Source organism: Scyliorhinus canicula, chromosome 4, assembly GCF_902713615.1.
Source record: "Scyliorhinus canicula chromosome 4, sScyCan1.1, whole genome shotgun sequence".
NCBI lineage: Eukaryota > Metazoa > Chordata > Chondrichthyes > Carcharhiniformes > Scyliorhinidae > Scyliorhinus > Scyliorhinus canicula.
Window position 1 is genome coordinate 59293962 of NC_052149.1, and position 288358 is coordinate 59582319.

At 47.0% G+C, this 288358-nt stretch overlaps 2 protein-coding genes across 3 annotated transcripts; one reads left to right on the forward strand and one right to left on the reverse strand.

Moving 5' to 3' along the window:
• Nucleotides 1-51094: 51094 nt before the first annotated feature.
• Nucleotides 51095-99580, reverse strand: cmpk (cytidylate kinase). Of its 2 annotated transcripts, XM_038794311.1 has the most exons (7): nucleotides 99509-99580; nucleotides 80436-80733; nucleotides 74267-74413; nucleotides 64031-64183; nucleotides 54132-54208; nucleotides 53895-53991; nucleotides 51095-53113 (listed from the first exon to the last, which is right to left on the reverse strand). In XM_038794311.1, exons 2-7 carry the CDS (start codon nucleotides 80553-80555, stop codon nucleotides 53072-53074), a joined length of 636 nt encoding a protein of 211 aa, XP_038650239.1. In that variant the 5' UTR covers nucleotides 80556-80733; nucleotides 99509-99580; the 3' UTR covers nucleotides 51095-53071. The 2 variants fall into 2 exon arrangements, with proteins under 2 accessions (XP_038650239.1, XP_038650240.1); XM_038794312.1 differs by lacking the exon at nucleotides 99509-99580 and having other exon boundaries at nucleotides 80436-80747.
• A 162-nt stretch (nucleotides 99581-99742) lies between these two features.
• On the forward strand, nucleotides 99743-171888 carry stil (STIL centriolar assembly protein). The gene is made up of 16 exons (XM_038794313.1): nucleotides 99743-99980; nucleotides 111750-111857; nucleotides 118671-118786; nucleotides 126804-126991; nucleotides 128048-128295; nucleotides 130367-130450; nucleotides 132148-132234; nucleotides 136868-137018; nucleotides 141881-141990; nucleotides 149459-149573; nucleotides 150436-151506; nucleotides 154370-154556; nucleotides 162070-162301; nucleotides 163232-163448; nucleotides 167831-168081; nucleotides 169966-171888. The coding sequence occupies exons 2-16, from the start codon at nucleotides 111769-111771 to the stop codon at nucleotides 170741-170743; spliced, it is 3924 nt and encodes a 1307-aa protein (XP_038650241.1). The 5' UTR covers nucleotides 99743-99980; nucleotides 111750-111768; the 3' UTR covers nucleotides 170744-171888.
• The last annotated feature ends 116470 nt before the right edge of the window (nucleotides 171889-288358 follow it).

Consider the following 288358-nt stretch of genomic DNA (forward strand, 5'->3'; position numbering starts at 1 on the left):
AGCGATGTACCACAGGAATTGGTACTGGGTCTCTTTCTGTTTGTCGTGTACATTAATATCTAGATGGGAATGTGAAAGGTATGATCAGTAGGTTTGGAGATTACACAAAAATAGGTGCTGTAGTAATGAGCAAGGAGGAAAGCCTGAGATTACAGGGTGACATAGCCAGACTTGTCAGATGGGCAGAACTGTGGCAAATGGAGTTTAACACTGAAAAGTGAGGTAAACCCTAAATTGGAGCCATATGTTACCCGAAGGCTCGAACTATTCGTACAGGCTGGTTGGCTACTCTGGGGAATGATGGTCATCATTCTGCCATTGTTAAGGAAACATGTCCTAAATGGGACTAACTACATGGGAATGGCCAGGAGGGTCACGGCAAAGAGTTCATACAGCTTATGCCAGACTATTTGATGGAGAAATGTTTTTCATTGTGGTAGGCGCACACTCAAAATAGCCTGAAGTCGCCATTATGAAGACTATGTTCTTGGAGAGAACAATAGAAAGACTGAGTAAGATTTTTGCAAGATTCAGTTACCCTGAACAACTTGTTGGTGACAATGGGCCAAAGTTCATTAAAGTTCATTTCACAAGCCCCTTTAAGGAGTGTGCCCTTCATGTGACTGGCTCGGGGCCTATAGTGCGGAAGCATACAGACCCCAACAAATGAGGTATCAACGCAGGTCCAGAGTGTTAACACTATATTAGAGATTCTGTGTCTAAGCATAAGTTGCCCTCATTAGTTGTCAACAAACATTTCATTCTTCATTACTACTGTCTTCTTGGTATTGCCTCGAGCCACCACATTGGCGATGGGTACAAACCAGATCGATCGTAAACCCACAGTCGTGAAATTCTAAATGGGATGGAAAGCCTCCAAGTCGAACACAGAGTCGGAAAGCATTGGCGATACCAGAGACCAATGAATTAAAAATGCCCCTGATTGGCAAGTAAAAACCATTCAATCGGCAGGGTGGGGGGAGGTCAAAGACTAGAGCTAGTATATTGAGCGGATCCATTACTTCCTCATGACAAATGAAATAACGGGGGAGGATAAACCGAAAGTTATCCTATTAATATTTTGTGGGCCAACACCCAACAACCATATAATACATTTGTCATCTCCAGATGCTCCTGACACAAAGTTATTTGACCAGTTAGGGAAGCTGGTCAAGGAGCATTTCAACCCCAGACTTACTATCATACTACAGCGATACAAGGGATCCAGGAAAGACTATCACCGCCTTTATTGCCAGACTAATGGAAATGGCCGAGCATTGTGAGTTTGGTGTAGCACTGGGAGACATGCTGTGTGATCGTTTAGTATGCGGTATTAACAACATAAGTGCGCAAAAGAATCTGAAAACAAAGATTACCCTAGCCAGGGCGATTAAGATTGCCCAGGCAACCGAGGGCACTGAGAGGGACAGGTCGAAGCTTCAAAGTGTGCAAGAGGATGCGGTGAACAAATTGTGGGGTGGCTTGGCTGCAATGCACGCAGGCTGTTAACAGGCACAGAGGATGTTTAACCACAATCCCAGGAACAAGAACATAGTCAGCAGCCAGGTGAAAGAATTGGGCCACCAGCCCAGCAGTCAAGATGACTGTTAATGTTGTGGGCCCAAGGAATCGCACCGCTGCAGGGAGTTTATTTCATAGAATTATCATAGAATTTACAGTGCAGAAGGAGGCCATTCGGCCCATCAAGTCTGTACCGGCTCTTGGAAAGAGCACCCTACCCAAGATCAACACCTCCACCCTATCCCATAACCCAGTAACCCCACCCAACACTAAGGGCAATTTTGGACACAAAGGGCAATTTATCATGGCCAATCCACCTAACCTGCACATCTTTGGACTGTGGGAGGAAACCGGAGCACCCGGAGGAAACCCACGCACACACGGGGAGGATGTGCAGACTCCGCACAGACAGTGACCCAGAATCGATCCTGGGACCCTGGAGCTGTGAAGCAATTGTGCTATCCACAATGCTACCGTGCTGCCTGCTGTTTTCAGTGCAGTAGGAAAGGCTGTATCCAGGTACATTACCATATCCCCAACTCAAAGAGAAGAAAAACCACTGCACCAGTCGACAAAGTGGAGAATAATTCAGATGAAGAATCTGAAACATATACATTAAACATGGTGAGAGTGAGCAAAACAACCCCAATTGAGATAGTCCTGACAGTAAATAGAAGATCATTAAAGATGGAGGTTGATACAGGAGTGTCAGCCACAGTTGTGGGTGAACAAACATTTAAGTATCTTCAAGGTGCTGTTCAGTCTTTGGACTTCAGTGAGTTAATAACCAAGTGGCAACATATACGGGGAGATCCTAAACATTTTAGGAACAACAGTGTCACATCAGCAACAAACTGCCCAGTTACTTATGATCATTGTCCAGGAATATCAACCAAGCCTGATGGGGTGAGATTGGTTGCACCAGATTAAGTTGAACTGGTTAAAAGTTTTTTAATATCTCAGTCTGTCAGCAATCCTTGAACAAATACAAAGATGTGTTCCAGAATGAGATGGGTCAAATAAAGATAATAAAGGCCAAGATTTTTGTCAACCCAGACACAACACCCAGATTTTTTAGAGCAATGTCAGTCCCTACACCTTGCACCAAAAAGTGGAAGCCAAATGCAAATGCTAGGAATAAGTGGGAATCATAACATCCATGTAGTTTTCAGAATGGGCAGTCCCCATGATTCCTGTATTAAAGCTGGACTGCTCCATTAGGATATATGGGGATTACAAGTTTACAATTAATCTGGCCACGCAGTTGACAACTCTCCAATTCCATTAATTGAAGATCTCTATGAAAAGTTGGTGGGGGGGGGGGGGGGGGGAGGGGGCTTCACATACACCAAACTCAACCAGTCATGCGTACTTGCCGCCCTCCCCATACGCTCGTTGAATGTTTGCCATTGTCTCTCCCCAATCCATCATAACTAACTCATGCTTCATACCATTGTAGTTTCCTTCATTTAAATTCAGGACCCTAGTCTCACAATCAATTATGTCACTCTATCGGGACAAAGAATTCTATCATATTGTGGTCGCGCATCCCCAAGGGGTCTCGCACAACTGGATTGCCAATTATTCCTTTCTTATTACACAATTTCTTAGGTTTTATTTTAATTTACTGTATTCATTATAGTTAAAATTGTGCAAGTCTCATCAGAATGGCAATATGTTAATAAGCATGCAATTCTTTGGGGTCTGGTCATTGCAATAATTAATCATAGCTCCAGATGCAGATTTTGAAATGTGCAGGAGGATTCTAGAAGGTGAAGAATTAACTTATTGCAGCCTGGTGAAAATTAAAGAGATGTAGCCAAAATCGGGGTGAGGGGGCAAAAATTTACTTTGCCTTTTAAAAAGCTGAAGAGATATCTCAGCCCATTGACAGTCTTTGCAAAGCCTGAAGATATGGAGCTGTGCCTGACAAGAGCATAGGGAAATTAAACTCAGAGTACAGACATGAATCTGCAATATGCAAGATAGAGCAATCCAACAACTGACCCTCAGCTTAGTTACAGTTGAGATTTTGGAGTTCCTTGTACATGTAAAAAAAAACAGATCCTGATACCTGGGAGTGGGGTGCTTTAATCAAAAGAGGAGTTTCAGGCAGGTGACAAGATGAAAAGGTAGGGAGAGTTCCCAATTTAGAAGAAAGGGGAGTGGAGAATATGACTCATTATTTAGTTTATTTAGTTCTTTGGTCTTATAAGGAATGCTTATTACAAATATTCCTAACAAATTATCCAGGGAGGTCTCTAAGTAGTTGGCCGATGCAGTCAGAGAGAACAAAAAGGCTGAAAGTGCACCCTCTCACTGGCAGAGCTTAAATGGTTGTTGAGTGTGTTATGAAGCAGGGAATGGTTTCAAATGAGAGCACATTCATCCCCTATAATCAAACAGTATCAGGAAATGATCGGCTGGGAAGGGAGCCACAAGACCACTTTCTGCTGAGTAGAGTAACACATCAATGAGATCCTGAGTCTCATTACAAACACTAGATGAATGCAATGTAAGGTAAGGGTTTACTCCGTGCAACAATTATTTGCCTCTCAGGGTAATGGCTGTTGCAAGCATTAAGGAGACCACTTAATGAGGTTAGTATACCTTTCCAAATCTTTAAAACTGCGGCACTGTTTCATGGGGGAGATATCATGGTTTCTAATCGCTCAGAATTACCGTTGCACCAAAACAACATCACATATGTTGCTACAACATTGATAAGCAATGATTTCAATGATAATGGGTGGGATTCTCGATTGGTCAACGCCAAAATCGGGAAAGGCAATTGGACGGAGAGTCGGTTCCGACGCCAAAAACGCGGTGGGCGCCCATTTGACACCAAATCCCAATTCTCCATCACTTTGACAGCAGCATCAATGCATACCGGAACGCATACACAGTAGACACCGTTTGCCTACCATTAGCGGGCCTCACACGGTATTCTCCGGGGCCGCCGCGATTCTCCACCTGGGATGGGCCGAGTTTCCGATGGCGCGTTTCATTTGTTATTTTAAAAATCGTGCTGGCTGCTCAGGTAGAGAGAGAGGAAGTAGGATCCGGAGCGGAGGGACTGCGGGCTGCCGGGCCGGACACTGGTTGTACTGGCTGGGGGGGGAGGGGGGGTCGACCAGTACCGGGGGAGGGGGAATGGGGGGGGGAAACAGCTATTGGCCTGGGTGGACCCCCCCATGGGACTGGGGAGGTGTCCAGACAAGGGACGCCATTATGGCGACCATCTTGCTATGCATCCACTGACCACCCACCTTGGCCCCTGGTTCTACAGAGTGACACTGACTGTGTGGGTGTCCCCACACTCCCCCCCCCCCCCACACACACACACACACCACCTGCCCCAACACCCCCCGCTCCACCCGGCTGCCACCCATCGGTGGCTCATCCTGGGCAACACCCACAGTAGCCCATGGCAAGGGCACTGCCAACCAAAGGTACCCCTTGAATCAGGGATAGGCGCCAGGGATGTGAGAATGGGGAGGGAGGGACATGCGGAGGCAGAGCCCGCACTGCCAACCAGCTCCACGATCTAGCCAGGTGGACCTGGTTGGGCATGGAGGTATGCACCATGCTAATGTCGACCTTTCACCCCCTGCAGACAATGGATATTGGAATGCAACCAGCAATGGTGGCCTTCCTGCAGGTTGTGGCAGCCCTGGGGAAGCCCTGCAGCTGTATGAGCTGGAGCTGCTCGAGGAGGAGGAGGAAGCTGCAGCAGTGGAGTGGGCAGCAGATGGGCAGATGGCACTGCGGGCTCTGCCCCTGCATGTCCCTTTCCCTCCGCCCCCCCGCACCCCCATCCCTGCACCCAGACTCCAAGTGGGGACCTGTCCGGGATTTTACAGACCTCGGTGCACAGATGCATCAGCGACGTCACGGAGGCCCTATGTGCCCAGGCAGATTAATACATCCACTTCAATGTGGGCTGAGCCCACCAGGATGCTCAGAAAGTGGGGTTCGCACCATCGACAGGTTGCCCCATGTCCAGGGAGTGAACGATGGGATGCATGTCCCCCTATGAGCACCGGCTGATGGTAGGCCGCTCTACACCAACTGAACGGGATTCCACTTGATGAACGTGCAGCTGATATGTGGCCATCAGCTGTGCATCATACACATCCGTGCCTGGTACGCTGGCAGTGTGCACAACGCCTTTATCCTGGCACACCCAACAATTCCTGACATGTTCGAGACATGCTCCCGGCTGAGGGGTTGGCTCCTGGGTGACAGGGGGTCGGACTGTAGTCAACAACCATCCTATTTTTCTCCCCAGTTTTGACTACTACCACTTGGGCTCTCCAGGGGCTGTTGCCGGCTTCGATGATGCCTTCCCGAAGCAGCCGCTGGACTTCAGACCTGATGAAGGTCCTGTCCTGGGCGCTGTACCGTCTGCTCCTGGTGGCGAAGGGTTTGCAATCCGGGGTTAGGTTTGCAAAAAGGGAAGGTGGGACGACCTTAAGGGTCGCGAGGCCGCAAACGGTAAGGGGTGATAGGGGCCTGCCAAATTTCAGGGTTAGGCTCTGGAGTTTGCACTGGACGTCCAGGCTGAGTAGCAAGGCAGAGCAAAGGTTGGGGAGGAAGTAGAGGCGGAAGCCGCTGAACTCCACGCCCTGGGCAGTGAGAGTGGCGATGCAGTACCCCCGGATCGCCACATGGTGGGATCCGGAGGCCAGGGAGATGCTCTGTTTGGCAGGGTGTACCGCGAGGGAGCAGCGCCTTACCATGTCAGGGTGAATGAAGCTATCGGTGCTCCCGGAGGCCAGCAGGCAGGAGATCTCATGTCCGTTGACCTTTACTTTAGTTGAAGCATTTGCGAGGTTGTGTGGTCGAGACTGGTCAATCGTGACCGAGGCAAGACACGGCTGGTCTTCTGTGGTTGCAGGTGATGAGCGGCCTGATGAGGTGCCCGATGGGCAGCGGTCCTGAGTCGGGCAAGATGGCGGCGCGTGGGGGGACAATAGCGGGGATTGAGCAGCCCTGGCACACTGCAGCAAAGTGTCCCTTCTTGCCACAGGCCTTGCAGAGGGTGCTCCACGCCGGGCAGTGCTGTTGGGGGTGTTTTGACAGAAGTAGCACTTGGGCCCCCCGGGGTTGGTTGGCTGCCGTGTGGCACAGGCGTGGGGCTGGCTGAGGACGGTCGCTGATGGGGTCCACAATGGGGCGGCCGTCTGCGGAGTCCACGATGCACAGGAGGGGTGGGCTGCGTGGTCTGGGGCATAGGCCTAAATGTTGCGTGATGCGATCGTAAGTGAGAGCGCTAGTTTTTTGGTCGGCGCGAGGTCGAGCGTGGTCCCTTCTAAGAGGCGCTGACGGATTTAGTCAGACCCTATGCCTGTAACAAATCGGTCTCTCATCAGCAAATTTGGGTGTTCCGTGGCCGAAATAGCCTCACAGTCACAGTCTCTAACTGGGCAGAGGATGGCGTGCCAGAAATCTTCCACTGACTAACCGGGAAGTTGGCGACGTGTGGCAAGGAGGTGTATGGCGTAGATTTTGTTAGTCCGCTGAGCGTAGTTTTCCTTCAGTAGCGCCAAGGCCTCTGCGTAGGTTGGTGCGTCCTGGACGAGTGGAAAGACGTTGGAGCTCAGCCGCGTGGAAAGGATCTGGAGCTTCTGTACTTCTGGGATTGAGTCTGGCACAGACCCGATGCACGTTTCAAAACAGGCTAGCCAATGTTCAAAGTCCTTTTTGGCGTTGTCTGCTTGAGGATGCAGCTGCAGGCGATCCGACTTGATGCGGAGGTCCATCTCTGAAAATCTCAGTGTAATAAATTGATGCACTATCAATTACACAAAGACGAGAGTAGGATGTAATCGAGGCTTTATTACACTGAGATGTGTGGCCTCCTACAGCAGCTGACGAAATGGCTGCTGTACGGGGAGCACACATATTTATACTCCACCCACTGGGCGGAGCCAGCAGGCAAGGATCTACCCCCGTACCTGTAGTACAGGGGCCTTACTGTAAAGCACCTATAACAACATCCTCTATATACAATATATACATCAGTGGTGACTACCACATCCAGGTGCTCCGGTTTCATCCCACAGTCCAAAGATGGGCAGGTTAGGTGGACTGGCCATGATAAACTACTCTTAGTGTCCTAAAAGGTTAGGTGGGGTTCTAGGTTATGGGGGTAGGGTGGAGGTATGGACTTAAGTAGGGTGCTCTTTGCAAGAACCGGTGCAGACTCGATGGGCCGAATGGCCTCCGTCTGCCCTGTAAATTCTATGATTCCATGATTCTAGGTGCCTGGAACTCTCCGGAGAGGTCCTGGCACTGAACGGGTCACCCACATTGTGGCGGGTGCTGCATCCTCCATAACGTCGCACTGCAGAAGGGCGACGTGTTGGAGGAGGAGGATGAAAGGTAGGTCTCGTCCAATGAGGAGGATGCGGAGGAAGGCGAGGGTCCACCCATTTCCCCTCCCCCAACGTCCACCCATTCCCTCACCACCCCCCCACCCTGGTCAGCCCAGACCAGCCCAACCCTCACACCCATCAGACAGAGCACTGACACAGGTTGTAACAGTGGTAACGTGTTTATTGTGAACAAATATAGAGAGGTTTGTGCCCGAGCCCCTATAACTAAACTGTGCCCTGCACCCATTCCAACTTAACTGGTGATGTGTTAGGCAGGTTGGTTCGATGTGGACTGCACTCGATGCAGGGAAGCTGGAAACAGACGTCTAACACTGGAGAAGATCCAACACTGTTTTATTCAACAATAGAACTGATAAACATATTCTGCTGTAGGTTGACACTATACTGAACTGACTGGAGACCTAGTACTGTACTAGCCTGACCAGACTTACTAGCTACCGCATGGTGTTTGCACTTGCTAGCTCGTGGACTCTGACTGTCTCAGTGGCTGGGTCCAGAGAGAGCGGGAAACCTAGTGCTCTCTGGCTTTATAGTGGTAGTGTCCTTTCTGGTGATTGGCTGCTCTGTTCTGTGTGCTTACTGGTCATCCTGTGTGTCAATCACTGCCTGTCTGCACTCCATTATATACATAGATGTATATTATGACACCTACCCCGTTTTCTTTCTCGATAAAGAAATACTAAGCTGTGCGTATATATATATATACACATATGCCTGACTATATACAAAAGGTGTCTAAATGAACATATATACACAGGAAGGTGTCGATGGTGCAGATACATGGCAAACAAAACAATATTTACAGAGGTTAATTCGATGAAGTTACAAAATGTACAAACGTTCAGCCTACAGATTTAGTCTTTGTGGTGGGTGACGAATTCTTGTCGATTGCCGCAGAGGTGGATCAGGAGCCGCCTGCACGTGGATAGGCTGGATTGCTGCCATCGCGGTAGTCGCGTGGGCCGGTAGGATTGCTGGTAGATCGGTGGCCTCGTGGTAGGGTACGTCCGGAGGAAGCATCGTGGGTGGCGGGGCACTTTGGTTAGGTAGCGGGCGTGGAACCCTTCGCAGTGCCCGTCTGTTGCGCCGTAGCAGGGAGCCATCACCCATGCGGACAATCTTGGGGCCACTTTATTGATCACAACAGCTGTGGCTGACCAGCCGCCCTCAGGCAACTGGACTCGAACATGATCAGTTGGGACCAGCTCGGGTAGATCCGTGGCATGAGCATCGTATGTGGCTTTCTGTTGGGCCCGTCACTGCTGCATTTTCTGTAAGACCATGAGTTGGTCAGGGTCTGGAACATGGATGGCTGGAATTGTGGTCCTCAGAGTGCGATTCATGAGCATCTGCGCTGGAGACAACCCAGTGGACAGTGGGGTTGCCCTGTATGCCAGCATTGCCAGGTTGAAGTCCGAGCCTGAGTCTGCAGCTTTGCACAGCAACCGCTTTACAATATGGACCCCTTTCTCGGCCTTCCTGTTTGACTGCGAGTAGTGGGGACTGGAGGTTATGTAACGGAAGTTGTAGGACTGTGCAAAAGACCATTCCTGGCTGTAAAAGCATGGACCATTGTCGCTCATTACCGTGAGCGGTATCCCACCCCTGCCGAATTTTTCTTTGCAGAATTTGATTACCGCCTTCGACGTGAGGTCGGACAGTTTCACCACTTCTGGGTAACTGGAGAAGTAGTCGACCAGAAGTACGTAGTCACACCCCTTGGCGTGGAAAAGGTCTACACCTACTTTGGACCACGGAGAGGTCACGATCTTGTGCTGTTGCAGCGTTTCCTTGGGTTGAGCTGGTTGAAACTTCTGACAGGTGGGGCAGTTGAGGACTGTGTCGGCAATGTCCTGGCTGATGCCCGGCCAGTAGACCACCTCCCGAGCTCTGCGTCGGCATTTCTCGACCCCAAGGTGACCCTCATGGAATTGGCCCAGTACCATAGCCTGCATACTCTGAGGAATTACAATCCTGTCGAGTTTCAGAAGGATTCCCTCCACCACCGTCAGGTCGTCTTTTACGTTATAGAACTGGAGACGTTGTCCCTTCTGCCAGCCATTGGTAAGGTGCTGCATCACACGCTGCAGCAGAGGATCCTTGGCCGTCTCCTCAAGAATTTGGACCACCCGTTCATCAGAGGCCGGTAGGTTAGTGGCACACAATTGCACTTGCGCTTCTATGTGGCAGATGAAGTCACTTTGTTCACAGAGTGTGGTAATGGACCTGGATAGGGCATCTGCAACAATCAGCTCTTTGCCTGGCGTGTAGACAAGTTCACAGTCGTAGCGGCGTAGCTTAAGAAGAATTCGCTGTAATCGAGGTGTCATGTCATTTAAATCCTTCTGGATTATGTGGACCAGAGGCCTGTGGTCCGTTTCTACCGTGAATTTTGGCAGGCCATAAACGTAGTCGTGAAACTTGACTATCACTGTCAGGAGGCCCAGACACTCCTCAATCTGAGCGTACCGTTGCTCAGTGGGCGTCATGGCCCTGGAGGTATACGTCACTGGAGCCCAGGACGAGGAGTCATCCCGCTGAAGGAGCACAGCCCCAATGCCGTCCTGGCTTGCATCAGTTGATATCTTGGTTTCCTTGGTTGGGTCAAAGAACGCTAGAACCGGGGCTGTGGTGAGCTTTGATTTCAGCTCATGCGATTCCTCTTCATGCGTGGTCAGCCACTGGAATTCCGTCGACTTTTTGACGAGATGGCAGAGGACCGTGGTGTGGGATGCCACATTGGGAATGAATTTCCCGAGGAAGTTGACCATCCCGAGGAAGCGGAGGACCGCCTTCTTGTCCTCCTGGGTCTTCATGGCGTTGATTGCCGAGTCCTTGTGGGCATCTGGCCGTACGCCCTGCTGCGGAGAATACTTCGGAGGTAGATATGATGCCGAAAGGCATCCGGTTGTAGCAGTAGCAACCGAACGGGGTGTTGAACGTGCACAGCTTGCGACTGGACGCGTCCAGCTGTATTTGCCAAAAACCCTTGGAGGTGTCCAGCTTTGAAAAGAATTTGGCATGAGCCATCTCACTGGTCAACTCTTCATGTTTTGGTATCGGGTAATGCTCCCGCATGATGTTGCGGTTTAGATCCTTAGGGTCAATGCAACTGCGAAGCTCCCCTGACGGCTTCTTTGCGCAGCCTATGGAGCTGACCCAGTCTGTGAGCTCTGTGATGTTCGATATGATGCCCTGGTCTTGGAGGTCCTGTAATTGCTTCTTCAGATGATCCACCGGCGTGGTGCATGAATTACAGGGGTGGCGTTCAGATTGAGCAGGATTTTATATCGGTACGGGAGTGTGCCCATTCCATCGAATATACTGTGGTACTGTGTGATAATGTCGTCTATGTCGGCTGGCAAGTTTCCATCAGGCAAAGCCGTCGCCGGTGATGATGTCATGGTGTGGACTCGCTGAACCAGGTTCAGGAGCGTGCAGGCTCGAGCATCGAGCAGGGATGCTCTGTCAGGCCCGATGATTTCAAACCGCAGTGTTGCCTTGATCGCCTTATTGGATACCGCGAGTTGACATGAGCCACTGGCAGCTATGGCATTGCCATTGTAGTCAAGGAGCTGGCAAGCCGGTGGAAGAATGCTTGGTCTGGCGCGGATTGTGTTGAGGTCGGATTTTGAGATGAGGTTCGCCGATGCGCCGGTGTCCAGTTTAAATCGGATGCGAGCCTTGTTAACTGTGAAGACAGCACACCACTCATCGTCGGGATCCACACTGAGGATGGAGAGGCGTTTCGCCGTTGTGGTGGAAGGCACGCATGTGTAGTTATGATGCCCACCCGGTATGGGGACTTGAGGCACTCAGCATCAGGGTCCATTGGGATGTCGGGATCGGAATCTGGCATGCCTTGCTGTATTGAGCGGACACTTCTGCGCCGCAGCTGGGAGCGCTGGCTGCTGAGCAGTGGAGCAGATCTGCAAAGGGCTGCGTAGTGGCCAAGCTTGCCACACTGCAGACACCGGCGTCCTTTTGCCGGACATTGCCGCTTTAAGTGGGCGGAGCCACAATTCGGACACGTCATGACGCCGATGCCAGTGCGTTCCGTGCGCCATCGCGCATGCGCAGTGCGGTCGGTTGACGTACGCACCTGCGCAGTCAAGTTGTCTGCTCGGTCGTGGCGCGCATGCGCAGGGACCCGGGAAAAGCACGCGAAACGGCCACTCTCCTCGATGCTCAGGCCCTGCATCTGTGCGATGGCCGGCACCCATTCCGCCTCGTGGGAGGTCAGCTTTGCAGTCTCTGCCGCCCTGATGTGGGAGTAATGATTCTTAGCATGCTCGTGGACAACGCACATCTCGATAGCGACAGGGAGGGTCAACTGTTTGATTTTCAGTAGCTGCTGCCAAAGGGAATCGGAGTGGACCCCGAAGGCGATCTGATCCCGGATCATGGAATTAGGCGTCGAGTCATAGTTACATGACTGCGCTAGGAGGCGGAGATGGGTCAAGAAGGACTGAAAAGGTTCATGCTTACCCTGAAGCCGCTGCTGGAAGATATACCGTTCAAAGCTCTCATTCACCTCAATGTCACAGTGGCTGTCGAACTTCAGCAGGACTGTTTTGAATATCGTTTTGACTTCGCCTTCAGCGAACGTAAGGGAGTTGTAGATATGGATGGCGTGGTCCCCCCGGTGGAGAGAAATAGCGCGATCTTCCTGGCATCCGATGCTGCTTCGAGGTCGGCGGCCTCGATGTACAAGAGGAACTTTTGCTTGAAGATCTTCCAATTGGCGCCGAGGTTGCCGGAGATGCGGAGTTGCGGAGGAGGCTGGATGTTTTCCATTTCACTGGATGGCTGCTTGCTGGTCAATGCTGATTCACTCGAGGTAGGTCCGTCAAGATCAGCTATCACTCTGGTACCAAGATGTGTTAGGCAGGTTGGTTCGATGTGGACTGCACTCGATGCAGGGAAGCTAGAAACAGACGTCTAATACTGGAGAAGATCCAACACTGTTTTATTCAACGATAGAACTGATAAACATATTCTGCTGTGGGTCGACACTATACTGAACTGACTGAAGACCTAGTACTAGCCTGACCAGACTTACTAGCTACCGCATGGTGTTTGCACTTTCTAGCTCGTGGACTCTGACTGTCTCAGTGGCTGGGTCCAGAGAGAACGGGAAACCTAGTGCCCTCTGGCTTTATAGTGGTAGTGTCCTGTCAGGTGATTGGCAGCACTGTGTTGTGTGCTTACTGGTCATCCTATGTGTCAATCACTGCCTGTTTTCACCTCATTGTATACTTGATTGGATATTATGACAACTGGTGTCTACTTTTCTGGCCTTACGGGCCTTAACGCTACGCCTAGGTGGATCCCCGTATGGTACAGCAGGAGTGGTGGCGGCCTGCTGTGATTCCCGCCCTGCGATCTGGGTCATCTTTGGCGGGCATTTTCTGGGGCTGCTCGAAGAGGGGCGACCGGACCTGGATGGGCTCGGCTGTGGCTCTTGTGTCCCAGGTGGCCTGGTGCCGCTCTGTTCTGCCCACTGCCCTCCGGATGCACCAGGGACAGGAGGGTGGGGGTGTCCGAGGTGCTACAGTGTTGCGCAACGTTCCCTGTGGGAGTCACCAGCACGGGCCCCATCACTTCCTCCTCCGTTGGGGTGCCCGAAGGCCCCCGGGCTGCTCCATGGGATGGGGGTGCGAGGGGATCTATCCCCTGAGGCTCCCCCAACACCTAGTGCTGCCAGTCCTGGAGACCAGGACGATTTCCATGTGGCTCTGGGTGAGGCGGCAACCCTGTCCTGGGCCTCGGCCAGTGCCTGTACAAAATGCCCAGGCTTTGGACATGCTGATCCATAGCCAAGACAGTCGCCCCCAATGCCATCGCTGCACAGCTCACGGGGAGGTTCCAGCTGTGCCACTGGCTGGGGGCGGGTGATGGACCCGCCTCATCTCCAGCAGGTCCTGCAAGACACAAGACAGGACGTATGATTAGACCGCGGGCCGGGGCGGCGGTGGAGAGGTGATCTGGGGGTGGCGTAGAGCGAGGGTGTGGGTGACGGTGGTGTTGGCGTGATGGTGTTGTGAGGGTGAGGATGGTGAGGGGGGCGTTGACACACGAACCACAGGGAACCACAACTCAGCAGGATCTCACTTCCTCACCCGCTGCCAAGCTCCACCTCAGCAACCTCCCTTTCCTCCGGGCCACCAACCAGGTCCAGGGCCCTCTGCTCTGCCACGGACGGGGTACGCAGGTCCGGCGGTCCCTCTCCTGTCTTCTCCCGCTTCCGGCGGTTGTGCGCTGCCTTCTCCTGGAGAGCGGGGGACACAGTGTGAGACAGTCCGATGCATGCAGCCCAGGGGGTGGATAGGTGATGGCCTCAGTGACCAGGGCACCTGGCCATGCCCGCCAGTATCAGTGCTGGTATGTGGGGCAGGGTGGGGTTCGGCCGTCCCCCGGGAGGTGGGGGAGGGGGTGGGGTGGGGTGGGGGGGGTTGCAGGTGTGTGGGACGGGGTTAGTGCCAGGGACACAGTTCTGCCTACTCACCCTGGCCGCCCTGATGAGGTTGTGCAGTTTTTTCCGGCACTGCTGGCCCGCCGGATAGTGTTCTCCACGGTGCTCACGGCCTCTGCCACCTGCGCCCAGGCACAGCGAATGGCAGCGGCTGGCAGCCTCCTCCCCAGGCCATCTGCCTCTCCTCCATCGCGTTGAAGATGGTCTCCAGCTCGGTACCTGTGAACCTTGGGACTGGTCTCCTCGCTGCCATCTTGTTGGCTGGGATGGTGTGTGTGGGGGAGAATTGTTTATATGCAGCTGCAGCTTGTCAGCCTTTGGATGTCAATGGCGAAACCGGTGAATCCGGCACCGTTCCCCATTAGAGTCGATTGTGTTCCACATGGCGCTGGTGCCAGCCCCTTAACAGTGGCAGAATTGGTCCAGGTGCAGCGCCGGTTTTTCTCTCGTGAAAGTCCGCGGATTCTGCGTTGGTGTCATCTCTTAGTCACGGAAACGGAGAATCCCGCCCGTAATGTTGCTTTATCATTTCAAAGTCTCGCTTAACCATTGTCTGGGGTCCAGCACTCCATTAAATGGTCAGAGTTCTTTACATTTAAGTGCGTTCTCAGTAACTATAAAATAACTTACTGGTGGAACAATAATATCCCCTTGTGAAGTGAACTAGATGTTGGTATCATTCACAAAGGACCCAATGCATGCATCTCTATTTTTACAAAAGTAGATCAGGAAAGCATTTGGTGAGACACAATTTGTTAAGTTGTTTCATTTCACAGGCACAAATGAGCATAAAAAATAACAGTAATGATCAAAGTCATTTAATTCAGCCACTGTAACTTGTCTTTACATAAAACACAAAATAATAAACATTATTATTCACATCAATGGGTAACTTGTTTCATTTAAACCAATTAATTCCTAACAACTATCTTGCATTGCAACCCTCTAATAGACTCTCCTCTATCCAATGACCTGTTTGTAATTTTTTAACTTTCGGGCATGATTTAACGGCTTCATTGCTCCTGATTTGGTGTCGGGACGAGGCCAATGAATCTCGTGAGAGGCCTCTTGCGAGATTTGAAACACTCAGGATCTTGCCCTCACTGGGCATGAACCGGGTGAGCGTATTTCAATGGGCCATTAGGTGCCCGGGATCTAACTGCCGCGCCTGGGAAACCTTGCCAGGGCGCTGCTTAGTACTGGTTTCCACAAACATGGACCCATCCTAATTACATCTGGGTGGATCTCCTCAGCTATTAGAAACCCTCAGGTGATCGGGGACAGGGCAGGGTGGCACTCTGGCACTCTCTCTGGCGCCTGGTCACCTTGACTCTGCTAGCCTGTCCATGCCACATAGGCACCTTGTCAGTGCCACCCCGACATTGACAGGTTGCCGGGGTGGTACTGTCAGGGTGCCAAGGTGCCAGGTTAGCACTGCCAGGGATTGGGCCTGGGGGGATTTGCCAGGTGGAGGGGGGCTAAGAGGGGTATTCCCGGGGGTCTCCTTGAGGGTGCGGGGAGGATGGGGGGTCGAAAACATGGGGAGGATAGGTGGGGGGTTGTTGAAAGGTTGAGAGGGGGTGGGAAGATCGGGGCAGCCTTCCAAAGTGGTGCCCGAATCTGTGAGGAGCCTTTCTGGCTGGCGAGCTAGGAAATGACTCGAAGTGTGGCCTTGGCAGAGAGAAACTCTCCGAGGCCAAATGAAACGGCAAAGTGGCAGTGAATAGCGAGTGTTTCTCTGCACTGCAGCTGCCAAGAAACACCCCACTAAACCAGACATAGATTTATTTCCGTTTGGATCGTGGGTTGTAGGTGTCACTATCAAGGCCTGCATTTGTTTCCCATCTCTCATTGCCCTTAAACTGAGTTGTTTGCTTGGCCAAATCAGAGGGCAGTTAATAGTCAACCACATTGCTGTGGGTCTGGAATTACATGTGGATCTCACCAGGTAAGGATGGCAGATTTCCTTCCCTGAAAGGCGTACATGAACCAATCTATGATAGTTCTCATGGTCACCATTACCACTAACTAGCTTTCAATTCCACATTTTTTATTAATCAAATGTAAATTTAATTAGCTACCAGAGCATTAGCCTGCACCTCCAGATTACTGGTCCATTTACATCACCACACCCCCCAATATCACCCCCTTAAAGAACAGCTCAGTCCAATTAGTTCCATTCACAAAAATCATTTTTAAAACACTCATCCTGACCATATCCCAATCGACCAAAGATCAGGATCACATCCCAGAACAACCAGAGATCGCCACCTCCTGGATCAACCAAAGATCAGGATCACATCCCAGAACAACAAAAGACCAGGGTCACATCCCAGAACAACCAGAGATCGCCACCTCCTGGATCAACCAAAGATCAGGATCACATCCCAGAACAACAAAAGATCAGGGTCACATCCCAGAACAACCAGAGATCGCCACCTCCTGGATCAACCAAAAATCAGGATCACATCCCGGCTCCGGATCAACCAAAGATCAGGATCACATCCCAGAACAACAAAGATCAGGATCTCATCCCAGAACAACCAGAGATCACCAGTTCCTGGATCAACCAAAGATCAGGATCACATCCTAGAACAACAAAGATCAGCATCACATCCCACAAAAACCAGAGATCACCAGTTCCTGGATCAACCAAAGATCAGGATCACATCCCACAACAACCAGAGATCACCAGTTCCTGGATCAACCAAAGATCAGGATCACATCCCAGAACAACCAGAGATCGCCACCTCCTGGATCAACCACAGATCAGGATCACATCCCAGAACAACCAGAGATCGCCACCTCCTGGATCAACCAAAGATCAGGATCACATCCCAGAACAACAAAGATCAGGATCTCATCCCAGAACAACCAGAGATCACCAGTTCCTGGATCAACCAAAGATCAGGATCACATCCTAGAACAACAAAGATCAGCATCACATCCCACAAAAACCAGAGATCACCAGTTCCTGGAACAACCAAAGATCAGGATCACATCCCACAACAACCAGAGATCACCAGTTCCTGGATCAACCAAAGATCAGGATCACATCCCAGAACAACCAGAGATCGCCACCTCCTGGATCAACCACAGATCAGGACCAACTCTCAGAAGTAATGATCAAAATCAGCTCCCGTGGCAACTAAATATCTAGTTGTTAAAATCAGAAGCAGCTCAATACAATTTCAGCTAAAATGTTCATTTTTGTTAATGTGCTTTTATAAAGAAAATTTATCATTGATTTTATTTTTCTATTGTATCCAAGTGCATGCTGTGATAGCAACAGCAGGAAGGTAGACTGTAGGTCAATGGAGGATTGGAGTTGTTTGTATTGGTATCGCAGTTGAATGAATCGATCCCAGACAGATTGACCACAAAGAGGCTGTGTTTGCTGCCTCATCCCTTTACCCTCCTTCCCAGCTGGTCTCTCTACATGGCTGGTAGCAGGTTTTGTGCCCTCAGCATGGTGAACCTGAGCAATATGTACCACAGTACCACAAATAGGGGCTGGTTTAGCACAGGGCTAAATAGCTGGCTTTTAATGCAGACTAAGGCAGGCCAGCAGCATGGTTCAACTTCCGTATCAGCCTCCCCAAACAGGCGCCGGAATGTGGTGACTAGGGGCTTTTCACAGTAACTTCATTTGAAGCCTACTTGTGACAATAAGTGATTTTCATTTAATTTCTTATCACCTGCCCTGCCAAGTACTTCAGGGCTCCTGCACAGTGGCCCAGGCTATGGAAGTGTTACTTAAGCATTCCAGTGGTATACTCAATAACATTTCATGTTTGAGCATGGATTTCATGATAAGCATGTTGTCCATATGTTGTCCAGAATCAGGACCCACATCGTCGAAGGATATCACTTGTCATTCAGTGGTCATCCTCTAGTTTTCTTTGGTGACACAATTGCCAACGTCACAAGAGACCAATGCAGTGTGAAGGGATAATGGCTGCTGCCTGGATACTGGACTGTATGATGTTCTGTATATGGCCCCACACCAGCTAGACATTGTTGGAATGGAATCCCTTTCGGTTACAGTCCATCTTAAATTTGACATGAGGCACCAAGAAAACACCTTGGACAGGATTCTCAATCCCGCCGCACCCATTTTCTGTGAGATAGTTCTTAAGCTGCAAGCAGAAACTGAAGGAGATCACTGAGGGAATTAGCATTGGAGACATTTAGAAGTAAGGATACAGATCTTTAAACCAATCTTTTGGGATACCAAGGATCAGTAGATGTTGACAAATGGTGGGAGTTTGGAACTTTGTGTTGAAGAAGATTCAAATCCCTAAGTTCTGGAAATGTTGACATTTGTAATGCAGATTGACAAGATGTCAAGAAACATAAATAAAGTCTCACACCATTCATTATATTTAAGTTTGGGACTCTTGCCTTTTTACATTCAAATGGTAATTCATCCATCCCCCATAGATTCTTCATGAAGAAAAGTTTAAATCTGTCAGGACGCTCATAGGATGATGGATTTCGCAAACTAACAAGAACTTCATTGATGCGTATGTAGGGCTTACTGCGTCCTCCACACAACTGTTCCTTTCATGAGGAACTGTGAGTGAAATTTCATGTAGACCAGGTAAGTGTCCTAAAATAGCCCAATGACCTAATGCTTAATATTGGTAGTTCACTTTTTATTAAGCAAAGTACCCAAGTAACATTCAAATAAGCTTAAAAGATTTGGAAAAGTGATGACAGCTGGCATTTTGGAATGGAGCAGCAGGAGGCGACAATATAAATCCTCACTGAAACATTTAAAGTTCCAGTGTAAGATAGAAATGTCGTATGTAAAGGTCAAAATAACAATCAAAGCACCCCAATGTCTACAGTAAAAGAATACAAGTATTCATGATGTGAGCTATACAGTTTACAGGGTATATTTATATATATATGTATAAACTGAAGAGAATTTAGCTAAAGTAAGTTTAATCCAGTTTTCAAATAAAGACATTAACATTTTAATAAAGATTGTATTGTTGGCGTTGGAATTCACTCATAAAAAAATCATCATTAAAAAAAAAACATTTTCCCCATTAGTCTGGTAATTACCTGCAGAGTAAATCCTCTGTCAAGTTAACATAGAATGCCAGACTTAACAAAACTCAAGTCTCGTCCTTATAGTTAAAAAAATTGAGAGAAAAACTGCTGCAGACTGAGTGGGACTGAGAAAAGAAGGAAACTTATTAATAGAATTCAGAAGCAAGTGCAAAATACTGTAAATGCTAAAGGGAGATATCTGGACATGAGAATTATTTCTTACTTTTATTTGTTTTTTCAAAATTGCACTTTCCTTTTGATGCTGGCAATAACTCAAATTAAATTATGGCTTCACATCTGTGAATAGGACACCAAGCACTGTTTTTCACACTTCCTGCCAGCAGGTTTAAAGGCTGGAGGGCATGTAAAATCTAGCAGCTGGCTTTCCCGCTGCCTAACCGTCCGCCCCCATTATGTCTGAAATTTTACAGGGGTTGGTGAGGCGTCGGGTAGTCCACTCACTCAGGAGTCTACTGAACCCCTTAAGTACCCACTTAAGGGCTCACCCTGCTATTATGTTCTTGTGCTAGGCCGGTGTGAATAATGCACAGAAGAAGATCTAGTTCTTGACTAGTTAAAAATGTTTTATTATAAAATAACTGCATGGGAAAGATAACTGTAATAAATATATTATAAACTACTAATGCTGATAAATTATCGTCGAACTATGACTATTCATTAACACGACTAACTCCCAATTCATCGAGGTACAGAATCACATGGTAGACTTACACTGCCACCTGCTGGTCGGAGGTCGTTTACAGCATTATATACAAGGTAGTTAATGTGTATCATTACACCTGCCACCTATTTTATCCTCAGCAAGTGGGGGCCCGTGTCATCCAGGAAGCCCAGCAGTGTAGGTGTATGGGACCTACTTTGTTAATCCCTTAGGCCATCGGAGTCACCCCTGTCAAAGTCACCCTCCCCTTTAACCCTCTTCCCAGCATCTTAAAAGCAACCTTCTCCTTCCCGACCACCCCCTCCCCACCATTAGAAATTCCGATCGTAGACTTACCTAAACTCCTCAGTTCGATGGGAGTACACATAGTCCCAGCAGTGGCCATCACTCTCAAAGCACCCAGTAAATTCCAGCCCCAAATAACCATACCTCAGCTCTTCACTTCCTGAATCACAGGAACAATTCAAAGGGTCCAAGCCCACCTTTAAATAATTTATTTGGTCCTATCAAAGGCAATTTTAAAGGCGATTATTTCCATAGAAGCGAAGCGAGTGCATGGTAGGATTCTCAAGAAGCATGAGCTGGGGAAGGCTAGTTCATTTCCCTGAAAGCTGACGTAACGCAACTGACATTTTGAGGTGATTATTCCCAAAATGAATGAAAGTTAACAGCTGACATTTCCAATTGGCAGTTCACTCATTGTTTTGAGGGCTTCTAAAAATATAAATTCATGGGATGTGGGCATCGCTGGCGAGGCCAGCATTTATTACCCATCCCCAATTGTTTAAATTAGTGTGACAGGGAGGTGGGAGCCAGAGCAGTAGGTCAGCATGCAAAATAACTGAGGGCTAACTCGTGAATAAGGCCAGTAAGACTCAGAGGAAGAGCAGGCAGGGAGATGTTGCTGAACACAGCAGGACTGGTGGTCTGATGTGCATTTATTTCAATGCAAGAAGTATAACAGGTTAGGCAGATGAACATGGAGCTTGGATTAGTACTTGTAATTGTAATGTGTTGCTATTAAAGAGACTTGGTTGAGAGAAGGATAGGATTGGCAGCTAAAAGTTCCAGGATTTACATGCTTCAGGTGGGATAGAGGGGAATGCAAAAGGGGTGGGAGAGTTGCATTGCTGGTTAAGGAGAATATCACAGCTGTACTGTAGAAGGACACCTCAGAGGGCTCATGGTGCGAGGCAATATGGGTGGAGCTCAGGAATGGGAAGGGTGCAGTCACAATGTTGGGGGTTTTCTACAGGCCTCCCAACAGCCAGTGGGAAATAAAGGAGCAGATATGTAGACAGATTTTGGAAAGGTGTAAAAGCAACAGGGTTGTTGTGGTGGGCGATTTTAACTTTCCCTATATTGACTGGGGCTTAATTAGTGCTATGCTCCAGGCAGAGTTTGTAAAGAGCATCCAGGAGGGCTACTTGAAACAATATGTAGATAGTTCAACTAGGGAGGGGGCTGCATTGTGCTTGGTATTGGGGAATAAGCCAGGATAGGTGGTAAAAGTTTCAGTCAGGGAGCATTTTGGGAACAGTGACCATAATTCAGTAGGTTTTTAAGGTACTTGTAGATAAGGTTAAGAATAGTCCCCGGGTGAATGTGCTAATTTGGGGGAAGTCTAATTATAAGAATATTAAGCAGGAACTGATTAATTTAGATTGGGGGCAGCTGTTTGAGGGCAAATCAACATCTGACATGTGGGAATCTTTCAAATGGAGTTGATAAGAATTCAGGACTGGCATATTCCTATGAGGATAAAGGATAAGTATGAAAAGTTTCGGGAACTCTGGATAACAAGGGATATTGTGAGCTTAGTCAAAAAGGAAAAGGAAGCATTCATAAGGTCTACAAGGCTGGGACCAAGCAAAGCCCTTGAGGAGTATAAAGGAAGTAGGAAGGAATTTAGAAAAGGTGTCAGGAGGGCTAAAGTGGTCATGAAAAGTAACTGGCAAATTGGGATTAAAGAGAATCCCAAGGCTTTTTATACATATATAAAGGGCAAGAGGGTAGCCAGGGAAAGGGTTGGCCCACTCAAAAACAGAGGAGGGAATTTATGTGTGGAGCCAGAGGAAATGGGTGAAGTACTAAATGAGTACTTTACATCAGTCTTCACTAAAAAGGACTCGGTGGATGATGAATCTAGGGAAGGGTGTGTAGATAGTCTGGGTCATGTTGATATCAAAAAGGAGGAGGTGTTGGGCATTTGAAAAATATTAAGGTAGATAAGTCCCCAGGGCCTAATGTAATCTACCACAGAATGTTGAGGGAGGCAAGGGAGGAAGTTGCAGGGTCCTTGACAGAAATCTTTGTATCCTCATAGGCTACAGGTGAGGCCCCAGTTACTGGAGTATAACCAATTTTGTTCCTTTGTTTATGAAGGGTAGCAACGTTAATCCAGGAAATTTCAGGCTGGTGAGCCTTACGTCAGTGTTAGAAAAATTACTGGAGAGGATTCTTCGGGATAGGATTTACTCCCATTTGGAAACAAATGGACGTATTGGGGAGAGACAGCATGGTTTTGTGAAGGGGAGATCGTGTCTCACTAACTTGATCGAGTTTTTTGAGGAAGTGATGAAAATGATTGATGAAGGAAAGGCAGTGGATGTTGTTTACCTGGACTTCAGTAAAGCCTTTGACAAGGTCCCTCATGGCAGACTGGTACAAAGGGTTCAGAGGTGAGCTGACAAGATGGATACAGAACTAGTTTGGTCATCGAAGACAGAGGGTAGCAGTAGAAGGGTGCTTTTCTGAATGGAGGGCTATGACTAGTGTTCAGCAGGGATCAGTGCTGGGACATTTGCTATTTGTAGCATTTCTAACTGATTTGGAGGAAAATGTAACTGGTCTGATTCGTAAGTTTGTGGATGACAAAGGTTGGTGTTGAGGACTGTCAGAAGGTACAGCAGAATATAGATCGGTTGGAGACTTGGGCGGAGAGATGGCAGATGGAGTTTAATCTGGACAAATGTGAGATAATGCATTTTAGAAGATCTAATACAGGTAGGGTGTATACAGTAAATGGCAGAACCCTTAGGAGTATTGATAGGCAGAGAGATCCCGGCGTACAGGTTTGCAGATCACTGAAAGTAGCAACACAGGTGGATCAGGTAGTCAAGAAGGCATACTGCATGCTTTCCTGGAGGTAGAGGATGTGGAGATTTGGAAAGGGTATAGAAGAGGTTTACCAGGATGTTGTCTGGTCCGGAGGGTATTAGCCATGAGGAGAGGTTGGATAAACTCAGATTGTTTTCACTGGAACGACGAAGGTTGCGGGGAGACCTGATAGAAATTTATGAGGGGCATGGACAGAGTAGATAGTCGGGAGCTTTTTCCAGGCCGGAAGAGTCAATTACTAGGTGACATAGGTTTAAAGTGCGAGGGGCAAAGTTTAGAGGAAATGTGAAAGGCAAGTTTTTTTTACACAGCGGGTGGCGAGTGCCTGGAACTCGCTGCCAGGGGAGGCAGTGGAAGCAGGTACAATAGCGATGTTTAAGAGGCATCTTGACAAATACATAAAAAGGATGGAAATAGAGGGATATGGATCCTGGAAGTGCAGACGGTTTTAATTGAGACAGGCATCCTGTCCTGTACTGTTCTTTGCTCTTTGTCTTTGGGAAGGCGGTGGTGAACTGCCTTCTTGAACCGCTGCAGCCTGACTTCCTAATATTCCCACTGGACAAATAAACAGCTGACATTCCCTGTCAGGTTTGTGTCCGAAGTATGGCTATTTGGAGCTGGAATATACTGGGTGTTGTGAGGTACAACTGCATTGCTTTTAGGAAGAGATCCAGGATTTTGACCCACTAACAGTGAAAGAACGATGATATATTTTCAAGCCAGGATATTGGTGGCTTGAAGGGGAATTTTCAGGTGCTGGTGTTCCAATGTATCTACTGTCTTGTTCTTCTCGATGGTAGCAGTCGTGGTTTGGAAGGTGCTGTCTAAGAGGCCTAGGGGAGTTCCTACTGTGCATCCTTATATGGGGCACTGCTGTTACCATGCTTTGGTGGTGGAGGGAGTCAATGTATGTGGATGGGTGCCAATTTTGCGGGCTCCTTTGTCCTGGATTGTGTCAAGCTTCTTGATTTCCAACTTGGTACAGGTGGTCAGGAAATCTAGCAGTCTTCCAGCAATATAAGGACAACTTTCACCTTTTAAAGCAGAGGTGTCTCCAATTCATTGTGGATGTCAGAACTGTTGATGTTGCAAGGAAAATATCTGCATTCAGAACCATCAATTTCTCTATCGTTAGCAGGAATGTCCCATTTTGAAAGGGCATCTCGAAGAAGTAAGACTGCTGTTATGTGTCTTGACATTTCTGATCGATAGAGCTAAGAGTCTCAGGTAGCAATGGTGTGAAAGACCCAATATGACAGATGCAGTTTTTCTTTAAAGCGGGCTTGCCGGGGATTTTTGTTTTTTGGGCAACAAACAGAAGATCCCAAGGTGGCAACCATTACAACAGTAGCACCGCTTCCAGATACAAGATGCTATCAGAAAGATGGCCTAGATCTAGCTTGCCTTTGGTCCAGGAAAATGATGTGGGCCCCGATCAGGTCGAGCACAATTGCTTTAGACTGCATCCAGGGAGTAAGTGAATGGAGGGGGGTGGAGGGAGGTGGTATTTCCCCAATTGCATTGCCTCCTAATCTAACCCACTCTTGAAAACTGTGGAGTGCTGTGTTTCCTTAATCTGTTTTTATTCCTACCAGTAACAGTTTTATAATTCAAGTTTAGGGCATCAAGTTAAATCCTGCTTCTTAATTTATCTTCTTTTTTCAACTTGGTCCTTTACCTGAATTTCTCAACTCGAAACAAAACAAGATGATATCATAAATTAGCTCTTGGAGGGAGATTAATTTTCTATAGCATAGACTATCATAAGAGTATAAAGCTGAAAAGTTCTTTTGCTTTGAAGCCAGTCTGGTAAAACTCATGGCTGTGCAATATATATCTACTAATGTCCCAGTATTAATTATTATATCATGTAGAATCCTACAGACATTTCCTGTCAAGATCCTGCCTTAGAAAAAAGATGAGGCCCTATACTAAAATTAAAAGTTCCTGACAGACCAAATAAGAATATTTCAACCATCTTCATTTATCAATCTGTCAAACTTTACTTCTCATTAAAGTTCTTGGTTGGGATGTCTATCAGAAACCCTTGGATTTCTATCCACTGCTTTATATAGAGTTTTGATTCATATGATGAACTATAATGTGGTTGTTTATCAGGTTAAAATCCATTTACCATTTGTATCACTTAGAAGGAACAAGTCATGATTCCAATGTAGCCTTTGTTTTTTTAAATTCATGTCCTCAAATTACTGCAGCTAATATAGTACATCTTTTTACATTATCTTCTGCTAAAGGTCACTCAGAGAAACTAAAGTTGTGCACTGTGTGACTTGTTCTCTGCAAAAGGGCAAACCTTGCTTTGAGAATGTCTTCAAAAGGTCACTGAAAACTTTCCATCCATATTTAGTATCCTTGTAAATTTAACAATCTTGAGTCTTGCAATTGTGGAAGCAGTCCACATGGATTGCATCATCACCTTAAACTCTGGGGTGTAGTTCACTTTGGTTCACCATGGGCTGGATTCTCCGCCCCGCTGCGCCACATTTCTGCCCCGACTCGCCGGCAGGAATCTCCGTTACGCTGGCCGGTCAATGGGGTTTCCCACTGTGGGGCAGCCCCGCGCCATCGGGAAACCCCTGGGCACCAGTAAAATGGAGAATCATGCCGGCGGAGAATCCCGCCCCATATATTTCAAAATACAAAGTATGTGGATTTCTTGTACTGCTAGTGAAAGAAGAACAAAGACCAAAGAAAATTACAGCACAGGAACAGGCCCTTCAGCCCTCCCAGCCTGCGTCGATCCAGATCCTTTATCTAAACCTGTCACCTATTTTCCAAGGATCTACTTCCCTCTGTTCCCCTGTTAGAATGTTTACAGATTAAAGCGACCATCTCAACATCAGCATCCCTTCTGAAATGAAATATTTAAAGACAGTTTTGAATAGCTGTAATTTCATGTTTTCTATTCCTGTTTGCGTTCTATTGTTAGTTTTGATGAATCTTGAAGGGAAAAAGGTCCTTCTCAAGTTGTTTAGCTTTGCAACACAAGAAAGTAGAATTAACATACATCTTTAAAATGGTACGATATCGGACATCACGGTGGCCCAGTGGTTAGCACTGCTGCTTCACGACGCCAAGGATCCAGGTTCGAACCCGGCCCTGGGTCACTGTCCGTGTGGAGTTTGCACATTCTCCCCGTGTCTATGTGGGTTTCACCCCCACAACCCAAAGATATACCGGATAGGTGGATTGGCCATGCTAAATTGCCCCTTAATTGGAAAAAAAAGAACCACTATTTTTGTTGCTAATTCTGCTCACTCCCGGGCTTAGGAGCGTAGATTTTCCAATTGGTCTCATGAAACACCACTGGTAGCCAATTTATTTTCTAGTTTACCATTTTGTTAAATGGACGATTGCCAATGTTAAAACAAGAGCGACTAAAAATTCACACTAATTCATCAACGGACACCATTTAGGAAAACAAAATTCAAGAAAGAAAATAGATGCTATTGGTATTGCAGCATTACAGCAGCTAAAGATTTGATTATTATTTTGCTTTTTAGTAATGTGTTCTCCATCAGTGGAACAACAAATAGCTCTGTGGACAGACCTTTGGCCCAAATGATCAGAAGCTCTATTTTTCCTAAACTCTCTCTCCAAATAATTATCCCAGTAGATCTGCTCTTTGATTTTAATGTATTGTCCTAACCAATTTTCAAAGTATTTGCACAAAGGTCAAAGTTAAACCTCTAATAACTGCATTTACAAATGAATAATAAAGCAATTGACAAATTACGTATTCTTCAGCAAAGAGGCAATACTTACTGACCCTAGATCTAACAAAATCTTTACCCATGTACCATCACAGACTGTCTTTACTCACTCACATTCTGGCTCACTCTGTAACTTCACCCCCCCCACCAGATGGGTGTCTCAGCAGTAAATTAAGTGAGTAAATGAGATAAACTGTGAAGTGTTTGAAACAGTGGATGGAGCTTATTAGAAATGTCCTTGGAGCTGCTTCAGTTCCATTGCCGTTTTACAGAAACCATGAGCTGGATTTTCCAGTGGATGTGGGAAGCCTCATAAAATGATGGCAGAAGGCGTTGGGAGGGGAGATCAATGTCTTTCTGCCCCCCATGGGACATTCTGTGACGTGGGAATAGCAGTGGTGTAACCTCTCACCCACGAGAAGTGGCAGCCAATTCAACCAACAATTAACAGCTACTTCCCACCCAAGCAACCATTTTACTGTTCCTGTTGCATGGAGAGACATCCACGGAAAGTGTGGTGATCTTCCAGTGGGTTCTAGGGGGGCAGGGAGTGGTTGTCTCCATTTATGGCTAATTCATGGACCACCGAGGGGTTCACTGGCTTATATTGCTTCCCTTGCAGCTCCAAAGCCACTCCTGAAGGGTTCACTCTTCCAATCACTGGGGTCGGCCACCTGACCAATTTAAAACAAATTCCTATCTGCCCTTCAAGGGCGGCACCCTCCTTTCTACCCACATTCTTAGCAATGGCCACCTCACTCAGTAAAGCTCCAAAGGTCTCTCATTAAGGTAGCAACTCTGAGAGATGGGTTATCATCCTTAAATGTACGGTGATTCTGCTAGCGGCCTCCTTATTGGCCGCTGCTGGTAATATCCTACCGGAGACCATATCACCGGCTTGTGCAGGCTCATGACCTGATTTTGGACCGGGCAGGGGACAACTTTGGGCACGATTCAGCAACCATGCTGCGCCCGGCATGAATCCAGGTGCGCCGGGTGAATGCTGGGAAAGACCAATATTGAGATTTGCACCAGGTGCAAACCATTTTGCAATTTACCCAACTTACTCCCAATGGTGAGTTCCAGATCACGTCCAAAAATGGCAAGAATATTGTGGTGAACGTTTTATGGTAACCATTCACCACTGTGCTACATTGTACTATGCTGTTGCCTATGTGCGCTCCACCTATGGACCATTGTACTGTACTACACCGATTGTACCATGTTGTTGCCCTTGTGGGCTCTGCCCCTGGCTCCGCCTTATTGAGGGGAAGTATAAAGAGCAGCTGCCCTGCAGGCGGCTCTCAGTGCAGAGCAGTCGCAAGCAGGCACTGTTCCAGTTGATTAAAGCCACTGTCCACTTCAACTCTCTGTCTTGTGTGAATTGATGGTTGCATCAATTTAATCAACTACAACATCGCGATGGAAGCAGCCCTCAAACCTTACCAACTGGAACTCGACCCACAGGCCGCGGAAGCCAAAAGGATTTTTTCACACTGGCTCGATGTTTCGAGGCTTACCTCGATTCCTCCTCCTCGCCCTCTGTCACCGATGAACAGAAGCTGAGCCTCCTCCACGCCCGAGTGAGCCATCGAATCTCCGTGCAACTCGAGGAAGTGACCACATATGCAGACGCGTTCGCGATGCTGAAGCGCCTATACGTGAAGCAAGTGAACAAAGTGTTCGCGCGGCATCTCCTCACCACTCGCCGCCAACGCACTGGGGAATCACTGGAGGAGTACCTATGCAACCTCAAAGTCCTTGCGCGAAGCTTCAACTGCAAGGCCGTCACGGCCTCCCAACACATGAAACTCGCCGTCCGGGATGCCTAAGTGGCTGGAGTCCGGTCCAACTACGTCAGACAGCGCCTGCTTGAGAAGGGCGCCCTCAACCTAGAAGAGACGGTAAAACTAGCCACCTCCCTAGAAGTAGCATTCCAGAGCCTCAACACTTTCCGCTCCAATCACGCGACCCCCTCGTGGACTCCCGACCAGAGTGTACCCCAGGCCTGTGCCGCGTGGCTGTCCGCCCATCCCGGGGGGCTGCCCTGCTACTTTTGAGGCCAGAAACAGCACCCCAAGCAGCGTTGCCCAGCTCGGAACGTGAACTGTAATGACTGCGGCAAGAAAGGGCACTTTGCCAAAGCTTGTCTGGCCAGGTCCAACTCCTCCAAACCACAGGCCCGACTCTCAGACTCACAGGCCGCAGACCCCGCAGCGTGGCTGCGTGCTGCCGGCTCTGCCCCCTTCAGATGCGTCACCCGCCTCGTGTTATCCGTGGGGGCAGCCATCTTAGGCTCTACACAACACGTGCGACTCACAGGGGCCGCCATATTGGCCACCGTCTCCCACACGGCCCACCATGTGCGACTCATGGAGGCCGCCATCTTGGCTGCCATCTTCAACGCCGCCCAACACGTGCGACCGACGGGGACCGCCATCTTGAGACCACACCACAACCTCTGACCACGCTGGCTACCCGCAACCCGGCGCGGTCATGACCAGCCATGCCAAAAGCATCTCAGGAACTCCATGATGACCGTCCAGGTCAATGGGCACGAGACACCCTGCCTGTTTGACTCTGGGAGCAAGGAGAGCTTTATTCACCCAGACACGGTAAGGCGCTGTTCTCTTAAAATCTCCCCCGCATTCCAAACAATCTCCCTCACTTCCGGATCGCACTCAGTGCAGATCCGGTGGTACACCGTCGCAAACCTTGCAATACAGGGCGTCGAATACGCTAACTTTAGACTATATGTACTCCCCGATTTCTGCGCTCCTCTTCTGTTGGGACTGGACTTCCAGTGCAACGTCAGGAGCCTGACCCTAAAGTTTGGCGGGACTTAACCCCCTTCACCGTTTGTAGCTTCTCGACGCTGAAGGTGAACCCTCCGCCGCTGTTCGCGAATCTCACCGCTGACTGTAAACCCGTCACCACCAGGAGCAGGCGGTACAGTATCCAGGACAGGATTTTCATCAAGTCCGAAGTCCAGCGGCTCTTGCAGGAAGGGATCATCGGGCCAGTAACAGCCCCGGAAGAGCCCAGGTGGTCATTGTCAAGACCAGGGAAAAGAACCGGATGGTTGTAGATTACAGCAAATCCATAAACCGGTACACGCACCTTGATGAGTACCCCCTTCCCCAGATAGCGGACATGGTTAATCAGATCGCACACTACCGGGTGTTCTCCACAGCAGATCTGAAGTCCGCATACCACCAGCTCCCAATCCACCCGGAGGACTGCCACTACACGGCTTTTGAGGCAGACGGCCGCCTCTTCCACTTCCTCCAGGTCCCCTTCGGCGTCACCAACGGGGTCTCGGTCTTCCAGAGAACGATGAACCGGATGGTGGACCAGTACAGGCTGCGGGCCACATTTCCATACTTGGACAACGTCACCATCTGCGGCCACGATGCCAACCTTCAGAAGTTTCTCCATACCGGCCAAACCCTCAACCTCACTTATAACAAAGAGAAATGCGTTTTCTGCACAACCAGACAAGCCATCCTCGGCTATGTTGTGGAAAACAGAGTTCTAGGACCCGACCCCGACCGTATGCGCCCCCTCCTGCAACTCCCCCTTCCCCACTGCTCCAAGGCCCTGAAAAGATGCCTCAGGTTCTTTTCGTATTGTGCCCAGTGGGTCCCCAACTATGCAGACAAAGCCCGCCCACTGATCAAAGCCACCATCTTCCCACTGGCGGCTGAGGCCCGCCTGGCCTTCAGCCACATCAAGGCAGATATGGCCAAAGCTGCAATGCGCACGGTGGACGAGTCCGTCCCCTTCCAGATGGAGAGCGGCGCATCAGAGGTCGCCCTCGCCGCCACCCTTAGCCAGGCAGGCAGGCCAGTAGCATTTTTCTCCCGTGCCCTCAATGCCTCCGAAATGCGACACTCCTCAGTCGAAAGCGTGAAATTGTGAGCGGGATTCTCTGTCTGGTGCGGTGTGCCCCCGCCAGCAGCAGGATTCTCCGTCCCGCCAGCCGGCCAATGGAGTTTCCTATTGTGGGCGGCCCCAATTCGATGGGAAATCCCCAGGCGTGGGTGTGCTGTTGGCGCAACAGAGAATCCCGACAGTGGATCCAGCCTGTACTTTTTCAAGAAGCAGTTAGACATAGCACTTCAGGCTAAGAGGATCAAAGGATATGGGGGGAAAGTGAGAGGAGGCTATTGAGTTGGGTAATCAGCCATGATGAAGAGCGGAGCAGGCTCAAAGGGGCGACTGGCCTCCTCACGCTTCTATTTTCTATGTTTCTATATCCCATTGCAGAATCACAATATCCTCATCACATGCCTTTCCACCTATTTTTATGTCATCAGCAAACTTGGAAACCTCATATTCTGTTTCTTCCTCCAGGACATTCATGGAAAAAATGAACAATTGCGAGCCAAGTACTGATCCCTGCAATATTCCACTAGTTACATCCTGTTCTGACAGTGGCCCCTGCTCCGGAGATGGTCTATGTGATTCCGCACCATCCACTCCCATGTTTTTATGGCATATGATATCAATCCAGTCTGTTTCACCATGGTCCCTGGAATCTATCGGGCAGTCTCTAAGTTTCAGACGCATACTGCGTTCCCTGGACGGAAATCTCTGGCTCGCACCTGCCTGCTTCGATACTGCCTCTGAAGGTCTTGATCCCTTTCTACTTTCCCGCTAATATCTAGGGACATTCGGCTAAGGTGGGATCTCAGCCTCCGGCCCATCAGCAGTTCAGCCAGTGCCACTCCAGTCACAATGTGCGGTGTGCTCCGGTAGCTCAACAAAAAGTGCGCCAGCCTCATCTCCACGGATCCCGTGGCCTGTTTCCTCATACCATTCTTGAAAGTCTATACTGTTCAGTCAGTCAGACCATTTGAAGGAGGGTGGTATGGGGTCTTCCGGATGTGCTTCACCCCGTTGGTCTTCGTGAAGTGTGCAAACTCCTCACTGGTGAATGTGGTATCTTTGTCCGTGACTAATACCTCTGTGATGCCATGGGTACTGAAGGAGAGAGTCGTAGTTTCTTGATGGTGGCCTTTGAAGTGGTGGATGACATTCGATGGACGTCTAGCAAGAACATCAAAGTCTGGCAAAATCTGCATGTAGGCGCACCTCAGCCATTCCCATGGGTGGAGTTGTGCGGCTGGTGGGAGCGTCTGTTGTTCCGGTCAGGAGGTGCATTGCTGGGCCAGTTGCTCAATCTTGCCATCCAGGCCTGTCCACCACACATAGCTCCTGGCTAGTATTTTCATCTTTGACACCACCGGATGTGCATTGTGAAGATCTTGGAGTATGGCCTGTTGCCCTGGCTTGGGATCAGAATGTGAGCTCCTCACAGGAGGATGCCTACCTACATGCTGAGCTCTTGGCTGCTTGGTCTAAAAAGCCCACAGCTCCTTCGACAGTTTCCCTTGCTGGCCCCCGTGTAAAACAACATGGCATAATTTTGCCAGCACTGGGTCCTTCTATATCCAATCTCGTATTTGTACGGTGGTGACCAGCGAAGTATCCATAAAATTTAAGGTTGGTACAATCTGATCAGTCTTTGGTGGAGATTAGGAACGTGTTGGCAACGGGAGCCGGCTCAGAGCGTCCGCATTTACAATCTGCGTGCCTGGGCGATGCTCAAATACATACTCGTATCCCGCTAACCGTACTGCCCATCACTGGATCCGAGCAGATGCTTTTGGCAGAATTCCTCTTTAAACAATTAGAGCAGTGGCTTATGGTCCATTATGATGGTGAACCGACACCCAAACATATACTGGTGAAATTTCTTCACTGCAAAGACAACAGGCAATTTGGGCATTGTTGCGCTCTGCAGCGGCCAAAGTCTGTGATGCATGGGATATTGGTCTCTCCTGTTAATCCGGTGGGATAACATTGACTTGATTCCATACAGAGAGACATCAGAAGTGACCAATAGGAGCTTCGTGGAGTTGCAATGGGTAATTAACCCTGATGTTGACAACTGCCTCTTCACCCTGGTGAAGGCTTCTTCCTGCAGTGCTCAACATGCCCATTCTTGATTTTCTTCAGGAGTATAGTGGTGTGAAGATGGCCACCAGATTTGGGATACATTTCCTGTAATAATTCATGAGTCCTAAGAACGACTGCAGTTCGGTTGCATTCTCTAGCGTGGGGGCTTATTTGATTTTTCACATCTTCTTTGGGGCAGGCTGACTCAGTCGACACAATAGCCTAAGTACATGATCGCTTTGGCGTAGAAAATGCATTTTCCTCTCTTAAGGCGGATGCTTGTCTTGGAAATCCGGCGGAGCAAGGTGTGCACTGTTTCAAAAATGCCTCTCTTCAGGAGACTCGACGTGTTTGGTGCGTGTGTGGAAGACTGGGATCAGTACATGGCACACATGCACTATTTCTTCAGGCTGAATACTATTACTGGGGAAGATCACTCGAAGGTGATACTTTTGACTGCCAATGGGGACCCAACTTTCAGCATCATAAAGAGCCTCACCTGCACTGTGGCCCCAGACTCCAAGACATTTGAGAAGGTGCTGGCACTCGTGACAAAAAACTTCGACCCCCAAACTGTCGTTTATTATCCAAAGGTATCGATTTAATATGGCTGAGAGAACCCAGGGGGAGTCTATCACTGAGTTTCTGGCATGATTATGCAAACTGGTGGAACAGTGCGACTACGGGCCATCCCAATCCGAGACCACCTTGTATGCGGCGTAAACAACATAGCAATCCAATAGAAATTGTTAGCCGAACCATTGTTGGACCTAAAAAGGGCCATCGAGATCTCCATCTCACAGAAGAGCATGGGGAAGTTTCTGGACTCCAGGGTATGTCAGGGACGGAGGTGAATAGCATAGTCCCCGCCCCATTTAGACAAGCTGCGCCCCTCAAGGAGCAGGACCTCTGGGACCCTACTGGTTAGACAACTCCCCAGAACCACTGGAGGAGGATTTGTGGAGGTGCGGCACCTGTGGCTGGAGGAGCCGCAGGAGCCAGGTCAGCCAACAAGCGTGTCACCCAGGCCAAGGGTGGTGACGCCTGGAGCCAGGACCCTCCACTGAGAGCAGACCAACAAGAATGAGTGCATGGAGCTGAATGACATCCCCATACCACAGTTTGCCCACATCAAAATCACTGTGTAGGTGAATGGCCACCCACTAGTAATGGAGCTGGACACGTAGGCTGCGGTTTCAGTGATAGGACTGCAAACATTCGAAAAGATCAGGACGGGCATCCAGCAGTCGAACTTTAGGGACACCAAAGCAACGTTGGCAACATGCATAGGTGAACCACTAGCTATCGCAGGTATGACAGTTGCCTATTGACAGCAGTCCGTCAGGGTGCCCTTGATAATAATATGAGGCCCTGGCCATGATTGGCTACAGAGGCTTTGGACTGGCAGCGTATTTTCAGGATGGGCACTGGGGATTATACGAAATCCTGGGGAAGTAACCAGAAATTTTCCAGGAGGGCTGGGTAAAATCCAAGGTACCATAGCCAAGATACACATAGACCACGAGGCCCAAACAAATTACTTTGAGGCCTGCCCAGTTCCCTATGCATTGCTGACAAAGGTAGAGAATAAACTCAACCACTTGAGAAGCCTAGGAATCATCCGGCCGGTATAATTTGCAGATTGGGCAACAACTGCAATCCCAGTACTGAAACCAGACAAAACTGTCCACTTAGAACATAGAGCATAGAACAGTACAGCACAGAACAGGCCCTTCGGCCCTCGATGTTGTGCCGAGCCATGATCACCCTACTCAAACTCACGTATCCACCCTATACCCGTAACCCAACAACCCCCCCCCCCTTAACCTTGCTTTTTAGGACACTACGGGCAATTTAGCATGGCCAATCCACCTAACCCGCACATCTTTGGACTGTGGGAGGAAACCGGAGCACCCGGAGGAAACCCACGCACACTCGGGGAGGACGTGCAGACTCCGCACAGACAGTGACCGGGGATTATAAACTAACAGTAAAAACGGCCTCTCATTTGGACAGATACCCAATGACACGTATAGAGGACTTCTACACAATGTTGGCTGGAGGACATTCTTTTTCTAAACTCGATATGAGTCACCCGTCCCACCAATTGGAGCTAGATGCGGGTCCCAGAAAATTTGTGACCATTAATACCCACAGAGGCCTCTATGAATATACAAGGTTGCCATTCGGAGTATCATCGGCTTGTACTATTTTCCAGAGAGTCATGGAGAACATCCTCCAAGGACTAACGCGAGTGGCGGTCTATTTCAACAACATCCTGGTCACCATAACCACCGAAAAGGAGCACCTGAGCAACTTGCGTTGAGAAGCAGCAGTGGCCCGAGTAACGCCATCTGTAGTACCATTTTATCCTCATCGCCAATATTGCAGTCAATTAGGAGTCCCGAAAAAGTGAGTATTACGATCCCAGACTAGATCCCAACAGTGGCTAAGATACTGGACCAAACCCCAATATTTTAGTTTATTTTAAGACTGTACGGAAAGACTGATTTGCTCCAGGAGTAATTGCATGAAAAAATAGGGCTTTGGTATTTCTGTGTTATAACTACAATATTAAATTTTTGAACTTCACACCCAAATAGAATAGCTTAAAATTGACACCTTAAACATTACTACTTAATTTCTCATTAATCAAAACAAAAAGATACATATCTCAGTCTATCTTACTGTAGGAGAATTGTGAAGACAGTATCAGGCAGGCCAGAGGGCAACTCCTCTCTCAGAAGTCTCTCCGCCAACTGCCTCTCTAATGCTTTCAAAATGTCTCTCTCCTTTCCTTCCTCAGTAACCTCAGCTCCTCAAGCTGAAAAGCAATTTATCTGCAGGCTGCAAAGCAAATCAACTCACCACGGACTTACCCAGGCAAACCATTATGAATTAGCCCAGATTGATAAACACCTTCCTTTGTCAATTGCATCTGCTGGCTGCTAAAATCACCCAGCAGAACAGAATTATTTTCACATAAGCATATTCTTACCCCAGGCTTTTAACCCTTAAATTGCCAACTACATTTATAATCCAATTTTCCTAACATCTTCCAATCATCACGAGTCAAAAGTAGTTTATTTCCCACTCACAGCTAGGAAACACAGCAACCAATCAACAGTTCAAGTCCCAGCCAGGACCATCCTGAGATGTTGGCTCCTTCCTGGGCCGGCTTTTATCTCAGGAATTAATGAGTCCGTTGTTAGGCCTCCACCTCTCAGCGGGGGAGCTCCTACTCCACGAGCCTTAGAAGCCTGTCCGCTAATGTCACCAAGGTGGGGCTCTGCATTGATGGAAGGTGTCAGTGCAAGGTAAGGTTCATTTTGTCTGACATGAACTACTCACTTGAAACAATTCATCTTGATGAAGGGGCAGCGGACCATCACCTTTCTGGTGCAGGCCAACGCCACTGGCAGTGACGGCTCTTTCCTCGGGCAAGCCCCCTGATTTCCAGGACCCGTTCCTCATAGCGGGTGAGACCCGAATCTCTGAAACTCCACTCCCACCCCCCCCCCCCCCCCCCCCAGTCTTGGCCCTTTCACATTTATTATGGGCTATCTTTTCCTATGGGGACAAAGGGATGGGATTGTTGGCTGCACGCTGGATGGATCTGGAGATCTATAGCAGGTGGCATGTGTGTGGGCCGAGTACCTGGACATGAAGGGGTTGTGTTGGTGGGTGCCAGGGGGTTCTGAGGAATGGATCAGATCTGGGGAGGACGCGTGGTGTCAGCCAGTGATTGGGGGAGGGGGGGGGGGGGGGGGGTTAAGAATTTCAGGGGTGGCAGGTGGAACTGATGCCAGGAGAGAGGTAGTAATTTACCCTTGCAACTTGTTGGAGGTTGTTTGTCTTCTTCCTACATTCCCACATTGGATGGCGGTCGTCCTGGCCATGCTGCCTGCACTGACAGCCGCTGCCACTGCCTCCCAGGCATTGTTGGCCCTGCTGTTGATCCTCTGACCCCCTCAGGAGAACAGGGTAGTCCGCGTCTCAGGGTCGAGAAGCCTTGTGAGATCCCCATCCCCAAAGAGAGGAGCAGGTCTGCCATGCTTATGTGTTGACTGGGAGAGAGTGGCGACGGAGCACTTAAAAGCAGCTCCCCCTCGTTAGCGGTGAGCTGCTGAACATAGCACATTGAACATTACAGCGCAGTACAGGCCCTTCGGCCCTCGATGTTGCACCGACCTGTGAAACCACTCAAGCCCATCTACACTATTCCTTTATCGTCCATATGTCTATCCAATGACCATTTGAATGCCCTTAGTGTTGGCGAGTCCACTATTGTTGCAGGCAGGGCATTCCACGCCCTTACTACTCTCTGAGTAAAGAACCTACCTCTGACATCTGTCCTATATCTATCTCTCCTCAATTCAAAGCTATGTCCCCTCATGCTAGACATCACCATCCAAGGAAAAAGGCTCTCACTGTCCACTCTATCTAATCCTCTGATCATCTTGTATGCCTCAATTAAGTCACGTCTTAACCTTCTTCTCTCTAATGAAAACAGCCTCAAAAGCCCCTCAGTCTTCCCTCATAAGATCTTCCCTCCATACCAGGCAACATTCTGGTAAATCTCCTCTGCACCCTTTCCAATGCTTCCAGATCATTTCTATAATGCGGCGACCAGAATTGCACGCAAGACTCCAAATGCGGCCGCACCAGAGTTTTGTACAGCTGCAACATGACCTCATGGCTCCGAAACTCAATCCCTCTACCAATAAAAGCTAACACACCGTACGCCTTCTTAACAACCCTCTCAACCTGGGTGGCAACTTTCAGGGATCTATGTACCTGGACACCGAGATCTCTCTGCTCATCCACACTACCAAGAATCTTCCCAATCTGCAAATTTACTCACCCATCCTTCTACGCCCTCCTCCAGGTCATTTATAAAAATGACAAACAGCAGTGGCCCCAAAACAGATCCTTGTGGTACACCACTAGTAACTGGACTCCAGTCTGAACATTTCCCATCAACCACCACCCTTTGTCTTCTTCCAGCTAGCCAATTTCTGATCCAAACTGCTAAATCACCCTGAATCCCATGCCTCCGTATTTTCTGCAATAGCCAACCATGGGGAACCTCATCAAATGCTTTACTGAAATCCATATACACCACATCAACTGCTTTACCCTGATCCACCTGTTTGGTCACCTTCTCAAAGAACTCAATAAGGTTTGTGAGGCACTTGTCAGGCAAATGAGACAGTTAGGGAGTTAGTAATGTTGAAAATCTGGTGGGGACTCATTTTTGGCGCTGAGTGCTGTTGAATACGGCTGAGATCTCTCCAACGCGGTTGTTGCGAAACATCCCGCCAAACACCTTCATAACCAGACTTTCAATTTTTTCCGCTGAGTCGTGCCCTTTGTAATGGAGAAAATTCTAGCTCAGCTGTTACATTAGAAACTTCTTCCAAAGTTACTGGCAGAGTAGAAGAAGCTCCAAGAATATTCAACTTGAAGTCTTCTAGCAGCATAGTGAGAGAAGAAAAAGAGGAAGATAAATTAGAGTGGTTTCTGCTGAGCAGGGCAGATATGTACCCTTCTAATAGAGGGTCAAATAAAGGGGGAAATACTTGAATCTGTTACTCCTGTTCTTTAGGCAGCAAGAAACCCCCGCTCGATTCTCCCCCAAAATTTCTAAGTTAATTTGTGGCAGGTTTTTTCAGGGAGTTTCCTGCCGGCTCTGCTGGTGAATTGCCCACCGTTTCAGTTCATTTCATTTTCATTATTCAATGTCATTTAGTCACTCTTTTGGGCCCTGGAGAGTTTCTCACCAGTTTAGCCAACACTTAGAAATTTTTTTCAGCAATCGGAAGCTGAACTCAGAGATCAGGCCATAATTTTGAAAGGGTGCCCCAATCTCTAAGTGAGCTTGTGAGTCCCCCATGGACAATGTCACTCCCACACACATGGGCACCACCCCACACCCTCCAAGTGAGGGCACCTCGCTATGGTGGTGCTGCCCCCCCCCCCCCCCCCCGCAAATCCCCTTACAGCATCTTAGGTGGATTTGCCATGCTAAATTGCCCGTAGTGTCCTAATAAATGTAAGGTTAAGGGGTGGGGGGGGTTGTTGGGTTACGGGTATAGGGTGGATATGTGGGTTTGAGTAGGGTGATCATGGCTCGGCACAACATTGAGGGCCGAAGGGCCTGTTCTGTGCTGTACTGTTCTATGTTCTATCTCTTCACTTCCAGGACACCCACTTATCACCCCATCTTTTGGAGGCCCCTACTTATCTTCCCTGCACATCCCCACCCATTAAAGCCCCCTGCACCCTCCTTTCATGGGCATGGCCCCCCCTTGCCCTGGCCCTTGGCAGTGCCACATTGGCACCCTTGCACTGGCACCCAGGCAATGCTCCAGCCAGCTTGGCAGTGCCATATGGGCATCTTGGCAGTGATGCCAAGGGTGGCAGTGTCAAGTGCCCACATTTCGGGAGAGAGCCAGGGAGCCACACTGCACTGACCCAGACCACCCAGGGATCGCCAATGACCCAGGGGACCCACTGGGTGCCGTTAGCCTGGTCCACGTTTTTGTGGACCAGTGTTGAACAGTGCTTGGCTGTGGCCCCACTGGGGAGGCTGGTGGATCCCACGATGCCAGTGTATACCGGGTAAGTTCACCAAAGTTAGTTTAAAACCAGCTTCGGAGCGCGCAGTTTAGTCTCGCTCCTGGTGGGCTGGATTCTGACACCGAGGCAGTTGGTGGAATTGCGTGATGCGTGAGGATTTCCGGGAGGCCTGTGAGAGGGCTCTCCCAGAATTCACAGGCCATGCTCAAGCGAGAGCACAACGTGGCTGGTGAATCATGCCCACCAGATTTGTGGGGTTATGTACGTCTGGTGGCACAAGGGCTTAGATTTTGTGGACAGTATTCACTGTCATTCTTGCACTGAAATAGATATCACATTCACCAATATGGAAATCTAGAAGTTGCTGTCAACAATTCTAGGCTTTTTGAAAGTGTGTGCTATTGAGGACCCTTCCGACTGCATTCAATGGCAAACCTTTGAATTCACATTCATTTCTACTCTTATGGTCTTCGTCTTGCTGTGAACACTCTTGATAAAGTTACATTCTGTTGCAGGAGTAACTTGGCTTTTTACAGTGTGTGTTTTTCATATTAAGCAGCCTCACTGGCCCTGAAAGTGTAATTTCATACTTGTTGAATGTCAAATTCTCCATTGATAAGATTTCCAGTCGTTTTTTAAAATATTTGTCTTGCCTTTTGCCAAAATCCCATGTGTCACAAGCATTTATTTTGCTCTCTGTAAAATGTAAAATTACAAGTGAAGGCATTCAAAGTGATTTTTACTACCTGACTTGCTGTCTATGTGAATACTTTTACATAATTAATTCCTTACCCTGCTTGATGACATCACTGTTGCCAGATGTCTGCAGATCCTCTCAATTTGGCACCAGATTGATACTGACACCAGGAAACGGAAAGTCTCGAGGAATCACTAGATCGTTAGTCTTTTTCAGATCAGCATTGAGCACTGTTGCTTCACCATTGACTGCAATATCCAAGCCTATCCCTGGTGACACCCTAAAACAGGCATTATGTTCTTTCCATACATTATTGATAGACTGAATATATTTTTGGCCTGTTTCAAAATTTGGCAGCACTTAGTAAAGTATGCACAGTTACATGGAGCCGATTTTGATTCAGTTCTGCTCACTGAGTGGTGCAATCAGGATGTCCACCCATCCAATGTCGACAAAGGTCTGAACCATTTTGACAGTCGAGCTTCACTTAAATCAAAACAAGTGAGCTTCCTGCATGTTTTCAGTGCTGATAGACAGCACACCAATAAGCGGACTGGTGGAAAATCTGACAGCTCATCTGGGTGCCAGCAGAGAACTCTCAAAAGGGTGAGATTCACGCTGAAGGAGGAGGATGGCCCGCTCCCATAGGTGAAATCGGGATCTCGCCGTAGTGTGGCAAGAAACCAATTAACACCACTTAAGCGGCATTTGTATACAATAAGCGAGAGCAACCCCATATCCACCGGCCTCCCGTCATTAGTGGCCTACCCAGCAAGTGGTCATGCTGACGCCGATTAGTACTCCTGTTGAAAAAACGTGAACCTGGCGGAAGGGCTTTTGTGGAGAGCTGAGGTGAGTAGCCATCTTTGCTCATGGGCAAAGAGCCTGGAGGCGCTGGGCTTGCCTCCCCAGTGCTTGGTGGGGGGGAGGGGGGGGGACCCTATGCAGGGGTGGGCCGACATGGGGTGGGTTCACACATGCCAAGTGGATTCCCATGGGTGGGCGGCCCATGTTAAATATAGGAGTCATTACCTAGCATCCCAATCACACCTTGATGTCTGGACACAGTGCTTGAACACTGCGGGAAGCAACATCCGAGTGGGATGGGTCACAGCTCTGGGGACATGTCCATGCCCGGAGAGTGGATGAGCGCCATGGGGAGGGGGTGCCTGGAGAATGGGCAAAGAGTCCGGGGGTCAGCCCGCATTGCAGAATGAATTAAGAGGCATCATAATGATTGTGCTAAAAGGTGCATAATGTGTTGTACAAGCCTCCTTCCTATCGGTGCCCATAGGGCTCTCGCGTTCACTGTGAGACAGAGGGGCAACTGGTTCGAGCCCCAACTGCCCATGCATCATGTGGCTCTGCCAGCCCAGGGTCTACACCACAGTGTTTATGCCCTCGGTGATGCACCTCAGTGACTGGGCCATGCTCTGCAGTACCTCAGCCTTGCCCCCATGCGACTGGGACAAGCTCCGCAGCACCTCGTCCATTCTCATCAGAGAACAGGACATGTCCCGCAGAACCTCATCAAGGTGAACCTGGTACTGGGTGACATCCCCCATTGAGGCAGACATTCTGCTGAGACTCTCGGCCATGGCCGTCACCGACTCCGCGACACCTTGGACACCTTCACTCATGGTGCCAACATCGTGCACCAGGCTCTCCATTGCGGTCGCCTCTCTAGTAGTGTTGACCTCAGTGCCCCTCATTGCCGCAGTCATCTCTTGTGCCCCGAGCACCCAGGTCTCCTCCAAGTGGCTATGAATCTGTTGGAGTGACGCTGCCACCTCTGTCTGAACATCCAGGCTGTTCCCTATCATCTCCATCAGCTCCCGGTACCTCTATACCACAGGCTCAGCATCAGCATGGGACCCACTGGGACCTAGAATCCGGCAGGACCTCCGACTGCTGTCGCATCTGGGGGTTCCTGCCAACATCTGATGTGCATCAACAGTGGTGTGGTGCTCACCAGATTGTGCCCCCGAAGCCTGTCCACTAACATGTCCCACCGGATCTCCCCTCCGAGGTGTTCTCAGAGTCAGGAGAGGGGACCCCCCAGGATGGGCCGGCGCCAGCAGCTGGAGGACCTGCGGGAGAATGGACATGTGGTCAGTCAGTAAGGCAATCACTATTCATATTTGACAGGTCCCCTGGGTGGTTCTTCACCTCTGTGGCATCCACCAGCCTCCACGTGGCTGACCGATCTGTCCTCGGCCAAACTAGGGCACGCTCCTCAAAGGTGGTGAGGATTATGATGTCTGGTACACCACTACCAGTCTGGGCCCTCTCCCGATGATTACGGGAAAGCTTTTCCTGAAGAGACACACAGAGAGCATTGTTAGCCACACACATGGTTAACGCATGGGAGAGGGGGGTGTGAAGGAGGGGTTGGGGCGGTGGATGCTACGGGGGGGGGGGGGGGGGGGGGGGGTGTGGCAGCATTGGTGTCTACTCACCCATGCTGCCCGGTGTAGGTTATTGGCCTTTTTTCATCACTGAAGGCCAGTCCTCCTAGTCATACTCCCCGAACTGACAGCTGCCGCCGCCACCTCTTCGCAGGCTACTGGCTGCCTTGTGGCTGACTCTCCGGAACCCTCGGGGGAACACGGCATCCCTCCTGGCCTCCAGCGGTCTCCCCAGGTCAGTATCTCCGAATCTTTGGGCCGGTCTCCTGGGCGCCATTATTGCAAGCTGGCTGGGGTTGGCAAGTGCAGCTTGAGTACTGCTCGACCTTGTTTGGGGGGGGGGGGTGGGTGCTGGCGAGCATGGTCCTGGAGAATTAGCTGGTGAGCCTTCATTTGCGACCAGAAGCCTGAGAGGCCTCGTGAAATGTGGAATACTTTGACACAAGTAGTGATCAATACTAGATTCATTACAGCAGTTTATAAGGTGCTGGGTACATAGTTACAGGAAGGGCTATGGGGACAGAGCAAGAAAATGAGATTAGATGGCGGGGGTGTGACAGCAGGTATGTCTGCAGAAACAATTCTAAAAGGTTGCAATTTATTGCACATGAAAGAAATGATGTGTAGCGTCCTGCGTTTTAAAAAAAAATTCCAAACCATTCATAAATTGCTACACCAACTCTGTTAATCTCTTCACATGCTAAAGCAGCTCTAATATTTCCCACTAACTCCTTCACATACTTAATATCATCATAACATTACTACTGTATTATTATCTCTATATCGGAGACTGGCATTTTTATTCTCATCCTTCTTGAACATCTTTCTATAAAGAAAAAAGCTATTACTTTCATTCTCACATTATGTTTTTTCAACATCAAGAATAAATGTATCCAGACGAAAATTTCCAGGCAATCATTAGTTACTAAACACAAATTAATTCCTTTTCACAAGTGAAATTCAGAAGTGTCTGAGTTCAAAATGATTTTGAGATTTTACTAATTTTAAAATATATTTTAATTAATTGTAATATAGCCAGATTGGAGAGTCAGTGGTCAAGGAGACCTGTTGCACGCAATAATTCTGTATACTCATCCCATTGAGTTAAATGTGATTAACTACTGAAAATAACTGCTTCATGTATAATTCGTAGATTACGCAATTTTAACAATTTATTACTGACAATAGTCTACACATACAAGAATCGCGGGATAAACACAGGATTCAAAATCCCCAAATACGTTACTGACAATCAAGAAGGCGAACACACAGCTCAGCCTTTTAGGTTGCTCCATTTGCATTGTCTTAAAATATGCCAAGTGGAATTTTAAAAGGTCTGCACAATAGGTTTTGTTTTTAAGCCGCTTTTTTAGCTTATAATTTGAAACTTTGTTTGTGAAGTCCACCAATCTAATTTGTCTGTCCATTCACTTTTTGTTTTCTTGTTCTCTATGGACTAGACTTCCTATTTTACATTATTATTTCGCATTTATCTCTGTTCAGCTAGTCCATTGTTGAAAGAGCCTCTCATTAGCTGAATGATTTGTACAGGGTAAAGTGGGTCTCGGTGCTATTCAGCTGTTTCACTGAAACTTCTGGGAGATAAAGTTGTGTGAAGACCCACATGTAGCACTGGTTAAAGGGGAAGATCTAAAACTTTTACCATACTAAAAACCAACCATGCAAAATATTTGAAAAGTCTAGCATTCATAAAGTACCTTTCATATTACAGAGGATATATGGCACAGAAAAAGGCCATTCAGCTCAACCAGTCTATACCAGAATTTATGCTCTACTCACGCCTCCGCCCATAATTTTTTCATCCATCACCCATTCTTCTGCCTCAGATTTTTTTGTTTCCCTTTATATGTATTTATACTATTGCTTCAACTTCACCCTGTGGTAATGCATTCCACATTCTCACCACTCTTTGGGTGAAGCAGTTTCTACTCAATTCCCTATTGGATTTCTTGGTGACTATCTTATATTTGCCGCTGGATAAGCTCCTGCCCACACTATGGACATTCACACCAATGTCCACACTATCAAAACCCTTCAGAATTTTGAAGACCACAAATTCATGACCTCAGGACATTGTGGAGCACTTTAGAGCAATGCAATGTAGTTTTGTTGCAACATATGAAACATTGCAGCTAATTTGCAAGCAGCAAACTCCCACAAATAGCAGTGACTGTTTTTATTTAAATGGTTGAAGAAGCAATTATCATTCAATGCTGAGGTTAACAGTCCATTCATCTGTTCAGGTAACACTGTTTGAGTGGTTGCGATGCCATCATGAATAGTTATCTCAGGGCAAAAATGCAGGATGTAGATTTTGGTCTGACTTGGAAGGCCAGAGTGAACCATTTGAGCTATTCACCATGTTCCACTTGTGGAGCAAGTGGCCACATCTTTCCTCGTCTGATACAAACCGGTTGAGGGTTATCCAGAATTTCGCTGGAAGGTTGAAACCTGCAATTTCACAAGTCAGTTGCCAGGTTGCTGTTAGTCAGGTTGTCCGCCATCGAAAAGTGGGGATATTGTCAGTTTGCAAGGAGTGGATTGTGCTTCAGTACGGACCATGAGATTTTGAATGACATGGTGCTCCTGTTAAAAGAAAGTTTTCCAAATTGAAAACCTGCAAACTGCTGTCAAGAATCCTGGCCATCAGGATCCAGGTCCAAGAAGAAAAACACACTAGAAAATGGATTCTCTCAGCAATGTGATAATGAAGGGATAATGTTTTTATATCAATTGAGCAATAGTATTGGGCAAGATGCTGAGGATAGCAACCTGAACCTTTTTGAAATAGATGCACAGGATCTTTCACATCTACCAGAGATCAGAGGGAACCTTGGTTTAACAGTTTATTCAAAAAACAGATTCATGTTGCTAATTTGACAGAATAGCCAAATGATCGTTATTGTCTATTTATTTATTTATTCTGAATATTTATTTATAAATTTAGAGTACCCAATTATTATTATTTTTCCAATTAAGGGCAATTTAGCATGGCCAATCCACCTAGCCTGCACATCTTTGGGTTGTGGGGGTGAAACCAATGCAGATACGGGCAGAATGTGCAAACTCCTCACAGACAGTGACCCAGGGCCGGGATTCGAACCAGAGTCCTCAGCACCACAGTCCCAGTGTTAACCACTGCGCCACCTGCCGCCCCAATTATTATTCTGATTATTTATGATATTTATTTATTATCAGGTCTAATTAAAACTTAATTGCAATGGGGGAAGCAATGACTTTGGAAGTGGCAGTAATTGCAGTGGGCATGTGAATTAATAAAGAGTTCTCCACCATTCTGCCTTGCGTTGTTCTACAGGGAGAATTCTGTCCCACGGTCATGAGGCACCCTTCTTGTTCTCCACCTTTAGCCCCTTGGTGCTACCAACTTGCACAGCCTGACCACTACACATGGTTCCAACAACATATATCCTGCCAACTCAAAACTTAGAACAACTTGCTACCATTTTCCCATGCACTTTTGAAAATAAATGATGACATTGACCTAGTGGTTGAACCAATTTTTGATAATCAAAACTGATTCAAGGTTTCTGTGGCAATCCATTTGAGCTCAAAAGATATTACTGACATTCTTCTGACAATTTAACTGGGTCCATTTTTTCAACATTTCATATCCTAAATCAGATTGGTGACAGTGATCATCACATTCACCAGCATATCTATGATAATCATATACAGCTTTTGTCTGTCCAGACTGTTTTGGATGTCAGTTAAGGAGTGCATTTGTTGGTGGGCCTGCTTAATGGACGATGTCCGAAGTACACAGAGGCATGTGGCATACATTTTGTTTTCAGCACCATTTTGATCTAGGAAGGTGAATATTTGTTTGAGTGGCAAGAGATGCATGACGAATGTTATAATGCAAGGTTTTACAAGATTATGATGTTTTGGGGCTGTCCCTTTAATTCAAGGTAAAATGGGATAGCGAAATGTTTAAAGTTATTGGTCTCTTATGTGGATTGTAATATTTTTACAGATGAGATTTAGAGCTTGCTAACTGAATTTTTCCCCCAAATCCTATTATCACATTCCATTAACATCTAAGTTATGCAAGCAATATCCCACTTGGCTACCAATGGTTGGTGGTAGTAGTGGGGTGTGCAAGTTGGTGGAGGAAAAAAAAAGGTAACCTCACTATAGTCAGATGATGTGCCTATTCTCTCTCCTTCCAGGGTATGATCTGATAAAATGTTGACTCTCTCTCGCTTTCCAGGGTACAGTCAGACAAAGTATCAACTCTCATTCTGGGATACAGTGCACATGGAAAGGTACGAAATGGGGAACAGGAATGGGGATAGTTTAGGAAGAATAAATGGTACAGGGGTGGCACGTGGCCCGGTGGTTAGTACTGCTGCCTCACAGCTCCAGGGACCCGGGTTCAATTCCAGCCTCGGGGGACTGTCTGTGTGGACTTTGCAATTTCTCTCCATGTCTGCGTGGGTTTCCTCTGGGTGCCTTCCAAAGTCCAAAGATGTGCGGTTAGGTGGATTGGCCATGTTAAATTGCCCCTTACGTGTCCAAAAGGTTAGACTGGATTACGGGAATAGGGTGGAGGTGTGGGCTTAAGTAGGGTGCTCTTTTCAAGGGCCGTTGCTGACGAGATGGGCCGAATGGCCTCCTTCTGCACTGTATGTATGGATAGGGATACGAGAGGGACATAAGGATTGAATGAGGACAGGGAAGGATGGAATGTCATGCGTAAGCTGATGGAATTGATGTGTGACAAAATGGCTGAGACAATTATTTGATAAAGTCTTTGGTCAAAGAATAACCAGAATTCCTGCATTTAGAGAAATACTGCAGCAATAAAAATACTAATTTCACCAAACATGTTCTCTGGGTCTCTGCTAGTATATTCAATTTAAAAACATTTTAATTTACTTAGTCATCATTCATGTTAAACCAAGCTCTCTCGGTTCAGGTGGTAAAGAAAACTATCAGTGCTGACATCTGTTATATGATGCAATCTTCTGCATCACTCTCCCAAACTCCTGATATGCTAACTTCTAGGAAGCGGAAGTGGAGAAAGAATTGTTCAATTTCAGGAAAACTCACAATAATTCTTTCCCAATTTCATAAAACAATCCAGAGATTCAGGAACATAACAAACCCCAATATGTCCACTATGTCCATTATACTTAGGATTGTAGAATTGTACAGATGAAAAAAATATTTCCATCCAGCAGTTCAGACTCAAAAGTCTTAAGATCCAGGAAACAATAGTATTTTCTGAAAATGTGTTTATTATTTAAAGGCATTTTCATTCTGAAAGATGCTTTAACACACCAAGATTACAGCATACATTTTCAAGTTTCAGTTATTCCCCAGGCATTTCAACAGATCAACATGAGGAAACCACCAACAAACACTGAAAACCCAATTTTTAATGCAAGTCTGTAAGTCCACCTAGTGGCAGAACTGGAAACTAACAAAGAAATTGTTAAAATTTGTAAACATAAATTACACAATGTAGTTAGTGGAAAGCTGAACTTCAATGCTCATTCTTTAGCAGGAAAAATATAGTAGACTACATTATTTTGGCGCCACAGAGTGTACTGGGCTCCTTTAATATGCTGTCATCTTCCATAACTGTACTCTTCTCTCCTACGACTCCTTGCTTGAAGCTCCATTAAATTTCTGCCTCTCCCACAATATTAAAAGAACGGTAACAAAAATATGAATGACGTTGGAAGTAAAATGTTTATTTTTAATGCGAGTCTTTAAATCCAACCTATACTGGTGTATAGAGCGTCTTAACTTGCCTGAAATCTCTCGCTAGAAATAAATAATCTTTATTGGTGTCACAAGTAGGCTTATATTAACAGCGCAATGAAGTTACTGTGAAAATCCCCTACACGACAGCGCCTGTTCGAGTACACCGAGGGAGAATTCAGAATATCCAATTCACCTAACAAGCACATCCTTTGGGACTTGTGGGAGGAAACCCACGCCGACACAAGGAGAACATGCAGGCTCCTTACAGACAGTGACCCAAGCTGGGAATTGACCACGGGTCCCTGGTGCTGTGAAGCAACCGTGCTAACCATTGTGCCTCCCCAACTATGCTCCTTCTTTACTAACAGTTCGACATCAGTTAAAGTAGATTGCTACTGTACATCATTAGCACATTCACAACAAGTATAGAAGAGACAAACATATCAAAGGCGGATGAGAAAACCACAGTTAAAAGGATCACTTAGATTTCTGCAGCCTTGAACACTGGCAAGACAACCAGAGTTGCAAAGGTTCCCTATAGTGCTGAAGAGATTACATAGGCAGTTCATGCTTCCTTGTCCGAACTATTATTCAGCTCAACTATTAGCTTTCTCAATTCAAATGTCCCACGCCCAACCTGCTCACTTCCTTGCTGAGTCCTTTCCAAGTCACTAACACATGAAGATGAAATGTGGAGCAGAGTAAAACAGACCAGGAAGTAAAGAAAGGTATAAGAGAAGAGCCAGAAAATAAGTAGTAAGAGGACGCAAGCATTGAAGGAAAGTCAGAAATCAAAATAAAGCATTAGAGAAAAATCAAAAATGTGAAGTAAAAAAGGGAAGCAAGACAGGCATTTTTTAATCAGCCGAATGGGCAAAAATGAACCACAGTGCCTTGTTTCCCATTCTGACTGGTTGCTGCTGCCACCACTCCTTGGGATGGAATTCAGGTGTTAATTGTTGTAATAGCTTTGTAATACCACCCATGACAGCAGTGCATCTCTTGAAGAAGCGGTGGATTGGATGTAGGACTGGTGTTGAAGAGCGACTCTGGAGGAAAGTGCCAAAGAGGGGCTTCTCTCATCACTGCTCTGGTTACTTTAGCAACTCAGATGTGCATCCAGCGCCAGTACTTCTACAGTCCCAGTTTCAACCTGCCAAAGAAGAAATAACAGTGATTTATATAGTCCCTTTCAGTTTTTGAGGAAAGTAATTACACACTTTTTCAGTTACTCATTTGTCATGTAGGCAAAAAGACTGCAGCTCACATGGTATTTCTGCAAGTATAAACCATATTCCAGTTGACTGCTGATTTCCTCCTTGCCAGTCCTTCCAGGGTGACCTTCCACATTAGCTTCTTGCGCAATTATTTATCCACCATCCCTGGCATATATTGCTTCCCTTCATCCTATATACCTTGGAACTTCAAAAAGCTAAGATATGGGGTTGAATTTTATAGGTTGGGAGTGGTCATATTTATTTTAAAGTCAGTCGTGCACCCCACAAAGGATGTACTTCCTTTCCTTTTTTTCTATTGTATACAGGTTATTGTAGCAGTCAGAGACAGATTTGTTGAGATAGATCCATCCTGGCAATACCTCCCGCTGAGAGAGTAAGATGGAGACACTGCGACAAAGCAACAGCATTCGATTAAGTATTTGGTATGACATATTTATTTTATTGTCACAGGTACCGAAGTACAGTAAAAAGTGTTTTTCTGCAGCCAAGGGAACGTACACAGTACGTACATAGTAGACAAAAAAGAATAATCAACAGAGTACACTAACAAATGGTACATCGACAAACAGTGATTGGTTACAGTGCGGAACAAGGGCCAAACAAAGTAAATACATGAGCAAGAGCAGCATAGGACTTCGTGCCTAGTGTTCTTACAGGGATCAGTCCAAGGGAGAGTCGTTGAGGAATCTAGTAGCTATGGGGAAGAAGCCCACATACAGCCAGTACATACCTGTAATAGGCTCCACTTCTCTAGTTGAGTAACCATGGTCAAAAATGAGGCAAGAGACAATGCCAAGCTAAAATAAAAATGTTAATGCAAATGGCAGGAAAAGAAGAGGTCCAGCATATTGGGAGACGTATAAAAAGCAAGAGTAATATAAAAGAGTTGCAAAAAGGGAATATGAGAAGAACACTGGCAAGGGATAAAAAAAACTAGCAGAAAAAGTACTTATTAAGAGCAGGAATGGTAAAGGGGAATTTAGGCCAATTAAACAAGGATGCAAACAAGAATATAATGGATAATATAAAAATGTGTTAAAAGTGAACTTAGTACTTGTTCTCATACTAGGAATAAGGACACGATACCATCCATGATAAGGAACCTAAAAGTACTGAAGGGGAGAAACATCGTTGGCTTAATTGAAATTTAATCATGGTTTAAGAGAAAATAATGGGGCTTCCCATTGTTGGTTCTCATTCCAGTGTTAAAAGAATAGGTGAGGAAATTGGAGATTTCTAGATTGTGCCAAAATTGAGCTATTTTGGTTAGCCTAAACAATCAAACACATTGCAATAGACTATTACAGTATATACACATTACTCAAGTTTCATTTTCAATAAATCTTGGTAAATATCAGTGTAAAGGAAATGGTAGGAGCAGATTATTTATCCACAGTTTTCCAATTCATGAGTCTGGTAGGTAAAAGGAAAAGTTTTGAAAAAAATAATGCATGTTCATAAAGGAATTCAGATTTTATTACACATTCTAAAGTACAGGAGATTAAGGAGGGAACAAACAGAATTACCTAGCAAATCAAGAGTGTAAGGTACCTATCTAGTAAAGATGATACAGTACATTATGACGTCTCTCAAATAAAAAATGGAAACACATGAACAGGCAACCAAATTCTTTAGTTTTTTTTATTTGCACTGTTATTACATAAGCAATGGGCCCTAATTCAAGGTAAACTAATTAATCAAGATTATCAAAAAGGAAAAATATTCAGCCAATCTGTAAAACATAAATTATATTCGCCTTTCTCAGGGACTGGCACTTTTAAAAGACGTATTTGCTATACACTATGAAACTTCCTTCTTAGTCTATAACAATGTTTACTACATCGTCACCTGTAATGAAGCAACGCACCCACTTTTATCATGTCCGAACAACATGTCTATTAAATACAAGACTGTACAAGGTATGATTTTGATTAAGAAAAACAGCAAAGAGCTGACAAGCCATCAACAAAACAGAATCCCATGTGATCAAGAAATTAAAACGGGATACTCTAGTACGGTCTCATCTTTAATAATCAGACTTCAATTTCTCAGAATTCAATGCTCAGAATTCCAGCTCAATGAATTTAGTTGGGAGAATTAGAATTACAATCAATCATTGTAAATAATTAATCATGATATTTCCAAGCACAAGAATAAAAGTAAATAAATTGCTGGAAACACAGGGCACGCCAATCAGCATCTGTAAAGGGCAAAGATAGGTTAATATTTCAGGTCTTTCGATAGGCTTTCCTACAAATGCTAATTGACTTGCTCTGGGTTTCCAGCATTTATAAGTTATTTGTTTCACATGCACAGTACCCGACTGTGGAACATAAGAAAATATCCTCTAGTATCCTCCTGTACACAAATACTGCAACATAAATATAGTGCAAAATGATGTCTGTCTGATCCTACTGTGTACTTACACATATTTAATTGGTGCATCTGAGCATTGACTAGTGAGTACCAAAGAAATTGTTACCTCAAGTTTGCAAATTGTCCAACAACAAACTGTAAAATCTTTCTGCACTGGTTTGCCAGCCACCTACTTCAGATTCAACCATTTCCCCTAAAACACATTCATCCCACAGGACAAAGTACTGTGGTATATTTACATATTTAAATTCCAGGAATAGGGCACTGCTGGGAAGGCCAATATTTATTGTTCAACCCTAATTACTCTTGTGAAGGGGTAATGAGTCTCTTCTTGAACTGCACAGTCCAGGTAGTGAAGGCACCTGCACAGTGCTGTTCTAGGATTTTGACCCAGCAATATTTAACTATTATATGCCAATAAGATAAATTTAATTCCTTGAAATAGATTTGTTTAAAAGTACATAAATAGATAAACCCAAGGAAAACACATTTTCAGAAACTACTTTTCCCAATTTAATTTTTCCACCACACTAAACATATTAAATATTCATTAACAACTTTCTTAAATTTAGTACTTCACACTTTGCATTTCTTCAAGTTCTATAAAATTGCATTCAGATTTACAAATGTTGAATAAGTCAGATATCCCAAAAAATCAAATCAGGCTCATGTGCATGTAGGCTGATAAATAATTTCCATTTGTGCACAAACTGTTTTAAATATGATTATTTGGTACGAAACAGTTACAACTCACTGTACCTCGAGAGCGAGTTTTTTGATGCACCCTTAGGCAAATACATGTTTTACATGAATAATTCTACTCTACAAATGAACTAGATTGGACTTCTAATTACAAGCATATTTTGAAGTGGGTTTAAAAAAAGTAGTGTCTCCCCAATACTCTTGACAAAGAATGCTTTCATACAAAAATAAGAGCAAATAAAGATATAGGTACCCATTCAAGGATTTCTATTGAAAAGATAGTACAGTAAAATAAACAACGGTAGAATAGCTATTCCAGCAAGGTAGAAACACCTGATTCAAGAGCAGCCAATTCAGTTTTCAGCATTAAAGATTTTCTGGACATCAGCAAAAACCTATTAAAAAATAAAATAAATGGAAGTTAACACAGAACATTTTCAAACACTGGCCATTAAGTACACATAAATTTATTGTAATAATATGTTACACCACAGGCCTTTCTGTGAAAAGAGAAAGAGATGCGTTTAGTCAGCCTAAAAAGGAGAAAAACTGAAAATCGGGCTCAATGTAATGGAAAAAGAAGAGTCTTGGGAGTGTTTAGCGGGGTGCTTCCCGGCACTTGCAGCGCGGAGAACGACCCTGCTATTAAATGGTACATTGCTTCTTTTTCGGGCCTTGGCGAGGAACGCCCCACCAAGGCCTCACTTTTCCTGCAGTAACAAGCTCAGCTCCACACTACAGAAAGGGGTAGGGGTGCCATTTACCGATCTCTCGACCCCCCCCGCCGCTTCCTCAGGCTCCCCCCTCAACATACCAATTAGGGCTCCTCGACCGACCGACCCCCCCCCCCCCCCCCCCCCCCACCCCACAACCTCATAAGGGCAGGGCAGTCCTGGGCCCGATAGCTAACAAAGTGTCACCTGCACACAGGCACCTTGGCACCGCCATGCCTGCCTGGCAGTGCCATCTGGGCAGGTGCCCAGGTGGCATCAGGAGTGTCAGGGTACCACCCTGCCCAGAGCCTGAACATCCGCGATCGCCTGGGAGACTCCGAGTCAGGCGCGTCAAGGCCGGTAGATCGTGCTTATTTTCGCCTAAAACAATATACATTCATGTTCCAAATAAAGGAACTACTAAGCAAGACTAGAGATCTAGCTCCAGCTACACATCACATACCTCGTCAGCACTTTTGGCTCCATCAACTCGTCTTACTTTCCCTTGTTTCTCATATAGTTCTATAATGGGTTTAGTGGACTGCATATATGTCTGAATTCTGAAAAGAGGTGCAATAAAGTAAACATAAGATCAACAGCACATGAAGAGATAAAGAGTGAGCACAGGCACAAAGGGCTCAATGACCTCCATCTATGCCATGAGTTCCTAAGATTCTATGAAAGAAAACTGCATTTCTACCTTTTCTCCAGACTGCTGATGTTGTCATCTGTTCTTCCACTACCTTTTCCTCTTTCAAGACAACGCTCTATACAGATCTTTGGGAACAAAGAATCGTGAGAAATTAAGTCTAGTTTTCGTCAGGACCCAGTATTACATGACTGAAAAGGAGAAAAAGAATAGCGCGTGAGAAAATAAGAAAATGACCAAAACAGACTGGCAGACCAAACTTTCTGATTCTGTGATCACCAGCCAGTTTTCCATCTCGTCATTCTAGTGAGTAGAAGACAGTAGGCTGATGAACAGAGAAACAGAAAACACTGAAAAACAATGTCAAAAAGTCAAATCAATACTATGTGAATTTGAACATGGATCTCATGCGTTTCCACCCTGCCACGCATTAAATCATGGGATATTGGCATCTCTGGGAGGCTATCATTTGTTTCCATCCCTAATTGTCCTAGAACCCAGTGCCTTGCTAGATCATTTCAGAGGACAGTTAAGATTCCTACACTGCTGTGGATCTGGAGTCACATATAAGCCAGGCCAGATAAGGGTGACAGATTTCTTTACCTAAAAGGACATCAACAACCCACCTATTTTTTTTTCTGACAATCGATGATAATTTCATGGCACCTATAACGAAACTAGCTTTCATTTTACAATTTTTTAAAAAATTGATCAAATTTAAATTCCAGCAGCTGTAGTGGGATCTGAACTCATGTCCCCAGGCTAGTTACCCGAGCCTCTGAGTTACTAATCCAGTGACATTGGCACTGCATCCCTGTCTCCCCCTTGATTGATACTTAAATTCTTCTTTCAATTATCTTTTAAAAATTACTTTAGCAGAATATATTACAAAGCCTCCAGCAGAGGGCAGCAGAGCAGAGCTTCTGATTGGCTGTTCCGGGGAGATTTGCATACGTGCAGTGTGGTCAGCGTAAGTTGAAGGTGCACCTGCATCAGTGACCCGAGGAGTTCGACGGAAGGTGACCATCCAGCAGAGGGCAGCAGAGCAGAGCTTCTGATTGGCTGTTCCGGGGAGATTTGCATACGTGCAGTGCGGTCAGCGTAAGTTGAAGGTGCACCTGCATCAGTGACCCGAGGAGTTCGACGGAAGGTGAGCATCCAGCAGAGGGCAGCAGAGCAGAGCTTCTGATTGGCTGTTCCGGGGAGATTTGCATATGTGCAGTGCGGTCAGCGTAAGTTGAAGGTGGTTTGTGAAGGGGCTGTTCTCGAGTGACAGCTTTACCCGAAACACTCCCACCCATCCTCCTCCTCTAACCAAAAAAAAAGCTCTGTCCATTGGATTGCTAAACTAACAAGTTTTTTTTATTTTTCAGTAGTTGGGAAGTTAGTTCAGTGGGAATGGAGGCTAGGGCAGTTGAATGTTCCTCCTGCAGAATGTGGGAGGAAAGGGTCACCTCTAGTGTCCCTTCTGACTACATCTGCGGGAAGTGCACCCAACTCCAGCTCCTCGAGAGCCGCATTAGGGACCTGGAGCTGGATGAACTTCGGATCATTCGGGAGGCGGAGGAGGTTATTGAGAGGAGTTATAGGGAGGTAGTCACACCTCAGGTAAAAGAAGAAAGTAGATGGGTTACCGTCAGGGGAGGGAGAGGGAACCGGCAGGCAGTGCAGGGATCCCCTGTGGTCGTTCCCCTCTATAACAAGTATACCGTTTTGGATACTGTTGCGGGGGACGACTTACCAGGGGTAAGCAATAGGGCGCAGGTCTCTGGCACAGAGTCTGTCCCTGTTGCTCAGAAGGGAAGGGAGAAGAGGAACAGAGCACTTGTCATTGGGGACTCCATTGTTAGAGGAACAGACAGGAGGTTCTGTGGGAACGAAAGAGACTCACGGTTGGTGTGTTGCCTCCCAGGTGCCAGGGTTCGTGATGTCTCTGATCGTGTTTTTGGGATCCTTAAGGGGGAGGGGGAGCAGCCCCAAGTCGTGGTCCACATAGGTACCAACGACATAGGTAGGAAGAGAGATGGGGATTTGAGACAGAAATTCAGGGAGCTAGGGTGGAAGCTGAGAGCTAGAACAAACAGAGTTGTTATCTCTGGGTTGTTACCCGCGCCACGTGCTAGCGAAGTAAGAATAAGGAGAGAGAGGAGTTGAACACGTGGCTACAGGGATGGTGCAGGAGGGAGGGTTTTGGTTTCCTGGATAATTGGGGCTCATTCTGGGGTAGGTGGGACCTCTACAAACAGGATGGTCTTCACCTGAACCAGAGGGGTACCAATATCCTGGGGGGGAGATTTGCTAGTGCTCTTCGGGGGGGTTTAAACTAATTCAGCAGGGGGATGGGAACCTAAATTGTAGTCCCAGTGTACAGGATGTTGAGAGTAGTGAGGTCAGGGATAGGGTTAAAAGTTCGAAAGAGGGCACCGGCAAGCAGGACGCTGGTTTGAAGTGTGTCTACTTCAACGCCAGGAGCATCCGGAATAAGGTGGGTGAGCTTGCAGCATGGGTTGGTACCTGGGATCTCGATGTTGTGGCGATTTCGGAGACATGGGTAGAGCAGGGACAGGAATGGTTGTTGCAGGTTCCAGGATTTAGATGTTTCTGTAAGAACAGAGAAGATGGTAAAAGAGGGGGGGGTGTGGCATTATTAATCAAGGAAAGTATTACGGCGGTAGAAAGGACGCTTGAGGACTCGTCTACTGAGGCAGTATGGGCCGAGGTTAGGAACAGTAGAGGAGAGGTCACCCTGTTGGGAGTTGTCTATAGACCTCCAAATAGTCCCAGAGATGTAGAGGAAAGGATTGGAAAGATGATTCTTGACAGGAGCGAGAGTAACAGGGTAGTTGTTATGGGGGACTTTAACTTTCCAAATATTGACTGGAAATACTATAGTTCGAGTACTATAGATGGGTCAGTTTTTGTGCAGTGTGTGCAGGAGGGTTTTCTGACACAGTATGTAGACAGGCCAACAAGGGGCGAGGCCACATTGGATTTGGTACTGGGTAATGAACCCGGCCAGGTGTTAGACTTAGATGTAGGTGAGCACTTTGGTGATAGTGATCACAACTCGGTTATGTTTACTTTAGCAATGGGCAGGGATAGGTATATACCGCAAGGCAAGAATTATAGCTGGGGGAAAGGCAATTATGATGCTATTCGGCAAGATTTAGGAGGTATAGGATGGGGAAGGAAACTGCAGGGGATGGGTACAATCGAAATGTGGAGCTTTTTCAAGGAACAGCTACTGCGTGTCCTTGATAAGTATGTACCTGTCAGGCAGGGAGGAAGTTGTCGAGCAAGGGAGCCGTGGTTTACTAAGGAAGTTGAAGCACTTGTCAAGAGGAAGAAGAAGGCTTATGTTAGGATGAGACATGAAGGCTCAGTTAGGGCACTTGAGAGTTACAAGTTAGCCAGGAAGGACCTAAAGGGAGAGTTAAGAAGAGCGAGGAGAGGACACGAAAAGTCGTTGGCGGATAGGATCAAGGAAAACCCTAAGGCTTTCTATAGGTATATCAGGAACAAAAGAATGACTCGAGTAAGATTAGGGCCAGTCAAGGATAGTAGTGGAAAGTTGTGTGTGGAATCAGAGGAGATAGGGGAAGCATTAAATGGATATTTTTCGTCAGTGTTTACACTGGAGAAAGACAATGTTGTCGAGGAGAACACTCAGGTTCAGTCGATCAGGCTAGATGGAATTGAGGTTCAAAAGGAGGAGGTGTTAGCAATTTTAGAAAATGTCAAATAGATAAGTCCCCTGGGCCAGATGGGATTTATCCTAGGATTCTCTGGGAAGCCAGGGAGGAGATTGCAGAGCCTTTGTCCTTGATCTTTATGTCGTCTTTGTCGACAGGAATAGTGCCGGAAGACTGGAGGATAGCAAATGTTGTCCCCTTGTTCAAGAAGGGGAGTAGAGACAACCCTGGTAATTATAGACCTGTGAGCCTTACTTCGGTTGTGGGTAAAATGTTGGAAAAGGTTATAAGAGATAGGGTTTATAATCATCTTGAAAAGAACAAGTTGATTAGCGATACTCAACACGGTTTTGTGAAGGGTAGGTCATGTCTCACAAACCTTATTGAGTTTTTTGAGAAGGTGACCAAACAGGTGGATCAGGGTAAAGCTGTTGATGTGGTGTATATGGATTTCAGTAAGGCGTTTGATAAGGTTCCCCACGGTAGGCTATTGCAGAAAATAAGGAAGTATGGAATTGAAGGTGATTTAACGGTTTGGATCAGTAATTGGCTAGCTGAAAGAAGACAGAGGGTGGTGGTTGATGGCAAATGTTCATCCTGGAGTTCAGTTACTAGTGGTGTACCGCAAGGATCTGTTTTGGGGCCACTGCTGTTTGTCATTTTTATAAATGACCTGGAAGAGGGTGTAGAAGGATGGGTTAGTAAATTTGCAGATGACACGAAGGTCGGTGGAGTTGTGGATAGTGCTGAAGGATGTTATAGGATACAGAGAGACATAGATAAGCTGCAGAGCTGGGCTGAGAGGTGGCAGATGGAGTTTAATGCGGAAAAGTGTGAGGTGGTTCACTTTGGAAGGAGTAACAGGAATGCAGAGTACTGGGCTAATGGCAAGATTCTTGGTAGTGTAGATGAACAGAGAGATCTCGGCATCCAGGTACATAAATCCCTGAAAGTTGCCACCCAGGTTAATAGGGCTGTTAAGAAGGCATATGGTGTGCTAGCCTTTATAAGCAGGGGGATTGAGTTTCGGAACCACAAGGTCATGCTGCAGCTGTACATAACTCTGGTGCGGCCACACCTGGAGTACTGCGTGCAGTTCTGGTCACCACATTATAGGAAGGATGTGGGGAGCTTTGGAAAGGGTTCAGAGGAGATTTACTAGGATGTTGCCTGGTATGGAGGGAAGGTCTTACGAGGAAAGGCTCAGGGAATTGAGGTTGTTTTCGTTAGAGAGGAGAAGGCTGAGAGGTGACTTAATAGAGACATATAAGATAGTCAGAGGGTTAGATAGGGTGGACAGTGAGAGTCTTTTTCCTCGGATGGTGATGACCAACACGAGGGGACATAGCTTTAAATTGAGGGGTGAGAGATATAGGACAGATGTCAGAGGCAGTTTCTTTACTCAGAGAGTAGTAGGGGTGTGGAACGCCCTGCCTGCAATAGTAGTAGACTCGCCAACTTTAAGGGCATTAAGTGGTCACTGGATAGACATATGGATGAAAATGGAATAGTGTAGGTCAGATAGGCTTCAGATGGTTTCACAGGTCGGCGCAACATCGAGGGCCGAAGGGCCCGTACTGCGCTGTAGTGTTCTATGTTCTATGTTCTATGTTCTAACATTTAATTTCATTACGAAACTATTTCATACTAACACAACATATATATTGTCAACGAAACACTAGATGGCATAACCTTGTGCGTAGCCCTCCCAAACCACTAGTAATGTTAATTCCCAGGAGAGGCAAATAAAGTACTGGATTTCAGGAAAAAAAAAAGAGAAATTCATCCTGAATCAAGGAGGGAAATTATTCCCAACTCAACTTTTTCATCTCTTTATCCATGTTTGGACCCAGACTGCAATGAGGTCTGAAGCAGAACCCAAATTGAGCATCAGTGGGCAGGGTATTGCTAAGTGAATGCCACTTCATAACACTATTGCCAACGCCTTCCGTCACTTTCCTGATGACTGAGAGTAGGCTGATTAGGCAGTAATTAGCAGATTGGATTTGTCCTGTTTTGTGGACAGGAAATAGCTCGCACATTTCTACACTTGTTGGGTGAATGCCTGGCCATTTCTGGAACACAGGTCTTCAGTGTGTTATTCCTGGTGTCTGAATAAAGCTCATAGTCTTACAGTTGAAGTAGTGTTATGATGTGGCATTCACTTAGCAATACCCTGCTCACTGATGATCAATTTGGGTTCTGCTTCAGACCTCATTGCAGTCTGGGTCCAAACATGGATAAAGAGATGAAAAAATTGAGTTGGGAATAATTTCCCTCCTTGATTCAGGATGAATTCCCTATTTTTTTCTGAAATCCAGTACTTTATTTGCCTCTCCTGGGAATTAACATTAGTAGTGGTCTGGGAGGGCTACGCGCAAGGTTATGCCATCTAGTGTTTCGTTGACAATATATATGCTGTGTTAGTACTAAATTGTTTTGTAATGAAATTAAATGTTAGGCTTTGTAATATATTCTGCTAAAGTAATTTTTAAAAGATAATGGAGTTCTAGGACAATTAGGGGATAAGTTTGTTCTCTCTTCAGCGCTTATACTATGTTACACCTGAGCTGCCGGTCTGTGTCCTGCTCACCAGCTGCCGTTCCTGTGAAGAGTGTCTCTGACTTCCTGTCTGTCTGTATTTATACATCTTCCGTGCTCCCTCTAGCGATTGCTTGGTTGTATTGCATTTACATTGACCCTTTGTGTATTTACACAGATATGCAGATCACTACATCCCCCTTTTTACTTTTACATATTTTCTGTAGTGTTAAAGAAAATTATACAAAACATTTAGATTGTGATATGTATATCTGTACAAGTGGTGATGATATTGGTTATTATACAAAGCCAATTAATATTTATGATGCCAATCTTTATAAAAACATTTAGGAGTCCAAACTTTATGAATTTGTTCGGTTGAGTTTTTTTTGTTGTTGACGTGGTGATGTTGATATTGTAACTTCTTTGTGAATATCGTCAGTGTTCTTGTGTTTTAAGTAACCAACAAGTCATCACGAGGTGTTCGAATGGTCAAACCACTGATGTTGACTGACGTGGACTTTTTTCTGTGCTTGTATTGATTTAGTGTGTCATCTGCCTTGAAAGCTGGTGTGCTTGTTTGTTCTGGAGCAAATGTGAATTTGTGAGATTCGTTGTCATGCCATAGTATGTTTGTATTCTTGTCATTGTTTTGCAGTTGTCCTTCATGTTAGAGTTGTGCCATGTTGTACAGGTCGTTGTTTCATTGTTGTTGTTTCTGTCTTTGTTGTTTTCGTTGTTGTTTTTTTCATGCTTGTTGTTACTGTCGTCTTTGTTATACTTCTTGTAGTTGTTCTCGTTTCTGTTGTGCTTCTTGTGGTTTTTATTGTTCTTGTTGCGCTCAATGACTGCTCCGTGTGGATAATTTGAGTCATTCTAAAAATGTTATTGGTGTCAGTGTCCTCTGTGCTATGTGCTGTTTCATTGAGCGTTTCTTCTTGAAGATTGAGAATTATCTGATGTTGCATTGGTCTTGGTGACATCAGTCATTTGTGCTGAATTTGATTCCTTGGTGCTCCTCTTCTGGTTCATGTGCTTCATCTGTGATCTCTTTGTGCTCCCCTTCTGGAGTTATTTCTGGTTCATTTGAATAATCTTTGGTTTCTTGGTGCTCCTCTTCTGGAGTCAAAATCTTCACAATTTCATTTTGTTGTGGATAGTTGAGTGGATGAGATTTCAATTGACGTGGTCTCTCTGGACTCATGAGTAGCGCTACTCTGATTGTCGAGTGCTTCTGTACAGGCGACCTGAGATTTGTCAGTCTCGCTGTGATCCTGCACATCTTGTATGTCGATTGTGATCACATTGTCACTGTTTTTGCATACAGTGGGTAGACGTACATTGTCTTCTTGTTCATTATGTGAGCTGGGTAGACTTTCATAGTCTGCTTGTGGTTGCTCAGATACGGTGGGTAGACCTTCATGGTCTTGATCATGCATGGCGTTCGCTATGGAGTGTTTGATTGCTTCCATTTTGGAGTCTGTGAACGAGCTCTCTGCGGAGGCTTGCGTCGCTCTCTCTGGAGTCATGCAGTGTTCTCTCTGTGGAAAGGATCTGTGCTCTCTTAACGGAGTCGGTCAGTACCCTCTGTGTGGCGTTGTTTTCTTCTTGGCGATTTGGCAGGTTGCTGTCATCCAATGTATCGACGATCTGCCATTGCATCATGGTATTGGATTCATCTATCATAAATAGAGTCGTGTTGAGCTTTGCAACCGTGTTGCTGATGCTATGATTAGCATATCCGAATAACTCAGCCATGTCTGATTAGTATTGTTCGATAAACAAATCATCTTCTTTGGTTTTGGATTTGTCATTGCGCTCTTCACTTTGGGTGGTGCAAACTGCTTGTTCCAGGGTGCTGCCAAAGTTATTTTCAACTGCTGGTAGAAGTTCAGGCAATGTTGTGCCTTGAGGTTGGTGGTTTTGTGCCTTTAAAAGTCTTGTTTGTGATTTTCGGGCATTTCCCCTTTAAGTGGGCATGGTCTGCGTCTGATGACGGCATGACGCTCGTGACGTAAAGCGTAGGAATCGTTTGCGCATGCACAAATCGCTTTTCCTTTACTGTGTGCTCTTCCGTAAACTGCGCATGCATGGCGTGCGCATGCGCAGATCCATCTCTGATGGCGGTCTTTTCTTTCAACTGATCGATCGGTGAATGGTGTTCGATGTTCTGCTGACTGTGCATGTGCGGCTTGAGCATGCGCAGAACGATCTGCATTCAAAACGGCTGATTTCAATTGCACGTGCACAGCTGTGGTGTCCTGCACATGCGGAGACCCAGATTTGCTTCTTTTGTTCCCCGGGCAGTTTAAAATGTTCTCAGATGCCATTTTAACTGCTTTAGACCCGTGGAGAAGAACTTGATCGCGTTTTTTTCTCGGTAAGCACTTAACGTTACTTTTTTCTTGCGATCTGCACTTGTCAATTGCGATTTCCAGCGTTAAACCTTTCTGTTCTGGTAATGATTGTTGGAGTTTCGCATCACTCATTTCCTGTGCAATTTGGTCTCCAACCATTGAAAGTCTTAAAGCAGCATTGTTACTGGTGTTACAGTGATCTTCAAATTTTTTCAGTATTAATTCTAATTTGGTGTTGTCTTCACCTTTCGAGTATTTAAAGCTGTTATATATTTCTCTAGCTTCCTGTCCTGCTAGGAGCAGTGCTATTTTCATTTCTTCTGAGGCTGTTCTCATATCATTAGCTATGATATACATGTCGAGCATTTGTTTAAAACTTTTCCAGCTATAACTTAAATTACCGGTTGTGAGGGGCAGCACAGTGGGTTCGCCCTGCAGCCTCACAGCGCCGAGGTCGCAGGTTCAATCCTGGCTGTGGGTCACTGTCCGTGTGGAGTTTGCACATTCTCCCCGTGTTTGCGTGGGTTTTGCACCCCCCCCCCACAACCCAAAGATGTGCAGGGTAGGTGGAATGACCACGCTAAATTGCCCCTTAATTGGAAAAAATGAATTGGGTACTCTAAATTTTTTTTAAAAGTTACTGGTTGTGTTCAGCTGCAGTGGAATTCCAACAAATTTCATTGAATCAGCTAAATCTTCCCACGTCGAATGTCTGGTACGTGTTTTCTTGTCATTTTGATCTTTCTGTGCATGCATCTTGTGTAATCTTATAGTAAGCGTTCTGAAGTCTCCTGGTACCATGTGTTATTCCTTGTGTCTGAATAAAGTTTGTAGTCTTACAGTTGAAATAGATGCTTTATTTGTACGAGTTTGTTCTCTCTTCAACGCTTATACTATGTTACATCTGAGCTGCCTGTCTGTGTCCTGCTCAGCAGCTGTCGTTCCTGTGAAGAGTGTCTCTGACTTCCTGTCTGTCTGTATTTATACATCTCCCGTGCTCCCTCTAGTGATTGCTTAGTTGTATTGCATTTACATTAACCCCTTGTGTACATATACAGATATGCAAATCACTACATTCAGTGCCCATAGTATTTGCTGAATCTAGTGCATTGGAAAAGGGGAAATCATTCTACAGAGATCACCAGGTGTTTATCAGCAGCTTTCTTCAAGAGCACTGTTTAGTCGCTGATAGCAAAATACAGCTCACGGTATTTCAGATGATTAGTACAGAACCTCAACATCAATTTGTTTAGAAAATAGTACTGGCAACATAGCATACGCTAGCTGCAGCTTTAGCATTCATCAACTGATATCACAAGTCATTCTCAGGCTATTTATCCCCCCCTAAAAAAATAGTTACCGCATTGCTACAGTCGAAGAAAAGGACAAATTTCACATCAGCATCGTTATCCATTTTCTTGTTCCAACCATCGAGGTTGTCTGTGTTTCTTGGAAATCCATCAATAAGAAATTTGTTCTTCGTGGCATCTTGATTCATTGTCTCTTCCATTGCCTGCAACATAAATCAGAAATACAATGCCCTTGTTTAATTTCCTGAAAGTTTTAAAAATACTATAAAGAAGCTAAGGGAAGTATCAAACTTAAGGAAAAAGCATATCACTGCACAAAGGTGAGTAACAAGGTCAGATATTTAGTCAGAGTATAAAGAATGGCTGAGAATGACCAACAGGTTAATCAGGAGAAAGAAATTAGAATCTGAGAGAAAGATGGCTGTGAATGTAAAAAAGGATAGCAAGAGTGTTTTCATGTATTTAAAAAGGAAAAGAGTAAGTAAAGCAAGTGTTTATCCTCCAGAGAGTGACAATGGGGAGTTAATAGTAGATAATAAGGAAATGGCAGATGAAATCAACTAATATGTTACTTCTGTCTGTTAAGGAATGGGGTTAAGAATTAGATATCCCATTGATCCAATAATTGGCACTGATATATAAAGAGGCTGCAGTTGGCCTTGGGAGCATGTGATGTGATGATAGAGTTTGGTGCTGAGTGTGTTCAAAGAAAAATAAAGGTGTTTGGGAAAAGAAACAGAACTCTTGACTCTTTACTCAACAGCAGCCAGAGGCTAACTGTATTCATAACAGAAGCCGTGAATCAGGAGCTGGAAGGAACTTGGTGAAATTACAATCACTAGGGAAGCAGCACTGAGAAAATTGTTGGAGCTGCGGGCTGACAAGTCTCCAGAGGTGGCAAATAAAGTAGTCGATGGTTTGGTGTTAATTTTCCAAAATTCACTAGATTGGAAGGTGGCAAATGTGACCCTTCTATTCAAGGAAGGGAGGCAGAAAACAGGGAACAGTAGGCCAGTTAGTTTGACGCCTGTCATGGGGAATGCGAGAAATGATCATTAAGGTTACAGCTGGGTACTTAGAAAAAGTCGAGGTAATCAGGAAGAGTCAGCATGGTTTTGTGAAGAGAAATCATGCTTAACCAGTTTTTTTGAGTTTTTGATGGAGTGACATTTGCTGTGGATAAAGGGAAGTCTGTAGATGTACTGATATACTTGGATTTCCAGAAGGCATTTGATGAGGTGTCACATCAAAGGTTATTGCGGAAAATAAAAGCTCATGGTACAGGGAGTAACATGTTAACATGGACGGAAGATTGTTTGGATCTAGGTGTTCTCCTGCATGGGTCACAAAAAGTTAGTTTGCATGCACAGCAAGTATTTAAGAAGTTTAATGGAATATGCTCTGTTATTATGAGACGAATCAAACATAAAAGTAAGGATGTTGGGCGGGATTCTCTCAGCCCACGGCGGGCCAGACACGAATCACGGAACGCCGGCCCAACGCCAGTCCGCCGATTCTCCGGAGAGTGGAGAAATGGCGCCATTGGAACAGGCGCCGTTGGGGCACACTCTACACGCTCCCCCCCGGCGATTCTCCATTTGGGATGGGCCGAGCGGGTGCACACAAAATACAAGTCCCGCTGGCGCCGTCGACGTGTGGTCTTACCCGGCGGGACCTCGGCATGCATGCATCCAGGGGCGGCCTGGTTGATGGCGGGGCCGACCCCGTTGGGGGGGGGCTCCGCTGTGGCCTGGCCCGCAATCGGGGCCTACCAATCGGCAGGCCGGCCTCTCAGGCTGGGGCCTCTTTTGCTCCGCGCCGGCCCCTGTAGCCCTACGCCATGTTGTGTCGGGACCGGCGTGCATTGGCACCGGTGGTACTGCACATGTGCGGATTGGGGCCGGTGGCACTGCGCATGCTCGCATCGCCGCCGGTGGCACTGCACATGCGTTGATTGGGGCCGGTGGCACTGCATTGCCACCAGTAGCACTGCGCATGCGCAGACCCACGGCGCCCATTTGACGCCGGCATTGGCTGCTGGAGCAGCGTGGGTCGCTCCAGTGCTGTGCTTGCCTCCTGGGTCAGAATTGCTGGGCCTGAGGGCATGGTGACGCCGTCGTGAAACGCGACAGTGTTTATGACGCGTCAACACTTAGCTTCAGGATCCGAGAATCCCGCCAGTTATGTTTCAGTTATACAGGGAATTGGTGAGACTACACCTTGAATAATGTGTGCAATTATGTTCTCTTCATTTAAGGAAGGATGTAAATGATTGGAGCTGATTCAAAAGAGGTTCACTAGATTAATGCCTGGAGTGAGTGGATTGTGCTACGAGGAAAGGTTAGATAGATTGAGCTAGTTTACTCTTGAATTTAGAAGAGTGAGGGGATCCTGAAAGATCTTGACAATGTGAACATGGAAAAGATGTTTCCTCGGGGGGCGGGCGCATTGTTTTAAAATTAGGGGTCACCCTTTTAGGACAGAGATAGATTTTTTTTCTCTCTCAAAAGGGTTGTGTGACTTTGGATCTCTGTTTTAGAAGACAGTGAAGGCATGTCATTGAATACATTTCAGGTGGAACTTTTTTTAAAAAAAATGTTTTTTATTCAGTTTTCATGTTTTATATTGTATTTCAGGTGGAACTTGATTGATTCACTTGCTTAACAAGAATCTACGGTTATCAGGGGTAGATGGGAATATGGAATCTGAAATATAAACAGATCAGCCATGGTCTTATTGAATGGTGAAGCACCCTTGAGCAGCCAAATGGCCTACTTCTGCTCCTATTTCGTATTAAACAAATATATTAACAAGATTAGATGAGTCAGGTCAATTGGACAGTTAAACATGATTTGAGAGAAGTGTTAAAATGGAATTATTGGGAAAATTCAAACATTGAATGAATATCTCCATTCAATTAGTATCAAATCCAAATCATCTCTGCCGAGGAGTCATGGGCATAAAAGTGCTGTTTGGTTAGCAAGAGGACTCCAAAAGGACTTGCCAACCAATCTTCCTGCAAAAAGATTGTTCTGATCGTTTGAAATTTGACACGCTTACGTTTGTCCTGATGAGTGCAAGACTAAAATCTTCAGCAGCACGTCTCTCTTTTCAGCAATAAAATGTAATTCTTAAGGTAAACAAGGCCAGAACAATCTGCATTAGCATGATTCTGCTAGTATTGAACAAACCGTATTGAAGCATTCAAGGTAATTGGTTAATTGCCATGTTTGATGCCTCTGCATGCAACAGGAAAAGGGAGGTGGGGCATTGCTCCTACAAATTCCTGAAGTGGGTGTACACTTAATTTGATGAGTTATAAACAATATTCTGGCATGGAAACAAATATGAGATCAGTGCTGATTGCAAAGTGCAGTCAAGATGCCAAGTGGAAAAGCATAAGGTTGTGTAACAAATTACATCTTTAAGGTACTTTAGGTCAAAGTATGTACATATTACAATTGCTTTAATAAACTTTCTTGGGAAGAGAATAGCAATAAATAAGATAGATATTGTATGACATTGTGAAGATCAAAAACAGAAATAACGCCCCAAATTGAACAATTTAAAACACCAAATATAGTTATTGCTAAGTTATATCAGAAAGGGAGGAACAAGAGGATCATGAGTATTACTACAGACATATTTCAACAAGTTCTCCTCAAAACATCTCGTTAAAAAATGAAAATGGAGGACATTTAACAACTTTTCCCGCTAAATATTTTTGTCGGAATTAAATTGTCACGATTTTAAGTATTTGTTAATCAAGTCTCTTTAAAATATGTCATTATTTTATAAAGCAGAAATATCCTTTTCGAAAGGAGTTGTGTTTGACAGTTTAGGAATATAGTTCAAGAAAAGTGAAACTATAGGTTTCCTCCCACAGCAGTTATCATAATCACTTTGTACATTTTGTAATCACTGTATACACAAAATGCTCCATCTGTCCATTGACAGCAAGCACTGGCTAAACAAATAAGAAAAGCAAGTTAGTAATTATTTTGCAAGTGATTTTAGTATGGAAACATTCTTCCACAAAGAACATAACATTACAAATAGAATCCACTAAACGGGACTTCCGGTGGCGGCGATGTCCGAGTGTGTCGCACATTCGGCGGGCTCTCACTCCGGCGGGCATTTAGGGGCTGATTCCCCACGATAGCGGGACCACGGAGCTGAAGGAAGGCGGCAGCGAAAGTGCTGAGGAGCGGGCTGCGGCACATGGAACAGCGGGAGTCCGGGAGGCAGAAGAAGAGAGAAAAAGGGACAGAGACAAGGACCTGAAGAAACTTACCTGGAACCTAAGATGGCGGACACACGGATCCTGGACTCAGCAATCCAGCAGGCGCTGGATAACATGCTCCAGGTAATGAAGTCCAGTTTTGAAGCGCTGAAGCGGGATAGCTTGGACCCAATCCAGAAAGCGGTGGATCAGCTGAACCAGAGGCTGGATGCGCAAGATGTTAAAGTTAAGGAGCTGGGAGAGGTGGTGGAGGAGCAGGCGGATGCGGCGCTAGAAGTTGACGGGCTGAAGGAGAGGCAGAGAAGACTGCTGGACAGAGTGGAGGAGCTGGAGAATAGAGCCCGCAGGAACAACCCGAGGATGGTCGGCCTCCCGGAGGGGACTGAGGGAGCTGATGCCGCAGCGTTTGTAGCAGACCTATTGATGCAGCTGATGGGGGCCGAAGCCTTTCCGCGACCGCCGGAGCTGGAATACAGAGTGCAGGCGAGACAGGGGCAGCCGGGCGGACCCCCCCCCACCCGATGGTGATTAGGTTCCACAGGTTCGTGGACAAGGAGCGGGTGCTGCGGTGGGCAAAGAGCGCCAGGAGCAGCATGTGGAACAACAGTGTCCTCCGCATTTACCAGGACCTAAGCCAGGAGGTGGCTCGGCAGCGAGCAGCCTTTAAGAATGTCAAGGAGGTGCTGTTCAAGAAGCACGTGAAGTTTGGTCTGCTGTTCCCGGCTCATCTATGGGTCACGCACCAGGGTCAACACCACTACTTCTCCGAGCCTGAAGAAGCGATGGACTTTGCGAGGGATCAGGGGCTGGTCCAGAAAAGAGGCCCCACGGACACGAATTAGGGCCCGAGGACTACCGTAGGAAGGTACGCCGAATGGGCCTGGACTGCTGTTCAACGGTTTGCTGGGCCAAAGGGGCCAAGCGGAACATTTGGGACTCTTTCCTTTGTTCATGGACATTGGTTTGGGGTTTTTTTTTATTGTTTGTTTTTTCTCTTATGTTTTTGTTTTTTCCTCTTTTTTCTGTTTTTTCCTTTTTGGGCGGATTTGTACTTTTTGTGCAGCTCGCGGAGGACACTGGAGCCGGCACGGTAACGAAGGGGGGCCAAGGACGTGGGTTGGGGGGGTTTTTCTTGGGTTTTTTTGTTTTGTTTTGTTGATGTCCATACCTTCCTGTACCAGTGAGTTTGCTCCAGTGGGTTGGAGAGGGGGATGGGGCGCCGGGGAGTGGGGAGGAGGACGGGGAAACAATGGGAATGAGACAGGAAGGCGCCGGAGTGTTGAGTCACTGAGCTAGCAGATTGGCTAGTTAAGGGAGTCAGGTGGGGGGGGGGGGGGGGGGGGGGGGAGGAGATCACAGCCAGTGGATGGCAGGGGTGGGGGTATCGAGGGATGTTGTTGGGGGGGGGGGGGGGGGGGGGGGGGGGTGTTGTTCTGCTGACGTGGGAGGGACTTGAAATAGGCACTGGAAAGGAGGTCGAGGGTGGAGGTAGCCAACAGGCGGGCCAGGAATGGTGCGACGCACGGGCCGGGGGCCAGCCCGAGAAAGGCTATGGCTGACCAGCGTGGTGGGGGTGGGTGGGTTGTGCCCCCCGACCAGGCTGATCACCTGGAACGTCAGGGGACTGAATGGGCCGGTTAAGAGGGCGCGGGTGTTCGCGCACTTGCGGGCTCCGAGGGCGGACGTAATTATGTTGCAGGAGACACATCTGAAAGTGTCTGACCAGACCAGGCTAAGGAAGGGCTGGATTAGCCATGTCTTCCACTCGGACTTGGACTCGAAGTCCAGAGGGGTGGCAATCATGATCAACAAGCGGGTGCAATTTGAGGCGGAGGGCATAGCCGCAGACAGGGGGGCAGATACCTGATGGTGCGGGGCAGACTGGAGGGGAGAAGAGTGGTGCTGGTGAATATATATGCCCCGAACTGGGATGACGTGGACTTCATTAAAAGAGTGCTGGGGAAGATCCCGGACCTGGACTCTCGCAGGCTAATAATGGGGGGGAGAGACTTTAACATGGTCCTTGACCCGGCTTTGGATCGGTTGTGTCCCAGAACGGGTAGACTCCCAGCAATGGCAAGGGAGCTGAAAGGGTTTATGGAGCAAATGGGGGCAGTGGACCCCTGGAGAGCCAGACAGCCAACAGAAAGGGGCTACTCGTTTTACTCGCACGTTCATAAAGTATATTCTAGGATAGATTTCTTCGTACTAAGCAGGGGTTGTATAGGGGAGGTAAAGAACACGGAATATTCGGCAATTACTATCTCAGACCATGCCCCGCACTGGGTAGACCTGCAGATCGGGAGGGGGGGGGGGGGGCGAGCTACCAATGGAGGCTAGACGTGGGACTGCTGTCGGAGGAGGGGATCTGTGAGAGGCTTCGGAGGTGTATGCAAAATTACCTGCAGGTGAATGACACGGGGGAGGTCTCAGCGGCGACCCTGTGGGAGGCGCTAAAGGCAGTAGTGCGGGGGGAGCTGATTTCAATTGGGGCCCACAGAGCCATGGCAGACAGGGCAGAGATGGATAGATTGGTCAGGGAAATGGGTCGGATAGATGAAGAGCACGCGGAGTCCCGGGGGAGGTTTTACTCAGGGAGAGGCAGAGACTACAGGCGGAACTGGGGGCACTATCCACGAATAGGGCCTTGGGGCAGCTTAGGAAGGCGAGGGGCGTGGTGTGCGAGAATGGGGAAAAAGGCTAGCAGACTGTTAGCGCAGCAACTCGGGAGGAGAGAGGCGGCCAGGGAAATAGGTAGAGTGATGGATGGGGAGGGGCGCAAAGTAGAGGACCCGGCAGGATTAAATAAGGTATTCCGGGACTTCTATCGCAAGCTGTATACTTCGGAGCCGCCGGAAGAACCGGAGGAGATGAAAAGGTTTCTGGACGGGTTAACATTCCCAACAGTAGGTGGGGGGGCGAGTGGATGAGCTGGGGGCCCCGATTAGAGTGGAGGAGGTATTGGGGGGGGCCTAAAGGCCATGCAGTCGGGGAAAGCCCCGGGGCCGGATGGATACCCAGTAGAGTTCTATAGGAAGTTTTCTGAGCTGGTGGGCCCGGTCTTGGCGAGGGTTTTCAATGAGGCAAGGGACAGCGGGACCCTGCCGCCGACAATGTCGCAAGCCACTATATCACTGATATTGAAGCGGGGTAAAGACCCGGAAGCGTGCGGGTCCTACAGGCCAATCTCCCTGATTAACGTTGACGCCAAGCTCCTGGCAAAAGGTACAGGCGGTTAGAATGGAGGACTGCGTACCGGAGGTGATTGGGGAGGACCAAACTGGGTTCGTGAAAGGTAGGCAGCTGGCGGCCAACCTGAGAAGAATACTTAATGTGATAATGATGCCCCCAGGGTGGGCAGAGAGGTGGAGGTAGTGGTGGCAATGGACGCCGAGAAGGCCTTTGACCAGGTGGAGTGGGACTATCTATGGGAGGTGCTCGGACGGTTTGGGTTCGGGGAGGGACTGGTGGATTGGATCAAATTATATCAGGCCCTGAGGGCCAGCGTCAGGACTAACAGAGAAGTGTCGGAGTACTTTAGGCTGTACCGAGGGACCAGACAGGGCTGCCCGCTATCCCCGCTGCTGTTTGCGCTGGCCATAGAACCGCTGGCGATTGCGCTGAGAGCCGCAGAGGGATGGAAGGGGATGGTGAGGGGCGGGGTAGAACATAGGGTCTCTCTTTACGCAGACGACCTGCTCCTGTACGTGTCGGACCCAGTGGCCGGGATGGGAAGCATACTGGGAATGTTGAGGAAGTTCGGCCAGTTTTCAGGATACAAATTAAATACGGCCAAGAGTGAAATGTTTGTGGTACAGGCAAGGGGCCAGGAGAACAGATTGAGAGGGCTACCGTTTAGGCTGGTTGAGGAAAATTTCGGGTATTTGGGAATCCAGGTGGCACGAGACTGGGGCAGGCTGCACAAGTTAAATTTGGCCAGGGTGGTGGAGCAAATGAAGGGAGAGTTTCGGAGATGGGATGCACTCCCGCTGTCGCTGGCAGGGAGGGTGCAGACTGTAAAGATGACAATCCTCCCTAGATTTCTGTTTGTTTTTCAGTGCCTCCCGATCTTTGTTCCACAGTCCTTCTTCAAAAGAGTTAACAGGATGATCATGAGCTTTGTCTGGGCGGGAAAATCCCCGCGGGTGAAGGCGGCGATGCTGGAGAGGAACCGCAGCGAGGGAGGGCTGGCTTTGCAGAGTCTGATTAATTATTACTGGGCGGCCAACATCGCTATGATAAGGAAGTGGATGGTGGGTACGGGGTCTATCTGGGAGCGGGTGGAGGCGGCTTCGTGCAGGGGCTCCAGCTTGCCAGCCCCGGTCACGGCTCCTCTACCGCTGCCGCCGGCCAGGTACTCCACCAGCCCGGTAATGGTGGCGACCATGCGGATATGGGGCCAGTGAAGGAGGCATGTAGGTGAGACGGGGGCGTCGGTTTGGGCGCCAATCTGCGACAACCATCGGTTTGCCCCCGGGAGTATGGATGGGGGGTTTCGAGTATGGCGGCGGGCGGGGGAGGGCGATATGTTCCTGGAAGGGAGCTTTGCAAGTTTGAGGAGCTTGGAGGAGAAATTTGGGCTGGTAAGGGGAAATGATTTTAGGTACCTACAGTTGCGGGACTTTGTTCGTAGACAGGTCCGATCTTTCCCACGCCTCCCGCCAATGGGGATCCAAGACAGAATAGTCTCTAGGGGGGAAGAAGGGGAGGGTAGAGTCTCTGATATTTATAAGGTGCTCATGAGGGAGGAAGGGTCCCAGATGGAGGAACTGAAACTTAAATGGGAGGAGGACCTAGGCGGGGAAATGGAGGACGGGCTGTGGGCAGAGGCCCCGAGTAGGGTAAATTCGACCGCGACATGTGCCAGGCTCGGGCTGATTCAATTTAAGGTCGTTCACTGGGCCCACATGACGGTGGCTCGGATGAGCAAATTCTTTGGGATAGAGGAAAAATGCGCTAGGTGCGCGGGAGGACCAGTGAACCACGTTCACATGTTTTGGGCATGCCCTAAGCTTAGGGGGTACTGGGAGGGATTTGCGGGCGTCATGTCCCGGGTGCTAAAAACAAGGGTGGCGATGGGTCCAGGGGTGGCAATTTTTGGGGTTTCGGAAGACCCGGGAGTCCAGGGGGAGAAAGAGGCCGATGTTTTGGCCTTTGCTTCCCTGATAGCCCGGCGACGAATACTATTGGCGTGGAGGGACTCAAAGCCCCCGAAGACTGAGTTGTGGCTTGCGGACATGTCGAGTTTCCTGGGTATGGAAAAAATTAAGTTCGCCTTGAGGGGATCTGTACAGGGGTTCGTCCAGAGGTGGCAACCATTTATTGACTTCTTTGCGGGGAGAGTGAGTGTCAGCAGGGGGAGGGGGGGTAGAGTAGGAGGGATAAAATGGCGGGTAGTACCGGTGAGAGAGGAGCGGGCTTGTGCAGTATGTTACGATTGAAGTATTGAAAGTACGTGGATGTTTGCACATTTTTGCTTTCTTTCTGTTGATGTCTGTAACTGTTTACAAAGCCAAAAACTACCTCAATAAAATTGTTTATTAAAAAAAAAAATCCACTAAACGTATCCAGCATGTTAAAGACACCCGCCGTCAATACTTTACAAATTTGTCATGAACTTCCATTTCAGTAACAATGTTTTTAAAGAAAAATAATTAAAGATGGTAAGGTGGTGGACAGGGAAAAATGGTAGATAGGAAAGTCAACTGACTCAACTGAAAATTCAGGTCTGCAGCAGTTAACGAGCATGAGCTTGCCACAACCAATTAAATTGGTTGGGTGATGAATCTGTGGAACTCTTTGCCACAGAAGGTGTGGAGGCCAAATCACTGCGTGTCTTTAAGACAGAAATAGATAGGTTCTTGATTAATAAGGGGATCAGGGGTTACGGGGAGAAGGCAGGAGATTGGGATGAGAAAAATATGTCTTATGGCCTTAAATGCCCTCCTAGGATTGATTCAGTAAAGGAAGTTGATCAAAATCAGTTCAAGAATTCCACGTCCCGAAATATTGCTGTTTCTTAGGTTGTCTAAAGTTGGCTTACCTTTTTTATGAGGTTAATAGTGATTTCCACTGGGACAATTTTTCCTTCTTTAATGTAACTGTCAATCAGTTCGCCATACTGAGTTGCTTCTTTGTTTCGTTCAGCACGAAGTAGATCGCCAGCAGACAAATGAGTGTATCCATATTGCTGGACAACATTAACAAAGAAGTGATTGCAAGTTTTAACCCTTGTTACAATTATGAATATAGAGAAAATTCAATTAACTTAATTTTCAAATTCATGAGCTATTCAAATGCTAGATTATGTGCAACATGCCTGCCAGAGCTCACTGTAAATCTAACCCAAACGACAGCCATCATTCAATTGTGCATAATAATTTTCTAGTCACGATAAAATGTTGCTTACAACGTTTTTCCAGAATGAATGCTGCTGAAATATAAATTTAGCAGCGTATAATCAAAATGGACACAGTCCCCAACTTTAAACAAGTCAATCGCGTGAGACATTGCATATGGGAAAATTGAGAATAAGTGAAGCAAGATTACAGAGCAGGGAATAATTGAACAAGGGGATGCAGACATAAATTTGTGCCCAGATGTCCTTATTTCCATACTTTCTTTACCAATTTCTACTCAGTCATGTTTGATCCTCCAACAGATAGTTGATCAAGTCTATGTGGTTTAACCCCACACCAAGCAAAGAGACACCAAGCTGAAAGCAATAACATGCCAAAGCTATTTTGAAATTGTACTCGTAAAGCTTAATTAAATGTTTTGCAACACAAAAATGTATAAACTTAACTTGGACTACTGTATGGTGCTCGAGCTGCCTGCAAAATTAGGGTAACACACCATCAAATGACTGGAGTGTACCCGTTCCTTAAATGTACCGTGCATGTTCAGAGACTTGAATTAACCCATGTAATCAACTGAAAAAAAAATCTTGAACGTGGGCAAGTCCAGCATTTATTGCCCAATCCTAGTTACTCTGATTTAGAAACTGATCGGAGTGACTTCTTGGGCCGCTTCGGAGGGTAGCCATGAGTCAACCAGATTAGTTTGGGACTGGAGTCACATACTGACCAAATTAGATAAGGATGGCAATGTTCCTTTCCAAAAGGAAGTTTTCACAATCCAACAGCTTCATGATCATTTTTCACTGACACATCTTTTAAATAGTGCTTTTTACTCAATAAAACATCTCCAGGCACTTCACAGAGGAGTAAAAAGCAAAATTTGACACCAAGCCACATAAGGAGATATTACAGCAGATAACTCAAAGCTTGGTCAATGATGTGGCTTTTAAGCAGTTTCCGAAAGGAGCAAAGAGAGTAAAAAGGCAAAGAGGTTTAGGAAGGGAACCACAGAGGGTTAGCAGTTGAAAACAAAGATGCCAGTGCTGGAGCAATTAAAATCAGATTGAAGAGGCCAGAACAAAAGTAGTGCAGTTATCTCAAGGGTTGAGTGGCTGGAGGAGATTAAAGAGGAGATTTGAAAACAAGAATGAGAATTCAACAAAAAAAAATCAAGGTTTTACTCAACCGAGAGCAAATGTCGGTCAGCAAGCACAGGAGTGATGGATTAACAGAACTTTGTGCAAGTAAGAACATAGACACCATTGTTTGGGTTGGCCTCTAAGTTCACAAACAGTAGAATGTGGGAAACCAGCCAGCGTCCCGCTAGAGTTGTCAAGTCGCGAGGTGACAAAATCATGGCTGAGGTTTTCAGCAATAGACCATCTGAGGCAGCAGCAAAGACGATAGAAATATAGAAAAAATAGGAGCAGGGAGTCAGTCGGCCTTTCGAGTTTGTTCCGCCATTCATTATGGTCATGGCTGATCATCCACCTCAATAGCCTAATCCCGCTTTCCCTCCATATCCTTTGATCCTCAAGACGAATACGGCATAGAAGAAACTTTGTCGGTACGGTTGAAAAAAATACAAAAAATTCCACAGTCAATTTCCGAATTTAAAATCACTTGCAATTGTTCACAATCAAGATGACTAGACAATTGCATTAAAGATTAATGGAACCGACATTCACATCAAGCTGGATACTGGTGCTCATGCTAATTTGATCAATCAATTGACTTGGCCAAATTGAAAATAAAGCCTTAAATTAATGACAATGATTGTCAGTTAAGGACAATGTCATTACTAGATGGGAACATGTTATCTCACAGTCCAAGTTAAAGACATAAAAATGGCCATCAAGTTTGAGATTGTGGGACCAAAGCGTTCGTCATTATTAGGTGTACAGGCATGCAAGCTACCACAGCTGGTGAAACGAATTCACAGCAGTCAGAATTTCAGCAAATGCAGAAGACCAAATTGATGACATCATTGACCAGTTTCCACATGTGTTTCAAGGAATGGATACGTTACCATTCAAGTACAAAATACAGTTTAAGGAGAATGTCAAGCCGGTTATTCACCCACCAAGGAGGGTACCAGCTCCTTTAAGGGAACGCTTGAAACTCTAATTTAACCGCATGCAGCAGCTGGGGATCACAGAACACACTGACTGGGTTAGTTCAATGGTATGCATTAAGAAACCAAATGGAGATCTCAGAATCTGCATTGATCCGAAAGATCTCAATCAAAATATAAAAAGGGAACATTAACCCCAATTCGCAAATGAGAAGATATCACAAGTGAAATGGCATACGCTAGAATTTTTAAGAAACTAGATGCCTCTAGAGGATTTTGGCAATTGAAACTTGATGAAGCCAGCAGAAAGTTATGGGCTTTCAACACTCCATATGGAAGGTACGGTTTTAATTGAATGCCTTTTGGTATAACATCAGCTTCAGGGATATTTTATTGAGCAATGGAACAAATGATAGAAGGTATTCAAGTGTAGGTTGACTATATCATAATTTGGTCAGCAATTCAATAAGAACACAGTGCAAGACTTTGTCAAGCAATGCAATGAGTAGGCAAGTTTGGTTAAAACTTAATCGAACCAAATGTCAATTTGGTATATCCAAATTCACATTTTTGGTTGACCAGATTTCAGCGAGGTGTGCAGCTAGACACCGAGAAGGTTGAAGACATCAACAAAATGTCTTCACCTAAAGACAAGAAAGCAGTTCTCCGACTACTAGGCATGGTGAACTTTCCGGGAAAGATCATTCCAAACTTATCACGCACGACTGCAAAAATTTATATTCACATGGATGGAAGAACACTAAAAGGAGTGGTCTGATTTGAAGACAGTACTCCCAATCCCACCTGTTCTGTGATTCTTTAATCCTTTGAGTGAAACAAAGATATCCAAAGATCTCAACAGATGCAAGCAAGGATGGCATAGGAGCTGTGCTACTTCAGAAAACATCTGACGGGCAACGGTACTCAATAGCCTATGCATCAAGAGCGATGTCACCAACTGAACAGTTCTATGTGCAAATAGAAAAAGAATGTCTGGATCTCCTTACAGGAATGGAGAATTACCACAACTGTGTATACGGGTTAGCCACCTCCTTTACTGTAGAAACGGATCATCGTCCTCTTGTATCAATCATCAAGAAAAATTTGAATATGTCACCGAGACTTCAACATATAATAATGAAACTTCACCGCTATGACTTTGAGCTCGCCTACACACCGGGTAAAAATATTGCGGTAGCTGATGCACTGTCACGTGCAACTGAAGAAGATACTGGGATGAATAACATAGTCCAGGCAATCGAAGCTCAAGCTAACTTAATAGAAGAAAATCGACCCGTCTCGGATAAAAAAATGAAATTAATAAAAGAAGAAACATCCAAGGATGACACATTACAGCGTGTGATGCGTTATCTAAGAGATGGATGGCCTAAAGGCACGTGTTCCAGCTATAGGAATATTCGAGCGGGTCTGAGCAGTATCAACGGATTTCTGCTTAGGCAAGACCGGATAGTAATTCTGACTTTGTTAAGGAACATGAGCAAGGTGCATGAAGACCGTCTAGGGTTGGTAAAGTGCAAACGAAGAGCTCGTCAATCAGTACATAGAACAGTACAGCACAGAACAGGCCCTTCGGCCCTCAATGTTGTGCCGAGCCATGATCACCCTACTCAAACCCACGTATCCACCCTATACCCGTAACCCAACAACCCCCCCCCTTAACCTTACTTTTATTAGGACACTACGGGCAATTTAGCTTGGCCAATCCACCTAACCCGCACATCTTTGGACTGTGGGAGGAAACCGGAGCACCCGGAGGAAACCCACGCACACAGGGGGAGGACATGCAGACTCCACACAGACAGTGACCCAGCTGGGAATCGAACCTGGGACCCTGGAGCTGTGAAGCATTTATGCTAACCACCATGCTACCCTGCTGCACGTTGGCCAGGTTATCAACAAAGACATTAATAACCTTGTGGCAGAATGCGAAACCGGTCAATGAAACTAATCACAGCAGCAAAAGATACATTGATGATTTGATGATGCATCAACTTGTCAAGACTCCATGGTCCAATGGTAAGGATTACTTACTAATCATTGATTACTTCTCAAACTACCCAGAGGTGATCAAATTGCCCAATTCTAGTTCAAAAGCAGTTATAAAAGCAACCAAAGAAGTGTTTGCAAGACATGGAATCCCATTTACTGTCATGACAGATAACAGTCCATGTTGACAGCTGCGATTGGACAGAATTTTCAGCTTATTATGTCAAGCCCATTACATCCACAATCGAATAGGAAAGCTAAAAAAGGTGTTCACATAGCAAATCAACTGCTTTGGATTCAAGAAACAATCCATTCTTGGCTCTACTCATGCGACAGTGCTACACCATTAGCTACAGGTTTGTCACCAGTTGAACTGCTGATGAACCGACAGCTATGTACAACATTACCATACTTACCATTAGCAGATCCTGATCATGATGATGCTGGAAAGAAAATGAAGCAGAACAAGCAAACTCAACAGCATTACTACAACAGCACAGCAAAGGATCTAGCAACGCGAGAGCCAGGAGATAATGTGTGGGTACAGATTCCAACTGGAGGATAATCCTGCATGGCACGCGTGATTCGCCAAGTAGCTCCACACTCATACGTCATTCTGATAAATGAAGGCTCTATCCTACGAAGGGATCATAGAGCGCTTCGCAAAGTGAAGACAGCTCAACCTGTATTTCCACACATAGAGCTTGACACAGAGCTATTCAAGAAAACTTTACAAGACAACAAGATGTTGTTACACCGTAAAAGATAAAGACATCTGCTAAACAACCACAATTGAGAATGCCCACCCGCATCAAAAAGAAGCCTGTTAACGATAACTAAGTATTCACATGTCTAGAACATACACGCATTGTAACAGTCTCCAAACATCTTCAAAGGAATATGGATATTACAATATGGATATTGTATGGGAGATAAAGGGTTAACAATTTCATTTAAATACTTCTTACCACCAGATGGTGATTAAGAGCAGTCATATATATATATCATGTGATGACCCTTGATTGGGGGGAAAAGTGTTTAGGCATGAGAGAGTAGTATATTTGAGAGTTCTGTAGTAGTTATCGCAGTTTATTTTAGCAACCTTGTACTTAGGAATACGTTAAAATCTAGTTTCAGTAGTGTTAATAAATCAGCTTTGTTAATTTACTTAGCTTGATGTTCTTTGCTAAAAACTAAGCATTCAAGACATCCAGACAAAGAAAACAGAGGTTACAATTATCATTCCTTTGCACCCCCATCCCCCCCCTCCACCATTCGATCTCTTCTGCCTTTCACTGGACCACAGACCTTCCCAATTATTCTGTCCCCTATTCCTGCTGTTAAATTGCTTAAAACCTGTTACATCTCCAACCATTTCAGTCGAAATGTTAATGATTTGAAAGGTTAACTCGGTCTCACAGCAGATGCTGAGCATTTACAGCATTTATTATTTTTTTATTCCCAAGATTAAATATTTTTAAAACTTCCTGTTTTATCCAAATCCCATCCGCCCATCCCATCAGCACTCGGCTTCGGCCACGTCCTTCCTTCCCTTGCGAAATATTGGCTTAAGGCCGCGATGACACTTTAAAAAATACTCACATCGACTCATATTAACAACAAATCTCCCTGTCTGAAATCAAACAGTTTTCCCACTGAATGACCAGTTCCACCGTTATTCCTTGAGTGATTAATCCAGGTATAATACATGAATTACTCTAGCCCCGGGGGTGCTCTCCCTCCGGCTCCAAGCACTTTTTTCTTCCACCCACCTTGACGATTTTGACGCACTGGGTCCCTTTCCCAGCTCCTGGCCCACCGAGGACAAAAACCACTTTGGGCTTCATCATCACCAACTTCCGGACCAACGTTCCCCAACAAGAAATAACCATACACCGGCAGCAGCCCGGCTTTTCCTCGCTCCTCCCGCCGATAAATCGGAGATAGACTTTAAGAAGCCCAGAAATCTGCAGTCAATCAGTCGGCCGCCGGCTCTTCCTCCTCTGCAGTCCACACAGTAGCCGCCTTCTGACACAAATCACCGGATGAACGACTGCTTCCGGGTATGAGCTGCACGCAAGCAAGCAAGCTTTGTTCAGTTTAGGGCAAATGAAAGGTAGCAATCAAGAAGCTTTGGAAATTTGCAAACAAAATAGGTTTTAAACCGACGACATTATGATTACAACGAAATCAATGTTCTTTTCAAAAATCACCGCGTATTGCTGGCCGTGGAATACCATTTTAAAGCATTATCTGTTACTCTCCAAGAATTACACCGGTGTTTATGAGCATGTTCTCCCAGTCTTTCATATTATACCAACATAAAAAGTCCATCCAGCATGACCCACACACAACTGCCTTGTTCATCACACTCCCACACTATGTCTTTGATCTCCAAAGGACAGAAGAAAAGCTGAAACCCGAGATCAATTAGGGGGATAAAATCTGCCCTGGCAAGAAACAAATTAGTTAATCCCTGCACGAGCCAGCTGCCTGTTCCACAGGTCAATTATTTAGAGAAACAAACTACCTCCCAGTATCTAAACCAGTTTCTTAATATTTTCCAGTCATTAACAAGGTGAGGGCATCGTTTGCAGGGCAATAAATTACCCATGAGAATGTGATGGTGGCCTGTCTTCTTCAGCCACTGCAGTCCATGTGATGAAGGTACATCCCTGGTTCTGTCAGGGAGTTCCAGGAAATTGGCCCAACCATGATGAAGGAAACTGACCATCTCCAAGCTAGGATGATATGTGACCTGGATGGGAATTTGAAAAAGGCGGGGTTTCCATGCCCTATTGTGGTAGTCCTTATCAGTGATAAAATACACAATTTTGAAAGGTGCTTTTGATGATGCACTGCTGTAGTCCATCTTTGTAGATTGCACACACTGCCGACACACTGGTGATGGAGGATATGAATGTTTATGGGTGTGGATGGGGTGCCTATCAAGTGGGCAACTTTGCTGAATGGTGTCAAGCTTCTTGAGTGTTGTTGGAGTTACATGCATCCATGTCACTGGAAAGTAATCCATCACACTTCTGACTTTAGCCTTGTGGATGGTGGAAACGCAGTGAGGAGTCAGAAGATGAGTTATTCACTGTGGAATACCTAGCCTCTAACCTGCTTTTGTAGGTGTAGTGTCTGTGTGGCTTGTCTAGGTTAGTTTCTGGTCAATGGTGACCTCCAGGATGTTGATGTTTGGAGATTCAGAGATTGTAACACTGTTTAATGTCAATGGAAGGTGGGTAGAATGATTCTTGTTGGAGATGGTCACTGCCTGGCACTTGTGAATCATAAATCCTTCTTGGCACTTAATTGGCCCAAACCTGGATATTGTCCAGGCCTTACTGCAAGCAGGCAGACTGTTTCAGTATCTGAAGAGTTGCAAATGGAACTGCACACCATGTAGTCTAATCATTAGTGAACATTCTGACTTCTGACATTACAATGAATAGAAAGCCACTGATGAAGCATTTGAAAATGGTTGTGCCAAGAACACAGCCCTGAGAAACTTGCACAGCAATGTCATGGGGCTGAGTTGAATGGTTGTCAACAGCCACCATCATTTTCCTTTGTGCAACGTATCACTCCAACTAATGGAAAATTTTTACATGAGCCCCATTGACTCTAACTTTTACTAGCACTCATTGATGCCACATTTGGTCAAATGCTGCCTTGATTTTTAAAGTAAGAAGTCTTACAACACCAGGTTAAAGTCCAACAGGTTTGTTTCAAACACGAGCTTTCGGAGCACGGCTCCTTCTTCAGGTGATTATGCTTGTGTCGATAGTTTGTTTCAACTAAATAGATAAAGAAGTATTAGGAGTCACAATCACCAGTTATGTAAAGACAGTTTGGCTCCACCTGAGCCTGAGGGCTCACCTGAAGAAGGAGCCGTGCTCCGAAAGCTCGTGTTTGAAACAAACCTGTTGGACTTTAACCTGGTGTTGTAAGACTTCTTACTGTGCTCACCCCAGTCCAACGCCGGCATCTCCACATCTTGATTTTTAAAGTTGGTCTCTCTCATCTCATCTCTGGAATTCAGCCCTTTTGTCCATGTTGGACTAAGATTAGAATGAGGTCTGGATTCGCGTGCTCCTGGTGGAGCCAAACTGTCTTTACATAACTGGTGATTGTGACTCCTAATACTTCTTTATCTATTTAGTTGAAACAAACTATCGACACAAGCATAATCTATTCCCTTTATCTAATAAACCTTGATCAAATTACTGCTAAGTCTGGGCTTTGCTAAATTTGGTAGCCTCCACCTGTATCCTTTCAAAGTCTCACGGTTACATGCCATGTGAGGCGACCAAAATTGGACACAGCATTCGAACTAAGGTCTAAACCGATGTCTGGTACAAGGACAAAACAGAACATTTTGTCTTTCAGTGAATTGTCCTATAAATGAACACAGCACCCAATTCGCTCTAGCTATTGCTTCACGGTATTGGGAAAGATCCTCAGAGACCAATGCACTAGAAGACCAGGGTTGTCCAACCTTATTGTGTGGGAGGGCAACATTTCAACATTTTCTCACTCAAGGGGCCAATGAGCAAACTCCAGAAAGATAAAGTTTGGCACAGCATTAAACAGGAATTTCAATAAAAATGAGGTAAAAGAAACAATTACTGAGCAAAAAACTGAGTAATAAATACAAGGGTATTAGCGTATTAAAGGGTGAGAGCACATCTGTCCATCTCACTCCCAGTCTCAGTTCACATACACATATACCTTCATCCACTATAGGGTACACAAGAGTGGGTGTGCAGGTTAATGAAAACCGAGCTTGGAATTGAGCCAGATTAATGGACACACTCTGCACCCCCGCCTCTCACTCTCTCTCTCTATGCTCCCCTCACCCTCTTTCCCTGTCTGATCTGTCCTCCTTGGCAGATTCAGTTAGTGGGGCCCTGCGTTCACCTTCATTTCTGCTACCCCTCCCCACAACCTCATACCCCTCCCCACCCACCCTCGGCCCACAGAACACGAAGCCACAAAAATACACAAATTGATCATTGCTTTTTCACTTGTTAAAAACACACTGTTCTGGAAAATACAGAATGTGTCATTTGAAACATAGAAGTCTGCCAATATCTGGTCTGGGAGAGTGCAGGGAAAGATCCCACAAGAGGTTGGTGGCAGCTGAAAAGAGCAGAAACTGTGGCCAGCTCTTCTGTCAAAAATGCAGTCAATTTCAGTCTGTCAGAATTGTTATTACAACCTGCAGCAGGAGAAAGGGAAAAAGAAAAAGAGAGTTTGCATAGATTTCTTTGTGCTGTGTTGAAGCACTGTGATGTACTGAATAGAGGGGGACCCATTGGCCTGGTTGTGTCCCACCATGCCCCTTTAAGTCCCGTAGCCCATCCCCTATCGGAGGTCCCGATCTTTCCCGCCAAAAAGCACTAAGCGCGGGCTCCCCTCGCCCCTCCCCCCACGCGCGAGGCAGGAACAGAGAGCAGCAACAGCTGGCGGCCAGGGCACGGCGCGGGGGAGCTCCGCTCCCCTCAAGGAGGTGGAAGGCTCGAAGATCAACGCCAGCAAGAATGAGGAGGAGAACTAAAAGAGAGAGAGAGAGAAACAGCAACAGGAGAGAAGGGGAGGAGAACTAAAAGAGAGAGAGAGAGAAACAGCAACAGGAGAGAAGGGGAGGAGAACTAAAAGAGAGAGAGAGAGAGAAACAGCAACAGGAGAGAAGGGGAGGAGAACTAAAAGAGAGAGAGAGAGAAACAGCAACAGGAGAGAAGGGGAGGAGAACTAAAAGAGAGAGAGAGAGAGAGTGTCTGAAGGTCCCTACAACAAACCAGCAGCAATGGGGAGGACAGAGGACAGAACACAGAGAACAGAGAAAACAGAGAAACAGCAACAGGAGAGAAGGGGAGGAGAACTACAAGAGAGAGTCTGAAGGTCCCTACAACAAACCAGCAGCATCCAGAATCACTAATCGTTTTTCCTTTCTGTAAATAAAGTGTTTGCAACTTAAAGAAAAAAAAGTATAATAATAAAATAACTTAACCTGAAAAAGTGGTTATTAGCTTACTTCACTTCCTTAATAACGCAGGACCCAGGACATCGATGCTATTACGGGGTAAGTAGGTAAAATTCTTCGGTGAAGGTATGGGTTATACCGGGGAATAACTTGGAAATATAGTTTGACCTGAATAGCACCCACCAAAGCCTGCATCGGAGTCAGGGAGTGAGAATCCCTGTTCACCATTTGGAATATCGGCCCTTTTTGGTATGGGGGAATTCTAAGACAGAGTGGTGAATTTACAAAAACAACACCTATATAAATAATTGCTGAATTGAAATCCAAGCTTACCTCTTGTCAGAATGACGGTAAAGATGGACAATATTACGATGTGAGTTTTGAGGTGAGTAAACATGGTACTTGCTGCTGAGCAACTAGATGGAAAAATCAGCCGATGACATCTCTGCAGCACAGGCCCGTGCAGAACAGAATGAGCCAGCCCATTGCGGGAGCAAGTACTCCAAACAACAAGATGCATGCGCTGCCATTCAGTATATTTAACAGGGTCTCATTCCGTTTCAAAAATAAAAGTTAACTTCCGTGAAAACCCTCAAGACAACACCGAACTTCATAGATACTCCGCCCGTGATGGCTGCGCAGATCTGTACATGGACCCAGAGAGATACCACATTGGTAAAGCTACGCTACATCATACTGCACGGTGGGTAACAAGAAATCCCCCGGAAGCGTTAGAGCCCTACATCATCCTTCTCCATGGCCCTTCAACTTTCCTCTCTCTCTTTGAACTCTCCTCACCCTCCCTGAATCAATCTCACCGTCCCTTTCTCAACATCCTGTACCCTCCCTCTCTGAATCCTCCTCACCCTCCCTCTCTCTGAACAATCCTAACCCTCTCTCTCTTTGAACCATTCTCACTCTCTCTCTGAACTATCCTCACCCTCTCTCTCTCTGAAACATCCTCATCCTCTCAGACCCCTTCCCCCTCTCTCCTCACCGTCTTTCTGACCCCACCTCAAATGCCTACTCTGTCCGAACCCTCTCTTTGAACCCTCACCTTCTGAATCATCCTCTGCTCTCTCTGAACCATCCTCACCCTCCCTCTCTCTAAACAATCATCACCATCTCTCTCTGGACCATCCTCCCTCTCTGAACTATCCTCACTCTTCTTCTCTGAACCATCCTCACCATCTCTCTCTCTGAACCATCCTCACCTCCCTCCCTCTGAACCATCCTCACCCTCTCTCTCTCTCTGAACCATCCTCACCCTCTCTGAAACATTCTTACCCTGTCTCTCTCTGAACCATCCTCATCTACCTCCCTCTGAACCATCCTCACCCCTCCCTCTCTCTGAACCATCCTCACCCTCTCTCTGAACCATCCTCACCCCCTCTCTCTGAACCATCCTCACTCTCTCTCTCTGAACCATCCTCACCCTCTCTTTCTCTCTGAACCATCCTCACCCTCTCTCTCTGAACCATCCTCTCTCTCTCTGAACCATCCTCACCCTCTCTCTCTGAACCATCCTCACCCTCTCTCGCTGAACCATCCTCACCCCCTCTCGCTGAACCATCCTCACCCCCTCTCTCTCTGAACTATCCTCACCCTCTTTCTCTCAACTATCCTCACCCTCTCTCTCTGAACCATCCTCACCCTCTCTCTCTGAACCATCTTCACCCCCCTCTCTCTCTCTGAACCATCCTCACCCTCTCTTTCTCTCTGAACCATCCTCACCCTCTCTTTCTCTCTGAACCATCCTCACCCTCTCTCTCTGAACCATCCTCACTCTCTTTCTGAACCATCCTCACCCTCTCTCTCTGAATCATCCTCACCCTCTCTCTCTCTGAACCATCCTCACCCCCTCTCTCTCTGAACTATCCTCACCCTCTCTCTGAACCATCCTCACCCCTCTCTCTCTGAACCAACCTCACCCCCTCTCTCTCTGAACCATCTTCACCCCCTCTCGCTCTCTCTGAACCATCCTCACCCTCTCTCTCTGAACCATCCTCACCCTCTCTCTCTCTGAACCATCCTCACCCACTCTCTCACTGAACCATCCTCATCCCCTCCCTCTCTGAACCATCCTCACTCTTCTTCTCTGAACCTTCCTCACCCTCTCTCTCTCTGAGCCATCCTCACCCTCTCTCGGAACCATCCTCACCCTCTCTCGGAACCATCCTCACCCTCTCTCGGAACCATCCTCACCCTGTCTCTCTGAACAGTCCTCATCCCCCTCCCTCTGAACCATCCTCATCCCCTCTCTCTCTGAACCATCCTCAGTCCCTCTCTCTGTGAACCATCCTCACCCCCTCTCTCTCTGAACCATCCTCACCCTCCCTCTCTCTCTGAACCGTCCTCACCCTCTCTCTGAACCGTCCTCACCCTCTCTCTGAACCGTCCTCACCCTCTCTCTGACCCATCCTCACCCTCTCTCTGACCCATCCTCACCCTCTCTCTTTCTGAACCATCCTCACCCCCTCTTTTTACAACGATAGAGACATAGAGTGGTAACTGAAGTAACTCTGTTGCTGACCTAAACATGGAAATCTGAGCCTTAGTGTCACCAGCCATAATCTTGCATATAATTAAATTGTCTATCCACAACTCTAGTGCTATAAATGTCTGACACAGAGGAGGTCCTGCCCTCAAGATCGGGGGCGGGATTCTCTCAGCCATGGGCCGGAGAATCCCCGCGAACGGGCCACGCCGCCCCGACGCGTTTCTCCGCAGAGCAGAGAATCGGGGCCGGCATGGTTGATGTGGTGCTGGTCGCAGGCAGCTCTCCGCAGCCGGCCCGCTGATTCTCTGGCCCGACGGGCGAGCGGCCGTAAGAAAGGAGTTGAGTCCCACAGGGGCCGTTCTAACCTGCTCTGAGCCGGCGGGACCTCGGCGTTGAAGGGTCGGGTGGCGGCCTGTGGGGGGAGAGGGGGGCCCGACCCCAGAGGGGGCCTCCAATGTGCCCTGGCCCGCAATCGGGGTCCACCGATCGGCAGGCCGGCCTCTGTGGCTGTGGGCCTGCTTTCCTATGCGCAGGCCCCTGTAGTCCTGCGCCATGTTGCGTCAGGGCCGGCACATTGAAGGATGCCACTGCGCATGCGTGCATTGGCGCAACTGCATGGCGCGGATCCCGCGGCGCACAGTTCGGGATCGGCAGCTGGAGCAGCGCGAACCGCTCCAGCACCATGCTGGCCCCCTGTAGGGGCCAGAATTAGTCCTGGGAGCAGCCCATTCATGCCGTCGTAAAATGTGATGGTGTTTACGACGGCGTGGACACTCTGCTGTGGGATTGGAGAGTCCCACCCCAGTTATCTGCATGGCTTTCGACTGAATTCTAGCAGCAAGGGATAGGTTTTCTCTACAATGTGGCTAGGATGTTCCATGAGCAAGCAGGCGTGGACATCAACAAATTCGACTCTATTCTTTTGATGATTTTCCCTTCAACCAGATGTTTGCAACACTTATCACAGGTATCGATCAATTATATTATTGGAAGTAAATTTAACAGCAACTCTCTTCCAGGACATTTCAACAGACAATATCAGTCTATCGATCTCAATAGTTACTTAATTAGCACTTAAAATAACTTACCTTGGAAAGAGAGGGGTCAAAGAGAGGGAGCATGAGGAGAGGTCAGAGAGAGAGAGAGGGTGAGAGGAGTGTGTATCCATAAATCTCACTCAATCCCAGGCTGGGTTTTCATTAACATGCACACACAGACACGCACAATCACGCATTCTCACAGTGGGTGAAGGTGACCTTGTGAGCGCACTGAGACTAGGAGTCTTGCTAATATTGCAAATACATTTCCTTTTCGTTTGCTTTCATTTTCCCCCTTGTAATAAGATAATTAGAGATTATTTCTCAGTGCGTCTGCAGTAATGATGTGTGTGAATGGCATTCTCCAGCAAGAATTTTGAGAAACACATAAATTTACACTATACTCGCACAAAATGTATCCAGAAGAGGAATAAATTCCGTCCTAAAATTAAAACAGTGCAATAGGTGTTTATTTATTATGCAACTTTAAAACTGTAATCTAATCTTCTTGGAGTCTGAACCCTTGATTAGATAAGTGACTTGTAATCATTCCCAAGCACCTCGTTGTCCCACCTATAATTGTTGCTACAATCTGTCTTTGAAAGTGAATGGGGATTCAACTATATATTGCATCAGGAAGGTGCATTTCACTCACACCTAAGAGAAATATTGATGACAAAAATTATAATGGAAATTAAAGAGATCTGGACTGTACAAAATGAGATGAGAAATCAATAAAGCATTGGTATTTCAATAAAGATCTCTTATGAGATGTATTTTAGGATTGTCAATAGGTAAGATATTGGCTAGAGTTTCCTGTCTCCAGATGTTTGTATTCATGAGGTACCCCAGAAGATGCCCTGAGGACCCCTCAGAAGCCCAATGAGAATTCTCCCATCGTCCGGCATCCTCTGAAAAACTCTACAACTCTGAGTTATACTCGGAGACTTCGGAGGATTCTGATTGTGGGTGATATGCAGTTATTATATTCCTAAACTGTGCATAGGTTTATGGAATATTTCAGTAACCCTTGGTCAGATTGAACCTCTCTAGACAATCCATACGTAATGAAAAACTGAATGAACCCTTTAGTTAGCATCTTTGGAGTCTTGGGTTGCTAGATCTATTTGAAATCTATCCTATCTAGCATGAATGAGAGTATCAAGATAGGACTTTGACTCCCCAGCAACTGAGTGGTGGCTACTCCTACTGATATTGCTGTGGACAGATGCATTTACTGCAGGCAGATTGACAAGAATGAGGTCAAGTATGTTATTCCCTTCCTTGTTCCTTCATCACCTGTTACAGACCCGATGTAGCAGCTATGTCCCTTAGGACCCGTCCAGCTCAGTTAGTAGTGGTGCTGCTGAGCCATTCGTGGTGATGGGCATGGAAATGTCCATTCAGAGTACATTCTGTGTACCCTTGCACCCTCAGCGCTTCCTCCAAGTGGTGTTCAACATTGAGAAGTACTGACTCATCAGCTGGTGTGTGTGGGGGGGGGGAAAGAGAGAGAGAGAGAGAGAGTTTGCAGTACATGGTAACCAACGGGAGATTCCCTTGCCCATGTTTGACTTGATGCCATGAGACTTCATGTGGTCCGGAATCTATGTTGTGTACTCCCAAGGTAACTCCATCCCAATGTATACAACTGTGCTGTCACCTCAGCTGGGTCTGTCCTGCCAGTGTTATTTCATTGTAGGATATGATTCCATGAGTATGACTATGTCAGGCTGTTGCTTGACTGGTCTGGGAGACAGCTCTCCCAATTTTAGCACAAGCCCCCAGACGTTAATAAGGAGAGTTTTGCTGAGTCAACAGAGCGGAGTATGCCATTGTCATTTCTGGTGCGTAACTTGTCGCCGGGTGGTCTGTCCAGTTTTGTTCCTTGGATGCAACTGAGTGGCTTTCTGGACTATTTCAGAGAATATTTAATAGTCAACCACATTGTTGTGGGTCACATGTTGGTCAGACCAGTTAAGGACAACAGATTTCCTTCCCTAAAGGTAAATAGATGGGTTTAAATTCCATCTAAACACACTAATAGAAAGTTTAAACATTTATCGTTATTAAAACTGACAGGTGGGAACTTAAGTGAAACATTTGCTTATGCTCCTGCCTCTGAGTCGCGTTTGAGTCCCACACCAGGACCTGTCGGCCACAGAAGAACCCAGACACCTGTGCGGACATTGCATTAATGATCTGGACAGGAATGTGGGGGGTATGATCAGTAAGTTCGCTGTGGACACAAAAATTAGTGGTGAGGTAAATAGCAAGGAGGAAAGACAGATTACAGAGCGATATAGGTAGGCTGGTCAAATGGGCAGAACAGTGGAAAATGGAACTTAACCCTGAAAAATGTGAGTTGATGCATTTAGCGAGGACTAACAAGGCAAGGGAATACGCAATGAATGGTGGGATGCTAGGAAGTACAGAAGGACCTTGGCGTGTATACCCATAGATCCCTGAGGCAGCAGGACAGATAGTTAAGGTGGTTAAGAAAGCATATGGGATATTTGCCCTTATTAGCTGAGGCATGGAATATAAGAGCAAGGAGGTTGTGATGGAGCTGTATAAAATGCATCTTCGGCCACAGGGAGAGTACTGTGTGCAGTTCTGGTCACCTCATTATAGGAAGGATGTGATTACATTAGAAAGGATACAGAGAGGGCAGCACGGTGGCCTAGTGGTTAGCACAACCGCCTCACGGCGCTGAGGTCCCAGGTTCGATCCCGGCTCTGGGTCACTGCCCGTGTGGAGTTTGCACATCCTCCCCGTGTCTGCGTGGGTTTCGCCCCAACAACCCAAAAATGTGCAGAGTAGGTGGATTGGCCACGCTAAATTGCCCCTTAATTGGAAGAAATAATTAGATAATCTAAATTTAAAGAAAAAAAAATGTAAAAAAAAAAGAAACGATACAGAGGATATTCACCAGGATTTTGCCAGGGCAGGAGCATTTCAGCTATGAAGATAAACTGGTTAGGTTGGTGTTGTTCTCCTTCGAGCAGGGAAGGCTGAGGGTGGGACCTGCTAACCTGTACAAATTCTGAAGTACATAGATAGGGAAGACAGGAAGAAACGTTTCCCCTCAGTAGAGGGGTCAAACCAGGAGGCATAGATTTAAGATAATGGGCAGGAGATTTAGAGGGGTATGGCTGAGAATCTTTTTCACCCAGAGGGTGATGGGAATCTGTAACTCACTGCCTGAAAGGGTGCTGAGGCAGGAACCTCTGGATGAGCACTTGAAGCACCAGAGCATACGACGCTATGGCCAAGTGCTGGAAAATGGGATTAGAATAGATAGGTGTTTAATGGCCAGCACAGACACAATGGGCCGAAGAGCCTCTTTCTATGCTCTGTGACATGCTTGTGGTCACATGGTTCAGACTCCGAGAAATTTGAAGGAGGGTCGAATGTCCCTCAATTTGAGGATGACAGCTACTCAACTGCAGGTTTGTGCTATGGTTCTTTATGTGACTGAATAGGCCAACTCTCGAACCTCAGATCTTTTGAGCACAAGGGACCAGACGTCACACAGGGTAATGGGATCCAGATTGCAAAATTTGCTTCAATTTCCTCCCTCCCTTGCCATCATTTTGCCTCACTATTAAGGTGTTTGGACTCAAAAGCATGAGGCATCTTGACAGATAAGTTGTCGCCACTTTAAATGATTGGTAGCAAGCCATTAATGTCAATGCTGTCATGCTTCAAAGAGAACTCGGGGTCGATTCTCCAAGCCCCGCGCCGGGCTGGAGAATCGTCGCAACCGTGTCACGACGTCGTCACGCGATTCCCAGTCAACGCCCTCACCCCCCCCCCCCCCCCCCCCACCCCCACAGTACCAGCGAGTGCGGCATGACCTGTCCAACCGTGGCTCCTGCACCAAGTTCCAGTCCCCCCCCCACTATCAGTTTGTGTGAGTCCAAGTCAGGGATGGTCAGACACACCTTCTTCACGAATCGTACATCATCCCAATTGGGACCATACAAACATATCAGCGCCACTAATCTCCCCTCCAGCGTCCGTCACAATCACATACCTCCCCACTGATCTGCAACCACCTTCTCCATTTGGAACAGTATCCTTTTGTTGACCATTACCGCTACCCCTCGAGCCCTTCCATCAAATCCAGAATGAAACACCTGACTAACCCAGCCCTTTTTAAGTCTCACCTGGTCCTTCACCCTCAAGTGAGTCTCCTGCAGCATTGCTACATCGGCTTTCTAGCTTTTAAGATGCGCAAGCACCTTTGACTTCTTGACTAGACCTCCCAACCTCCTCACGTTCCATTTGACTATCCTAACCGGGGGACTCTCAACCCCCTGCCACCTCTTATCCACCATCATCAAACCACCGGGCCCTGCCCCAAGAGCCTGACCCGTCACTATCCTTGTTAACATCGAACCCCCTCCCCCTTCCAGATGCAGATAACTCTGCTTATCACAGAATCCCCCCCCCCCCGTACTTCCTGTTGAAATAAACTCACCCAGTATCGATCACTTTCCCCCACACCCTCTCAGGCCCATCGAAATCTGTTCACCAGGCTCCAATATCCGCAGCCCCTCCCCCCACCTCACCTCCATTCACTAGCCCAGGGGTGGGCAAACTACGGCCCGCGGGCCGCATGCGGCCCGCCAAAGGTATTTCTGCGGCCCTCCAAGTCATTAAAAAAAAAAAAAAAAAAAAATTTTTAATTTTTTTTTTAATTAAAAATTTTTTTTTTTTTTTTTAAGGTTAATGGGGGGGGGCTGTTGGGTTACTTACTGGTATAGGGTGGATACGTTGACTTGAGTAGGATGATCATTGCTCGGCACAACGTCGAGGGCCGAAGGGCCTGTTCTGTGCTGTACTGTTCTATGTTCTATATGAGGCGCCCAGAATCATAACCGGGTGAAGTAATTATTTTACTTAATATACTATGCGGCCCTTTGTGAATTGTGAATTTTTGAATGTGGCCCTTGCACGGAAAAGTTTGCCCACCCCTGCACTAGCCGGTTACCACCCCCCCCCCCCCCCCCCCCCCCTTCCCACCCAATCCCAGAAAAAAACAATCCATTCCATACAACTCAATAAAATAACATATAACTTTCGCAACAAAGAATGCCAATCAAACCGAACAATGTGAAGTCAAGTAGGTTGCACTACAGGTCAATGAACAGCAAGTTTTAACATTTATACATTCTCCAGCTCCCAAATCACAGTCCACAACCCCTCTCCAGTTCCACTCCTCAATTCTGTCCCAAGTCTTCTGCCTTTACGAACACCTCAGCCGCCTCCACCGTCTCAAAACTAAAATCATTGGTGTTGTACGTCAGCCTCAGCTTCTCCGGATACCCCACACCAAATCGCACTCCATTGTTGTACAATGCCGCCTTTGCTCAGCCAAATGCCGCTCGTCTCTTTGCCAGATCCACCATCAAGTCCTGGTATATCTGAACTCCAGCAACAGCCCACTGCACCTCGCGCTTCTGCTTCACCCAGCTTAACACCCTCTCCTTCATGTGGTATCTATGGAAACAGATAATTACTGCTCTTGGTGGCTCATTTAATTTTGGTTTCGGCCTTAACGACCGATGAGCTCGGTCCTGTTCATACCAGGATGACTCCTCACCCACCCCCATCACTTCCGCCAGCATCTTTAGCACACGGCTAAATCGCTGGCTTTGAAAGCAGACCAAGGCAGGCCAGCAGCACGGTTCAATTCCCGTACCAGCCTCCCCGAACAGACGCCGGAATGTGGCGACTAGGGGCTTTCCACACTAACTTCATTTGAAGCCTACTTTTGACAATAAGCAATTTTCATTTATTTAATTTCATCTTAGCGTAGTACTCCATTGACCTCGGACCTTCTGCTCGTTCGGGCAAGCTCACTATCCTCAAATTGTGCCGCCTCGGGCAGTTCTCCAAATCGGCGAGCTTTGCTCGAAGCCCTTTGTTAGCCCCCACCACTCTCCGCAACTTGTCCCCCATCGAGATGAGCTGGTCGCTGTGCTGCAACATGGCCTCCTCCACTTCCTTCATCTTCTTGCTCTGCTCTCTCACCTCGGCAGATGTCTTTGCCACAGCTACCCTCACCGGGGCAATTTCCTCCTCCACCGATTTCAGTGTGACCGCCATCTCCTTCCTCCACGCCTCCATGTGCCTCGCAAACTGCTTCTCCATCTCCACAGCAATCACCTCAGTCATCATTTCCACCGTAAGCAGTACGGTCCAGCCTCTGCCATCTTGCTAGTCCTTTTGCTGGCCCTCTCACTCAACAGCGACTCTCGTTTCCTCCCTTCTTCACAACTGCTTTTTGTCGTCCTTTTGGCATCCTTTAGCGACTTATTATCTCCCTTTCTTCAATCCTACAAAACTTACCCCCAGGACCAGACTTTAAACCTCCTAAAAAAACATGTCAACTGGGAGCGACCCAACGTGCGACCTCTCCTCTACATGTCGCCACGGGAAGTCAGGTACCACTTTACAGTACCGGAAAAAACAAATGATTTTGTGCAGAGGAACGGACTTGGGAAGAAATATTCAGGAAGGCACAAAACTATGGACCTCTATAAGCGGTAGGAGGCTGTATGTTGTACACTATATATGGGAATTTTGTTTTCTGGGTTTTCTATGTCTGTCTTTCTCGCAAAGGTTTAATTTTATGTTAGGTCTGGTTCTTTCCCTGGTCATGTTTTTGAGCCTCAATCGCCAATATGAGTTGGGTCATTTTCATCTCTGTGACCCTAGGCACCCTGATGGGTGGGGAACCCGGACATGCTTCGCTCTGCGATGGTGGAGTGGGAAAGCACCATAGGTGAAGTCGCTGCAAGCTTGTGCACAGGGCCTGAGAAACACTGGGGGGCAGAGCCATCTGACCAGGCCCTTCATGCAGCAGGGTCAGGCCAACTGAGCGAGATGGCGACTGACGTCCCCCATGGGCACCAGGATCGCCCCCTCTGCTAGGCCCAGACAGGGCAATGCAAAAGACAGAGGGTAAAGGTGAGGTGTGGGGGTTCAGACAGGTCGGGACCACAGGGCTCCGTTTCGAGGGTTGGGCCACCACACCAGCAGAAAAGCTGGTGAATGGGAGTCAAGCAAGGCCGGGGGGGGGGTTGGCATATCTCACGAGAGGGAGGGAGCACCTGGCGAGGGGAGGGTAGTTCAGCCAGCAAGGGGGGAATGGGGTCAGTGTTCAAAGAGTAAGGGACGGGAGAGGGGAGGAAATAATAGGTGGAGCGAAGGAGAGATTGTGTGAGCGGAGGGGTTCGGGGGGTGCAGTACAGGTAACATAAGGGTGGAGGGAAGGGGGGAAGGGTAGAATGCTGGTCACCCAAGTCACACGTGGAGATTGGGGGGGGGGTTGAAGGTGGCCATTGTGGACAGCCCAGGAACAAAGACAAACCTGGGCATATCCGTGAACCATACATGGCTGACCGCATTGGAGGGGGGGGGGGGGGGGGGGGGGGGGGGGGAAGACACAGAAACCCCCCCATCAGGATAGTCAACTGGAGCGTGAGGGTACTCAACGGCACAGTGAAACAGTCCAGAGTCTTCATCCTCCTAAAAAGCCTAAGGGTGGACATTATATTTCTCCAGGAGACTGCCTTAGTGCGAAGGACCAAATTAGGGTGAGGAATAGCTGGGTGGGACAGGTGCTGGATTAGTTCAGTTGGTTAAATCGCTGGCTTTTAAAGCAGACCAAGCAGGCCAGCAGCACGGTTCGATTCCCGTACCAGCCTCCCCGGACAGGCGCCGGAATGTGGCGACTAGGGGCTTTTCACAGTAACTTCATTGAAGCCTACTCGTGACAATAAGCGATTTTCATTTTATATCAGGAGTGCTTTGACACAAGGGCAAAGAGTGTGGCAATACTGTTCAATAAAAGGGTAGCCTTTACAGCGATGAACGGGGTGACAGACCCAGTTTGGGGGGGGGGGGGGGGGGGGGGGGGCGTACATAATGGTAAGTGGGGTACTAGAAAGAGCCCCTGTGGTATTAATAAAAGCGAACGTTCCAAACTGGGATGACGCCAAGTGAAAAAGACCATGGCAGAAATTCCCGAGCTTGACTTCCACCAACTGAGCCTGACATGTTAAGTGTGTGTGAATGAGGATTCCTGATCCTGGTACTCCGCGTGTGTGAGAAAGTTGATTCCTAATCCTGGTACTCTGCATGTGCGAGAATGAGGATTCCTGATCCTGGTACTCGGCGTGTGCGTGAATGCGAATTCTTGATCCTGGAATTCTAAGGGTGTGTTAATGAGGATTCCTGATCCTGGTACTCTGCAAGTGCATAAATGAGGATTCCTGATCCTGGCATTCTAAGGGTGTGTTAATGAGGATTCCAGATCCTGGTACTCTGCATGTGCACAAATGAGGATTCCTGATCCTGGCATTTTAAGGGTACGGGAATGAGGATCCCTGATCCTGGTACTCGGCGAGTGTGTGAATGTGGATTCTTGATCCTGGAATTCTAAGGGTGTGTGAATGAGGATTCCTGATCCTAGAATTCTAAGGGTATGTGAATGAGGATCCCTGATCCTGGTACTTGGCGAGTGTGTGAATGCGGATTCTTGATCCTGGAATTCTAAGGGTGTGTGAATGAGGATTCCTGATCCTGGTACTCGGCGAGTCGGTGAATGAGGATTCCTGATCCTGGCATTCTAAGGGTATGTGAATGAGGATTCCTGATCCTGATACTCGGCGAGCCTGTGAATGCGGATTTTTGATCCTGGCATTCTGAGGGTGAGTGAATGAGGATTCCTGATCCTGGCATTCTGAGGGTGAGTGAATGAGGATTCCAGATGCTGGCATACTAAGGGTGTGTGAATACGGATTCTTGTTTACTGGCATACTAAGGGCTGTGAATGAGAATTCCTGATTCTTGGATTCTAAGGGTGTGTGAATGCGGATTCTTGATCCTGGCATTCTAAGGGTGTGTGAATGAGGATTTGTGATCCTGGTACTCTGCGTGTGCAAGAATGAGGATTCCTGATCCTGGTACACTGCGTGTGAGTGAATGAGGATTCTTGATCCCGGTACTCTGCATATGCATGAATGAGGATTCCTGATCCTGGTATTCTGCGTGTTTGTGAATGAGGGTTCCTGATCCTCGCAGTCTGTGTGTGAGAATAAGAATTCCTGATCTTAGGCCTCTGGGTGTCCGTGAATGAGGATTCCTGATACTGGTATTCTAAGCATTTGTAAATGAGGATTCTTGATCACGGTCGTCTGGGTGTCTGTGACTGAGGATTCCTGATCCTAGTATTTTATTTGAGTGTGAATGAGGATTCCGGATCCTGGTGTGGGCATGTGAATGAGGACTCTGGGTGCTGTGAATTTGATTCCTGATCCTGGTCTTCTGTTTGTGTGTGTGAATGAGGATCCTGATCCTGGTACTCAGTGTATGAGTGTGTGTGCATGAAGATTCCTGATCCTAATACTCAGTGTGTGTGAATGAGGATTCCTGATCCAGGTACTCTGTGTGTGTGTGTGTGTGTGTGTGAATGAAGGCACTGTAGCTAAGTTCACAATGATACAAAGATCAGTGGAGGGACAGGTAGTATTGAGGAAGCAGGCAGGCTGCAGAAAGACTTGGACAGGCTAGGACAATGGGCAAAGAAGTGGCAGATGGAATACAATGTTGGGCAAAGAAGTGGCAGATGGAATACAACGTGGAAACATGTGAGGTTATGCACTTTGGAAGGAGAAATGGAGGCATAGATTATTTTCTAAATGGGAAGTGATTTAGGAAATCAGAAGCACAAAGGGACTTGGGAGTCCTTGTTCATGATTCTCTTAAGGTTAACGTGCAGGTTCAGTCAGCAGTTAGGAAGGCAAATGCGCTGTTAGCCTTTATGTCGAGAGGGGTAGAATACAAGACCAGGGATGTACTTCTGAGGCTATATAAGGCTCTGGTCAGACCTCATTTGGAGTATTGTGAGCAGTTTTGGGTCCCGCACCTAAGGAAGGATTGAGTTTAGAAGGATGAGGGAGGATCTTCTTGAAACTTACGGGATATTGTGTGGCCTGGATAGAGTGGACGTGGAGAGGATGTTTTCACTTGTAGGAAAAACACAATCTCAGACTAAAGGGAAGATCTTTTAAAACAGAGATGAGGAGGATCTTTTTCAGCTAGGGGGTGGTGAATCTGTGGAACTCTTTGCCGCAGAAGGCCGTGGAGGCCAAATCACTGAGTGTCTTTAAGTCAGAGATAGATAGGTTTTTGATCATGTTATGTGGAGAAGGCAGGTAATGGGGATGAGAAAAATATCAGCCATGGTTAAATGGGAGAGCAGACCTGATGGGCCGAGTTGCCTAATTCTGCTCCTATGACTTATGGTCTTATGATTCCTGATCCTATTTGTGTGTGAAAGATGATTCCTGATCCCGGTCTTATGTGTGAGAATGAGGATTCCTGATCCTCTTCCTCTCAGTGTGTGTGAATGAGGACTTCTGATTCTGGTACTCATTGTGTGTGTGAAGGAAGATTCCTGATCCTGGTTCTCTCAGTGTGTGTGGGACTGAGGACTCCTGATCCTGGTACTCATTGTGTGTGTGAATGAGGATTCCTGATCCTGGTTCACTCAGTGTGTGCGTGTGTGAGAATGAGGATTCCTGATCCTGGTTCACTCAGTGTGTGCGTGTGTGATAATGAGGATTCCTGATCCTGGTTCACTCAGTGTGTGTGAATGAGGATTCCTGATCCTGGTTCACTCAGTGTGCGCGTGTGTGAGAATGAGGATTGCTGATCCTGGTTCACTCAGTGTGTGTGAATGAGGATTCCTGATCCTGGTTCACTCAGTGTGTGCGTGTGTGAGAATGAGGATTGCTGATCCTGGTACTCTTAAGAGTCTGTGAATGTGCCAACTGAACAGTTATTTATTCCACAGACTGACATCTCCCCTTTCCACATTGGGGTCATGGGGTTGACTACAGAACATACAGTGCAGAAGCAAGCCATTCAGCCCATCGAGTCTGCACCAACCCACTTAAGCCCTCACTTCCACCCTATCCCCGTAACTCAATAACCCTATCTATCTTTTTTTTGGACATTAAGGACAATTTAGCATGGCCTATCGACCTAACTCGCACGTCTTTTGACTGTGGGAGGAAACCCATGCAGACACAGGGAGAACGTGCAGACTCCACAGACAGCAGGAAATCGAACCTGGGACCCTGGCGCTGTAACGCTATAGTACTATCCACTTGTGCTGCCCAATTAGATATCTCTTCCCTATTTCATGGCAGATACAAATAGCTTTCTCTTTTTTTCGTGCTAATTTACAGCGACGCTACAACTGAAGGAACAGATAGGAGGAAATCATTTCATTACCTTGCAGCGACGGAAGCGCTCTCTCCGCCAATTGACTTGAGTGGCGGTTGGATCAAATTGCTTGCCGCGCGGCGGGAGAGGTGGCGCGTGATTGGGCAGCGCGGGAGAAATGGCGCGTGATTGGGCAGCGCGGGAGAAATGGCGCGTGATTGGGCAGCGCGGGAGCGGCGGCGCGTGATTGGTCAGCGCGGGAGCGGCGGCGCGTGATTGGTGTTCTCGCGTCGGGGACGGAACGTGGCGCCATATTTACTTTTGAATGCAGGCCGCGGATAAAGGAGGTGCCATGGGAGTGGGGGGCAACGAGAGAGAAGAGCAATTCGCCCACTTACTGCACTAGGTGACCGTCGGTGCCTTTGGGAATCGTCAGGAAATAATTGAACTGAGGAACCTGTCTTAGTCCGCGGGCGATTGAATCGGAGCAGGCGCCCAGCGGAGAGTCCGAGAAAAAAAAGAGGATCGGCGGCCTCTCCAGGTTAATAAAGCTTTGATACCATTGTGTTAAAGAGCGAAGGAAAAATGTTGTGTTTGTGCCTCCCCTTCATGTTATTTTTGTTTTTGAGTTTGCCCCCCATTGAAGTTATCGATTTCCACGGCCGTTTTATTTTGCAAAGAAATACCGTGCGATTATGCTGTTGATTAATCTGTAGGGATTGAAAGGACAAAAATGTCCCTTGTCAAATAACTTCCTTTTAACTTGCTGCTAAATACCAGGTTGCAAGATTCCACCTAATCGGGCATCTGAGCTGCATCGTCAGCATCTGTACATCTTTCTCACCTGTCAAGTCTCTCGCGTTTAGATTGCGTGTTGTTGTGAGGTTGAAAAGTCGGTTCACTTAAATGTGACTCGTTACGAAAAGTAAATATTCTTCCTCTTGCAAAATATTAATGACTCTGGTGTAAATCATGCAAAATTAACAGGTCCAATCTCTCTGCCAACCAAGTGTATGATATTCTCAGGTTATGTTCAATACCCGCTACCTCTGGAGACCTATTCAGGTCAATACGTAACATTTCAAAATACGCAGATGAGCAAAGCTTGCTTTTGGATGAAATAATTGTGTTCCAGTGTTTAAAATGTTCATGCTCACCGTGAATTTAAGCCTTGTAGTAACACTGCAGAATTTGGAGTGGGCATTGGTATTTGTCAGCTTTTCATGGCGTTTGTCAAGGCCCAACTGTGAAACATAAAGAGCATAATCTTGATCTTTTGGTGAGAGATGATGAAAATAACCCAAATCCTATATGGTGACTCGGGCAATCTTGTGAGTAAAAGGTTGCTTAAAAGTCATTGAGGTAACAAATTTGGATGAAATGCTTTTTTTTTGTTATTTTAATTCTGTGCCTCAATTGGTCAAAACATTTGATTTAAGGTTTCTTTTCACTATCTGGAGAAATCGTGCATTTAAATTATTACATCTCAATGTGATATGTGGTCAATGCAAACAAGAAAAGGAGAATTGTTTCTGAATAGGTGTGTAATCTGAAAATTTAGAAATTGAACTTCTGTTGCCAAGTGTTCATTGGCATGTGGCCAACATGGTTCCTAATTATGCTACCACTGTAGGTGATCATTTCATATCCATCTGTTTTGGCTGGACTATATCCAATAAAAACTTGCATTTTGCCCTATTCGTAACAGCTGTTGTTACATGAATGCTGCAAAATGTAGTTTAATTGCATTTGCTATCCAGTAGTTTTACTCCTGAGTGCACAGTTGACTTGAGACCCTGATGCTGTTTTGTGTGTATTTTCTATTGCATGTCAAAACCTTTTGCGTGTACTCTCGCTGTCAATTTTGTGGTATTCTTCTATAGCACTGGAAAGGTGAGAGGAGATTTAACAGGATGTTGCTTGGGCTGGATTGTTTTGATTATGAAGACCGATTGGATAAACTGGGTTTGCTTTCCTTGGCATTTGGGGGGAGGGGTAGAGAGAGAGACATGATTGGGATGTATAAAAAATGACAGGCACAGAGTAGAAAGGAAGAAACTTTTCCCCTGGGCAGCATGGTAGCATAGTGGATAGCACTATGACTTCACAGCGCCAGGTTCAATTCCTGGCTTGGGTCACTGTCTGTGTGGAGTCTGCACGTTCTCCCCGTGTCTGCGTGGGTTTCCTCTGGGTGCTCCGGTTTCCTCCCACAGTCCAAAGATGTGCAGGTTATGTGGATTGGCCATGCTAAATTGCCCTTGGTGTCCAAAGAAAAGGTTGGGTGGGATTACGGGGATAGGTTAGAAGTGTGGGTTTAAATGGAGTGCTCTTTTGAAGGGCCAGTGCAGATTCGGTGTGCCGAATGGCCTCCTTCTGCACTGTAAATTCTATAGTGGAGTTTCAATGACTAGGGTCATAGATTTACGGTAAGGGGCATGATTTTTGAGGGATGTGAGAAAAGACATTTTCACCGAGTGTAATGGGAGTCTGAAACTCGCTGTATGAAAGGGTGGTGGAGACAGAGACCCTCAACATTTAAGTATTTCAATGTGCACTGTGCCCAGGCACATAAGGCTATGGGTCAAGTGCTGGTAACTGGGATTAGAATAGTTGAGTTGTTTTTGACTGGTGCACACGCGATGGGCCAAAGGGTATTTTTGTGCTATAGACGTCTCTGACAAAATTTGGTGACTTAACTGTTTTACAAAGATTTAGATGGTCACGTTGGATTTGTCCTGTTTCTTGTGCACAAGGCAAACCTGGGCAGTTTTCCACATTGCTGGGAAGATGCCAGTGCTGTAGCTGTACTAGAACAGCAAAGGGGAGGCAAGTACCGAAGCACAAGCCTTCAGTACTATTGCCGAAATATTGGCAGGGTCCATAGTCTTTGCAGTATCCAGTACCATCAGCCATTTCATTTTTTTTTTTGTTTTTTTTAATATAAATTTAGAGTACCCAATTATTATTTTTTAAGGGGCAATTTAGCGTGGCCAATCCACCTAACCTGCACATCTTTGGGTTGTGGGGGTGAAAGACACGGGGAGAATGTGCAAACTCCACATGGACAGTGACCCAGGGTCGGGATTTGAACCCTGGGTCCTCAGCGCCGCAGTCCCAGTGCTAACCACTGTGCCACGTGCTGCCCCCATCAGCCATTTCATGATATCAAGTGGAGTGAATCGAATTGAATGATAACTGACACCTGTGATACTCAAGACCTCTGGAGGAGACAGAGCTGAATTATCCACTCGGCACTTCTGACTGAAGATTTGTATTAAATGTATTTTCAGAAGATGTTTAAGAGACTTGATCAGAAAATTAAGATCCATAGTATTGAAAGGAATGGAAATATTTAGACAGGGGGTGAGTAGAGGATAAAAGGCAGGGATTAAGGGCGCATGATGTTCTTTAGGTTGAAAGCGGTGTGCCCCAGTGGGTTTCTTGTTTATTGATTATGCCAAAGCTTGATGAATTGGAGAGCATAGTAAATTGAAAACAATTGCTAGAAATTACTGGGAAGCATTGTTAAGTAAATTGGGCAGTTGAGTGATAGATGAAGTTCAGTCAAATGAAATGCGAAGTTGTACATTCTGAGGGGCAAGCACAGTAAGGATTAAGAATGGAAGAAGTGTGATCTGTGGTTCAGTTTATGCTGAGTGTGTGGTAAATCCATTTAAAAGGTCGCATGAGATTGGTTTTGTGTTTTACATGTGGGGATATTTAATATAAAAGCAAGAAAACAATGCATTTCTGGGAATACTTTTTAATAGCAAAGTTATTGGAATAATAAGATGCCAGGAAGATTCTGTGGAACAAAGTTATGTCAGCTGTATGGTACCACCTTTTGTGCCTGTGTCAGAAAGTTGTGGATTTCTGTCATACAACAGAGACTTGAACCCAAAATCTAGGCTGACACACCAGTACGATACAAAGGAACACTACACTGTCCGAGCTGGCGTCTTTCAGATGAGATATTAAACTGCGGCTGTGTCTGTTCTCTTCGGTGCATGTGAAAGATCCCATGGTAGTCTTTCAAAGACGAGCAGGGAGGTTTTCCCTGGTACCCTGGCCGACACACACATTCCTTAATCTACATTTAAAAACAAAAAAAAATAATATCTGACCATTGTCTCATTTCTGTTTATGGGACTTTGCTTTGTGAAAATCGGATACTACATTTCCTTCATTTAAACAGTGCCCACACTTCAAAACAACTTTAATGGGCTGGAAGATGCTTTGGCAGGGCTTGAGGTTGTGAAATAAGCTGTTCATATATTTATTCTTTCATCTATTCACAGAATTTCACAGCACAGAAGGAAGCCATTTGTGTCCTTGAAAGAGCTTTCCAATTTAATTGCACATCCTATTTTTCCCCATAACCTTGCAGATCAGCTCTCCGCAAATACATGTCCCACTGCCTTTTCCAGGTAGTTTTCAGACCATAATTCTTTGCTCAACATTTCTTCTCGTTTCCCCTCTAGCTCTTTTGGTCAGTTATTTTTCTGTTGTCTGGTTACTGTTCCACTTGCCAGAGGAAACTGTTTCTTCCTGCTCCTTTTCAGCGTTGCACATCCCATCACATCTGAAGGTTTTCCATCCCTGGTAACATGCCAGTAATCTTTCTTTTTGCCCTCTTCACAGCCTTGACATCCTTTCTAAAGTATGGTAGCCAGAACTGACAACTGTACTGAAAAGCCCAACCAGTGATTTTTGTAAAGGTTTAGCAACATTTCCTTAACTGCCTTGTCAATTTATCCTGCCATCTTAAAACTCATCCCCACACAAAATAATGTCTTTTAAAGATTTACATAAGCTTTACAGTCAAAAGCACTTTTGAAATATAATCAGTGTTATAATATAGATAACACAGCAGCCAATTTGCACGCAGCATCTCCCCTCGGTGTGTTGAGAACAAATGACCAGGGGCGGGATTCTCCGGGCTGGGTTGGAGAATTGCTGAGTGGTTGGGGGGGGGACACACGCGATTCACGCGACGCCGCTCCGACACCGTCCCTCCGGTCACCGGAGAATTGGCATCTGCGCAGCGCCGGTCGCGGGGTGGGCGCTCTATGCACCCCCCGCCCCCAGTGATTCTCACGCGCGATGGGCCGAGTGGCTGCCGAGATAGGCCGAGTCCCGCCGACGCCGTTCACGTGTGGTCCTACCCAGCGGAACCTTAGCCTTCATCCTGTGGGGGGAGCGGCCTGGTGGGGGAGAGGGGATCGGACCCTTCCACGTGGCCTGACCAGCGATCGCAGCCTACCGATTGACGGGCCGGTTTATCCTGGTGGGGGCCTATTTTCCACCTGTAGCTCTCCACCATGTTGCATCGGGGTGGTCACGGAGAAGGCAACTGGTGTGCATGTGCGTATTTGCACGGTCGTAACGTGCATGTGCAAATTCGTGCCGGCCATAGTGTGCATGCGCAGACCAGCGGCGCCACTTTGGCACCGGTATCGGCAGCTAGAGCTGCGTGAGTAGCTCCAGTGCCATGCTGCCCCCCTGTGAGGCGCAGGATCGCTGATCCTGGAGGCCTGTCGACACCGTCAACACTTATCCTCAGGATCAGAGAATCCCGACCCTGATTTATGATAACAAATAGAAGATGGTAAAGACTCCTACTCATCTTTGAAATAATACCATGGGATCTTTTGCATCCACCTGAGATAGCAAAGAGAGTCTAGATATAGCGTTCCATCCAAAAGATGGTATCTCTGACAGAGCACTGCTTCTTTAGTACTACACTGGAGTGTCCTGTTAGGTTTTTGTGTTCAAGACTTAGAAGTGGCCTCAGAAGAGTAGAACCCAGTCCAAAGGGAATCTCCACTCCTGAGGATTTACTTTTGTCCCTTTCCCTTCCCAGCCTGGTAACTCTTAACCCTAGAACTACCTTTTGTTGCAAGAGCTTCACCTGGCTATGTTCCCTATAGCAAAAGTCAGGTAAATCATCTTAATTTCAAATCCTCACATTTGTTCCATTCAATCCGAGCGTGAGCCTGCACACTCATTCCTGCTCGGTGAACCATCAAGACCTTCACCCTCGAGCTGCTCTCTCCTGAATCCTGGAAGACTAATTTTGTGCTATTTGATATTTGAGAAAAGTCCATCACCCCAACCGATGGTGGCTTCCTCTTCCCCCTTCTCTCAAAACACATCTCCATGGAAGTGTGAATCATATGGACCCTGTATCCTGGTATACATGCTAGTGAGGTATTCTTTAGACCTGAAGAAAAAGCTAAAGGTTCAAAAAGTTTAGCATGGAATTCAAGCCAGATGTTGGGCATATTTAACTTGAGCAGTAATTAGCTGGAGTGTACTTTAATACACATTTCAACAACAGAAGAACGGAGAGCACGCGTATTTAACTTAGTAACAAGATATATTATGGAATCAAAGTTTGAAAATGTACTTCTATTATTAGGGTGGCACAGTGGTTAGCACTGCTGCCTCAGCTCCAGAGTCCCGGGATCAATTCCGACCCCGGGTGATTTGTCTGTGTGGAGTTTCCACGTTCTCCCAGTGTCTGCATGGATTTCCTCCGGGTGTTCCGGTTTCCTCCCACAGTCCTAAGATGTGCAGGTTAGGTGGATTGGCCATGCTAAATTGCCTTTCGTGTCCCAATGGTTAGGTGGGGTTACTGAGTTACGGGGATAGGGTAGAGGTATGGGCTTGAGTAGGGTGCTCTTTCCAGGGGCCGGTGCAGACCCGATGGGCCAAATGGCCTCCTGCACTGTAAATTCTACGAAGTGTATCCTATTCCTGGAATCCAATGGACAGTTCAAAGTATAACTCTTTACAACTGGTATTCTCAATACCTTTGTGACATTTTGGATATCACCAATCTAACCACTGAACAAAACTACTGCTGTCATTTGTCTCCCAAGTGTGGACACCTTGCATCAACATCCCCGCAGAACAACCTGGACCTCCCTTTGACAGCCTTGTCAGGCAGATTTCAGAACGGGCCACATAACTCCTTTAATTGTATCCTAAATTAAAAACACCATCCTAAACCATCAACAATATCATAAACCTCATTTGTACGAACTTGTCATCCATAACACCTATACTGCAAAGGCTTTTTATCTCTGAAGCTGCCTGTATAGCATCTTTACATTTTTTATCCTATTCAATATCTCTATTCTCACTCCACCACTATAACATTAACTTCATCCTCTCATGAAGACTGATACAAGGTACTCATTCAAGCCTCCAACATACCCTCTTGCACCCACAGTATTTCCATTGTCCTTAATTGACTGCCATTCATAGTTTCTCCTTTTTTCAGTTTGGATATGGATGCCCTTTCCACCTGGCATATCTCTACCATGGAAAACTTGCAGCTGCTCATTTACTTTTTATAAGGCCAATCATTGCTCCAGCCTATCTGAGCTAGATTCTATCTCAAATCACTGAAATGGACTGGCTTCCAATTGAGTGTTTTCTTCATCCTTTTCCATAACTGCTTTCAAACCAAATTATTTTGTGGTCACTTTTTTCCCAGTTGTTCCCCTATTACTATGCATTCCACTTGCCCTACTTCATTCCCCAGATCTAGATCCAACACTGCTTCCTTCCTCTGGGCTAAAACACTTCAGAACGAAGATCCCAGATAGAGGTTTTAGGATTTCTTCCCCCAGTCTACATTGAGGGCAGTCAAAGCCTCTTACTATTACTGTTCTTTTATTTTTAAATTTTTATGAAATTTCTATGTTCTTGTCTACTCGTTCACAGGATGTGAGCATCACATGAGACCAGCATGTCCAGTCCTAATTGTCCTGGCAAAAGTGGTGGTGAGCTGCTGCCTTGAACCTCTGCTGTCCATGTGATGTGGGTACCCCCGCAATGCTGTTAGGAAGGAGTTCAGGATTTTGATCCAGTGAACGGTGATGTTCCAAGTCTGGATTGTGTGACTTGGAGGAAACGTCAGGTGGTGGTGTTCCCATGCATCTGCTTCCCTTGTCCCAGGTGATAGAGGTTTGGCAGGTTTTGTCAAAGGGGCCTTGGTGAGTTGCTGCAGTGCCACTTGTAGATGGTTCTCACTGCTGCAACCGTACATTAGTGATGGAGTGTGTAAATGCTGAAGGTGGTCGGTGAGGTGCCGATCATGTGGACTGTTTTGTTCTTGATGTTGCGCTTGTGTTGTTGGAGCTGCACTCATCCAGGCAAATGGCTTGTGATTCCTGATTTTGTGCTTTGTTGATGTTCAAGTTTTGGGGAATTACTCGTCGCACCTAACCTCTGATATGCTCTTGTAGCCACAATATTTATATGGCTGGACCAGGTCAGTTTCTGGTCAATGGTAGCCCCCAAGATATCGATTTCTGCTCCTTCTTGCATTATCATTATTTGTGGATTTATAGTAAGCACTTGGCAATGGCTATCACAAAGAAGACCGAGGTTGGTGGTGGATGGAAAATTTTCAGACTGGGGACCAGTTACCAGTGGTGTACCACAGGGATCAGTGCTGGGTCCTCTGCTATTTGTGATTTTTATCAATGACTTGGAGGAGGGGGCTGAAGGGTGGGTCAGTAAATTTGCTGATGACACCAAGATTGGTGGAGTAGTGGATGAGGTGGAGGGCTGTTGTAGGCTGCAAAGAGACATTAATAGGATGCAGAGCTGGGCCGAAAAATGGCAGATGGAGTTTAACCCTGATAAGTGCGAGGTGATTCATTTTGGTAGAAAAAATTTGAATGCGGATTACAGGGTCAACAGCAGGGTTCTGAGGAATGTGGAGTAACAGAGAGATCTTGGGGTTCATGTCCATAGATCTCTGAAGGTTGTCACTCAAGTGGATAGAGCCGTGAAGAAGGCTTATAGTGTGTTAGTGTTTATTAACAGGGGGCTTGAACCGCGGGGTTATGCTACAGCTACACATGACCCTGGTGAGACCACATTTGGAGTATTGTGTGCAGTTCTGGTCACCTCATTGTAGGAAGGATGTGGAAGCATTGGAAAGGGTGCAAAGGAGATTTACGAGGATGCTGCCTGGTTTGCAGGATAGGTCTTATGAGGAAAGATTGAGGGAGCTAGGGCTTTTCTCTTTGGAGCGGAGGAGGATGAGAGGCGACTTAATAGAGGTTTATAAGATGATGAGGGGGGTGGATAGAGTGGATGTTCAGAGACTATTTTCTCGGGTGGATGTAGCTGTTACAAGGGGGCATAACTATCAGGTTCAGGGTGGGAGATATAGGAGGGATGTCCGAGGTAGGTTCTTTATTCAGAGAGTGGTTAGGTTGTGGAATGGACTGCCTGCTGTGATAGTGGAGTCGGACACTTTAGGAACTTTCAAGCGGTTATTGGAAAGGCACATGGAGCACACCAGAATGACAGGGAGTGGGATAGCTTGAACTTGGTTTTGGACAATGCTCGACACAACATCGAAGGGCCTGTTCTGTGCTGTACTGTTCTATGTTCTATATAATATCGCCTTATTTTCTATTCCTTCACTCCGAACCAAATTGATTCAGTCTTTGAACCCTCTAGTATGTTATCCCGCTTTAAATCTGTTACATAATTCTTAATCGATACTGCCTGTCCATATAAGCAAGTCGGCATTTCCTCCATCTGGTTCCAGCTTTTTCTGAACCCATTTTTTCCGTTCTGTTCTTTTTCTTTCAGAATCCAATAGGTTTTCAAAATTGGGAGCTTTTAATAATAATTTTAATAAGCTTTATTGTCACAAGTAGGCTTACAGTAATTTAGTGACTGAAAAGTCCCTCGTCACTACATCCGGTGCCTGTTCGGGGAGACAGACAGAGAATTAAGAATGTCCAAATTATCTACTAGCACAAGTCTTTGGGGACTTGTGAGAGGAAACTGTAGCATGGTGGTTAGCATAAATGCTTCACAGCTCCAGGGTCCCAGGTTCGATTCCCGGCTGGGTCACTGTCTGTGTGGAGTCTGCACGTCCTCCCCCTGTGTGCGTGGGTTTCCTCCGGGTGCTCCGGTTTCCTCCCACAGTCCAAAGATGTGCGGGTTAGGTGGATTGGCCATGCTAAATTGCCCGTAGTGTCCTAATAAAAGTAGGGTTAAGGGGGAGGTTGTTGGGTTATGGGTATAGGGTGGATACGTGGGTTTGAGTGGGGTGATCATGGCTCGGCACAACATTGAGGGCCGAAGGGCCTGTTCTGTGCTGTACTGTTCTATGTTCTATAAAGCCCACGCAGACACAGGGAGAACGTGCATACTCTGCACAGACAGTGACCAGCCGGGAATCTTACCTGGGACCCTGGCACTGTGAAGAGAGTGCTACCCACTGTGCCACCCAACAAGAATAAATAGGGCGATGTTGTTTCCATTCGTTCTTAGCAACTAATTGAGGCTTATTATCTGTAATCAAAAAAATGAAGCTAGGAAATCAAAATATTATTCACTTGGAACAATGGAATAGGGCAGTATTTTTCAAACTTTTTTTTTCTGGTGACCCATTTTTACAAAATGGCCATCTCATGACTCACACCAAATTCACAATAGATTCTCCTACTTTTTAAAACATCACATTCATTATTGGCACTTCTGTATTATTAATTGTAAATTAAAATATATTTTATATTTTTTGTTATTTGGAAATCTAATAACTTGTAATAGAAATCTCTGCACAGATCAGTGGGCAAGGCGTTTGATTGCAGACTCCTAAGGTGTTTGAAGGGGAATGAGGAAATTCTTGGAAACACGCCTGAATTTTGGGCTGATGGGGAAGGAAGGAGGCTCACCATTGATCACATAGTCGGTCTCACTGAGAGAGAGACTGACCTCAGAAAATGAGCGGAGAGCGGCTCCCCATTATAAATGTACATCAAACTCCTTATGCATACACAGCACAACTTTAAACATAGATCAGATTGACGAGGTTAAGAGTAACTGAAACTCAAAAGACATCATCAAGATTAACTGTCGCAGAAATTGAACCAACACCGACAATGTTAATCGTAACATGTTAATGTTAATTCAAGATTAATTGACGATTGTAACAGTGGCAGACGTTAAACATGCATCCGATTCAGAACGTTAACCCTGAAGTCGGTCTCTTTGGGTGATCATTGACTCTCTGCTTCCTATGAGCTGTAATTAAACAGATGCAATTCCCCTCGACTGGGATGGATGGAGTTGCCACACCCATCGCCCCAGAGCTGAGTTCCAAATGAAGCAAACATAAATCAGCTTTGTGACAATGGACCAATTGGAAGGTGGGGAGATCCCCACAGGATACACAGGTATTATCTGCATGAGCCAGATCCTGTATAAGGGAGTACTCCGGCTATGAGTTACTGACTGGGACACTTGTTGATACATAGTCCAGTCAGCAGTCACTTGGTTTTGGATGGAGGAGGCAGGCATGGGGGAAAAAAAGATTGCGAAGCACTGCTGGAAACTAACGTTGTGCAGAAGGAGTATTTGCAGGAAATAAATTTAAAGATATTTGGTTTTTTTTCTTTTAAACTCTTCAGTTGTAGGTGCTGACTAACCTGGATGATCATCTGCTGCAGAAACAGGAGTGGCTGCTGGAGGCTGTGTCAGTGGCGGTGACTATAACAATGACCCAGGGAGGCAGAAAGTCCACATCACCTGCCTCTGCATCAGCCTCATGTGGCCACACACTGCTCTCTAGCCAGAATTCACCCAGGGTGAAAAAGGGGGGGGGGGGGGGGGGGGGGGGGGGGGGGGGGGGGATCAGGCGATCCTCGGGGATCTCTTTGGAAGACCTTTTGGCAACCCATTTTGCATCACCCTGCAGGTCGCGACCCCTACTTTGAAAAACACTGAAATAAGGAACAGTACCATAGTCTTTAACCCTTCGAGGAAATTTTGATGCGGAAATTATATTTAAATGGGATTTGTCATGCTAGATCATAAAATGATGTGCGGAAAGGGCAATGGAATTCGAGTAGACTGTTCCAAAATATATAATTGAGGGGGGGGGGAAAGCAATTTGCAAAATTTAGCAATTTGTTCTTTGAAGAGGATTATGTATGATATTTCAGGTGTGTACTTTTTAATCAAAATTGGCTATTACTTTAATATTGCCACATAGCACTTGAAAGGTTGGTAGTAATACATCAATTAGTGTACCATTTGTGAAACTTCTGTTTTATAAACATTGAAAATATAAAACATGCAACATTGACATTATTGCTTCATTTCAGTAAACTTCGAAAACCTTCCTTCTCACCTAATGGAGTTTTCACATTTTGTCAAAAGCCAGTGGAACCAAAGATAAATGATATGAGCTTCTATAACATTACTATAGATAGTTTAACAGCTTGTTTATATATTTTCTGAAAGGTAATATTTATGATCTTCACAGGCCTCTGGAACATGGAATAATGCCTTTCAGCTTTCCGAAGACAAAGTTAGCGTTATGGGATCCAACGCCACTTGGAGATGCAACAAGCATGCAGCTTGCCTATTACAGGTATAATTTGCAGTTTCTATTTCCCTCTCTATTTTGGGGCTTAATTTTAGCAACTCATTCTTTTAGAAAAAAACAGTTTGCTCAATAATGGAATAATAAATTCAAACCTTATTCATCATAACCTTATGTGGTATTGCAATATTTGCAGATGTGTTAAAACAAAGATGGTTTAAACTTTTTGAGTTACTGGTTTCTATATACTTTAAATAAGTAGCCATTTCAGGGAGTGTTAACATGGTACTGAATTTTACTACTTCATCAGCTATAAGGGATGAATCTTGAATCCAAGTTAAAAGGTTATAAACTCAAAGCCTGTGGTTTCCTATCATTTCCTTTTTTTTGTTTGATTTCCAGCATGTGTAGTATTTTACATTCTATTTGAAAGCTGGTGGTGATCAATTCAGTTGAGCCATTAAAGAATGTAGGGAATCATAGAATCCCTACAGTGCAGAGGGAGGCCACCTGGCCCACCCAAGCCCAATCCCCCTCCCCATCCTTGCAAATGAATATAACTAAGCAAGGCAATGAAATACAAGCACAAAATGCTGGAGAAGATGTTGTACACTGGTTCAGAAACTGAAGTAGGAAATCCAAGGAAAGTTAGCAGGAAGTTTGGATAAAGAACAGGGTTGCTCAGCAAAGCATACCTTGAGCAAAGAAGTAGGTTTTAAGAAGCATCTTAAGGGAGGAATAGGTGGAGAGAGAGGTTTAGGAAGAGCATTCGAAAGGCTTGGGTGTTGGTAGTTGAACAGTGCTAAATTGGAGGGCTGCACACATTTGCTGACTTGCTTGAAGTCTGTTTGTGGTTATGGTCAATGGTGCGTTCATCTAGTCTACCTTCCTGCTGCCCTGGCATTTGTGAGCAACCCTGGTCTTCATGCAACTTTAAAAACACAGTCACTATATTCTCCTGTGTCACTACATTCTCCCCCTGCTCCAAGTCCCGTTCACTGAGCTATAATGGTTTGTGGTTAAGTCGGTCTTAATTTATAAATTCTCATCCTGGTTTTCGCATCCCTTCGTGGCCTGCCCGCCCCGTCCCCGCCCTAATCTGTAATCTTTGGCCATATAACCATCCCAGATTTCTGAAATGCTCCGATTCTGGCCTCCTGAGCAGCCTCAATTTTAATTATCTCATCAATGGCAACATGTTAAGCTGCCAACACCCAAACCTTTAGAATTCTCTTCCTAGATCTCTTTCTCTACCTATTCCTTCTTTAAGACTCTCCTTAAAACATACCTCTTTGGCCAAGCTTTAGCCATCTTCCTTAATATCTCCTTATGTGATTTGGGGTCAAATTTTGCTTTAAAGTTCCTGACAACAGCTTTACAATATTCTATTACTTTAAAGGCAAGGGGGTCGGTTTAGCTCACTTGGTTAGATAGTTGGTTCACGATGCAGGTCAAGGCCAGCAGAGCGGGTTCAATTCCCGTTCCATATGAAGGCCCTACCTTCTCAACCTTGCCCGAGCTGTAGTGATCCTCAGGTTAAATCGCCAGCAGTCAACTCTCCCATCTCTGAGGGGGAAAGTAGCCTCTGGTCATCTAGGACTTTACCTTTACCTTACTTCAAAGGTATATTTTATCAATGCAAGTTGATGATTGTTTTAAAACAACTAAGGAACTTTATAACTACAAGATGTTTGTGAACTAATCCAAAATTGTTCACTTTCTCTTGAGAGTAAGACTTGTCTAAACTTAAAAAAAATTGTAAATCCAGGTGTAACGCATGTAGGCCCCCCCCCCCCCCCCCCACACCTATGTCAAATATCCTTGACCAATGCCCATATGCTGAGCTGCCTTAATTTAAATGTCTCCATAATTTTCTTTCCCAGAAGAGTCCCAGCTCTGGAATTATCCATATGTTTATTTCTTTAATCCCCTTAAACATTCGAGGAGCTCGTCTTCTCTAAAACCATTATGCAGTAGTAAGATGACTTTCTTTTGATTGATTCCCGCTACTTTATTCCCCTTTACACATTTTGTGCAAGATGGCATCCTATTTGCTTTCTTGACAGTAACTAGACATGTCTTATTTTTCCAGAAACAAAGTGCTGTGCCCAGCAGGTCAGGCAAATCTGTGGAGAAAAAATGTTCTTGTGTGGAACTTTTCATTCGAGCGCAATTCATTGTCCTGATTTGCCTTCGATTTTCTGGTCAAGCAACATCTTGATTTTAAAATTCTCATCCTTATTTCTATAATCTCCTTCAACCCCACAATCTCTAATTTTGGCCACTTGGGCTTTCCTGCATTTAATCACTATGCTATTGGTAGCTGTCCCTTCAGTTGCCTGGGCCCTAAGCTCTGAAATATGCTCTCTGCCTCACTTTCTTCCTTTAAAATCTACCTATTTGACCAAGCGTTTGGTCACCTAATCTAATATTTCCTTATGTGGCTTGATATATTTTGTTTTCTAATACCCCAGTGTAATGTCTGGGGATATTTTATCAGATTAAAAGGTGCCATATGAGCCAGGATATTTCCATGAATCTTAAAATTTCTCTGCCATTTTCTACTCCTAAGTCCTTAACCTGTTGCCATCTTATTAATCATATTAGCTTTTCCTGCTATTTTGGTGTCCTTTGCAATCCTAAGGGTCTCTGCCCCCTGGAGAAGAAGTGGTTGCTAGTTGGTGGAAATCATATGACTAATTTGTCTGTTAAAATAGTTTTACTTCAATATTACCATTTTTCATTTTCATAAATGTTTCAACTAATAAATTGGATGGTATTTGTAAGGCAGTTTAAGAACTAAATAAATGCCTGGCAATGGAAGGTTTATATCGAGGTATTAAATAGAAATAATCAATTACTTGGTAAGCATCATGATTCCTGTGCTACATGCATTGTGCAAATCTCACCAATGGAATGTTACAGGTAGGGGTCCAATAAAGGAGGTGCAACAATTGATATATACTGAAAATGGACTTTTGCCGAAATCTCTTTAATTCCTTTCCCCTGAGTGACCGAACACGTAGGGTTGAACTGCTGAAGACTTGGGCACGATTTTTCGCTCCCGCGCGGCATCGGGAAGTCCGTCGTGAACTCGGCCGAGTTTCACGACGGCGTTGGAAGCCGCTCCTTGCACCCTATTCAAACCCCCCCCAGGTGGCTAGGAGCGGCGTGTTGTAAATCTCGGCCGCCGGGAATGATGCGGCCGGCGCGCCTAATGACGTCAGCTGTGCATGTGCAGGTTGGCCGGCTCCAACCCGCGTATGCGCGGTTGCCGTCTTCCCCTCCGCTGCCCCGCAAGACGTGGCGGCTGAGGGGAAAGAGTGCATCCCTCGGAGACGCCGGCCCGACGATCGGTGGGCACCGATCGCGGGCCAGTCCCCTACCGAGCACGGCTGTGGTGCTCACTCTCCTCTCCCCCCCCCCCCCCCCCCCCCCCCCACAAGCCACAAACGAGCCTTTGGCGCCATGTTCACGCCGGCAGCGCCCAGGTGTGGTTGCCGGCGGCGTGAACAGGTCGGGAACGTCAGGCCGCTCCACATCCAGGCCAGAGAATCGCTGGTCGCCGTGGAAAAAACGGCGAGCGGCGATTCTCCGAGCGGGGGGGTGCCAGGGCGGCATGTCATGATTCGCCCGGCCCTCCCGTGATTCTCCCACCCGGCGTGGGGAGCGGAGAATCGCGCCACCTTAAATTTGATTTCATTTGTGCAAAGACTTTTTGCCTGTTCAATTACGCTATGATAAATATGCTCCTGATGATACGTGGGAAAAAAAAGATCCAGATATTTTGTTTCACTGTTCATTTGATGGATTATCAGAGCATTGATATCTTATTTTGACAATGAATTTTACTAGGAGAAATTGTGTTCATCATCTGTACTCCTCTGAAACTGACAGCAACATCTGAATTCCACACGTGCAGTTAAAAGTGGAAAGACAAAAACTGCTGACATTGATTCATTGGAGGATGCAGCAATCAATTAAAAATTACTGAATTGGCAAAACTGGTGCTTTTATACAGCTCTTAAAGTACCCCTTGTTGAATGAGGTGTAACTTGAGTTTCTGAAGGGGTACCAAGTTCATTATTACTGCTACAGAGGCTCATTGGCCATGGGGAAAAAAGTAATTTTATATTGTTAAATCTGAAATTTTGCCATTATGTTAAGAAATTGCACATTTAAAATTTTTATTTTTAATTTAGGTACTTTATCTTCTGCCTTAGCTGCTTGTCTATGGCCCAATCATTTTATATGTTTAAGAAAAAAAAATACATTTAAAAATGCAGATATTCTGTGCCTTTTACTTCCTGGTTTGCTGACTGTGGGAATACTTCATGCAAGGAGTTCGTCTTGAATTGGTGTCATATTCATACTGACTTGAATAAGGGAGAAGCCGAAAGAGATTTTTAAAATGTATTCATTCATATGATGTTGCTGAGTAAGTGTTGCTTGATAGCACTATCAATGACACTTTTCATCACTTTGCTGATGATTGACAGTGGACTGATTGGGGCAATAATTGACAGCATTAGATGTATCCTGCTTTTTGTGGACATGACCTATTTGGGCAATTTTCCACATTGCTACATAGATGCCGACATTGAAGCTGCACTGGAACGGCTTAGCTAGGTGTGTGGCTAGTCCTAGACTACAAGTCTTAAGTACTATTGCCAAAATGTTGTCAGCATAGCCTTTCAGTGTCCAATGCCTCCAGTGTTTTTTGATATCACTTGGAGTCCACCACCCCCCCCCCCCCCCCCCCCCCCGGCATCATTGAGGGTGGGGACATTTTTGGAGCATCCTTCTCTGTTAGTTACATTGTCGACAACTATTCATGTCTGGTCATGGTGGGAAAACAGGACTTCAATCTGATCCATTGGTTGTGGGATTGGTCTAGCACATGCTGTTACCACTGTTTGGCATGTAATAGTAGCTTCATCAGGTTGACACCTAATTTTTAGGTATGCCTGGTAGCATGACATGGTATTTCAGGGCTGATCTCTCCAGCTTTATTGTAATTCTGGAATGGGAGATATGCTAGGCTAAGAGGTTGCAGATTGTGATTGATTACAATTCTGCATGCTCATGGCCTCATGGATGTCCAGTTTTGAGTTGCTTAATCTGTTCGAAATGTATCTCCTGTGATAGTACCTCACAATACAGTAGAGGGTATCCTTAATGTGATGATGTTCTTACTAATACTATCATGGGCCAATGCATCTTGCTGGTTCTATTGTCACCTGCTGTGAAGACACAGTCTAGCAGTTATGTCCTTTTCTTACCTGAACCATTCTTGGTGATGTGCATTGAATCCACAAACCAGAGTGCCTTCCTCAATACTTCTTCCAATTAGTGCTCAGCATGGAGAAGTACTCAATCATCAGCTGAGGTGAGGTTGGTTGGTGATAATCAGCAGGAGGACTCCCAGAGCAGCTTCTTCCTGACTATATACCACTGTTCTGCTGCCACCAATTGGACAGGGCATACTCTGGCATGGTGATAGCGGCGCTTGACATTATCTGTAAGCTATGATTCAGTTTATTATGACTGTCAAGCTTTTGCTATGGAACAGCTCTCCCAAATTTGGCACTTGGCACAGGCCTCCAGATACTGGTATGGAGAACTTTCATGGTCAACACGGCTGGGCTTGCCGTTGTTGTTTCCAGTTCCTAGGCTAGTGCTGGTGGTATATCTGATTTCATTCCTTTTAGACTTTGTGTAGGCATGTGCTACAGCTGCCCTCTGGAATGTCCTTGCAAGCCACTCAGTTAAGAATCAACCACGTTGCTGTGGATATGGAGTCAATTGTGGGCCATACCTGGTAATGACAGCAGATTGCCTTCCCTAAAGACATTCATGAACCGGGTGGGTTTTTACAACAATGGTTTCACAGTCACTATTACTGAGACTTAATTCCAGTTTCTATTAATTGAATTTAAATTTCACTTGCTGCCTTGGTGGTATTTGAGCCCGTGCCCCAAAGCAGTAGCCTGTGCCTCTGGATTACTGTTCCAAGGACATTGATCACAACATCACTGCTTTCCTCCTGGGCTAATATTTGTGGGCAGCTCTCCAAGTTCAGTGGCGAGCACCATTGTTCTACTGGTAACCGCAAAATTGCCCAGTGTATGTTGTGCTGCCTCATTTGATGTGTAACGTTAATGTACTGATTTTCTACAAAATTCAGAATGAAATAGACCTTTGACTTAAATTCCAATTTAAGTCACATTGTTTTAATGCAATTTATCCTCTCCACTCCTTCAGCTTCTGGTAATTATAAAGAGAATTGTCTCACCTCAGCCAAGTGATCATAAAATACATTAAAGTCTATTGAACTGTGGGAGGAATTAGAACCAAAAAAAACCTTCCTGTTTTCACCTGATTCAATATTTCGATAGAACATACTAAATGGTGGGGGATGTGACCGATTTATTTTTCCTTTCCCCACCATCCCCTTTTTCCTCTCTTCCTATGCCTAGGATTGATGCTGTAACAGCTTGATGAACTCGGCAAATTCCATACAAGTTAGCAATCAAATGTGAAACCTTAGTCATTATGAGTCATTACCACTATATACTATGCATTTATCCAGCCGGATATAGGATCCTATAATTGTAATTAATATAAAAATCAAACATAGATAAAGTAGAAAATGCTTCCTTGCAAATGACTACATTTTTCCAATACTACTGCTGTATTTTTAGAAATACTTTTTCACATATTTATCCTTTGCTAGTCTGCCACTCCCTTCTAAAAAGATTAAAGATTGCTGTAACAGCATAGATATGGGATATTTGAAAGATTGTTTCTGAAGAGATTCTTTGTGTTTATGCTGTGTTGTAATTACATGCATCTCCACAGAAACCCAAAGCTCTTTGTGGCAGAGAAGACCTTGCGCCTCGTCCATCGTCATGCCAAACAGAGTGAAAACAAAAATTTCTTCTGCTTTTTGCTTGGATCATTTGCAGTGGATGATGGTGAGTCCATTATGACTATTTTTAGGAAAATAAATATTGGCCAGCAAACTGAGAATAACTCCCCTACGCTTTTTCAAAATCATGCCATGGGATCTTTTTCATCCAGTTAAGGGTACAGATTGGACCTTAATTTGGACCTCAATTTAACAGCTCCTCATAAAGATGACTCTCCGATGGGTAGCAGTCACTTAGTATCCCACTGGATTTTCAACCTTTATATTACTGCTTGGGCCCTGACGCAGGACTTGAATCCTGAACCTCCTGACTCGGAGGAGAGAGCTGAGCCCAAAGATAAAATGATGGAAAATCTCAGCGGGTCTGGCAGCATCTGTAGGGAGAGAAAAAAGCTAATGTTTCGAGTCCAGATGACCCTTGGTTAAAGCCTTTGTTATTTAATATTGAGAGAGCTGAGCCATGGCTGACACATTGTATGTGCAAACTGTCTATGTAAAACTTGTTAGTCTATAATTACATTTCCAAGTGATCGTGCTGCCACTGGCAGCATGATGCAGTCACAGTATGTTAAGTTTATATCACTTTCCATTTTGGATTATGGACATAAAAATGTCGCATTCCAATGTAAATATTAGGTTAGGTTACTGTATGCAGCATTAAATGGAGGGTGAATAATGCCGGGGGGGCCCCAGCCAAATCATCAGAACCCTCTACGACAGCTTCACTTGAAAATTATATTTGGTCAGTGAAGCTGTCTTAGAGGGGTCTGATGATTTGGCTGGGGCACTCCAGCATTATTCACCCTCCATTTAATGCTGCATACAGTATGGGCATCGGACGGAGAAGAAATAGTCATTGTAAAAATTATTAGACGGGGTGTTCATTTCCTGTCCAGACACCTCATTTCCAGTGACACAATAAGTTAACTATCTAGCAATTTATCCTGTGCAATCCTAACTCAAAATGCCAGCTTTAGCTCAATTTGATAAACCAATTGATTCTCCGTGTTTTTACAAATCTTTTTGCCTGTGAAATGTTTAGGAAAATGAAATTCTTCCATGTCCAGAATAAGACGTTTAAGCAACAATAAAAATCACATCATGATTAAATTAACTCCTTTTTGTATCTTTTTAGTATATTAAAGTGTTTAATTTCAAGGAGTCAGCCTATGTTTTGGACTTGCAACCACATCTCAGCTTTCTAAACTTGTTTGTAAAATTTACCAGCATGCATTAAATATGAATTGAAATAGGTATGTCTTGTGAGAATTTGCAAGTTTCACTGTCACAAAGCATGTTGGAGATTTGGAGCGTGCTCTAGTAGCCACGTCATGCCGGGGGCAAATCCGAATGAGCTGGTTGGATAGCGGCAGATTCTGAAATTGGGATCTGTGGCGGATGCTGATTAGTTTCTGATCTAACCGGCCCACACTCATTGGCGAGATCCAGATCCCACCGCGGCATGGCGACAAACCAATAATCGGCAATCTCCAACTCATTAACAGGAAGGACCCCCTATCTAACAGCCTCCAATGATCTAGCCAACTCCCCAGCGAGCAGGGCACCCTTCAGCATACATATTTAAAACTGTGAAGCGAGCAAAATAGGTGCTTTGGGGATGGGAGGAGGTGAGTAGCCATCTTTGAATTTGGGCAATCACCCCAGGGGCAATGGATATTCCCTTAGCTCCTGGATAATGACCAGGTTTGGGGGAGGGGGTGGATGACGGGAGAAGCCATGTCCAATGAGAAGTGGGATCTAGCGAGATCCAGGAGCACTGTGCCCGGGGGTGCTGGGGAGGGCAGAGGGCAAACGGGGGAGCCGAGTGCAGGCCGGCTCACCATGCGAATAACATGACTGTCTTCATATGTCTTGGGTATAACATGTTTTAATAATGTATAATCGTGACCCTAACTGTCCCTGGCCACTGATTGTGCCGTCCCACCCCTCTCCCAATGCCTCAGTGATCTTTAATCATTGTTGCCTTCCGTGCTCTGCCGCTACGTCTAGTTGTGTCCCCAGGATGCACGTCGGAGGTGGAAGCAGCCTTCTGTTTACTGTACTCTGTGGCCTTTGCCCCCAGCGGGCGTCCTGAAGAGGACCTGGGACCGGAGCATCCCAGCCAACCTGCTGATGGCATACACCTCACTGCACCACCCTGTTCCGTCTGCTGACCCCAAGACATGCCAATGTCAGGAGGGGGGTTTCCAGGAGAGCTGGTGGCCACCATTGTTTCGCTGTAGGGAGGCTCTGGGCTGGCGTCCAGCGTTCCTCCCTCCTGTCGGTGCCTGTAGAGCCCTGTGGGTCACCTTGGGAGGCAGGGGCAGCTGGACTGCGTTCCAGCAGCCTCTGCATCATATGGCTCCGCCAGCCCTGGCAGCTTCCCATTGTCTGCATCATGGTGCCGATGCCCTTGGCGGTCTCCCGTGACTGGGCCACGCTCCGTGGTGCCTCAGCAAGGCCCATCTGCGTCAGGGACACATCCCCCAGTGATTGAGACATGTGTTGAGGTCCTCCACCATGGCAATCGCTGACTGAACAATGTCTTCGACACCATCACTCGGGGTGCTGATATCGTGCTTCAGGTTCCCCACTACGGTCGCCATCCTAGCAGTGTTGGCCTCGTCATCTCCTGGGATCCTGGGACTCCTCCATCAGCTATGGATCTGCCGGAGTGTCGTTGATATCTGTCCAGTGGCACAGTGGTTAGCACTGCTGCCTCTCAGCGCTAGGGACCCGGGTTCAATTCCAGCCTCGGGTGACTGTCTGTGCGGAGTTTGCACATTCTCCTCGTGTATGTGTTGGTTTCCTCCGGGTGCTCCAGTTTCCACCAAAGATTTGCAGGTTGGGTGTATTGGCCATGCTAAATTGCCCCTTAGTGTCCAAAGGGTTAGGTAGGGTTCCAGTAGGAATATGGTCGGGGCTTGGGCCTAGGTAGGGTACTGTTTCCAAGGGTCAGTGCAGATGCGATGGGCCGAATGGGCTCCTTCTACACTGTAGTGATTCTATGATTCTCTGAATCTCACGGCTGCACCCTAGCATCTGTACCAGCTCTGGGATAACCTGCTCCAGAGGCTCAGCATCTGTCTGGGACCCAGCTGGGTCCTGGGATCCAACTGATCTCCGACTGCTGGCTCCCTGGGCGTTCCTGCCGCCACCTGATGTGCATCAGTAACTGTGGTGCTGACCAGATTTTGCCCAGAGGCCTGTCCAATGTTTTCACCCACCGAGGTGTATGTCTCCTGGTGGAGGGTGGTTAACAGCTGTGTGGGGGGAGAGGCACCCTGATTGGGCGAATGGACAGGTGATCAGTGAGGGGGGAGGATCTGGCATGAACAACACAGGTGTGGCGAGTCATCTGGGTGTGGGCCGGTGGATACTCACCTCTACAGTGCAGGCCAATCTCCATGTCGGTGATTGATCTGTCCTAGGCCACCCCCGCAACCTCCAGGGCCCATTCCTCGTAGGGGATGAGGACTCTGATGCCTGGTACCCCAGTGCTCGTTTATTGTGGGCCAATTTTTTTCTCCTCCAGGTCAAGATAACATTTTGATCATTTGGGGGGGGCGTTCAGGGGTGACAGGTGGAACATGTGGCCCGGTGGAGGTCATTGAGCTTCTTGCAACACTGGGTGGCTGTCCTCCTGGTGACACTCCCTGCGCTTACAGCCACTGGCACTGGCAGACCCTCTGGCCCCCTCGGGGGAACCGGGTATCGCTTCTGGACTCCACCGCATCCACCAGTCGGGCCAGGTTGGCATCACCGAAACGTGGTGCGGGTCTCCTTAATGGCATGGTTGCGTGCCTCCTTCAAATAACCAATGTGATGGGCTGAATGGCCGACTGTGACATTTATTCTATCTGCTCAGTTAGACAACCCCTCCCACCTTTTTCAATCTTCAAGTTTGTGGAGTTAAGACAAGTCCAAATATATGAACTGACTATTTTAAAAAATTAACGAAAAGTATACTTCACCAAAGGTTGAAAGATAAGTTTATTTTTACTCTTGAACCATTTTTAGGATTGTTCAAGCAAATTGCAGTTTAAAAAATAATGGAACATTTTATTTTTAGGTGGACCTTGTTTAATAAAAAAACTGGCAAGCTCATGAATGGGATCTGTTTTAAAAGAAACAAGTGCACTGCAGACACAGATTATGGCTGGTCAGGGGGAAAACAAACAAGAGGCGCATGGTGGTACAAAAAGATTTGCATCTGGCTTTGGGTGAACCATTATTTGCAGGATTACAGTAGGAAATGAGACCTAATGATCAAAAGGGGCCTGCTAGTTCAAGCTGTATTCTTCAGTCCCTGTCTCTTCAAAGGCTGCTGGACTTTACTTTGCAATGCTACTATATCCTAGAAAATTTGGGTTTCATCAGACTATTTCAGCTTAAACCCCACATTTCCTCAGTTTCTTCTATTCCCTGCTACATGGGTCTGCAGCCCACAGCTCTGAAGTTGCAAGCAGCTTTTTAACATTTCATTTGCTGCTCCCAACCTTTTCTAGTTGGATCACATTAACATGAAAATATTCTTTTTGTAAAAAAAAAAAGCTTTCTAGCTGTGTTTTTATTCTGAGGATAAATTATTATCTTAACAAAAACCACCATTGTGCTCTAAATAAACCCATGGCTATGCCATGGTTATATATAATGAATTTGATTCGAGGAACCGGGTTTATGGTTGCAACCATTATTGCTCCTAATGTAATTGAGATGATAAAGTATAAATGTGCTGTTTAAAAACAATTTTTAATTCTACACATCTTAAACTTTGTTTTATGGACTTTACTGACAAAATTATAGCCAAAACATGCTCCCTGCGTGGGTCTCGCCCCCCACAACCCAAAGATGTGCATGGTAGGTGGATTGGCCACGCTCAATTGCCCCCCCCCCCCCCCCCCCCCAAATAATTGGGTACTCTAAATTATTTTTTTTAAATTAAAGCCAAAAAATTAAATTCATTCAGAGTTTAATTTAATTTTTTTTCTATTTATACATAAATTTAATGTTATTTTCTTGCATTATGCCAGAGACTCTTGGCGGTTTTCTGAGTGTTGGAACAGAAATTTAGAATTTTTGTTTGGCAGCCAGGCAATTTTTTTTTTTTCAGGCCCTTCAGCCAGAGAAAAAGGGCATTGACCCCTACCCTTCTGCATTGACTTCCAGACCTTAAGACCCTCTTGTGCCTAATTCGGGAACAATTGCTCTTCGAGTCCGTGACCTATCTCCCTGATGACCCCAATGCAGAGTAGGAAGAGAAGTCATTGCAAGTGGTTCTCTGACAATGATTAAATAGGTCAGAATGGAACCACGTGAGTGCAGTCCCATCGAGCTAAACAACAGTTTAGTTGGGAGCCGATTGGTTTATTGTCAGCTCTGATTTCTTACGTTGTCCATGAGAGTCACCTCCTGTTCCCTGAATTCTATTCCTATCAAACTACTGATCATCCAACTTTCCTCCGCCCCCTATGTTAGCTGATATTGTAAACTGTTTTATCTCTTCGGGTGTCATCCCGCCCCCTATCCTTCTTAAATCTGCTGTTATAATGCTTCTCAAAAAAGCCTTTGACCCATGCTGAAACTACCACCCTATCTCCAACTTTCCTTCTCTTGTGCCACCTACCTCAAAACTCCATAGAAGAATGCCTTTAATAAGCTATTCACGCTTACCACAGTACTGAAACAGCTCCTATCAAGATCACAGGATCCCTTTGTAACTATGACAAATTCTTGCTCCTTGTCCTTCTCTCTGTTGACCACACTATTTTCCTCCAACACCTCTCCACTGTTGTTTAGCTGGGTGAGACTGCACTCGGGTGTTCCATTTTTATCTATCTAATCATAGCCAGGGAATCACTTGCAAATGCATCCCTTTCTGCTCTGCACCATTACACCGATGTCCCTTCCAATTTCTGATCTACATGCTGTCCCTCATCAATGTCATTAGTTTCATGTGTATGCTAACAATGCCCAGCTGTACCTCACCACCACTTATTTGAACTCCTTTGCTATTGCTAAATTTTCAGACTGTATCTAACATCCAGTACACTATGACTAGATGAACAGTAATTTCCTCCAAATAAATGTTGGGAAGACTGAAGCCATTGATTTTGGTGCCTCCTCCACACTTCATTCCCTAGTTAATGACTTGATCCCTCTCCCTGGCAGGAGACTAAGATTAAGCTGTGTGTGTCATGGTTGATCTTAAAATGAGGGAGGAGCTGGCCAGAGTTGATTGGAGAAGGAGCCGAGCAGGGAAGACAGTGGAACAGCAATGGCAGGGGTTTTTGAAACTGAAAGGTCTGAAGGTTTGAGGAGGTAACAAGCAAGTTAGGCAAAGGAGAATCAGTGGACGTGATTTATTTAGATTTCCAGAAGGCCTTTGACAAGGTGCCGCATAGGAGACTGTTAAATAAGTTAAAAGCCCATGGTGTTAAGGGTAAGATCCCGGCATGGATAGAGGATTGGCTGAATGGCAGAAGGCAAAGAATGGGGATAAAGGGGTCTTTTTCAGGATGGCAGCTGGTAACTAGTGGTGTGCCCCTGGGGTCTGTGCTGGGACCACAACATTTTACAATATACATTAATGATCTGGAAGAAGGAACTGAAGGCACTGCTGCTAAGTTTGCAGATGATACAAAGATCTGTAGAGGGACAGGTAGTATTGAGGAAGCAAGGGGGCTGCAGAAGGACTTGGACAAGGTAGTAGAGTGGGCAATGAAGTGGCAAATGAAATACAATGTGGAGAAGTGAGGTTATGCACTTTGAAAGGAGGAATCTAGGCATAGACTATTTTCTAAATTGGGAAATGCTTCGGAAAGCAGAAGCACAAAGGGACTTGGGAGTCCTTATTCACGATTCCCTTAAGGTTAATGTGCAGGTTCAGTCGGCAGTTAAGAAGGCAAATGCAATGTTAGCATTCATGTCAAGAAGGCGAGAATACTAGACCAGTGATGTACTTCTGAGGCTGTGTAAGGCTCGGGTCTGACCCCATTTGGAGTATTGCGAGCAGATTTGGTCCCATATCTAAGGAAGCATGTGCTGGCCTTGGAAAGGGTCCAGAGGAGGTTCACAAGAATGATCCCTGGAATGAAGAGCTTGTTGTATGAGGAACATTTGAGGACTCTGGGTCTGTACTCGTTGGAGTTTAGAAGGATGAGAGGGGATCTTATTGAAACGTACAAGATACTGCGAGGCCTGGATAGAGTGGACGTGGAGAGGATGTTTCCACTTGTAGGAAAAACCAGAACCAGAGGACACCGTCTCAGATTAAAGGGACAATCCTTTAAAACAGAGACAAGGAGGAATTTTTTAAGCCAGACGGTGGTGAATCTGTGGAACTCTGCCGCAAAAGGCTGTGGAGACCAATTCACTGAGTGTCTTTGAGAGAGATCGATAGGTTCTTGATTAATAAGGGGCTCGGGTTATGGGGAGAAGGCAGGAGAATGGGGATGAGAAAATATCAGCCGTGATTGAATGGCGGAGCAGACTCGATGGGCCAAGTGGCCTAATTCTACTCCTATGTCTTATGGCTTATGAACTTTTGAACTAAATTGTGCTATCACTTAAGACTGCATATTTCCACCTGCATAATATCGCATAACTTCACCCTGCCTCAGCTCATCTGCTGTGTTAACTCTCACTTATACCTTTTTATTATTTCTAGACTTGAAAATTCCTATGCCCTCCCGATTGATCTATCTATCCTCCTGAAAACTGAGGTCATTCAAAACTCTGCGCATAACTTAACTCACATCAATTCCTGTACCCTTTCAACCATGTGTTTGCTGACCTACACTGGCCTCACTTTGTTTCCTTTTAAAACTCTCATTAAAAGCTACCCCTTTGACCAAGCTTTTGACTTGATGGTGGTTTTGTGTCATGCTTTTTCATATAATGCCTCTTTGAAACACCTTGGGACATTTCATTGTTAAAGGTGCTAAAAAATATATAAGTTGATATTAAAAATGTTTTCAATTCTTTGTGTAACTTTCCATCATTCTTTTTGAAGAAAAGGTGTGTGTTAGCTGAGTAAATATATCTTATTTCACTTAATACAGATGAGGAAGGTGTTACGTTAACTGTCGACCGCCTTGATCCTGGGCGTGAGGTTGCAGGACGTTCAGACAAGATCCCCACAGCTCTTCTTCCTGGGGATTTCCTCATTCCTTGTATAATTGATACTCAAGGACTTGTTTCCAGAGACACCAATGTTCATACATCTGAAGATTTCAATGTTGCATTTAAGGTAATTAAATCTGAATGACAACATGATATATATTTTTAATAAATTTAGAGTACACAATTCATTTTTTTCAATTAACGGACAATTTTTAGCGTGGCCAATCCACCTACCTTGCACATCTTTGGGTTGTGGGGGCGGAACCTATGCAAACACTGGGAGAATGTGCAAACTCCACACGGACAGTGACCCAGAGCCGGGATCGAACCTGGGACCTCAGCGACGTGAGGCAGCAGGATAACATGATATTTAATTGTAGATCTGCAAGTGCACGTGGATGCAGATTTACCCTGTAAATAACTCCACATTTCCTTTTTCTTTTTTTCTCCCTGCTTCACTTCGTCAATAATCTAAAATAACTGGCCTTGCTTTTGTCTATTCATTATCTATTCATGGCTTGCAGTGCAAGTATCTATAAATTTTGTAGCCTAACATATTTCTAAACTGTGAAAATAAGCTAATGGATGTTATTGCTCAAACTTGTGGCTATGGTTATACGATTTTTATTCTGTGATGCCAAAGTTTGAAGCTTCTTTTAATTGTGCTGCAGGGAAGTAATCCTTGTCTCCAAGAATTTTAACCTAGATCGTCTAAGGCAGGGGTGGGCAAACTGCGGCCCGCCAAAGGTCTTTACGGGGGGGGCTGTTGGGTTACTGGTATAGGGTGGATACGTTGACTTGAGTAGGGTGATCATTGCTCGGCACAACATCGAGGGCCGAAGGTTCTGTTCTGTGCTGTACTGTTCTATGTTCTATATGAGGCGCCCAGAATCATAACCGGGTGAAGCGCCATTTTTGAAAAGTAGAGAAAAAGAGGGCTAAAGGCAGGATGCCGCCGGGGGAAGTGCTGAGGTATATGCCGCACGCTAATTGGTTACAACCGGGACTATTAATTAATATACTATGCGGCCCTTTAAAATTGTGAATTTCTGAATGTGGCCCTTGCACGGAAAAGTTTGCCCACCCCTCGTCTAAGGCATTTGGCATATCTTGTTTCTGCATTAAAATTATGGAGAGGAAATATGGACTTCTGTCAGTAATTATGTTCTACTTAATTTGCCAGATGCTGTACCACTATTGTTGTAGCAAGGAAACAATTGACTCTTCTAGACTCCTTGTGATGAGAGGTCGCATTAACTGCATTGAGAACTTGGATCATCTAACCCTTGAACTTCAATGGGCAGCCGTTACAGTTGGAATCACCTTTGAGGCTACACCAATCAATGCAATACCCATAATTCCTACAGCCTTGGCAAGAAATTTAAGCAGCCCATTAAATATTGCTCAGGTTCAAGGGACATACAAATTTGGGTAAGTTAAGCATAGAGTCATAGAATTTACAGTGCAGAAGGAGGACATTCAGCCCATCGAGTCTGCACCAGCCCTTAAACCCCACTTAAGCCCACCCTATCCCTGTAATCCAGTAACCCCACCTAACCTTTTTTGACATGAGGGCAATTTAGCATGAGCCAATCGACCTAATCTGCACACCTTTAGACTGTGGGAGGAAACCGGAGCACCCAGAGGAAACCCATGCAGACATGGGGAGAACGTGCAGACTCTGCATAGACAGTGACTCAAGCCAGGAATCGAACCTAGGACTCTGGAGCTGTGAAGCATGAAAATGTAGTTGAAATAAATTAGTAGAAATTTAATCTTTCATTGCCTTTAAATATCCAAAAGTAAATTAGTAGAAATTAAATATCCAAACATGATTGTCCAATTGGACCTTCAAGACTGAGGTTGACCGATTTCTACGCGGATAGTGCAGGAAAATGGTGTTCAATGGCGGAATAGGCTCAAGGGAATGAATGACCTACTCTTGCGTTCTTCTAATTAATTGTATAGCTGATACTGGAGAATAATTGATTTCAGGAAAGTATTATCAGGTTGGTTGGAGGTATATTGTCAATATAAATTAAATAGTTTATCTTTTCAAAGCTGTTGTATCAAAGCATTATTAATTAGTATGCACATTTTATAAAATGTTTTGATCATCGTTTTACTAATTTGCCAAGCCATGTCTATGCAGCATATAAGTACCTCGGGTCATATCAGTTGATCTTTTAGAAATTATTTGTTTTATGTTCTTTGCCCCATCCTCCCGCTAAAATAATGCAGAAGTGAAATATTTGCACATGCAGGATTACTATAAAGAACTTGCTCTTGGCCAATTGATTGTAAGTGCCTCCTATGAAGTTGTAGTTAGAAACTCTTGTATTAGTTGAAACAACTACCTGGTATTTCCTTTGGGTGGGGCTGGTTCTCCCAATCTCATTGTAATTTACTGGCAAATCAATAGATTTCCTGAGAAAGCAGCATAAATGCCCATTTGTGTTCTTTTCTCTGCTGAACTTGTAGCAAATGGATGGAAGAATTCTGTTGAAATTCATCTACGTTGTATAGAATCTTTGGTCATAGCACAGAAGGAGGTCATTCACCCCATCTGTCCTGGCTCTCTGAAAGAGCAATTCAGCTAGTCCCTTTCCCTGAGAGAACTTTTCTCTTCAGATAACTATCCAATTTCCTCTCCTACACTGAGGCATTGTAACTTTTTATTAGTGTTTTTTTTTCCAGAATTTCTCCACCGTTTTTATGTTCTATAACATTTTTAATTATCCGTGCATATTCCTAGATATAGGTATGAATTTCGAAGTATGGTATCTCATGCCAGTTGTCATGTGAGAGTACCTTTAAGAAATGGATGTTTAAGCCATGTACCTTTTCAAGAAGTGGAGCAGCTCATATTACTGAAGGGATGTCAGAGGGTGGGGGGAGCTGAGCTGTCCTCACTTCTGCTTTTGGTTTCAGTTTGAGAGAGCAGCTGAAAAGTGCCTGGCTGGTTTGAGAGAGCTGCAGGAAGGGAAAGAGCTGGTCTGGTGATATCTGCAAATCCAAAGACTATAAATATATTGAATGTAACCTGTTGTGCTCCTATTTTTTGAACGGTTGAAGTTTTCTGGATGTTTAAAAGAACAGTTTGCAGGATTGGGTAGTGTTGTATTATTTTCGGGGTTATCTTTGAAGTAAGGGGTGTTAAGAGATCCAATGTTTATTTTAAAAGGTTAATTTGAGTTCATGGAATAAACCTTGTTTTGTTTTTTTTTTAAAAACCACGTGTCCATAATTGTAATACCACACCTGGGGAACAAGCCGTGTGCTTCAAAAGCAACAATCCATTAAAGGTGGGGGTTGGTTGAACTCCATGATACATTTTGGGGTTCTGAAAATGCCGCTCCCATCACACAGTCATGAGGTGTTGCTCATCAGTTTAGAAAAATAGTACATAATTACTAGATGTTTTCTACTTTTGCAAATTTATTATAAACTGAAACTTAGTAAAAATATAATAAACAGATTTGTTTAATTATAATAATTGCAGGTACCTGACAATGGATCAAACTCGCAAGCTTCTATTAATACTTGAATCTGATCCAAAAGTGCTCACTTTGCCTTTAGTTGGAATGTAAGTACAATATTGTAAAATAATAATGTCCAATGTTAGAATTATGGAGTTCAGTTTTAAATTGAAAAATAAGGACAATGACGTGAAGTACAACGTTAGGTCATGTTCATTTCAGTATCAACAAAGGATACCAGCAAGTGGTAACAGATAAAAATGTACAGTTAATTTCTAATAACAGAAGGAGTACACAACATTAATTTATGAATGTCATCTGCAAGATTTTCATTTCATTTATGTTTTGAATTTGTATCCAAAGCAACAACAAGCAGTGTTAGGGCAGATCAGCATCATTGAGCTCCAGAAATTTTGTAATATTTCCCAGGTCACGTGGTCAGTGGCAAAGTAACAGCATTTGGCATTGATTTTAAAGAAAACTGTCCACAAAGATCTAGTAATATCTCTGACATGGATTTTCCCCCTTTCACAATGTCAAATTGCATCTGGTGTCACGTCGAAGGATCTTCAGGAATCCAGGAACAATTATGGAATTAAGCAGCAATAAATCGGTGTATTCTCTCCGATGCAGCCCAGGAAGTAAAATGTGCTGATTTCCTTCACTTTTTATTGGGTGTTATGCATGATATAATTACAAATATACACACCGAAAAACAAAGGAAGTCAAAAACACTTAACAGGAAAAGCCCCCCCCCCCCCCCCCCCCCCCCCCCGGTAGAAGGAGAAATGTAAAATTCACTACCAACTTCAGAATTTCCATATTTGAATGCGTGTGCTGGCACCAGCATTACTATCCGTTTCAGAGGAATAATAATAGTGTGTGCTAGCAATTTCACTATCATTACTATCTAAAATTTCGAGCCATTGACTACTAAAACAGGTTAGAATTTAATCTCTAGGAATACGCATGTATTTATCATTATTTGGTCTTGTGTGGCCTTGCAAGAGAAGTTGGACGATGGCAAGATAATTGAATCAAAGTGGGAAAGAAGGCCACCTGAACAAGGGGAGGAGGGGAAGGTCCATGCAGACTGCTTCTCCCCCTCCCCCCCCCCCCCCCCCCCCCCCCAAACAATAAAGAGTGAAAGCCCCAGCAGAAAGAAGTGGAGCCCAGGGCAGACGGCAACACTAATAGGGAAACTAAACTACCAACAAGGGAAGGGGGGAAACCTCATGTAAAAACCGTTTTAAATATGACACAAACTACCAGATACATATGATCTGTTACTCTGTTGAAAAACTTGAAAACACTAATAAAAATAGTTTTTTTTTAAATGTGGAAAAGGAGGCGAGTAGGAAGAGGTTGAAGTGCTCATCTAAATGCTTCTTAAATGTTGTAATGAGGAGGAATTTCTTCTCTGAGGGTCATTAGTGTTTAGAATTCGAGCGAACAGTCGAACCTGGCTAATTGAATGTATTTAAGGCTGGGTTGGACAGATTTTTGATCGACAAGGGGATTGAGTGTTAGAGGAGCCAGGCAAGGCACTATGATAAGGTCGCAATTAGATCAGCCTAAATCTTATTTGATGACCGAGCAGCTTGAGGGACCAAAAGGCCTACTGCTCCCATTTCTTATATTCTCCTGTTATGTTACATGACCTTATTGAACAACATTGAAAAGTATGTTCGCAATGGCACTACAAGTTGGCATGTTTAAAATGCAACATTTTAAATATATCATACAGTTATTATATATTTAAGTCTTTCTTTTGTAACTTTATTCCACAATTTTGGTATTCCAGGTGGTTGAGTGGTGCAACCCATGTACATAGCCCACAAGTCTGGGCCTGCTGCTTGCGGTATCTATTCAGCTCTTCAATTCAAGAGAGGTGCGATTGAGTTTTTTTTTTAAAGGGAGCATTACTTTATCATGAAATCATAGAATTCACGGTGTAGAAGGGAGCCATTTGGCCCATCAAGTCTACACCAGCCCTTGGAAAGAGCACTCTACTTAATCCCATGCCTCCACCCTACCCCAGTAACCCCACCTAACCTTCTGGGTACTTGGGGGCAATTTAGCAGGGGCAACTTAGCATGGCCAATCCACCTAACCTGCACATCTTTGCACTATGGGAGGAAGCCGGAGCACCCGGAGGAAATCCATGCAGACACTGGGAGAACGTGGAAACTCCACACAGACAAATCACCCGGGGCCGGAATTGAACCCGGGACTCTGGAGCTGTGAGGCAGCAGTGCTTACCACTGTGCCACCCTAATAATAGAAGTACATTTTCAAACTTTGATTCCATAATATATCTTGTTACTAAGTTAAATACGCATGCTCTCCGTTCTTCTGTTGTTGAAATGTGTATTAAGTACACTCCAGCTAATTACTGCTCAAGTTAAATATGCCCAACGTCTGGCTTGAATTCCATGCTAAACTTCTCTTTTTGAACCTTTAGCTTTTTCTTCCGAAAAGAACTTGATTTGAACTTCAAATATCAAGTGTGCTGTTGTGGAGCTTTTGCAGAATTAATATCAGCAAAATTTTTCTTTAAATATTTTATTCAGGCATTTTTATAAAAAACAAACATAAGTAAAATTATACTACGTTATAAATAATCAACACCCACTCTTTCCTTCCTCCCCCCCCCCCCTCCCTCCCTCTGCTGACACCTCAATCCTCCTTAAATAAGTCAATGAATGGTTTCCACATCCATAGAACATACAGTGCAGAAGGAGGCCATTCGGCCCATCATGTCTGCACCGACCCACTTAAGCCCTCACTTCCACCCTATCCCCGTAACCCAAAAACCCCTCCTAACCTTTTTGGTCACTAAGGGCAATTTAGCATGGCCAATCCACCTAACCTGCACATCTTTGGACTGTGGGAGGAAACCGGAGCATCCGGAGGAAACCTACGTAGACACTGGGAGAACGTGCAGACTCCGCACAGACAGTGACCCAGCAGGGGAATCGAATCTGGGACCCTGGCGCTGTGAAGCCACAGTGCTATTTACTTGTGCTACCGTGCAAACCCATCAACTGACCCTCTGAGTGAACTTGATCTTCTCTAGACTCAGGAATTCTGCCAGGTCGCTCGCCCATACACCCGCTTTCAGTGGCTTTGAGTCCCTCCATCCAGGCAAAACCCGTCTCCGAGCTATCAGGAAGGCAAAGGTCAACTTAGCACTATTTCTCATCAGTTCTCGGCAGCAAATCATTAAAATTTGTTTTAATTGCAAGAAATGATTGATTATTAGGGAAATCTAATGTTAGAACAAAAACTAAAAGTAAAACATATAGCTGAACGGTCCTTGGCTACCTTTATGTTGGTACATGGATGATGTTAGCAAAAATCAATCCTAGAGTTGAGCTTGTGTATCGGCGAAAAGAAGAAAAACACCCTATTAACCGGTGCAAAAACCACCATGGATCCGCTCCCCCTATCTCCTTCGTAAACGCTGCCAGTACTTTTGCACATCCTGTGACGGGGTCAGTGACTTTGGCTTGGAACGGTTCACTTTTGGATTCAAAACCGTGTTCAGGTCCCCCACAAAGATCAACTAATGCGTGTCCATTCCTGAATAGCCGCCATCATCCTCTTCATAAAATCAACGTCATCCCAATTCTGGGCACAAAGGCTCGCCAAAACAATAGATTTCCCATCCAACATAATGCCCTGGTCCGAAACCACCACCTCCAACTGGAATCAAATTCTCTTATTTATCAAGACTGCCACCCCCTAGACTTAACTATCAAAGCCCAAATGAACACCTGACTTAGCCACTGTTTACAGAGCTTTACCTGGTCCTTCACTCGCAAGTCTCCTGCAACAGCACCACATTGGCCCTCAAACCCTTTATGTGCGCAAAAACTCTTGCCTAGTTCACCGGGCCTCCCAACCCTCGGACGTTCCATGTCACAAGCCGAATCGGGGGTCGCTCTCACCCCTTTTCCCCCAAAGTTCCATGCCCTGATGAAGCCCTCCGAAGATGCGCTTGGCCCCACTCATAAGGTGGTCCAACCTCTCACCTCCAGTCACCATCAACCAACCCTCCCCTCCCAGAAGCCCCCAACCTCTTCCTTCTGAAACTGCCCCATTTCCCTCTAACTACCTGACCCCACCCCACCAATCCTAACACCTAGGCACACCAACACCTGCCAGAACAGATTCAGCGCGCCACAGCCACTCCCCTACTTCGCTCCCGTTCACTACCAAACTGCAGCTTGCTGGCGAGGGCGCCCCTCCACTAAAATTCCCTCCCCCTCCTCCCCATTTCCAACCAATACAAGATCAAAACCTCGTCACACCCACCAACTCCCCTGTTGCGTCCAAATGCCCCACCAAAAGCAAAAACCCCCAACCTGTTTCGCCCCCAACAACTACATGCATTAAAAGACATTAAGGGCACTAGGGCACCAAAATGAAAGTACCCCGATGCAAAGCAACATAAAAGTTTATCATAACATTTGTCCACAACCAACCCCAAACTGCCAACAGCAATAAAGTCTCTCTTCCACCATGCTCAATCCAGACCCAGTCCTTCTGCCTTCACAAATGCCTCCACCTCCTTCGCTGTCAAGAAGAAAAGACCTCCTGAATTGTGCGTAATTCTTAGCTTCGCCAGTAGACCACTCCAAAGTGCACTCCACTCTTGTACAGTGCCACCTTTACCTTGTTAAAGGCTGCCCGCCTCCTCACTGAGTCCACCATGAGATCCTGATGTATCCAAAACCCAGCTCCTTTCCACCTTTCATCTTGAGCCTGCCAGACCCACCTCAGCACCTTCTTCTTTGCACACAATCACTGCCTTCGGTGGTTCATTTGCCCACGGTGTTGGCTGGAGCAACAGGTTGGCCCTATCCTACACCACAGACGGGAGACTTTGTCCTCTTTTTTTTTTTCCCCCCCATCAACGTCTTTAGCATCTCCGACACAAGCTCTTGTCAGCCTCAGGCCCTCCCCGCCCTCAGCAGCCCCACGATCCTTGCTGCAATCTGATCTCAAAGTCCTACACCTTGGCTCTCCAGGCCCTTATTTTTGCCCTTCACCTTGATCAGTTCAGCTTGTAGCGAGGCGAGCTGGTCACTGTGCCTCGACAATGCTCATCCAGCCCTTTCACCACTTAACCTGCTCCTGCACCACCTCTGCTATTCTTTCAAACATCTCCCTTATCGGGGCCAGCTGATCCTCTACAGAATGTTTGAGCGTTACCATCATCTCCCTCCCTTGCTTCAAGTGCTTATTAAACTGATGTTCAAATTCCACTGCCATCACCTCCGTCAGTGTATCGACCATTATAAAGGCGGCCCCACCCGGTGAACTTTACTTCGCCATCTTCCCTGCCAACAGACCTTTCACAGTTCTCTAGCCTGCCGGCAGACTACCACTCAAATCCTTCCTCCCAGCAGCCTTGCGTAGGCTCTTGGACACTCTTCACCAACTAAGCCTCACTGGGGACACATTTTCTTTTGACTTTTGCCCCCCAATGTGTACACAATGTGTAATCTCCTCTCTCATACAGTGACTGGAAGTCCTTGGTTGGTATTACTGATGGACCTTTCTCCCTATTTTCAAGGGCTAAAGAAGCTCTCCCTTTTCAAAGTAGTGAGAGCCCCATCATTGAACATCCTGGCAGTTACCATTTGAAGAAAAACTGAACTGAATTCAAATATATAGAACTGACTGACTGCAAGGCTGAAAGGTTAACATGGCTTGGTTAACTCCAGACACCTCAGCCTCCAGTATCTACAAAATCCAAGCCAAGCAAGTATGTGGATAAGTACACGGGCCTCACGGTAGCATGGTGGTTAGCATCAATGCTTCACAGCTCCAGGGTCCCAGGTTCGATTCCCGGCTGGGTCACTGTCTGTGTGGAGTCTGCACGTCCTCCCCGTGTGTGCGTGGGTTTCCTCCGGGTGCTCCGGTTTCCTCCCACAGTCCAAAGATGTGCGGGTTAGGTGGATTGGCCATGCTAAATTGCCCGTAGTGTAAGGTTAATGGGGGATTGTTGGGGTACGGGTTACGTGGGTTTAAGTAGGGTGATCATTGCTCGGCACAACATCGAGGGCCGAAGGGCCTGTTCTGTGCTGTACTGTTCTATGTTCTACAGCTGCAGTAACACTAGAGCAGTCCAGATGATTGTTGTTCCTGTTGCTGGATATCTTCTCCCTCCTCCACAGGCATGGTAGGCATTATGCTGCTACCATGCATTGCAGTATGCATTACCTGCAGGAAACACTGCAGCAATTGCTAATGTTAGTTTACTAACCACTTCCTTAACCCGCAACATTTAACATTGAGCAGGACGATGGTAACATTATATTGCCTTCCAGTTCCCTTCCAATTCACCCAGTGTCTTTACTTGGAAGTAAAGTACTAATTATCAATTTATGCTGCTCAACAGAGTGGATATGCTGTCTCATTAATTATGGCAAACTTAAGCATTGTAGCCTTTATTGTAAATACAGAAATTTGTTTTTATTTGAGGTAATCTCTGGCATTTTTGTTTTATTTAGAGTTTTCTCGACTGAGCAGAAAAGTTTTCTTCTAGTTCTGTATTCACTTACACATAGGCAACCCGAGTTCTATGAATGCCGTCCTTGCAGTGAGCACCAGAAGCTAGATTTCCAGCTGCTTACTAGTACAGAAGTCTTAAATATTTGTACGGTAAGTACATGGGTTTATTCAATATAAGCATTTCACCCTTTAAAGTTACTGTAAACATTTATGTCAGTTTGTTGCTATTAATTGTATCTGCCCATTGGATTTCCACCCATCATAAAGGCACCCGTCAGGAGTGCGGTGGAATACTCTTCACTTGCCTGCATGGGTGCAGCTCCAAAAACACAAGAAGTTCAACACTGTCCAGGACACAGCAGCCTGTTTGATCGGTATGCCACTCGCCACCTTAAACATTCATTCCCTCACCACTGGCGCAAAGTAGCAGCAGTGTATGACATATACAAGATGCACTGTAGCAACTCAACATACCTTCCAAACCCACAACCTCTACCACCTAGAAGGACATGGGTAGCAAATACATAACAATACAGACGGACGGTAGAGGGGATTGGAGGCGCAAGCCTCCGGTAAGGTTGGTAACGTGGAACGTCCGGGGACTGAATGGGCCGGTTAAAAGGTCATGGCTGTTTGCGAACCTCAGGGAGCTTGAAAGTGGGGGTGGTCTTTTTGCAGGAGACACACCTCTGTGTGAAGGACCACGTTAGGTTCAGGAAGGGGTGGGTTGGGCAGGTTGGCTAGGGTACGACTCGCAAGGGAGCTGGGGGGGTTATGGAGAGGATGGGTATGGTGGATCCATGGGGCTTTCAGAACTAGGGGGATGGAAGTATTCCTTTTCAAATGACTATAAGGTGTATTCGAGGATTGATTACTTTGTAGTGAGGCAGGAGATTATGGTTGGGGTGGAGGGGGCAGAGTATGCGTTGATAGTTATCTCGGACCATGCACCCCACTGGCTGGATATTCGGTTCAGTACGGGACGTGAGCAGAGGCCGGGGTGGAGGTTTGACTCGGGGTTGTTGGCGGATGGAGGTTTTTGTGATCAGGTGCGGTTGGCGATTAGGGATTATGTGGAGTTCAGTCAGAATGGGGAGGTGTTGGCGGGCATTTTTTGGGAAGTACTGAAGGTGGTCCGGGGAGAAATTATCCCATTTAAGGTTCGTGCAAACAAGGAGAGGAAGGCGGAACATGACCGTCTAGTGAGCGAGATAGTGGAGGTGGACAGGGAGTATTCGAGGGTGCCTACCGTGGAGGGATTGGCAAGGAGGAAAAAGTTGCAGGGGCCATTTGATAGGCTGACAACGGGGAGGGTGGTAGGCCAACTGCGTAGGGCAAGAGAGGTGCAATACGAGTATGGGGAGAAGACGAGCCGCATGCTGGCGCACCAGCTATGGAGGCATGCTGCGTCCAGGGAAATATTGAAGATTCGGGCTGGGAATGTGGTGTCAGAGCCAGGGAAGATAAATGAGGCATTTAGAGAGTATTACCAGGGACTTTATGAAGCAGCCCCAGGAGGAGAGGAGGGGGACATAGGGCGGTTTCTGGACGAGCTAGAATTTCCCCTGGTGGAGGAAGCAAAGAGGCAGGCGTGGAGGAGCCCCTGGGGCTGAGGGAGGTGCTGGATAGTATCAGGGGTATGAAGTCTGGGAAGGCCCCTGGGCTGGATGGGTACCCGGCAGAATTTTATACGGAATTTGCAGCGGACCTGGCACCACATCTGTTGGGGGTGTATAGTGAAGCACTGGAGAAGGGGGAGATGCCGGAGACGATAAAGCAGGAAGTAATCGCACTAATCCCCCAAAAAAAGGGAAGGACCAGTGGAATGTGGGTCGTTTAGACCCATATCGCTATTGAACACGGATGTGAAATTATTGGCTAAATTGTTGGCGGGGAGGATGGAGGATTGTGTCCCGGGGTGATTGCAGAAGATCAAACCGGCTTCGTGAAGGACAGGCAGCTCGCGAGAAATATAAGACGGCTGTTGAATGTGGTGATGAATCCGTCGAGAGCTCTGGTACCGGAGGTGGTGGTGTCCATGGACACGGAGAAAGCATTTGATCGGGTGGAGTGGAGGTACTCGTTCGAAGGTTTGGGCCGAGATTTGTGGCATGGGTGCGGTTGCTGTATGTGGCGCCAAGAGCGAGGGTGAGGACGAATGATATGACCTCACAAAGCTTTAACTTACACAGGGGTGCGAGGCAGGGGTGCCCACTGTCACCGCTGCTGTTTGCGCTGGCCATAGAGCCATTGGCGATGGCTCTCAGAGTGGCAGGGGATAATGAGGGGACAGAGGGAGCCGATGAACTCTTCCTGTATATTTCGGATCCATTGGTGAGTATGGGAAGGATTATGGGCCTGTTGGGGAGGCATGGAGGGTTCTCGGGATACAAGCTGAATGAAATGAAAATCGCTTATTGTCATGAGTAGGCTTCAATGACGTTACTGTGAAACGCCCCTAGTTGCCACATTCCGGCACCTGTCCGGGGAGGCTGGTACGAGAATCGAACCGTGCTGCTGGCCTGCTTGGTCTGCTTTAAAAGCCAGCGATTTAGCCCTGTGAGCTAAACCAGCCCCTGGAATGTAGGGAAAAGCGAGGTATTCCCGATGAATGAGCTGGGACAGCGGGCTAATTTAGGGAGGATGTCATTTACGGTAGCGAGGGTTAGGTTTAGGTACTTGGGGATTTGGGTAGCGAGGGAATGGACGTGGCTCCATAAGTGGAACTTAACTAAGCTGGTGGAGGAGGGCAGGGAGGATCTTAAGAGGTGGGATACACTGCACTTAATGTTGGCGGGGAGGGTCTAAATGGTGAAAATGAATATTCTGCCACAGTCCTTGTTTATCTTTCAGGCTCTCCCAATTGTTATACCAAAGGCCTTTTTTCAGAAAGTGGACACAATCATCTCTGACTTTGTATGGACGGAGAAGGTGCCATGGGTGGGGAGGACACTGCTACATGGGGGGGGGGGGGGGGGGGGGGGGGTTGGCGTTGCCAAACTTGCTTCATTATTATTGGGCGGCGAATGTGGACAAGTTGCGGCGGTGGTGGGAAGGAGAAGGGGTAGATTGGGTTAGGCTGGAGGAGGAATCTTGTAAGGGGTCTAGTTTGAGGGCTATGGTAACGGCAGCTTTGCCAATGGCTCAGAGTAGGTATACAGGGGGCCTAGTGGTGCAGTCCATGGTGAAGATATGGAATCAGCTGAGGAGGCAGTTTAGGGTGGAAAGGATGTCTGTGCTAACGCCGCTGAGCGAGAATCATGGGTTTGAGCGTTGGGGGGGGGGGGGGTGGATAGTGTATACAGGAGGTGGAGGGAAGTGAGGGATTTGTATTTGGAGGAAGGGTTTGTCAGTCTGGAGGAGCTAAGGGTGAGGGTGAAGCTGCCGAAGGGTAGTGGGTTCAGGTATCTACAGATTAGGGACTTTGCACGAAAGGTCTGGAAGGAGTTCCCTAGATTGCCGGGATACACCCTGCCGGAGTGACTGCTGCTTCCGGGTGTGGAAGGGGAGGGAAGAATTGGGGATATATATAAGTGGCTGGGGGAGCTGGGAGGCGAACGGGTGGTGAAGATCAAGGAGAAATGGAAAGCGGAGTTGGGAATGGAGATCAATTGGGGAGTATGGAGTGAGGCACTGCGAAGGGTAAACGGGGCCACCTCTTGTGCAAGGATGTGCCTGATACAGTTCAGGGTGGTGCACAGGGTGCATATGACTCGGGGAAGAATGAGTGGGTTCTCTCAGAGGGTAGCAGATGAGTGTGAGAGGTGTGGGCGGAGGCCAGCGAATCATGCGCGCATGTTGTGGTGCTGTGAAAAATTGGGAAGATTCTGGGCGAGTGTTTGCGGTCTTAGCCAGGATAGTGGAGGAGGGAGTGGACCCGGACCATTTGGTGGCGATATTTGGAGTTTCAGAGAAACCGGAGCTCATGGAGAGTAGGAAGGCCGATGTTATGGCCTTCGCCTCTCTGATTGCACATCAACAAATTTTGCTGGAGTGGCGGTCAGCATCGTCAGCAGGGGTAGCAGCTGGGTTACCTGTACGACTTCCTGCCGTTAGAGAAGGTAAAGTATCAGTTAAGGGGCTCAGCAGGGGAGTTTGAGAAAAGGTGATGGGGGATGTTTGTGACCATGTTTGAGGAGCTGTTCGTCGCCAGGGGTGGGGGGTGAAAAAGGATTAACATCTGTACAAACTGTATAGTTGATTGTTGGGGAAAATGTTTCCCGGGGTGTTTATTTGCTTTAACCTACTTTGATACAAGTTTGAATAAAATGCGTTTTAAAACAAAACACAACACTGCCACCTGCAAGTTCTGCCCCAAGCCGCACTCCCATCCTGACTTGGAACTACATTCTGGTTCCTTCACTGCTGTGGGATAAAAAAAGTTCATAACTGATTCAATCCCCCTTCCTAACCACTGACACAGGTGGTTCACACAACCTTTGACACCTTGTTTGTTGATCATGTTTCATATCAGGGGCTGGTTTAGCACAGGGCTAAAGAGCTGGCTTTTAAAACAGACCAAGACAGGCCAGCAGCACGTTTCAATCCCCGTACCAGCCTCCCCGAACAGGTACCGAAATGTGGCGATTAGTGGCTTTTCATAGTAACTTCAGTTGAAGCCTACTTGTGACAATAAGCGATTTTCATTTCATTTTTATTTTTCATTTCATATCTTCTGTGTTGTCAAGACTGCCCACTTATGATTTCCGTGACGCTGACAACCTTCACCCACACAAAACCACACCTTCAGCTGCCCGAGACTCCCCCTTCCACCAACTGTCTTCCTTTTAAAATCCACCTCGTCAACAAAACTTCAGTTACCCCATTTCATTCACCTTCTGACTTGAAACTTCTTTTTCAGCACATCTTGAGTGTCTTGGGAGTTTTTTTTTGTTAATGGTAATATGCTGCAATAGTTTGTTTTAATCGGATAATGGTGAATTATTAATGATAATTCTACCTGACCAGATTAACTCGTAATATTATGAGCAGTTGAACTTTTTTTTCCCCAGAGCACAGAGTCTTCATCAAAACAGCCAATTGAATTTGAACTAAGTGATGAAAATAAAAATCAAGAGAGTGAATTTTTTAAGGAGGTGGCTAGCAACCTTGTACGAACTTCGTAAGTATTAAGCAATTTAATACATCTTTGTACATTTCGGTGGCATTTAGGCTGTAGGTTGAAAGACTGTTTCTAATCGATTTATACATATTAACAGAAAATATCCTCCTTTGCAATGAATGCCTATTTATCGATCCAACTCTAAATTGCATGCCGTATTTAGGATTTTTTCAAAACCCTAATGCAGTGGGCGATATTCTCCGCTCCCGATAAATATCGGGATGGCCGTCGTGAAATCGGCCGAGGTTCACGACGGCCTCGGGGCCCCGCTTCCTGCACCTAATTCACCCCCACCCGGGGGGCGAGGAGCAGGCCCCCGTCGTTCCCGGCCGCGACTTTGTCGCGCCGGAAATGACGTGGAAACGGGGCTTTTCTGATGTCATCTGCGCATGCGCGGGTTGCCGGTTCCAACCCGCGCATGCGCGGATGACAGCAGCGCGCAGACGGCACGAACCCGCGCATGCGCGGTGCCGTCTTTCTCCACCGCCGCCCGGCAAGAGGTGGCGGCTTGATCTTGCCGGGCGGCGGAGGGGAATAAGTGCGTCCGTTTTGGACGCTGGCCCGACGATCGGTGGGCACCGATCGCAGGCCTGTCCCCTCCCGAGCACAGTCGCGGTGTTCCCGTACAAATCGGGCCCCTAGGTGCCCCAAACGGGCATCTGGCATCCGTTTCACGAATGCAGCGACCAGGTGTGGTTGCTGCCGTGGTGAAACAGACGTGAAGGGCCGGCCGCTCGGCCCATCGGGCTCGGAGAATCGCAGTTCGCCTTGAAAAACGGCGAGCGGCGATTTTTACGAGCGCGGGGGGGGGGGGGTAGAATCGCTGGGGGCGCCAGGGGTGCGTAAAAAATGTTGGGAGGCCCTCCCACGATTCTCCCACGCCACGTGGGGAGCAGAGAATTCCGCCCAGTATCTTTAGGTGGAAGTTGTGTTCTCTGTTAGGCGTTTGAGTTCGCCACATATGTAACTACTTGTTTCAGTAGTACCATTATCTCCCTTTAAAGGGTCTTATGGATGTTGACTCCCGCTAACCTTCATCTGACACAAAACGGGTGTTGGAGAATACATAATTGAAGCTCCCCTTTGGTATAGATGTATATGCGCAATGTCCAAAGGTGGACTGAAGCTGACGACATTCAGTTTGGTTTGTAATCTATTTTATTCAGGTCAAGTATCCCTTATGGACTACACTCCAGGGTTCTAAAAGAGATAGCTCAGGAGATTGTGGAGGCATTGGTGATGATCTTTCAGGAATCACTGAGGCAGGATGGGTCCCAGAGGACTGGAAAATGGCTAATGTAACACCACTGTTTTAGAAGGGAGGGAGGCAGAAGACGGGAAATTGTAGGCCAGTTAGCCTGACTTCGGTCGTAAAATTTTACAGTTCATTGTTAAAGCTGAGTGCATGATAAAATAGGAATGAGTCAGCATGGCTTCGTCAAGGGGAGGTCATGTCTGACAAATCTGTTAAGAGTTCTTTGAGGAAGTAACAAGGAAGTTAATCAAAGGAGAACCAGTGGACGAGATTTATTTAGATTTCCAGAAGGCAAGGTGCTGCACAGGAAATTGTTAAATAAGTTAAGAGCCCACGGTGTTAGGGGTAAGATCCTGGCATGGTTAGAGGATTGGCTCACTGGCAGAAGGCAGAGAGTGGGGATAAAGGGGTCTTTTTCAGGATGGCAGCCGGGGACTAGTGGTGTACCTCAGGGGTCGGTGCTGAGACCACTATTTTGACAAGACACACAAATGATCTGGAAGAAGGAACTGAAGGCACTGTTGCTAAGTTTGCAGATGATACAAAGATCTGTAGATGGGCAGGTAGTATTGAGGAAACAGGTGGGCTGCAGAAAGACTTGGACAGGTGAGGAGAATGGGCAAAGAAGTGGCAGATGGAATACAATGTGGAAAAGTGAGGTTATATCACTTTGAAAGGAGAACTGGGGGCATAGACTATTTTCTAAATGGGAAGATGCTTGGGAAATCAGAAGCACAATGGGACTTGGGAGTCCTTGTTCACGATTCTCTTAAGGTTAACGTACAGGTTCAGTTGAGTGTTAGGAAGGCAAATGCCATGTTCGCATTCATGTCGAGAGGGCTAGAATACAAGACCAGGGATGTACTTCTGAAGCTATATACGGCTCTGGTCAGAACCTATTTGGAGTTTTGTGAGCAGTTTTGGGCCCCGTAACTAAGGACGGATGTGCTGGCCTTGGGGAGGCTCTAGAGAAGATTCACAAGAATGATCCCTGGAATGAAGAGTTTGTTGTATGAAGAACGGTTGAGGACTCTGGGTCTGTACTCGTTGGAGTTTAGAAGGATATGGGGGGATCTTACTGAAACTTGCAGTATACTGCGTGGCCTGGATAGAGTGGATGTGGAGGGGATGTTTCCACTTGTAGGAAAATCTAGAAGCAGAGAACACCGTTTCAGATTAAAGTGACGATCCTTTAAAACAGAGATGAGGGGGAATTTCTTCAACCAGAGGGTGGTGAATCTGTGGAACTCTTTGCGGCAGCAGTCTGTGGAGGCCAATTCACTGAGTGTCTTTAAGACAGAGATAGGTTCTTGATTAATAAGGGGATCAGAGGTTATTAGGAGAAGGCAGGAGAATGGGGGGTGAGAAAAATATCAGCCATGATTGAATGGCAGAGCAGACTCAGTGGGCCGAGTGGCCTAATTCTGCTCCTATGTCTTATGGTCTTATCCGTAAAACCGAACACATCCAAAAACACACATTTTTTTAACCTCATCAACTTTTAGCACAAGAAGCTTAGTTGTTTGTCTGCACTGTTTACTTTGCAATTTTTGTGGTCAACATACCAAAAATAATTACCATGTGTTTATTAATCAGTGAAGTATCTTACTTTGCTAGCCATTTGATTTGCTTCAGACTATAGCTAGCCTAGGCTTGGGCTATTCTAATGTACATTTATATGCGGTACCTGAAAACAGAAATTATCTGAAATGCAATTAGCCCTGACCGTTTCAGGTGAAGAATAATCTTTATGTAGTAAAAAAAATGCGTTAAATATTTGGCATAACTTCCTATCTGTGACCTTTTAAATACTTTTTTAATATCGTTCTTGGACTTGGACGTCGCCAACAAGGCCAATATTTCTTATTCTTCCCCAGTTGCTCTCCAGTAGGTAGTAGCAAGCTGCCTTTGTGAACTGTAGTTTGTACAATCCGTATAGCAAAGGTTCTCCCACAGTTGTTTGGTAGGGCATTACAGGAATTTTGACGTAGTAACTACGAAGGAACACCAACTATACGTCCAAGTTGGGATGGTGTACAACTTGGAGATTATGGTGTTCCCATTATGTCTGCTCTCCTTGTCCCTCAGGATAGTACAGGTCGAGTTTGTGTGGTTCTTTGGAAGAAGCCTCAGCAAGTTGCTGTAGTACGCCCTGGTTGTAACAATAATGGATGTTTAAGCTATGTTTAAGGAGGGTGATTCTCCCAAATGGAGCCTAATGTTCGCGCCGTCGTGAACCGGGCCCGGGTACGACCGATTCTGTCCCCCACAGGGGGCCAGCACGGCGCTGGAACGATTCATGACGCTCCAGCCTCCCGCGCATGCGCAATTGGGCTGTGCCAACATGCGCAGGGGACTACTTCCGCGCGCCAGCCCGACTCAACATGGCGTCGGTGTTCAGGGGCCGGCCGCGCAAGAAAGTAGGCCGGGGGGGGGGGGGTGGCCGGCCCACTTATTGGTGGGCCCCGATCGCAGGCCAGACCCCATCAGAGGGCCACCCCCCAGCTGCTCCCCCAGACCGTTCACGCAGAGTTCGTGCCGGCAGCGACCAGGGGTGAACGGCACCGGCGAGACTGTCGTATCCGCGCGGCCGCTCGGAGAATCGGCGGACCCGCCGATTCCAGCGGCCGGCACTGCGCTGGCGCAAATAGTGCCGATTCTCCACACCTCGGAGAATCGCGCGTCATGGCGCGGTTGCGGCGATTCTCCGGCCCGGCATGGGGCTCAGAGAATCGCCCCCAGGATACCTGATCAAGTGGATCACTTTGTGTAGTATGGTTGAGCTTCTGGAGTGGTTCTGGTCAGGAGGCTTTGGAGAGTCTGCTGGTGAGCCATTCGCCTCAGGCCATACCTGGGCAATTTTCCACATGTAGTAGAGCTATAACATTGACATTTACCTGAAACAGCTTGGCTAAATGGGCAGTTCATTCTACAGACCTTCAGCACTACTGTGGGATTTTTGTTGTTCCCCAGACCCTTTCCTGTGTCCAGTATATGCAGCTGTTTTACGATGTGGAATGAATTTAATTGGCTGAAGGCTTGCGTCTATGAGGATGATCTCTGGAGGAGACTGGGAGGATCACTTCTTTCGCTTTGGACCCTTGCTTAACTTAATATGGTGTTGGAACCTCGGCTATTTATTTTCTCTTTTTCATTCTTTCATGGGATGTGGGCATGTCCAGCATTTGTTGCTGATCCTTAATTGTCCTTGAGATAGGGCAGCACGGTGGCCTAGTGGTTAGCACAACCGCCTCACGGCGCTGAGGTCCCAGGTTCAATCCCGGCTCTGGGTCACTGTCCGTGTGGAGTTTGCACATTCTCCCCGTGTCTGCGTGGGTTTCGCCCCCACTACCCAAAAATGTGCAGAGTAGGTGGATTGGCCACGCTAAATTGCCCCTTAATTGGAAAAAATAATTGGCTAATCTAAATTTATTTTTAAAAAAATTGTCCTTGAGACGACTGACTTGTTCAGCAACTTCACAGAGCAGTTAAGAGTCAACCATGTTACCGTGAGTCTGAACTCTCACCTGTTCTAGGGTGTCCAAAAAGGGGAAGTCTACCCTGCTAATCCCCTTTAGCATCTTGTGTATATCTCAATTAGATCTTCTTATTACCTGCTGCACCTGTATACTAACCTTCTGAGATTCATGCACGAGGACCCAGATCACTCTGCACGGAAGCATTTTGAAGTTTCTCTCCATTTATATAATAAGTTGCCTTTATATGCCTCCGACCGAAATGGATAATCTCTCACTTATCCAGGTTAAATTCTATCTGCTAAATTTTGGCCCACTCGCCAAACCTATCCATATCCATTTGTAAAATTTCTTGGCCTGGATTCTCCAATTTTGAGGCTATGTCCGGAGGATGTGTCTGGTTTTACAACAAAAAGGTTTGTGCCGGTCCCTCACCGATCCTCCGACGCACAGCCTTCCCGATATAAACGCATGGGGAATTGCCTGGTCCATGGCCGCGCATGCGCACGGCGACGACCTGCAGCAGTCGCGCCGGACAACATGGCGCCAGCTGCACGCGGACCCGACCTGCCAGATAGTGTCCACCTCTCCGAAGCCCTCCAGCCAGCAGCACGGCTCCCGCCCGAATGTGGTGGCGCTGGACACAGTCCACAGCTGCCACACCGGGTTCATGAAAACTGAGAGCACATCTGCCCCGCGCAGTCAGGAACTCGGCCCATAGGGGCGGAGCATCGGGGAGGGCCTTCAGGTAACGTCCGGAGGCCGTCCCAACGACATGCGGGCGTACTCCTCGATGATGACATTTTGGAGGGGGCAGAGCATCCGAAAACGTTAATCGCCCCCAATTCAGTCGTAAACATTGATTCTCTGCCGATCGCCAATTACGATATTGGCGGCGGGCAACGGCGAGTCCTTCATTGCAACTTGCTTTCCCACCTCTCCACCGATTTTAATGTCGTTTCCAAATTTGGCTATAGTACTTTCTGTCCTTGCATCCAAGTCATTGATATAAATTGTAAATAGTTAGGGCTCCAGGAGCGAATCCTGTAGCACACTGCTAGTTACAGCCTGCCAACCACAAAAAGACCAAGTTATCCCCACTCTCTGCTTGCTTTTTGTTAGCCAATCCTCTATCCTAGCTATGTTAACCCATATCCCATGGGATCTCACCTTGTAAGTTAACCTTTTGTGCGGCATCTTTTCAAATAGCTTCTGGAAGTCCAGATTTACTACATCTCCAGGACCACCATTATCTACTTTGCTTGTTACATATTCAAAGAACTCTAGAAAATTACACAATTTACTCTTCGTAAAACCACACTGACTCTGGTGGATTGTGTTTTGATTTGACAAATGCCATGTTACTACTTCCTTAATAAGAGATACCAACCACTTCCTAACGACTGATGTTAAATTAACTGGTTCCTACCTACTGACTTTTTCCCTTTCTGAACAGGAGTGTTAGAGCAACCTTTTTTCTTTTTTAGAATATTATAACCAATGCCTCCACTATCTTTGCTGCCACTTTCTTTAGGACCCTAGGATGTAGGCCACGAGGCTCAGGGGATTTGTCTGCCTTTAATCCCAGTAGTTTGCACTGCAGTTCTTCCCTGGTGATAGTGATTGTTTTAAATTCGCCCATTTCAACAACCTCTGCATTACTTGTTACTATTGGGATGGTTCTAGTGTCCTCCACTGTAAAAACCAAAACAAAATATTGATTTAGTGATTCTGCCATTTTGTGTTCCCCATTATTAACTCCTCTGTCTTGTTCTCTGAGGGATCAACATTGACTTCAGTTACTCTCTTCCTTTTTGTATGTTTAGCTCAATTGGCTGTACAGCTGGTTAGCGATGCAGCTGAGATCAATCATGTGGGTTCAATTGCCGTACTGGCTGAGGTTATTCATGAAGGCCTGCCTTCTCAACCTTGCCTCTCGCCTGAGGTGTGGTGACCCTCAGGCTAAGTCACCACTAGTCAGCTCTCCCCGGTCCCTGAACCGGAGGTAATTGTTTCCCTAGATACCAAAAAGTAATTTAATATGGTGGAGAGGGAATATCTGTTTAAGATTCTTGGGAGGTTTGGATTTGGCCTGGATTCGACAACTCTAATGGGCCCCCACTGCTGGTGTTCGTGCGAATAAGGCCCGGTGGCACAGTGGTTGGCACTGCTGCCTCACTGCACCAGGGAACCAGTTCAATTCTGACCTCTGGTTACTGTCTGTGTGGAATTTTCATATTCCCCCCGTATCTGCGAGGGTTTCGTCTGGGTCCTCTGGTTTCCTCCCGCAGTTCAAAGATGTGCAGGCTAGATATTCCCTCTCCCCACTCCCTTGAGTATCTCCTGCAGGTCTGCCTCACCGCTCCTCCTGAAGGTCAATGCTATAGGCCACGTATAGGCTGCATTTATCCACTCCCCACTCCGCGAGTATCTCCTGCAGGCTTGCCTCTCCGCTCCTCCTGAAGGTGAATGATGTGGGCTGTGCTCCTCGGGCTGTATTTATCCCCCCCCCAACTCCTCCAGGTCCGCCTTTTCGCTCCTCTTCCTGAAAGTAAGATTTGAGCAAAACATTTTATTAGCTGGATTTTTTAAAGTTCAATTGGAAGCAGTATGGCAAGTTGGGAGTTTTGGGGCTGAGATTATTGCAAATCTCTGTTGCTTTAAGTCTGTGTACCAGTTCGAGATTTTCCACATTTATAAATAAACCTGATTACAATTTTAAACATTTATTTTGCAGCCTTCGGTGTGAGTTAGCTTCGAACAAGATACCTATTGGTGACAATGACTCTGGTGTGGAGGAAGAGGACCTATCTCCACGACCAACACCAAGTCCACATCCTGTTGGCCAAAAGGTTATTAATTACTATACGTTTAATACTCTTGATGTGTATTTAAAAAGATAATTACATGGGACATTTTCAGCACTAGTATTTGGACTAGAATGTGATAGTATTGGTTAGTCTAGGTTTAAAAAGTACGAAATATAAAGAGAAGCATGAGAAAAGGCTGAAATATTACTCATTCCAGTCAGTAGCACAACATTGCACATTGTTCATCCACCCTGTAACTGTCTCCTGAAATGTGTAAAACAAGCTTGTGACTAATAGAGGAATGGTGCTGGGAAAACCCCACATTTTGAGCCTCAAAGACAGAACAAGCAAACTCCAGGTCTTAACTTTTAACAAAATTTACTAGCTATGTCCCCTGTTAATAGAACGATTTTCTTCTCTTGGAATCTTGTTCCTTTTAAAGGACTGTAGCAATTTATTCTTGCCATAAGATGGCTGTGGTCCTGTAAATGTTAAATAACCCTCTTGTGGCCAGCCCTTCAGCCTATTTTCATCTTCAACCATTTAGGTGTACAACCCAAGAATATAAATATGCACTTGAGGCAGAGGTGCAGAGGAAAGATTTTGAGGCATATTTTCAGCATGTGCTGGAAATTTGACCATATTCCAATTGTATGCATCAGAATTGGTGTTTTTTTAAAAAATCCCTAGCACTAAGTGCAATGCAAAGTAGACCATTGGTTGAGCCACATGGCTTAAAATGAACTGTGATTTTTAAATGGTACTATATTATAGGGGCTTAGCATGTTCTATGTATGTAATGGTCAAACTGTATGACTCTCATGTCCATCTTAGAAGTTGCTATCTGCCTTAACTTCCAGGGTGTATATTAAAATTATTACAATCTCTCTTTCTGTTAAATTAGTTTCCAAGAATCTATCCTTCTGTACCTGAGCTATCACTTGTATTTGATGGAAGTTTTATCGAGTCAAAATTTACAGCGACAAGACCTCAACAAAATAAGCCGCAACAGACAACAAAAACATGTGGAGAATCTGGAATTTTTAACTCAATCAAGGAATCTTCTGAAAATGGGCAGCAGAGAGTGACATCTCAAGTTATACTTCCTCCTTCAAAGCAAAATCTGACTCTTTCACATGGATCAGCAGCATCTGTCAAGGCTTGGAAAGAAAGACCAGCAAAGCAACATCAGAAAGGTGGCCATTTTGTCAGGAAGAGTTCTGGATCATCATCATCATCCTGTTCTACGCCACCAAGTGGACCTTCACCTGACACTTCTATAGACCAACCTAAGTTGGTTATGTCCACTGACACAGCCGATTCAATAAAAAAGACTGGTTTGAGTAAAGGAGGGGTTTCTCCTCGAGGCTGGCAATCCATGTCCAATGTCAGACAATCACAAGGGACATCTCCCAACAAATGCATTCAACAGTCATTACAACACACTCCTAATGTTACATCTCCTTCTCCTGAAATGCAGCTTTTAGGGTTTCCGCCATATTTTCATACACCGTATCCAACTAGTTACTGCAATTGCTGCCAGCATCATGGACCCTGCTGTGGGCCTTCTATAAATGCTAATTGGCAAGGAAATATCCCAACGTATGGCTCCAAAGGGGTCCACTCACCTAATTGTCATGACTGTAGCCCTGTGCCATGCCAACAAACTCCAACTTATTTACCAAATTCTCACTGTAGTACTTTGTGCATGAATAACAGTCCAATAAACAAGGGTTTACCTGGACCAGTAGGAAGCACTTCACCTCCAAACAGCAGCTTGATGAAATCATCTGGAGGCTCCCATATATCGCTGCCAAACCAGTGTAAAATGTGCACAGTTCCCTCTGCGTGTTTACACTTCCCCATGGGAAGACTGGACCATGACCGAGAAGGAAATGGAACAATGGGATTGCCCGTTGATGCTTACAAAATTCTAGTGGAACAGGATAGACAACTGAAGCTCCTTCAGGCTCAGGTAAGGAGTTGACGATAGTTTCTTTTTCATTCTGTCGTATTCTCCCTTTATTCCCTGCCCATAAGGGAAATAACCAGAACATCTACAATTGCCTTGGATGTCATATTTTCGTGTGTTGTTCATTGGCAATGGTAACAGCTTGTATTTAAATTGAACCATTAATGTAATAAAATACCCCAAGCGCTTATGGGGAGATCAGAAAACATGGTATGGCATCAAGCCATGTAAGCTTTGTCAAGAAAAAGGCTTTAAAGAGCATCTTCAGTGAAAAAGCAAGATAAAAAGATGGAGCGGCACAGGGTGGATATTCCAGAGCTTAGAGCCTATGTCAGCTGAAGATGGAGCCATCGATGGTGGCGCCTTTAAAATTGGAGCTGCTCAAGAGGCCAGAATTAGGGCAGCTAATTCTTAGGGTTGTGGAGCTGGAAAATTCCTCTTGGACAGCCCCTTAAGATCGAGGGTGTCTTGCTTCCACTCCAGGTTTGATTAATTCTGATTTGGCTGATGAGTCCTGTGAGCAATCCGCAGACTCCTGTTGAGCAGGTGCTGATTGACTGGTTGGGCAGCTGAGTTGTTTGGAAGTTTGTGAGGTCTCTGCTGCCCTAATTTCGCCTCTGCATACTGCTGACAACTTCTCTGTCTAGTGCCTTCCAGAATAAACCTCCATTTTAGTCGGTCATGAGCCAAGGACTGTGCATAGTGGGGCTTTTTGATCTTTGGAAGGATGCTTTTGAGGATGTCTAAATTGTTGCCATTGCCCTCCTGGAGTCTCGTGCTGAGTTCTGAATAGACCAGTTGTTTTAAGGAATCTGGCGTCCGGCATATGGACGACATGACCTGCCAAGTGGAGGTGATTTTGAGAGATTAGTGCCTCGATGCTCGGCAAGTTACCTTGGCATAAAATGCTACTGTTGGACCACCTTTCTTGCCACTGGTTTTGGAGGATTTTACAAAAACACTGCAGATGGTGCTACTTCTGTGCTTTGAGATGTCTGTATATAGGAGCACAGAGATCACTGCAGCATGGCAAGCCATGAACTTGGGGTTGGGTTTACAGGAAATTGCTGAGACAGGGAGGGATGAGGTCATGGAGAGATTTAAAAACAAAGATATGCAAGAGGTTGCTTGACCGAGTCCATGTGGATGAGTGAGCATGGGTATTGTGCGAGTTAAGACTTGGGCAGCAGAGTTTTGGATGAACTCAATCATCAAGTCTAGAAGTAGCAAAGTTGATAAGCAAGAAATTGTTTTATTGGAAATGTAAATATCAAGGGCAATGTTACGTAGGCAACCAGTCTCAATCTGAAGGTATGTTGGCCTGATATAACTTGAGTTTGTGAACTTTGTAGCTTACGGCACATGGGGCTGACAGTAACTTCATTGCAGTGTTAATGTCAGCCTACTTGTGGCAATAAAGAGTATTATATTATGTTATATAGTTGCCATTGATTCAAAATATTTTCATTCCAGCAAATTTAATGCATTGACTGATCTTCCAGATTCTGGAGCATGGTTTGGTTTTTTTGCTTACCATGGTGCCATGGAAACCTGAAAATGACAGTAGTTAGCCTATTCTGATAATACAGCAGATTTACTCAATATACTGCATGACCAATGAGGTAACATTATTGCACACCTTACTGGAACTGAAATCTGCGAGTCTCTCAGATCATGGGCAGGATTCTCTGTTGCCTGTCGTCGATACCGTAATCTCGATCAGGCAGAGAATCCTGCCCCTTGGAAATGGCATAATAGCGGTGCGCCCCATTGGACGGCATTGGCGTGTCATCGGCCAGCCCTCCCATGATGCTCCGCCCCCGATGGACCGTGTTCCTAACCGCAATCGACATGGTGGTCTCAGCGGTTGGGAACCCGGCGTGGTGGCTTTGGACTATGTCCAACGCCACCACACAGCCTGGATCCCTACCGCTGCCTGGGGGTGGGCTTCCGCGAGGGCTCCTGGGGAGTGGCCAGGGGGGTCAAGGATGGCGAGTTAGGTCCACGAATGGTTGGCGCCATGTTGCATGCACTAGTGCTGCAGGTCATCAGCCTTGTGCATGCGCAGCTTGGGGCCTGACCATTCTCCGGTCGTTTTCGGTGCTGGAGCTGGGAGTTTCACCTGGTGCCGCTGCTCACCTCTCACCGGTCCCAGAATTGGTGAGGGGTCAATGCCAATTTTTCCATTGCAAACCTCCCACAAATTCCCTGTTCGAGCGGCATTAGCCGCTGAAATGGAGAATCCAGCCCATAGTATTTGTTGCCCATAGTATTTGTTGCCATTATAGAAACTTTCATGTATATGATGATGATGGAGGGGGATGAATTGCATCAGTTCCAAGGTAACTAGTGATAGCACGTTGCAACTGAGCTGAACTTCTGTAATTAAATCAATGATCTAACAACTGCCACAGATAAAACCATAACTTTTGACCATGGTATTGACTAACAATCCTGACTCAATGTTGTTAAACGTAGAGTCAACTCGGGATTGGGATTTTTTAAATTGTACTCCGAATAATGCTGCAAACCAATGGTCCTGATGGATGTGAACTGTGCAAGCATTTTGACTTGGTTAAACTCCAGTTGTGTTCTGGGGATGTGAGAGGCATACAGTGCTGATTATTGTCAACCTGCCCTTTGGTTCTGTGGCCTTTGGGTAAATGATGCTCGTCCACAGGGAAAAGAACATGTATTCCATATCAGACAATCAGTCTGATTTCGTTTAGACCCTCATGTCAAAAGCAAACTGATGTAAGGGTATCAATCCTTCAACCTGATAATATTTCAAAATACTAAAGCTTTGTGAAAACCCAATAAATCATTTGTATTCTTTAGTTAACTTTTGAATGTTTGCTTTACTCAGATTCAGCGACTTCTGAGCACGCAGCAATGTGGTGTTACAACTCCTGTGACGCATTGCTCTTCAAAAAGTATCGGCATTTCTAATGCCTCACCACAGCCAGAGACAAAAGTGGGATTTGTTGCTATGGAAACTCCGACATCTCCTGGAATTCACATGAAAAAAAGTGTTAGCATTGCCGTAAGCACAGGTGAGATGCAGAATATCCAGCATATGAACTGAACAGTGCAATTTATTTTTAAAATTTTAATATTTGGGGGCTGTGGGCTAGGGGCTGGTTTAGTACAGGACTAAATCGCTGGCTTTGAAAGCAGACCAAGGCAGGCCAGCAGCACGGTTCAATTCCCGTACCAGCCTCCCCGAACAGGCACCGGAATGTGGCAACTAGGGGCTTTTCGCAGTAACTTCATTTGAAGCCTACTTGTGACAATAAGCGATTTTCATTTCATTTTTTTCATTTAAACAGAAATGTATAAGCCATTTTTATTAATTCTTTGAGAAATGCTATATCGTTTGTGTGTGTACTAATCAAACTTAGAGCGTTTTTGTTTTGTAACTTAAAAATTATTGAGTCCACCAGGCTTGCAACAAGTTGAAATGTGTCTACTGTGTCTCAAGTGGTATCAGGAGAAAGAAATCCTTATTCTGAAATAAGAACAGAAATGTTGGGAGTACTCGGCTCTGGCAGCATCTTTGGGAAGCAAAGATCGACTTAGCATTTCAGGTCTGTAACCTTTCATCAGAACTGGGGAAAGTTAGCAGTACAATAGGTTTTGAGCAGGTGAAAGGGGAAACAGTGGGAAGAAGAAAATGGTGGATCTGTGGATAGAGTGGAGGGCAGGAGGGATTAAATGATGGAAGGGATTTATGATGCAAGGCCAAAAGGAGTGGTAGTGGGATAAGTGAAGAAACAGAAGATGTGTGCAGACGAGATATGAATGATAGGATCCCGAACAGCACCTTCAAAAAGTCAAATAAGAGGAAAACAAGAAAGAAAAAAACTAAAACAAATTAAAATATGGGAGTGGGGAGGTTACAGACTAAAATTGTTAGTCATTATTGAGTCAAGATGGCTGTAAAGTGCACAGTCAAAAGATGAGATGCAGACCATTAAGTTTTCGTTGAGTTTCATTGGATTACTGTGGCAGTTGGATTACAATTTGGTTGCACTTGCAAACTGGATGGTGGTGTTTTGCAAAGTACTCATTCAGTCTGTGTTGTGTTTGGTCTCCCACATGTGAACAGTGAATATAGTAATATTCTAAACTGAAATATAAGTAACTCATTGTTTCATCTGAAGGACTGTTGGCACCTTGGATAGTGCAACGGGAACAGGTGTTGCATTTTCTACGCTGGCATGGAAATCTGCCCGAGGGAAAGGAGGGGATGTTAGAGGTGACAGGAGTGAACCACTGTATTGTGGAGGGAACGGTTCCTTTGGAATGATGAAAGGGGAGTAAGAAAAATCATGTTGGAGTGGTCAGAAATGACAGAACATGATCCATTGAATACAGAGGCTGCTGGAGACATGACATGATCCATTGAATACTGAGGCTGGTGCAGCGGAGTGGGAAATGGTCAGGTGGGGAGAGATGATGGCCGCAACCATTGAGAAGTAGTCGAGAATGAGGGCTTTTTTGGTCCTCCCGGCATGCCAGACCCTCGCCTCCACCTCTAGCAGGCCCAGAGGTTTAGGATCTGAGTTCCGGTGCCCAGAGGTCACTGCTGTGCATATGCAGGGAGTGTTGGATGGCACCCTGAGGGATGGATGGTCAGGTAGGCTTGGGGGATCCGAGGGTACCGTGGTGGAAGCTGTAGCTGGTTGTCAGTCCCTCACCTTCTCCAATTCCTTACAGATACATTATATCTTGGACCCTGCAGCAGCTGGTTTGTCGGAGGTGTTGGCAGTCCAGGGGCCAAACTTCGGAGAAGGCAGCGGCAGCAACGACGACAAAGGCTCGAGGTGGTGGCCCATGTGCAGGGCCCCACCCCACACCCTGACGACCTGGCCATCCATCATGCCGGGGAGGGACCCAGAGAGGGAGGCCAGCAACGACCCACGGTGTACAGGCGTTGCTAGTCCTTTGAAAAGATGATGGACAGCATGTGCTGTGGGAAGCTGTCTCTACAAGGGGACAATGCAACACCTGTGCCATACGGACTTGGCACCATGAAGAGGAGGATACCCACTTTGGGTGGCCACCAAGGTCACTGCAGCCCTGAACATTTACGCCTCAGAATCATTCCAGGCCTCGAGTGGGTACTTGTGTGGCGTACCTAAACCAACAGGCCGCAAGTGCATCCGTGAAGTCACCGATGCCCTGCTTGCCCAGGCAGCCGACTACATAAACTTTGACCTGCGCCAAAACCATCAAGGTGCCCAGGCAGCAGGTCTCTCTGTGATTGCCGGGATGCCTCCGCTCCAGTGGGTAATAGAAGGCATGCATGTTACAATGTGTGCACTGGGCTGTCGGGGTTGCCCTTCATTAACAGGAAGGGATTCCACTCCCCAAACGTCCAACTTGTATGCGACCACCAGCTCAAGATCATGCATGTATGTTCACGCTTCTCCGGGAGTGTGCTCGACAGCTACTTCCTACGGCAGTCCGAGATCCCCGGCATAGAACCTGGCTGAAGACGTCAGTACGAAGGCTGGTGACCGATGCGGAGATCTGATATAACGAGGCGTATGTGGCCACCTGGAATGCCATTGAGTGGTGCTTCGGACTGCTTAAAATGCGGTTCTGATAAGGTGGATGAGGAGGGGCTGGGCCAGGAAGGGCTGAAGGGCGAGTCAGGGGAAGATCAGTCGAAGGGTGGAGGACAGGTGGCTGCGAAGGCCCAGCATGCCCGGGGGCCAGTGAAGCCCTCATAGGCCGTGGCATCATCTGACATCTCTCCCCGGTTCCCCTTTTTCACCCTCCCAATTGCCCTGTTCCACCCTCCCAAGGTCTGTGTTACATCACTTCAGGGTGATGGGCCTGTGTCGGCACTGTCAGCGGGTCAATATAAAAGGCAGGAGGGTGGTGATAACCTGCTGTGAGCTGAATTCTGCTGCTGTGCCATAGTCTGACTCCTGCCTGTCTGCGGTGAGCCGCTCACACCCATCACCTGCACATAGTATGCCTTCGGGTGGGGTGAGGAGGTTGGCAGGTCTAGTAGCAGGAAGCCTGGGGGGCCGGGGGAGGGCAGAGGGTAACAGGTGAGGAGGTTGCAAGCCTTCCCAGAGTGCGGAATGATGTAACAGAGGCTTCACATGTCTCGGGTGTAGCGTGTTTTAATGTGGTACAATTGTGACTCTTAACTATCCCTAGCCCTCGATGTGCCGGCCACCTTTCTCTTACTCCACCCCCTCTGCCCTCTTGAGTGATCCTCTTCTCTGCTTAGCCCTCCGTGCTCTGCCACTACATCTAGCCGTTCCCCCACAACCGGAGGTGAGAGCAGCTGCTGATTACTACATCCTGTGGCCTATGATGCCCCATGGCGGGTGTACTCTGGAGGGCCCCATCTGACTTGGCGGTGGCACATGCCTTGCAGTGCCACCCTGTTCCATAAGCTGACCCCAAGATGCACCTTTATCGGGGGGTTGGACTCGGGAGAGCTACTGACCGCTTTCGTCTCCTTGTAGGGAGGATCTGGGTCGGAATCCAGCACTCCGAACTCCTGATCGGTGTCTCTATAACCCTGTGGGTCACCTCGGATGGAGGATCAGCTGGATTGAGCTCCGGATATCCCTGCGCCATCTGGCTCTGCTGGCCCTGGCGGCTCTCCAATGTCTGCACTATGGTGTCAGCTCTGTGACCTGGCCACGTTCTGCAGTGCCTCGCCAAATTTAACTCCGGAGGCAACCACCACATGCCCTGGCACCGCCCCCTCCCCATCTGGGACGTGGTTCTCTGCGACTAGGACATGCTCCGCAGTACCTCCACAATACCCACCTGAGACTGGGCCATGCTTCGCAGGGCCTCCGAAAGGTCCACCTGCGTCAGGGACACACCCCCCAGAGCCTCGGACATGCTTTCAAGACACTCAGCCATGGCTGTCACTGACTGAGCAACACCACTTAAATGGTGCTAGCATCATGTTCCAGACTCGCCACGCTAACAGTGTTGGCCACACATCGCTGGTGCAGTCACCTGCACCTGTAGCCATTGGATCACCTCCAATTTGTTATGGACCACCTGGAGTGTTGGTGACATCCCCCTCAGAATCTCATGGCCACACCCTATCGACTGCATCAGCCCCAGGTGGTCCTGGGGCTCAGCTGTTCTCCCTGTTCTTTTTGGGAGCAGGGGAGTGGGCTCTGGGATGGCTGGCACCATCGGATGGCGATCCTGTGGGAGAATGGACATGTGGTCAGTGGGAGGGAAGGATCATCATCCTGGCATGAACAACTGAAATGTGACAGGACATCTGGGTGGGCGCCGGTGAATATTCACCTCTGCGGCGGTGGCCAATTTCTACTTCGGTAACTGATCTGTCCTCAGTCACCTCCATGTTCTCCACGGGGTGAGAAACGTGAGGTTCAAAACCCTGCCGCCCCTCTGAGCCATTTCCCCCTGTTGTGGGCTAGCTTTTCCTGCGGGGACATGGGCATTGTGAGCCAAACGCTTTGTGCTTCGTGAGAGGAGGAAGGCATGGCGGGGGACAGGCAGGTGCACCACTGCTGGGCACAGATGGGGTTGCTGGTGAATGCCAAACTGTGCTGGGGCACATCACTGTATTGTGTCGGGAAGGAGCGGTGCCAGGGCATGTGGGAGTTGCCTCCGGATTCAGCAGGTGGGACCAGTGCCAGGGGGATGATACCAACTCACCCGTGCATCCCCATGGAGGTTGTTGAGCTTCTTGTGGTACTGGGTAACGCTACTCCTTGTCACACTCTCTGCATTGGTGGCTGTTGCCACTGTCCCCCAGGCAGCACTGGCTGCTCTGTGGCTTACCCTCCCCAAGCCACTTGGCGGAGGAGGGGAGGGAGAGACACAGGGTATCGACCAAGTCCATCAGTCTGACCAGGTCAGCAGCCTCGAATCGTGGAGCTGGTCTATCTGGTGGCACAACTGCGTGCTGACAGGGCTTTACTCTGCGGGATCGGATAGAGTGCTGCTCATCTTCATTAGCAGGGAGCTGCCGAGTACAGTCCCAGCGAATCAGCCGACAGGGCAGTCATTTGAGGCGTAAGCCGTCAGGGCAGTCATTTACGGTGCAAATGCCATGGGCTGTCATTAAGTTCCTTAATTAACATTAGATACCGGTGACGGCCTTGCCAAGTTGACTGTTGGGAAACACTCGGCATTTCCTGCTCGCTACCACACTTCAAAACTTTTCCGTTCGATTTCGCCCCTCATGTTTGTATTTACTATTATGTGGGAAACATTTTGACTCCAAAGAGCTATAGCAATGTCACTTAAGATGAGAGAACCAAGAATCTGGCACCTTTGCGGAAAGCTCTCCGTGGCTGCTTTGCCTGCCACAGTTATTGTTGAGGTTTGGATATGAATTTACATCTGTAAAGTCTACCAAAATTGTTACAAAAATAAGCTTCAGACCACTGATGGAAATGAGTATTGCTTTGTTTTTTAATATGTGATATTCTTCAGATTACAAAATACTGCTCACTGTATCTGAGAAGTATGGGGCAGAATTCTCCGCAGGGGGCCGAATTCGTGAAGGCCGTCGTGAACTCGGCCGAGGTTCACGATGGCCTCGGAGCCCGCTCCCCGCACCTAATTCACCCCCACCCGGGGGGCTAGGAGCGGGCCTCCGTCTTTCTCGGCAGCGACCTCGTCACGCCGAGAATGTGAAGTCATCCGCGCGCGCGGGTTGCCGGTTCCAACCCGCGCATGCGCGGATGACTTCATTGCGCAGACGGCACGAACCCGCGCATGCACGGTGGCCGTCTTTCTCCTCAGCCGCCCAGCAAGACGTGGCAGCTTGATCTTGCCGGGCGGCGGAGGGGAAAGAGTGTGTCCGTTTTGGATGCTGGCCTGACGTTCGGTGGGCACCGATCGCGGGCATGTCCCCTCCCGAGCACAGTCGTGGTGCTCCCGTCCCAAACGGGCATCTGGTGCTCGTTTCCCGAATGCAGTGACCAGGTGTGGTTGCTGCCGTGGTGAAACGGGCGTGAAGGGCCGGCCGCTTGGCCCATCGGGCTCAGAGAATCGCCGTGAAAAATGGCGAGCGGAGATTTTTCCGAGCCGGGGGGGGGAGAATCGCTGGGGGCGCCAGGGGGGGCGTAAAAAATGTCGGGAGGCCCTCCCACGATGCTCCCACACCACGTGGGGAGCGGAGAATTCCGCCTGTGATGTTTCCAAAATACTCTAATAGCTTGGTGCATACAGTTCTAATTGCTATTACATAAGGATCCAGAGGTGCATCTTAATGCAACAACTCCCGTAGAGACTAATACCGTAGAATTTCCAATGAATGGTTGGATGGATCACATGACAAGACTTCCAGTTTTAAGATTTTTACTGCAACAAACTGTTACTAAACATTATTTTTTTGTAGGCAACTTAAACTCAGACTACAGAAAGGTTTCCACTTTAACTTTTAAAACAACTGAAAACCCCACCATGATTATTCTTTACATTGCTCCTTGAGGTGGGAGTTAATTTGTCCAGAATCAGTCCAAAACTATTCTCCACTCCTGATTGCCTCCTTTCTCAGCTGAGTAACTTCTTATCCCTGTACTGACTTTCATAATGAGGGTTGCCCTGGAGACTCTTTTCTCTTGCCAAAGCTAGGCAAATCATCCATTCATTTATACACTGTTTAAAAATTCCGCCAGTTTTTTTTTTAAGTAAATGTGAATAGTTGGCTTTTGACCCAAAAAAAACCCTTATCTTTCAACATTACACTGCATAATAACAATTCTATATTTTAATATTCCATTCAAGTTTTTCCACATTTATACTAAAGGTAAATTCGCCATAGTCCCAGATGACCGTAGTCTGCTTTACCCTTTGAGATGGAAGCTGACTGGTGGTGATTTAACCTGACGATCACCACACCTCAAGTGAGGTGTGAAATTGAGACGGTGGGCCTTCATGAATAACATTTATAGCAGTGCCAGAAAGCTATACCATTATCAAAGAGATCCCTTGTATTTCACAGTACTGGTATTACCTGTTGTTTAATATGTTCTAAAGCCACCTTCCTGAGAGAACTTACCGGGCCAAAAACTCAGTGGCAATTGCAAGCATCCCTAGTATTATTGGGTTTAGAATAAAGGCCACCACAATTATAATGTAGCTGACTGCGTAAGACACTGGGAGCGTGTGTACAAAATAGACAATACACACTTAATTCTGCTGGTACTCGCCTCAGCTAGTAGCTTTTGACTGACCGCTATTGCCTGTAAATATGGCACCTTGCACTTCCATTCTGCTGTTAGTAAATGACCAGAACCATGAGTTGACCTCTGTGCATGGAACCCTTGAGCAGTGGCACTGTGCTGAGGGATTTCATTATCTGCCTATTTCTGTACGCTAGTCTAATCTAGAGATCCTGAGCCCAAAACATGAATAAATGAAGTTAACTGACACTTTGGATGTGCTTCACTACTACATTAGAGGTGCTGTTAAATCAAGACCAAGTCTGCTTGCTCTGATAATTCAGATGAACAATAATGATACAGTAGCACATTTTGAAAAGAGGGTATTCTCTTAATACTTTATTAACATGACTTAATTATTCTTTCTTAGGTGCCAGTTTGTTCTGGTGCCCGCCTGAGGGACAAGAGGCACATCAATCTGTACCCAACCTAAAGCTGAATGATTCTGAATTATCGAATGAAGAAATGGCTCTCTCTCTTAAAACTGAGGACACCAGTCACACCAGTATTGCCTCTTCCCTGAATGAAGTGGACATACACAGCTTTGTGGAGAACAGTCAGGGCACAACAGAAAGTTCTGATCAAGCTGCTGATGAACAAAAGTAAGACTCTAATAAATTGAAATAATTGAAAATAACTTTCAAACATAGAATATCATTTTGCATCGGGAGGAAATTGAGCAATTAAAAAATTTGAGTGCAGGTCGATTAAATTTACATTTAAAGCTATCGATAGATTAAAACTGCAGTTAGACATAAAGGACAATGCTGATATCCTCCACAACTGAGAGGTTCTCTCTCTGCTTTGCTGTTGTCTTTAGACACTGCAAATACATCTAGCAGGATAGAACAGAAACTGAGAAGTATGCAATGTTTGCCTTTCATTAGAAATCATGATTGGTGTTAACTACAAGGTGCTTGTGCGCTCTGCTTTTGATTATTGGAAAACTGTACAAGTAGTAATCCTGTCCAGATGTGATGGTGACTGTTGCAGGAGACTCAGAGCATCATGATTCATTTTGTTTTTGTCCTTGCACTTCTTGGATGCTCTAATTGGACAAAAACCTCAATGGTTTACCATTTTTTATAAAACTGAATACTTCAATCACAATTGTTAAGCTATGACTGTACAAAAAGTGTGGCCATGTTGATCTTTTGGTTGGCAGGGGAGAAAGATGGACGCTGAAATTATGAAGTTGCAGAAACCATACTTTGATGATGCAATGTGAAGTGACCTTAAAAAGTCACCAGTCTATGGCAACTATATATACAAAGGTTTTAGCACAGGAAAGGTTATTTTGCCCTTCTCTGGACTGAACATGGATTTCTCAGACTTTCCAGTGGTAGCGAAACCAAATTACCTTGTCTTTTCAACTTTTATCAATTTAAAAACTTCTGCCTCCCTCATGCAAGCGCATGATGTTACCACTATGTGGCAGCATTTTGCAGCTGGCCTTGTTTCCATTTATTTCGCATGTATCCAAAATCTTTCTGTGCATTGATGAATAAACTTTCAATTTCATTGCCCTTTAGCTGTTCACCTGAGTGTGCGAAAAATTGCTGGGACCTTCATATCACTTTTCAGAGCCCCGTGCTGGGAGAAAGTGCAAGTACATACCTGCAAAGTAGCCTATTAGATGTACCACATCATATAGATAATAAAGAAACAGAAAGAAATGATGGCAATATCACTGAATCACATAATAACTCCCCATTTCAAGATGAACAAAGGTTTTACCAGAATTTAATGGTAAGTGTGCAGTTATATTTTAATTATGTTTCTGTGCTGTATTTCATGGCAATTTGTTTACAGAATTTTTGGATATTTTTCTTTCATGTTTTCCTTCCCTTCCAATGGTATATTCACTGATGTTGGAAAGTCTAAAATTGCCAGTAAGATTCCTGGTATCCAAGTGAGTAGGTAGTTAGTTACCCAATATTTAACAATTTGTGTGATCCAACACAGCATGTGCAGGTAGTTATCCAACTAAGAGCCTGATACTGTTCTTTCCCAAGGGCCAGCAGCAGTTATGTTAATCAGTCAGGAATGGGAGCTCTGATTTTAGTAAAGCAGCATAGTAAAATTCAGTGTATAATTATCAAAGTTTGTGTATTTATAGATCAATATAAAATCCGTATGTATGAAAAACTGAGTTTTTAAAATAACATTTTTGCGAAGCACTTTATGTACTCCTGCGGGTTTCAGCCAACTCTCCATATTCCCTGTTGACAGAAATCCTGGTCAAACCGCTTACCTCCAAAGCCCACCCACACATTGTATTCAGCCCCTCTTCTCAGCCTCTCTCCCTCCATTCGCTCACCAGCCCTTCTTGACGGCTTTCACTTGCGCACACCCATGCAACCCCGCTGCCACACCTCTCCCTTTTGCCCTAGTTACTGCTGCTGGCAAAGCAAGAGCTGCTGTGCTTCAATAAGGTATAACAGGGAACACGAGCAGAAGCACAGTTTGAAATGGTCACTCGTCTTCCTAGCTCAGCTACTTGACCACACACACACCCACTCTCACAGTTTTTCCCGCACTCGGTCAGTGACTTTGTTGTGCTTACTGGCCTCTGCCTATGCCAATTCAGTGCACAAACATGCTCAAACTTGCAGCTAAAAGTGGTTTGTAATGTTAATGGATTAAAGGTTGCTTAGGGCTCACTGTCAGCCCCATGCTGTTTGATAGCATTGGTCCAAGGCTTCACTGCCAGAACCTTTGTACTACTCCATCTCCTCTCCATGTTCGACATTGGTGTTGGAAGAGGTGCAGCTCGTGACCCCAAAAAAGTACCTCTGTGATTCCATTTTTTTGTTGCAAAAAATGTACTTTATTCACAAAATATCTAGAAAAACATTTCAAACTGACATCACAGTGTAATAACATTCAGGTTTTCTCATAGATCATGTTGCACTCTTGAGGTGCTTTAGTGCAGTCAAAGAAACCATTACAGACATTTCTAGGAGGTCAATACAGCTAGTACAAAGGTATTTAAGTTGTCTACATAGATAAAGTTGCACTCAAGTGCTTCAAAACAATTGTGATACATGTAATACCCACTGTATACAATCAATGCGAGTCATACAGCCTGAGGGATTCTATACATTTACCTCCCCTCAATGTACTATGACTGAAAGGGCATAGATAGTAACCTTTCCCCATTGAACTTCTGCAGCAGCTGCCCCAAGCTTTAGTGCATCCCCAGCACGTAGTCCTGGGGTTTGGAATGTGCCAGTCTACAACACTCAGCCGGAGGCAACTCTCTGCACGAGAAGACTGATACGTTTTGGGAAGACAAAAGAGCGTTTTTCACCGAGTTGATGATCCTCCAGCAACAGCTGATGTTTGTTTCTGTGTGCGTCCCTGGGAACAGCTCATAGAGCACAAAGTCCTGCATCATGGAGCTGCTCGGAATGAACCACACCAAAACCACTTCATCTCTCTCCAGGCCATCTTTGCAAAGACACATTCCATAAGGAGATGGACAACGGTATTTTCCCCACCATAGCCACCTTGAGGGAAACGTGCGGATAGTATAGGACTCTGAGCGTATAGGAAGGATCTGATGAGGAGGACCTTTCTCACTAGGTTTTGTTTGAGTTCTGGTGATGAAGCATTCTGTCAAATAACTTTTACAGTCTGCTTAGGGAACCATCCGATTGGATCCACAAACTCCTTTTCCTGTAGTACCTCTAGGACAGGCATTATCAAACTCGGCACGTGTGTCAGGAGGGTCACGGCGCTCCCGGTAGCGTAAATCCGCACGCAACAGCCGCAGCAGCTAGCTTTTAATAACGCCGGCTGCGAGCGGCCTTCAAAATGGCCAGAAACAATTAAAACCAATTCGGCCACACTGTACATGCGTGCCCAATCATCGGTGCGCATGCTCAAAATTATGCGCATGCGCACCGATGATCGGACACACATGCGCAGTGCGGCCGCATTTTTTTTATATGTTCGCAGTCTGTCTTTTCAAGTTCAGGGGGCCAAAGGGACCCAAAACCATTTCCTCCATTTTTGTCAGCAACAAACAAGGTAAGAGAAAATGGTTAGTCGCACAGATCGAAGGTCGTCCGGCGTGGGTCGCGAAGGTTGGGCGGTTGGTAAAAATGGGTCCCCAGAAAAAAAGTTGAAAAACACTGCTCCAGGACATGCCTGATGGATTTGTGGTCAAAGGTGTTTCTCTGGATAAATGTTTCCACAAGTGACAGGTGGTACAGTACGGGCCAACTACTTGGAGCATTCTGTGGCAACATAGTCAGACCCAACCTTCAGCATTTGGTATCTTACCAAGGATCTATGCACAGCTTGATGCGGCCACACTGTGGCCTCATCGCAACCCACAGTTTGGGAAATCCTACTGTAAGCTTCTTGCAGGTTAGATTTGTCCTCTGAATTTTTGTGACTTCCTTAAAGTGAGTGGTTTTGCTTACATCCAGGCGGAATCCTTCACCGTTTGGTACAAGAGACATTGTGCTTCCCTAATTTTGTCGTGTTTGGCAATTCAAAGATATTGCATTCGGATAAAGTTTAATTTTGCTTGCATGTAGTTATGCAAGCTGAGTTAATTCGAAAATAGGCCTATATAATTTGATCCATAATTTCTGTCTGCAAACCAATGACGGACTGAATGCCTGAATTCTGCATCAGAGGTGCTTGACAGATACTATTGTTGGACTAATTTGGAAAATGACACAAATGTAAACTGGGTTGACGTTTTCAGTACCTCTTCCCCTAGCTAAAATGTCTGCATGATGAGGCGTTATAACAAAGGTAAGATGCCATTAGTGAAGTATGAGGAAAACAAAGGGATTTAGATTTTTATTGGTAAACCTTAGAAATAAGGTATAGTTTTAAGTGTATTTACTGTAATGTTACTGTGCCTGGAAGAGTAAAACCCAGATTTAGATTCATGCCAGATAAAGGAGTTTGTATGTGTGGGATTGGTTAAGTTCCAACTGTGTGTCTATTGTTCTTGGAGAGGGCTATGGCTTGAAGAATAAATAAGCCAGCAGAGGTATGCGGGCATTGCTTATCAACTCTAGGCCCTTGTAACTTAAAAAAGCTTCTAAGTTTTAGCTGGATCTATTGCAATTGGAGACATGACATCAGTGAGTAAACATATCTCAACTCTGCCAGGGAAAGCGCGACAGGATGGCAGTTGCTGAGAGACTGGCTTTCCATGCTTCCAGGTTCTGAAAGAGTCATGCAGACTCAACGTTAGCTGTGTTCCATCTCCACAGATGCTGAGAATTTCCAGCATTTCCTGTTTTTGCTTCAGATTCCAGCATCTGCAGTATTTTGCTTTTATCTTCGGCATCCTCGAATACCAGTTTCTGTCCAGATAACCATGGGAATTGGGACAGAAAGAATTTCTTAAGATGACTGAAGTTGAGAGAAAAGAGACCAAGGTAATTGTTCTGAACAGCTCAAGGAAGAGTTTTTTTAAAAAGTGTTCGGAGTTGAGACATTGCAGCAACAAGATTTAAAGTGGGACAACAGACCCCAGAAGTCAATCAAACAGCTGATGGCATTTTACGAAAGCCTGGAAATCGATGATTACAGCAATTGTGAACAGCTTGTCTGACAGTCAAGACAAATAAATCCAGAAAGAGAAGTTGAAGCTTCTGGACTGGCTGTTAGAAGTGGAGCGGAAATTTGTTTAAAAGTATAATTTGGAAAATCTGGACTGTATTTCAGAATGCAAACTGCTAACATTATTGTGAACAAAACTTTTAAAGCAGACTTTTCTTTTGGCATGGTGTTTGGAAACTATATCTGGGAAATTCTGAAGAGAAATCCACAGAAGTCTGTTAACCTTAAAATCCATGTGTAATTGTGAAGCTCAAGAGGAGTAAAGGAGTATTGTAATACAATCCAATTTTTCCATCTTTTAATAAATGTTTTTTCTTGTTGTCAAAACTAATTGGTATTCTCTTCCTCCACGTTTTATTGAATGAATGTAACGGTTATGGGGCTAGATTCTCTGCTGTCTGGATTCTCCGTTGTGCCGGCAGCCCATCTACGCCCAGGTTGTAAAAGTAGAAATTGCCACAAAAATATGCATGCAGTTTGTAAAACTGATAACACAATTAGAAGGTTTAAAAAAATGTTTGTTTATCTTCTATAAGGGCCAGGTGAACCAGCTATTAGAATCTTCTCCTGCAAAACAAAACCAGGGAACAGAGAATAAAGATGCTGAATCAGAAGCCTCTGTGCAGCTCACTGACAATAGGAACAAACGCTCTGAACACCAGACTCGTCAAAAGGAAGATAATGATGTTCTGAGCGCAACCCTGAGACAACTGAAGAAAATGGGAGTGAAAATTGATCTTGAATCTTCCAGTATGACCAAGACCAAAAGCAAAATTGAAAATGCAAGGTATTGATAAACTAATGTAACATTGAAGAAACTATGTTTCAAAATCACTTGCTTGTTCTTAGACCTTTTTAGATAATGTCATCTCGTTCCAAGGTAAGAATCACACGGCTGCCAATTTGGAGAAATTTCAACAGTAAGAGTAATTAAAAAATAATTGACTTCAAAATGTTCCTATTTAAACCACTTCCCACCAGGGAACAGTAGCCTAAAGGAAAGACTAGGTTAGCAGATGAACAGTACGGACATGCTCTCAGCCCCAGGTTACCCACAAGGATTGCATTTGCTCAGTTAGATAGACTTGTTTGAATGGGGTCAAAAATAACTTAACTTGGAATTTTCACAGTTTTCTTTCCTCTGGAATGTGATATGTTAGCAATGGTTTATTAATCAATTATTACAAGTAGTCCAAAGAAGCTGGTGGTGGGCTGCTGCCTTGAACCACTATACCCCTGGTGATAGTGAATTCAGATGGAATTGCAGAATTTCGACCGCAATAATCAAGGAGAAATAATACATGTTGAATTCAGGATAATGGTATAATTGGTGACTGTTACCGTGCTGTTGCCTTTCTAGTTTGTAGAAATTATAGCACTGGGAGGTTATAGCACCTTGGATAACTTTGTTGCAGTTTGTCCTGTGAACTAAAGTCTCAATGCAATTGGGAAATTGTCACAGTAACTTCATTGCAGTGTTAATGTAAGCCTACCAGTGACAATAAAGATTATTATTAGTGGAGGGAATGCCACTTAGTCCAGTGGCAGGCACCAACCAAGAGGAATTGTTCTGTCCTGGATAGTAAAGATTTGTTAGTGTGTTGGCTTGTTCATTCAGATAATAGCAAGTAATCCACCACATACTTGAACCATGTAGACGTTTGAGCAGCTTTTATGGTGTCAGAGAAGTTGGGCATTTGACACAATTCCCAGGGCATGAAGCTGAAGCGTTTGTAAGGCTGGTGCTTTTTTGTGTTTAATGGTGACCAAGATGCGATGATTGAGCCTTTTCTGGTTGAAAGTGGGTATAGACCGTACTATGTGCTCCAAATATCCACTTGTCAACCCAAGCCTGGCTGATATCCAGGTTCTGCTGATGTGGACTTCTTCGCTATGTGAGGACTTTTGTATTGTGACGAGCACATATATCCCCATACCTGGCCTTGTTGATTGAACTGAGGAACTCTGAACACTGCCCTGGACTGTGACTTGTCAATCTTCCATCAGAGGTGGAGAATCGCGGATGCCCTGAAGAGTACCCTGTCGGGCCCGCTAATGATATGCAAATGGTGCCTACTTAGTGCAGAGTGAAACGCATTGATGGCGTTTTCGAGGACATGGCGAATCACGATTTGGTGTCAAATCGGCACCTGCTGCAATTTTTGGCATTGGAAGCTATTCTCTGGCAAATCACATGTCTTGATTTTTTGGCCTCAGCTAACAGAGAATCCCGGTCTAGCGTGTCTCACTGTATTTGTTCACTTGGTAGCTTTTTGATCCATGAGTGGAGTTGTATGTTCAACCTCAACAGCACTTGTTCATAATTCAGCCTGATTATCGCAAAGGGAGTGCTGAAAAAGGTGCTGACCTCTAAGTTCCATTTGCCTTTTTAGGCCGACTGTCAAAGAGTAGGAAGATTTTCTCTTCTGACAAACATTCCTTCCTCTTCCAACATTGTAGATTAACTGTTTGTGTAATGTCACTGGTGCATAATGTATTTTGCATTTGCTTGCATATGGCCACAAAAAACTTTGTACTTTCAAAGATCTAATAAAGCATCACATCTCTGGAAATGTTACTTGTTGATGTGCATAGCAATGTGATGCAGAATGTTTTTTATAAATGTGTGGATAGTATATGCATTTGTAACCTTTTTTTTTCTTGTTTTTAGCACATTGGCTCGCATAAACCCTGAAGCAGTAATCCCAAGATTGAACTACATGTCCTTTGTCAATGTTGGCACAAGTGGACTTGGGGCTGGTGGAGCTGACCTCAGCATGGAGGCCAATGCTATAGCTCTGAAGTACCTGAATGATGCTCAGCTCTCCCAAATGTCTCTCCGACATGGTGGTAACTGTGAATCAACATCCCTAAGTAGTCTGTTAGAATTGAGCGCAGACAGAAGCATGGTAGGCCTAAGCCTGATTTCACCCAATAACATGTCGTTTGCTACACGTAAATACATGAGGAGATATGGACTTGTGGAGGATGTCCACAGCAGTGACGAAGAGGACGATTTGTCAGGTACTATCATACAGCCCATAAAATCTGATTCAGAAAGACTCTCTGTGGGAAAAGAAAGGTCTGAAAAAATGGTTGAGGTCCAGATTAAGAACCACTGTACCTTGGAATCTTTCTCTAAGAGCGATGGAAACATTCTAAAAAACATTACCAATGAGGTTGCTTCCTCAAAACCGCAGAGTAAGGACACACGGGCCCAAGATTGTCAGCAGATTCAAAATAATCCAAAACCCAAAATTAATATGTTTGCTGAAGAAATATGTTGTGCCAAGCACCCTGAAAAGGAAAATGGAATTGAAAGAGCTGAGGATTTTTCCAAGAAATTGAGGCCAAATGCTTCTGAGAAACAAAAGTTTACAAAAAGCCGTGATGTAGTGGGTAACATTCTGGATGTGAATCGACTCCGACAGTTACCCAAACTGTTTTAACGAACTGGACTGTTTATGACTCTTTCAAAAGCCAAGAATTCCCTAAGATATGTATACGCTATTTTGTAGGCACCAGTTTTTGTACAAATATTCTCAAATTTACTATTCTAACGTGTTCTAATGTAGGTCAGGTTAAATATTCAACACCGAGGGCCCGAAAATGTACAATGACAAAATCACAGGTTATCAACTGGCAACTACAATACAGCTCAAAGTCCTTTGTAAATATATACAACTAATGTTATAATTTTGTTCATATAAATTATGGCTCTTTGTTTACTTGGTAGAAACCTGTGAAGTATGACTGTCTTGGGATTATAATCAATGGGTAAATGTAGTTATGCGTAGCTTTTTATTGGCTCTGGTCAGTAATGCACAATCAATTCCAACAACCAAATGAAAGGCTGGTAGTTTATATTTAGAAATGAGCTTGTTTGTTTGGTAGTTGATAATCTGGCATTCTGAATAGTCGCTTTTGTTCTCTAATGTGACCAATGGAGAACAAACTGAGAAGTAATTAGTCTACTTTTTGAGGTGCGTGCTTCCAAAATTTAATGAAAGGCTGTAATGTTTTGCTCTGTCAGTACTTTTTAACAAATAGTTTTCAGATATTGCTGAATTGAAAGCTGGAAATTCATATTTGCAAAGGTAATGTGAAATATCAGAGTAGTTGCTAATGTAATACAAGTGTTATTTGATGAAGGGAAGGGTTTGATGTGTTGACGTCGACGCAGGTATGACTCGAGTATGTTTCAGGTAGGAAAATGATGCCGGCTGATAAAAATGGCATCAATGGAGCAGCGGAGGAAATTGTGGTTGACTGTTCAATTTTTCATAAGTACTGTGCTCTTCTCCACTAATCCAAATTTGGCAGTGATTGCATTCTTGATATTTTTGGCTAAAACCTTGGAACTAAAGTTTACAGAAATTCAGGGATATGTGTGTGTGTGTGTGTGTGTGTTTTTAACATTCCTGTGTGAGGTGTTTATCAGTGTTTCCATTTAAGATTTGTGCTTTTGGTCAATTTATCATACAGAGCCAATGGATTAATTCTTATTATTCTGTGATTTCTGCACAGTTTCTGTTTATTCAATCACTGGATTTTTTGTGAACAATTTATAAATAAAATATATGCACAATTTCTACATGTTGTTACTTGTTCATTTGTATAAGTATTGTTCTCCACAATCAAAATCTATATTAATCATTATTTCCCAGTGCATTTTGTTTGTAATTGAACTTTGTGCACATTTTTGCCCTAAACCAATCAATGTTTTATTCAAGTATAATTTGTTGAGTGTTTAGCAGTTACTATTTTAGCAGCGGCACATTGAGTTTCAGTTGCACATGAAACATAATTTACCCAAACTGAAGCCTGGTGAACCTTCTTTGCACTCTCTCCAAAACTTCCACGTCCTTCTGATAATGTGGTGACCAGAACTGCAAGCATGTGGTTATTTAACTGATATTGCCCTTGGCTCTACTTGCAATAGCCTGAGGCATCAGTAGTAGCATCTCTCGGGGGGTGACTAAAGCCAAGCAACTCCTGTGCTCCATCTCTTGCACCTTGGATAGGCTAAGATACCCAAATGGATATGGTGTTCATTCATATCATGGGTTTCCTAAAGTATACTATACCACAGATCAATGCGACTGCTGAGTTGTAGTCCCATAACCAGGACCTTTATTCAATGAGATGGAACAACGTATCTCAATGATGGTACATCTGCAGTCACCACTCACACAAGCAATACCTTTCCAGATGCTAGAAAGTCTAGCATCTATTGATTATATTATATTATAGCATCTATCAGTCTATTGACTGGAAAAGATATAGTTCGAGTACATTATCTCGTTCTTTGTACAATGTGTGCAGGAGGGTTTCCTGACACAATATGTTGACAGGCCAACACGAGGCGAGGCCACATTGGATTTGGTTTTGGGTAATGAACCAGGCCAGGTGTTAGATCTGGAGGTAGGTGAGCACTTTGGAAACAGTGACCACAATTCGGTGACCTTTACGTTAGTGATGGAAAGGGATAAGTATACCCCGCAGGGCAAGAGTTATAGCTGGGGGAAGGGCAATTATGATGCCATTAGACATGACTTAGGATGTGTTGGTTGGAGAAGTAGGCTGCAAGGGTTGGGCACACTGGATATGTGGAGCTTGTTCAAGGAACAGCTATTGCATGTTCTTGATAAGTACGTACCAGTCAGGCAGGGAGGAAGGGGTCGAGCGAGGGAACCGTGGTTTACCAAAGAAGTGGAATCTCTTGTTAAGAGGAAGAAGGAGGCCTATGTGAAGATGAGGCGTGAAGTTTCAGTTGGGGCGCTTGATAGTTACAAGGAAGCGAGGAAGGATCTAAAGAGAGAGCTGAGACGAGCAAGGAGGGGACATGAGAAGTCTTTGGCAGGTAGGATCAAGGAAAACCCAAAAGCTTTCTATAGGTATGTCAGGAATAAAAGAATGACTAGGGTAAGAGTAGGGCCAGTCAAGGACAGTGGTGGGAAGTTGTGTGTGGAGGCTGAGGAGATAAGCGAGATACTAAATGAATACTTTTCGTCAGTATTCACTCAAGAAAAAGATAATATTGTGTAGGAGAATGCTGAGACCCAGGCTATTAGAATAGATGACATTGAGGTGCGTAGGGAAGAAGTGTTGGCAATTCTGGACAAGGTGAAAATAGATAAGTCCCCGGGGCCGGATGGGATTTATCCTAGGATTCTCTGGGAAGCCAGGGAAGAGATTGCTGAGCCTTTGGCTTTGATCTTTAGGTCATCATTGGCTACAGGAATAGTGCCAGAGGACTGGAGGATAGCAAATGTGGTCCCTTTGTTCAAGAAGGGGAGTAGAGATAACCCCGTTAACTATAGGCCGGTGAGCCTAACGTCTGTGGTGGGTAAGGTCTTGGAGAGGATTATAAAAGATACGATTTATAATCATCTAGATAGGAATAATATGATTAGGGATAGTCAGCATGGTTTTGTGAAGGGTAGGTCATGCCTCACAAACCTTATCGAGTTCTTTGAGAAGGTGACTGAACAGGTAGACGAGGGTAGAGCAGTTGATGTGGTGTATATGGATTTCAGTAAAGCGTTTGATAAGGTTCCCCACGGTCGGCTATTGCAGAAAATACGGAGGCTGGGGATTGAGGGTGATTTAGAGATGTGGATCAGAAATTGGCTAGTTGAAAGAAGACAGAGAGTGGTAGTTGATGGGAAATGTTTAGAATGGAGTTCAGTTACGAGTGGCGTACCACAAGGATCTGTTCTGGGGCCGTTGCTGTTTGTCATTTTTATAAATGACCTAGAGGAGGGCGCAGAAGGATGGGTGAGTAAATTTGCAGACGACACTAAAGTCGGTGGAGTTGTAGACTGTGCGGAAGGATGTTGCAGGTTACAGAGGGACATAGATAAGCTGCAGAGCTGGGCTGAGAGGTGGCAAATGGCGTTTAATGTGGAGAAGTGGGAGGTGATTCACTTTGGAAAGAATAACAGGAATGCGGAATATTTGGCTAATGGTAAAATTCTTGGTAGTGTGGATGAGCAGAGGGATCTCGGTGTCCATGTACATAGATCCCTGAAAGTTGCCACCCAGGTTGATAGGGTTGTGAAGAAGGCCTATGGTGTGTTGGCCTTTATTGGCAGAGGGATTGAGTTCCGGAGCCATGAGGTCATGTTGCAGTTGTACAAAACTCTAGTACGGCCGCATTTGGAGTATTGCGTACAGTTCTGGTCGCCTCATTATAGGAAGGACGTGGAAGCTTTGGAACGGGTGCAGAGGAGATTTACCAGGATGTTGCCTGGTATGGAGGGAAAATCTTATGAGGAAAGGCTGATGGACTTGAGGTTGTTTTCGTTAGAGAGAAGAAGGTTAAGAGGTGACTTAATAGAGGCATACAAAATGATCAGAGGGTTAGATAGGGTGGACAGCGAGAGCCTTCTCCCGCGGATGGAGTTGGCTAGCACGAGGGGACATAGCCTTAAATTGAGGGGTAATAGATATAGGACAGAGGTCAGAGGTGGGTTTTTTACGCAAAGAGTGGTGAGGCCGTGGAATGCCCTACCTGCAACAGTAGTGAACTCGCCAACATTGAGGGCATTTAAAAATTTATTGGATAAGCATATGGATGATAAGGGCATAGTGTAGGTTAGATGGCCTTTAGTTTTTTTTCCATGTCGGTGCAACATCGAGGGCCGAAGGGCCTGTACTGCGCTGTATCGTTCTATGTTCTAAAGTCTGGTAGGTAAATCGTAGGATTGATATACACCTTGAAATTTTAAATTGGCCTTGCATCCATAGCCTTTTGACAAAGTGAGTTCTTGACTTCCGTTCCACTCAATGTGGAGAAAATTGCGTCTTGATTCCACTTCTAAATGCTCTACCTGTTTTGGATTCCTCCAAGTAGGAAAAGGCCTGAGTTACCAACGCAGAAATTTTGTTAAATCTGTGCCACAGTGATGATGGCACCATAGATGCACTATTACTACAGTGCAACTTTTCAGCAAATTCCAAGCCAATGTCTTAAATGGAATGATGTCCTTGTTGAGCATAGCTAACTCAGTAGCAGATAACCACGGGCAACTACCTTGCTTTCACATGGTTGGAACACGTTTCCTGTTCCTCATGTATATTAAGTGGCTCATTGGAAATTGCATGTATGATTGCAGTGGGAGTGAAAGATTGAACTGGTGATCGTGCCTCCTCCACCCTTGCAATATTCAACTAGCCTGGTGACACAGTCTAGGCTCACAAAGAGCAATCACTTAAGATGAGGTACTACAGGGTTACTCTCTTCTTGTCCAAGTATAATAGCTAAAGGAATGGGTGTGCCATAGATGGTCAAGATTCGTGCTTTTTATCCAGTTCTAGCACAAAATATTTTGCAAAGTTCACGGTAGCTGTTCAGCTACTTTTCCAATTTCCAAGTGTTTCATCTAATGTATTGTGAACTGACTTTTATATGAACTGTATCAGCTCTTTTACTAATTATTTTTACAGTTGAGTTTTTAAAGCCGAAACTGCAGGCAACCTACATTTACAGATTGGAAAAGAGCAAGAAAACATTTCTTTCTGGCAAAAATGTAAACTTGTAGCCGGATGATTTTATTTTTAGAAAATATTTTATTGAAGCATTTGTAATTTTCAGTTTAACACATTAACATTTCTTAAACAACCGCAAGGGCCGACACACGCAGAACACCTAAAAGAAACCAAAAAATAGAAAACAACGTCCCCTACTACCCCCACCCAATTCCTTAATTACCTGTATACTAAGTTCCCTGTCCTTATGTAACATTGCCATGCCTCCTCTCCCCCCGCCCCCCCTTCCCCTTGAAGAAATCAATGAATGGTTGCCATCTCCGGGCAAACCCCTGAGTTGATCCTCTCAAGGCGAACTTAATTTTTTTTTCAGAATGAGAAACTCTGCCGTATCGCTGATCCTCAGAGTACCTCCATCTCGGTTGGTTTTTCCATTTGCCACCCAGAGCCTGATATAATAGCCGGACCCAATCCACAAATCCCTGCCCAAACCCAAACCTGCCTAAAATATCCCATAGATACTTCCACTCCACCTGGTCGAAAGCCTTCTCCGCGTCCATGGCTACTGCCACCTCAACATCGTGTCCCTCCGCTGGTATCATTATAACATTAGTAAGCCGTCTAATATTGGACGTTAGATGTCGGCCCTTCATAAATCCCATTTGATCCTCTGATTACCTCTGGGACACAATCCTCTATTCGGGTGGCCAAACTTTTTGCCAGCAATTTAGCATCTACATTCAAAAGCGAAATTGGTCTGTACGATCCGCAGCTCTCCGGGTTCTTGTCTCGCTTCAGGATGAGAGAGAGTGATGCCTGTGATCGTGTTGGGGGGGAGCACTCCCAGCTCCTTGAACTAAACCTTGACTAACAGCGGTCCCATTATCTCCGAAAACGTTTTGTAAAATTCCACTGGGAATCCATCAGGATCGGGGACTTATCCGATTGCATCGCCCCTAATCTGTCTATCACCTCCCCGAGCCCAATTGGGCCCCCCAGGACTTCCACCAGCTCCTCATCTACTTTCAGGAACTCTAGCCTCTCCAGGAATTGATTCATACCCTCCTCCCCGACCAGGGGTCCCGCCTCATCTAGTCATCTATAGAATTCACGGAACACGTCCTTAACCGCCCCCGGTCCATCACTTCCTCCCCCCTCATATCCTTTATTTTCCCTATTTCTCTTGCCACCTTCTGCTTCCTCAGCTGATATGCCAGCATCCTACTAGCTTTCTCTCCATATTCATATATTGCCCTTTTTACCCTCCTCAGCTGTCCCTCTGTCTTACCTGTGGAAATGAGCCCAAATTCCATTTGGAGTCTCTGACGCTCCTTTAGGAGCTCGTCATTCGGAGACTCCGCAGATCTCCTGTCCACCTGTAAGATTTCACCTTCCAACTTGTCCAGCTCCGACCGTTCAGTCTTCTCCCTATGAGCCCGAATCGAAATAAATTCCCCTCTAATAACTGCCTTCAATGCCTCCCACACCACCCCAGCCGCGGTCTCTCCCATGTTGTTGTTCTTTATATATCCCCGATCGGCCTCCCTCACTCGCTCACAGATCTCGTCGTCCGCTAGTAGCCCTGCATCTAATCTCCACTGCGGGCACTGGGGCTCTCCTGTGCTTACCCGCAGGTCTATCCAATGTGGGCATGGTCTGACACCACAATTGGTGAGTACTCCGTGTCCTCCACCCCCACTAACAGTGTCTTATCCAGTACAAAGAAATCTAGCCTGGAGTATGCCTTGTGCACATGAGAGTAGAATGAATGTTTCTTGCTTTGTGGCCTCTCAAATCTCCACGCATCAACTCCTCCCATGGGCTCCATGAAGCCCCGCAGTTCTTTTGCCATTGCTGATGCCTTCCCTGGCCTTGAACTTGACTGGTCCATTCTCGGATCTAAGACCATGTTCAAGTCACCTCCCATAACCAATTGGTGTGAGTCAAGGTCCGGGATCTTTCCCAGCACCTTCCTGACAAACGGGACCTCATCCCAGTTTGGGGCATATATATTTACCAACACCACTGCCATTCCCTCCAGTTTCCCCGCTAAACATAATAAATCTGCCTTCCGGGTGCCTTCCAGGTCTGCCTCTATCTTCCCTATCTCAAATGCCACCTTTTTTGTTAATCCGAATGCCACCCCACTTGTTTTAAAGTCCAGTCCCGAATGGAATACCTGTCCGACCCATCCCTTCTTCAATCTAACTTGGTCTCCCAACTTCAAGTGTGTCTCCTGTAGTTCGGCCACCAGCGCTTTTAGCTGTCTCAAGTGTGCAAACACACGGGCCCTTTTGACTGGCCCATTCAGTCCACAAATATTCCACGTAACCAGTCCATCGGGCGGGGCTCTTGCCCCCCTCCCCTGCCGATCAACCATGACCTTTCCTCGGCCATCCCTTAGCCCATGACCCGAATCTCCCCTAGCCCGCCCTTTGGCAGCCACCACCATCTGGTCTCCATCTCCAACCTCCTAAAAGTATCCTAGTGGTCAGCAGTCCCCTCCCAGCCCCCCTCTTTCCCCCCCCCCCCTTTTACTCCGTCTCCCTTCAGCTCTCCCCCCACTTTGCTCCCATGGACTAGCTCTCCCAGCTAGCCTAGTAGCTCCCGCCCCTGGAGCCTAGCATCCTACCACCTGCCGGATCCTCTCACACACACACACACACACACACACCCCCCACCCACAGTTCTCAAAATAATAGCAACAAACACAGAAAGCAAACAAATAGTCCCCCAAGGTCTGGGTGCAGAGGCCCAAACCTCCCTTTACAACATCTTATCAGTCCCATCACCTTCAAACAGAGCTGAAAACAATAGACAAAAAATCAAACAGAATAGGAAAAGATTTATGCATGCAAAAACTCAAATACCTTTTCTTTTTTCTTTCCCCTAGAACATCGCAACTTAAAAACTTTTTTACTGTACCTTGGTACATACAACAACGAATCAAAATCAAACCAATCTGAGAGATCCTTCTTTTCCCGATCACCGCAAGTTAAGTTACAGTGAAAGGTTGAGATTTTTTAAAATATAGAGCAACGCAAAACTTTTAACTTGGACAACTACCGTATAGATTCTAAAGTCATGCTTATTATTGTCCTTCCATGAAGACCACCACTTCATCCGGCGAGCCAAAATATAGTTCCCGGTACTCATAGGTCACCCAAAGACGGGCCGGGTAGAGCAGTACAAATTTTATTCCCTTCGCATACAGGGCCGCCTTAATCTTATTAAAACTCGCCCTCCTCTTTGCGCGATCTGCTCCTAAGTCTTGATGCACCCGGATCTCAGCCTTTTCCCATATGAACCATTTCATCTGCCTGGCCCACCTCCTAATGCGTTCCTTGTCCAGGGACCGATGCAGCCTCACCACCATCGCCCTCAGGGGCTCATGGTCCTGGGGCTTATGCATGAGCACCCTGTGAACCTGGTCCACCTCTAACAGCCTGTCAAACGCATCTTCTCCAGCATCTTCCCCACATATGCACTGGCATCCGATCCCTCCTTTCCCTCTGGCAGACCGACGATCCAGATATTTTGCCTGCGCGAACGATTCTCCAGGTCCTCCACCTTCTCCAACAGCCGTTTCTGCCAATCCTGTAGGATATTAATTTCCATTGCCATCGCAGTGGACTGCTCCTCTTGTTCTGCTGCCAGCTCCTGCAACTTTTGGATTGCCTGTCCCTGGGCCATCACTTTCTCTTCCACCCAGTTGACCACCTTCTTAATTGAGGCCACTGCCCGGGTCAGATCCTCCGCCCACTCCTTACGATGCCGGGCAAACTTCGCATCCAAGTATTTAACCCACTGATCCATCGTCCATTGAGCTGGCATGGTCGAACTTTGCTTCTCTGCCATTGCATCCACCAAACTCTGAACTTCACTCCCAACCAACTTTTGATTTCTTCTTTTACGGTTGTTTCTTGGACCCAGCTCCATAAAATAGGGGTTGCCTTCTTCTCCTCTCGCTTTTATCACTTATGTTGAAAAATTCCCGTGGAAATCCAGCTTAAAAGCCATTAACAGACCATTAAGAGCGGAAGCTGCTAAATGTGTGACCGTTCACTCCATGGTCGCCTCCGGAAGTCCAACTTATAGCTGAACGTTATTACAGTTGTGGGCAAAAGTGAAGAAGGAATTTTATTTTCTGAAAGGATGAAAGGCATAGTTTTCTTGAAGACTGGGAGGAAAATGAAGATATCTTGCATCTGGAATATTGAATTTTGGAAAGTGGCATAATTGGAACAAATGCGACGGAGCGAAGAAGTTGAGAGAATGGTATGGAGTCCTTACAGGGTGTAGGGTTCGAAGAGCTGTCACTTTCCAAAATGGTGCTTCTAAATGTGTTCCTTCTTCCTCAACCGTGATTTCCCACCTACAGTTGTTGACAGGGCCCTCAACAGTGTGCGCTCTATCTCCTGCGCCACTACCCTCGCCCACTCCACTCCCCTCCCAGAACAAGGATAGAGAGCCCCCCTCGTCCTCACATTTCATCCCACCAGCCTCCGTATGCAAAGCATAATCCTCCGCCATTTTCGCCAACTTCAGCGTGATGCCACCACCAAACACATCTTCGCCTCACTCCCCTTTCACCATTCTGCAGAGACCGTTCCCTCCGAGATAATCTAGTCCACTCCTCCACCATACCCAGTACCTCTCCCATCACCCATGGCACCTTCCCATGCAATCGCAGAAAGTGTAACACCTGCCCCTTTACCTCTTTCATGCTTTACATCCCAGGCTCAAAACACTCATTCCAGGTTAAGCAGTGTTTCACTTGCACCTCTTCCAATCTGGTCTACTGTATTCGCTGCTCCCAATGTGGTGGTCTCTATATCGGAGAGACCAAACGCAGACTGGGTGATCGCTTGCTGAGCATCTTCCGTCTGTGCGCATTCAGAACCCTGACCTTCCCATTGCTTGCCATTTTAACAAAAGACCCTGCTCCCATACCCACATGTCTGTCCTTGGCCTGCTGCAATGTTCCAGTGAAGCGCAACGCAAACTGGAGGAACTGTGAGGCATGCTTCTGGTCTCAACAACGAATTCAACAACTTCAGATTATTAGCTCTACCCCTCCTCAACCCATTTGTTTTCATCCCATTTCATTTCAACTGTCTCTTACCATTTCTTTCTTTCTTGGCTTTCTTAATATATATTTAAACACCCCCCCCCCCCCCCCCAATCCTATCCACCTTACCCCTTCTCTCCTTTGCTTTCTCCTTCCCCTCCCCCCAACATCTCCATCTGTCACAGTTTAGCCTCTGATAGTTTCTCTGCTGTTTGACCTTTCACACCTTTTGTTCTCTCTGAGGTCTGCCATTAACAGTCTTTTCCCTTGGTTTCTGTGGCTATTAGCACCCTGCTTCCCAGGGTTTCTGTGGCTATGACTCATCTTTCATTCTCCCTCCACAGTATAAATATTCCCCATATTCTCTGACTGTTAGCTTTGATAAAGAGTCATTGGACTCAAAACGTTAGGTCTTTTCCCTCCCTGCAGACCTGGTGAGATTTCCAGCATTTTCTCTTTCGTTTCAGATTCCAGCAACCGCAGTAATTTGCTTTTATCCAGAATTTACTTCAGACTACAGTCATAATGGAATGATGTCCTCGTTGAGCATAGCTAACTCATTCAGTTAAATCACTGAACGTCTTCAAGACAGAGATAGATAGGTTTTTGATCAATAAGGGGATCAGAGGTTATGGGGAGAAGGCAGGAGAATGGGGATGAGAAAAATATCAGCCATGATTGAATGGCTTGGCCGACTCGATGGGCTGAGTGTCCTAATTCTGCTCCTATGTCTAATGGGCTTAATGCAACATATATAATTCCTCACAGAAATGTTCAAGTTAAGCATCTGATGATGGCCACTGTGTTTGTGTATTCATCAGGTTTACCTCATCCATTTAGTCTTGAACTGTGAACATTGTCGGTCGATATGAAGTCTTTCTATCCACAAAGAAACTGAGATAATACAGTTTGAATTGTCGTTTTTACAAATTTCTTCATAGCAATGAAATTCTGTCTTTAGCCAGCAGGGGGCAATCTGCATCTCCTATTTGCAGCAGAAATGTGTAAGTTTTGACATTCCAATTTTGTTGTTTTCTTTTATCGTTGCCACCTTTTACCAACTCTAAAACTTGGGATTTGGGTGTCGCTGGCAATGCCAGCAATAATTGCCATCTCTAATTGCCCTTGCTGCAGTGGTGGGGAGCCCCCACCTTGAACTTTTGTAGTTTGTGTGGTGCCACGTAGTACTGTAAGATGAGGAAGTTCCAGGGTTTTAAAACAGTTTTGCTGAAGGAACAATCATATGTTTCCACGTTAGAGTGGAGAGGAACATGCAGGTGGTGGTGTCCCCACATGCCTGGTGTCCTTGTTCTTCTGCAGCCATGAGTTAGGAAGGCGTAGCTGAAAAAGATTTGGTAAGTTGCAGGTGGTGGAGAGACTGAATGTTTAAGGTGGTGGATGGCGTGTCAATCAAGCAGGCTGCTTTTTCCTGAATGATGTCAAACTTCGAGTGGTGTTCCAGCTGCACTCATCTGGCAAGTGGAGAGTATTCCATCACCCTCCTGACTTGTATCCTGTAGATATCAGATAGGCTCTGGGGGAAGTGGGGGCAGGTGGTAAGTTGCTTGCTGCATAATACCCAGCCTCTTTCCTGCTTATGTAGCAGCAGTATTTGTGCGGTTGGTCCAGGTACGTTTCTGGCCAATCGTAATCTTAAGAATGTTATTCATGGGCATTGCAGTAATGGTAATACCATTGAATTTAAAGCCATGATGTGGAGATGCCGGCGTTGGACTGGGGTGAGCACAATAAAGAAGTCTTACAACACCAGGTTAAAGTCCAACAGGTTTGTTTCGAATCACTAGCTTTCGGAGCACAGCTCCTTCCTCAGGTGAAGAAAGGAGCTGCACTCCAAAAGCTAGCGATTCGAAACAAACCTGTTGGACTTTAACCTGGTGTAGTAAGACTTCTTATTGAATTTAAAGCGAAGGTAGCTACACTCTCTTGTTCGAGATGGTCATTGTCTGGCACTTGAATGACATGAATATTACTTCCACTTAGCAGCACAATGTCGTCCAAGACTTGCCGCATGAGGCATGGACAACCTCAGTATCTGGAAAGTTAAGAATTGGACTGAACATTGTGCAATCATCAGTGAACATCTCCACTTCACATCCATCCACTAAGATGGATAGTGAGTCATTGATGAAGCAGCTGAAGATGGTTGGCTTTTTAATTCCCAATTTAATTGCCTCCAAAAACCACCATCTTTATGCTGGGTATGACTCCTGAAAATTGACATTTCTCCCTCTGTTTCCCCTTCCCCTTCAATTTGACTATTGAACCGCTGCAGTCCCTGAGGTGTAGATACACCCATTGTGCTGTTAGGGAGGGAGTTCCAGGATTTTGCCCCAGTGACAGTGAAGGAATGGCGATATATTTCCAAGTTAGGGTGCTGAGTGACTTGGAGGGGAATCTCCAGGTGGTGGGGTTCCCAGGTATCTGCTGCTCTTGTCCTTCTAGATGGTAGTGGTTGTGGGTTTGGAAGGTGCTGTCTAGGAACTTTGGTGAATTACTGCAGTGCATCTTGTAGATGGTACACATGGCTGCCATTGTTTGTTGGTGGTGGAGAGTTGCTATATTTGTGCAAGGAGGAGCAATCAAGTGGGCAGCTTTGTCTTGGGTGGTGTTAAGCTTCTTGCGTGTTGTTGGCCCTGCACTCATCCAGGCAAGTGGAGAATACTCCATTACACTCCTGACTTGTGCCATGTAGATGGTGTACAGACTTTGGAGTGTCAGGAGGGGAGTTACTTGCAATAGGATTCCTAGCCTTTGACCGGCCCTGGTAGCCACAATATTAATATGGATAGTCCAGTTCAGTTTCTGATGAAGGTAACCACCTGATTGTGGGGGATTCAGCAATGGTAGTGCCATTGCATGTCAAGGGACAATGGTTAGATGCTCTCTTGTAGGAGATGGTCATTGCTTGACACTTGTGTGGTGTGAATATAACTTGCCACTTGTCAGCCAAGCCTGGATATTGTCAAGGTCTTGCTACATTTGGACATGTACTGCTTCATTATCTGTGGAGTTGCAAAAGGTGCTGAACATTGTGCAGTCATCCGCAAACTGACCTTATGATGGAAGGAAGGTCGTTGATGAAGCAGTTGAAGATGGTTGGGTCGAGGACACTATCCTGGGAACTCTTGCAGTGATATCTTGGCGATAAGATGATTGACCTCCAACCACCAAAACCATCTTCCTTTGTGCCGGGTATAACTCCAACCAGAGGAGAGTTTTCCCATTGACTCCAGTTTAGCTAGGGCTCCTTAATGCCGTACTTGGGTCAAATGCTGCCTTGTTGTCAAAGGTAGTCACTCTCACCTCACCTCTGGCATTCAGCTCTTTTGTCCATGTTTGAACCAAAGCTGTAACGAGGTCAGGAGCTGAGTGATCCTGGCGGAACCCGAACTGAACGTCCATGAGCAGGTCATTGCTGATTACGTGCCGCTTGACAGCACTGTTGACTCCTTCCATCACTTTGCTGATGATGGTCAGTAGACTGATAGAGCAGTAATTGGCAGGTGTTGCGAGAACAACTCTGCCAAATATGTCCTTGCGGAGTCAGCCAAATCATTTACTCTTGGTGATACTGTGTCCTTCTTGAGGGATATTGAAGTTACCACTCAGAGTATAGTCTGTGGCCTTGCTACCTTGGCGCTTCTCCCAAGAGGTTTTCAACATGGAGGAATATTGATTCATCAGTTGAGAAAGGGCAGTAGGTGGTAATTCACAGGAGGTTGCTTTTCCTATTCTTGGTCTAATGCCACAAAATGTAATTAGGTCTGGAGTCAGGTATGGAGTCGATGTTGAGCTCGCCTAAGGTCATTCCTTCCCCCACAGTATATACACTGCAGTACTGCCACCTCTGGTGGGTCTTTCCTACTAATGATACAGAATATACACCGTAATGGTGATGGAAGAGTTTGGGACATTGGCTTCAAGGTATTCTTTGGTAAGTATGACTGTCAGGTATAATCTCTAATCTCTGGGACAACTCTCTCAATTTAGGCACAAGTCCCCAGGTGTTAGTGAGGAGGATTTTGCAGCATTAGAAGCGGGGTGTGCCATTTTCAATTTCTGGTGCCGAAGTTCATGTTAGATGATCCCCCCCACCCCCCCCCCCCCCCCCCCCCCCCCATTTTATTCTTCCCATTTCATTCTTCAACTTTTCTGAGTGGTTTGATACAACAGAATGACTTGCTTGGCCATTTAAGAGGGCAATTAAGAGTCAACCACATAGCTGAGGATCTGGAATCACATGTGGGCCAGCCTGGATATGGATGGCCAAATTCCTTCCCCGAAGGACATTAGTGAACCAATTGGGTTCTTGCAACAATCAGTCGTTCAATAGTCACCATTACTGGTTCTAGCTTTTTATTCCCGATTTATTTAATAGAATTCAAGTTCCCCAGATGCCATGGTGGGATTTGAATTAGTGTCACTGGACCATTAATCCAGATTTCTGGATTATTAGCTCAGTAACATATGCACTGGGCGGTATTCTCCGCTCCCGATAAAAAATCGGGATGGCCGTCGTGAAATCGGGCGAGCTTCACGACGGCCTTGGGGCCCGCTCCCCGCACCTAATTCACCCCCACCCAGGGGGCTAGGAGCGGGCCCCCGTCGTTCCCGGCCGCGACCTCATTGCGCCAGAAATGACGCGGAAACGGCGCTTTTCTGATGTCATCTTCGCAGGCGCGGGTTGCCGGTTCCAACCCGCGCATGCGTGGATGACATCAGCGTGCAGACGGCACGAACCCACGCATGCGTGGTGCCGTCTTTCACCTTCGCCGCCCGGCAAGACGTGGCGGCTTGATCTTGCCGGGCGGCGGACGGTAAAGAGTGCGTCCGTTTTGGACGCTGGCCCGACGATCGGTGGGCACCGATCGCGGGCCTGTCCCCTCCCGAGCAGAGTCGCGGTGCTCCCGTCCAAATCGGGCCCCTAGGTGCCCCAAATGGGCATCTGCCGCCCGTTTCACGAATGCAGCGACCAGGTGTGGTTGCTGCTGTGGTGAAACGAGCGTGAAGGGCCGGCCCATCGGGCTCAGAGAATCGCCATTCGCCGTGAAAAACGGCGAGCGGCGATTTTTCCGAGTGGATGGGGGGGGGGGGGGAATTGCTGGGGGTGCCAGGGGGGGGTGTAAAAAATGTCGCGAGGCCCTCCCACGATTCTCCCACGTCACGTGGGGAGCGGAGAATTCCGCCCACTATGTTTCACCGCGGAGATCAGTAAGATTTGTCTCAGTCTCTATACACACAACAGCAATGGGGAACTAAATTAACCTTTTTGTCTGATGTCTGTTACTGAGTCATGTTGTTTCTCTTTAAGCACTTTTGCTTACGGTTGCTGTTTTGAGCAGTGACTGCTATTTCCTCTTAACCCTTACTTCCACTCATTTTCAAAATGTACCTCTTTTTGTTTCTCTCCTAGTTCTGTTTTCTGAGTCCAACTTTGTTTAGATTATCTTTAGGAACACTTCCTCTGATTGTGTTTTTTTTAATGTCACCATTGGTCTACTGTTTCTTTGTAAGGACTTCACCCAGTGTATCTTTTTTTAGCCTTACTCTTGCCCTACCCCCACACCCTGTGTTTTTATTTTGCAATTTGCTTTCAGTGTTTGTTTTTCTAATTAATGTTCTTCTTTCAAAACTACTCCTTGTTCTGTGGATTTCTTCAAAGTCTACTCTCCATTGAATCTGCATAAGATAAAGATGCATGGCATTAAGGATAAAATAGTGTGGATAGAGGATTGGTTAATTAATAGAAAGCAAAGAGTGGGGATTAATGGGTGTTTCTCTGGTTGGCAATCAGTAGCTAGTGGTGTCCCTCAGGGTTCAGTGTTGGGCCCACAATTGTTCACAATTTACATAGATGATTTGGAGTTGGGGACCAAGGGCAATGTGTCCAAGTTTGCAGATGACACTAAGTTGAGTGGTAAAGCAAAAAGTGCAGAGGATACCGGAAGTCTGCAGAGGGATTTGGTTAGGTTAAGTGAATGGGCTAAGGTCTGCCAGATGGAATACAATGTTGACAAATGTGAGGTTATCCATTTTGGTAGGAATAATAGCAAAAGGGATTATTATTTAAATGATAAAATATTAAAACATGCCGCCGTGCAGAGGGACCTGGGTGTGCTAGTGCATGAGTCGCTAAAAATTGGTTTGCAGGTGGAACTGGTGATTAAGAAGGCAAATGGAATTTTTTCCTTCATTGCCAGAGGGATGGAGTTTAAGACTAGGGAGGTCATGCTGCAATTGTGTAAGGTGTTAGTGAGGCCACATCTGGAGTATTGTGTTCAGTTTTGATCTCCTTATCTGAGAAAGGACATACTGGTGCTGGAGGGCGTGCAGAGGAGATTCACTAGGTTAATCCCAGAGCTGAAGGGGTTGGATTACGAGAAGAGGTTGAGTAGGCTGGGACTCTACTCGTTGGAATTTAGAAGGATGCTTATAGAAACTTATAAAATTATGAAGGGAATAGACAGGATAGATGCGGGCATGTTGTTTCCACTGGTGGGTGAAAGCAGAACTAGGGAGCATAGACTCAAAATAAGGGGAAGTAGATTTAGGACTGAGCTTAGGAGGAACTTCTTCACCCAAAGGGTTGTGAATCTATGGAATTCCTTGCCCAGTGAAGCAGTTGCAGGGGCTGTTTAGCACATGGCTAAATCGCTGGCTTTGAAGACAGACCAAGCAGGCCAGCAGCACGGTTCGATTCACGTAACAGCCTCCCCGAACAGGCGCCGGAATGTGGCGACTAGGGGCTTTTCACAGTAACTTAATTTGAAGCCTACTTGTGACAATAAGCGATTTTCATTTCATTTCATTAAATGTTTTTCAGCTAAAGATAGAAGGTTTTTTGAAGAATAAAGGGATTAAGGGTTATGGTGTTCAGGCCGGAAAGTTGAGCTGAGTTCAAAAAAGATCAGCCATGATCTCATTGAATGGCAGAGCAGGCTCGATGGGCCAGATGGCCTACTCCGCTCCTAGTTCTTATGTTCTTATGAATCTCAAGTAATTCCTATCCCCATTATTACGTTGGCCTGAAAATTTGTGAATCTTCACTCTGCTTGCTGTTCTAGAGAATCTTTTAGAGAGGTGTAAATAGGTGTTACTTGTAATGGAGAGGATATAGGATTTGAAGCTATGGTTGCAAACGGGGTTAGTCTAAGATGAAGACCAGCGAGCGAAATTAAGTTAATGGCAAGCACGTTGAGTATGTGGTAGGAGTTAAAGTTGATGTTTTTTGTGTCGCCATATTTAGCAAGAGGAAATTATGGTTTATCCAAGGCTAATAATGTTGGAGAATCAGCTCAAAAAAACAGAGCAAAAGAAAGGATTGAGAGACACCGATAAAAATGCAGGTGATGTTACAAAGCAACAGTCTGTAGATAAGGAAGCTGAGGGAACTCTGGATGTAATCCTGGGGTTTTGTAAAGAAAAACGATGGGGTCAAAAGAGAAATCGGTCTAGCCACAAGTACGATTTGCACCAAATAGAGGCTGTTCCACAGAGCTGTAAAACAGAGGAGAGGTGTTGGAGGTTGCTGGTGTGTTTAACCATGTCAAAGGCTGCAGAGAGAACAAGGAATAATAATGCACCACAACCAGTCACAAATAATGTCATTTCTGCCTTTTGATAGTGGTTGTTTCAGTACTGTGGAAGGAATGGAAACATGATTGGATGGTTTCAAACAGGGAACCTTGTGAAATGGAAAGGGACCTTTGAACTGACCATGATCAAGGACTTGGGAGAAGTAAGGGAATTTGCAAATGGGATAGTAGTTTCAAAGGACGGGAGGTTGGAGGGTTTTTTGCGAAGTTTGTTAGTAATTTTGAAAGGGAAGGTAGCCATGCCCGAGAAGAGAGGACCAGATTGGGTTAAGGCTTATGGATCTCTGTGTGCACAAGGAGCTGCTATTGTTTATCTGCCAAATAGCACCGCTTACTAGCATCGAGCAATTTTAGCCTTATTATTTATCCTGCTATTTGTCTCTATTGTTAAAGAATTAACCCATTAGCTGGAGCCAACTTGGGAGAGTCCTAGGTTAAGCTCAGTTGGCTGGATAGCTGGTTTGTGATGCAGAGCAAGGCCAACAATGTGGGTTCAATCCCTGTACTGGCTGAGGTTATTGATGAAGGCTCACCTTCTCAGCCTTGTTCCTCATTAGAGGTGTCGTGGTTGTCAGATTAAATCGCCACCAGTCAGCTTTTCCCCACCCCCCTATCCTCAAAGGGGAAAGCAGCCCATGGTAATCCAGGACTATGGCAACTTTATTTTAGTAACATGTATACATGTTAGTTTGACTGCTCAGATATGCGACTTAAATATTTCACTCCTCTCTTTACCCATCATGCATTTTCTCTCTCAGCACCCGGGTCTCAAAGGAAACTCAGTTATGCAAAGGGAAACTTGTGTAAGCACCCATAGAATTAAATTGGTTACAACATTGAAGGAGGCCGTTCAGCCCATCTAATCTTTGCCAACGCTCTGCAGGAATAATTCACCTGGTGCCACTCCCACCACCTCTTTTCCCAGTAGCTGTACAAATATTTCCTCTTCAGATATTGAAACATCTTTCATTCATTGACACCATTGTCTTAAACTCATTTTGTTCACAATAAGGTTTTCTGTTAGTCTTCAAGGAGGAAGAGGCCTGCCAGACCAATAATTGCCCAGGAATTTCCAGATCAACAACTGCTGCTACATTGTCTCCAACTCTGTCCATCTAGCTTGTGCAAACACCCATAGAGATCCCTACTTGTGATGAGTTTGTTGAACAATTACTTATGATGTAATGAGATGTCATTGTAGACTAGAATGAGTACCTGAGAGGGAGAGGAATGTTGCTCGTCTATTTGGAGGGAGAACATCCCTTAACAGTTATGGGAAACTTCCTGTAAGATGTTCCAGATGTAGGTAATGACCTCTGTTGCTCAGTTTATCCGGTTATAAATACAGCCGGCAATATGGTTGCCTTCCTTAATCCTAATTATGTTTGCTCTAGAGTCGCCAGGTATCTTCCGATACCACCACAAGGTTCAAACCAGAATACTGATCAAAGAACCAATGCACCAGTTAGTTAGTTCAAAGTCAATACTATTTATTTACACACACAATAATATCTACTCATGCACAAATACCACAAACTAAACTATCTCTAACGCTAACACTTATACTTAACTTCGGGTACCCACTTAGTCAGAGAAACAATGGCCGTTGTTCGGATCTGAGGCTGTTGGGTACGAAGAGGTAACAGGACAGCAGCTAAGGTCATCCGTCTGATGGCGAGCGTTGACCTTGGATTTACTTGCTTCTGGTACAGCCGGTGGACGGGTCTCTCCGCTTCGAGAGCCGAGTCCAAGAGAGCGATTCTCTCTCGGGGGCTTCTTATACCCAAAGGGGCTTCGCATGCTTTTGGGCGGGCCTTGAACTTGGCCCCAATTAATTGGGCCCTATCTTGATCACTCGTATTGATCTTGACCAATAAAGGGGTGGGTGCCCTGATGGCTGGGCGTGTCTTTGGTGGCTGTTGGCCTTACTTTGTTTGTGTCTTTCTGGCGCCAGGATGTCTGCAATAGTATCGGTTACTTGAGTATCATTCCTTTGTTCCCGGAGGTGGGCCATCGATATGTTAATTGACCTACAGTTTCAGTCTCGTCTGGGAGTTGCCTTCTCGATACGCATCCAGGCTCGGTGCCTGCTTGCTTTCCTGACATTGTCCATATTTCCCTATAGTCTTTGAAAGCATCCATTTTGTATTCTGGAAGTAGCCATCCCAGACGGCTACACCTACGGATTTATGTGGACGGTTCATCCACAGTTTTAGATGGCAAACTGGTTTCTGTAGCAGTCCAAATATACAAGCACTCTGCAAGCTGCTTGCTTTTTACAACATGTCCAATTTTCCCTGTATTCCTTGCAATCTTCCATTTTGTGTTTGGGCAGTGGTCACTCCAGGTGGCTACACTCCCTCCTTGTGATCCTCATGAGAAATCATGAAGGATCACCCAAGGTCGGTGTCTTTGGGTTCCCTGATCACAGCGAGTCCCATGGCCTCTATATTTTCCTCAATTATGGCACAAAAATCTTTACCTAACAGTCTCTGGTTGGCGCTATGTCAAAGGGGACATGCATTACTAGGGAACCTCTAACTATCCTTTGTAAACTACATTCCCTTATACATTTAAACATTCTAACTTCCTATCCTTAAAACATTATCAATACATTCCATTTTTGACTCTGCAGTCGAGCTCAGAACATTACAAACATCAGAAAAGTCTTTATTTACAACATCAAATCGAATTAAATCCTTTATTACACATCAAGGGGTTGGGGGGATTGGTGGAATCCGAAAATAGGGGATTGTACTCTGTAAATGGTTGAGGCGCAAGAGCGGGAGGCTCTCCTTCTCCATTTTCTTAACAGAAGTGTCTGCACTATGATGCAGAGAACTGCAATCACCAAAAGTGATTCAGTGACGTATGAAAGTGAGTACCAGTTCATGAACTTTGTGCACCAGGTCTGGTCATTGCTGTTCATTACTGGGCTTTGAGAAGTCGGTGTGTGGTGCTGCGGCCCCTGTATCAATCCAACTAGGGAATATCTCCACCAGACACCCCGTTGTTTTAGTTAATCTGCCCCGCACAGCAGAACACATGCTGGGCATTGACTTTATGAATGCCCACAGCCTGTCGTTCGACCCAGTAAATCAGTGTGTCTGGCGAATGGCAAAATCAGACAGAGCGCCCGCAACGCTCACAGTAGGAGAGTACGCAAATAGGATTAGCGCTGTAGACGACTATTGTTTTGACCCGATCACGCTTAGCACAGACAAACAGGTTAGGACAGTTTTGAATAAGCACAGGACAGCATTTGCCAGTCACCGGCACGACTGCGGCAGAATGACTGGACAAGTTCAAGTTACTGGACCTGACCCGAGACCACAGAGACAGCACCGATTTCCCCTAGAAGCAGAGGGAGAAATTGGAAAAGTTATAGAGAGATTATTAGAGCTGGGTGTACTTAGGACAGTAGCCTCGACTAATAATGCCTCTATTTGGCCAGTGAGGAAGCCCGACGGATCATGGTGTCTGACCATTGAGTATCGGGAACTCAACAAAGTTACCCCAGCAGTAGCCCCATGGTAGCAACAAGTCCCGAGACCATGCTCAAACAAGGACTCTACTCCAAATATTTCACGGTATTGGACATTAGCAACGACTTTTGGTCAATCCCATTGGAAAAGGCGTGCCAGTACAAATTTGCCTTCACATTTAAAGGACAGCAGTACACGTGGACATGCCTCCCACAAGGATTCCACAATTCCCCCTCCATTTTCCACCGACAGCTGGCAAATGGACCAGCAAAATGTTCCTGACCCGAATGTCTGGTACAGAATGTGGACGACCTATTACTGCAGACAGACACCAAAGCAGAGCACATCATGCTTCTGTCCGAACTCCTGGAACTATTGCAAGACATTGGATGTAAGGTTAACCCCAGAAAGGCCCAAATATTGGAGAATCAAGTGATGTATTTGGGTACAGTCATCACACATGGCAAACGCGAGATCGAGTTCAAAAGAAATGACTTGATCGTCAAATTGCCCCTTCCCCAAAATGTTTCAGCCCTCCGGTCATTTCTAGGACTGGTTGGGTATTGTCGGAACCATGTCGATGGTTTTGCGACCAAGACAGCCCCACTTTCAGACCTCCTTAAGAAAGGAGCCCCTTGGGAATGGCTTCCGCAGCATACAGAGGCTGTGGAAGAGTTAAAGAAAGCCCTTAGCGCAGCACCTGCGCTACAAGTTCCAGACCAACTCTCCCCCTATGCAATAGAGGTAGCTAGCACAGATCTGACCCTCTCAGCCGTGCTCCTTCAGGAACGGCACGAACTGACCGGAGGGCTGAAACATTTTGGGGAAGGGGCAATTTGACGATTGAATCAATTCTTTTGAACTCGATCTCGCGTTTGCCGTGTGTGATGACTGTACCCAAATACATCACTTGATTCTCCAATATTTGGGCCTTTCTGGGGTTAACCTTACATCCGATTGAGTTCAGAAGTTCCAGGAGTTCAGACAGAAGCGTGATGTGCTCTGCCTTGGTGTCTGCCTGCAGTAATAGGTCGTCCACATACTGTACCAGATATTCGGGTCGGGAAAATTGTGCTAGTCCATTTGCTAGCTGTCGGTGGAAAATGGAGGGGGAATTGTGGAATCCTTGTGGGAGGCATGTCCACGTGTACTGCTGTCCTTTGAATGTGAAGGCAAATTTGTACTGGCACGCCTTTTCCAATGGGATTGACCAAAAGCCGTTGCTAATGTCCAATACCGTGAAATATTTGGAGTGGAGTCCCTGTTTGAGCATGGTCTTGGGACTTGTTGCTACCGTGGGGGCTACTGCTGGGGTAACTTTGTTGAGTTCCCGATAATCAATGGTCAGACGCCATGATCCGTCGGGCTTCCTCACTGGCCAAATAGGGGCATTATTAGTCAAGGCTACTGTCCTAAGTTCACCCTGCTCTAATAAGCTCTCTATAACTTTTCCAATTTCTCCCTCTGCTTCTCTGGGAAATCTGTACTGTCTCTGTGGTCTCTGGTCAGGTCCTGTAATTTGAACTGGTCCAGTCATTCTGCCGCAGTTGTGCCGGTGACTGGCAAATGCTGTCCTGTGCTTATTCAAAACTGCACTAACCTGTTTGTCCGTCCTGAGCGTGGTCGGGTGAAAAAAATAGTCGCCTATTGCGCTAATCCTGTTCGCATACTCTCCTACTGTGAGCGTTGCGGGTGCTCTGTCAGATTTTGCCATTCGCCAGACACACTGATTGACTGCGTCGAACGACAGGCTGTGGGCATTCATAAAGTCAATGCCCAGTATGTGTTCTGCTGTGCGGAGCAGATTAACTAAAACAACGGGGTGTCTGGTGGAGATGTCCCCTAGTTGGATTGATACAGGGGCTGTAATGTGTCCCTGCTGTGAGTGACCTGTAATGCCGCTGAGGGTTATTGAGGCTGTAGTGGGCCACGTGTCTGCCTGTGGTGTAGTGGAGGAATTAATGGTCGTGCAGGACCCTCCTGTGTCCAAAAGTAATTCTATGGGCTTTCCCCGAATTTTCGCCGTGACCACCGGTCTTCCGGATTGGTCCCAGAGGGTGTCACAGACCCAAGTGGGGGAGCCCGAACACCGTCAGTGCGTTCCATCCACATTGGTCTGTCCTGATTGCGTCCCTATACTATGGATAGGCTTCGCTTTGTTCCTGGTCAGAGTGCCTGTCTGCTGGCCTCTCTGAGATTTCTGCGGGGCGTTGCATTCCCTAGCAAAATGCCCTAACTGTCCGCAGTTATAACATTCTTGTGACTTCTGTGGGGGGCTGTTCTTTCCCTCATTTACCCATACGGGGTTTTGGTGAGCTCTCACTGCCTGAATATCTGCTGCAGCCTGAGCTTCTTCGAGGTTCTTTACTGTTACCTTGCCATGGACAGATTGCTCCTAAGCGCGGGACAATCTTTTCAATACCCATTTTTCATTATGGGCCTCTTCTGAGGGGTCATAATTGCTGCAGACATTCTGTCCTGCATCTGTGGCGTGGGAGATGATGGTGCGGGTCCATTTAACCATATTATCTCGGGTTAAATGTACGCGGTCTAAATCACCAAAAACTGTAGTGAAGTGAATCCACAGCCTTCCTGCGAATGCTGTGGGGTGCGGCACTTATTTAGGCCTTCGACTGGGTCTCCTCTGTTGTACCCTATCGTGTCTAAAATAGCTGTTTGCATCTCTTCGAGGGTGCCTCCTCCAACGTTCCGTGGTTCGGGGAGGGCTACTACCGATGAGTCTAAACTCAAAACTGTGAGCTTCACCTGCTCTCACTCATCCAGTCCGTACATGGTCGCCTGCTGTTTCACTCGTGTGAAAAATTGGTGGGGGTCTGCAGTGGGGAGGAACGGGGTGATTTTCTCACATGCGTCCCTTAGTTGTGTTACGGTTAATGGGGTGGTGTACGTGATCTCGGGTGCGCCTTCTGCAGTTGCTTTTCTTTGGGTGGTGACTGGGTTCATTGGTGCGGGTGCTATCTGATCTGTGGGGGGTTGGGGCACTTTCCTTTTCTGTTGCGCTGCTGGCTCACATGTTCCCTGAACATAGCGCTGCGCTGTCTCGCTCAATTCCTTCCAATCTGGGGCATTTTCTTCTTCTAACTGTGTCCCAAATGTCTCTTGGAAGCCATTCTGCACAGAAAGCAGAGATTGCAGCTGCGCAATCTGCTTCCTACATTTCGCGTGGTCCACTGTGCTTTGCCTTTGCGGAGTGGTGGCAGCATGGAGTGCCCTTAAAGCTGCCTTTAGGTCGCTACACTGCTTCTTCAGTGTCTCTACCTGCTTTTCGGACCCTTCTCTTATCAAGACTGCATGCTGCACATCTTGATGGGCTTTTTCATATTGAACTTGGGAGCTGCTCAGATGGGCTAGACAAGACTGATGTGCCCTCTTGGCATCATCCACCTCTCCATCCTTATCTGCCAGTCGTTGTCTCAATCCTATATTTTCCTTTTCGATGTCCCTGACATCCACTTTGCTCATTCTGCTTTTCTCTTCTAACTCTGTTCGGAGCGTCCTGACGACCTCCTCTGTGCCTCGCAATTGTGCCAAGCAGGACACAATTGCCATTGGCTTACATGATTTACCTAAACTTTTCTTGTGAATTTCAGATAGGTTCTCCCACCAAGTATCTCCTACACTCCCGGGACCTGTCTCCTCATTCACACAAAACTCACTCCAAAGGGGCCATCCTTTCCCTTTGAGGTACTTCCTGAGTTCCAGCTCCCACACGGGACACTGATCTACTGTGCTATTGTTGGTCGCTGCGACCACGAACTGCTCTGGGTTCATGAGGCGTTCCATTGCCTGCATGGCCATTTCTTTTTCTCCTATGCTCTCTTAAATTTTGAACGAGGGATAATAAGGCAATGCTTATAAAATACGGGTACGGCTTTCGCTATGTTCCGAATTATAAAACTCCCGACAGTTTGTCGCTTCAAAAATCTCTCGGTTTTACCTTACAACCCTGTTAGTTACGCATGCAAAAACACACTTCCGAATTATGATTATTGGTTTGAACTACTTGAAAACTTGTGGTTTTTCCTTTTCCCAATTGGATTTCAGATTCAAATTTCTGGGTTCTCTCGGAGTGGGGGGGCCACTTCTAATTGAGTCCTGGCGGAAGTCGCCACTAAATGTTGCTTGTTCTGGGTGAGTGTGCTTAACACTCAATTTGGCTCTGTTTCGTTCATTAGCTTTGGAGTCGCCAGCTACCGTTAAGATACCGCCACAGGTTTCAAGGTCAAGTTCAAAGCAATAAAACCATACACCAATTAGTAAGTTCAAACAAGACACGTTTATTATATTACAGTAATCTACTAATCATGCATATAAACTATAAGACTAGGCTAATCCTACCACTACTGGGCCAAATACTTATCTGGATAAGGGGACTGCCGGATCAGGGAAAAACGGGTTCTAGCTTTGTCCAGGGTCCACAGGCTTCCAGTAGTTATGGTCTAAAGGGGTCAGGAGTGTCTATTCCTGTAGCGTGCATTGTGACTTACTTGCTGGCGGCTGCTTTTCCAGACCTCTCCTCCACAAAGTTCTTCTGCTGCAACGGTGTTCTGCTGGGAGGGTTAGCTGGTCAAGGAGAGGCTGGCAGAAAGAGCAAGCTGGGGTCGGGGTCTCTGTCTTATACTCCTCTCAGGGTCTTGCGCCCACCTGGGCAGACCCTCTATACTCTCGTAATCGATTGGGTCTCTTCCCAATCGATTGATTTGAATTCCCCAATAGCGGGGCAGTTGCTCGATCACTGGGGCGGTTCTTGGGACTCATTGTTTTGGGCTTCTTTGGCGCCGAAAAGTCTGGCCTTCCATCCAATGTATTGATTAGTGTTAACTTGTGTCTTTTGTGCCTGGGGATTGCCCGGTATCGCCTCATTAATATGCTAACTGTTTCTTTTCATAGCGCTGTCTGGTTTCAGCAACAGCCAAACTGGTTTCTGTAGCAGTCCAAATATACAAGCACTCGGCAAGCTGCCTGCTTTTTACAACATGTACAATTTTCCCTGCATTCCTTGCAATCTTCCATTTTGTGTTTGGGCAGTGGTCACCCCAGGTGGCTACATTGCAATACTTTGAAAAAGCACGTGAAGCTGAAATTACCCATGTTGAACATTTTCAAACTTTTACCAACATTCTGTTGCCATATTCATCTTCAACCTCATCCTGCCCTGTATGTTTCCCAATCTGACTGCTTATGGCATTTAGGGCCACTTCTTCCTGGAATCTCAAGAATATTTAATGCTCACTTTCTCTAGTTGCATGGATCATTCAATTAGATTGAGCTATCTTCGCCATGAGAAGAAGAGTAAAAGGTTCAAGGTCTGCATGGTGTATGGATAAAAGATAAAGTCTTGGCTATTTATTAGGACTGGAGGTATATTGTTCTTTTAAATGAAACATCCCTAAAGACTAACAGAGGCCAATTTGGCAGACTATTTGGGGAATGTTTGGTTAAGCATTTAGAGGTTTTTCTTTATAGCTGCAGAGGGATAAAGAGTATGAAAATAAAGGAAAGCAGTCAAATGGAAGATGTTTACTGATCTTAACAGCCCTAGACATAAGATAGCTACTCTTGGGAGGTCATTGAAATACCCCATTGCCCAACAATCTTGCTTTTCTGACCCTGACTTCTGACTTCTCGGGAGGCGTCCGTAAATGAGAGACCTTCCAGCAGCCAGGCTTGCTGTTATTTCAGTTCTTGCAGGAAAGTGATGCTTCCACTTAAACAGGAACAATGACAGCAGGGACAATATGAGACCATGATCAGTCCAGAAACAAACCTGACCAGCCAAAGAAGGAGCAGGGCATGTCAGTCAGGCAGCCTCATCCTTGGACCATAAACAGGGATGCACTAGTAATAATATTAACCATCACTACCAATATGCACTAAAAACAGAAAATGCTAATTTGGAGGGAGTTTCGACAGCACTTCGGGTGGGGGGGGTAAGGTCAAGAGAAATGCCGATTCAGGGGAACCATCGATTTGAGCCAGGGAAGTGGGATGGAAATTTTCAGAGATGGGAGGAGAAAACAATTAGGACACTAAAAGATTTGTTTCTTGGGGGTCATTTTGCAGGATTGAAGGAGCTGGGAGCCAAGTATGGGCTGGAGCAGGGGGAAATATTTAGATACATGCAGGTTTGAGACTTTGTCAGTAAGGAGATACAGAGCTTCCCAGTAGAGCTGGCTTCCACATTGTCGGAGGAGGTGCTGACAACAGGGGGAGTGGAGAAGGGGGTAGTATCGACGCTTTACAGGGCTATATAGGAAGAGGAGAAGGCGCGGCTAGAAGATTTTATAGAATTTACAGTGCAGAAGAGGCCATTCTGCCCATCGATTCTGCACCGGCTCCTGAAAAGAGCACCCTACCCAACCGCACACCTCCACCCTATCCCCATAACCCAGTTACCCCACCCAACACTAAGGGCAATTTTGGACACTAAGGGCAATTTAGCATAGCCAATCCACCTAACCTGCACATCTTTGGACTGTGGGAGGAAACCGGAGCACCCGGAGGAAACCCACGCACACACGGGGAGAACGTGCAGACTCCGCACAGGCAGTGACCCAAGCTGGGAATCGAACCTGGGACCCTGGAGCTGTGAAGCAATTGTGCGCAAACTACATTCGTATGTTTTGGTCCTGTCCAAAGCTGGAGGATTACTGGAAGGAGGTGTTTAGGGTAATCTCTGAAGTTGTGCACGTGAAACTGGACGCCGGCCCTCAGGGTGGTATATTCGTGGTGTTGTAGATGTTGTAGCCTTCGCCTCGTTGATCACCCGAAGGTGGATCCTGTTAGGGTGGAGATCAACCTCTCCACCCTGTGCCCTGGTGTGGTGGGGGGATCTGCTGGAATTCTTAAAAGGTCAAATTTGAACTGAGGGAAAGGATGGAAGGGTTCTACAATTCATGGACGTTATTCATTATGCACTTTCGAGAATTGGGGAGGAGAAAAAAAATATTTTTTAAAAAACAGAAAATGCTGGATAAACTCAGCATCCATGGAGAGAAACAGAGTTAACGTTTCACATATAAATGACCCGTCTACAGAATTGAAGAAAGGTAGAAATGTACAGGTTTATATTGTTGGAAAGGGGGTTGTGGAGGTGGGGCAGAGTAGAAGACCAGGGATAGGTTGGGGAGATATTGACAAATTTGTCATGGACATAAAACAAAGGGAAGTTGTAATGGTGCCATTAAGTGATGTGCCTAATCGAATACGAGGTATTCCATAGAATCCCTGTAGTGAAGAAGGAGCCATTCGGCCCATTGAGTCAGCACCAACCCCGCCGAAGGAACACTCCACCTGGGCCCACTCTCCTGCTCTATCCCAATAACCCTACACATTGATCATGGCCAATCCACATATCCTGCACATTTTTGGACTGTGAGTGGAAACCGGCGCACCCAGAAGAAACCCACACAGACAAGGGGAGAATGGACAAACTCCACACAGGCAGTCACCCAAGGCTAGAATGGAACCCATGTCCCTGGCACTTTAAGGCAGCAGTGCCAAGCACTGTGCCACAGTGTTGTTCTTCCAGTTTGTATTGGGTATCACCTGGAGCATTACAGCCAGCCTTGGTCAGACATGTGGGAATGAGAGCAAGATGTTGAATTGAAATGACAAGTGAATGGGAGATTGGATCATGCTTTCAGATGGAGCAAAGATGATCTGCAACACAGCCACCAAGTAGGTGCTCAGCCTTCCCAACGTAGTGGAGACTGTATTTGAAGCAGTGAATGCCATAGACCAAGAAGAAGGTGAAATGCTGCTTCACCCAAAAGGAATGTTTGGGTCTTTGGACAGTGAGAAGGTAAAGGGGTAGGCATTACACCTTCTGCGATTGCAAGGGAAGGTCCCGTGGAAAGCAGATGAAGGATTTGGGGCAACGGAGTTATAGACCAGGGGGTCACGGAGGAAGTAGTCCCTCTGGAATGCTGACAGGGGTCAGGGGAAGGTGTGTTTTGTGGTGGGTCACGCTGGTGTTGGAAGAAATGGCGGAGGATGATCCTTTAAAAGCAAAGTCTGGTCTGGTGAAAAGTGAGGGTGAGATACTCTCAATCACGACACAGGAGAGAAGATAGATGATTCAAAGGCTATAATTATCTGAGAACTGTACAGCAGCCGAGAAGTGTGCTCATCACATGTTGCCTGAGTGAGCCTTAGCTTATATACCGTTTCCTGGGGGCAGAGCCAGAGGCGGAGTCCCCCAGGGTTCCAAGCCCTGGTCTTAAAGGGCCAATGCATTAAAGGTAAGGTACCATTATATCAGCTACTGATAACATTCATCACAGAGGGCAAGGGGGACCCTGTCATGGTTCTGGGGAGGAGGGAAGGGGTGAGGGGTGGAAAATGGGTTGGACGCCGCTGAGTTCCCTATCAACCACAGTGGGGTGGAATCCTCGGTTGAGGGGAAAAGCAAAAATTTCAGAAGAGCTGTTTTCAAAGATGGCATTATTGGAACAGATGCGGCAGAGGTGGAGAAACTGGGATTATGGGATGGATGCCATACAGGGAGCAGGGCATGAGGAGTTGTAGTCGATGTAGCTGTGGGAGTAGGTGGGTTTGTAATGAATACTGGTGGTCATTCTATCACCAGAAATGGAGACAGGGAGGTCAAGGAAGGCAAGGGAAGTGTCAGAGATGGACCACATGAAGGTGCAAAAGGGATGGAAAATGGAAGCAAAATCAATACGTTTCTTCAGATCCACACGAGAGCATGAAGCAATACTGATATAATCAACCATGTAATGGAGGAAGAGTTGTGGGAGACAGCCTGAGTAAGACTGGAACAAGGAATGTTCCATAAACCCTACACAAAGGGCGGAACTGGGGCCTATGCGGGTACCCACAGCAACACCTTTTATTTGCGAGCAGTGAGAGAAGTTAAATAACAAATTATTTAGTGACAGAACAAGTTCAGCCAGGTAGTGACGAGTGGTGATGGATGAGGATCGTTCCTGGTGGGATGGAGGTGTAGAGGGATTGGATATCGTAAACAGGCGGCAATAGGGGCTGATTTAGCACAGTGGGCTAAACAGCTGGCTTGTAAAGCAGAACAAGGTCAGCAGCGCGGGATCAATTCCGGTATCAGCCTCCCCGAACACGCGACGGAATGTGGCGACTAGGGGCTTTTCACAGTAACTTCATTTGAAGCCTACTTGTGACAATAAGTGATATTCATATTCATTAGGGCTGGGAAACTGGAAATTGTTGATGTGACATAGGGCACGAAAGTAGGAGGGAAGGGACTGGTCAAGTGGAGTGAGGATGGAGTCAAAATGGGAAGAGATGAATTAAGTGGGCAGGAACAGGTTGATAGGATGGATCTACCTGGACATTACTGTTTGTAGATTTTGGAAGCCAGGTACAAGCTGGCTGTGCAGGGTTAGGGAACCTTGAGGTTGGAAGCTGTGCAGGGAGAATCCCCAGAGGCGATGATGTCAGTGACAGGCCTGGAAACAATGTCTTGTTGTTCACTGATGGGTTTGTCGTCAAGGAGGAGATAGGAGGAAGCGTCTAAGAGATAGCAGTCGGTCTCCATGAGGTAAAAGGTCAGTACACCAGTCAACAACAGCACCACCCTTGTAGGCAGTTTTAATAAACAAGTCAGGGTTTGACTTGAGAGACTCGTGCAGCAAGTTCTGAAGGAGACAGGTTTGAGTGGGTCAGAGAGGAAGAGAAATTGAGGGGCCGATGTCGTGCCAACAGCTCTCAATGAAAAGATCAAGAGTAGGCAGGAGGCCAGAGAGTGGGGTCCAGGTAGAGGGAGCATGCTGGAGGTGGGTGAAAGGATACATTGAATGGGGGAGAGGATTCCTGCTCAAAGAAGTAAGCATAGAAACAAAGGCGACAGATGAAGAGTTCAGCATCATGCAAGTCTGAAATTCATCGAGGTAAGGACGTAAGCAGATGAAGCTGAGTCCTTTGTTGAGTACAGACCATTCCGCATCAGAGAGGCAAAGGTCAGGGGGTATAGTAAATACCTGGCAAGGGCTGGGATTGGAAGAAGGATTGGGGTCAAAGGGATACAAAGGTGTGGAGAGTCCTGGATAGATATTGGTATCCGTAAGTTGCTGGAACTTGCGTTCCTTAACACCTGAAAGGAAGAGGATGATCTTTTTGTTAAGGCATCAGATAAGATGAGGAATTAAATAAAACTTGGGGAAAGAACAGCTTTGAGAGAGGGTGAGCGGGTGCTGCTGGAGGGAGAGATTGAGTGTGTATATATGGCGACACACAGCACTGAATGTGGGTCTCACAATACAATGAGAACAGCAGTCCGAAGAACATTGTATATCCTGGAGGTAATTGCAATCTGGGTGGGTTCAAAACATGATGGATGGAAGTACCAATATGTGTGTGTCACCATAGACTGGGTTCATGCGCAGTCAATTCTAGCCCTGTTTTACCCAGAGTCACAGCGCAAGTGAGATTACAAGTTATTTTAAAATTCCTGAGAACCTTGGCTGAGCCTAATAAACTGCAATCACCGGGTTTGTAAATTGAACACAAATAACCTTTTATGATTTAACAATAATATAGTTACACTGACAAAAATGTAACTGATGACCTAATACCCCATTCCCAAACTCCCCTTTCAATGCACGTACCCACACGGACAACACAGAAGGAAAGGGTGGCAGAGAGGGAAGTGACTAATGATAAAGTAAAATGATAAAGGATCTCTGATACACGAGGATGGCTTCTAGTTAAATTCTTTTAGAAGTTCAAGCTTTCATTTTGTTACTTCTTCCTTCTAGGCTTGAGGTGGTTTTCTCTGGCAAGGCTGTCTTCTTTCTCTGTAGATTCAAGATTATTTTTTAAAGAAGGACACGGAGTCCACAGCGAGTAAAACAAAGAACTGTGATTTATTTACAATAACAGTATATACACCTCCCAGTCTCTCTCTGATCGGTGCCTTATTGGCCGACCTTCTATACAGTGCCAAATGTCGATTCCCTCCCCCTCAGTGTGGAAGCTCATACACAGCGAGGACCATGGGGAAAACAATTATTCCTACCCCACAAGTTCTGTGTGGGATATTACACATTTCAATATATAGTAAAGATGTACAGTAAGAAGTCTAACAGGTTTGTTTCAAACACTAGCTTTCGGAGCACTGCTCCTTCCTCAGGAACACTTTAACCTGGTGTTGTAAGACTTCTTACTGCGCTCACCCCAGTCCAACACCGGTATCTCCCCATCATAGTAAAGATGTGCCAGACACTCACTGGTTTTGGAACAACAAAGCAGTTCTTTACTTCAGCAGCAAGCAAGAGCAAGTTCCTTCTGTGTTCAATGTCCAACCACTTCAGACCAGCTCACTCCGAAGCATCACACACACTGCCTGCTGTCAGCCAGAACACTGTCCCTGACCAACCCACAGGGTTCTAGCCAGCCAATCAAACCAACTTCCTCAAAAGCTGATGCTTCAGGTTCACCTGGCACCAAGTCTGTTTTTCCCTCTCCAAAACATAAAACCTGGTACACAGTGCACTGATTACATGGCTGCTTCAGCTTGAGTTCACTGCTTAGAGGAATATTCTGATTATGGGTCCACGGACCAAAAATAATAAAATAAAATAAATGGGAACAAAGGGGAATCAAAAGGAAGGACTCTAACAATTGTTCTGAAACAACAGAATCAAAAAATGTGAATCAAAATAAATAATGCTTGCAAATTGAATGGATTCAATAAAACTCTGAACAAGTAACTGCCAAAAAGTCAAGAAGCCCTTCAGTTTTATCTTTTCTGAATGCAAGATTTGAAGATCTAAAAAGCTATTATTAGTTTATATTGACCAACAATTATGGTTTCTCGTTCAATGATTAACTAGTTTTACATCCGCCAGTGTATCTGTTTAGTGGTTTGATTAATAGCCGATTAAATCAATTAGGCCACACATTTAATTGCGAAAATTACCAGTATATTATACAATTCTCTTCTTCCTTTTTAAAGTTTCCTGAAGTCAGCCTCTTCTCAAAAGCAACAGGAACTGGCTTTACTTGTGTTACAAAATACTGTATAAAATATCATCGAATTTTGGTGGAAGCGGAAGGTGGTAGATAGTATTTGAAATAACTGCCTCAGGGAAAGACGATTGCACAATGAATAACAGAGGATCCAGTTAATATCTTTGGAGGTGCAGAAGTGGGATGTAGCTGAGAAACAGGACAACATACAGTTTTTCTGATATCCAAAACTAGAGTGAGGCCTAAATCATGAAGAGTACACCGGAGATGTTTTTTTAATCAATCTGTCAGTAAAAAAGAGTTCCAAACACTTTTTTAAAAGACAAAATCCTTCCATGTGAAGTATCCCAATCAATTTTTAATAATCTTTATTGTCACAAGTAGGCTTACATTAACACTGCAATGACTTTATCGTGAAAAGCCCCTCGCCACCACATTCCGGCGCCTGTTCTGGTACGTGGAGGGAGAATTCAGAATCTCCAAATCACCTAGCAGCACGTCTTTCAGGACTTGAGGAAGGAAACCGGAGCACCCGGAGGAAACCCACGCAGACACGGGGAGAACATGCAGACTCCGCACAGACAGTGACCCAAGCCGGCAATCAAACCTGGGACCCTGATGCTCTTACGCAACAGTGCTAACCACTGTGCTACCGTGCTGCCCACTTATATTTCTTAGATTTGTCGACAGAGATATAGTGAGTAAACCTGAACAAAGCACTCCAAAATGTAGGATTGTCGATCAGAAATATGTGGCAAAACAAGCGAGAAGGATAATTATGATCACAAATAAACGTAAGCCTGCACGCACATTATAAGGTACCCATATACAAACAATCCATGGGGGAGATCATCACTGGAGAGCTCCCTATATGAATGTCCCTCATTTTCCATTGGGAACCAAGCTTGGAGCATGTTGCATGCAGTACCTTCATGCAATCAGAGATTAAGGTGATTCACAGGCTCCCACCCAGCCCCCCTCTATCTTCACTGATTTACCTTCTCCCCATCATCTAATTGATTCTAAGCTCCATTTTATTCTGTAGCAGATGAGAGTCCATGTTCCATGTCTATCTACTTTGTCCAAAATTGCAGCTTCTTTTTTGTCTTTTAAAGGGGTTAAGGGGTTGTTCCACAACCTCACCAGGGCTGCCAGGGTAAGTGCCAAGAGGGTGCCCCTGGGTCACAACAACCCCCCCCCCCCCCAAGTCCCTCATCACCCACCTCCCCCCCCCCGAGCACGAGGGGGAGGGGGGGCGAGAGTGAGTGGAGGGTGGTTAACAAGTTGTCACAGACCCACATGAGCGCTGTGACCCCCTGGAGAGATGCCATGGTTTAACTGCAACTTTCCCCCCAACCTGTGCCAATATCTGAACGGCCTGCTGATACCTGCTGAATTGTAATGATTTATCTATGCCCCCACAACAGGACAAGACTGCTCACAACAACCGGGAGTGCAACAAGACCGGAGGGGGTTCTCCTATTATGCACCCCCTGACCACGTTTGAGCAGAGGGCACTGGACCTTGCTGGGGGATCTGACACCCGGGAGGTCGCGCAATGCAAGGTTGGCAGTGCAGAACCAAGTGAGACAACCCTGCATGACAACCCCCCCTCCCCCCCCCCCCGCACATCCACTCTCTCCCCTCACACTCAGCCCACTGGACCCCCCCCCCCCCCATCCTCTCTCCCCTCACACTCAGCCCACTGGACCCCCCATCCACTCTCCCCTCACACTCAGCCCACTGGACCATCCAACGCCCGGCCGAGCGTGTCTAAATAACCCCGTCTTATTCTGTTCCCTAGGGCGTGCTGCCGAACATCCAGGGCCGTCTGCTGCCACACCCAGCCGGACATCCGCCACCACCACCGCACCCAGGGCCGCACGCCAGAGGGTGGCAGGAGGTCAGCAAGGAGTGCCATCCTCCCAATCCGGGACCGTCGAGCAGGACGCACACACGGCGACACAGTCAGCAGACTCAAATGAGGGAGAAGAAGACATGGGCCGCGTGCGCCCTGCGGCCAGATATGACTGGGACGATGACACTGCGGAAATAATGACGGACGAGGACCTAGATCTTGCGGCACTGCTGTCTCCCACACCATCCACCATCCCAGAGACACTCACCTCGGTTGGTCAATTAAGTAATGAGGCTCCTGGGTCACAGTCTGGTGTGCACCACACAACTGAGCAGGTACAGCAGGTGGAGGTCGGAATAGCCAAGGGCCCGGACTGTCGGAGGGCAGGCCAGGCCCAGCATTCAGCTGGCTCCCAGACGTTTCCCGGGTTCCTGGATTTACTCGACCCACCGCACAGCCGATGCATTTTGAAACCCAGGGACACAATGCCGGGATGAGGGCTGTCTTCAAGCAGCTGCAGACGCAGTTAGAGGAGTCAAACCGCGTCCAGGAGCAGGGAGTGGTGCCGCTCATGGCAGCCACCCAGGCCGACACCGCACGGGTGGCGTCCGTGGTCGAGGCAATGGGTGAAACGGTTTTGGCCAGGTTATGCAAGGCGTTGGGCTTAATGCGCACGCGTCATCCATGGCCCTGGACAGGGTACCCCTCTCACAGGTAGCAATGCGCCAGAGCCAGCATGACATTGCCGGCGCGCTACGGGCCCTGGCCGAGTCTCAGCAGGTCATGGCCCAGTCCCAGCATGCCATGGCACAGTCCCAGCAGTCAGACGCGGAGAGCATCAACCGCCTGACACACGTGCTGGATGGCGTCGCGCACTCACAGGTTGAGGTCGCACAGTCCCTGGCGGGAATGTCTCACTCCCTGGACTCCGTCTCTGCGAACCTTCGGACCCTGGTCGATACTGTTGCAGGCCTCCAGGACTGGCAGTGCCAGGTGTCGGTGGGGCGACGGGGCACCTCCCCGCTCGCACCTCCGTCCCACAGTGAGGCCCGGGGGCCAAGGTTCTGGGGCCCGTCCCATTAACTCCATCACGGGACGTCCCTGAACGCTCGGCCTCCCCCCGTCCCATCCCTGGTGCATCGGGTGGGCAGCGGGCAGAGCAGGGTGGCACCACGTCATCCGAAACGCCCGCGGAGCAGCCTGGCCCATCAAGGCCGGGTCGCCCCAAGAAACGAGTGCCGACGGGGAGACATGTCGCAGGGGGTGATTCTCAGCAGTCCGCCTCCACTCCTGCTGTATCATCTGGGGATTCACTTAGACGTAGTGGTAGGGTTCGTAAGGCAACGAAGAGGGACACATAGTAAGTTGGCACGGGTGAAGGGCACAGATTAGTTGTAGGGGCTAGGGCATCTGTACATAATGTTAACCATTAAACTCACTGTTGCACCTAACTTGTAAGACCGTGTGATTTTTCCGCAGCCACAGGGATTGTGATGGTGACCGAGTGTCGCTGGGGTTGACAAGGGGTGAAACTTCGGTGACGGGTGTGCAGTCCCTTCCCCCCTACCCCCTCCCACAGCTTCCCTACGCGGGCACGTGATGGAGTGTCCCTGACAAACTCAGCGACCACTGAGATGGATGATTCAGCTATTGCCATGAGTCAGACTTTGTCAAACGATTCTGAGCTCACAGCTCATCGCAGAGCGGCCTGTCATCATTCAACATGGCACTGATCACACCCGCTGACACACCCATCAATGTCGTGCCATATCGTCTGGCCCCAGTGGTAAGGGTGATGTAGAACTGGAGCAGTGTACGCAGAGCGGGGGTGCCCGGGGGGGCAAGTTGTGTGTTGACCGTCTGCGCGACTGGCGATGCAGGTGGTTGTGTTGGTGTTCAGCGGTGACGTCGCGCGCGGCGTGTGAATCTTGCTGCCACCAATGTGTCGCGTGCCTGCTGTCCTTGCCGGTGCCATCGTGCCGCCTCCTGGGCATCACCAGCATCCGGGTACTGTCTGCGTGCTGCGTCCGACACTCCACCAACCTCCTCCTCCACCTCCTCCTGCTCCTCCTCCTCCTCCTCCTCCTCCTCCGTGTTGGCACCACTGCCACTGGCTTCTCCCTCCGCCTCCTCCACCAGAGCATCTCCCCTCTGCATCGCTGTGTTGTGCAGCGCACAGCAGACCACGACAATGCGAGCGACCCTCTCAGGCTGGTATTGCAGGGCCCCTCCGGAGCGGTCCAGGCACCTGAATCTCATTTTCAGGAGACCAAAGCAGCGCTCCACCACACCCCTGGTTGCTGCATGGGCCTCATTGTAAAGGATCTCCGCGTTGGTCGGAGGTCTCCGTATAGGCGTCATCAGCCACGACCTCAGCGGATAACCCCTGTCGCCCAGCAACCAGCCCCTCAGCCAGGGGGTCCATCCCTCAAACAGAGCAGGGATGAACGACTGCGCAAGAATGTACGCATCATGCACACTCCCAGGGAACCTTGCGCACACGTGCATGATCATCATGTGGGGGTCGCATACCACCTGGATATTCATGGAGTATGTCCCCCTCCTGTTTGTGAACACCTCCCTGTTGCCTGCAGGCGTGCGCATGGGGACGTGAACACAATCAATTACACCCTGCACCATCGGTATCCCGGCCACGTTGGCAAATCCACAAGCTCGTGAATCTTGACATGCTCGGTCCTCGGGAAAGGTAATGTAGCAGTCGGCGATGGCATAGAGGGCGTCGGTCACATCCCGGATGCACCGATGCCTGAGAGATCCCGTAGAGGTCCCCGCTCAGAGACTGGAAGGAGCCGGTTGCATACAAGTTCAGTGCAACCGTCACCTTGACGGCAACCGGGATCGCGTGTCCTCCCCCCGTTCCACGTGGGGTGAGGTGCGACACGAGTTGTCAGATATGTGTCACCATCACTCTGCTCAACTGGAGTCTCCTCCTGCAGGTGATGTCCGACATTGTCTGGAATGAGATCCAGGCACGGTACACCCTAGGCCTCGGTCGTCGCCTCTGACGCCGTGGCTCCACCATCAATGCCTCCTCCTCCTCCTCCCCCCCATGCTGCTCGACGACGGGCCACTCCGCGGCCATTCCCTCTGCTGCTGCAGCTGGCCCTGCATCCACTGTGGGATGTGGCTGTGGACACTGCTCCATCTCCAACTGCAGTGCAGCGGCCCCAACCACTGCGCTGAACATAGCCGTTCTGTTTGAATACATTTTGCTAACCTACAGAAGGGTGGTTGGGGGGCAGAGAAACGGGACATGTTAGACGGAGGTTAGTTGACACCTCGGCAGCCGCCTGCCATGGGATACCTGTGTGTCCCGGTGGACTGGTCGCGCTGCTGATATGCGGCCAGCCTAACCCCTGGTCACTTTCTGCGTCCAACGGACAGTTAACAACACGTCCTCCTCCCCGGTGCGTCAGTGGCCTGTGGCCATAAGCCACAGGGCAACCACCGGCCGTGTCCTCGTGACCGTCCTGCCATGGCAGGGCGGCTGACATGGTGCATCCGGGGGTGGACGACCCAAATCCACTCCACTCACTCCCTCTCCCCCCTCCCTCCCACTACTCACTCTCCCCCCCCCCACTTCTCCCTCCCTCTCTCTCTCCTCCCACTTCTCCCCCCCCACTTCTCCCTCCCTCTCTCTCTCCCCCCCACTTCTCCCTCCCTCTCTCTCTCCCCCCCCACTTCTCCCCCCCACTTCTCCCTCCCTCTCTCTCTCCCCCCACTTCTCCCCCCCACTTCTCCCCCCCACTTCTCCCCCTCCCACTTCTCCCTCCCCTCTCCCTCCCCCTCCCACTTCTCCCCTCCCACTTCTCCCTCCCCTCTCCCTCCCCCTCCCACTCTCCCCCCCTCTCTCTCCCCCTCCCACTTCTCCCCCCCTCTCTCTCCCCCCTCCCACTTCTCCCTCACCCCCTCCCACTTCTCCCTCTCCCCCTCCCACTTCTCCCTCCCTCTCTCTCCCCCTCCCACTTCTCCCTCCCTCTCTCTCTCCCCCCCCACTTCTCCCCCCCTCCCACTTCTCCCTCTCCCCCTCCCACTTCTCCCTCCCTCTCTCTCTCCCCCCTCCCACTTCTCCCTCCCTCTCTCTCTCTCCCCCCCCTCCCACTTCTCCCCCCCTCCCACTTCTCCTCTCCCCCTCCCACTTCTCCCTCCCTCTCTCTCCCCCTCCACTTCTCCCTCCTCTCTCTCTCCCCCCCCCCCACTTCTCCCTCTCCCTCTCCCACTTCTCCCTCTCCCCCCTCCCACGTCTCCCTCCCTCTCTCTCTCCCCCCCCTCCCACTTCTCCCCCCCTCCCACTTCTCCCTCTCCCCCTCCCACTTCTCCCTCTCCCTCTCCCACTTCTCCCTCTCCCCCCACCCACTGGCCGCAGCATTCTCGGGGATGCCTTCCCCAGTTTGCCGAGACTCCGGGATGGTCCGCTTACCTCCTCACTCCTCGTCAGCCAGCATGACTGTCTGGCGACTTTTAAAAGCAGGTGTGGACGGCGACGTCGTGATGCCATGTCACGACGTCGGGACTTCGGCCCATCCGGGCTGGAGAATAGCGGGGGTGCTGGAGAGTCGCCATTTTGCCTCCGTCGGGCGACTCTCGGTGGTTTTGCGCAAGGAACCCGACTATGGGCATTTGGCTGGTTGGGAGAATAGCGGGAGAGCGTCGGACCGGCGTCGCGGGAGAAAACGGCGCGGCACGCTATTCTCCGAACCGGCGTGACATCGGAGAATTGCGCCCACTCTCTCTCACACCCGCACTCTACAAACAAACAAATGAACACCCCTCTCTCATGCACACAGACTCACTCTCTCTCACATACACAGACTAGCCTCTCATACAGAAAGATTCACCTCTTTCGCATACAGACAGGCTCACTTCTCTCTCACACACAAGCACATATCTCTCTCTCACACACATTCATCTCCCTCTCACACACAGACTCAGCTCTCGCTCTCATCCAAAAATCACCAGCTTACCTCTCTCTCATAGAATCCCATTGTTGTCATAGAATCCCGAAAGTGCAGAAGGAGGCCATTCAGCCCATTGATTCTGTACCGACGCTCTGAAAGAGAACTCTACCCAGGTCCACTCCCCTGCTCTTTCCCCATCCCTCCACCTAACCTTTGGACACTAGCGTGGCAATTTAGTATGGCCAATCCACCTCACCTGCACATGTTTGGACTGTGGGAGGAAACCAGAGCACTGGGCAAAATTCACACAGACACGGGGAGAATGTGCAAATTCTACAGTCACCCAAGATCGGAATCAAACCCAGGCCCCTGGTGCTGTGAGGCAACGGTGCTAACCACTGTGCCACAGTCCCTCACACACTCACATCTGTCTCTTACACACACACTCATCTCTCCCTCTCCTACGCACACACACTCCCCTCTCTCCATCTCACACACATATATAAATACACTTGCCTTTCTCTCACGCATGCACACATACACTCACTGCTCCCTGACATACTCACCTTTAGCTCATCCATACAAACACCTTTCTCCCACTCACACAAACCTTTCTCACACATTTACTCACCTTTCTCTCATACGCACTGACAATCTCACCTCTCTCCCTCTGACACACACATGCACACAGACACATACACACACCCTCATCTTACTCTCTCAAACAAATACACACACAAATGCATTCTCTGTCCCGCTCTCATACACACTTACACCTCTCTCCCTTCCATCCCTCTGTGTGTGTGTCCCACAAGTGGCTGTGGACTACCTGCTCTGTTGTCTGGTCACCTTCGGTCTTACCCTTTCCTGTCACTTTCATTAATGAAATTGCTACTATTTCCAGCTTGTCCAATCAGAGGCCAGCAGTTTTGTGCCTTGGCTGCTGATACGCTAACTGGTGTACATATCAGTAGCCAACATAGTGTGAAATCGCCTTCAATTGGACAAGTTAGAAGGCTAGCTTTCTTCAAATTTAGAAAGGCCAGATCTACCGCGGAGCCCCAGATGAGTCCTACGGAACTCCAAGTTGCCGGGGAACTCTGTTTGGGAAACGCTGTGATAGCACACTTTTACAAATAAAGTTTGTAATCAATCAATTTGTTAAGTTAACATTACGAATTCTGTCAAGTATCCATTAGGCTAGGGCAGCACGGTGGCGCAGTGGTAGCACTGCTGTCTCACGGCGCCGAGTTCCCAGGTTCGATCCTGGCCCTAGGTCACTGTCCGTGTGGAGTTTGCACATTCTCCCCGTGTTTGCGTGGGTTTCGCCCCCACATCCAAAGATGTGCAAGGTAGGTGGATTGAACATGCTAAATTGCCCCTTAATTGGAAAAAATTAATTGGGTACTCTAAATTTATTTTTTTTAAAGTATCCATTAGGCTAAAAGTCAAACTGCATAATCTGCCATTGCTTGTCTCAGAATGGACCCTGCTGAACATCACAGCGCCAGTCCACAGGGGTTGGTACTATAAATGCAAGGTGGTCAAGACTGACCATTCCTTTTTTATAATCTCATCACTAAATTACAAGTTTGCCCTCATTGTTTATGGCATAATCTGAAACCATTAAATTGGATCATTCCATGTTCTACTTTGCTCCAGAGAGATCCTAAATTGCCAGATCTCGCCAAAGTCTATCAGAGGGCCCCATTCCCCTGGCAACTCAAATCCTACCCCCTCAACAGACCCCTCATGAAACTCTACATCAGAAACCCCCCCCATCAGACCCACAGCAGAGAAAGCCCCAACAGAGATCTCCCATCAGACCCTCAACAGAGACCCCTATCAAATCCCCGATCACAGACCCCTGATTGAAAGCTGGAGAACAATCCAGATGAAAGGTTGAAAAATCAATACATTTTTACTTCCCCTTTCCTAACATCTGCTGCCTCAGACAGAAGGGTTCAAAGTAGCAGCTATTACAATGTCAGAGGCTTCCTCGAAAGCCCAGTACACCTCAGAGGGCTTGCAATCCTTTAACAGCCTTTGAAATGCTGATCTTCCATTCAATTTCACACAGCAATACATTGCATTAGCCAGTGATTGACAGTTTTATTACTCCAGAGGCAGCTGCTTGGTGAATTGTTTATTGATATTTCCCTTCACACTTGAATGCATCCCTACCACTCTGCTTTGACGCTAACCACATAAGTTTAGAAACACCCTTGCTGTGATTGACAGGTCATCACCACATCAAAAGCAGCTAAGTGCTTTGACTTCGTCTTTTTCATAGGAGGAAGCTGATGGGAGTGTCTGTTAGAGGTCTGATGGGGGTGTCTCTGTTTGGGGGTCTGAAGGATGTCTCTGTTGGGAGGGGTCTGATGTGGGTGTTTGATGGGAGGCTCCTACTTGTCAGCAGGAGGAAGGGGCAGGATTTCCATTGTGGGGGGAGGGGGGCCAATTGCCTGAACTTGGTATCGGGTGCCTGCTCAAAATGGAGACCCGATTCCCGGATTCCAAAAGAATTCTGCAAGCTCCCCTCCATGCATAAAGTTTCATGGGGAAGGGGAGTGAATTGCTCCTTGGCGCTGCTCATAGCATCAGCGAAGACCAGGGACGATTCTACTTTGGCGAGAGCACTTAATCTTCAGAATGGAGAATCCTGCTCAATATGAATTGGGCTGTAGGTGAGTTTCGGACCTGACTGTAAAACAGCTTCACTTGATACCAAAAACAGATTTTCGAAAGCATTTTTAAAATTTTACTGTCAGAGTAATGTAGGGACAGAGGGGAAGAACTTAGTTGAGGCTGTCATATCAGCAAGATGGGTCTTGCACAAATGCAACTGGTCATATACTTAAAGTCAGTATTTACATGATTTCTCTTACAGGATTTACTGAGCATTACGAATGACAGGCAGCATTGCAACTGTCTCTCTGGAATAAAAGTTGGAAGGCATTTGACAAAAAATATTCAATTTGCTTATAACATTGAACATGAGGGGTTGAAGTCATGTGCCATATTCAGGTCAAGCAGAGTTAGAGGGCAGTTCACAATTGCATCATGTCGGGGTGATAAGGGGATGGGAGGCAGAAAAACATGGAAAAAGACAGTGAGAGATAGGATGCGGAAGCAGATGTAGCAGGAAGGAATTCCACAGGAAAAAGGAGGGAGTGGATGGGGAGGAAATAGAGATGGGGGTGGGGGGGGGGGGGGGGGGGGAGAAAATTAGGTTAGGGGATAGTGCAGGAAGAAAGAGGGAGAAAAAAGAAGGAACAAGAGGAGAAGATGGCAAACTCCCTTCAGCAGGGAGAGGGGAACTACTTCAATGAGTGGGTGTTACAAAATTGCTAATCAATGATATTCTGATATTCCTGTTCAGAGTGAGTGAGGGGTGCACTTGATAGGAAGGAATTTGGGGTGCAGGTTCCCCAGTATTACTTATTAATAGTGGTGGTGGGGAAGTGGGTGAGATCTATATCACACTTAGCTGTGGGGTGGAATTGGGTGAACATCATCAGGGACTGAGGCTTCTTGGATGTCTTAGATTGAGGTGGGGGAGAAAAGCCTGGAAAGGCTGAATGCTGCAGTTCATGCCTCTCCGGGAACACCAGTTCAATTCTGCAAAACTAAGTCCACAAGTGGATCAAATTGACTTTGATAATACTTGGATTGACAGAAAGCTACTTCTAGTTTTTGATGCATCAAATATTAATTGTCATCCTGTGAGAAATGATGACATATTCATGTGCTCTTAATCAATGTCTTTGTGCTGGAACTCTATGCTGTGCTGCCTTTGACACAGAAGTAGGAAGGGCGTGGGCAATGGATGTGGGGATGTGGCCAGATGAGAAATGGGAGAGAGATGAAAAGGATTGCGAGGAGTAAGGGAGGATTAATGTGAGGAGCTGCTGAGCACACTACATCCTTTTTAGATCTGGGCAAATGATTACAGTGGGGAAGTAGCAGTCTAACGATCTGTCCCTGGGCTGCAGCAGTGACATTTTCATGGATCTGTTGATTGCCAACCAAGAGGAGGACGCAAGGATCCTTGCGGAACATGTCAAGTGAGAATCAGGGAGAGAGTTGTATGTTTATTGGCAATCTAGCCTGAATGGTTACTGATTCTGTTGAGAAACATGTGGGGCAGGAGAGTGGGTGCTATGAAATCCAAGGAGGAAGGCAATGAGAATTTTAAGATGCAGGCTTAGCGTGGAACTTGAGAGAGAGCATTGTTCATTATCAAAATGCAGTGACAGTGGAGAGTTACATCAAGTGAAAGGTGGCTATATAAATAATACAGCCATGACGAGAAGTGTTTTCATTAAATAAGGACAAAACTTGCATTGACATAAGTTAGTGTGGAATCAGAGGCAAGGATAGGAATAGGAAGCTGATGAGAAATAAAGGCACAGTATAATATCACTTTTGACTTTGGTTAGGGTCATTCCAGTGTCATGACAGAATGGAAATTTGATAACCATCTTTGCATTAGGGACAGTTTTGGGGAGTACATAGGAAGATCCAATAGTGCGCGATATTTTTCTTCGAGAAGTGGTGATGAATAGTTAAACCAGTTGTGCGCTGGATACATTAAAGTCTGGGTCCTTTTCACTGAAGACAGGGGAATACCGGGGGGAATGAGCAGACTGGGAGAGATAACGGTTTTATTGGGCACAACAAGGGGTGATTGAAAAAATTGATAGCTGCAGATGTCCTGCTTGGAAAGACTCAAACATGGACTTGTGGGAGAATTATAGACTTGGAAGTGGCAATAAGATCAAGGATTTTGAAGATGGAAGGGAGTTTGAGGTGTGATGGTGGAGTGCAAGAATGGATGGGTTACGTATGTGGGGCTAGGGGGTGATGACAGCAATTTTGGCTTGGTGGGCCACAGTACTTGAGAAGATACAACTGTTTGCCAAGTCAGATAATGCGGGGTCCAGGAAGGAAAGTTTCATAGTCAGCACTGTAATGTGAGAGTCCCTTTAAGAAACGTATGCTTTATCAAATTGCTGCAGTGAATCATTGTGTGCATGGAGCTGGAATGTGATTCTGCTTTTTACTTTCATTTTGAGCTGGAAGCTCTTTTTGGTTCTGTGTCTTAGTTTCGCTTTCTGTTGGAGAGCTGCATTCAAACCAAGCAGATGTATATTGGTCTTTCTCTGTATGTTAAACAATGGTGTTTAGATCACTTGATCATTTAAAAGTGATAACTGTTCTCTGTGGAGAATTCAAACCTACTGTCTTTGTTAAAAAGTGCTTTGGCTGATGGATGTTGTTAGGAAAGTTATTAAGGGTTATCTATAGAGTATTGTATCTGTGGTGATTATCAGTGTTGGTAGTTGGTAAGATGTTTACTATGTGTTTATAAAATGTTATCTGAATTCATAGAATAAACATTGTTTTGTTTAAAAATACTTTAGATCTCTGTTGCATCACACCTGTAAAGTGGGCCCTTGTGCTCCCCATAGCCAAAATCTATTAAAAGTTGTGGGTCAGGCGAACTCCATGATATACTTTGGTGTTCTCTAAACCCTGGCCCATAATAGCACTTTAGTGGGAATGAGATTGAAACAACAAAGGATGGGTCTCCTGATCAAGGTGAGCTTGGAAGGAGATGGGAGGAACATAGGAGGGAAACTGGAGAAAAATTATTCAGAGCTAGGGTGGGGGGGGGGGGGGGCTGGTCAACCATGGGTAAGTTTGTTTTGATGGGTAATGGTGGAAGTAGCTGAATGGATGTTCTCAATCTTAGTGATAAAGAAGTCCACTCACCTCATGTTTTTTTGAGGTGATAGTGAAGAGTATATGGAGAGAATTTGAAGGAGGTGGTTGGGAGCAGGGGATAAAGAAACCATGGGTTATCTTGACATTGCAGTTTGGCCCAAGACCGTAAGAAACTACAGAGAATCGTGAACACAGCCCAGTCCATCACACAAACCCACCTCCCAACCATCGACTCTCGGTATACGTCCCGCTGCCTTGGGAAAGCAGGCAGCATAATCAAAGACCCTTCTAACCCGGGTTATTCTCCGTTCCAACCTCTTCCTTCAGGCAGAAGATACAGAGGGTTGATACGCACCAATAGATTCAAGAACAGCTTCTTCTGCACTGTTACCAGATTCCTGAATGGCCCTCTTTGGGTCTGAACTGATCTTATGGACTGAACTGATCTTTCTGCGCATCTTCTCTACAGTTGTATAACTATGTATCATATGCTTCACCCGCTGTCTATGTTTATGTATTTTAATTATGTATACTCATGTGTATATCATATGTTCTATGTTTTTCCTGCATGGAGCGATCTGGCTGGACTGGACGCAGAATAATACTTTTCACTGTACCTCGGTACACATGACTATATATCTAAATCTAAATTTATACTCCCCCAAGGAAGCTATGTATTACAAATACCCAAATCAGGCAGAGCATCTGTGACTATATTATGCTGTCTAACCCAATTGTTGACTGTAAAATTCAATTATGATGAGCCCATTAACAATTATAAAATTAACAAGCAATTTATTGACCCATAGATGCTCCACACTAATCTTTACCTTGAGACTCTGTACAAAAGACAAACATATTTGTGTATTGCCATCCAGTGGCTTTTTACTACAACTGCAGGCTTACATATATGCTGGATGGAATTCTCCGCTCGTTGGGATTAAATTTTCCTGCCGGTAGCGCGCCTCCGCCAACATGTTTTGCTGCGGCATGGGGTACTTACAGTTGGAAATTCCATTGACAAGCGACGGGAAGATAGAATCCCGCCACCAAGAATGGCACTGAGCTGGAGGACCGGAGAATCCAGTCTCATCGCTAAAATACAGTCCCGGAAGAAGTGCTTCAACTAACATTATGTAACAGATCTTTTTGAATAGAAATGCAAATTACAGTGTCACTTATAGATACACCCAGTTCTACAGGTCAATGTGTACGCCCCCAACTGGGACGATGCGGGCTTCATGCGGTGAATGTTGAGCCGGACCCCGTACCTGGAGACGGGGGGTTTGATCCTGGGAAGGGACTTTAATACGGTGTTGGATCCAGCTCTGGATCGTTCGAAGTCTAGGACGGGTAAGAGGCCGGCGGCGGCCTCGGTGCTGAGGGGGTTCATGGATCAGATGGGAGGGGTGGTCCCTTGGAGGTTTCTGAAGCCGGGGGGTAGGGAGTTCTCCTTTTTCTCCCATGTTCACAAGGCTTATTCCCGGATTGACGTTTTTGTTCTCAGCAGGGCGCTAATCCCGAAAGTGGTGGGGGCGGAGTATTCGGCGATAGCCATATCTGACCATGCTCCGCATTTGGTGGACCTGGAGCTGGGGGAGGGGAAGGATCAGCGCCCGCTGTGGAGGTTAGATGTGGGGCTTCTGGCAGAGGAGGGAGTATGTGGGCGGGTCCGTAGGGGTATAGAGGGGTATTTGGAAGCCACGATAATGGGGAGGTGCAAGTAGGGGTGGTTTGGGAAGCGCTGAAGGCAGTGGTTAGAGGGGAGCTGATATCCATTCGGGCGTACAGGGAGAGGGGGGAGAGGGTTGAGAGGGAGAGGCTGGTGGAAGAAATGGTAAGGATGGGCAGGAGGTATGCAGATGTCCCGGAGGAGGGGCTTTTGAGGAAGCGTCGCAGCCTCCAAGCGGAGTTTACTGACCACCCGGAAGGCGGAGGCGCAGTGGAGGATGGCGCAGGGGGAGTATGGGGAGAAGGCAAGTCGGATGCTGGCCCACCAGCTCCGGAAGTGGGAGGCAGCGAGAGAGATAGGAGGAGTCACAGATGCAGGAGGGAACTTGGTGCGGAGTGACAGGGACATTAATGGGGTGTTCAGATCCTTTTACAAGGGGCTGTACCGGGCGGTGCCCCCTAGGGGCGGAATGGACCACTTTCTGGATAGGCTGGAGTTCCCAAGAGTAGAGGATGAGCGGGTGGAGGGTCTGGGGGCCCCAATTGAGTTGGAGGAGCAGATGGACGCGCTGGGGAGCATGTAGACAGGGAAAGCACCGGGACCTGACGGGTTCCCGGTGGAGTTTTACAAGAGGTTTTCAGATCTGCTGGGCCCGCTGCTTGTGAGGACCCTGAATGAGGCGAGGGAAGGGGGGGGGGGCTCTGCCCCCGACAATGTCTAGAGCAATAATCTCACTGATCCTGAAGCGGGATAAGGACCCCCTCCAGTGTGGGTCTTACAGGCCGATTTCGCTCCTCCAGTTTGCACTGGAGTGCTGAGCTTGTGGCATTTGAGTGCTACAGTGAGAGTTTGGTGACTGAGGGAGTATAAGGGTTCATTTTATTTAAAGTCTAGTATTTCTTTTATTTAGTTAATTAACTTAAAAGTTGCTGTTTGGTCTATAAGAAGGTGAATTTTGAATCAGCTTTAAACAAGGTTCTACTTGGACTTACTTGCAGCTGGAGCTTGTTAATTAGTTAATTGCATTAGGCCAGTTTTCAGAAGCTAGAGTCACAGTATAAATAGGAGCTAGTTACAGTGCAGACTTTGTTTGCACTGGAGTGCCGAGCTTGTGGCATTTGAGTGCTACAGTGAGAGTTTGGTGACTGAGGGAGTGCTGAGCTTGTGGCATTTGAGTGCTACAGTGAGAGTTTGGTGACTGAGGGAGTGCTGAGCTTGTGGCATTTGAGTGATAAGTGAGAGTTTGGTGACTGAGGGAGTTAGGTGAGGAGGGAGTAAGGTGCTCCTTACATTTAATTTCCTATATTTATCAAAGAACGTGAAGGGAGCCAGGAGTTTAGAGTACAGCTGACTGGAAGTAGAGTCGGAGGGCGGAGGTCCAGTTGGTCCAAGGGGCAGCTAATTCTGTAAAGTAAGAGGGGATGGAGGCTAGGGCAGTTGCATGCTCCTCCTGTAGGATGTGGGTGGTGAGGGAAACCACTGGTGTCCCCGCTGACTATACCTGCAGGAAGTGCACCCAACTCCAGCTCCTCAGAGACCGTGTTAAGGTACTGGAGCTGGAGCTGGATGAACTTCGGATCATCCGGGAGGCAGAGGGGGTTATAGAGAAGAGTTACAGGGAGGTAGCCACACCAAAGGTACTGGACAAGAGTAGCTGGTTTACAGTCAGGGGAAAGAAAACTAACAAGCAGACAGTGCAGGGATCCCTCGGGGCCATTCCCCTTCAAAACAAGTATACCATTTTGGATGCTGTTGGGGGGGATGACCTACCGGGGGAAGGCCCCAGCGGCCAGGTCTCTAGCACTGAGTCTGGCTCTGGGGCTCAGAAGGGAAGGGGGGAGCATAGAAAAGCAATAGTAATAGGAGATTCAATGGTTAGGGGAATAGATAGGAGATTCTGTGGTCGCGAGCGAGACTCCCGAAAGGTATGTTGCCTCCCGGGTGCCAGGGCCAGGGATGTCTCGGATCGTGTCTTCAGGATCCTGAAGGGGGAGGGTGAGCAGCCAGAAGTCGTGGTGCACATTGGTACCAACGATGTAGGTAGGAAAAAGGGTGTGGAGGTAATAAACAAGTTTAGGGAGTTAGGCTGGAAGTTAAAGGCCAGGACAGACAGAGTTGTCATCTCTGGTTTGTTGCCAGTGCCATGTGATAGCGAGGCTAGGAATAGGGAGAGAGTGCAGTTGAACACGTGGCTGCAGGAATGGTGTAGGAGGGAGGGCTTCAGGTATTTGGATAATTGGAGCGCATTCTGGGGAAGGTGGGACCTGTACAAGCAGGACGGGTTGCATCTGAACCAGAGGGGCACCAATATCCTGGGGGGGAGGTTTTCTAGTACTCTTCGGGAGGGTTTAAACTAATTTGGCAGGGGAATGGGAACCGGATCTGTAGTCCAGCAACTAAGGAAGACGATAGTCAGGACGCCAAAGCACGTAGTGATGCAGTGGGGAAGGTAACAATGACAAAGGAGAGTACTTGCAGGCAAGGAAATGGGTTGAAGTGTGTATACTTTAATGCAAGAAGCATCAGGAATAAGGTGGGTGAACTTAAGGCATGGATCGGTACTTGGGACTACGATGTGGTGGCCATCACGGAAACTTGGATAGAAGAGGGGCAGAAATGGTTGTTGGAGGTCCCTGGTTATAGATGTTTCAACAAGATTAGGGAGGATGGTAAAAGAGGTGGGGGGGGGGGGGGGGTGGCATTGTTAATTAGAGATAGTATAACAGCTGCAGAAAGGCAGTTCGAGGGGGATCTGCCCACTGAGGTAATATGGGTTGAAGTCAGAAATAGGAAAGGAGCAGTCAGCTTGTTGGGAGTTTTCTATAGGCCCCCCAATAGCAGCAGAGATGTGGAGGAACAGATTGGGAAACAGATTTTGGAAAGGTGCAGAAGTCTCAGGGTAGTAGTCATGGGTGACTTCAACTTCCCAAACATTGAGTGGAAACTCTTTAGATCAAATAGTTTAGATGGGGTAGTGTTTGTGAAGTGTGTCCAGGAAGCTTTTCTAACACAGTATGTAGATTGTCCGACCAGAGGGGAGACCATATTGGATTTAGTACTTGGTAATGAACCAGGGCAGGTGATAGATTTGTTAGTGGGGAAGCATTTTGGAGGTAGTGACCACAATTCTGTGACTTTCACTTTCGTTATGGAGAGGGATAGGTGCGTGCAACAGGGCAAGGTTTATAATTGGGGGAAGGGTAAATACAATGCTGTCAGACAAGAATTGAAGTGCAGAAGTTGGGAACATAGGCTGTCAGGGAAGGATACAAGTGAAATGTGGAACTTGTTCAAGGAACAGGTACTGCGTGTCTTTGATATGTATGTCCCTGTCAGGCAGGGAAGAGATGGTCGAGTGAGGGAACCATGGTTGACAAGGGAGGTTGAATGTCTTGTTAAGAGGAAGAAGGAGACTTATGTAAGGCTGAAGAAACAAGGTTCAGACAGGGCGCTGGAGGGATACAAGATAGCCAGGAGGGAACTGAAGAAAGGGATTAGGAGAGCTAAGAGAGGGCATGAAAAATCTTTGGCGGGTAGGATCAAGGAAAACCCCAAGGTCTTTTACACATATGTGAGAAATATGAGAATGACTAGAGCGAGGGTAGGTCCGATTAAGGACAGTAGCGGGAGATTGTGTATTGAGTCTGAAGAGATAGGAGAGGTCTTGAACAAGTATTTTTCTTCAGTATTTACAAACGAGAGGGGCCATATTGTTGGAGAGGACAGCGTGAAGCAGACTGATAAGCTTGAGGAGATACTTGTCAAGAAGGAAGATGTGTTGCGCGTTTTGAAAAACTTGAGGATAGACAAGTCCCCCGGGCCTGATGGGATATATCCAAGGATTCTATGGGAAGCAAGAAATGAAATTGCAGAGCCGTTGGCAATGATCTTTTCGTCCTCGCTGTCAACAGGGGTGGTACCAGAGGATTGGAGAGTGGCGAATGTCGTGACCCTGTTCAAAAAAGGGAATAGGGATATCCCTGGGAATTACAGGCCAGTTAGTCTTACTTCGGTGGTAGGCAAAGTAATGGAAAGGGTACTGAGGGATAGGATTTCTGAGCATCTGGAAAGGCATTGCTTGATTAGGGATAGTCAGCACGGATTTGTGAGGGGTAGGTCTTGCCTTGCAAGTCTTATTGACTTCTTTGAGGAGGTGACCAAGCATGTGGATGAAGGTAAAGCAGTGGATGTAGTGTACATGGATTTTAGTAAGGCATTTGATAAGGTTCCCCATGGTAGGCTTATGCAGAAAGTAAGGAGGCATGGGATAGTGGGAAATTTTGCCAGTTGGATAACAAACTGGCTAACCGATAGAAGACAGAGAGTGGTGGTGGATGGCAAATATTCAGCCTGGAGCCCAGTTATCAGTGGCGTACCGCAGGGATCAGTTCTGGGTCCTCTGCTGTTTGTGATTTTCATTAACGACTTGGATGAGGGAGTTGAAGGGTGGGTCAGTAAATTTGCAGATGATACGAAGATTGGTGGAGTTGTGGATAGTGAGGAGGGCTGTTGTCGGCTTCAAAGAGACATAGGTAGAATGCAGAGCTGGGCTGAGAAGTGGCAGATGGAGTTTAACCCTGACAAGTGTGAGGTTGTCCATTTTGGAAGGACAAATATGAATGCGGAATACAGGGTTAATGGTAGGGTTCTTGGCAATGTGGAGAAGCAGAGAGATCTTGGGGTCTATGTTCATAGATCTTTGAAAGTTGCCACTCAAGTGGATAGAGCTGTGAAGAAGGCCTATGGTATGCTAGCGTTCATTAGCAGAGGGATTGAATTTAAGAGCCGTGAGGTGATGATGCAGCTGTACAAAACCTTGGTCAGGCCACATTTGGAGTACTGTGTGCAGTTCTGGTCACCTCATTTTAGGAAGGATGTGGAAGCTTTAGAAAAGGTGCAAAGGAGATTTACCAGGATGTTGCCTGGAATGGAGAGTAGGTCATACGAGGAAAGGTTGAGGGTGCTAGGCCTTTTCTCATTAGAACGGAGAATGATGAGGGGCGACTTGATAGAGGTTTATAAGATGTTTAGGGGAATAGATAGAGTAGACAGTCAGAGACTTTTTCCCCGGGTGGAACACACCATTACAAGGGGACATAAATTTAAGATAAATGGTCGAAGATATAGAGGGGATGTCAGAGGTAGGTTCTTTACCCAGAGAGTAGTGGGGGCATGGAATGCACTGCCTGTGGAAGTAGTTGAGTCGGAAAAGTTAGGGACCTTCAAGCGGCTATTGGATAGGTACATGGATTAGGGTAGAATAATGGAGTGTAGGTTAACTTCTTAAGGGCAGCACGGTAGCATTGTGGATAGCACAATTGCTTCACAGCTCCAGGGTCCCAAGTTCGATTTTGACTTGGGTCACTGTCTGTGTGGAGTCTGCACATCCTCCCCGTGAGTGCGTGGGTTTCCTCCGGGTACTCCGGTTTCCTCCCACAGTCCAAAGATGTGCAGGTTGGGTGGATTGGCCATGAAAAATTGTCCAAATTTCTATGATTAACCTAGGACAAAAGTTCGGCGCAACATCGTGGGCCGAAGGGCCTGTTCTGTGCTGTATTTCTCTATCTATCTATCAACGTGGATGAAACGTTGTTGGCGAAGGTACTGTCCAGAAGTGTGGAAGATGTGGTCCCGATAGTTATCCATGAGGACCAAACGGGGTTTGCGAAGGGGAGGCAGCTGAATGTCTATGTACGGCGGCTTCTTAATGTTATGATGATGGCGTCGGCGGCTGGGGAGGTGGAAATAGTAGCATCGATGGATGCAGGGAAAGCTTTTGACAGGGTGGAGTGGAGCTACCTGTGGGAAGTGCTGAGGAGGTTCGGGTTTGGTGAGGGATACATCAGCTGGGTGAGGTTGCTGTACAGCTCCCCGGTGGCGAGTGTGGTGACGAATGGGAGGAGGTCGGAGGACTTTTGGCTTTCCCGGGGGACGAGGCAGGGGTGCCCCTTGTCTCCCCTGCTCTTCGCATTAGCGATTGAGCCCTTGGCCATGGCGCTGAGGGATTCGAAGAACTGGAGGGGGATTGTGCGGGGGGTGGGGGAGGAGCACCGGTTGTCGTTGTACGCGGATGATTTACTGTTGTACATCGCGGATCCGGCGGGGGGGGGATGCCAGAGGTGCTGAATATACTTGGGGAGCTTGGGGACTTTTCGGGCTACAAGCTCAACATGGGGAAAAGTGAGCTGTTTGTGCTGCACCTAGGGGACCAGGAGAGGGAGATAGGAGAGCTCCCGTTGAAGAGGGCGGAGAGGAGCTTTAGGTATCTTGGGGTCCAGATAGCTAGGAGCTGGGGGGCCCTGCACAGGCTAAACTTTTTGAGGCTGGTGGAACAGATGGAGGAGGAGTTCAGGAGGTGGGACGCGCTGCCAATCTCTTTGGCGGGCAGGGTCCAGTCGGTTAAGATGATGGTGCTCTTGAGGTTTTTGTTTCTTTTCCAGTGCCTCCCCATATTGATTCTGAAGGCTTTCTTCAAGAGGGTGAATAAGAGTATTCTGGGGTTCATGTGGGCGTGGAAGACCCCGAGAGTGAGGAGGGTATTCCTGGAGCAAAGAAGGGAGGCAGGCGGTTTGGCGTTGCCCAACCTGTGTGGGTACTACTGGGCTGCGAATGTGGCAATGATTCGCAGGTGGGTGATGGAGGGGGAGTGTGCCGCACGGAAGAGGTTGGAGGTGGCGTCCTGTATGGGTACGAGTTTGGAGGCATTGGTGACGGCCCCGCTTCCACTCCCCCCGGCAAGATATTCCACAAGTCCGGTAGTGGTGGCGTCCCTCAAAATTTGGGGGCAGTGGAGGCGGCACAGGGGGGAAGTGAAGTCCTCAGTGTGGGCCCCGATACGGGACAATCACCGGTTTGCACCAGGGAGAATGGATGGTGGGTTTTTGAGTTGGCACAGGGCAGGCATCAGGCGGATGGGGGACCTTTTCCTCGATGGGAAGTTTGCGACTTTAGAGGGGTTGGAGGGGGAGTGGGGCCTCCCTCCTGGGAATGCTTTCAGGTATATGCAGATTAGGGCATTGTTAAGCGGCAGGTGGCAGAGTTCCCGCTGCTGCCGTTTAGGGGGGTGCATGATAGGGTGCTCTCGGGGACGTGGGTCGGTGAGGGGAAGATCTCGGCAATTTATCCGTTGATGCAGGAGGAGGAGGAGGCCTCGGTGGAGGAGCTGAAAGCGAAGTGGGAGGAGGAGCTAGGGGAAGAGATTGACGATGGGACGTGGGCGGATGCCCTGGGGAGGGTGAACTCGTCCTCTTCTTGCGCACGGCTCAGCTTAATTCAACTGAAGGTGCTGCATAGGGCACACATGACTGGGGCCAGGATGAGCCGGTTCTTTGGGGGGGGAGGACAGGTGCGGGAGGTGTTCGGGAGGCCCGGCAAACCACACCCACATATTTTGGGCATGTCCGGCGTTGGAGGGGTTTTGGAAGTGGGTGGCGGGGACTTTGTCCAAGGTGGTCGGTTCCAGGGTGGAGCCGGGCTGGGGGCTCGCGATCTTTGGGGTAGCATCTGAGCCGGGAGTGCAGGAGGCGAGAGAGGCCGGTACCCTGGCCTTTGCATCTCTAGTAGCCCGGCGTAGGATTCTCTTACAGTGGAGGGACGCGAGGCCCCCGAGCCCGGAGGCCTGGATCAATGACATGGCTGGGTTCATCAGGCTGGAGAAGGTTAAGTTTGCCTTAAGGGGGTCGGTACAAGGGTTCTTCCGGCGGTGGCAGCCTTTTCTCGATTTCCTGGAGGAGGGTTAGAAGGTGGTCAGTCTCAGCAGCAACCCGGGGGGGGGGGGGAAGGGGGGGGGGGGGGGGGGGGGGGCGGTTCGGGGCTTGTTAAGGGGGTTTGTTTTTGCAACGGTGTGTTTGCTATTTTCTTCTTTTTTGTAATGTTATTAGTTATTAATTTATTACTTTGTATTGGGGGGATTTCTTTTTCTGTTTCTGTTTAGTTTTACACCTGGTTTACTTTAACTGTTGGGAGAAAATTTGTTGAAAAATTTGAATAAAAATTATTTTTTTTTAAAAAGAGGTCTTTGTTGTGAAACATTTGCTGCCGTAGCTTGTAAAAGGCTGATATGGCACAGCTGATCTGGTGTTAGATCTTCTCATCAAGGTGGTTTTCTGAGAGAGGGGCTGCTAAAGTACAGGAAGTGCTCAACATATTCCAGAGCCTCTCCTAACATATATGGAAATTGGCATATTTAGCTGACCTGATTTGGGTTGATATAAGTTTTGTATTGGCAACATTGGCAACAGATCGAGTTTCTTCTATGCAGTATTAAAGAGATTGAGAGTGGGTTGCAAATCGGGTACAGAGTGGGCAATAACACTGCTGTCATCCACAGATTGTGGATCATGTATATTTATGACAGTCAGTTTAGTTTTACAATGGAGCCGACTGAGTTGAAGAGTTTTCCATCTGTTAATATTTAATATTGACACCAGAGGATAGTTTCTTTGTCGGGGAGCATGTTACCAATTGTTCAGAATGGCAATAACTTGTTGGTCAACCTGCATCATAAGTTACTGATGATGCAGAGTGGTGGCCAAGAAGGAAAGAAAAGCAAGCAAATCCGGCACTGCGGAGTCCACTAACTCATGGTCCCATGTGCCCAAAGATCTGCAGGTCACGGATCAGTCACATGAAGACCTATGACAGAAACTTGCAACCCTGAGTAGGCATCAACTTTGAGTCAAGGAACTGCCCAAACTACTAACTAAATAGCACCTTAAATAGTTCTTGAAAATGGAGTGTCTTTCCTCAGTTTTCTTATAAAACTAACTGGGTTATATGTAAATATGCCAAAACTATCTTTTGCCTTGGAGAACACTACTTAGAAGGGATAAGTCTATTTGCGCCATTCTCCGTGGACAGGATCCTCCAGTCCACCTGCAGCACACCCACACCCCACAGGAAACCTCATTGGCCGGCTGCAGGAACGGAGAATCCCCCTGCAAGCGGAGACGCACCACACCGGAAAACGCAGTTGGCGGACCAGAGACATATCCATGTACGTGCATTATGAAAATAACTATACGCTATTCTAAAAATATTAGAACATCAAATCAGCTTTTGGGTTGAATGTAAAGCAGCGAAAAAGAGAATGATTTCTGGAAATGAATCAAACTATAAAAAATGCAACGGGTCACTAGTTTAAAATAAACAGTAAATGGAAAGCGTGACAAAGTGAATGTTTAAAATGTTCTTTGTCCTTTAAGGTTCATAGATTTGCGATGTTGGGCAGAATTCTCCCAAAACATTTCTAAGTGCGGTCTCTGGCAGGAAACGAGATGTGATTCCTGTCAGGTTGGCCGGAGAGATCCAGATTGCAATAAACCCACACATAGAAATGTATTTGGAGCCAGTGGATATTCGCGCCGTTGGACCAGAAGAGGCCAGCAAGACGGGATTCTCAGAGTTCAGGGCCCCATTTTTAATGGGTTCCCCAATCTCAGAATAACCCCCAATTGCTGACAAGTAATCCCCTACGGATTCTGCACGTTCTCCCTGTGTCTGTGTGGGTTTCCTACAGGGCTTTCAGTTTCCTCCCACAAGTCCTGAAAGACATACTGTTAGGTGAATTGAACATTCTGAATTCTCCCTCTGTGTACCTGAACAGGTGCCAGAATGTGGCGACTAGGGGCTTTTCACAGTAACTCCATTGCAGTGTTAATGTTAGCCTACTTGTGACAATAAAGATTATTCTAATTGCTGGCAAGATCCCCCCTTAATTGCTGGCAAAGCCCCCCCAAGTGAGTGACACCCAATTACCCGAACCAAAAACTCATCTGAATCTCTAAAACACTCTAGCACCTTTTCATCATTAGCTTCCCAATAATAGTGATAAAAGTTTGGAAAGCCCATGCCCCCTATTAGCCTCTCCCTCTAAAGCAACATCCTCCTGATCCTTGGGACAGTTCACTGACATTGACATGCTGGGAAAGACATAAGAGATTTGAAGGCTAGAGAGGGGAGACTTTATATTCATCTGACAGATCTTTGAACTTGACATGTCAGTAAACGTTGAAAGGTTTTCCAGGTTACAGAGGGAAGACTTGCCACACAACCCCATCCTGATCTGAGCCCCTCCACCCAGACAAGCTCCCCAGACCCTCACCTCCCTTTAAGCATCCCCCTTGGTACCCTGGAGATACATATAGAGGGGGCAGTCACCCCCTTCTCCCCACTGGAGTCTAGGGTGTCTGGTCCCTGGATTTGAGGACCAGTACTGATTGGTGCCCACGAGATTTCCAGCTGGGAGGAGCAGCAGCATCCCTGGAAGTCTCAACATTTCACCTCAATCTCGCTAATGAGATTGAAATAGATGCTAATGAGTTCTGATCAGGTTCTCATCATTTCTGGACAAGAACCTGAAATCGTCAGAAGACTTGCGACAGGTTTCACACTCGGCGAAAATCCCGCTTCGGGCCTCATGCCTGATTCAACAGGCCAGTGGGAATCCTGGCTAGAACTGGTAGCCTCGGAGAATCGTCCCCATTAATTTCATGATTGTTTCAACCCTAATAGTCATTTCCTATTACAAACATTTTTTCTTCACAGTTGTTGTGTATTGAATGTACTCTTGTAGGAACAATAGGTGCTGAATCAAGAGGATCAAGAATATCAACAATTCTGTTTCAACAAATCAATCGAGTTATGTCATATCAACTGTCTCTTTATAGGTGAGTTGTCTGAGGAGATTGAGATATGCCTGTTCTAAAGTAAGAGCAAAGTAATGGTACAAAGTCATTAGGACCAATAAGCACATTCTTCTTGCTTGATTTCAATCTCAGATAACTGGGGCGGGACTCTCCGAGCCGCCGCACCGCAATCGCGCTCGGTGCGGGGGTGGAGAATGGGTGTCCGACCCAAGATCGGGTCCGACGCCGCTCCCGCGATTCTCCGGTCTCCAGAGAATCGGCGGCAATCAGGCTCACACAGTCTATGCACCGCCGATCGGGGGTCATTGAAAAAGGCCGCCGCGGCAATTCTCCCAGTGCAGCTGGCCGAGTTCCCGCCAGCGTGGTTCTCTCATGGTTCCATCCGGTAGGCACGTGGTGTAGCGGCTGCGGACCTGGTGGAAAGCGGTGGGATCATTCACCGGGGGAGGGGGGAGCCTCCAGGACGGCCAGGCTATTGATCGGGGCCAGCGATCCGCGGGTAAGCGCAATCTTCTTGCTGTTGTTCCGCGGTGTGGATCAGCCATGTCGTGCAGGGTGGCCGGCACAGGCCACTGCCCTGCGCATGCGCGGACACCTGACCGGCAGCCAGAGCTGCGAGGATTACTCTGAGGCCCTGCTAGCCCCCTGCAAATCACAGAATCACCTGCACTTACTCCAGGTATGTCCACAGAGATTTACGCGTGTTTTCTCGCGGGCGTGGGGACATTGCCCCATTATTGGAGAATCCCACCCCTGCTTCTTCACCATACCTAACAGCCTCTTTTTTCTCAAGAAATACATCTAGTAATCTCTTGGCATGATGGACCCATGATGCTGCTGAGAAGGCTGACATGTTTCCTGCTTTAAGTTCTCAGCCAATCCTCCTTTTGGAAATCTTCTAATAGTCCTGAATTGTTAACCAGTCTGGACTATCCTGGGAAATTTTACTTCCCTCCAATTTGGAAGACTATTGACTGTTTGACGTTATCGGTATTCACTCATTTCAGATCAGAAGCTGAGAATTCTTCCACTAAGTGTTAGCGTCCATATATCAGTACCACGCTATTTATTCATAATGTATTTTTGAATGATATCGTTCCTACTTTTCTGCACAGAAACTTTATTAAAATTTTGTCACGGTACCTTTAAAAAAGCACAGCATTTTGTTTCACAAATACGTTTCATCCCTCAATTTCAAGTTACACAAACTATAATGCAAAAGTTTTGGAAATGGCGAAATGCGAGGGTTTGCTGTAAATTGTGTAACATTAACGTCTGCCAAAACTGGTCGTCATGTGCAAGCTGGGCAGTTCTGCAATTTTTAGTCAGCAAAGCATGGCACAAAATAAGAAATTTACATTTTACTAGTTTGAAAATGATTAATGATAATCACAGGCTACTTCTAAAGCAAAAATTAATATGAATCACTTCGAACTAAAGCAATTTATGATTTGTCATGTTTGCTTTATTGATGTGACAAATCTCAATCACAGGCCAAAATTAATTTCTCTATTGCTTAATTTTCTTGAAGATTGACATAGTAGCAAGAGTCATACTGAATGGAAATGTTAACTCCATTTTCTCTCTCCACAGATGCTGCTAGACCTACTGAGTTTTTTTCGTATTTTTTGCTTTTATTAATGACAACTAAGGGCCCCCTCATCTGACTCTATCCTTGTTTTATTCCACCTTGGACTGTGCCCTTGTTCCTTGAATGTTTCTCTGGACAGTTTCTAGACCAAAGGACAATTGATTTTCTTTATTATAGAGTGTAGGTTTTCCTTTTGCCTTAATGGTCATTAGATCAGACGAGGAGAGGTAGAATGGTTCCCCTTTTCCCATTTATCGTTTGGCCACAACAGGTTGTTTATCAATGATATGCTTGCTAATTCCGTGAGTGCTTAAGTGTTGTGACTAAACAACACAAACAGCCAACTTTGCTTGAGTTGTTTGAAAAGAACTGTGATTAGTTTTTAATTGTACTTAACCCGGTCTAAGACTTTCATATTCGCACAAATATTCAAGTTTACACATTCATAAAAGTAGTGGGAGGATAGATTAACTGCAGGATTCTCCATCGGCAGGATTCTCCATCGGCAGGATCCTCTGCTTTGCTGGCATTGCACCCATGCCCACAGGTTTCCCGACGGCATGGGGGTTGCCACAATGGTAAACCCCATTGGCTGGCTGCAGGAAAGAAGAGTCCTGCTGCCGGCAGGTTGTACCATGCCAGAAAACGGGGTGGCAGGACAGAGAATCCCCCCCCCCCCCCCCCCCCCCCCCACTAATTGCATCTGCTTTTTGCCTTTAAATAGAGGGTGTTGGTTAGCTCATTTGGCTGGACAGCTGGCTCGTGATGCAGAACAACGCTAACAGCATGTGTTCAATTGCCATACCAGCTGAGGTTATCCATTAAGGCCCTGCCTTCTCAACCTGAGGTGTGGTGACCCCGCAGGTTAAATCACCACCAGTCAGCTCTCACCCAAAAGGGGAGAGCAGCCTATGGTCCTTTGCGACTGTGGTGACTGTCCTTTCATAATTATCAGGAAAGACTGAACAGACTCGAGTTCTGTTATCTTGAAAAGAGAAAACAGTGGTGACCTGATAGAGTTATTCAAAATTATGAAGGGGTTCAGTCGGGTAAACATAGAAAAGATATTTCCACTTTTAGGGGAATCCAAAACCAGGAGCCATAAATAAATGATGGTTACTAATAAATATAATAAGGAACCTCTGGAGAAATGTTGTTACTCAGAGAGGGGTGAGAATGTGGAACTCACTACCACATGGAATGGCTGAGGTGAATAACATAGATGCATTTAAGGGGACGTTCGATATGTACTTGGAAGAAAAAAACTAAGAGGTATGTGTATTGTAATGAATATAAGAAATTGTCACATTTATATCTTTGGGCAGTATGGTGCTAGAGTGGTGATTAAGGGTGTTGTAAGTGTTTAGTATCATTGATTTGCAGGTGAAGTGTTCTGCTAATTGATCTTGAGAACCATTTACTTATTTACAGACAGCTAGATAATGGAATGTTGTTTTGGTTTGAAGGACCCCTGGGATGTAGATAATAATGAGAGCTATTGTCTTTGGTCCTTGCTGAACAAATCAAGGGACATCTTCTAAGAAGGGACAAAATATGCTTTGGGTACAGATGATATAGCTAAAGGGAGAAGCCAGGTCTCTCTGAAGAGTAAGTAGGTCCTAGAACTCTAATCTGAACAGAGATGTTTCAGTTTGGTCCTGAAAGTTTCTCTCTTCAAAGATTCTGCACAAATAAAATCAAGTAAAATCCTGGTTGTTAATTTTATTCATCACTGGTATTTAATATATATGTATATCGGTTTGCTTAATTGGAATATAAAGGTAGGTTTAAGAAGTAAGTTACAATTTCATTTTTTACTTAAGAACTGTTGTAACTGTTAACTGAAAAGCTATTTTGTTGTTGCTAATGTGATTAATTCTGTGATTAAATTAAAGTTTGTTTTAACATAAAGGATATAATTGGTTAGTGTTATCACTCCTGTGGTGCAGTAACATTTCCTCACAGTTTTGCAAATTGAATATAGTTTGGTTCTCATCTGGGATCCTAACAGTAAGCAATGGTGAGATGAGCAAATAGAGTAGAAAGCATAAATACTGGCAAAGACTGATTGGACAGAATGGTCTGTTTCTGTGATGTAAATTCAATATGAAACTTAAACCCCCCCCCCCTGACATCGCAGCATCAGTAGGCATCAAGGAGAAACAGTCATGCCTTGCATGCACCGTTCGTATGCTGCAAGTGAGGGAAAATTTATGATCATTACAATATGCCCACCCATATTGTTGGATGCATTATACATACCTTCCACTTCTGATAGGACACTTTTAGAGCCAAAAGATGTTGCAAGGAACAATGTCATGGGCCCCCAGTCCATTCCTATAAACACCCTCCTAATTCAACAACAAAAATCTGCCGAGGAAGGACAGAGATTGAGGCTCATGTGGAATAGATCCTTCCCAGCTTTAAAACCAGTTTTCATTGTAAACTTGGTCCTAAATTAATAAAATGTGGCAGAGCAGCTTAGCGTGAAAACTCCACTGAGTCAGAGGGGTTTTAGTGTTTTCCAACAGCCCCATTGTTAGTCACCATTGTGTGCCCACTGAAAACCTGCCTCCACCATTAAAATCCTTGTCCAAAGAACGTGAATTGTGCAGCATTGTGCTCTTGCAATACCAGGTTATCCTCTCCTGCCCCCTTTGTAAAATGGACATCAGTACATGGTGATCCAACTTACGAGAGGTGCTGCCAACCATAAATGTCACTTTGTGGATATTTTGAAGCACTTTATCTTCATTCATCCATTTTCTGTGGAGTTCTTTGTTTTAAGGATTGCCAACTACAGGATTGTTGACAGGGGATACAGGATTCATACATGTCAAGCAAAGTGTAATACATCACTTCAACCCCAATCTTTATTTTATTTCTAAATCTTGGCAGTTCCACAAAAGCATTGACATTAATTGTGAAATAAAGTCATTTGCATTCGCACAAGGAAAAACCCAGCTTATCTCAGCAAAGCAGCTGCAACAAGTATTGAAGATTACTTCACAGAAAACAACAGGTGGACCGACTGCAATTTAGCAGCCTGTTTATAATTTGTAATTTATAATTTGTGATTTTTTTTTTTTCTAGAGGCAAATAAAAATGCAAGTAATTGGAACTCTCAGAAACCAAGAGTTAATTTTGTTTTTCTGCCACAAGTTTGACTATTGCTAACAACGGAAAAAGGTAACATCTAATTGGCTTAAGCCCCACCTTTCAACCCATCAGGTTCTGACAGACCGAGCCCACTTTCCAAATCAACAAGTTGATTGATAATGGCAATGCAATGCTTTATAATCACTGTGAACATGGGCCTGATATTATCCAGGCATGGGAACAGCCTGGCTCATTTTATTGCTCAAATCTCGAAAATAATCAGCTGAGGTGAAGGAAGGATGTGGATATTTTGTCATCCTGACGGACAGCAACACCTCCAACCATCCCTCATAATTGGGTATCATCTTAATATGCATTCTGAATTACATTGGTTGTGACAGCTTATCCAATTGTAGAATAGTATTGGTAAAGGCCTATTTAACAGTTCTATAATGCAATCTTCAAGAAGGTGGAGACAATGAAGTCCAAGGTCTGGAAGGGAGAAATCTGAACATTCATCAGCCATGCAACAAGTGTTCTTACAACATCTGCTATGGCTGTACTGTAAGTGACCCTGCATGGGATACTCACTTCTTGACATGATAGAGTGTCTCAATTCCACATATCACGACAGATTATATGTAGGTAAGACACATTTTCCTCATAGAATATACAATCATTGAATGGTTAAAGCACAGAAGGAGGCCATTTGGCCCATTTTGGCTCTGTTTATGATTCCCTGTAGTTCGGAAAATGCCTTCTGTTCAGATAATTAACTAATTTCCTTTTGAAAGCCATGATTGAATCTACCTCCAGCATGTTCTCAAGGTGTGCATTATGATCTTAACCACTCGTTGCATAAAAAATATATTTTACGTGCTTTAGATTTTTTTCCCGTTACCCTAATCTGTATCCTCTGGCTTTCAACTGTTCTGCCTCTAAGAATAGTTTTTCCCTATCTACTCTGCCTCAATCTTTCATGGTTTTGAAGAGCTCCATTAAATCTTTCTCAAATCTTCATTGCACCAAGGAGAACAGCCCCAGGTTCTTCAATGTACCGTGGAATTGAAGTCACTTATTGCTGGAACCATTCTTACAAATCTTTCAACTTTCTCTCTGGTGCTTTTACGTTTTCCTAAAAGTTCAGCGCCCAAAGTTCTCCACAATACTCCATTTTAAGGTTGATCCAATGTTTTATAAAGGTTCATTGTAACTTCCTTGCTTTTGATCTCTCTGCCTCTATTTATAAAGCGTAGGATCCTTTGTGCTTGGTTAACCATTCTCTCAGCATGTCCTGTCACCTTCAACAATTTGTGTATACCACCATGCCCAAGCACTACCGCCCCCCCCCCCCCCAACCCCGCCCCCACCAAGCATACCCCCTCCACACCCCCAGGTCCTCTGCTCCTGCACCCTTTTCAGAATTGCATCCTTTATTTTGTATTGCCTCTACCCATTTTTCCCACCGAATTATATCACTTCACCTTTCTCTGTATTTAATTTCATGTGCCGTTGTCCCTATATATTCCACCAGCCCCTAAAATATCTGTGCTGGCTTCCTTTTAATTAATCCACATTCATCCAAGTGACTATTAATTTTTGTCCTGATTATTGTTTCTAAAGATTTTCCAGCACTGAGGTTAAACTGACTAGCCTATAATTGTCGGGGTTATCCTTAACACCATCACACCCCCCCCCCCCCCCCCCCCCCCATTTCACCAAGGATGTAACATTTGTAATTCTCCAGTCCTCTGGCAGCATCCCAAGTCGAAAATGCATTGGAAGATTATGGCTTGTGCCTCCAAAACTGCCACTCTTACTTCCCTCAGTATACTCGGATTAATCTGATCCCACCTTGGTGATTTATAAACTTTAATTATAGTCATCCTTTCAAATACATCCTCTTCATGAATTTTTAGCCCATCCAGTGCTTTAAATATCTTCTTTTACACCATGACTTTGGCAGCATTTACTCTTTGGTAAAGACAGATGCAAAGTACTCTTTGAGTACCTCAGCCATCTGCCTCCATGCATAGATCCTCTTTTTAGTTTCTAAATCAGCTTCATCCCTTCTTTCACTATTTATATGCCTGAACAATACTTTTGGACTCCCTTTTATACTCTTGCATACTCAATGCCATTTACATTAGATTGCTACACCTAAACATGACTTGGGCAATCTGGTGCACAGTAAGGATGATTCTTCCAAAAGTTACTCCCTTGATGACGATATCCCTATCCTTAGCAAATGAGAATTGACATGAACAAGTGTTCCAGATAGCATATTCTTTCTCCACTCTTTTGCACTTCCTGCCCCTTCAAGATAGAACATAGAACATAGAACAGTACAGCACAGAACAGGCCCTTCGGCCCTCGATGTTGTGCCGAGCAATGATCACCCTACTTAAACCCACGTAACCCGTATACCCGTAACCCAACAATCCCCCCATTAACCTTACACTACGGGCAATTTAGCATGGCCAATCCACCTAACCCGCACATCTTTGGACTGTGGGAGGAAACCGGAGCACCCGGAGGAAACCCACGCACACACGGGGAGGACGTGCAGACTCCACACAGACAGTGACCCAAGCCGGGAATCGAACCTGGGACCCTGGAGCTGTGAAGCATTGATGCTAACCACCATGCTACCGTGAGGCCCGTCATCTTTGGGAATCAGGTGCAAAGCCAATGCTGCTGAAGGACTGAAAGGTTCAAGGAAGCAATTTTGTGTCTAGACGATAAATGAAGTTACAAACATACAAATGATGGCCAGAAAAAGCCAGTTAGTCCACACACATCAATTAATGTTTTGGTATTGAAGGATCGCGCTTTTTGTGTGAAAGTAGCCCATGAAGAATATAAACCTCAACTACAGAAGGAGATGACCTTGGTAAGGGCTGTGACCATTTGTGACACCTACAAGGCTACTCAGTGCTGAAACAATCTCATTTACCTCTCCACAGTATGAGGAGGTAGTCATAATTTGCAACAATGCATTGTAATGCTTCCCAGTAGCAGACACCTTGTCCTCACTGAGTCATACAATGCCTGCAACCTATCTGCTCCTCAATAGCCTTCACAACCTTTTGCTTCTTCTGGGAATGTTTCTTCAGTCATCGATTAACATTTTTGGAAGTAGTGGAAGGATCATATTGGCAGCAACATTTCACGATTGCATTGAGAAATGAGGCAGAATTTTCCTGGTCCCTGGTTGACAGGCTTGGAGGTAAGACGGACATGGGAAATAGCAGGAAGCCATGCTAGAACAGTTCCCCAATGCATCAACATTGTGCGGAAAGTTTCCCTGGGACGGACAGGAATGCAGATCAGCTGCAAGGCGTCATCGGCCTCGTGTTGTCCATGGGGGCAGCCATCTTCAAGCCCATATAACATGTGCGACTCACAGGGACCGCCATCTTGGCCATTGTCGCCCACCATGTGCGACTCATGGGGGCCGCCATCTTGGCCACTATCTGCAGTGACGCCCGACACGTGCGACCGACGGGGGTAGCCATCTTGGGACAACCCCAGCACCTCCGACCACGCCGGCTACCCGCAACGCAGTGCAGTCACCCTTGACCAGTCGCGACCCAAACACCTCCAGAGCTCCATGATGACCATCCGTGTAAATGGACACGAAACGCCTTGCCTGTTCGACTCCGGGAGCACGGAGAGCTTCATTCATCCAGACATGATAAGGTACTGCTCGCTCCCAATCTTCCCTGACATCAAACCATCTCCCTCGCTTCTGGGTCGCACTCGGTGCCGATCCGGGGGTGCACTACCGCAACCCTAGCAGTACAGGGCGCCGAGTACGCCAATTTTAAGTTGTATGTACTCCCCAACCTCTGCGCTCCTCTCCTATTGGGACTGGACTTCCAGTGCAACTTCAGGAGCCTAACTCTGAAGTTCGGCGGGCCCCTACCCCCACTCACCGTATGTAGCCTCGCGACCCTGAAGGTCGACCCTCCCCCGCTGTTCGCAAATCTCACCGCCGACTGTAAACCAGTCGCCACCAGAAGCAGGCGGTACAGCATCCAGGACAGGACTTTCATCCGGTCCGAGGTCCAGCAACTCTTGTGGGAGGGGATCATCAAGGCCAGCAATAGCCCCTGGAGAGCTCAGGTGGTGGTCGTCAGGGCCGGGGAAAAGACCCGGATGGTTGTAGACGACAGCCAGACCATAAACCAGTACAGGCACCTCGATGCGTACCCCCTTTTCCGGATCGCAGACATGGTTAACCAGATAGCACACTACCGGGTGATCTCCACGGTGGACCTGAAGTCTGCATACCACCAGCTCCCAATCCGCCCGGAGGACCGCCACTACACGGCCTTTGAGGCAGACGGCCGCCTCTTCCACTTCCTCTGGGTCCCCTTCGGCATCACAAACGGGGTCTCGGTCTTCCGAAGAACAATGGATCGAATGGTGGACCAGTGCGGGCTGCAGGCCACATTTCCGTACTTGGATAACATCACCATCTGCGGCCACGACCAGCAGACTAGGACCACAACGCCAACCTCCAGAGATTTCTCCAAACCGCCCAAGCCTTTAACCTCACTTATAACAAGGAGAAATGCGTTTTCCGCACAACCAGATGAACCATCCTCGGCTATGTCATGGAAAAAAGAGTTCTAGGACCTGACCCCAACCATATGCGCCCCCTCCTGCAACTCCCCCTTCCCCACTGCCCTAAGGCCCTGAAAAGGTATCGCGGGTTATTTTCCTTTTACGCCCAGTGGGTCCCCCACTATGCGGACAAAGCCCGCCCACTAATCAGGGCCACCATCTTCCCACTGGTGGCCGAGACCCGCCAGGCCTTCAGCTGCATCAAGGCAGATTTGGCCAAAGCCAGGATGCGCGCGGTGGACAAGTCTGTCCATTTCCAGGTGGAGAGCAACGCGTCAGAAGCCGCCCTCGCCGCCACCCTTAACCAGGCGGGCAGGCCAGGAGCATTTTTTTTACGTACCCTCAACGCCTCCGAAATTAGACACTCCTCAGTCGAAAAAGAAGCCAAAGCCATCGTGGAAGCTGTGCGGCACTGGAGGCACTACCTCACTGGTAGGAGGTTTACCCTCGTCACCGACCAACGATCGTAACCTTTATGTTTGATAATACGCAGCGGGGCAAGATCAAGAATGATAAGATCTTGAGGTGGAGGATCGAACTCTCCACCAATAATTACAATATAGTATATCGTCCTGGGAAGCTAAATGAGCCCCCAGATGCCCTGTCCCGAGGCCACGTGCGCCAGCGCTCAATATGACCGATTCCGGGCTATCCACAATGAACTCTGCCGCCCGGGGGTCACCCGGCGTCTCCACTACATCAAGGCCCGCAACCTGCCCTACTCCACCGAGGAGGTCAGAGCCATGACCATGGACTGCCAAATCTGTGTGGAGTGTAAGCCACACTTCTATCGACCGGATAAGGCCCACCTGGTAAAGGCACCCCAGCCCTTTGAGCGCCTCAGTATTGACTTCAAAGGGCCCCTCCCCCCTACCAACTGCAACACTTATTTCCTCAACGTTGTTGACGAGTTATCCCGCTTCCCCTTTGCAATCCCCTGCCCCGACATGACTGCAGCCACCGTCATTAAAGCTCTGCATAGTGTCTTCACCCTGTTCGGCTTCCCCACGTACGTCCACAGTGACCAGGGCTCGTCGTTCATGAGCGACGAACTTCGTCAGTACCTGCTCGGTAAGGGCATCGCCTCGAGCAGGACAACCAGTTATAACCCCCGGGGAAACAGGCAGGTGGAGAGGTAGAACGCGACGGTCTGGAAGGCCGTCCTCCTGGCTCTACGATCTAGGAATCTCCCAGTTTCCAACTGGCAGGAGGTCCTCCCAGATGTGCTCCACTCCATTAGGTCCCTCCTTTACACGGCCACAAACGAGACCCCTCATGACCGCCTGTTTGTTTTCCCCAGGAACTCCACCTCCGGGGTCTCGCTTCCATCCTGGCTGAAGACACCGGGGCCCGTCGTACTCAGCAAACACGCAGGAGTCATAAGTCCAACCCCTTGGTTGAGAGGGTCCAACTCCTTCACACCAACCCCCAGTATGCATACATAGAACTCCACGATGGCCGACAGGATATGGTTTCCTCCCGGGACCTGGTACCCGCCGGTTCCACTACCACCACCACCCCAAATTACCCCGCCCAACCTACACTGACCAGAGCCCCCGCCCTTACATGGCACCCACACCCCGCCCCCGCCTCTACATGGCACCTGTACCCCCTCCTGCCACCCTTCACCGACCCACAGAAACGAAACTCCAGAAGAAACGCTCCCGGAGTCCACGTCCGTCCCCGCACCAGCGGCTTCACCATCCATGCCCGCACAGATGAGTTTGACACCCGGGCCAGCTGCGATACCAGAGCTTCGGCGATCACAGCGCACAAGCCGGACGCCGGACAGACTGAACCTGTGAACCCACCGGGGGTGAATGTGGTGAAGGTATTGTATTAACCATTTGACCATGTATGTTACTGTATCACGCTGTTGCCCATGAGGGCTCCACCTATGGACCATTGTACGATATTACATGGAATGTATCAGGTTGGTGCCCTTGTGGGCTCCGCCCCCTGAGGGGAGATATAAAGAGCAGCAGCCCTGTAGGCGGCTCTCAGTAGCAGAGCAGTCGCAGGCAGGCACTGTTCTAGTCAATTAAAGCCACAGTTTACATCTACTCTCTGTTTCGCTTGAATTGATGGTCGCATCAGTAAGGTCGAATTTGAATGCTGAATACAGGGTTAAAGGTAGGATTCTTGGAAGTGTGGAGGAACAGTGGGATTTTGAGGTCTACGTACATTGATCCTTCAAAGTTGCCACCCAGGTTGATAGGGTTGTTAAGAAGGCGTATGGTGTGTTGGCTTTCATTAACAGGGGGATTGAGTTTAAGAGCCGCGAGGTTTTGCTGCAGCTTTATAAAATCCTAGTTAGACCACACTTGGAATGAGTTCTGGTCGCCTCATTATAGGAAGGATGTGGATGCTTTGGAGAGGGGACAAAGGAGATTTACCAGGATGCTGGGGCTGGTTGAGCACAGGGCTAAATCGCTGGCTTTTAAAGCAGACCAAGGCAAGCCAGCATCACGGTTCAATTCCCATTCCAGCCTCCCCGAACAGACGCTGGAATGTGGCGGCGACTAGGGGCTTTTCACAGTAACTTCATTGGAAGCCTCCTTGTGACAATAAGCGATTTTCATTTCATTTTTCATGCTGCCTGGACTGGAGGGCATGTCTTATGAAGAAAGGTTGAGGGAGCTCGGGCTTTTCTGACTGGAGCGTAGAAGGCAGAGAGGTGACTTGATAGAGGTGTACAAGATGACGAGAAGCATGGATAGAGTGGATAGCCAGAGACTTTTCCCCAGGGTGGAAATGGCCGTCATGAGGGAACATAATTTTAAGGTGATTGGAGAAAGGTATAGGGGAGATGTCAGAGGTAGGTTCTTTACACAGAGAGTGGTGAGTGTGTAGAATGCACTGCCAGCAGAGCTGGTGGAGTCAGTGTCATTAGGGACATTTAAGCGACTCTTAAACAGGCACATGGACAACAGTACATTGAAGGGATGTAGGTTAGGTTGATCTCAGATTAGGATAAATGGTCGGCACAACATCATGGGCTGAAGGGCCTGTACTGTGCTGTACTGTTCTATGTTCTAAGATTTAAAATACTTAAAAAGTTAGGTTTACAAACATTGGATAGATCCCAAAATGGGCATGGGGATTGCCAAGCAAGATGAAGGCAGGCCCATTCACCGTAGTACTGCCTGCTAATTATGACTGTAGTAAGCAGCTCCATGCTGAATTCACTGATGAGTGGCTGCTGCCTGCAGCAGGGGGCCCGAATTTGTGTGAGGCTAGCACCACTTAAAGCTAGCCTCCACTAATAAAAGTAGAGTGCACCTCTTAAAAGGTAGAGGCCTGATGGCTGCAGCACCAGCTGTAAGTGCTGAAAGCAAAGTTAATAAGCAGGAAGAACTCAATAATAGCATCAGGACAAATAATGTGCTGTACGATTCTTTGATGCCTTAGTATAAGAGATTTACAGGAGTGAAATCCTCTTCCCACAGGAGGCCAAGAGGCCCTTCAAACAGATACAAAGAGGTCAGTAAGAGCAGGTAGCCACAGTGGTTCATGTCAACAGTCTAGCCTCCAAGGTCTGGATACAGTGCAGCAAGAGGTCTAATGATCTCACAGGATTAACCAAGGTGAGTGAATGCATCTTCACAAGCTATTTGCTTACTGCAGTAGTATGACTAGAGGTATTACGGTAACTAGCAATGCCGAGACACCATTGGTGGAGAGGGCTCGCTGCTCATTGGTATGTAACACTAGTCACCCATTGGTTAGAGCTGTAAGGTAGCTCTGCCCTGGAAGGCGGGGTATAAGAGCCTGTGTGTTCCCCACAGCTTCCTTTCTGTACCTGAGCTGCTGGGGAAACATATTGTCTATTAAAGCCTTCAGTTTCGGACTACAACTTCGCTTCTGTGGTCGATTGATAGTGCATCACTTACAAATGAAGCAATTGCCTCATTAGCTGCATTCACAATGCCCCTTTCCATTATCTGCTATCAATCTCTATCACTCGCTGGCCATGAGGCAGCAATTCCCTGGTGAGTCTATAGGCGAATTCTACCGGGCCCTCCTTGTTCTGGGGAGAAACTGCGCCTGCCCACAAGTTTCTGCGGCCGAGCATACCGAACTTTTAATTAGAGACGCTTTCGTTGCGGGTATTCAATCTTCCCAGATCCGCCAGAGACTCTTAGAGAAAGAAATTTTAAGCCTCACCGAGGCACGGGCCCTCGCCTCCTCTCTAGATGTCGCTAATCGCAACGCCCGCGCGTACGCTCCAGACCGCGCGGCGGCCCCTTGGGCAGCATGGAACGCGACCCCCCTCACCTCCACAGACTCGGAACCCCCTCAGGCCTGCGCCGCAGGGTGCCCCGATAAACCCACAGGGCCCCGCTGCTACCTTAGCGGCCAGGCCAAGCACCCCCGCCAGCGCTGCCTGGCCCGCACCGCAACCTGTAAAATCTGCGGCAAAAAGGGCCATTTTGCAGCCGTTTGCCAGTCAAAGGCGTTCGCTGCAGTTCTAAGCAGGGACCGCAGGTCCCCCCCGCGCTCCTTATGTGCCCCTGCAGCCCGCAGACCTCGCTGCCCCCACCGCCACGAGTGATCACCGGGCGCCGCCATTTTGGGCCCCCGACGCCACGTGCGATCCCCGGGCGCCACTACTTTGGGCCCCCGACTCCACGTGCAACCCCTGGGCGCTGCCATTTTGTTCACCCCCCACTATGTGCGGCCGACGGGCGCCGCCATCTTGGTTCGGCACCGAGGACCCCGGAAGTGACCACTCGCTGCCGGATGACAACTCGGAGTTCCTGCCACGACTCACCTCAGTAACATTGGATCAGTCACAGCCCCACACGCTTTCCACGGCGACCACAAAGATCCACGAGACGAACTGCCTGTTGGATTCCGGGAGCACGGAAAGTTTCGTCCACCCCGCCACGATAAGACGCTGTGCACTTGACGTTTACCCGGTAAAACAAAGAATCATTCTGGCCTCCGGTTCGCACTCGGTCCAGATCACAGAGTGCTGCATAGCGGACCTTACGGTCCAGGGGAGGAAGTTTAAAAATTATAAGCTCTTCGTCCTTCCCCACCTCTGCGCGGCAGCACTCCTGTGGTTAGATTCCCAGTGCAACCTCCAGAGGTTAATAGTCAAATTCGGCCCCCCCTTACTGTCTGCAGCCTCGCATCTCTCAAGGTCGATCCCCCATCCTTGCTTGCAAACCTCACCCCAGATTGCAAACCTGTCGCCACCAGGAGCAGACGGTACAGCGCCCAGGACCTTCGTCAGGTCCGAAGTCCAAAGGCTTCTGAAGGAAAGGGTTATCGAGGCTAGCAACAGTCCCTGGCGAGCACAAGTGCTGGTGGTTAGGACTGGGGAGAAAAATCGGATGGTCATAGACTACAGTCAGACCATCAACAGGTTTACGCAGCTGGATGCGTATCCCCTCCCCCGTATCTCTGACCTGGTTAACAGGATCACGCAGACAAGGTTTTTTCCACAGTGGACCTTAGGTCTGCCTACCATTAGCTCCCCATCCGCGAGAGTGACCGAAAGTACACTGCGTTGGAAGCGGATGGGCGACTCTACCACTTTTTAAGGGTTCCTTTCGGTGTCACGAATGGGGTCTTGGTCTTCCAAAGGGAGATGGACCGAATGGTTGACCAACACGATTTACGGGCAACCTTCCCGTATTTCGACAATGTCACCATCTGCGGCCACGACCAGCAGGACCACGACACCAACCTCTAAAAATTCCTCCGTACCGCAAAACTCCTTAACCTGACCTACAATAAGGATAAGTGCGTGTTTAGCACCGACCGTCTAGCCATCCTCGGCTATGTAGTGCGTAATGGAGTGATAGGCCCCGACCCCGAACGCATGCGCCCCTGATAGACCTCCCCCTCCCCCACTCCCTCAAGCGCTATTTGGGCATCTTTTCATATTACGCCCAGTGGGTCCCCAATTACGCCGACAAAGCCCGCCCACTCATCCAGTCCACAACGTTTCCCCTGTCGATGGAGGCTTGCCAGGCCTTTAGCCGCATCAAAGCAGACATTGCAAAGGCCATGATGCGTTCTATCAACGAGTCCCTCCCCTTTCAAGTCGAGAGCGACGCGTCTGATGTTGCTCTGGCGGCCACCATCAATCAAACGGGCAGACCCGTGGCCTTCTTCTCCCGTACCCTCCATGCTTCCGAAATCCGCCATTCCTTGGTCGAGAAGGAAGCACAGGCCATAGTTGAAGCTGTGTGACATTGGAGGCACTATCTGGCCGGCAGGAGGTTTACCCTCCTCACAGACCAATGGTCAGTGGCTTTCATGTTTGATAATGCACAGAGGGGCAAGATAAAGAACGATGAGATCTTGCGGTGGAGGAATGAGTTGCCCACGTACAACTACGACATCTTGTATTGTCCTGGGAAGCTAAACGAGCCTCCTGATGCCCTGTCCCGCGGCACCTGTGCCAACGCACAAGTGGACCGCCTCCGAACATTCCACACGGACCTCTGCCACCCGGGGGTTACCCGCGTTTTCCATTTCATAAAGACCCGCAACCTGCCCTACTCCATCGAGGAGGTCAGGACAGTGACCAGGGACTGCCACATCTGCGCGGAGTGCAAGCCACACTTCTACCCCCTGAACGAGCGCATCTGATAAAGGCTTCCCACCCCTTTGAACGTCTCAGCATGGACTTCAAAGGTCCCCTCCCTTCCAACAACGACAACACGTACTTCCTCAACGTGATTGACGAATACTCCCGTTTCCCTTTTGCCATCCCCTGCCCCGACATGACCACAACCACCATTATCAAAGCCCTGCATACCATCTTCTCCCTGTTCGGTTACCCCGCATACATTCATAGCGATCGGGGGTCCTCATTTATGAGTGTCAAGCTGCATCAATTCCTGCTCAGCAGGGGCATCGCCTTTAGCAGACGACCAGTTACAACCTCCGGGGTAACGGACAGGTCAAGAGGGAGAACGGTACGGTCTGGAAGACCGTCCTGCTGGCCCTACGGTCCAGAAATCTCCCAGTCTCCCACTGGCAAGGGTTCCTCCCAGACGCCCTCCACTCAATCCGGCCACTCCTCTGTACCGCCACTAACCAAACACCTCACGAACGTCTTCTTGTTTTTCCCAGGAAGTCTTCCTCAGGGACCCTGCTCCCGACCTGGCTGGCTACCCCCGGGCCCATTCTGCTCCGGAAACACGTGCGGGTGCACAAGTCGGACCCGTTGGTCGGAAGAGTCCAGTTACTCCACGCAAATCCGCAATACTTGTATGTGGAGTATCCCGACGGCCGACAGGACACGGTCTCCCTCCGGGACCTGGCACCCGCCGGCTCTCGGCCACACCCCCCAATACCAGCCTCCCGACCCCCCCCCCCGACCCCCACTGCCCCCAGCACCGATGCACCCACAGTTCAGCGGACAGGGACCCCTCCCCCATTTGGCCCCCGCTAGCTCCGACCAGGGGTACGGAAACAGAAACAAGATCATCGCTCCCGGAGTCACGGACGACCACCTCTCCGACGTTGCCGGCACCACTACGCTGGTCAAGCAGAACATCGAAGGCGTCCATTCGACTGATTGAGTCGATGTGGCTTACCAGTGGACTTCTGCCTGTAGATGGACTCTTGTGATTTTCTTTTGTTCTTTACCTGTATCGCCCATTCCCCCCCCCCCCCCCCCCCAATTGTGCACACTGTACATAGTTGTTGTTTTTCCTTTTGCACATAAGTTTTGGGTCGGTGGGCAGCCATCGATGCGACGGTACGACCTAAACATCTCTAGTCACACTACCAGTCTCACGTACTCCCGGGACACCACCCTCCCCCCCCCCCCCCCCCCATGCCCGCGTTTCTCCCCCCCCCCCGCTTCTTTTTCAACAAGGGGTGAATGCGGTAGTATGACTAGGGGTATTACGGTACCCTTAAAGTGAGCTGCTATTGGTGCAGAGGACTTGCTGCCCATTGGCCTGGGTAAGTCATATGTCTCACAGCCCATTGGCTGAGAGGTAGGTAGCTCCGCCTACAAGGTGGGATATAAGAACCCGTGCTTCCCGGCAATTGGCCATTCTTCTGGACGTCTGCTGCCGGGCACACAGCTTGTGCATTAAAGCCTTTTGTTTGGATCTCATCCTTGTCTCGTGTCCAATTGATGGTGCGTCATAGCCGGAGGCAACAGCACCTAACTTCCAGGGGCCAAGCAGGGCTGCATGTCCTTCCCCTGCAGAGGAGACAGGGTAATCACTGGTGTGCCCACAACTGAGGCAGTAGCCAGCAGTTGAGCTCAAATCATCAAGCTTGGTGATATATTAATTCCTATCCACCTGCTCGCATCCCATTTTCCTCTCATCCCCCGATCTCTACTGATTTACAAGGCTGCGGAACAAGGGACTGAAGACCTAGATGAAGACGTTACTAGCGGTAAGAAAACTGTCTCTTGATCTCACACTCACAAGTTCAGATATTGGCACCGCATGTAATTTAGAGGGTAACTTAGCTACGGCACCTGCATGTGGCAGGCCAGCAGCACGGTTCAATCCCCGTACCAGCCTCCCCGAACAGGCGCCGGAATGTGGCGACTAGGGGCTTTTCACAGTAACTTCATTTGAAGCCTACTTGTGACAATAAGCGATTTTCATTTTCATTTCATGTAGCAAGTCACCAGGCACGAGAGGGGTGCAACCAGGGCAGAGGGAAAGGATAGCAACGGAAGTAAAGGCCAGCTGCCTGGAATTTGAGGTCACAAATGAGCTATGAGAGAAACTAGCAGTCAGACATCAAAGGTAGTATTCTCCAGATGAATCCCAATAATATATGTAAGTGGACTTAGAAATAGAAGGATAAAGCCAATGAATGCATGGCTGGAGAGATGACGCAGGAGGGTGGGTTTTAGATTCCTGGGAGATTGGGAACTGTTCTGGGTGAATTGAAACTTGTACAGGCCAGACAGGTTGCACCTGAACCGAGCCAGTACCAATTTCCTTTTGGGGCGATTTGCTTATGCTATTGAGGAGAGTTTAAATCAACTTAGCAGGAGCCTGGGAACCAGGAGATAATATTGGAGAGGAAGCCAAGGTGCACAGAGTGACATGTAGCACTAGAAGAGGAAATAATAAGGTAGTAGATTGGGGCAGAGTCAGAAGGAATGTAATAATGTCAAAATTAGGTTTACTGTGCACCAATTGTGGTAATAAAGTTGGTGAACTTCAGGCACAGGCAACCACATGGAAATATGAGATTGTGACGATAAGAGACTTGGCTGAAGGAAGGGCAGGATGTGGTACAAAATAGTCTTGGATACAAGATGTTCAGGAAAGATAGGGATAAAAAGATAGGAGGAGCAATGGGAGTATTGATTAAGGAGAACATTAGAGTGCTGGAGAGCAAGGATATCCCAAAGGAATCAAAGACAGAATCTAATTGGTTCGAGATAAGAAACCGTAGAGGTAGCATTATGGAGCTGGATATATTCTGTAGGCCAGCAGCTTGTGAGAAAGAAATATAGCAGCAAATTTGCAAGGAAATCACAGACTTTCGCGAATTATAGAGTAGTTAATTAATTCAATTATCCTAACCTAGACTGAATTGTAATAGTGTGAAGGGTAAAGATGGACACGTGTTTATCATGTGTATTCAAGAGAATTTTCTACATCATATTTCCAGCCCAAAGAGAAAAGGGGCATTACTGGATCTGGTTCTGGCGAATAAGTTGAGTTTAGTGAATCATGTCTCAATGTTTAGATGACAGTGATCACAGCAACATATGGTTAGTTTGACTATGACAAAGGACAAGGAGCAAACCAGAGTAACAATTATTAATTGGGGTGAGGCCAACTTCAAAATGCTGAGAACAGATCTGGCCCAGACACACTGGTATCAAAGATTAGTAGGCAAAACTATAACTGGACAATTGGTTGCAGTTTAATGTGGAGATAGTTCAGGTACAGTTAAGGTACATTCCCATAAGGGATAGGGAAGGACAAACAAATACAGCTCTCTGGATACAGTGCAACAAGATTTCAAAAGAGATGAACAAGAAAAGAAGGGCGCATTTGATGGAGGTCAGGTAGAAAATACAGTTGAGAACCAGGCTGAATATAGAAGATTCCGGAGGGAAGTTGAGAACTAAGGGCAGCACGGTAGCATTGTGGATAGCACAATTGCTTCACAGCTCCAGGGTCCCAGGTTCGATTCCGGCTTGGGTCACTGTCTGTGCGGAGTCTGCACATCCTCCCCGTGTGTGCGTGGGTTTCCTCCGTGTGCTCCGGTTTCCTCCCACAGTCCAAAGATGTGCAGGTTAGGTGGATTGGCCATGATAAATTGCCCTTAGTGTCCAAAATTGCCCTTAGTGTTGGGTGGGGTTACTGGGTTATGGCGATAGGGTGGAGGTGTTGACCTTGGGTAGGGTGATCTTTCCAAGAACCGGTGCAGACTGGATGGGCCGAATGGCCTCCTTCTGCACTGTAAATTCTATGATAATCTATGATTAACCTAGGACAAAGGTTCAGCACAACATCGTGGGCCGAAGGGCCTGTTCTGTGCTGTATTTTTCTATGTTCTATGTTCTAACTAAGAGAAGAAAAGAGAGATTACGAGACTAGAAGATGGTTCATTTTGGGTTCCCCGGGATTCAGCTTTAGGACCCCTGCTTTTCTTGATCTGGATTAATAGCATAGGTTGGGTGTACGGGGCACAACTTCAAAAATTGTAGATGAAGCAAGTCTAGGAAGTATTGTGGAATGAGAGCGTTATATTTATTTGTTGCCCCAAAGAGAAAAGGTTACAGGGTGCCCACACTCTGGGTTCTTGTAAAACACGATGAGTGGTTTATTAATAATGTTGCTCACATAATAAAAGATGGTAATCTGCCCAAATACTCTGCTGAGGTCGCGACACATCATGTGGTGCAGAACCAGCTAGAATGTATTCACAGATGCATAACATTCCTCCCTCTTTACTTCATTAGTGCAACAACAATAATTAACATTCATGCAACAGGGGGCGGCACATGGCACGGTGGATAGCACTGTTGCCGACGGCGCTGAGGACCTGGGCTCGAATCCCGGCCCTGGGTCCGTATGGAATTTGCACATTCTTCCTATGACTGCGTGGATTTCACCCCACGATCCAAAGATGTGCAGTTTAGGTGGATTGGCCACGCTAGATTGCTCCTTAATTGTAAAAAAGATAATTGGGTCCTCGAAATTTTAAAAAAAAACATTCTTACAACAGATCCACGATGCATTATTTCTATATGTATATACAATTCAATAAGATAGTCTCCGTGGTGTACGTCTATTCCTTTTTGGTAAATTTGGCATTCTTGAACTTGGCTACTTGAGACCTCGGAAGTGTCCTCATTCATTTCTGTAGATGATACTTCTTGTGTAGTTATTTCAGTATCTGTCACTATAGGTATTGAAAAATCTGAACTCATCACTGGCTCTGGTGTTTGTTCCAAAGTATTTTGTCTAGATTTTCCAAGGGAGAAACCTCTTGAGATGTTTCTGCAACTTACTTCATGAAGCAAGTAAGTGATCAGCATGACATCGCCAAACTCTTTCATCATCCACCTGTACAGTGTATGATATTAGACCTGTTTCCCGTTTGTGGTGTAGCTCCTAGCTATCACTCTCTCTCTCGCTCAAATAAAAGTAAATTAATGCAGATGCTGAAACGGCCTCAGCAGGTCTGACAGCATCCTTGGAGAAAGAAGGGAGCTAACATTTTGAGTCTGGATGACGTCTGTCTCCTTGGTTGATTACTCACTTTTTAGATTTTTCTCCCTCCTAGCAATTTGTGCTTGTTATTGTCACTTGGCAATCTCTGAAGTATCAGGTAGAGTTAACATATCAAACTGTGTTCATAGTTTCCTCTTGAACAACAGCATTACATTGTGGCATGTAAAGTGTTCCAGTAAGATATTAGGAATTTATTTACTCTTCTTGTGAATATCCCCTGGTCCTTGGACGCTTTGATAGAATGGTGTAATGACTGCACAAAACGTTCGGCCAATCCATTTGTTACTGGTTGCTATGGAGCTGACTTGATATGATGTATACTGTTCCCCTTCAAGTAGTCCTGAAACTCATTTGAAGTAAACTGCGTACCATTATCACTGACAAGCTGCTCCAGTGTTCCAAATCTTGCAAATATTTTGTCTAGTTTCTCAGTGGTCTGCTCAGTTGTCGCTGACTTCATTATCGGCCTTCTGGCCATTTTGAGTCCACAATCACTAAGAACATGTGCCCTCCAGTGGACCAATGTAATCAACATGTATTCTCTGCCATCCTTGAGTCAGTCATTCCTACAGATGTAATGTTGGAGTGCTCCTTAGTTTTGCACAAGATTGCATTGCCCGACTTTCTCTTCAATTTGAGCATCTAATCCTGGCCACCAACAACTGTGTGCCAATTCCTTCATCCTTCGTACAACAAGATGCCCCTCATGCAGTTGGTCAAAGTCTGTATTATGCAAGCATAGAAGAATAATCACATGATTCCCCACAATAGAACAATATCTTACAGCGTTCCATTCTGGACAAAGTCCATCACCTTCCCCGTCACTGGATTGGTTCTTGTAGATCTTTGAAATTGAGATGAGGTCACAGGTACACTCTCCATGAGCGAGAAATACGAAATATTGACAAAATTGTCTTCAGAGTCATGTTTGACTTGTCACGGCAATTGTGACAAAGCATCAGAATTTGCATGTTGCTCTGACTTGTGATATTGGATATCGTAAATTTGCGCCGACAATATCAGTGATCTGATAGGATGCCGGACGTGAAATCCAAACAATTTTGCAATTTGTAGAACTGCGGGGAAAGGATACTTCACCCCAGGAGTGATAACACTGACCAGTAGATGTCTTTTATGTTAAAACAAACTTTAATTTAAACACAGAATTAACCACATTAACATAAGAGAAATAGCTTTACAATTAACAGTTAAAATTTTAACTGTTTGTTGACACATTCTTCTTTCAGGGCTTTTTCCTGCCTCAAACCTCATTGGCAGTTATTTCTTCTGATATATTTCTTTCTGGCCGCAAAATGAAAAGGTGTGCATGTGCCCACACTTTGGATTCTTGCAAACAGGATGAGAGGTTTAGTAAGAGGTGTTGCTCATATAATCAAATTTGGTGATCTGCTCCAAGGCCATGCAAACACTCTGCTGATGTCACTATACACCATGTGACACTAAACCTACAGGAATATATTCTCTGATACATAACAGTGAGGAGAATAGTGATAACATTCAAGAGGATATGGACAGACTGGTGGAATGGATGGGTAAATGGCAGATGAAATTTGATGCAGAGAAGTGTGAAGTAATACATTTTGACAGGAAGAACAGGATGAGGCAATATAAAATAACGGGTGTGATTCTTCAAGGGGTCCAGGAGCAAAGGAACTGGATATTTGTGCTTAAATCATTGAAGACGGCAGGTCAGATTGAGAGAGTGGTTAATAAAGCATACAGGATCTTTGGATTTATAAATAGGGGCATGAAATGCGAAAGCAATGAAGTTATGATAAATCTGTACAAGATGCTTGATTGATCACAAATGGAGCATTATGTCCAGATCTGGTCTCCTCACTTTCATGAGAATGGTTCCACGGATGTAGCACTTCAATGGTGTGGATAGATTGGAGAATGCTACAAGATCTTTCGGGCGCCTGCATCTGCAGCCATTATGGTATCAGTCTGAACTGAATCTGTGTGATGACAAGCTGAGATTCCATGACGTAGTCTGAGCTCCCACTGCAGCATTCAGATATTGGGTGGCTTCTCCTCATGCTGCAGTGGAAATTGAGGCATCGGCCATTAGACACTGCTTCATGGTCTGGTGCACAAAAGCTTGCATGGAGTTGTTCACCACTCCCAGGGTGTAAAGAATCCAAGTTGTGCTTGAAGCTCTGCCAAATTGATGCTAGACTCCTTCATACACCTTGACAGTGACAACAGGTTTTCTGACAGGCCTACCGATGCATCAAGCATTTCATGGTGCATGCCCTGTAGTACGTATCTGTATGTCACCCCATCAATGTTCTTATCTGAATCATCTGCAGTAAAGCTCAGGAACAGGATTCTTTGTCCTGCCGCACCAGATTTATGGTGCAACGTGCCCCCGGGATTCTCCATCTCGCCAGGCAGCCAATGGGGTTTCCCATGGGGAAATCCCTGGGCTGCCGGCACAAAAGGGAACCCAGTCAGCAGAGAATCCAGCCCCATACATTCATAGAATAATAGAATGGGAACGGCACCGAAGGAGACCATTTGGCCCATTGTATCAATACTGCCTCTCTCCAGGAGCAACGCACCTAAACCCACTTCCTTGTCTTTTCCCTTTAACCCTGCACTTTGCTTCCTTTTCAGAAAATTATCCAATTCTCATCTGAAAGCTGTATTTGAACCTATCTCTTCTTGTGCACTCTCATGTTATGCTTGCCAGATCTGAATCTGAAAAATGTTTTCCCTCATTGCTTCTTTTGCTAATCGTCTTCAAGATTGATGGAAAAGTGGATTGGTGCAAGGAGAATCCAGCCCAATGTGCTTCTTTTTGTTTAGTTGTATGTGTTTCTTTTCATTAAACACAATGAAGCTGCTGAGAGGATTCTTGGCATTCATCAATATGTTATGCTGAGTGCCGTCACATCCCATAAAGCAAGAGGTTACCTTTCTGGTCACAGTACATCTCAACATCTCTACATCTTTAGAGAGAGTGGAGAAGAAATTTACCAGGATGTTGCCTTGTATGGAGGGCATTAGGTATGAGGAGAGGTTGAATAAACTCGGTTTGTTCTCATTGGAACGACGGAGGTTGAGGGGCGACCTGATAGAGGTCTGCAAAATTATGATGGGCATAGACGGAGTAGATAGTCAGAGGCTTTTTCCCAGAGTAGAGGGGTCAATTACTAGGGGGCATAGGTTTAAGTTGCGAGGGGCAAGGTTTAGAGGAGATGTACGAGGCAAGATTTTTTACACAGAGGGTAGTGGGTGCCTGGAACTCTCTGCCAGAGGAGATGGTGGAAGCAGGGATGATAGTGACGTTTAAGGGGCTTCTTGACAAATACATGAATAGGATGGGAATAGAGGGATATGGACACCGGAAGAGTAGAAGATTTTCGTTTAGACGGGCAGCATGGTCGGCGCAGGCTTGGAGGGCCAAAGGGCCTGTTGCTGTGCTGCACTTTTCTTTGTTCTTTGTAAAGTTTTGTCAGTACCCTGCCCCATGGGAAGCCTGCACCCTTGGCAAATCTATTTGCATAGATCACCAGCTTCACCCTGTTCAGAGAAAATATGATGAATGTTCCTTTGCTGCCAATAAGAGCCTCTGTCACCTTTCTGCTCCAGCAATGGGCAGCGATCACGAGGAGATTTTGACATATGTCCTATTCTGACCTGGAAGAATCCCGAAATGAAGGAATTTACTGTCATGGACGCCTTCATAGCACGATAGCATAGAATTCCTAGTGCAGAAGGAGGCCATTTGGCCCATCGAGTCTACACCAGTCCATGTCCCACTCTGTCCTTGCAACCCCATAACCTAACCTTCACATCCCTGGACATGAAGGGGCAATTTATCATGGCCAATCCACCGACCCGTAAATCTTTGGACTGTGGGAAGAAACTGGAGCACCCAGAGGAAACCCATGCAGACATGGGGAGAAAGTGCAAACTCCACACAGACAGTGGCCCAAGGCTGGAATTGAACCCAGGTCCCTGGCGCTGTGAGGCAGCAGTGCTAACCACTATGCTACCATGCCGCTCCATTGTTCTCACTTGGCTCTAAGGCTGCAGGTTTGCTTTCAAGAGGCGGCAGATCTTTGTGGGCATCTCATTCTGAATCAATGACAGTGCACACACTGCCGCTGGGTAAGTGTTCCTGCAAGACTGTGCTTGTATTATATTACAATTGTTATCTTGTCCCTTCCGCTATCCTCTCCATTGTGGAAGATGTAAATAAAGTTAGTTCAGTAACAGCTTCCCTGTGAGTCCACATGCCAACTATTTCTCAGTGCAATACACAACGATCCTTCAGAAAGCCTTTCTCCCCAGCCTCTTCCTCATTCTGTGAGAAAATCCACCTCTTATTTGTTGCCTCTGCTCCATTTCCCTCTAATGTTGCAGCGCAAGGGAGACTTGCTACTGTAGTTCCCATAACCGGGGACAAGTGTTTTGCTCAGATCCTTTGGAATCACAACCAATGCCTTCTCTGTGTGTACATCACAAGCTGTAAGCGATTCTTCAAAGCACCAAGCATTTTCACAAACTCAAACAGCACCAGTAGGAAGTAATCAGCGGAAACTATAGATAATCCCTATGAGGTAAAATCACCAGAGTCCCAGATGATCATACTGCTTTCCCCTTTGAGCAGGAGAGCTGACTGGTGGTGACTTAACCTGAGCATCACCACACCACAGGCAATAGGCAAGGTTGAGAAGGCGGGGCCTTCATGAATAACCTCAGCGGGTACGGGAATTGAACCTGCGCTGCTGACCTTGCACTGCATCATTATCCAGCTGTTTAGCCAAGTGATACTGCCCTGGGCCCATTGGGAGAGGCTTCAGTGCCAGCACCCGCAACCCCAACCCCTTGCAAGAGTCCACCTCCATCCTGATACATGGAGTACCCCCTCCCTGCTCCAATCCCACACCTTCTCTGCATTAGCCACCCAATAATAATACAAAACATTTGGGAGGCCTAACAGACCCCCTCCACCTATCTACCATTCTCCCGTGCAATACCACCCTCCTAACCCTGGCCACCTTCCCCGGCCAAACTAAAGTAGAGACGAACCTGCAACCCCCTGAAAAATGGCTTGGACAAAAAGGCCGGCAGACAATGAATCAAAAACAAAATCACGGCAAAACATTTATCTTAACTGCCTGCACCTGGCCCACCAGCAACAGAGGGAGATTGTCCCACCTCAGCAAATCAGCCTTCACCCTCCCCACCAAACTAGTGAAGTTAAACTTCCGATTCCCAGCCCAATCCTGGGCCACCTGCTCCCCCAAATACCTAAAAGAGGCCCAAATCTCTGGAGCAACCCCATTATACTCCCCACCAAAGTGCTTGGCTCCAAAGTATACAACAACAAATCACCTGCATATAAGGACACCCAATACAAACAGAAGGGGGGGACATGGGGCATCCCTGCCTCAAACCTCAATGTAATGTAAAATACCCTGTTTGTGCACACACTTGCCATTGGCTCCTTATGTAGCAGCTGCATCCAAGCCAGAAACTTCGGCCCAATCCCAAATTTCTCCCAGTACCGCCACCAAATAACTCCACTCCACCCGATCAAATGCCTTCTTTGCATCTATGCCACCACCACCTACGACTGCGCCCCCCCCCAGCCCAATCTGCTAGAGAAAGCACCACTTTCAGCAACCTCCTCTCATCGAGGACAACTGTCTTCCCTTTATGAACCTCGTCTGGTCCTCCCCAATCACCCAAAACCCAATACACATGTGAATAAATGTAAACCCCATTCAAGAGACAGAAAAACAAACCCCAATCAACTAGAAACCCTCTATAAGAAACAAATACCATATCGGTCCCCACCAACCAAGTCCAAGTCCCAACCTCAATGCCAATACCTTTGCCAATATTTTGGCATCTATATTCAGCAGAGATATGGGCCGATAGGACAAACACTCCAGCAGATCCTTGTTCTTCTCCAACAATGGCGAGATGGAAGCCTGTCTCATTGTTCGTGGCATGACACCCTGGCCCATTGTGATCTCAGACATTCCCACCCTCAACCGCGCCAGCTTGTCCTTAAATCTTTTATAAAATTCAACTGGAAGCCCATCGGGCCCCATCGCCATCCCTGTCTGCATCCTCCCAATCGCCACCTTCAACTCCTGCTCCCCCACCAGCTCCTCCAACCCTGCATTCTCAGCCTCTCCCACCTCAAACTCCTGCCCACCCAGAAACTCCCTCATTTCCCGCTCCTCCTCCAGTGGCCCCGACTTATACAGGTCTCGATAGAACCCCTCGCATACTTTATTAATGAATCTGTTCTGGAACCACCACCATCTCCCCCACCTTATCCCGCACCCAACCTATCTCCCTCTCCGCAACCTCCCTTCGGAGCTGACCTGCCAACATACGCCCTGCCTTCTTCCCATACTCATAGACAGCTCCCCTCGCCCTTCTCAGCTGATGCACCATTTTCCCCATGGGCAATAGATCAAACCTCATCTGCAACTCCTTCCTCTTTGCCAGGCGGCCCCGGTCCAGGCCCCCGCGTACCTCCCATCCACCTCCAAAATCTCTTCTATCAACCATTGGCATTCCTCCCTCTCCTCTCCATCCACCTTAGTCTTAAATGAGATCACCTCATTACCACCTTCAGAGGCTCCCATACCACCGACCGCGAGACCTCCCCCGTGCAATTAAACCCCACATACTCCTTAATCACCGCCAATAACCCCACATCCATTCTGCACCCGGCCTCCAAGCTGCCCCCTTCTCCAAAACCACACCCATCCAATGCAGAGCATGATCCAAGATCACAATTGCCGAGCACTCCAACCTCTTAACACCAGCCAACAGGGTCTTTTGTACTACAAAAAAGTAAATCTTTGAATACATCTTGTGCACTGGGGAGAAAAACAAATACTCTTGTTCCCTTGGGAGTTAAAACCTCCACAGGTCCACTCCTCCCACCTCTCTCATAAGCCCAGCAAATGTCTTCGCCTCCCACCCGACTGGGTCAATGTGGTTATGATGTGTCCAGCTTCGGTTCCAACACCATGTTCCAGTCTCCTCTACTATGAGCTCACGGGTATCCAATTCTGGGATGGCACCCAGTGCCCTCTTCACAAACCCCACATTGTCTCAATTGTGGCCATATAAGCTTGCCAGCGCCACCTACCTCCCCTGTAATGCACCCGTCGCTATCACCTACCTGTCCCCTCTGATCACGCCATCTTCTCCATCCAGATTCTCACCCTCTTACCCACCAATACCACCAATACCGCTACCTCCTGAGCCCTACTATCAAACCCCTAGCGAAACACCTGATTCACCCAACCCTTCCGAACCCCACCTCATCATTCACCCTCAAATGGGTCTCCTGCAGCATCATCACATCAGCTTTTAAACCCTTCAAGTGCGCAAAAACTCTTATTCTTTTCACCGGCCCACCTAACCCCTTCATGTTCCACATCACTATTCTCACTGGTGGTCTCTCAAAGCCCCCCCCCCCCCCCCCCCCCCCCACCCGTCCCTCCTATTCACCATCATTATAACCCTAGGCCTTGCCCCTCCGGTCAGGCCCGCCTCAACCTTTTGTTACCTTCAAACACCACCCAGAAATCCCCCCCCCCCCCACCATCCACCTCCTCTTGCAAACAACTATCCCAGTATCAATCCCCTCCCCCCATGTTTCACACTTTCAAGGCCCATCAAAACCCATTCAGCTAGGCTAAAATGACTGTGGCCCTCCCCCCCACCACACTCCTGTTCACTCGCCAACATTTGCCTGCTAGTGCGGTATCCCCTGCCAGCGCCCCTCCCCAGTAATTCGGGCCCACATACCCCAATAATCCTCCATTTCCTCATATTAAAGAACAATACAAAACTGTGCCCAAAGAAAAAAGGAATAAAACTAAAACCCAATACACATGTGAATAAATGTAAACCCCATTCAAGAGACAGAAACACAAACCCCAATCAACTAGAAACCCTCTATAAGAAACAAATACCATATCGGTCCCCACCAACCAAGTCCAAGTCCCAACCCTCATCTCAGACCCAGTCCTTCAGCCTTCATGAATGCCTCCACCACCTTCACCATCTCAAACTGGTCACTGTGTTGCGGCAATGCCTCTTCCACTCTTTTCAACTTCTCTCCTTGTCCCCGCACCTCGATCGATCTTCACCACTGCCGCCTTTATCGGGGTAATCGCCTCCTCTACCCACTCTTTCATTGCAGTCATCATCTCCCTCCCCAGCACCCCCACATGCTTGCTGAACAGCCTCTTGACCTCCTCCGACATCACCTCAGTCAGAGTTTCCACTGTAAGGGGAGTGGCCCCACCCAACAACCCAGCCCCGCCACCTTTCTTCCTACAGGACTCACAAACGCACTCGATGGCAGACTTGCGCTTCCCCCATTCTTTCCAGCACCCTCCGGATCTTCCTCATTAGACACCTTCTTTATAACTTCCCACACCAACTCATTCACAAACTACCCCTGAAACCGGGTATGAAAGTCCAAAAACCAGAGACTCTAGTAGGAGCGACCTAACGTGCAATGTCCACCTACATGCCGCCACTGGAAGTCGGTCTGCTTTCATAGGTTTCTGACGCCCGCACTAACAATCTCATCAACATGGGGTTTCGCATGAGCCGCACTGGAAGTGAGCATGAGAAGCAATGGAGCCATTTTGGGACCAAAGCAGGATCCAAAACATCAAAACTGACAGGTATAATGGATCGGAACTTTGCAACTTTAAAAAAAAATGAATTAGAACATTCAAATATATCATTAAAAAACTTGAAATAATTAACTTCAGAGCTCAAGTGTTCTCCTGAACCTTTCTCAGTTTCCTCAGGATGTCAGAGGGGAATTTTCCACACTCACCCTCTGACCAAATGAGCCTGAATTTCCATCTGGTTTTTTTTATCTCACCCAGCAGAATACATAGCTCGCAGGTAGAGAGTGTATATATTATTATGTAAAAAGTATCACAGTTTTAAAAGACAGGCTGGATAAACCTGCAGGTCTTTTCCTATGGGCCATGTTCATATTTTTTACTTCTGCTCCTTGTCATTATTTCCATCCCACTACCATTTCCCAACCCTTTTTAATATTCAAGGTTCAAATCATCGTGAAAGCCATTGACAGCCCTGGAATTTGTCTCTCAATCAATATGTAGCATATGACATAACTCTGCCACAGCTCTTTGGTAATCAGAGCATTCTTACATATTGATCCCCAAACAGGCTCATGGTTTCTGGTGTTGCCTATGCATTTGGGAGGGTAATGATAGGTCGGCACATTCCTCATATATTATAATCCTCCAATTTTCCTCACGTTTTTCTTTATGCAAATAGTGCAAATAAAGAGGGATTTCCATTGGCACATTTATTATGCTCAGGTGTCTATTTGTTTAATAAATGAGCACTGTGGTAGTATGACTAGAGGTACTACGGTACCTGGGAGTGTGAGCTGCTATTGGTGGAGAAGGCTCGCTGCCCATTGGCCCAAGTGTTGCTTTCCCATTGGTCGAGATGAAGGTAGCTCCGCCCACGAGGCAGAGTATAAGAACCCGAGTTTCCCGGCAGCCATCGTTCTTTCTGTACTCAAGCTGCTGGGGACACTTCTTGTAGATTAAAGCCTTCGATTCGGACTACTCCTTCGTTTCTGTGCTTATTGATCGCGCATCAATTTAATCTACAAGATTTTAAAGGATGGAGCTCCGCATCAAGCTGGATTTAAGCACTGGCTGGCTTGTTCAACAGCTTCCTTCGTACGGCGGAAATCGTTCCGACGAGGAAGCAGAAGCTACACATCCTCCACTCGTGCATCGGCACCGCCATCTAGACGCTCATCGAGGACACGACCGACTGCGACGCGGCCATGGAACTGCTCAAAGGACACTTCATCCGGCCGGCAAATCAAGTCTAAGCTCGGCACTTACTGGCCACAAGGCAGTAGATCCCTGGTGAAATGAAAAATGAAAATCGCTTATTGTCACGAGTAGGCTTCAATGAAGTTACTGTGAAAAGCCCCTAGTCGCCACATTCCGGCGCCTGTCCGGGGAGGCTGGTACGGGAATCGAACCGTGCTGCTGGCCTGCTTGGTCTGCTTTAAAAGCCAGCGATTTAGCCGAGTGAGCTAAACCAATCCCCTAAATTGTTGGATGATTTTTACCGTGCCTTCCTTGTACTGGGGAGGAACTGCAGCTGCCCGCAAGTGTGGGCTAGTTAGCACACTGAACTCCTCATCCAAGATGCCTTGGTTGCAGGCATGCAGTCCCCACAGATCCGCTCAAGGTTTCCCTTTCTAATATTGATCACGCATTAATTTAATCTACAAGATTTTAAAGGATGGAGATCCGCATCAAGCTGGATTTAAGCACTGGCTGGCTTGTTTCAACAGCTACCTTAGTACGGCGGAAAACGCGATCAATATTAGAAAGGGAAACCTTGAGCCTCACGGAGGCACAGTCTCTCGCTACCTCCCTAGACATCGCAAACAGAAATGCCCGCTCTTACGCCACCCTTCCACAGTAAGACGCTGTGCTCTCATTATCTACCCGGTCAAGCAAAAAATCGCCCTGGCCTCTGGCTCCCATTCAGTGTAGATCATGGGGTGTTGTATAGCGGACCTCATGGTCCAGGGGAGGGAGTTTAAAAACTACAGGTTCTACGTCCTCCCCCACCTCTGCACAGCCGCACCCCTGGGATTAGATTTCCAGTGTAACCTCCAGAGCCTAACATTTAAATTTGGAGGCCCTATGCCTCCCCTCACTGTCTGCAGCCTTGCAACCTTCAAGGTCGATCCCCCGTCCTTTTTGCAAACCTCACCCCGGATTGCAAACCTGTCGCCACCAGGAGCCAACAGTACACTGCCCAGGACCGGATCTTCATCAGGTCCAAGGTCCAACGGCTTATGAAGGAAGGGGTCATCGAACCTAGTAACAGCCCCTGGCGAGCATACGTTCTGGTGGTAAAGACCGGGGAGAAGAATAGGATGGTCATAGACTACAGTCAGACCATCAACAGGTTTACGCAGTTGGACACGTACCCTCTCCCACGTATATCTGACCTGGTCAACAGGATCGCACAGTACAGGGTCTTCTCCACGGTCGACCTCAAGTCCGCCTACCATCAGCTCCCCATCCGTGCAAGTGGCCGAACGCACACTGCGTTCGAAGCGGATGGGCGGCTCTACCACTTTTTAAGGGTTTCCTTCGGTGTCACAAACGGGATCTCGGTCTTCCAAAGGGAGATGGACTGAATGGTCGACCGATATGGTTTACGGGCAACCTTCCCGTATCTTGATAATGTCACCATCTGCGGCCACGATCAGCAGGACCACAACACCAACCTCTGCCAATTCCTCCAAACCGCAAAGCTGCTGAATCTGACTTACAACAAGGATAAATGCGTGTTTATCACCGACCGTCTAGCCATCCTCGGCTACGTAGTGCGAAATGGAGTCATAGGCCCCGACCCGGAACGCATGCGCCCCCTGATGGAGCTCCCCATCCCCCACTGCCCCAAGGCCCTGAAGCACTGTCTCGGCTTCTTCTCATTTTACGCCCAGTGGGTCCCCAACTACGCCGACAAAGCCTGTCCCCTCATCCAACAGCCACGTTCCCCCTGTCGACGGAGGCCCGCCAGGCCTTCAGCCGCATCAAAGTGGATATCACAAAGGCCACGATGCGCGCTATCGACGTGTCCCTCCCCTTCCAGGTCGAGAGCGATGCGTCCGACGTAGCTCCGGCAGCCACCCTCAACAAAGCGGGCAGACCCGTGGCCTTCTTCTCCCGTACCTTCCATGCTTCCGAAATCCGCCACTCCTCGGTTGAGAAGGAAGCTCAGGCCATAGTAGAAGCTGTGCGACACTGGAGGCACTATCTGGCAGGCAGGAGATTCACCCTCCTCCCAGACCAACGGTTGGTGGCTTTCATGTTCGACCACGCACAGAGGGAGGGGTAAGATAAAAAATGACAAGATCTTCCAGTGGAGGATCGAGTTGTCCACCTACAACTACGACATCTTGTATCGTCCTGGGAAGCTGAACGAGCCTCCTGCTTCCCTGTCCCGCAGCACCTGTGCCAACGCACAAGTGGACCGCCTCCGAACCATCTACGTGGACCTCTACCACCCGGAGGTCACCCGCTTCTTTCATTTTGTAAAGACCCGTAACCTGCCCTACTCCATCGAGGAGGTCAGGATAGTCACTAGGGAATGCCACATCTGCGCGGAGTGCAAGCCGCACTTCTACCGCCCCGAAAAGCGCATCTGATTCAGGCTTCCCGTCCCTTTGAACGCCTCAGCATGGACTTCAAAGATCCCCTCCCCTCTACCAGCCGCAACACGTACTTCCTCAACGTGATTGACCAGTATTCCCGCTTCCCGATCGCCATTCCCTGCCCCGACATGACCACACCCACCATCATAAAAGCCCTCCACACCATTTTCTCCCTGTTTGGATTCCCCGCTTGCATTCACAGCGATAGGGGGTCCTCCTTTATGAGTGACGAACTGCATCAATTCCTGCTCAGCAGGGGCATTGCCTCAAGCAGGACGACCAGTTACAACCCCCGGGGAAACGGACAGGTCGAGAGGGAGAACGGTACGGTCTGGAAACCGTCCTGCTGGCCCTACGGTCCAGAAATCTCCCAGTCTCCCGCTGGCAAGAGGTCCTCCCAGACGCCCTCCACTCAATCCGGTCACTAATTTGCACATCTGGGGCTGGTTTAGCTCACAAGGCTAAATCGCTGGCTTAAAGCAGACCAAGCAGGCCAGCAGCACGGTTCGATTCCCGTACCAGCCTCCCCGGACAGGCGCCGGAATGTGGCGACTAGGGGCTTTTCACAGTAACTTCATTGAAGCCTACTCGTGACAATAAGCGATTTTCATTTCATTTTCATTTCATTTCATCTACCAATCAAACGCCTCACGAACGCCTTCTTGTCTTCCCCAAGAGGTCTTCCTCAGGGACCCCGCTCCCAACCTGGCTGGCTGCCCCCGGGCCCATCCTGCTCCGGAAACACGTGCGGGCGCACAAATCGGACCCGTTGGTCGAGAAGGTCCAGCTGCTCCACGCTAACCCGCAATACTCGTATGTGGAGTACCCCGACGGCAGACGGGACACAGTCTCCCTACGGGACCTGCCACCCACCGGATCCCCGCCATCGCCCCCGGCACCAGCCCCACCCACCCCCCTCCAACCGCAACTGCTCCCCACAGGGCTCCCCTCCCTGGCCCGCCAACCCCCTCACCCGCGCCACCTAGAGGACCAGACACCCCCCCCCCCCCCTCCCCCCTCCCCCCCCCCCCCCCCCCCCCCCCCCCCCCCCCCCCCCCCCCGACCCAGCCCTCACCAGCTCCATCTAAGGGTGTGGAAACCTCCACGAGGACTGGATCATCGCTCCCGGAGTCATAGACGCCCGCATCTCCAACATCTCCGACAAAGCTCCGCAGGTCGCAGAGGACGTCCAAGGCCCCCGATCGGCTGATCGAGTCGATATGGACTTTTAATGGACCTTTTTTTTGTTTTCCGCGTCTGTAAATTATTTGCTGTGTGATAACACATCTCTGTATATAGTTAGGGGCCAGTGGGCAGCCGCCGTTGGAGAGGTATAATCCCATATCACTAGTCATACTACCAGTATCTTGTCCCACCCGCACTGGACACCCCCCCCCCCGGCTTCTCAGCAAGCACACGCCACCCCCCTCCCCTCCCCCCCCCGGTTCCTTTCTCAACAAGGGGTGAATGTGGTAGTATGACTAGAGATACTATGGTACCTGTGATTGTGAGCTGCTATTGGTGGAGAAGGCCTACTGTCCATTGGCCCAAGTGTTGCTTTCCCATTGGTCGAGGTGAAGATAGCTCCGCCAACGAGGCGGAGTATAAGAACCCGTGTTTCCCAGCAACCATCGTTCTTTCTGTACTCAAGCTGCTGGGCACACTTCTTGTAGATTAAAGCCTTCGATTCGGACGACTCCTTCATTTCTGTGCTTATTGATCACGCATCAAGCACATTGAAAATCCTCTTACAAATATCATTCACCAACGAAATTAATCATAGAACAAGTCAGCAAAAAAAAAATTTTTAATTCCTAGCTGTTCCTTTCAGTAACTCTTTTGAAAAGTGTGACCACTGAGGACACCCAACCTCTTTAGCCAAAGTAAGAAGCTGTGTACTTCTGGCATTGACTTCTGTGAAAGGTATTGGCAGTTGAATGATGTAACTTATCCTATTACAATATAGTAAGTTTTCACCACTTGATGGAATCCTGGCCAGAAATGTGGTCAATGAACACAGTTGGTGTTGGTGTTACTGACTCTCATCCACCCCCCTCCCCAATTTGTGAGGTTTAAGTAACAGGAATCTGGGCCATGATGTTTTGAGTGTGGAAACAAATTGCATTTATATTAAAAGCACTTTCTTTTTTAAAATTTTTTTATGAAGGCATGTATATATATACATCAAACAAAACCAAGGGCAGCACGGTGGCCTAGTGGTTAGCACAACCGCCTCACGGCGCTGAGGCCCCAGGTTCGATCCCGGCTCTGGGTCACTGTCCGTATGGAGTTTGCACATTCTCCCCATGTCTGCGTGGGTTTCGCCCCCACAACCCAAAAAATGTGCAGAGTAGGAGGATTGGCCACTCTAAATTGCCCCTTAATTGGAAAAAAGAATTGGGTAATCTAAATTTATAAAAAAAAGCAAAACCACACCAAATCAAGAGCAAACAGGAATTCAAGCAACACATAAATACCTAACCCCACCCCACCCCACTGATGACATCTTAACTGTTTTCGAAGTAGTTGATGAACGGTTTCCATCTCCGGGCAAACCCCTCCACAGTCTCTCTCACGGTGAACTTGATCTTTTCCAACCTGAGGAATTCACTCATACTCCGGTTTCAGTGACCCCAAGTCCCTCCATTCCAATGAAATCCGTCTCCAGGCTACCAGGGAGGCAAAGGCCAAGATGTCGGCCTCGCTTGGGCCCACAAACACACACACAAGAACAGATAGGTATACACAATAAGAGGATAGGTTTAAGGAGTTTTATTTACAGTTTGTGAAGAAGATAGAACAAACGTATATAAGGTTAGCTGTTATTCCTTGCTGGCCTCTGTGGTGAATGTAATATATATATACATATATGATAATTCACACTGTCTTTGTAAGTGCAGTAGCGCTATCCTACCACTAGGGGAGTAGCTCTGGGAGTACTCAGGAACTTGTACTGGGCTCCACCCTTGGCTCCGCCCATGACTCCTCCCCCTAGTGCAGCTGTATAAATACCCTTGTCCAGAGTCAGCCTGAGTTCACTAAGAGTTCATCAACGGGTAACAGGCTGGCTCTGAAGTAAGTCGATTATAGCCTAGATTCATATCGGAAAACACGCGTCTGGTGAATTGATGGTTCCATCAATTTAATCGACTTTGGAACAGTAAAGATCGATTATGGAATCGGCCCTCAAGCCTGGACGCCTGGAACTCAACCCACAGGATGCAGAGGGTAAAGAAATCTTCTCCCATTGGATCCGGTGCTTCAAGGCCTACCTGGCCGAAGCAAGCACAGCCAAAACTGCAGAGGATCAGAAGCTGAGTCTACTGCACGCGAGGGTGAGCCATAGAATCTCAACGTAACTAAACTCGGCCAGTTCATATACTGCGGCGCTAGCAGTTCTCGATAAAATTCATGTAAAGCCTATTAATGAAGTTTACGCTCGCCATGTGTTCACGACTCGCCGCCAGCGGCCTACAGAATCACTCGCCGAATTTCTAAGGGAACTCAATAATTTGTCCAATGACTGTAACTACCAAGCGGTTACCGCGGCTGAACACAGGGAACTTGCGGTACGAGATGTTTTTGTAGCGGGCCTCAGGTCTAACTATATGCGCCAGCGACTGCTGGAAGAGGGGGCCCAGGACGTAGAAACGACTGTGGAAGCTGCTACCACGATGGAGGTCTCCTTCCGCAGCCTTAACTCATTCCCCGCGGACCCCGCGACCCAATCATGGGCCCCCGACCAGCGACTCCCCCAGGCCTGTGCAACGCGGCCGCCCAGCCACCATGCTGCCCCAGCCAGCCGCTATGCTGCTCCGGCCAGCCACTATGCTGCTCCAGCCTGCCATTTCTGCAGCCAGAACCAGCACCCGCAGCAGAACTTCCCGGCCCACAACGCCGCCCGCCACGTGCGATCTGCAGCAGCTGCGGGCGAAAAGGCTATTACGCAAGAGTGTGCCTCGCTAAAAGGGCCCCAGTTTCCAACTCCCCAGCGACTCGAAGTAATCGCTCCCCTCACTCGCAGGCCCGCGGGGCCCGAAACGCTGCGGCCTATGCCCCGACTCCGCCCCCTCCAGCCATGTGGTCGGCCATGTGTGACTCATGGGGGCCGCCATCTTGGACGCCATCTTCCTCGCCGCCCGCCACGTGCGATCCACGGGCCCAATCGACATCTCCGCGCTCGGACAACTCTGCAGAAGAATTCAAATTCGACTATGAACTCAGAGGGCAGTCATCACGGGGCCACTCCAGCACAGTTGATCGAGCCGCCGACTACCCGCAACTCAGCACGGTCACCCTGCACCAATTACGACCAAAGAATCTACGAAACTCGATGGCAGAGGTCCATATCAACGGGTACAAAACGCCATGCCTCTTTGACTCCGGGGGCACGGAGAACTTCATACATCCAGACCTGGTAAGACGATTTTCCCCGTGCAGCAAACTATCTCGCTCGCTTCAGGCTCCTATTCGGTCCAGATCCAGGGATGCATCGCCGCGACACTCACAATCCGATTCGCTAGCTACTCGAAATTCAAACTCTACGTTTTGCCCGAACTCTGCGCGCCACTCTTATTAGGCCTAGACTTCCAATGTAACCTCAAGAGCCTCGCCCTCAGCTTCGGAGGGCCCCTGCACCCACTCATGATCTGCAGCCTCGCTACGCTGCAAACTCCCCCCCCCTCCTCTCTTCGCCAATCTCACAAAGGATTGTAAACCCGTAGCCACTTGTAGCAGGCGGTATAGCCTGCAGGATAGGGTATTTGTCAGAGCAGAGGTCCGAAGGCTACTCAGTGAGGGGGTTATAGAGGCCAGCAATAGTCCCTGGAGAGCTCAGGTGGTGGTCGTTAAGACCGGGGGGAAATTCCGTATGGTGGTCGACTACAGTCAGACAATAAATAGATTTACGCTCCTCGACTAGTATCCCCTCCCCAGGATTGCAGACATGGTAAACCAGATCGCCCAGTACCGGCTCTTTTCCACGGTGGATCTGAAGTCTGCATACCACCAGCTACCAATCCGCCCGGAGGACCGCCACTACACGGCATTCGAGGCCGATGGCCGCCTCTTCCATTTCCTCCGAGTCCCTTTCGGCGTCAATAATGGAGTCTCGGTGTTCCAACGAGCAATGGAACGAATGGTGGACCAGTACGGGCTGCAGGCCACATTTCCGTTCTTGGACAATGTCACCATCTGCGGTTATGACCAGCAGGACCATGACGCCAACCTCCACCGTTTTCTCCAGACGGCACAGAAACTGAACCTCACGTACAACAAGGAGAAATGCGTTTTCCGCACAACCAGACTAGTCATCCTCGGCTATGTCGTGGAAAACGGAGTCCTGGGCCCAGACCCGGACCATAAGCGCCCCCTCTTAAAACTCCCCCTCCCCCATTGCCCCAAGGCCCTCAAACGGTGCTTGGGCTTCTTTTTCTACTACGCCCAGTGGGTCCCTCAATATGCGGACAAAGCCCGCCCAATCTTTAGGGACACACTATTTCCCCTGTCAGCCGAGGCACGCCAGGCCTTCGACGGCATCAACGAGGACATCGCCAAAGCGGCCATGCAGGCGGTGGATGAATCCACCCCATTTCAGGTAGAGAGCGACGCCTCAGAGGTAGCTCTTGCAGCCACGTTAAATCAGGCAGGGAGACCAGTTGCATTTTTCTCCCGTACCCTCTCCGCTTCAGAACACCGACACTCTTCAGTCGAGAAAAAAGCACAAGCCATTGTGGAGGCTATTCGTCACTGGAGGCACTAACTCGCAGGTAGGAGGTTGACCCTCATCACCGACCAAAGATCGGTTGCCTTCATGTTCGACAACTCGCAAAGGGGCAAAATTAAAAACGACAAAATTCTGAGGTGGAGGATCGAACTCTCCACCTACAATTATGATATCAAATATCGACCCGGGAAGCTCAACGAGCTTCCGGATGCCCTATCCCGCGGGACATGCGCCAGCGTGCAGATCGACTGATTAAAAGTCATCCACAATAACCTCTGCCACCCAGGGGTCACTCGGCTCGCCCACTACATCAGGGCCCGAAACCTGCCTTTCTCCAACGAGGAGGTAAAACTGCCCGATCTGTGCGGAGTGCAAACCGCACTTCTATAGACCAGACAGGGCCCACCTGGTCAAGGCTTCTAGGCCCTTTGAACGCCTCGCGATTGATTTCAAAGGGCCATTCCCCTCAACTAACAAGAACGTTTACTTTTTAAACGTCGTAGATGAGTTCTCCCGTTTCCCATTCGCTATCCCGTGCCCCGACATGACCTCCCACACAGTCATTAGGGCCCTGCATAGCATCTTCACCCTGTTTGGTTTCCCCAGTTACGTACACAGCGACCAGGGTTTGTCCTTCATGAGCGACGAGCTGCGTCAGTACCTGATCGACAAGGGAATTGCCTTGAGCAGGACTACCAGCTACAACCCCAGGGGGAACGGGCAGGTGGAAAGGGAGAACGCGACGGTCTGGAAGACCGTCCTACTGACACTCCGGTCTAGAAAGCTCCAAGTCTCCCAGTGGCAGGAAGTCCTCCCAGACGCGCTCCACGCTATTAGGTCCCTTTTGTGCACAACGACCAATCAGACCCTTCACGAGAGGCTCTTCATTTTTTCCAGGGGCACTACCACAGGGGTCTCACTTCCGGCATGGCTGAGGACACCGGGCCCCGTACTTCTGAGGAAACACTTCAGGGCACACAAAACCGACCCCCTTGTTGAAAAGGTGCGCCTGCTCCACTCCAACCCCAGTACGCATTCGTCGAGTTCCCTGACGGCCGTCAGGACACGGTATCCCTCCGGGATCTGGCACCCGCCGGATCCAGTGCCCCCTCTACCCCCACAGAAGGACCTCTCACCCTACACCCCATGCTGCCGCCCCCTTGCGCTCCCGAGCCCACGAGCTCGCCCCACCAGTTCCGCGCCCCCGCGCCGGCCAGCCCCCAGACCCCCAGTTCCCGGTCGAACCAGGAGAGTATGAAGCTCGGATACAACCCTCCCTGGAGTCCGCCATCATACCCCAGCACACAACACCCATCCAGCAACTGCAAGAGGCTGCAACCCCGGTGCTCCGCAGATCACAACGAACAATTCGACCACCGGACAGACTGACGTTGTAGGCCACCACCCCCGCCGGACTTGATTTTTTTTGCAGGGGGTGAATGTGGTGAACGTAATATATATATATATATGATAATTCCCACTGTCTTTGTAAGCGCAGTAGCGCTATCCTACCGCTAGTGGGAGTAGCTCTGGGAGTACTCAGGAACTTGTACTGGGCTCCACCCTTGGCTCCGCCCACGACTCCTCCCTCTAGTGCAGCTGTATAAATACCCTTGTCCAGAGTCAGCCTGAGTTCACTAAGAGTTCATCAACGGGTAACAGGCTCGCTCCGAAGTAAGTCGATTAAAGCCTAGATTCATATCGGAAACACGTGTCTGGTGAATTGATGGTTCCATCAGCCTCAATACATGTTGTGCCTTTTTTTCAGTTGTCTTCCTGGGTGTAGTAGTATTGAGCAGATTTGCAATAGATTTCTCTTTTCAGGAGAGTTAATTAGCAAATCTGAAGAGAGAGAGAAATTCAGAGATGGGGCAAACAGCTTCAGCTTCCTGTTTCAGTACAGAATGGCCTTGATCTCGGTCCTGTTTGGTAACAGCCCCTTAAATACCCTGTTGGCTGTATATGCCAAAGAAATTCATTTAGTCAATACTGCTGAAGTCATTGTTATAGAACAGGTAATTTCATTTGGTGTCTCATCTCAGAAACATTTGCAAAGTTGCAAAGTTTCAAGATTTTGTATAGCAAACAGGAAGCGGGGCCTTTCACACTTCCAAGGCAGTTGAGTGTCTTTTTTCCCATTTCACTTGTAATACAAGCTGGAAATTGTAACTGTCTGTGCAGTCTCTATTGTCTTTCGGGTTTCATGGTTTAAAAAAAAATCAAGTCAGCAGAAAATCCAAGAAAAAAGTAAAAATATCTTTTAAAAAGAAATTTGTGTAGCAATCCTGATAGAAAAAAATATTTTCAGCGGAGAAAACGATGGCTAAAATGGCACAAAATATTGGGCACATTTGGTATTTTGGAGATCGGTGGGTGAGTACTTGTCATGTGAATATTAAGAAATGAGAATTCAGGTTAATGGCAAGAGCAGGTGAATTTTTGAATTCTTTCATTGGGTGTGTAATAGCTGGCCAGGTCAACATTTATTGACCATCCTAATTTCCTTGAGAAGGCAATGATGAACAGCCTTCTTAAACTGTTGCAGTCCATCTGGTGTAAGTGCACTTAGAGTGCTGTTCAGAAGGAAGATGCAGGATTTTGACCTAGCCACAGTGAAGGGACAGTGATATAGTTCAAAGTCAGAGTGGTGTGTAGCTTGGAGGGGAACTTGTATGTGATGGTGTTCCAATGCACCTTGGCCCTTAGCCTTCTAGATGGAGAGTTGCTGGTTTGGAAAGGCACTGTTGAAGGAGCCTGGGTTAGTTGCTGCAGTGCATCTTGTAGATGGTGTGCATTGCTGACACTGTGCGTTGGCAGTGAATGTTTAAGGTAATGAATAGTATGCCAATCAAGGGGGCTACTTTGTCCTAGATAGTGTTCAGCTTTTTGAGTGTTGTTGGAGCTGCACTCATCCAATCAAGCGGATAGTATTCCACACACACCCAAAGTTGCCTTGTAGATAGTGGACAGGCCTCTGAGAGTCAGGAGTTGATGATAATAATAATCTTTATTATTGTCCCAAGTAGGCTTACATTAACACGGCAATGTGAAAATGCCCTAGTCGCCACACTCTGGCGCCTGTTCGGGTACACTGAGGGAGAATTCAGAATGTCCAATTCACCTAACAAGCACGACTTTCGAGACTTGTGGGAGGAAATTGGAGCACCCGGAGGAAACCCACGCAGATACAGGGAGAATGTGCAGACTCCGCAATGACAGTGACCCTAGCTGGGAATCGAACCTGGGACCCTGGCGCTGTGAAGCAACAGTGCTAACTACTGTGCTAATGTGCTGCCCATTATTTAGTGAGTAGTGAGTAATTGTGGAAAGAGTAATTAGCAGTTGAGGCAATTTGCCCATGAGGAAATGATTATTTGACAGCTGTGCAATGAGAAACGAGGGCACAAAAATCATTGAGAAGGGTAGAAAGTACAAAGGTGAAAAATATTCAAAATGGTGCACAGTTATGGGACAATGGTGACAAGAGAATGAAGAAAGTACACAGAATTATATGGAACAATTGCAACATGCAAAGAGACATTTCAGCCCATCAGGTCCATGTTGGTGGTTATTCTCTACTTGAGCAGGAATCATAGTCTATGTGCCTGCCCTGTTCTTACATTGCTATCAGCCTGCTTCTATCTTCCTTAAACATGATCATTTTGGACATCCCTATCAAATCAACCCACAATCTCTCTATTCCAGTGAAAAGAGGTCCAATTTTTCTGTGTTGTCTATCATCTCAAAGGAGATGAAACCCAAAACTGCACATACTACCCCAATTGTAGTCTTACCATAGCTTTTTGTAGATCCCCAATGTTCCACAACTTTTATACTCCATATTATTTTAAATAAAATTCAGTATTCTAATCATTTTTTATGACTTAATTTTCTTAAAATATTGCTTTTAACATTAACCCCAACTTCCTCTGTTCTTCTACATTATTCATTTTTCCCCATTCAAAGTTTAAATATTACTTTTTTTTAAACTGACCTTGAATACCATCTGCTACTTTTCTGCTTGTTCCATTATCTTATCAATATCCCTTACAGCTTCCTTTGGATGCTGTCCAGTCCTCTGGCACACATCCACTCACAATGGAACCCTGAAATATAATTCCTAAGGCTTCTGCTATTTCTTCTCACTTTTCCCGCCAGATCCTGAGATGTATCCTGTCAGATCTTGGCCTTTTGCCTCCTTTAGCTTGACTAATATATCTAATGTTTTCTTTGCATAGGCCAGAATTCTCTGGCCGTTGGGATTTTCTTTTCCCGCTCCATGGGCTGGATTCTCCGGACCGCCAGCCACATGTTTCTCGGCGGCACGCTATTTTCTGGCAGTGGTAGTCTACACTCCCGCCGCTTGTCAATGGGATTTCCTATTGACGCCACCTCACATCATCGGGAAACCCACAAGCGGGGATGCGCCATCAGTGGGAAAAGTGAATTGCAACGACCTGAGAATTTGTCATTTCACTTTTAACCAGTCATGGTTTATTTACTGTGTTACCAGTATCCTTCTTTTGTGTAAATACTGAAGCAAAGTACTTGTTATCATCACCAATTTCCACGTATCCTGTACAAAATCGTTATCTTCGCCATTCAGAGATTCAACCTCACATTTAACTTCTCTCTTTATACTGATATTTTAGCGGAATGCCTTCTTGTTCTTTTTAATATTTTTGAGATTATTTCTTCATACTGCCTTTTACTTTCTCATCACTCTCTTAACTTCTTTATTTTCTCATATTCAGTGTCATTCATCAATCACACTTCTGCAGTTGGAGCCTGTTTATAACCTCTTCATTTTTTCATGGCATCCTGAAACTTTGAAGTAGTCTCCATTTATAATGCTGTATATTTACACAGTAACTTTACAATCTCCTTTTTATAAAATTTCCAGTTGTTAACTTACAGACCAATGTACTAATTTCCCTTTAATGGGAAGGACGTTGGATGAAGCACTCACCTCATTAACATAGGGTGTGACCACATCTATGCAACTATGAGAGAAAACCCTGGAAATGATGACAAATGCTGAAAGCCCACAGGACAATTCCCTGCTGTGTTTTCTCTCGTGATTGCCTCTGCAATTGCCCACAATTAAAAGGATGGGAAATTCAGGTTGTACGTGCATGGTGATCTTAAAAATGTTGGAACACAGAATCCAGTTGAATGATCCAAACATTGTGAATAGAAGATAAGGGAAACATGGGACTCTTGGGTGAGTGAAAGCAAAAGCAGGGAAAAGCTATTAGCCTTAAAGGCCTCTTGGAATAGAAATGTTTGGGAGCATTGGGATGGTAAAATAAGTATTTAAGTGATTTTTCAATGGTTGCTTTTTAGTAAATCTTTTTTTTTTTTTTATAAATTTAGAGTACCCAATTCATTTTTTCCAATTAAGGGGCAATTTAGCGTGGCCAATCCACCTAGCCTACACATCTTTGGGTTGTGGGGGCGAAACCCACGCAAACACGGGGAGAATGTGCAAACTCCACACGGACAGTGACCCAGAGCCGGGATCGAACCTGGGACCTCAGCGCCGTGAGGCGACAGGGCTAACCCACTGAGCCACCGTGCTGCCCTCCTTTTTAGTAAATCTGAAGTATAAACTAATCATAGAATCATAGAATTTTTAGTGCAGAAGGAGGCCATTCAGCCCATCGAGTCTGCACCGACCCTTGAAAAGCCCACACCTCCCACCCTATTCCCATAACCAATTAACCCCACCTAACGTTTTTTTTTGAACACCAAGGGGCAATTTAGCATGGCCAATTCACCTAACCTGCACATCTTTGGACTGTCTGAGAAAACCGGAGCACCCTGAGGAATCCCACGCATACACGTGAAGAACGTACACACTCTGCACAGGCAGTGACCCAAGCCGGGAATCGAACCTGGGATCCTGGAGCTGTGAAGTAACAGTGCTAACCACTGTGCTACTGTGCCGCCCATCAGTCTACTTTGTCTTCCACCGGTGTTTCAGAAACCTTGAACTCCTGTAAGAGAATGGACAATCATAATATGTTTTTAATCTTCAAGAACAATGTCCGGTAACTCACCAGAGCAGGAAAAAATTAATTTCTTCAGTCTGATTATTCATCCAGGTTCAAATAATCTCAAGTCCTTCCTTAATATCAAAGCCATAAAGCTGTGATGAAAACCATAACTTGGATAAAATTAATTTGCGCAAATTTAAAAATAAAATATTAATTAATATAATGTATAGAGAGATAAGGTAAATGCCGGAATTCTACAGCCTTTGGGATTCTCTTTTCCCGCTGGCAGTGCACCCCCGGCCGCGGTTTCCTGGCTGCGTGGGGTGGCTTTAATGGGAAATCTCATTGACAAGCGCTGGGAGAATCCCACTGCCAGAGAATGGTGCACCACCAAGAAACATGGAGCTGGAGGACCAGAGAATCCTGCCCAATATTTCTAATTTCTAGGAAGTGATCATTACAAATGAAATGGAAGTTCCTCAAGTGTGTGTGTGTGTGTGTGTGTGTGTGTGTGTGAGGAGGGAGGGGACACTGTAGTGGTACTGCCAATGAGCCAATAATCCAGAGGCCCACCTTGGGGACTTGGGTTCAAATCCCACAATGGGTGTTAGAATTTGAATTCAGTTAATAACATTTGGGATTATGTAGCTCGTCTCAATAGCGGTGACCATGAAACTATCATTGATTGTCATAAAAACTCATCTTGTTCACTAATGTCCGTTAGGAAAGGAAATTTGCCACCCATACCTGGTCTGGCCTGCATGTGACTCCTGATCCACAGGAATGTGATTTACTTTTCGCTACCCCCTGAAATAGCCTAGCAAACCATCCAGTTCAAAGCAAGTTAGGGATTGCCAACAAATGTTGGCCCCAGCAATGACACCCATGTCCCATGCAAGAATATATTTTAAAAAGAGCAATTTCTATTCACACGTATTCATCTAAAATCAGTTATGCAACTTCTACACTACTTACAGTGTGCTTTGAGAAACTGAGGGCAGACTCTCACCAGAATATGGCAAAGTGTCAGTTCCGGCGAGAAAATCAGAGTGAAGCCGTCAGTAAGATTTCTCACAGAATCTTACACCACTTTAAGAAATGTTTTTGTCCCCTGTGAATCACACCGTACTCTGGATGCCCTCCTGCTGATCCGCTTGCCCTGGAGAAACATAATCCGTGCAATCACTGGGGAGATCCATATAAATGCCCCCCCCCCCCCCCCCAGGAATGCCCAGCACTTGTTCCAGACCCATTCACGGAGGATGGGAGCATGGAAGCCAGCTCTGCGTTTTACTAAGAGAGCCCTGAGCAGATTCCTGAATGGGATGCAGCAGAGATGGGGTAAACTCTACCCGCAATCCGAGAAGCGTGTTACCCACCTGCCATAAAGCCCTCTCTCCCTCTCCATCACCCCTCCCTTGGTGGTGTCGCCCCACCCCTTCAATCTCATGGTTGCTCCTAACATGCCTGCTCCTACTCCAGTCCCACGCATGCCACTCCCCAACCATGTGAACGGGCAGATATGCCACCTACATCTGTGTCTGCGCAGGACAAGCTGGCACAAAATCACTGTGAGGTGGCACAGCCACCTTGAGTCATTTGGGAGCTTAGAAACCTGACCCCACATGAAGTGAGAGCATTTGAGCTGGCCGGGGAGGAGCCTGACTGTGCCTGTGCTGATGGCAAAGTGGAGACAGTAAGGAAAAATGAGAGCCCTCAGGACACAAAGTCATAACTAAAATTTCATGTCTCGCACCAGTAAGCCCCCGTGATGCACTAATGCCATCTCCCTTCTCTTTCAGGGAAATTCAACAGCTTGGACCATCCTTGCATCCCCAGGAAGATCCAGAATAGAGCAGCTCAGAGGGAAACATCTCCAATCTCACCCTTGAAGAGGAGTCACAGCTGTCACCCTCACCCTCCACCAGGGCAGATACTCACACATCGGTGGGATTCACTAGTAGGCAGGCTTCTGGGTCACTCATTGGTGAGCACCTCACAGATGATGATCCACAGCAGGTGGAGGCAGGGACGGCCCAGAGATCTGGCACTCGAAGAAATGCTGGGGTCCAGGACTTTGCTGAGCCGCTGGCCGATGACGTGCCCTGGGCCCTGTTGCCCCCGAACTGACCTACAGCCAACTCTGCGACGGTGGCATATGCAGTGGAGACCTTGGTGCAGGAGTTACATTCCATGGCGGGGATATCCGCTCCATGGCTGGATGCATTACCTCCATGGATCATGGAGTGCTTCAACAACATGGTGCATGCTTGGAATCCACAAGTGTCAGCGCCAGAGGATAGCAGAACTTCTGGATCTCACTCCAGCTACCCCTCCATCTATTGGAGTATTAGAGGGCCCCCCTCCCCCCCCGGCACCCAAAGGGGCGAGGATTGGCTGGAGTGTGGCGTGGGCCCTCCATCTAGGGGACTCCGAGGATGCATAACCCATATGACACCCACTCCCTCCCTGTGAGCAACACACCTTCAGCCCTGCACACCGAGGAGGGCAGCACTGCAACCCTGCTGCTCAAAGTTTCATCCAGACCCTCGAGGTCAAGGCCCCCTAGGGGACGTCACCAAAATAATCTCAGGCAACAGAGTGTGGAAGGTGTGGTGAAATGCCTGTGATGTAACCATCAATTCACCAGACACGTGTTTTCCGATATGAATATAGGCTTTAATCAACTTACTACAGAGCCAGCCTGTTACCCGTTGATGAACTCTCAGTGAACTGCATGCTGACTCTGGACAAGGGTATTTATACACCAGAACTAGGGGGAGGAATCATGGGCGGAGCCAAGGGTGGAGCCCTGTACAAGCTCCTGAGCATTCCCAGAGCTACTCCCCCTAGTGGTCGGATAACCCTACTGCGCTTACAAAGACATAGTGTGAATTATCATATTACATTCACCACATTCACCCCCTGCAAAAAAAATCAAGTCCGGCGGGGGTGGTGGTCTACAATGTCAGTTTGTCCGGTGGTCGAATTGTGCGCTGTGATCTGCGGAGCACCGGGGTTGCAGCCTCTTGCGGTGGCTGGATGGGTGTTGTGTGCTGGGGTACGATGGCGGACTCCAGGGAGGGTTGTATCCAAGCTTCATACTCTCCTGGTTCGACCGGGGACTGGGGGCGTTGGGGGCTGGCCGGAGCAGGTGCGCGGAACTGGTGGAGCGAGCTCGTGGGCTCGGGAACGCAAGGGGGCGGCAGCATGGGGTGTAGGGTGAGAGGTCCTTCTGTGGGAGTAGAGGGGGCGCTGGATCCGGCGGGTGCCAGATCCCGGAGGGATACCGTGTCCTGACGGCCGTCAGGGAACTCGAAGAATGCGTACTGGGGGTTGGAGTGGAGCAGGCGCACCTTTTCAACAAGGGGGTCGGTTTTGTGTGCCCTGACGTGTTTCCTCAGAAGTACGGGGCCCGGTGTCCTCAGCCATGCCGGAAGTGAGACCCCCGTGGTTGTGCCCCTGGAAAAAATGAAGAGCCTCTCGTGAGGGGTCTGATTGGTCACTGTGCACAAAAGGGACCTAATAGCGGGGAGCGCGTCTGGGAGGACTTCCTGCCACTGGGAGACTTGGAGCTTTCTAGACCGGAGGGTCAGTAGGATGGTCTTCCAGACCGTCGCGTTCTCCCTCTCCACCTGCCCGTTCCCCCTGGGGATGTAGCTGGTAGTCCTGCTCGAGGCAATGCCCTTGTCGAGCAGGTACTGACGCAGCTCGTCGCTCATGAAGGACGAACCCCGGTCGCTGTGTACGTAGCTGGGGAAACCAAACAGGGTGAAGATGCTATGCAGGGCCCTAATGACTGTGTGGGAGGTCATGTCGGGGCACGGGATAGCGAATGGGAAACGGGAAAACTCATCGATGATGTTTAGAAAGTAAACATTCTTGTTAGTTGAGGGGAGTGGCCCTTTGAAATCAATCGCGAGGCGTTCAAAGGGCCTAGAAGCCTTGACCAGGTGGGCCCTGTCTGATCTATAGAAGTGCGGTTTGCACTTCGCACAGATTGGGCAGTCCCTGGTGACCGCTTTTACCTCCTCGTTGGAGAAAGGCAGGTTTCGGGCACTGATGTAGTGGACGAGCCGGGTGACCCCCAGGTGGCAAAGGTCATTGTGGATGACTTTCAATCTGCGCGCTGGCACATGTCCCGCGGGATAGGGCATCCGGAGGCTCGTTGAGCTTCCCGGGTCGATACTTAATGTCATAATTGTAGGTGGAGAGTTTGATCCTCCACCTCAGAATTTTGTCGTTTTTAATTTTGCCTCTTTGTGAGTTGTAGAACATGAAGGCAACCGATCTTTGGTCGGTGATGAGGGTGAACCTCCTACCTGCGAGGCAGTGCCTCCAGTAACGGATAGCCTCCACAATGGCTTGTGCTTCTTTCTCGACTGAGGAGTGTCTTAGTTCTGAAGCGGAGAGGGTACGGGAGAAAAATGCGACTGGTCTCCCTGCCTGATTTAAAGTGGCTGCAAGAGCTACCTCTGAGGCGTCGCTCTCAACCTGAAATGGGGTGGATTCATCCACCGCCCGCATGACCGCTTTGGCGATGTCCTCCTTGATGCCGTCAAAGGCCTGGCGTGCCTCAGCTGACAGGGGAAATCGTGTGGCCCTAAAGAGTGGGCGGGCTTTGTCCGCATATTGAAGGACCCACTGGGCGTCGTAGGAAAAGAAACCCAAGCACCATTTGAGGGCCTTGGGGCAATGGGGGAGGGGGAGTTCTAAGAGGGGGCGCATACGGTCCGGGTCTGGGCCCAGGACTCCGTTTTCCACGACATAGCCGAGGATGGCTAGTCTGGTTGTGCGGAAAACGCATTTCTCCTTGTTCTCCGTGAGATTCAGTTTCTGTGCCATCAGGAGAAAACGGTGGAGGTTGGTGTCGTGGTCCTGCTGGTCATAGCCGCAGATGGTGACATTGTCCAAGTACGGAAACGTGGCCCGCAGCCCGTACTGGTCCACCATTTGGTCCATTGCTCGTTGGAACACCGAGACCCCATTAGTGATGCCGAAAGGGACCCGGAGGAAATGGAAGAGGCGGCAATCGGCCTCGAATGCCGTGTAGTGGCGGTCCTCCGGGCGGATTGGGAGCTGGTGGTATGCAGACTTCAGATCCACTGTGGAAAAGAGCCGGTACTGGGCGATCTAGTTAAACATGTCTGCAATCCTGGGGAGGGGATACGCGTTGTAGAGCGTAAATCTATTAATGGTCTGACTATAGTCGACAACCATGCGGAATTTTACCCCTGTCTTAACGACCACCACCTGAGCTCTCCGGGGGCTATTGCTGGCCTCTATTTAGCACCTTGTCAGGATGGCCGAGTGATCTAAGGCGCCAGACCCGAGGAGTGTGTTTCCTTGCCTTGTTTAAGGGCAGCACGGTAGCATTGTGGATAGCACATTCACTTCACAGCTCCAGGGTCCCAGGTTCGATTCCGGCTTGGGTCACTGTCTGTGCGGAGTCTGCACATCCTCCCCGTGTGTGCGTGGGTTTCCTCCGGGTGCTCCGGTTTCCTCCCACATTCCAAAGATGTGCGGATTAGGTGGATTGGCCGTGATAAATTGCCCTTAGTGTCCAAAATTGTCCTTAGTGTTGGGTGGGGTTACAGAGTTATGGGGATAGGGTGGAGGTGTTGACCTTGGTAGGGGTAGGGTGCAGTTTCCAAGAGCCGGTGAAATGAAAAATGAAATGAAAATCGCTTATTGTCACGAGTAGGCTTCAATGAAGTTACTGTGAAAAGCCCCTAGTCGCCACATTCCGGCACCTGTCCGTGGAGGCTGGTATGGGAATCGAACCGTGCTGCTGGCCTGCTTGGTCTGCTTTAAAAGCCAACGATTTAGCCTGGTGAGCTAAACCAGCCCCTGCAGCCGGTGCAGACTCGATGGGCGGAATGGCCTCCTTCTGCACTGTAAATTCTATGAAATTCTATGTATAACCCCCTCACTGACAAGCCTTCGGACCTCTGCCCTGATAAATACCCTATCCTGCAGGCTATACCACCTGCTCCGAGTGGCTATGGGTTTACAGTCCTTTGGGAGATTGGCGAAGAGAGGAGGGGGGGGGGGATTCGCAGTGTAGCGAGGGTGCAGATAGTGAGTGGGGGCAGGGGCCCGCCGAAGCTGAGGGTGAGGGTCTTGAGGTTACATTGAAAGTCTAGGCCTAATTAGAGTGGCGCGCAGAGTTCGGGTAAAACGTAGAGTTTGAATTTTGAGTAGCTAGCGCCTCGGATTCTGAGTGTCGCGGCGGTGCGCCCCTGGATCTGGATGGAATGGGAGCCTGAAGCGAGCGAGATAGTTTGCTGCACGGGGAAAACGGGGAGCGAACAGCGTCTTACCAGGTCTGGATGTATGAAGCTCTCAGTGCTTCCAGAGTCGAAGAGGCATGGCGTTTTGTACCCGTTGATATGGACCTCGGCCATCGAATTTCGCAGATGCTTCATGTGTGATTGGTCCAGAGTGACTAAGCTGAGTTGCGGGTAGTCGGCGGCTCAATCAGCTGTGCTGGAGTGGCCCCGTGATGACTGCCCTCTAAGTTCATAGTCGTATTCTTCTGATGAGTTGTCCGAGCGCGGAGATGCAGGTCGGGCCCGTGGATCGCACGTGGCGGGCGGCGAGGAAGATGGCGTCCAGGATGGTGGCCCCCATGAGTCGCACGTGGCCGGCCGCGTGGTGGAGGTTTGCCAAGATGGCGGCCCCCATGGATCGCACGTGGCTGGAGGGCGCGGAGTCGGGGCATAGGCCTCAGCATTTCGGGCCCCGCGGGCCTGCGGGTGAGGGGAGCGATTACTTTGTGCCGCTGGGGAGCTGGAAGCAGGAGCCCTTTTAGCGAGGCACACTCTTGCGTAATGGCCTTTCCGCCCGCAACTGCTGCAGGTCGCGTTGCGGGCCGGGCAGTGCTGCCGCAGAAATGGCAGGCTGGAGCAGCATAGTGGCTGGCTGGAGCAGCATAGCGGCTGGCTGGGGCAGCATGGTGGCTGGGCGGCCACGTAGCACAGGCCTGGGGGGGTCGCTGGTCGGGGGCCCATGATTGGGTCGCGGGGTCCGCGGGGAACGAGTTAAGGCTGCGGATGGAGACCTCCATCGTGGTAGCAGCCTCCACTGTTGTTTCTAAGTCTTGGGCCCCCTTGTCCAGCAATCGTTTGCGCACATAATTAGACCTGAGGCCCGCTACAAAAACATCGCGTACAGCAAGTTCTCTGTGTTCAGCCGCGGTAACCGCTTGATAATTACAGTCATTGGACAAATTATTGAGTTCCCTTAGAAATTCAGCGAGTGATTCAGTAGGCCGCTGGCGGCTAGTCGTGAACACATGGCGTGCATAAACTTCGTTAATGGGCCTCACATATATCTTATCGAGTACTGCTAGCGCTGCAGTATATGAACCGGCCGAGTTTAGTTGTGTAGAGATTCTGTGGCTCACCCTCGCGTGCAGTAGACTCAACTTCTGTTCCTCTGTCGTTTCGGCTGTGCTCGCTTCTGCCAGGGAGGCCTTAAACTACCGCAGCCAGTGGGAGAAGATTTCTTTAGCCTCTGCATCCTGCGGGTCGAGTTCCAGGCGTCCAGGCTTGAGGGCTGATTCCATGATCAATCTTGACTGTTCTTAAGTTGATGGAACCATCAATTCACCAGACGCGTGTTTTCCGATTTGAATATAGGCTTTAATCGACTTACTACAGAGCCAGCCTGTTACCCGTTGATGAACTCTCAGTGAACTGCAGGCTGACTCTGGACAAGGGTATTTATACAGCAGCACTAGGGTGAGGAATCGTAGGCGGAGCCAAGGGTGGAGCTCTGTAGAAGCTCCTGAGCATTCCCAGAGCTACTCCCGCTAGTGGTCGGATAACGCTACTGCGCTTACAAAGACATAGTGTGAATTATCATATTACATTCACCACAGCCTGTGAACAATATTACATGTACTCAGCAGTACGACCTCCGACCAGCATATGGCCTCAGACATCTGTCATGTGACATCCAGCTTTCGGCAGAAGGTTGGAAGGCATACATCAGGGCAGTCGCACATAAGGGTAATTCCAGAAGAGTCTAATGTAACTCTCTGATAACTTGGTCTATATAGCAATTCTGTTTGTTACTTTACCACATGCACATCAATAAAACATCATTATAGTTCAGTCACAGCAATTCTGTAGTTCATTGCATAGGCAAGATCACAGAAGACAACAGAAGGCAGCAGACCACCCCTATCTCAGCTGTGGATCATGGGCATGCACCTAGATGTAATGAGTGAGTAAGAAAGAGTAGGAAACTGTGGAACTTAATGGGCGTGGGTGATCACAGGCACTAGTTAAGATAGGGCACCACTGTAATATAGCACTTGTAATAACTTTCACTTTATTCACCACCAGATCCTCCACTCTGTCATTTCATGGACCCAAGATCCGCAACCCCCCCTCGCACATTTGTCGCTTCAACCCTGTGCGGTGGGAGAATAGCAGCGCTATGTCTCTCCCACCTCCCAAGCTGATGACTCATTGAAGAAATCAATGCTCGGGCCTCTCATCGCAGACAGTCTTCTCAAGTGATGAGGATGCCATGGGCTGACAAACTGCTCAGATGCTTCCCATCCCGGACATTAATTGGAGGAACACACCAGGATCCCGGACATCAAAGGAATCAGAAACAGATCAGAGTCTCTGATGGGATCCCACCCAGTTACCTCACAGTCACCCCCAATGGTGACCCTCAGTATTCACCTCCTGCCACCCACGTTTCAGCTCCCAGTAAGCATGGGCACCCACTCAGGAGTGACTTGAGCAAAAGCCCAGCAAATAGGACCCAAGACACCAGATTCCAGACTCCCTTAAAGCAAGGGGCTCCTCAAAGTGAATGGAAGGTAAGGTCTGCTAGCAATACCTCTCCCCCAAGAATGAGTGACTGACCCCAGCCCCGGCCTGAGTTGAACATATCTGTGTCCCCTGCATCCTCTTCAATACACCCTAAGCAGCGAAGAGCCTGGGGAGCCATAGCTGCCTCCGCTCACCTCCGATATCCCCCTCGTTTATGGAGAGCTGTTGTAAATGATGCCGGCATGATTTCTGTTCTGGCTTGTCCAATTGAGTTTCTGGTTAATGGTGACTTTCATCGAAGACTGGGCTATGGCTTTCAGACATGTCGGGGTTTCTGGGTATGGAAAAAATTACGTTTGCCTTGAGGGGATCTGTACAGGGGTTCGCCCGAAGGTGGCAACCATTCATCGACTTCTTCGCAGGAGAGCGAGCGTCAGCGGGGGGGGGGGGGAGATTAAAGTAGAGTAGGAGGGATAAATCGGCGGGTAGTGTTGATGGGAGAGGAGCGGGCTTGTGCAGTATGGTACGATTGAAGTATTGATTCTACGTTGATGTTTGCACATTTTTGCCTTTTTTGCTTTCTTTTTGTTGATGTCTGTAACTGTTTACAATGCCGAAAAAATACCTCAATAAAATTGTTTGTTAAAAAAAATGGTGACTTCCATGAAATTGATTGTGGGAGGAATTCAGCAATTGTAATGTAATTAAATGACAAGGGAATATGATTGAACACTCTCTTGTTTGAAATTATCAATGTCTCTCACTTGTACGGCAAGAATGCTACTTGCCATTTATCAGCCCAAGCCTGAATGGGTCCTGGGGAGGGATTCTCTGTTGCAAGTCCGCCTCACTACTGCGGCCAGCGAAGATGGAGAATTTTGCACTCAGCCAATTCTCCATGTACTGCACCAGGAACGGATAATCCCACCGGCGTGAAGGAATAGAGAATCAAAGTCCAGGTCTTGCTTCATGTGGCCATGATTTCTTCATTATCTGGGGAATTGCACATGAAACTGAACACAATGCAATGATCCCAATTTCTGACCTTATTATAGAAGAAAGGTGAAGATATTTGGGCCTAGGACATTGATCTGAAGAACGCCAACAATGGTGTCCTTTGGCCTCCAATAAGCACAACTATCTTCCTTTGTGCCAAGTATTACTCCAACCAGTGGACCTTTTACCCATGGATTCTCATTAAGCATCCTTGCTGTGAAACTAAGTTGAATGCTGATTATTACCTCACATTATTTGGAGTTGTCTGTCTCAAAACATCAACTCATATCCACTACAAATCATCAACATAATATCTCTGACATCTTTATCAGTATGCCAGATGACATCTTATGCTGCTGTCAAATTTAGAAACATGGCCTTGTTGTTTCATCTATTTCTATGTTGTAAGACTTGATCACAAGTGTCCTATTTTATCTGATGTCTGCCTGGTCACTCTTGAGAAGCAGTGCTACAGTGGTCTGATACTTTCAGAATTAGCTGCTCCTGAAGTTTAGTTCAGAAGTGGAGAACTGGAAAAGAGTAGTTCTCCCAAATTTAGGTGTGTTTATTATTCTAAGATTCTGCCACAACACGGGGCATAAGAATTGACAACCGTTTCTATGCTCTTCCTTCCAAGGTGTAGTAACATGGCTGGTGAAATCTTATGCAAACTACAAGCTTTTCCTGTTTTCATGAAAGTCAATGCTCTCTGCATATCCTATTAGACAACAGTTGAGACAGGGCTTCCTCACTCTGAGGTAGAACCAGTTTTTAGCTGCACCACTTCCACTTTACTAACTCTTGAAAAAGATATTAGCACTAGTTAGAAGATTGAGAATTTTTTCCCGTTTTTAGAGAGTTAAAAAGGATAAAGATGTTATTCAACAACATCCTTAATATTCCTTTAATGCAGTGTGGATGCACCAATTTGAGACCTTGACGTGGGCATTTTACGCGTTGTCTTGCTTCTCAATGTTGTAGTGAAAACCTGCATTTGATTTGTCCAGTGTCTCCAAATTTTCACATTTTGTGGTTTGCACAGAAATTCTGTGTATTCTGTTCTTATGCTAATAATGGTGAACTATGATTCATTCATATGCCATCATCTGAACATCTTGACTAAATGTTTTATTATTGACTAAAACATCCTCCTTTAAACTGGAAACTGAGAACTATACGGTAGCATAGTTAGAACTATATAGTGCGAACTGTATGGCAGCACGGTAGTACAGTGGGTAGCACAGTTGCTTCACAGCGCCAGGGTTGCAGGTTCGATCCCCAGCTGAGTCACTGTGCGGAGTCTGCACGTTCTCCCTGTGTAAGCGTGGGTTTCATCCGGGCGCTCCAGTTTCCTCCCACAATTCCCAAAAGATGTGCTGTGAGGTGATTTGGACATTCTGACTTCTCCCTCCATGTACCCGAGCAGGTGCTGGAATGTGGCAACTAGGATCTTTTCACAGTAACTTCATTGCACTGTTCAGTGTTCATGATTTACCATATTGAAAGCGCACTAAACAGGTGGCACGGTGGCGCAGTGGTTAGCACTGCTGCCTCACGGAGCTGAAGACCCGGGTTCGATTCTGGCTCTGGGTCACTGTCCATGTGGAGTTTGCACATTCTCCCCATGTCTGTGTGGGTCTCACCCCTACATCCCAAAGATGTCCTGGATAGGTGAATTGACCATGCTAAATTGCCCCTTAATTGGGAAAAAAACAATTGAACTTTAAGTTTATATTTTTTAAGAAGTGTGCTGAATTATTTTTTAAGTAAGAAGTCTTACAACACCAGGTTAAGGTCACCTGAGGAAGGAGCAATGCTTCGAAAGCTAATGATGGCTCACTCATGCAGGTAGTATATTCTTTCTAGACATTTTTATAACTTCTAATTTTTTCTTAATTTCCTTTTTTCTCTCTCTCTCTCTCTCTCTTAATCCAATGTTTCCTTCCACTGTTTATTTCTTTTCCTGAACCTCTGATAACAAATTCATTGCTTTTCTTTCTCTGCCATTCACCTGTTTCATTCCCTATCCTTAAATTTTAATAGTTAAGGAGACCCAGATTCACCTTTGGTGCACAGCAATATTATCAATTTAGATTTCCATCAGTTTAGTGCCACAAAAATAGTACAACTTGAAAGGAGAGGGAAGAAAATCTAATTCCCTTGTCATGAGATCCATCATGCCAGCACTGTCTTGGTGAAACCTTTTCCTTGCCTCTGCCAAGTAGTGACACTGCTATGAGAGTTTGGTAATGAGAGAGGCAGGGTGGAGCATAAACGTTACAGCATGCCAGAATGGGGCAGGCACATGGACTAGTTGAAAAAAATGGAAAATGAAAATCGCTTATTGTCACGAGTAGGCTTCAGTGAAGTTACTGTGAAAAGCCCCTAGTCGCCACATTCCGGTGCCTGTCTGGGGAGGCTGGTACGGGAATTTATGCGTACTTCTACAGACGTTTCATCTACTTTGGTTCGGGAATGAATGCTTTTATTTGAAAAATATTTGTAGTCATCCATAGTTGAAGCCATGATCAATTCAGCCATGAGCTTATTGAATGGCAGAGCAGGCCAACAGGTTTGTTTCAAACACGAGCTTTCGGAGCACTGCTCCTTCTTCAGGTGAATGGAGAGGTATGTTCCAGAAACATTTATATAGACAAAGTCAGAGATGCCAGACATGCTTGGAATGCGAGCATTTGGGGACAATGAAATCACTACAGATCCAGAGATAGGGGTTATTCCCAGGTTAAAGAGGTATGAATTGTCTCAAGCCAGGACAGTTGGTAGGATTTTGCAAGTCCAGGCCAGATGGTGGGGGGTGAATGTAATGCGACATGAATCCAAGATCCCGGTTGAGGCCGCACTCATGCGTGCGGAACTTAGCTACAAGTTTTTGCTCGACAATTCTGCATTGTCGCCTGTCCTGAAGACCGCCTTGGAGAACGCTTACCTGGAGATTAGAGGCTGAATGCCCTTGACTGCTGAAGTGTTCCCCGACTGGAAGGGAACATTCCTGCCTGGTGTTTGTCACACGATGCCCATTAATTCGTTGTTGCAGTGTCTGCATGGTCTCGCGTTCTCCAAGGCGGGGGGTGGGGGGGGCTTGTTTGACCATTTCATAGGGTACTTAAGAGTCAACTACATTTTTTTTTCCATAAACATTTTATTGAGATATTTTTGGTATAGTAACAACAACAAAATTAACAATATACATGAAATCATAAACATAGTGCAAAAGCCATTTACCTTTCGTACAGTCCACCCTTATTGACCCCCTACTCTAATCTAAACTACTCCCGCCCCCGTTTGCTGATGATCAATTTTCCACAAAGAAGTCAACGAACGGTTGCCGCCTCCAAGTGAACCCGAACGGTGACCCTCTCATGGCGAATTTGATTTTCTCCAAACAGAGAAAGCTAGCCATGTTCGATAGCCAGGTCCCCGACTTCGGGGGCTTTGGGTCCCTCCATGCTAATAGTAAAGAGTCAACTACATTTTGATATGGCAGTACTCCCTCTATATTGCACTCAAGTACCAGCATAGGTTAACATTTGTGGGACAAAGAACCTGCAATTTTTAGCCTCAGAGGCTGAGCCAATCTATCAAAATAGTTTTCAATCTTACATTACCTGCAAATCTGTCATATATTTGATACTTCATTTATTTTTATAAAACGTATTTTCTCCAAACAAATTTGCTTGGTGTATTATGTTATGGTCCAACATTTCCTCACTACTTGGTGGGTTTGACTTATTACTGATTGAATATTTTGTGGATAAATTCAACATAATGCAGGCTATCAGATAATTGTGGTCAAAAAGCCCAAATAAAATTTGTTATGATCATGACTGGGAACCTATGCTTCAGGCTTTGAAGTGAACACACAATAGACCAGGACCAGAGGCAAAAAATGTTATGCTAGTACAGCAAACAGCATTTTTAAGATACTGAATTTACTGAGAACGCAATGCTCTCGAATGTAATCTCCTCTGGGAGAATCTGGAAATTGGGGGCCACAGTCTCAGGATAAGTGGTCAACAATATAGGATTGAGTTGAGGAGAAATTTCTTCATTCAAAAATCCTTTTGAATTCCCTACCTCAGAGAGCTCTCGATGCTCAGTCAATGAGCATATCAAATGAGTGATTGATAATATTTTCATTGCAATTGAATCACGGGATGTAATGATAGTGCAGGAAGGTGCGGCTGAGGTTGAAGATCCATCATGATTTTATTGCATGACAAAAGAAGCACAAAGTACTGAGTAATCTACTCATAGAATCATACAGTACAGAAGAGGCCCTTCGGCATATCAAGCCTGCACCAACAAAAACACAATTCTGAATCTACACTAATCCCACTTCCTAGCATTTGGTCCTTAGCCCATACTCCTGCACCTAGCTCTTGTGTCTTGATTGTGGGAGCTATATGTGTGTTGATTTCTTAAAGGAAGGTGGGGAGTAACCAAATTATCTTTAGATGGGGACATAACAAGTTGCATGTAATTTCCAGGCAAAAATTCTCAATTCCCGTTAATGTCAGCATCAAATTATTTAACTGTATTGGATCTTGGCTCATTTTTCTGTATGGAAAATGGTGTCATTTGCGTCATCTTCATTTCTTTACTAGGAATGAAAAGCATCTAGGAAAGATGACGAACTGAACTGCTTTATTAATATTTGTCTTACTTGGTACACAGATCAAACATGCAACATGCAAATAAGTTATTTCTTGAATATGTGGAATATTTGATAATGCCATTATTTTTTACACTATTCACATT

Excerpts from the sequence above, each read along its gene's own strand:
- stil (XM_038794313.1), top strand. The coding sequence starts at position 111,769 with ATGCCTTTCAGCTTTCCGAAGACAAAGTTAGCGTTATGGGATCCAACG. Across the intron at positions 111,858-118,670 it reads ATGCAGCTTGCCTATTACAG|AAACCCAAAGCTCTTTGTGG; the intron begins GTATAATTTGCA and ends GCATCTCCACAG. Across the intron at positions 132,235-136,867 it reads AGCTCTTCAATTCAAGAGAG|AGTTTTCTCGACTGAGCAGA; the intron begins GTGCGATTGAGT and ends TGTTTTATTTAG.
- cmpk (XM_038794311.1), bottom strand. The coding sequence starts at position 80,555 with ATGGTTATTTCTTGTTGGGGAACGTTGGTCCGGAAGTTGGTGATGATG. Across the intron at positions 74,414-80,435 it reads AGTGCGTCAAAATCGTCAAG|CAATATGGATACACTCATTT; the intron begins GTGGGTGGAAGA and ends AATGTTGTCCAG. Across the intron at positions 54,209-64,030 it reads TCTTCGACTGTAGCAATGCG|ATCTGTATAGAGCGTTGTCT; the intron begins GTAACTATTTTT and ends TTGTTCCCAAAG.